The 288,358-nt window shown below is 41.5% G+C and overlaps 2 protein-coding genes across 2 annotated transcripts; one reads left to right on the top strand and one right to left on the bottom strand.

The window, feature by feature from the left end:
- The first annotated feature begins 14,972 nt into the window (after window positions 1-14,972).
- Window positions 14,973-23,933, top strand: DYNLRB2 (dynein light chain roadblock-type 2). The gene is made up of 4 exons (XM_063112792.1): window positions 14,973-15,031; window positions 17,175-17,250; window positions 22,729-22,896; window positions 23,750-23,933. Exons 1-4 carry the CDS (start codon window positions 15,029-15,031, stop codon window positions 23,791-23,793), a joined length of 291 nt encoding a protein of 96 aa, XP_062968862.1. The 5' UTR covers window positions 14,973-15,028; the 3' UTR covers window positions 23,794-23,933.
- A 49,586-nt stretch (window positions 23,934-73,519) lies between these two features.
- Window positions 73,520-267,348, bottom strand: CDYL2 (chromodomain Y like 2). The gene is made up of 7 exons (XM_063112080.1): window positions 267,163-267,348; window positions 135,721-136,312; window positions 102,206-102,423; window positions 91,156-91,328; window positions 82,586-82,796; window positions 76,836-76,979; window positions 73,520-74,166 (listed from the first exon to the last, which is right to left on the bottom strand). The coding sequence occupies exons 1-7, from the start codon at window positions 267,184-267,186 to the stop codon at window positions 74,008-74,010; spliced, it is 1,521 nt and encodes a 506-aa protein (XP_062968150.1). The 5' UTR covers window positions 267,187-267,348; the 3' UTR covers window positions 73,520-74,007.
- Between the last annotated feature and the right edge of the window lie 21,010 nt (window positions 267,349-288,358).

The following is a 288,358-nucleotide window of genomic DNA, read 5'->3' as shown; positions in this document are numbered from 1 at the left end:
ACCCTTTTTCCCATCCTGTGTGCTAAGGCCACATAGTTAAAGTCACACCAAACTGCAGTACCTTCAGTTCTTCGAAACATCATCGTTTTCTTGCACATGCTTTTTCCTCTGTCCTACCCCCATACCTACTCACCTAACTAGCGTCTGATTTTCCTTGGGGGCTCAGCTTAGATATCACGAGCTCCAGGAATCCTTCTAGAACTTCCTCACACTGCACACTGTAAAGATGACCTCCTGTGTGCCCCATGTGCAACCTATAGTTCTCCCAGGGGAAAATATGATAGGCTGTTTGGTGTTTATTTATCAACCATATCCCCCAATCTTGTAGGCACCAGGAAAGTAGGGCATATTTCTATTTTATTCAGTTGTATTCTCTGCAACCACACAGTTCTGCCTCAAATATTTCATTAACATGGTTGAAGGAATGATTGCCCTATATAAGCATGATTTATCTTGGGAGGGACTGATGTTCCAGGCATAGTCTCCATTCCCTTACCTTCTAAATGTATGCCTCAATACCACCATTTTGCTACTCTTACCTTGTTCTCCTAATCCCCAAAGTGGTCAGAAGTAATCAAGATTCAGCAAGGTAAGCAGTTTCTTGATAGTCAAGGTTATGGTGAGTCTTCTTGGCAACCTCTTTACCATCTCCAGACCTTTTATAGGATCCACAGAAAACTCATCCCAATCCCTAGGCCAGCTGCAAGAGAAGCCCCCAAATAATAAATTTACAAAAGGGCTCTTCCTGGAATGTTTGGTGAGCTATTATGAGGCAACATCCTCCCTGAAAGGGAGATGAGACCCCTTCCTTTTGCTGAGCAGGTAACCAAGTCCTCCTCTCGCCTGAATGCAGTCAGCATCAGAGCACAAAAGGAAGACAAGGGAGCTCAACATTGTTTCTGGCTTGACTACTTATGGTGTCTCTGGAAGGATGATGATATTTTGGAACTAGAATAGTATAGGACCATCTAGATTTTTTGAAGGGTATACAATATGTACTCAAAAACAGAGAGGCAGAGCCATCCTGGGGAAAGTTCTAGAATGGTATAAAATGAGATTTACCATCTGGATCCTTACTCTATCGTTTGACTTCTTTGCCTCAGAGCTAAGCTGGATCAGCTCAAGGGGTCATTGTACAGACAACTGAGACAGAGTGCATGGAAGTGCATGGAAAACTATGCACAGGTAACAAAATATAAGAGACTATTAAGTGTTAATAGAAGAGCTGCAGACTGCCCCACCATCTAGTAGCCAATATGCTTAGTTTTTAAAGGTCTGAGGAGAATATTTCACTGCCTTCAACCTAAAAAATGTTTATTTTAATTAGCAAATCAAATTTATAACAAAATTAGCCTAGCATATATTAAATGATAATTAGTAGATCATGACTGCAGCAACCAGGTAGAGATCATTCAGGGTGCAATACAGGGGAAATGGCATACAAAGTTGTTTTGTTTTGTTCTCATACTTATAATTGTGTAGATGGGAATATACATGCAGGGTATTATAACAGGCAAATATGTCTCAGCCAATTCCATTAGAAATGGTTCATAGTCTTTATTCACACATGAAAATTTTTTTTTAATTACTGGAAACTGACAAAACACACGATGAAAATTTTCCAAAACTGACAAAACATGTCAAGCCATAGTTTCAAGATGCACAACAAACCCCAAGCAGGATAAATGCAAAGAAAGCCACATGCAATGAAATTGCAGTGTATAAGTGAACCAATTTCTCTACATTCTTGCCAGCATTTGGTGTTGTCACTATTTTTTATTTTAGCCATTCTGATAGGCATGTAGTCATATCTCATTGTGGTTTTAGTTTTCATTTCCCTAATGGCTATCTAGGTAGAATATATTTCTATGCCTTATTACCATCTGTATATTCTCTTCAGTTGAATGTCACTTTCTGTCATGTATCCATTTCATAATGGATTATTTGGTTTTTACTGTTGAGTTTGAGAGTTCTTTAATTATTCTACATAGCAGTCCTTTGTCAGTACATGATGTTTAAATATTTGCTCCCTGTTTGCAGTTTGTCTTTCATTCTCTTAACAGGGTTTCTTGAAGGCCAAGGTTTTTAACTTTTGATGAAGTCTAACTTATGAATTTTTCCTTTTACGGATTGTGTTTTCAGTGCCAGTTCTAAGAACTTTTTGCCTAACCCTAGAGTATAAAATTTTTCTCTTATTTTTTTTAATTTTATAGTTTTGTATTTTACATTTAAGTCTGTGATAGATTTTGAGTTCATCTGTATATAAGAAGTGCATCTTGGGTTGGGAGTTTTATTTGATTTTTGTTTGTTTGTTTTGACTATGGATGTTGAATTTCTCCAGCACCATTTGTTGAAAAAGTTATTCTTCTCCCATTGAATGTGTTTGCACTTTATCAGAAAACAGTCGAGTATATTTGTGTGGGTCTATTTCAAGGTTCTCTATTTTGTTGCATTCATCTATGTGTTTAAACCTACACCAGAATCACACAGTCTTAATCATAGTAGCTATATAATGGGTCTTACAATTGAGTAGACTGATTCCCCCCACTTTATTCTTTTTTTTTTTCAGAACTGTTTTAGCTATTCTATTTCCTTCGCTTTTTCATATAAATATTAGAATAATCTCTATAGCTACAAAAAAATCTCGCTGTGATTTTTTAAAAAACGAATCATGTTAAACCTGTACATCAATTTAGAGAGAATTGACATCTCTCCATTTATTTAGATAATCATTTTCTTTCATCAGCAGTTTTGAGTTTCAGCACAAAAGTCCTGCACATTTTTTTACAAGTCTAAGAATTTTATTTTTGAGTAATTATAAAACTGTATTATATTTCTTAATTTTGGTATCCATGGATTCACAGCTAATACATAAAATGCAATTGATCTTTGTATGCTTATCATGTATCCTGTGAGCTTGCTGAACTTGTTTATTAGTTCTAGGAATATTTTTGTAGATTCTTTGGTGTTTTCTACATAGCCAATCATGTCATCTCCAAATAGGGACAGTTTTATTACTTCATTTCCAATATGTATGTTTTTTATTTACTTTTCTTGCCTTATTGCACTGGCTAAAAGTTCCAGCACTATGTTGAATAAGAGTAGTGAAATAGAACATTTTTTCCTTGTTCTCAATTTTAGGGAGAAAGCATTTAGTCTTTCAACGTTAAATACATTAACTGTATCTTTTTTGTAGATCTTTTTATAAATTTATAGAAGTTCTCTTCAATAAGAGATTTTAAATCATGAATGAGTGCTGAGTTTTGTCAAGTGATTTTTCTGCATTGACTAATACGATTATGTGATTTTATTTTCTTCTTTAGCCTATTAATATAGTGTATTACATTGATAGTTTTTAGACGGTGAAACAGCCTTGCATCCCTGGAATAAATCCCAGTTGGTAATGGTGTATAATCATTTTTATACACTACTGAATTTTATTACCTAATATTTTGTTAAGGATTTTGCATGCACATTCATGAAAGATATTGTCCACAGTTTTCTTTCTTTCTTTCTTTCTTTCTTTCTCTATTTATTTATTTATTTATTGTGTGTGTGTGTGTGTGTGTGTGTGTGTGTGTGTGTGTGTGTGTGTGTGTACTGTCGTTGCCTGGTTTTGGTACCAGGGTAATGTTAACTTCATAAAATCATGAAATAAATTGGGAGGTGTTCAACCTTCTATTTTGTGAAAGAGATTGTGGGGAAATGATGGTAATTCTTCTTTAAACATTTGGTAAAATTCTATAGTGAATCTCCAGTGAAGAGTTCTTTGAGGGATTTTTAAATTATGAATTTATCTTATTCTGCTCTTCTTTTTCTAGGTTCTTGAAGTGAAAGTTGGATTTTTAAGACTTTTGGAATTTAAGACTTTTTATCTTTCTAATGTAAGCATTTAGTGTATAATTTTCCCTCTCATAACTGCTTTAGCGGTGCTCCACAAATTTGATATATTTTATTTTCATTTTCTTTCAGTTTATTGTATTTTTTTATTTCCCTTAAGACCTCTTCTTTGACTCATGAACTATTAAAGCATGTTTTCATTAGGTTTCAAGTATTTTCAGATTGTCCTATTATCTTTCTGTTATTGATTTCTCGCTTGAATTCACTGTAGTCAGATAACACACTCTGTATTATTTCCATTCTTTTAAATTTGTTGAGGTTTGTTTTATAGCCTGGGATGTGGTCTATCTTGGTATGTATTCTGTGGGCACTTGAAAAGGATATGTATTCTGCTGATGTTGGTTGGAGTATTCTATAAGTGTCAATTAGATCCAGGTGGTTGATAATGTTAAGTTCTCTCTTTGGTGATTTTCTGTCTAGCCTTTCTACTAATTGTTGAGAGGGAATTGTTGAAGTCTTCAGCTATCAGTAAGGATTTGTCTATTTCTCCTTTCAGTTCTATCACTTTTTGCTTCACATATTTTGCAGCTCCGTAGTTTTGTCATACATATTTATTTTTAGGTTTGCTAGTTCTTCTTGGTGGATTGACCATTTTATCATTATATAATGTTCCTTTCTGGCTCTGGTCATTTTCTTTGCTCTAAAGTCTATTTATCTGACGTTCATGTAGTACTCTTGCTTTCTTTGGATTGATGTTTACATGATATATTTTCTACATCCTTTTTGTTGTTGTTGTTGTTACCTGACTATATTATTATATTTGAAATGAGTTTCCTGTAGACAACATACAGCTGGGTCATATTTTACTTAATGTACTGTCATGACCTCTTTTTATTGTTGTATTTAGACTACTTATATTTAATGTAATATTGATAGGCTATGGTAGGGGTGGCAGTTTGGGATTCCCAAACAGTCTTCACTGGAACTGGTGGGGACAGGGGGCAGCTAGTTAACACCCAGCAGAGATGAAAGTCCCAACCCTCTACTCAGACTTCTCTGACAATACTCTGTTGTAGAAGGAAGGGAATTTCAGTAATGTGAGAGTGGAAATCTATACTCTTTACTTGGACTTTGCTGGTCATTTTCTGTGGTGTTCACTGGAGTAGAGTGGTTGTTTTCTAAGAGTTTCTCTCTTGCTAGGATGGCCCTTTCCTGATCCTTTGGCTAGAGAGAGTAAGATTTTGTTGGGGCTTTTTCAAAATTTTTGTGACTGGCAATATTTCTGGGTTGTCAGTTTCTTTAGCTCCAAGTCTGGGATATATGAGGGAAAAAAAAACATAACTTACAACTATGTCATTCACTGGGTCCCAGGGTACCTAGCCCATCTGCCTGATTCTCTCCATCTTTCAGAGTCCTCTTGTGTTTGTATATATAATGTTCAGGTGTTTTAGTTATGTATAGGGGGAGGAATATATCATCAACTCCAGCTTCCCAGAAACAGAAATCACTCATCACTTTTGGTTTTTTAATTCATTCTAACAATCTCTATCTTTTAATTGGTGTGCTTAGACAAATTATTTGTAATGTAATTGCTGATATATCAGGATTTAATTCTGTACTGTAATACAATTATAGTACAGTCATTCCTCAGTGTCTTGGGGAACTGATTCAGGACCCCCTGCAGATACCAAAACCCATGGATGCTGAAGTCCTTTATATAAAATGGTATAGTATTTGCATATAACTTATGTGCACTCTTTGGTATACTTTAAATCATCTCCAGATTACTTATAATACCTAATACAATGTAAATTCTATGTAAATAGTTGTTATACTGTATTGTTTAGGAAATAATGGCAAGAAAAACGTCTGTACATGTTCAGTACAGATGGAACCATTCATTTTTTTTTTTCCAAATGTTTTCGATCTGCAGTTAGTTGAATCCATGGATGCAAGACCCATGAATATGGAGGGCTGACTGAATTTGTTTCTGATTGTTCCATTTGTTTTCTATTCCATTGTTTGCCCTTTCCCCTGTGGGTTGTTTGAACAATTTTTAGTATTACATTTTAATTTATTTATTGTGCTTTCTTACTATACCTGTTTGTATTTTTTATTGGTTGCTCTAGGGATTACATATCTCATTCTTCACGGTCTACTTCGAATCAATATTTGACCACTTCAATTGAAATGTAGGAAATTTATGCTCAGAAAGATTCCTTTACCTTCCTTCCTTTATGTTGTAGTTACCTTACATATTACATTCACATACTTTGAAAACTCTAAACAATGTTATAAATTTTGCTGTCAATCACTAAATATATTTTAAAGAACTCAAGAAAAGAGGAACAGCCTATTACAGTAGTCAGCAAACTTTTTCTGTAAAGGGCCAAATAACAAATATTTTAGCCTTTGCAGGCTATACAGTGTCTGTCACAATTACTCAACTGTATACATTGTAGAGTGAAAACAGCCAAAGACAACAGATGAGCAAATGAACATAGCTGCATTTTGATAAAATTCTATTGATTAAAGCAGGTGGTGAACTGAATTTGGCACGTGGGCTGTAGTTTGCTGACCCCTGCTCTATTGCATTTACCCAGATCTTTTTTATTTCTTTTCTTCTTCATTCCTAATGTTCCATGTTTCCCTTTTTTTATCATTTCACTTCTGTCTGAAGAACTTCCCTTAATAATTCCTTTAGTGCATGTCTGCTGGCAACAAATTTTCATAATTTTTCTTCATCTGAGAATTTCTTTATTTCCCCCTTGATTACTGAAGGATATTTTCACTGAATACAGATGACTGCATTGACAGTATTTTCTCTCAGCTCTTTAAACACATATTTCCCCTCCAAGGGTTATGATGAGGAACCACAGTAATAAGAATCATTCCTCTATAAATATTGCTTCTTTTTCTTTGACCGCTTCCAAAATTTTTCTTTATTTTCAGATTTTAGCATTTTTATTACAATGTGTTTGGAAATGAATTTATTTTTATTTATCATCTTTGGAATTCACTGAGCTTCTTGAATCTGTAGGTTTGTGTCTTTTAAAATATAAAAGATTTTCCACTTTTATTTATTTAAATATTTTTTTCTACACTGCACTGTTTCTCCACTTCTGAGAAACTGCTGAGAAATTGTCATTCTTGGATTTTTGGAATTTTCCCATAGTTCCTTGAGACTCCATTCATTTTTTTAAAAATCTTTTTTCTCTCTATTGCCCAGATTGGATAATTTCTTTTGATCTATCTTCAAGTTCACTGACGTTTTTCTCTGCCATTTCCAGTCTTCTATTCAGCCCATCCAGTGAGGTTTTTGTTTGTTATTTTATTTGTCAGTTCTAAAATTTCCATGGGCACCTTCTTTACATTTTATATTTTCTAGCCGAGATTTCAATCTTTCCATTTGTTTCAAAAATGTTTGTCCTCAGTTCCTGGACCACTTTGATAATAGTTGCTTTAGAGTCTTTGTCAGATAATTCTAATATCTGTGTCATCTCATTGTTAGTGTCTGTTCATTCTCTTTTCTCAAACAAGTTGAGATTTTTCCTGGAATTCTGTATGCCAAATGATTGTGGATTGTATCCTGAATATTTTTAGTATTAAGTAACAAGATGCTGTGTGTTATTTAAATTCCATTAAGAATGTTGGTGTTTTTGTTTTATCAGGCAATCAAGCCACTTTGGTTCTGGCACCAAGCTCTGACCAGCCTTCTGTAGCTTATGGTTTCAACATAAGTTCCACTTTCAAAGAAGACTTTGAAGGATTGTTTGGATCTGTTCCATGTTTATTCCACCTGGTCACCAGCACAGGACCTGGGCAGTAGTTAAGTTCTCAAAGTCTTTGACATATTGTTCAGGATTAAAAACACATATGCTCCAAGGGTAAGTCCAGGAGTCCACAAACAATTTTAAGCCTGCCTTCCTGAGAAATTCCTTCTCTTTCATATCCCTGACACCTTCAAATTCACTGGGGCTCCCCTTTTTAGTCCTCTGGCCAGAATGCTGAGACTTTACTTACCCAACTCTGTCATGCTCTTTCTGTGATTGTTATTTGTACAAGGTCAGTAGTGAGAGAACACAGAGGGAAAAAAGCAATGGACTTCACCCCACTCTCTAGGAACCAGACAGGAATGTTCCCTATGTCTGGCCCCTATGACCAGACAGGAATGTTCTTCTCTCCCTGTTTTGCTGCCTGTGAGCCCCCATGGCCATCACTGTTGCTTCCACCACCATGAGATTGACTGGATCTAAGGCACCAGAGAATAGAGAAAGAGAAAAAGAAAAGAAATGGAGAATTTCCCCTCACTGTTTCTTAGCACTAGGAGTTCCTTTTCCCATTAAGATAAAGGGCATTTTCTGGAGCTCCCTTTGTATGTGCAGTGCCCACTTCTGTGTTTTTGTGCTGTTTTGAGGCATGGCCAGGAAGGACAGGAAGAGGAAAAAAGAGGAAATTCATCATTAGTTCAATGGTCCTTTGAATTCTGGTCTTTTTACACCTTCTGCATGACACTACCTACTTTTCAGAGTACTCAAGTAACTTCCATACACATTGTGCACAGGTTTTACACCTGAATTTAGTGGGAAAAACAGGGTGCATGTGCTTACCCTATTTCACTTAGAACCAGAAGCTGTGATCCATTTTTTACCAATAGAGTGCAGCAGAAGTGATTGGCTTCCAGATGATAAATCAAAGTTGAATTTCTGAAATAAACCCAGTTTTGTTATGATGTATGACATGGACTGAATTGTGTCCCCAAAGTTCTATGTATTAGAAGCTTGATCTCCATTGTAACTGTTGAAGGTGGCAAATCCTATTAAGGTAATTGACAGGCAGGGCCTTGAAAAGGTGATTAAGTTGATGGTTTAATGGTGGTTGTGGGAGTGGTCCTAGGGTCCTTCAAAAGGACAGCACACAAGGAACTCTCTCTCTCTCTCTCTCTCTCTCTCTCTCTCTCTCTCTCTCTCTCTCTCTCTCTCTCTCGTCTCACATTCTGCCATGTGAGACCACTGCATCACTGTCACCACCAATAAGACCATCACCAGATAATTCCCTGGAATTTCCTGCCTCTGAAACTATAAGCAATAAATTTTGTTTTCTTACAAATTACCCAGTTCCAAGTATTTTGTTATAAGCAATAGAAATGTACTAATACAAAATATTATTATTTTTGTATATTATACATTTACATATAAAGTACTATAATGCAGTCAACCCTCCATTTCTGTGGGTTCCACATCCATGGATTCAACCAACCACAGATCAGAAATATTCAAAAAAGAAAATTGTGTCTGTACTGAACATGTACAGATTTTTTTCTCTTGTTTTTATTCCCTAAGCAAAACAGTATAGCAACTATTTACCTAGCATTCACATTGTATTAGGTAATATACTGGAGGATGTGTGTAACTGATATGCAAATGCTATGCCATTTTATATCAGGGAGGTGAACATCCTCAAATTTTGGTATCTGTGGGAAGTCCCAGGACCAATCCACACAGATACCAAGAGACTACTGTATTTACCAATTTTTATTCAGGATTTTTGCATTTATGTTCATAAGTAAAATGTGCTTGTATTTTCCCTCATTGTAATGTTCTTGTCAGGTTGTTTTAATCAAAGTTATCCTGGTCCCATTAAACAAGATAAGTGTTCCTTCTCATCTGTTACATGTATAATTTATATAAAACTGTCATTATTTGAAGATGATTCTTATGCATGTAGAAAACCTAAAGATATCATAGATTATCATATACAATAACTGAGCTGAGCAATTTTGCCATATATAAGATAAATATGTAACTATAAATACAATATAGAATTAATAAAGGAATTTAGCACATTTGCTAGATATAAAACCTGTATGTAATAACTAATTGATCTATAAACCAACAGCAAATGGTGAGCAAATAAAATTTTAAAACACCAAATATCAAATACATGTGAACAAACATAATGAAAGATGTGTGATTCATCATCTATACAAAAAACTATACATTATTGAAAGAAATGAAAGAAAAACTTTAAAGATAGAGAGGCATACAGCGTTCATGAATTAGAAAACTCATTATTGCGAAGATTTCAGTTCCCTCTAATTGACATACAAATTTAAATTCCAGTCAAAATACCAGCTGTATTTTTGTGGAAATTGACAATCTTATTCCAAAAGTAATATGAAAATGTAGAGAAAAGAAAAGTCAGACATTCATATAGAAAAAAAAAATGAGAAACTTATTCTACTAGATATCAAGATTTTATAATACCACATCAAATTAGGGCAAGTGGTATTGGCCCACAATCTAGTAGAATACAATAGAAAGTCCAGGAAGAGAAACACACAAATACGGACACTTGGTGTATTACAAAGGTTGCACTGCAGTACATTTGGGGGAAGGTGGTCTTTTCACTACCTGGTACTGTGTCAGTTGGATATCCATGAGAAATTAAATGAAACACCTTTATAACTTTGGGGTATAGAAAGTTTTCCTAAACAAGACACCAAAATACTAACCTCATAAAAGAAAATATTGATTACATAACAATTAAGAAATTCTATTTTTCAAAAGACGGAAGAGAATAAAATGCAAGCCACAGATTAGAAGAACAGATTTGTAATTCAGATATAGATATAAATGTAGGTATATATGTAAATGTAAATATATAGATACAACCATTAAGGAGCCTGTATCCAGGGTGTGCATGCACATGCACATACACACACACACAAGCCAAAAAAATGAGTCCGTAAGTATATGGAAAAAAGTGCACAATCTCATCAATAATCTGGGAGATGCAAATTAAAACCACAATGAGGTACCAGTATACACATACCAAAGTGGCTAAAATCAAAAAGCCTGGCAATATTAGCTATTGGTAAGACTGTAGAACAAAAGGAATTCTCTTTCACTACTGTCGGGTACATTGGAAAACAGTTTGGCATCACCTGATAATGAGTCACACTCTACAACTCAGCAATTCCACCCCTATGTACGAGTATATAACCAATAGAAATGCATGTCCATGTGCACCAAATGACATCTAAAAGAATGCCTTTGGCAGTGTTACTCACAACAGTAAAAACCTAGAAACAACCAAAACATCTATCAACAGTAAAAATGTAAATCATGGTGTTTTCCTACAATGAAGTAAAAATAAAAATGCAATAAAAATGAAGAAACTACAACTGCACAAAACTTGGGTGATTGTCATACACATAATGTTGGTTTGCTCAAAATGTGGTCTAAACAAAAGATTACATTCTAGGTCATTTCACTGATATAACTATAAATGAGGCAAACTAAGTTATACTGTGCAAGTCAGATAACTAACTTTGGGAGGAGGGGGAAAGAAAGGACTGGAAAGACCATGTGGAAGCTAGTGGGGTGTGGGCAGTGTTCTATTTCTTTTGACCTGGTTGGAGGCTACAAACGAGCTTACTGAGCGGTACTCACCCACAGTATGAGCACATTTGTTTTGTGCATCTTACTTTTTGTGTGTTATACTTACCAATCCAAGTAAGTTCAAAACTAAATAAACAAAGATCTTGAAAAAATAGATCGGAGACCTCAGGACTGGATAAATCAGAGAAAAGAAGGTGTACATAAAGTGCATGAGATTTATTGTTCCCTTCAGCCCTTTCTTTCTTCTTCTTTGAACAAAATTAATGGACCAAGAAATATTTAGTTTGCCCTCAACCCTGAGATACTGAGAATATCTTTGAATGCAGTGCACTCAGGTGGGAAGTGCTTGCTGGGACTAGGAGTATAAAAGTGGAAATTGTGAAAAAAAATGGGATTAGAGGTAGATGAATGAGCTAAGTGAATAACAGGCTGTACAAGAGGAAGAAGGGAAAGTTGTTCTCTAGTGAGAAAGTCAACAATATGAATTCTGGAAATACTTCCTAGGGAGGGCATGAAGGAAGAAGAGGTTGAACAGAAGGTGGTTAAGGGAGAAAGAAAAGAAACAGAGGAGGGAAGTAGGGAAGAAAAGGTAGAGAAATGGAAAGATGAGAAAGAGAGAGAAAGGGGAAGAAAGGAATGGAGGGAAGAAGGAGAGATGGACTAAAGAAAGAAAAAGACAGAAGGAAGAAATGTGCATAAATGGTCCATACCGGGTACCTGGTATGCGCCAGGCATTTCATCCACATATTACTTAAACTGCACATCAACCCTCTAAATCAAGTATTATCCTTCTTATTTTACAAATGAGGAAATTGAAGCTCTGAGAGTTTATTTTATTCAAGGAAACACACCTAGAAATGTCAACCCTAGCTGCTTGCAACTCCAAATCCTGTGCTCTAGGAAACCACTTAATTCCAACAAACAAGATTCTCTTATGGGAAGTAAATATTTATGTTACACTCGGGTCCTGAAAAGAATTACCCCAGAAAGAGTCATTGTCCTAATAAGAAATAAAAAATGGCTGATCTTCTGAAACCCTAAATCTATAATTCTGTAATTCTATGGCATTGGGTCAGTTATGTGGAAAACTTATTGATATCACTGACATCCTCTGATTCTGCTTTAGTATTAAGCGCATTTTAGAAGAATCTAGTGTCTATTTTCTGGAGGGAAACTAGTGGGGTACTAGGAGAATTTCTGTTGAAGTTGACAAGCAGTGCCTTATCTTATGAGAAAACAGGCATAAAATATATTCCATGGTGTAGTTTGTAGTATTTGCCAACTGGCAGGAAAGCCAAAATGACTATATGGGGTGGTATAAAAAATTCCAAGAGAAAACTCAAGATCATGAAGTTACCTGGATTTTTTCAGGCTAATCAGAGAGCAGTAGCAAATTATCAAAGAACAAGAGACTCCTCAGAACATTGTTTCATTTTTACAAAGCTACATGTGAGAAATAGCTGACTTATGTCTTTGCATGTACCACAACTTTTGAGTTTACTTCAAGAGGACTTGCAGAAAGTATTTTTCATTAGTACTTTCACTAAAGCACAAAGTTATTTAGCACTTATTGTGAGTCAAAAGAAAAGGTGAGGAGATGGGAGAATTCACATGTATTGAGGATGGGGCAAGGAACAAGTCAGACACTGTCAAGCCACTTTATAGAGCACAGCTCTGTATGTTCATTATAGTCCCCCAAAAGGCAAAAATTAAACTAAACCAAGCTACCTCCAAAGAATAATTAGAAGTGAAAGTTGATAAGGAGAAAATGGCTTATATTCTCCTCATTGATTTCCTGTGCACAATGAGTCAAATTTGACTGTTGGTTGGAAGTCAGTCTGGCTACTTCTTATTTATTTTTCAGCAGTCGGGTTCTCCTGTCAGTGCTTTTCATGCTGGAGTCTTTCTTTGTTCTAATCACAGCTGTCAGCTATTGAATGAGTTTGACACTCTGATTCCAGAAACAAGAGAATTCACACCCCTATGCATATGCAGTGGGTTCCTTCATTAAAGCTGACTGACATAACAGACATGGTGCACTGCCATTGATTTTTATAAGAAATACAAATGGCTACAGAATCAAGTAGAAATCTCCTGGATCAGAAACACACAGAGAGCCCAAGAACCAGTCTTCATACAATTCAGCCAATATTATTGTAAAGACCTATATTTTTATCGCTGCAAAATGGTAGATACAAGCAGTTAAGAGCCAGATCTGTGTACACACACACATCAGGCTCAGACTCCTCCCCCACAACCTACGGTCCTTTCCAAATCATTTCGGTTGGAATCCCATGTGTTGAGTACTAAGTGTGATTAGTTAGCCGTTGTGACTTGGCTTCTTGAGAACTGTATATTTCCTGGAGGAAAAAAAGGAGAGAATTACAGTGACCACAATCACCTACTCCCTAATAAAAATTAAAACAGAACTCCACCTTCTCAGAGTGTTTCCATATATAACTTAATATCATAAAATGATAGACTCAGAGTTGAAATGGATCAGCTAGTCCAAAACCACCGCTGAGTTCAAAACTATTCCAGAGCATCCAGACAAAGGTTCATTCAGATTCTAGTTGATATTCCTGGAGATAAGCATGCCTTGTTTAGTGTGAGACTACTTTCTCAAAGAGAAAGCACAAAGTATTATAGGAAGTCCTTACAGCATGGTCCCTATAGAGGTGCATTACCAATTTACAACTAGTATTTAGTTGTTTGTCCTCTTCAAAGCTGAGGAAGTCATAACATGACTCCAGCCATAAAATTTTCTTGCTGTGCTTTATACAATAACTGGACTCTTCCTCCTAGGCTACAAAGGATGTTCTGCACGCCCTTCAAAAAGTCAATTGACTTCTGACCATCCCTAATTGATCTTTAACTTCTGTTTTCTCCATCAGTTTCTTAAATACACAGTGGAATGCTCCTCTATGGCAATTTGTAGAACCTCCAGCAGTATCACTTGCAATTTTTCAGTAACTTCAGAACTGTTCACAAAAAGTGGCAAAAAGAAAGATCAATGGATTAAACAAAAATACTGGTAAACAGCAATTTAGTAAGAGGGCGCCACAACGAAATGCGAGCCTAAGAAGTGAGATAGGACTTTATCGATCTGGAGGTGGATAGACATAAATTAACCAAATACAGTCACACGTGGTTATACTACTCGATGCTATGATATATTTTTTCTTCTATATCATAAAAACTACAAGGGCGGGCAAGCAGACGTACCAGCGTTGCACAGGGCACTGCTGAGTATATTAACAAATACCTAAAGCATCGCAACCGCGAAGTTGGATGGGCCTGTCCCCCGTTTATTTGCTCCAGAGCCCCTCTCACACGTATTATGGCTTCGTGTGTCGCACTGTCTCCCCCGCTGGAATGTACCCAGGCCGAGAGAGCCTGGTACGTGGCAGGTGGTCAACAAATAGTCCTCGAAGGAGTGAACGGTTCTTGCACTAAGGCGTGCCTAAAGGGATGAATGAATGGACAGACTCATGCCGGGGTCCTGCCCCACTCTCCTCTTCCCTCCTCGGCCCCATAGCCCCACGGGAACTAGGCCAACCCCAGGCGAACGCCCGTCGCCCACTTTTGCGAACTTTTCCCTACGGCAGCCGAGAGGTGTCAGATCCCCTGTACGGGCGGAAGAGCGGCCTCGACTGCTGCCCGACCCGTGCGCACGCGCAGGCGCGGCCCCGGCGCTTCCGGGAGGTCACTTCCTCTCCTGTCTCCTAGCAACAGCTGGAAGCGTTGTTGACATCCCGGGAGGCAGTGGCGCCGGACTGAGCACGATGGTAAAGCTGGGGTCTCCATCCGCGCCCCGCCGCTCCAAGGGCGCCGACCGGCAGCGGCCCGCGCTGCCTGGCTCCCGGGGCCCACCCAGGCTTGGGAGGTCCCGACGCCGCGGCGAAGACTAGTGGCTCCAGAAGCTTCTTGGAGGGACGAGGAGACCCTGGAGAGGGGGAAGAAGATGTGTAGATGGGTGGAAGCTATCTCGGGGGTTGATTTCGGGGGTGGTACTTGGGGAAAGCTGATATCGAGAAAGGGAAGAGAGAGACTGAGGGGCAGAAAGATGCTGGGGGAAGGTAACTCCTGGGAGCCGAGAAAGTTTGAAAAGGGGAGGAGCGAGATGGAGAGGTGACAGACCCGCTCCTGAGAAGGCAGGAAGAGATGGGTCAGGGAGAACGAGGGAATGGAGAGGGGAGATGGAGAAAACAAAGAAAAAGGAGGAAAGGCGAGGAACGGAGAAGAGAGAGCCCTCCCCTCCCTAGCCAAAAAAAAAAAAAGGAAGAAAAAGGAAAGTAGACACTGGGGAAAGCAAAGAATTCTAAGAGAGCAATGAAAGGGGGGTTGGAGGTGGGGATTAAGAAATTGTATTAGGAGGACTCCGAAATCACGAGGAGCAAAACAACTGGGAGAAGAGAGGGAAAGGCCAGGAAAAGCAGAAAAGTAAAAGATAAAGGTAAACAAAGATAGTGGTTGTAAGGAGCTGTGGACATTGTCTTAAAGATTACCAAAAATTTAATAAGTTGTAGACACCCCGTACAACTGTTATGCCTTAGTGCAGTGTTTCCCAACGCGAGATGCAAACATTAGTTGCTACATAAGATGGCCCAGAAATGCCAAAAACAGAGTAAATCTCGTCATGAGAAAGTTATTCCTCTAGCATTTTGTTCAGCCTTTAGATTATCTGTGGAAGAAAGCTTCTGGCACTGTTAGGTCCTTAATACCACTATCATGGGGCAATTTCCATTTTTCACCTGAAAAGCAGACCTCACGCTCATATCTTTCATTGCAGTAGAATTTAATAATCTCTCTTCATTTTGTTGTTTTTACAGTTATTTCTATTTATGACAGATGATACCAGGTTTCCAATTGTGGCAGCGATGTATATTTTCCTCTTAAAATGCATTTATTTGAGCTTCTAGCAGTGATGTAATTTAAAGAACATGCTAGGTAGATAATATAGATAGTATTCATAATGGCAAAAATCGTGAAATCTAGGCCTGAAATTCATAAAAGACCCGCTATGGTGGTGGAAAAGAGGAAATAAGTGGTGGTGCCCACATTAAGTGCAAAAGGAATTGTCTATTGACTAAAGTAACATAATGTTCACCTGTATGATATCGGGGCGGGGGGAGGGAATATAACATACCCTTGTCAAGAGACTCTACAGAATACTGTTTGAGTTCAGAATATCCAGTGATTGCTCAGTCATGAACAATATGTAGGTTTGGCAGATATTATTCTTGATTTTGACATTTCTAGAACGGAAGAAAACTGTGCAATTCGGTCTATAAATAAGATTCATTGAGAAAGTTTAAAACACAGTAATGAGGTTTCAACATAATCACTCATGGTTGAACAGTCGGCTTGCACTGATACCCAGGCTATAGTTATCAAGAGAACTCTGGAACCCTGGAATACATTGTTTTTATAGAATATCCTTCTGTAAATTTAATAATTTGATCTCCCAGTTAGGTAACATTAATGAAAATAAGATTTCTCACTAAGGGCCTCTTTTAGACAGAAGGGGGCTATGATATAACTCTGAATGTCTAAAGGACTATAATGTAGAAAAGGAATTTTTCATATGAATATAGAAAGATCACTTAGTGAAAGATGATCCAGGCCAGATTTCTGTCCCATGTAAATAGTACTTTTCTAGCAAAAGGGGTAAAATGGAGTGAGCTGTTGTGCGGCTGTAAGTTTTTGTCCCTAGAAGAATTCAAGCCAAGAGATTTGTCAGAGTTGTATGCAGAGTCATACATAGGTTTGTGTGTGGGACTTGACAATTTCAAAGCTGTCTGTCAGAAATCTCGGATTTTAGGTTAAGAAGATAGGGGAGTAGGTGTCTTTCTAAACATCATTCTCCTTATAGCTGGGGTCACCAGAAAGACTTTTTTTTTTTTTAATTGCCTTCCTGATCTCTTCCAGGCAGAGGTGGAGGAAACCCTAAAAAGGATCCAGAGCCATAAAGGGGTTATTGGAACTATGGTGGTAAATGCAGAAGGTAAATATATCACAGGCTGCCTTCCTGACACACAGAAGCAAACCAGGAACCTGTTTGTTGTGTCAAACCCTAAGACAAGCATCTTAGAATTTGAAATCAAAAACATATTTTGTATATTTCTGCTATAGCATTTACTTTTCAAGCATCTATTGAGTATCTACTCCTATTGTATGTCAAGTACTCTGCTAAGAGCTAGAGATATAAATATGAGTAAGATGTCTAAAAATGTCCATATATTCCTAAAAAACACTATGAATTATCTACTTTTAAAGCTTTGGTAATTTTCTTCCAACATTTCAAGAGTTTCAGTAAAACTATCATATTGAAAATAGGGAGAATATCATTGCTGACAGTTTGTTTTTGCTTTAACATCATAAAGGGTACAGAGTTTGTCTTCATTTTAAATGAAATTGTTCCTTTACCATATTTAATAAACATTTTTGAGAATTCATTTTAACATTATAGTATAGTCTTTGTGAATATAGTAAAAGAAGGGCAAATACATTTCCAACTATGAAATTTGTAGGCTTGTCAGAAACTCGGCCTCTCTACACAATGCTTATTAAGAATTCATATAGCATTTTCTCTGGTATACCACTCCATGCTCAGCTGTGGTGGCAACCGGTTAAAGGCTTCTGCTGGTTTTATTGCTAATTCCGGCATTTGTAAGGGTAAGAAGTGCCACCAGAAATTACAGAGCATTAGTTGAAATAAGAGTAGCTACTCCACATAATTCATGGTGCAACTATGGAATTGGCATGTTACCAACTCAGTGCCAGGGCAAAATCCGGCAATAAATATTTAACTGAGTAACTGCCAACAGAAAGTCTGTTAAACTCTGAACTTTTTTTATTAAGAATGGAAAATAACTTACTTTGCTAGTGGTAATGATAATTAAAATTAAATGAGATAATAATTGTCAAGTGTTTGGCAAAATACCCAACACTTAATAAAATTGTAATTAAATAGTTCTGAGAATGTGGGAATTTTTAATTGATTTGTTCAGATAAAATATATTATTTGTTTTCTAGAATAAAAAATAACTCAGTGCCAAATGAGTGAGATGCACACATACACACGAGGGGTCTTCAAAAGTTCATATTAGCTTCTAATTCCATTCTCCACGAACTTTTTGAAGTTTCTCTCTCTCTCTCTCTCTCTCTCTCTCTCTCACACACACACACACACACACACACACACACACACACACACACACACACACACACACACACACGCACGCACGCACGCACAATTCACCCAGCTTGAATAATTGAGGGGGGTGCTTTAAGATCAGCCTTACAGTTAAGTCAAGAGCTATGCCAGATATTCCAGCAAGTGGTCCAGCCATAATGTGTGGGTCTGGTTGCACTAATTTCATTTCCAGGTATTTGTGTACGTTCTGCCACCTCCCCAAGTTGGACTATGGTTGTTATCAATCCTTGGTGTTTCTTGGCTTATACATGCATCATTCCAATCTGTCATCATTGTCACATGACATTCTACTCTCCATGTCTCTGTTTCCTTATAAAGACTCTAGTTATTGGATTAGGGCCCACCATGACAGAGTATGATTTCATCTTAACTAATTACATCTGCAAACAACCCTATTTCCCAATAGGGCCACCTTCTGAGATTTAGAATACACTTGAATTTTGGGGGGACACTGTTCAACCCAGTATAAGCACATTTACCTGTGATACCCAGGACAACTCATCCAGTATGTTTCTTTGGGAGATCTTAGTCTAAAGTACATAAGCCTGGTGATATGCATCAAGTGTCTGAAAAATATCAAGCCCTTTTCATATGTAAATGTAATTCCACTCCTAGGAATTTATCCTAAGGAGTGCTGAAAGATTTAGGTACAAGGATACTTACGAAGGCATCATATATAATAGCAATGAATAAATAAACAGACAAGTGAATAAATCTATTCCAACTGTAGGGGAATTTATAAATTAGCTATGTAATATTTACTTGATAAAATTACTCTATTTAAAATGTTGAAGTATATTTAATGTCATGATAAACTACTCATAATATTAGATGAAAAAAGCAGGGAAAGGAGCCATAACCAGCATTTTCTAATCACACTTATAGGCAAGGGCACATATGCACTTAAGATAAATGTGGAAAAAAGATAAGGCTATGTTAATAGTGATTATCTCTGAGTGGTGTGATTAAAAGTAATTTTTTTCCTGAGGTTCTTCATTTAATACTTCTGTTATCTGAAGGCAACAAAATATTATTTTAATGTCTATTAACTTTCAATTAGCCTTTACTAGGATAGGGTTGTGTTAGAATTCATGGCACTTTTCAAGATTTCTGGGTACTCAGAGTTTTTACCTAGAAGTCACATTAACCTTTTGTCCCAAAATATAAATGAGAGGATTATTTTTATTGTCAGATTATTAATCACCAGCATGTATGACAAGTATGTTTATTAATAGCATATGGTATAAGTTGTGTGACCAGAATGTTAATAAAATATTCAATTTCAACAGCCTACTCAATTTTAGATGAAAGTGCCATTTATTATAGTGCAGATTTGCAGCTTTCAGAAAGCTGCAAATATTTAACTAATTTGGTGTTTATGTTCTTGTTCTCTACTAGTGGTTTTGGTCTACTAGTTCTAGGCATACTATTTTAACATATTGTCAGATTGTATTTGTGGTTAGGTAGGTCTTCTACCATGTTTATTCATTTCGATATCATCATATGCCATGTTAAATATAGTTCTTCGGTTTCACTGTTATTGAAACACAGACTTCCTATTCATGACAATAAAGTAGACATCAATTTAGCCCAAAGCTGAATGGTATAGGTTTTGATTAGAGTAGATTCTTTGTTAACACTGGTTTTTCATTTATAAAACCGTTCATTGTTTACAATATTGCAACACTGATCATTGAAATAGATATTGGTGAAGATATATATTTGTATCCTAGGAAGTCATGTCTGTCATATATTATTATGTATATAAGCCTGATTTCTGTAGGCTCTTAATTTTAAATATTCTTGACATTTCTAACAATCCATCATTTGAATTTCATTAGTTTTTTTTTATCAGCCTTCCAGCCAGTTCCTTTATTTTAAAATACAATCTATCAAACAAAGTACCAATGTACAGTTGAAGATGACAAACTGAAATAATGAGTGCCAGCTTACTAGGATCATAAAGAATCACATTTTAAAATAGTGCCATAAATTCAGCAATATCGAATTTTAAAATCCACATACTATTTGTTCTAGAAACTCCATTTTAGGAATTTATCTTACACATATATAGAAATGTGAAATGGCATGCACAAGGACATATTCTATAGCCTTGTTTATAAAAGTTAAAGATTGGGAACAGCCTAAATGCCTGTCAGGAGGCTATATTAGTTAAGTGGATTACAAAACATCCATTCAACAGACTTACACAGTCATTAACATGAATTACTCAGCTTCATGGATACTGAATCAAACAATTTCCCAAGTGTATTAAATGAAAAAATTAAGGTACAGAATAAAGAATGGTACCATTAAAATAAACGCAAACACAAACACGTTCTTGATAGACCTGGAATATCTCTGGAAGGATAGTAAGAGACTGGGAGCAATGGTTACTTCTCGGAAGAGAAATGGGTGAATTTTAGACCATTTGCTAAAATTACTTCTTGAATTATTTTTTAATTATTTCGCATGGTACCAAGCAAGAGCTCAATAAATGTTTCTTGATTGATTTTTTTCAAATGCCTATGGAACATTTGAAAGCTCCAAGTGTTTCCACAGTGTGCACTTCTTATTCAGAAAGGCTGGCTATTTTATTTAGTGTCTTGGATCATGAATAGACTAACTAAATAGGCCTGAGCATCTGATTCGTAATCTTCTCATCTACATTTTAAATAACTTATTCTGGTTGTATTTTTTGGTTTGACACTGAGCAATGCAGACTTTGTAGGTAGTCACTATTTAAGATGCAAAATAAAACCATTCATCAGAAAGTTGTCGTCAAAGGCTGAGTACATTTCTGTTTCTGTTTGTTAAAGATCCATGCTTTGTGAACTTCCATCAGGTGTGAAAGACAACTTACTGCCTTCCTGGGGAAAAGTGGCCAACAAATAATAACACAAAAATTAACGAGTTTTATGTAATATCTTATCTATTGAATAGATTTCCCTGTAAATATTATCCTCATATTCTTTAGCAAGACCTGTTCTGGAGATAGCAGTTTCTTAAAAGAAAAATAATTAGTCTGTTTCAAACTTAAAATTGATGGTCTCCATGAGTCTTATGAAAACTTAGTAAAATCCTAAGCTTGTAGTACTCTTCCACTCTTGAAATTACTCATCTTGTTTAATAGTTTCTGGAGCTACATTCTCTGAGAAAAACAAGAGCCATGTTAACTCTTTTATTGATTGGCCTTTATTCAGGTACCTAAGGAATTTGACAGCAATCCCAAATTCACCTTCATATGCCCCCTTAAAGGCACATTTGCAAATCAAATCTCTGGAATTCTCTATCTGGTAGTTCTCAAAATAAAATAAAAGCTACCTCTGATTAGATACAGTATATGTAAAATACCTACCACAGTGCCTGTAACACATAGGCACTAAGCGCTGGGCAACCCAAATTGAGCTAGACTGATTTGGACTGAATTGAATTATATTTGCATATTTCTCTGGCTAGAATTTTCCAGTTAAATTAATAGAATCTGTTTTAAACTCATATAATAGACCAATAGAGCACACAAATAGTCAAATTTAATAATGTTTAAACCAAGAATGAGTGCAAACCAGGGATTCACAGCAAAAGTACAGTATCGTTATTACCATATTTTCCAACATAAAATGTGATGTTTTCTAAATACTGTGTGAGGAGTTATGAAGAAATTTTGGAAATCCTTTTTAACATACTCTCTAGCATGTGCAATGATGTCCCTTTATGTTTCTTGCCTCTGGGAAGACTAACAACCCCATGTCACAGACCAAGCATTTCAAAGCAGACTCATTGTAAACAGGACACTTGGGGGAATGCATTTTATATAAAAATATGTTAACTTAATACTGAAATAATCAATTAGCCTCCAAACTATGCACAAAGATGTTCATCACACCATTAGTCATAAAAAAGTACAGTGCCAAATAACCAAACAATAGAGATTGATTATATGATTATATATCCATAGAGTAGTAAAGTGTGCAGCTCTTAAAAAATAATGCCGATGACATTGTCAGCAAGAAAAACTTGTATGCTTTAATTTAAATGAAGAAAAAAGCAACAGCCAAATTTATGAATATAGTTTGACCCAACTAAAAAAATCTACGTAGAGGCAAAAAGATTGGAAGAAAACAAACTAAAATTGTTGCCAGTGAGTAATATCAACCATTATTTTTTCCGCTTTACAATTATTGGTGTTTTCCAATATTTCTACAATGTGCATATTACTTTTATAATCAGAAAAAAATGTTAACCCAAAATTAAATCTCATAACAGGCATTCCGATCCGAACAACCTTGGACAACTCGACAACAGTTCAGTATGCAGGTCTTCTCCATCAGCTGACAATGAAAGCCAAGAGCACAGTCCGCGATATTGATCCTCAGAACGACCTCACTTTTCTTAGGATCAGATCGAAGAAGCATGAAATCATGGTAGCTCCAGGTAATATGGCATTTCATTTCATATTTAAAGTATCTTTCTACCTTACTGACAAAAGCCTTGTTTCAAAGAGTGGGGAGTATAGCTTTTAATATACAGCATGAAACATAATATTCTTTGATTACAAAATGAAGATGTTTGAATCTGAAAATTCCAGCCTGAAAATTTTATTACATTAGCAATTAATTTGACCTTTGAACAAACTGAATTTTGCCCACTTGCATTTATTATTAGTAATCAAAAAATGTAGGAGATGTAGGTGTCATTTTCAGTGAATTTAGCACACAGACTCTGGAGAGCAGGGGAAATGTCCCCTGTCCTGGGGATAAAGGCGGGGGTGTCCAAGGCCTGTAGAGTATTAAGCACCCCCCATGGGTGAGCACATCCACCTAATCCACTGGGAGACAGCTGCCAGAAGCACTGCTTTCCTTGAAGGAATTACATACCCAGTGTTACTACGTGACTGTAAAACAGGCTAATGCTCCTAAGTCTAGTCTAGAACAAATTTCTCTGTTGCACATCTGTCAAATCAGAATTGCCCATAAACTAAAGCTTTTTCTGCACCTGTACTCTTAACCTGGCTGCATATTAAAATCACTTGGAGAGCTTTTAAGAAAAGAAATTATCCATGCCTGAGATCCTACCCCATAGAAGCAAAATCAAAATCTTTGGGGCTGGCTCTGGGAAATGGATATTTCTTTAAAAGCTCAATGGATGATTCTGATGTGCAGCCAAAGTGGGAAACCATTGGTCTGTACAAGGTCCATGTAATGAAGAGAAAAGTAGATTAGCTGAAATATTCATTTATTAAATTTAATTTCCAGAGTGAATTAATTCTGTCCATGTCTCTCCATAGATAAGGAATATCTTCTGATTGTCATCCAGAATCCATGTGAATAGATCTGCTATGGCCAAGTCTGTCCTAGTGACACTGGGTCAGAAACACTTTACTCCTTAATGATTACTAAAATTATATTGTAATCTAACTGATCTTTTGGACATTCTTTTCTCTTTCTACATTTAAACTATTGTACATGTCTCGTTTAGTCCCTTTTGATTGTATTGTGAAGTTGTACTTTAGCTGTATAATAAATGAGTTCTGGTATGTATGTCTCTATTTTTTATAATACACAAAATTGAAGGATTCTAGTGAGAAGGTAGCCTTCCTGGTGATACTTCTTTTAGTCTAGAAGTAGATGTCATCAAGTATAGAAGAATAATTTTTTCCATTTCCATAATATGCCAAGGAGATTCAGTAGAGCACTGTGGAAGGGAGGTAGAAAGTCCCAAAGCTCAAAGAGCATTAGATGTTTCACAGGCTAAATGAGGACAGAAAAAAGTCAGAAGCATGGTTCTCAACTGGGGTCAGCACCACAGCTAAGTACTTCTTCCATCCCTTACAAAATTCCTCAGACTTGTACTTCTATTACACCAGCCTGAGCAGACCATGAACAGGTGTTGGGCAAGCCTGCATATACACAAGGGGACTTCAAAAAGCTTGTGGAAAAAATGGAACTGAAAGATAAAATAAAAATATATAAACTCTATTATTTCTCAACACAGACTCCATCAAATTCAAGACACTTTTGTAAGCAATGATACCAGCCATTTAGTCCATCCCTGAATAACTGCAGATGCTGGGAATTTAACCATGTCAATGCAGTCTTTTTTACATTGTTAACTGAAGAGTAATAGGTACCCTTTAAAGATATTTTAGGATTAGGAAACAAAAAGAAGTCAGAAAGAAGTCAGAAAGGGTCAAATCACAGTAAGGTGGATGACTAATGATTTCCCATAGAAACTCGAAAAATTGCCCTTGTTTGATGAGAGGAATGAGCAGGAGCACTGTCATAATGGAGGAGGACTCTCTGGTGAAGCTTTCCTGGGTGTTTTTCTGCTAAAGCTTTGGCTGACTTTCTTAAAACACTCTCATAATAAGCAGCTGTTATTGTTCTTTGGTCCTCCAGAAAGTCAATAAGCAAAACACCTTGAGCATCACCAAAAAACTGTTGCCATGACATTTGCTCCTGACTAGTCTGTTTTTGCTTTGACTGGATGACTTCCACCTCTTGGTAGCCAAGGCTTTGGTTGTTCTTTGTCTTCAGAATCTTACTGGTAAAACCATGTGTCATCTTCTGTTACAATTCTTTGAAGAAGTGCTTCAAAATCTTGATCCCATTTGTTTAAAATTTCCATGAAATCTCTGCTCTTGTCTGCTGCTGATCTGGGTAAAACACTTTTGGCACCCACTGAATGGAAAGTTTGCTCAACTTTAATTTTTCATTCGGAATTGTGCATGCTGAACTACTTGAGATGTCTGTGGTTTTGGCTATTGTTTCTGCTGTTAGTCTTTGGTCCTTTTCAATTAGGGCACAAACAAAATTAATTTTTTCCTCACAAATTGATGCGGATGGTCTGCCACTGTAGGCTTCATCTTCAACATCACCTCTTTTCTTCTTAAAATGAGAAGGAACGTTTCAAGGACATCGTTTGTAAACTGCTGATTCCTCTGGGGCATCATCCCCGTAAACTTTTTGTAAAGTATCAATGATTTCACCATTCTTCCACACAAGCTTCACCATAAATTTGATATTTGTTCTTTCTTCAATCTTAGCAGAATTCATGTTGCTCTGATAGCGGCTCTTTTCAAACTGATGTCTCATCCTTCTTAATGCCTCAGACTAGGTCCTGTTCAGACATGTTATAACACGTTAGAGTGAGTTTATTTTGGTCCAAAAATATCTTGCACTCCATGCATGGTTTTTTCATAGCACCCATTTTGCATGAACTTTTTGAAGATACATCTTATAAGTATGAGTATGTAACTCCAGAGGGTTTTATTTTTACTAGATATTTTAAACATTGAAAAATAATGAAAATAATATAATAAATATAACAGATTTTCATGTACCCCAAACCCATATAGATGTTAATATGATGTCATCATATTTGCTTTATATACTCCTCTATTGTTAACTTTTTATTTTGAGGATTTATATGAAGTTGTAAGAAACAACATGGAGATCCTATGTACCGTTTACCCAGTCTTTACTCAGTTTCATCCCATGGCAAAATCTTCCAAAACTCCAGTACAGTATCACAACCAGGAAATTGACACTATTCCATCGAGATACAGAACATTTCCATTCCTGCCAGGATTCCTCGGTTGTCCTTATGTAGCACCCCGCCTCCAACCATTTACCCCTTACCTAACAACCACTTATACGTTCTCTGTTTCTATAATTTTTTCACGTCAAGAATGTTATAGAAATGGAATAATACAGTATGTCATCTTTTGTCCTTAAGTTTTTTTACTAAGTATAATTCTCTTGAAACTCAACCAAAAAATAAGTGAAATATTAGAGATAAAGCTGAAGCCTGCTCTTTCTCCTGTGCCTCCGTCTTCCCTTCCCAGTTGTTTCTTGTCAGGAGTCACAGGGCTCTACTCTATGTAGAGGTCCACAGGCGCCTTCACCTAAGTTCCTGCTACTCCTCCACAACAAGTCAAGTGTGAGGAATGGTGCATGGTATGTTCATTAGTTCAACTATACCCATCACACCTAATTTACTGAGGCTAACATGGCCAACCTAAATGGAGGGGGATATAGGCAGAAAAGAAGGGCTGAGGCAAATCCCTAAGGTTAAAGAGGTTCACTGTCGAAACAGTGATGGGAGAGCAGACAGGTCATGATGGAACTTACCCAAGGTTTAGAGAGACAACGGAGGCTAACGTCAAGCAGCCAAACCTATCCTTGCAACAGATGCCTGAGCCCCGCCACATAACTCAGTACTCCTGGGAGTTGGGTCTGCTCACGTGTGTTTTGAAAATGCTCTCCAGGTAACTGCAGTGCAGCTCCAAGGTGAGATCCACTCAACAGTAGTCAGGAACAAAGATTTTGGAGTCATTAGTCCTGGATTCTTCAAATTCTGGCTCTTCCATTTGCAAGCAGTATGAGTCTTGTAGCTTCATGTGTAAGATGAGGTGATAAGAGAAGCTAACTAAGGTTGGTATGTGAGAATCCATTGAGCTGGTGCAGATGAAGTGCCTGGCACAGAGTGAGCACTTAACAAGTGTCAGCTTCTGGTCCCTGCTGCTGCTTCTCAAAAGTGGCTCTTACATGGGTGGCAAGGAGGAGTGGTTCGAGATGTGTACATGAGTTCCAGGGACAGCCCTGAGGTTCGTCACATCCTCAGTCAGCCTAGTTGCAAGGAGGATGCTGACTCTGTCTCCAAAGAGAACAGAACAAGAGAGGAGTGAGCCCAAATTATGACAGGAGCAAGTACTCCTGAACCTGTGCAGTGAATAAACACAGAAGAAACAGGTTGTAGAGAGAAAACCCATCCACAGCACAGAGCTGACCTTTGAGCCATTCTCACACACTTTTTATTTGAAAGACTTCAAATTTACAGAGATTAGAATGAATAGCACAATAAACACCCATATAACCTCCACCCACATTGACCAACTGTTAATATTATACACCATTTCCCTCTTCTGATCAGGATGACAGAATAGATGGTCCCCAGCATCACCTTCTCCCACAATTAACCAATTTACAACTATTAAAAAGCAACAAACTGCCAAGCTGCAGCTGCTAGAGCTCAGGGGAAGAGGCAGAGAGACCTACAGAGTTCACGGCAGCAGGAGAAGCGACGATAAGAGAAAGAAAGGACTGCTCTCACCATTTTGAGCTCTGGCCATTTCAAGGCTGGCCCTGGTGAGCACATGGAGCAAGAGCTGGGAAAAGCCTCAACTGTGCCCTTCATACAAAATTGCTTGGAGGCTACAGGGGAGAAGAGGGCCTTGGTGGCCCCCAGGCCAGCAAGACCACTAACAGGGCTACTGTAGACCCTGTGTGAGGGGCCAGACAACTGAAAAAAGGAGCCATTTGAAGGCTGGTGAGTCATCACAAGGGATCCATGCACGGCCCGTCCCATGGGAAGGGTTTGGAGTGCAGGGGGTGAGGGAGACAGGCCCACCAGGGGATCATTGGGGTACAGCAAGGACAGCTGATCTGCCCTCCAATCAGCACAGGCCCACTCAGTGGAGACTGGTCAGGAATATAGAACTTCACAGGGTACAGTTTGCTGAAAAGACTCAGGCCCAGACCAGAGTTTCCACACAACCCGGGGTCATTGGATTTCACAAGACCCAGAAGTGCTTACAAGGTCAACAATTAAAACCTGAGCTACACAAAAAGTCTTCCCCAGAGAATCAGCAGCAAAGCCACGATTTAGCTCAACCAGAGGGCTCAAATGCTGGTTCCCACAGGAAGATCCCCCATTTTAGAAGTAAGCAAAGGACAATGAATTCATTCCAGTATAGAGTATAAGTAGTGGGAGTAACATAATCCAACACAGTACTGAAAGAAAAGACAAAAAACCCAACGATCAGAAACAAAGTTCTAATATTAATCAGTAAAGGTCTAATACCACCAAAGAACACCTATAAAACCTAGAAGGACCAGAAGTGCTCCAGGTCCCAAGCCAGGATGGTGGGGGGTTGAGCGCCTCAGCCACATACCCCCGACATCTGCATCCAGCCCAGCAATGACCACTAGGCTGCCACCGGAAGCACCCCGGGCGCCCAAGCTGGAGCATGGGGGGCCAAGGGCCTCAGCCACACCTCCCTGATGTCCACATCCAGCCCAGAGACGACCACCAGGCTGCCACCGGAAGCACCCCGGGCTTCCAGGTTGGGGAGAGCCAAGGGCCTCAGCCACACACCCCTGAAGTCCACATCCAGCTAAGCTGCTGCTGGAAGCCTCCTGGGCTCCTCTGCCAGAATGAGGCAGGTGCCACGAGCCTCAATCATGCCCCCCCTTCATCCCATCCTACTCCCCTCCCTCTTCCCCTCCTCCACTCCCCCAACTTCTCTGCAACATCTTAGAATGTAAAAATAATAATAATTAATTTTTAAAAGAAAAAGAAAAAATACATAATTTACAATATTTGCTTTCTCTATAAATACATGTTATATATATAATACATAATATATAAATATACACACACACACCATACAAAAATTGCAGATACCATAATACTTTAAACACTTCAGCAAGTATTTCCTCAAAATAAGGACAACCTCTTACATAACCACAATACCAATGTCATGTATAAAAAAATAATATTGATAAAATAATATCATCTAATATGCAGTCAAATTTAACTTTCCCCAGTGGTCCCAATAATGTCCTTTATAGCTGGGTGGGTTTTTTTTAAATCCAGGAGCTTATCAAGGGCCACACATTGCATTTGACTGTCTTGTCTCTTTAGTGTTTTAGCTGTTTTAGAAACTCTTAGTCTCCTCTTCTCTACCTGTAGGTAGCATCAGATTTGTATTCGCTCTCCCCAGAGTCCCCAGTGCCACCTGTCCCCCATTCTTCTGAGCCCCTCCTGACTGGACTCAGATGCATCCTGGAACTGCAGGCGATGGAGCTGAAGAGTAGGTCTTCATCACAGGTGAGCACGTCCCCTTCACTCCAACCTCTCCCTTCCATCTAGTGAAGTCTGGGTATCATGATACTCACTCATCCCTGGGCAGCTTCAGCTTCTGCTGGCGGTTTCCAACATAAACACAATCTTGTTAGAATCCAAATGGCAAGGAAATTCACTAATGAGGGGAAGTCCATTCTATTTAGAGTCCCAAATTTCCAGAGCTGGAGAGCATGATAGAAATCATCTATTCAACACCTTGGTTTTACAGGTAAGGAGTTCATCTGAGCCTGGGGTCCGGTGTCTTTAAGGCATCAGGTATGGGAGCTTGTATTGGACTGGTCGTGCCTATGGAACTGGTGCTTATGACCTTATTGGGGCTCATGATTTTGTGAGATCCCTCCACACCCAACAAAATCTTGTTTTTAGGAGGTACAGAACAGCTCATTGTTTTAAAGTGTACCAGAGTTAGCGTTTGATTCCGATACCTAAATCTGCTATCTCCCCGTAGTTCCACAGCCCACTCAGAGCTCATCAGCAGATGTGTGGCTAAGTGGTAAAGCCACTTCCTTCCTCTTGGCCTAGCCAAAAATTTCAAGCCCCATTTGAGATGTAGCAGTGTGAAATCTCTGGGAAATGCAGATGGCACTGCTGCAAGTGCCAGGGCTCTGTGTGGGCCCTTCTGGGGAGGAAGGCCCTTTTATCCCACTGGGCAGGGAAACTGCAGAAGTTCATCCCACACCTCTGCATCCAGAGGAATCTGTGACCCTTTGCTGGGGAAGAGACTGTGGCAACAAAAGGTAGAATGTGCCAGAGCTAGTCACAACAGAGGAGGACGTGATGTCAGGGAATTTGCAGCATGCCTCTCTGCCTTCCCCACACAGAACTTCATATTCCCTCTTGGATTCATAACAGTATAGTTAATGGCCCATATTTAAAATATGCTGGACCTATAGACTAAAGGTCCATACCCATCCAAAGCCACTGGTAAAGCTTTTCTTTCCCATGAGAAGTACAAGCCTGGGCTCATGTGGTGCCCTTCTTACTTCAACTTGCTATAAATTTTATCTGAACAATAGAAGAACTATTTGCAGAGTCTCTGGAGGAACATATCTCAACCATTAATATTAATGATAATGAACCTGAAAAGGCCAGCTTAATAAAATAGATGAAAATGCATTTATGCATCGTTAGCATTAGCAGCTCCCAAATCTTCATCTCTGAACAGCAGGACCATCCCAGCAGAGGATGATTGGGAACCTGCCCAGATCTAGAAAGAGGCGCCTGCTTCCTGCAGCCCCTTTTACTGGATACATTCTGGCTTTTGAACTAGAGCAACTATTCTCTTCCAAAGCCAAAATTACCATAGACTAAGGCTTGGATTTTTTTTTCTCATTTCTTGGCCTTTGAAAAATTGCAGTTATCCCCAATATGTGTTTGAAATGGGGCAAAATATCCTTATTCTTCTGATGTTAAAAAATAATGCATTGTCCTTAAAATGGAAACTACAGCATGTGTAGGTGAACTGGCCATAGATCTTCACTCATCCTATCAATATCTGGTCTCGTATTCCCTGTTTTTTAAAAAAAGGAAGAAAAAAGTGAGTCATGTTTGGGGCCATAAAGGAGCTTTCAGAGTGGTGCAACATCTCCAACCAGGGGCCTTACAAAAGACGAAATGGTCTCTCAAATCCTAGGAATCATGGGGCTAGAGTGCCCCTTAATCCAAATCATTTCTAATAATGGGAACTCGGGCATCCCCGGAGAAGTTTGGAATACTTAATACTAGTGACACTTTTCTGGTACATTTCTTGTGCAAGATTGACACAGAGCATTAGAAGTGCACCTAGGCATTCTCTGAACCCAGAAGAAAGAAGACTGAATCATTTTACTTCTTCCTGGCTTCTCACCCCAGGAAATCTCCATTCCTCATTTCCCTTCAGCAAATATGACTTTAGAACTCCCTCTATAAATGTCACTAACCTTGAACATTCTGGCTGCATGCAGAATTGATTTTAAAATTCTCTTTCTTTGATCAACTTTACAACACGAGACACAATACAGTGCAGGTGAGAGAGCATGAGATCTAGAGTCTAAATCAATTACTTATTAGCAGGGTCAGTAACTTCTTTGAACCTCAGTTTTCTTGCCTACAAATGTGAAGAATGTCCACCCACAGAGGCCTTGCATTCCAAATTACACAATACAGCATAAATGACAATTAGTATTATTCATAATAGCAATAACAGCAAAATAAACCAAGTTTACCACAATACAAGCCATTTAATATATCTCACTGTGGCCTGTACTCAGCTTTAACCAAATGCATAAACAGATTTATAGAGTTGTAATTCTGTTAGGTACACAATTTGTATAATTCCTTTACTTATCATTTAATAAGCATTTCCACATTCTCACCTAGAGTTTATATTGAGTTTTCTTAGCACCTGAATGTGATTCCATCAAGTTGGTCAGTAGTAAAGAACTGTCTCAGATGAGGCCAGTGTGACACGCTTTTATGGATTTTAGATTTGGAAGAGAGACAGAAAGTTCCCATGTGGCTGGACCCATGCACAAAAACACAGGTGTTGGGGGTGGCCATATTTTCCAGATGGGAGTAGCAGAGAGAGCCAGTTCTCAGAAGAGAAGAATGCAGAAGGCAGGCTTTGTAATCAGAGTAAGACAGAGCACTCATTCCATGGGTTCCCTGCAGTTTTCTAGGTACCCAGCTATATTTTGACACTTGGGTTCTAGGAGGCAGCCTGAAGTCCTTAGAGTAAGTCTTCCCCTTTTGTGTATACTACCAGAATGGATTTCTGTTGCCTGAAACCAAAAAGACCTTAGCTAAACACATTTGGGCTATATTTGGGTCACCCCCCACTGCTTTAGTTAGTTACAGCCAAGAAAGCAGAGCCAGCCCAGTGGCTCCCCAAGAAGTATGTATTAATCGGAGGCCCTGAACAGATGGGTCATGGTCACCCACTCTCTTGCTTCCAAACGTGCCCCATGGCTTTGACTAGACAGGAGGATGGGGCACTGAAAGGCTCTTCAGAAGGCAGAGCTCTAGGGGGCAGAGAGGCACTGAGATGTCACCCTCACTGGGGAGCAGAGTCTTTAGTTTATTTCTACATGATGAGTGGCTTCTATCATTGGCTAGAAAGAGAACTGGCCACCTGGACTCTGGGCAGATGCATTCCCAAAGCACCACTCCTGGTAGTCAAGGGCATCTGGAGTGGTGGAAAGCCATACGAGAGACGAAATGAATAGAAAAGGACAGTACAGACTCTCCTGACTTCCTCTACCCCTTGTCCCCAGGAGACAGTCTGGTGCAGAAGAAAGGACACTGCCTTGTAGCCAGACAGGTCTGCCGTCAATAATAATAATAACAAGAAGAATGACAATAGCAGCAGCAGCAGCTGATATTTGTTGATCGTTTACTAGTGACAGGAACACGGGATTCTCACAACAATCTCATTCTACAAATAAGAACACTCAAGCTTAGAAAAGCTCACAGCTTGCCCAAGGTCAGTCAGGCTTTTAAGTGTCAGAGGAGGCACCCAAACCCCAATAACTGACTCCAGCAAACACTCTTCACCGCTCCTTTATGTTGCCTATTCACCAGACACGTGGCAAGGAAGTGAACATCCCTGAGCCTCAGAATCCTTACTCATGTAATACAGACCATAACTCCTGCATTGCAGGTTGTTCGCAGACAAGAACAAATTATATAAAATATACCACACTTCGTATATGTTCAACAGTTGGTAGTTGCTATTATCGTCACCACCATCATCAATACAATCTGGGGGATGACCACAGTAACAGTTATGTTATCACCATAAATACAATCAGTGTCACAATCTGACATTTGACAGTATCCCATGGGGTTCATCCAGCAGAGGGGTTACTCCTCATCCTTCCATCAAAGCCCCTCATACTGCTCAGCAATCAACTTTCCATTGGGGTCAACAGGATATCAGACGGCCATTCCATTCCTGGAAAATCATCATATCAGGAGTTGCCCATAGGATTAGGTTCCCCATCAAGAACACATCTATTGTTTTGTGCACTCGCCAAGCCTATACTTTATCCTTCCCCCATTGTGTCTACACATAAAACTAGTCTGTACTATGCTTTATTCCCCTCCATTCTGTCTACACTTGTAACAGTTTGAACCACTCCTTCCTGCCCTGTCCCCACTCTGCCTACACATATAACCAGCTTTTCTATTTAGTCTGGGTTGACAGATCAATTGAGCTCATCAGACTGATTTTCTGGTCTGTATTGGCTGACTGTATTGATTCAACAATCCCATCGAAGCTGAATCTGTTGTGCATCTGACAGTCCCTTAGGCTTGAAGATGCAAACTCTATCTTGTTCTTTCCTCCAGCACCTAGCAGAGAATTCGGCACAGGGTGGGTGCTCAGTGTCTGAAGGGGAAAAAGTCTCTACCCACACCCAGGCCCTATTTTAGAAACACTGCTCCCTAGATCATGGAGTCCATTGCAAAGGGGTCCGCCAAGTTAATAAGCGCCTTTGTAGTTGCATAGTTAGCAAAATACCCCAAGAATACTCAAGACAGGATTCTGACCAATTAGCACCTTTAAAACTTGCAGTTCTCAATTCATATTGCAACCAAATTAAGGCAAGTCCTCAATTCTCATGGGCCTCCACCTGCCTCTGCTTCCGCACAACTTTCTGCTTCCTGAATAGCCCCGAGAAAATATCTGAGGCTTCGCGACCAATGCCAGGAGAACAGAAGTCCCAGCTCCACAGAATAGGCTCCAGCACTCATAGCTGCAACCTTTGTGGAGCATCAATGGGAGGCCTGTATTGGCAAGTCCCAGACCTCTGGGGAATGGGCTGGCACCAGCAGCATCAGATTGCAATGCCCCAAATGGTGCCGTCAGCCAGATCCCTTATCCAACATGAACTCAAAGTTGTTTGCCAACTCTCAACCTTCCAGTTGGGTATTTGATCATATCTCAGGGGAAGTGGAGGAAAGTAAATGTCTAGTGTCTCCAGAAGGGGGGAAGAAAACAAGCACAACACCATCAGTGAGGGCAGGAGGACAGGAAAGGGGATATTACCTGAACATGTTTACCTGCTCCTGACAAGCCTGGCAATTTCTGGGAGAGGCAAACAGAGATTATTAACCATTTATAAAACTTCAAATTAATAAAAATACTGGCTCCATCTGAGGATTTAAAGGAAAGAAAGTATGCTTCTTAATCAGGGAACCATCAACCAGGTAGCACCCCATTCTCAAGCATTTTACCAGGAATGACTTTATGCCAGGCATGCTCTGTGCCCAGGAGCAGAGGTGGCTGACATCACCCTGCCCCTGGTGGGATGATGGGGATAGGCGTTCAAAGACATACGTTTCCGATACAGTGAGGTCATGTGCCGTGTGCCAGGGAACGGAAACACAAGTGCAGACAAAGGGCTGATACGGTGCATGGTGTTAAGGGAAGGCTGCATTAGGGCAGAGGCACCTGAGCTGGATTTTAAAGGTGGAATAGGAGTTGACAGCAGAAAGAAGAAAGAGTGATCAATCTGGGCATAAGGAACTGCCAAGGGGACCCTGTTCTAAGCCAGGGATTTCAAACCTTGCTTTAGGAATAGTGGCCTTCACTCACACAGAGCCTTGATCAAAGGTGAGCAAAGCTGCTCTCCATGAAGGAGGACAGGCTCCTCTTCCACTCCATCCTCTTCTCCTGCACTTTGCCATCCCACACTTACACATGGTGGTCCTTAATGGGGAGCTCATGGAACCCCAGGGCTATACAAGCAGGCTCAGGAAATCACTGAGATAAGCAAGACCAATTCTGGGTTTGCAATGGTTCAAGCCAGAACTGGGAGGACTTAGGAAATTGTGATTCTTTCAGGTCACCCTGGGTCCTTCTGGCTTCACTCCCCTGGTCAAATCTGATGACTTCATTCTTCCTTTAGAGGAGTGTGAAGTTCTCATCATGGGCACTTCCTGCAAAGTCATTTAGGTGAGTAAGTTTCCATTTGCTTCACATCGGCAAGCACCCTACCAACAAGGATCTATCTTCTCCCTGCATTCACCCCCACTAAAAACAGCAAATTTTATTTAATGAATGCTTGCATAGCACTCAGTATATGCTAGACAGTGTTCCAAGCCTCTCGTAGATCTGACCTACATGGAGAGATATAAATCTCAAAGATCCACACTCCGAAGATTCTGATCATTATCTCTGTGTATTTCCATTCCAGGTGTGGTCCCTGGACCTAGAGCATCAGCATCACCTGGGAACTGGTCAGAAAGGCAGAACCTGGACCTCCTGAATCTGAAACTTCATATAACAAGATCCCCAGGAGGTCTTTGTCCCACTAAAGTTTTTGAGAAGTGCTACTCCAGGACAAAGAAGTCTATTTCCCCCCCAACAAGTGCCCTGGAGCGGAGGGGTTATGGTTAGGCAAGTTTGTGAATGCTGCAGATCTGTCCTTCCTCTCTTCTTGAATCTCCTGTCATTAGCAAGCTCAGGCTAACCAAAGCCACAGTCAATAACAGTGAGAGAAGAAGGGGAGTATCGAATGTAAGTCAAGTTATGCCCCAATCTTGATTGAAAGAAAGAGAAAGGAGACTCCCTGTAAAATCCACCCAGAGAAGGGGATCCTGATTCCCCAACCAAGTATCACACCCCAAGAATTTAGAGGTCCCTGTGGTGCCTCGGGATGCCAATGAGCCACCCCCGGTTTCCACATAGCATCTCAATGACCTTCACCTGCTCCAACCTTCTCCCCTTGGCACTGCCACATCCACCAGACAATGCCACTCCTACCAGAACTACTGGGTTCTGGACATCACAGACACTTCCCGTGGGAACCACCGAACCAGCAGGCACCACCCCCTCACCAACCACCATCTCCTTCCATGCCAAGCACAACTGCCACCATGAGGTCTATTTAGAAGCATCACACCAGGTTCCTGGGTCAGCTACACATGCCTGGATCCTGCTGTGGGACACAACTTGCGCCCACACCAGGTTCCTAGGTCAGCTACATGTGCCTGGATCCCATTGTGGGACACAACTTGCACTCACACCAGGTTCCCACAGCATTTGCTCAATGTCATATACAGTCATGGAGCCTATGCTGTGTTCTAGGTTTCTTACGAGTGTCACCCTACCTGCTCTCAAAATAATCTTGCCTGGTAGACTTTGTTTTTCTGATAAGGAAAATGAAGTTCCTACAAGGGGCAATATCTTTCCCAGAGTCACACTGCTTGATTTCAAGCCTCTTGAGATCAGAAACCAAGTCTTATTTATCATTATAACCCCCATGCATGGTTCAGTGTCTGCGCTTGGCATGTGCTCAGCAAATGCATGTCGAATTAAAAAATAAATGAATTGTGAATGTGAGCACCATCACATCACTAGTTTGGGGTTAAATAGGGACACACGCTTTAAACAAGGGCAAATTCATCACTGAAGCTTCCACATCCCAGATCCTCAGAGTTCTGGGGTCTCTCCAGTCTATTCCTTCCCAGCTCTTCCCAGACTACTGACCCTCATTTTATTCCTATTGCTGTCAATACTAAAAGCAGGCTGTGCTACTCTCAAGGTTAGGATAGCCCCCAACACAGCCAGAAACTGTCACATATGTTTGTGGGAGGGTTTGTGTGTGTGTGTTCATCCGTGGAAAGATTTTGAAAGATACACACCAAGACATTAACCACAGTGATTTCCAAGTGAGTAGGATTATGCCTGATTTTATTTTCTTTCGTTCGAACTTCTGTATTGTCTGTTTCGAAATTTCACTTTTCTTCTTAGATTTAAATTTTTATTGAACTATGACATGCATTTACAAAGTACACATCTCAAGTACATAACCCAAGGAAGTGTCACAAACTGAACACATCCATGTAACCAGCACCCAAATCAAGACACTACACATGATCAGCTCCCAGGAAGTAACTTGGGGGCTCCCTTTTGGCCCCTAATGCCCACCCAGAGGGTCACCAAGAGCCTGACTTTTATCACTCGAGATTAGTTTTACTGTCTTTGTGTACTGTGTGCAAGTGGAATCCAACTCTCCTTCATTCATCAGTATTCCAGTGAGGTTCGTCCACATCGAGCATGAGTGGGAGATCACCCATTCTCATCGCCACGTGTTATGATTTCAAGGACAGAAAATGTAACATAAATATTTTTAATAGAAAAAAGAAACAAGAGAAGTCAACACTTTCAGCCATTGGTCCCCAGACACCAACAGTTCTGGAATCATAGATTCAAATCCTTTCCAGGGAGTGTTGTTTCACCTTGAGCCTCAGTTTCTTGATCTGTAAAATGGTGATCTTAACCGTTCCCTGCAGCAGACACAGGAGGCTTCCACCCAGATCACCTTGGATCCTTCTTTACCATTTCTCTATGCTCTTCTGCTGGCCCTCTTGGGGGCTTTTGCTTCCACCGGCCCAGGGTTACTGGAGCCACTTCGTAGGCAAGAGGGGAAGCCACAAGTGCCTAGGAGTTTACACATAAGGCCCTCAAGGCCCTCAGCTGGTGACTTTTGAGTGCAGGGGAGGTGTAACGTACTCTCCAGAGTTCCCCTGTGGGAGACACAAGCTAAAGACACAGTCCTGGCCTGAAACCACACCCTTGCTGGGCTTCCCCTTCCCCACCCCCTCCCCCTCTCCTTTGCTGGTTTCCCCTGAGTGCTCTTCCATAATAAGTCACATGTACAGTAATCTTCATACAGGGTCCAACTCTAGGGAACCTGGCCTAATATGCCCTACAGGTTGTTGCAAAGTATACATGGATAGTTGTGTATAAATCACTAGTACCAGTAGGTGCCCACAATTGTTAAACCTCTTCCCCATGCCAGTGGCAGGCTGGATTTGCTGTGTGGCCACATGCCTTGAATCATAAAATCTCCAGGGTTAGAAGGAACCATAAACGTCCTGGACTCTTAGAGATTTGAATTACCCAAATCACTCCTTTCTCTCCCTGAAGAGTATTACAGAGGCTTCTAACTGAGATAACCAGAGACAGCAGAGCACCCCCCCTGCCCCCATAACTCCAGCTTTATTACACTACAATCAGCACAGACATCTCCAGCGGAGATGAAGCCGTGGAGACCGGATATTAAAGCCGCCAGCTTCTCTGAGCTTCCTCAGATCGACAGCAAGACTCCCCACCAACAGCATTGGTACCCCCTCAACCCCACCCTAGCTGGTGGAGAGGAGGTCTCTGTCCTGGGGTGGTGGTGGGCAACCGTATGTGAGTGAGTTAGCATGCACTCTTCCTGGGACAGAGGTCTTCCTGCACCATAAACTAAGAAGTGCAGAAAGATATTTAAAAGTGGGGGGGGGGATAGCAAACATGGAATTATCTTTTCTTTTGAAAGGAAAATTCATTGCTTTTGTTCAAAAGCATCCATGGTGTTGATCTGCATTCTAAGAGCAGGCTTTAGACTTGTTCCTCTCAGCAGGAAGAGATCTTGGGGGTCAGATACCAACAAGAAGCGCTTGTGATATTAATAGTTGCCATTTATGTGCCAAGCACTACACACAAACGTTTCACAGTCTTTGAAGAAGGTGTGCTCATCTTTGATTTGCAGATGAGGAAATGGAGAGCCCCAAAAAGCAAACAGCTTCCCACAACCCATGGATCTGGTCGTCGTGGGTCACACTCGAGCCCAGTACTGTCTGCTTCTAATGCTGTGTTCTTAAGCAGAGCTACTGCCATGAATTTTGGCACAAAGGATGTCTTCACTTCCTTTAGTTTTACCACAAACTGGGTGGCTTACAACAAAAGAAATTATCCTGTCACAGTTCTGGAGGCTAAAATCATTCCTTGCACCTTCCTCGCTTCTATTGGTGGCTGGCAATCCTTGGCGTCCCTAGGGTTGTGGCTGCATCATTCCAATCTCTGCCTTTGTCCTCACAGGGCATAGTCCCTGTGCATGTCTTTGCATATTTTCCCTATTCTTACAAAGTCACCAATCATCCTGGATTAAGGACCTATCCTACTCCAGTATGACCTCATCTTAAATTATATCTGCAACAACCCTATTTCCAAATAAGGTCACATTCTTAGGTATTGGGGGTTAGGATTTTAATACATCTTTGGGGGGGGGGGACACAATTCAACTACCACAGAAGAAAAACAGCCAGAAACTCAGTTTCTAAACAAGGCGATTCAGAGAGACGGGGGAGTGGCCTGACCTTCTTCCCCACAAAGGGACCCCCAGGATGCCACTCAGTGCCTTTTATCTTGAGTCTCCATCTGCATCTCTATTCACCTGCTTCCATGGGGATGGTCCCAGAAGAAGAGGCCAGCTCACCAGTGCACCGTAACAGGAAGAAGGAAGAGCATAGGTGGAGGGGGTTCACTCTTCAGAATGTGGTGCCCTCTGAATTGCAATGCTCTGGGACAAAACCCCTATGATCCCGTTCTGGCTAAGACTCCATTCTTATAAAACTCTTCTTTCAGGCAGGATTCTAGGTTGCAAGCATGGAAACCAACTCTGGATGATTTTAGCTGAAAGGGAATCTACTTTAAAGATAGGGTCTAGCTCACACAATAGCCAGGAATGCTGCAGGACCAGTTTAAACAATGGCCAGGAACAAGGGAGTCTAACAGATAGCCAGAACCACAGCCAGAATCAGAATCAGCCCAGTGCAGACATTGGTGACATTGATGGCCTCTGCTGCCACAGACTCACCACAATGGCTGTCCACGGACCTTGGTCATTGCTACTGCTGCCACTATGGCTACCAGCAAAGATTCTCCACTGCTCCTAATTTTTCAGGCCACTGGCTCCATATTCACAGTCATTGTTGAGCTTGAGCCTAGCTCACACATGGAAAGACTAGCTGCAAGGGAGTCTGCAAAAGCATGGATCTAGCTTTTCTAGCTTTAATAGAGATGGAGCCACTGCATCCTACAATGAGTCACACACTAAGAAATTCCACAAATGCAGGAAGGAGGTTCAAATATTGGGCAAACAATGCAAAATAGCTTGTAGGGAAGATTCAACCCACTTACCCTGGAGCAAAGGCAACATGGGGGATGTCAGAGCCAAAGCAGTTAAGAAGGGAGTCCACAGTTTATGTACTAAAAACAGTGGTGCCAGAAGTCTCTGAAGGGCCATAGAGACAGAGAGTAGATGAGGGATTGCCAGGGCTTCAGGTGGGGGAATGGAAAGTGGCTGCTAATGGGTACAGGGCTTCTTTTTAAGGGGATAAAAATTTCTGGAATTAGATAGTAGTGATGATTGCACAACTTTGTGAGTATACTAAAAACCACCGAGTTATATATATTAAAAGGGTAACTTTATGCTATATGAATATCTCAATTTTAAAAAAGGAGTCTCAGAGAAGGATCTAGGCTCCTCAAGTTTACAGGATAAAGAGGACTCCTGGACATTGAAAAGAAATGGAATGGACATTGGGGCATGTGTATATGAGATTAAAGTCCATTTCCTCAAATTCCCCATAATGGTGGCACAATTTGGTGGACATATGTTGGTCTACAGTGGGGGAATTGAGCTGAGCAGGCCAAATAACTCAATGGTTCCAAACATCCCATTTTCTTTGAAAATTCTTCATTTCTCTGCTGAGTGAGTCACAATGAAGACACACAGTCCCTGCTATTTCTGCTCAGAATCACAGAAAGACAAAAAGCCCCGTGGTGAATGGTTTTCTACTTGAGGTGGAAATTTTTTTTTTAATTAACTCATTTTGGGGTGGTGGGGAGCAGGGATATAGAACTAGAGAGCTAGAATATGGGTTATACCACAAATGCCCCAGACCCTGTGCCAGGGCCACCCCACTGAATCCTCTTCCTAATTCCATGAGGTGGGTTTGTTATCTCCTTTTTGTAGGTGACAAAAGTAAGCCACAGAGAAATTGTTTAATTTGCATCTCAGCTCTCTGACTTCACAGCCCTCAGCCTTCACTACCAGAGCTTCCTTGGGTATATCTATCTATTCAAGGATGGAACATTCCATGAGAGTAATGAAGGTGGCTGGGAGGAGGGGGGAGCAGGAGTAAGAGGAGAGGGTGCAGGTGTAGCTGTAGGAGAGACCAAATGACTTTTAAGGACAAGAGTGTTTAATTTTCAATTTTTGATTTTGGGAGTGTGCCTCCCCAAACCTTTAGCCAAGTCTGCTGTAAAAACAAAGGTCTTGGGTAAGCAGGGATTTTTTTTTTTTTTTTTGGCAGGAGTTGGGTGATTGGTTGATAAAAGAAGGTAAGTTTAACATTTGGATCTGCGCTGTCAGAAATAAAGGAACAGAGATCAGATTTAAAGATTGAAAATTCCTAACAGAGGCCAGAAGTCAGATCTAAATGTGAAGCTGAGGTGGTAAAACCTCAACATATCCTCATAACAATGAGCCTCTTCCTGTCCCTTAAGATATAGTTATGGGGATTCCACATTACTTACCATCCACATCAGACTTAGAACCCTTTCAGGGCAGGATCCAAATATGATTCACCTTCAAAGTTCCACTGTCTAGCACATAGTAGGAACTCAATAAATGTTTGTTGAATAAATAAATTCGGGGATAAGCCCTCAAGTGAATAGATCATTACACAAGTCACAAGTTGTACAAGTATTTGCCTACAAGTAAAAGGACTGATTTCAGTGATTAAATGGATGAGAAGTCTGAGGGTGGGCCATTCACACCTATGTGTCACAATGTCCCAAATATGCTTCTATCATTCTGCTCTTTCACCTTTATCGTGCATCCTCATGGTCTCAGAATGGCTGCTCTCTCTCTGGACATCATGCCCATGTCTAGAGGAAGAGGAAAGAGACCCCTGGGATGTTGTCTCTGAACCAGGCTTTGGTTGAGAAGGGAAGTCTTCCCCAGGAACCTCTGTCTACCTTTCACTGACTACAAGCGATGCTAGGAATGTGTGCAGAGGAAGGCAAGGGAGAAGGGAGTTGATAAGCAGACAATAAATAAGTGATCAGAGCCAGCTTAAGGAATCTGAGAGAGGGAGGGTCCCCTTGTCTTTCTTTTCAGCCCAGCTAGGATCCATCTGGAATCCAAGTAAAGTTCATATCCTTGCAAGAGTGTGAATTGCTCTGAAAGAGGAGGACAGGAGCCTGCAAATGAGGAAATTGAGGCTCAGAGAGATGAACCTGCCTTACATTTCACAGCTGGGACTCAACGCCAACTCTAAAAGACTTAGAAGCCCAGTAGTGTCTTTTCGTTTTCCCCTGTGCTGGACCTGTGCGACTCTTAGGTCCTGGGACAGGTGGCACACAAGGCGGACCTGAGCAGCCTCTCGCTCTGCAGTTCTGTCATTGTCCAGGCTCCTTCCAGTGCGATCCGTGTGTGTTCTTCCTCAGAGGCCAGGCCAGGCTGCGCTGGCAGCACACTCCGTCTGGTGGCAAAGTCTTACATCAAACAAATGGAAGGCCTCTCAGCGCTGCAGCTCGGCTCCTGCCTCGCAGCTAGGGATGGGGGTGCTTCTGGGGCCGCGGGGGCTCTGACTCAGCACTGGGAAGGATTCTGTAGTTTTGGGGGCTCATGCTGTCTTCCTCTTACCCCAGAAACGCCACCATGGCAGCTCAGGTCAGGGATCGGGCCCCTCTGCCAGCCTTCTCCCAACTTCACAATGCTGCATTATCAGGAACTGCAAGGTGCTGGGCACAATGGAGGAAATGACTCTCTATGACTCATTACAGAGGACCCAGAGTCAGCAGGAGAGGGCGCAGAGGGTGAACGAAGGAGCCTCTCAGAGCAGCCATGACCAGCCATAGAAATAGGTTTCATATCAGAGCCTAGTACAGCCATCTACAGATATGCACCCAAAACAGAAACATGTATTCACAAAGCAATCCTCACCTTTACTATATGCCATAAACTGTGATTTTATTCTATTCTATTTTCTTCCTTTCTTCCTTCTCTCTCTCTCTCTCTCTCTCTCTCTGTCATTGGTTGTGACCCACAAAAAATGATGTCATGATTCCATGAGGGGGAAGCCTGTACTTAGAATTGTCGAATTGTCGTGACTTAGTACATGGGCTCTGCCAGACAATTGAACTGGGTTTGAACTTGCTGGTGTGTAAACCCAGCCAAGTGACGGAGCCCCTGGCATCAGGCCACTTTTCTTAACCACTAACACCATGATCCCAGTTCCTGACCTCCTTTCTGGACCATGACATGGTCTCCTGACTGGCCTCTCTAAAATGCACCCTGGAACCCCCTGCATGCACGTTCCACCTATAGCCTGCGGTGTATTTGTAAGTGCGGGCATGCCAGCCCTTGCTTAATGCCCTTCATGCTTTCTCTTTGATCTTGGGATAAAATCAAAGCTCCTACTTTGGCTGCCAAAGCCCACAAAGCCTGAGTGGTCTGGCTCCTGCCCACCTCCCCCACCCCTCCCCACCTTCTCTACCCCTCCCCACCTCCCCACTCCAACAAGTTCTCATGGCTCCAGCCATACCAGTTCCTTCTGAGAGCCTTGTCCACATCCTCACCATGCTCCCTCCAGCCTCAGGGCCTTTGCACGTGCTTTTTTCCTGTGTGTTTTTATCTAGTTCACTCCTACTCATCTGTCCTTCGGATCTCAACTCAAAAGTCACTTCCTTAGGGAAGCCATCTCAGACATTCCTAGCCAAGTAATAGTCCTCAAAAATCCCCTCTGGATTCCATTGCCCACCCCTCATAGCACTCATTGTGACTGCAGTTTCTCATTTATTTGGAGAATTGTTGGGTTAATCCACTAGATCTCTCAACCAGGACTCAGTCCTGCTGGGCATCAGAATCAACCAGAACCATTTCAAAAAGTGCAGAAGCCTGACTCTGCCTGACTCCTCCTCCCAGAATTCAGATTCCATTGCTCTGGGGTACACGTTTTAGAAACTCCTCAGATTATTTTAATGTTCCATGAGGAACAAGAACCACTGTGCTAGACTCTGAGCCTCATGATGGTAGGGATGGGGTAGGCTTTCATGTGTCACTAAATGCCCCAGTGCCGAGCTCTGAGTCAGCCCTGCTTACGTATGTGGGCAGGTGGGGAGGGAGAAAGTGAAGAAGAAAGAAAGGGAAGGAGGAAAGAGGAAAGAGGAAAGAAGGAAGGAAGGAAGGAAGGGAGAGGGGAGGGAAGGAGGGAGGGTGAGAGGGAGGGAGGCCACCATGTGATAACGTGGAACTTGGCACTCTGCCCGGCGTGAGTGAGCACACAGTCAGGGTCAGGGATCATCTCTCTTCCCATGTGCAGAAGTTGAAACCAACCGCTCAGAGAAGGGAGGTGTGTGGGCATCGGGCGCCAGCCACGGTCACATCTGTGACTTAGGCGCGGTACGCTTCTGCTGGCTCTTCCTCCTCTTCTCCATCGTCAAAAGTCCATGACCCTCTCCTGCTCCTGACACTTTTTTCATCATGATCTCATCCCGTCCAGTGGCTAAATCCTACCTCTAGGCTGGTGACCCCGACATTGATATCACCAGCCCTGGCCTCTGCCCTCAACTCTAGGCTCATCCATTCAGCTGCCTGTGAACATTTCCCCTCGACCGTCTAGTAGGCGTCTCCAAATAAACACAGCCACCAAAAACCCCCGACCAGCCTCCCTGCTCTCAAGCCTGCCCTCTCCCCAGCTCAGGAAAGGGCCCTCCTTGGTTCCTGGTGTTCCCTCACAGCCCACAGCCTCCATCAGCAAGTCCTAGTGGCTTTGCCTCAAAATAAGTCCCCACCCCATGCACTCTCTGCTCTTCATTTCTATAGGTACCTCCAAGCCTCCATCCTGGCTCATGTCCTGTGGTTGACAGAATGATGGCCCCCAAAGGTGCCCACGCTCTAATCCCCAGGACCTGTGTACATGTGACTTCACACAGCAAAGGAGACTTTGCAGGTGTGATTAAGTTAAGGGCCTTGATAGGGGAGAGGATCCTGGGTTACCCAGGTGGGCTTAGTGGAATCAGGGGGGTCCTTATGAGATGGAGGCAGGAAGGTCAGAGTCAGAGAAAAGGTGGTGATGGAAGGAGAGAGTGGAGAGGGACAAAGAGGCATCCCTATTGGGAGACGCAGTGTTGAAGATGGGTGAGGGGCCACAAGCCAACAATGCAGGCGTCCGCTGAGGCCGGGAAAAGCAAGGACTGCAGTCTCCTCAAGCCTCCAGAAGGAGTGCAGCCTGGCCGCACCCTTGATTTCAGCCCAGTGGGACCCCTTTCAGACTTCGACCCTACAAAACCGCTGGGTAATAAATTCCTGGGGGTTTTCAGCCACACAGAGTGTATGGCACAGTTGTCACAGCAGCAATGGGAAACAGCCACCGTCCTGCCTTTGCCACCTCACCGGTCTTCTCGGACTCCCTCTCGGCCCCTTGATTCATTCTCTGCATGGCGGACAATGTGGGCTTTGTGAAGCTTCCATCACATCGTGCCACTTTGGTACATAAAACCTTCCAATGGCTTCCATTGTACTTTGAATAAAATTTGAACTCTTTATCATTATCTAAAAATCCTTCAATTCCCAGCTCCTGCTGATCTCTCTGAGCACTTTCCCCCACCCTTCTCTAGCCTCCAGCCACCCTGGATGCCTTTCTGTTCCCAAGTAACTCAAGCATGTTGCCACCTCCAGGAATTTCCTCTGGAGTTTCTCTTCCACGAATGTTCTCATCCTTTGTCATTAAGAGCTTGGGCTGAGGTCTCCTCTGGTGACACCCCTCACCCCTTTGGCAAATCTCAGTCATGTCCCCTGGCTTTATTTTCCACCTACTATTTGTCAGTAACTGAAATTATCTTGTGCATTTATTTAATTTGCCTACAATTGTATGGATGGGAAGGGGCATGTCTAATTGTTTCTCACAACTCCAGTATTATAATGACTTAGCTATAAAAATATTTATCTGAATGAATGGATGGATGAACGAATGAACAAACCATATGGGGGCTGACACAGAGTCAGTGCTCACTAAAGGTTGTTTATTTAATATTACCCTTATCATGATGATCGCCAATGAGAAAGTGGGTTGTTAACAGCTAAGTGCTACACACATGTGCAGAGTCTCATTAACTTCATTAGCTCCCCTCTAGAGGGATAGTCATCCGGGTTTGCTTTGTGTCTCAGCACTCCCCCAAGTGTCAAGTTGAAAGCCATGGGGACCTGGGGTGGGGTGCAGGAAGCCTGGGCTGCAGAGACCCAGTCTGGTGGACAAACATGAGAGCAGAAACTTCTTGCAGGAGGTGCTTATGTTATTACATGTGCAAACTCAGAGAGACAACAAAGGCCCACCTCTCAGCGCGTGGACACACACACAAACACACACACATGCACACCACCTTGGCCCAACCAGGGCCCTGCCAGGCAGATCCGGCGGATGAGGACCCTCTGGAGGGTAGATTTGCAGGCACCTCCCTGGATGCCATCTGGAGCGACCCTCCCATCATTAATACTCCATGAAGCTGAGCACATGCTTTTCATTGGGATGAGTATAAATAAACAGCAACAGGAGCCTTGAGAGAAATGACCCCCAGAGGAAACCCAATCCTCAGGCAATTAGAGCACTTCTGTTCAGATAATTGCCGGCTGAAATGGTGAGCTGGCTGCCAGTCCTCGAAAGGCGCCAGCATCGGCGACCCCAAGCAGATTGCCACCCCCACCGCCCATGCAGGCCTCCCTGCCTTTGTCTGCTGCTCCATGAAGGAACAATGAACGCATGAACAACGTGGGCACCACTTTCAGTGAATCTGGGGATGAGTGTGGCTAGGGTAGGTGTTGTCACCGCAGTGATTCTACCCACTAGGGAACATTCGGCAATGCCTGGAGACATTTTTGGTTGTTCCAGGTGGCACGTAGTGGGTAGAGACCAAGGATACTGCTAAACATCTTGCAATGCCCAAGGAAGCTCCCACAACAAAGAATTTTCCAAAGCGTCAACAGAGCTGCAGTTGAGAAACCCAGGTTTAGGACGAGGAGAAACCTGGAAGCACAGAAGTTGCTAATGGATTTGGCACACCCACCATGGACCAAATACTTTGCCAAATATAAACCTCAATCGCTGACACTCATAATGTCAGTATGAGGTTTAATTACCATCCTCATTTTACAGATAGGGAAACTGAAACCCAAAGTACATTTTAAAAGATTTTAAGCAACTTGCCCAAGATCTCACACTGCTGGTCAACACAGAGCCGGTTTTCAAAGCCCAACTGATGCCAAAACTTGCCTGGCTTTCACCCCCAGGCGGGACCATCGCTCACGTTACAAAGTCCCTACTGCGTGCCAGTCATTCTCACACATATCACCTCCAGAACCCAATGAGAGATATAAAGTGGTAGAAAAAACATGGCATTTGGCTTTCTACAAACCTGAATTCAATTACCTGCTCTGGCATTTTTACCTGCCACAAAGCCTTGGGCATGTTAGTGAAACTCTCTGAGGCTCGATTTTCTCATCTGTAAAATGGACCAATAATATGACCATTGGAGGGCTTATACAATACACATAGTCCCCAATTTACAATGGCTTGACTCATGACTTTTCAACTTACATTTTTGTAGCTGACCGGCACACAGAACCAAACCCTTAGACTTTGGTGTTACAAGCTGCACTCTAACCAACTGAGATAACCAGTCAGCCCCAATTTTTCGACTTCACAATGGTGTGAAAGTGATATACATTCAGTCGAAACCATACTCCAGTACAATATTCAATAAATTACATGAGATATTCAACACTTTATTATAAAGTACGTTTTGTGTTAGATGATTTTGCCCAACTCTAGTCTAATGTAAGTGTTCTGTGCAGGTTTAAGGTAGACTAGGCTAAGCCATGATGTTCGGTAGGTTAGGTGTATTAAATGCATTTTCAACTTGCAATATTTTCAACTTACGATGCGTTTATTGGGACATAACCCCATCGTAAGTCAAGGAGCATCTGTATTGTACATAAACCCTTTTGAATTGTATCTAGACCACTGGGGACCTCAGGGAACAGTAGCTATGATTGTGATTGTTACTACTGACTCAAATTCAGAGCCTCAGAGGTGCTGCTTTTCATTAGGGAAATGGGCAGTGCAGAGTGAACAAGGGAAACTGAGGCTGGAGGGTGAGAATGAAGGGGGTGGGAGGAGGTGGAGGAAGTCCACTCCTATGACTGCCAGGACCCTTGCATTCCATCCCCTTTGCCCTTCCTTTGGAGAAAGTGTTGTGTTTTGTTTACTGGTGAAGGCCTGTGATTCTCTGCCTCACTGCAATAACCAAACCTGTAAAAATAAAGTTCCGAACAGTACTAAGCCGGGTCTATCAGAAGAGGGTGAGGGGAGGACAGGGGAGCTTTACTGCAGTTCTCAGGGCCACTCTGGCTTTGAGTCTGTGGGAGGTGGGGGCAGGGGCTGGGATCACCCCACATACATGCCCAGAGCTCTCTCTGCAGGAAGGGAACAGAATTAATACGTCTTCACCACCTGTTGTATGCAGGTACTTTTGATACAGTTTATTCAATTTTCCCAGAAATCCTTGTGAAGTCATAGTACACATATCTCACAGCTGGGGAAACTAAGGCCCAGGAAGGTTTACTAATTTGCCCACAGTTGCACATCTGGTGAATGGCAGCTCTGAGCCCTGACTCCAATGCTGGTGTCTTTAACCACTTTCCTTCAGGCCCCATGTGCCTGAGCAAGATGACAGCAGGACTGCTGGACCCACAAGGAGCTCCTCTGGCTCCCCTCTCTATCCCGCAGTGTCTGTTGGCCACAGTGAGCATATTTCCCAAGCCCCAGACCATCCTCCCAGTCTAAAAAGATTGAGTGTACTCAGTGGGCACAATGGGACTGAAAATCATGACCCTCTAGAACACCACTGTACAGTAAACTTTTCTGATGATGCAAATACTTTTTATCTATGCTCTCCGAAATGGCAGCCACTAGCCACAGGTGGTGGTGCATTTAAAATGTGGCTAGTACAACTTCAGAACTGAATTTTCAACTTTATTTCATTTTAATTAATTAAATTTTAAAATTTAAATAGTCACATGTGGCCAGTGGCTTCCATATTAGACAGTGCAGAGAAAATGTAGAACTCTTAGCCACTGGGCTCCTTGCCAACCATGTACTTCTCAGCACTTCCTTCCACAGAAATTGCAGGTGTAAGTTCCATCAGCCCTTGATTTCTCTGGGCTGAGGGGTGAAAAAGCCTCTTGGATGAGCTGAGTTCATAGAGGATCCCCCCATTTATGGTTCCAGTCAGTGACAGGTCATTCAGCCAGTCCACAGGTATGTGCAGAGATCCTACTGTGTGCCAGGCCCAAGCTGGGTGCGGGCAGCATCCCTCACCTAGAGGAGGTCCTGGGCCAATAACGGAAGTTAAAGAATTGCAATAATCATGATATCATGATATTAATGAGGACAATGATAGTGACATGGTGATTATGGGGAGGATGGCGGTGGTGATGGCATGAATCGATGGTGAGGAACGACAATGGTGATGATGATGAAGGCAGCAGAGATGAGATAAGAACATAGGCTTGGAATCAGTCTCTCTGGATTCAAATCCACGTTCCACCACTTCCTAGTTATGAGATCAGGGGCAAGTGATTTAGCCTCTTTGACCCTCATATTTATCTTCTGAAAAATAAATTTAATAAAAGCATGCCTCCCCAAAGTGGCTGACAGTATTAATAAAAACATGTAATGCGCATGCCATAGCCTGACACATAAGAAGGAGCAAATAAACATTAGCTTTCATTACTATCACCCACTACTATTTATTCCTGGCGTTCTATTTACCAAGTTGTCTCACACACTCTCAATTACTCTTCATGCTAATTTTACTCTCATTCCCATTTGACAGGTAAGAAAACTGAGGCTCAGATAAGTGTAGAGGATTTTTCCAGATTCTCAGTGCAAGTGGCAGTGCTGCAATTTGAACCCCAGTCTACACACCTTTGAAACTTTTTAAGTTACTTAATTGCCCAGTTTGCTACTCATTAGAGGCAATAAGCGCTCTCATCGTGGCATGGTGAAAAGAGAAGATTTTGATGACTGCCATGCACCAGCTGTGCAACTGAGACAAGTTACTTTACTTCTCAGAGCTGCAAGTGCCTCATCCTTACAACAGGGCATTTCGGTCCCTGGATCATTGTATGGACTATACGGAATCCCATGGGTCAGCTGGTGAAACAGTCCATGTAAAGGCATCACATGGAGCTGCATACAGCGAACACTTTGTATCAGCTCAAATTATCAGCTAGCACTGAATCATTTGGCACAGGCCTGGCAACCAGTCAGTAGTCTATGAACTGCTCCATGACCTTTTCTCACCCTCTTTAATGACAGGCAGTGAAAATCTCCAAACCTCTTTACCTGAGCAGGACTAAGGAGCGTGTTATTTCCCCATATGGCTTTTGACTGCCTGGCCTGGCCACGGTGAGAAGGGAAGCAGCTCCCAGACCCTGTGCTCTGCAGGGTCAAGCCCCACCTCTGCCCAAGACCCTCCCTTGATTATCATCACAGCTCAGAGGCTTCACGAGAAATCCTGGAATTACTGAAGAGCCACTGGGATCAGAGCCGCCAGGGAAGGGAGAGGGTATTTATAAACCTGGCGCCGGTGACTGAGCTCTCAGGAACCTGAGAGGGGAGCAGCTTTCCTGCCCCGCAGGGAAACCAAAGAGGAAAAACACCAACACGCTCAACTTTGGGCTCGAGTCAAAAGCCACAGAGGGCACGTCCAAGTCCCCTTCTAAATTTAGAACATTCAACCAAACCAGTTCTCCAGCTCACCCGGCGTCTCTCCCCTTGGCTGGACCAGGACGTTCTTCTGAGAGCCAGGGACACAGATGGGAGCTCAGGTCCAAACCCACTTCGTCTCCGTTTTTGTTCCCATCACACTGAGTTCCAGGACCCTCCAGGTCTTTCTCACACCTCAGACAGCACCGTGGGGCAGGAAGGGATTTGAAGTCAGAGAGGAGAGTTCAAATTGGCACCAGCTGCTGGCTCTAACCAGCGTGAGATCTCAGACTTGCGTTCTGACTTCCTACATGTCATTTCATTCAGATAGTGAGCAGGACCTTGAACAAGTGACTTTACCTGGGTGAGCCTTCATCTCATCATCTCTTACAAGGAAAGAACAAGACTCACCAGGGATCTTCCAGTTCCTGAGCCTCAGTTTCCCTACCTTTCACAGGGGAAAACTGTGCCTTGGAAAAATTCCATGAGGATGAAGTACAGTGACAAGGTGAGAGTGCCCAACACAGGGGCATATGGTGGCACCCAATCCATGTGGGTTGAACCAAGATGGGAACTGGAATCTGAAAGGCCCTATTTTGAGACTCTCTCTCCTTCTCTTTTATAAGTTCAACACACTCATTTAAATATTACCCATGTGTTTCCAGGCTCTATTGAGAGTCTAGGGATAAAAACAGGTGGAGCCCTCATGAATAGGATTAGTACCCTTGTAAAGGAGGCCCGGGAGAGCTCCCCTGCCCCTTGTACTATGTGAGGGCACAGTAAGAACGTGCCATCTGTGAACCAGAAAGTAGGCCTCACCAGGCACAGAATCTGCTGGTGCCTTGATCTCGGACTTCCCGGCCTTCAGAACTGTGAGAAATGGGTTTTGCTTTTTCATAGGCTTCCCAATTTATGGTATTTTGTTATAGCAGCCTGAATGGACTAAGACACCCGTATACAATTGAGTGGCATCTAGCCCATTCTTAAATTCCTCTACTATTAGTAGTACTACCACCTTCATTAATAATTGTAATAATAATAGTAGTATTACCTAACAGCTACTGAGCACTTACTGTGTACAATAGCTGGGTTAATGGCTTTACATGAATTATCTTATGTAATTCTTATATAACTAAATCAATTATCAACTGTGTGTGTATATATACACATATGTCATATTTTATATATACATATGTCATAATATGTATGTCAGAACCAAGGTTTATTTGACACAACAATAAAAAAAAAACATAAAACTGCAATACCAATACCAATGCTTTTATGTTCTTTCTTAATCTTCACATCAGCCAGATGACACTTTGTGTCTCCAGCTGAGTCCACTGGGGGCATCGTGCACGAACTCAAGGACATGCCCCTCTTGGGCACTCCATGGAGCTCACCATATGGCTCTCTTCATCAGTTCTAGCACCATCTCTCCGTGGGAGGGTCCATCGTTGTACCCGAAGCCCACTATGCCCTCTAGCACGACACCGTTCTGAGCCCCAGCTGGGAAAGTACCTGTCCCCCACTCATGACTCGTGCTACATCCTGTGTCCCTGGTTACAGAACACCACAGCTTTATGCTCTCAAAGCCTCCACAAGTTTTGATATGAAGCAGCACTTTGATTCTGTGCTCGTTTTATCGTAGCTGCCTTGCCCTAGGGGCACATGCATTTCTCAGGCACGGACCCCTGTTCTTGGACCAAGCTTTTTGGCCTGGATTCAATCTTCCCTGGGAATGTTTCTTTCCCAGAAAATAACCCCCATTAGGCCACCCCACCATCCTCTAGACTTGCACAGACATTTCTGACTCCCAGTGTGAACACAACGGTTTGCACTGCCCAGATGGAATTTCCACTCAGAAGATCAAGCTGCTGACTGGCCCTGTGGAGGCTCGAATCTTTTGGTTGTCTTCTTAGTACTCAGTTCGTTTTGTAATGACTCATCCATAACCTCTGTCTGCTTTTTATGAGAAACATTGTTGTGTGTTGTTAAGACAACTGGTTAGCACTGAGCACTTCTCTGCTTATGATAGTTGTTCAATAAATGTCCAGTGATTTAGCCTAAATTTTATTCACGTATTTATCAAATATGTATTATCAAATATGTATTGAGCTTCTGCTCTGTACACCCTGGAAAGGCCCTGGGAGGGCTGCCGGGGACACTGTGATGAGCAGGACATAGCTCTGCTCTTGGAGAATGCACAGACTAGTTGAGGGTGTCAGATACTCATTCATTCCAAAAAGGGGCACAAGAATGGACAAAACACAAAGACCTCCTCCCTTGTAGAACTTATGCTGAGTGAGATATGTGAATAAGTACGTGTAATAAAGCATCAGAGAGGAGCTGCTATCAGTGAACTCCAAGGAGGATACAACAGAGAGAAGGGGAATGATCAGTCCTATGTGGGAAAGGAAGAAGGGAGACTCCATGGGGGAGGTGACCCCTGAGTGAAGTCCTGATGGAAGAATAAGTATTAATCAGCCAGAATCAGCTGGAAAAAGGTTTGGAGGACAAGGACACAGTGTGAGTGGAGTGAGACTGCTGACTGGTAGGGGAAACCAAGAGTGGATTGTAGAAGTTGGAACATCGGGTACAGGGGGGAGAGGAGTGGCATCTTGGGAAGAAAGGAGGCGGGTGAGATGGGCAAAGGTTAGGCCATGGAGGACCTGAGGAGCTGCAGAAGGGCTTCATCTTCATCCTGAGGTTTATGACGACCTCAGGAAGAGGACCTCTTTTGGCCCATGGTTCCCCAGCCTCAGGGTAAAGTTTATGTGCTAACACTTTATCAGGTAGTGCAATCCAGGGAAGCAGAAGTGAGGGATGGGGAGCAAACAGAAGGAAATCACCCAGCTGGCTATGACTTGGGGACTAGGTGATCTGCTTGGTTTCAGGCACCTTTGCAGAGGCTGTGTGAAGGACTGCATCTCTGAAACATCCATGGGATGGCAGGAAGACAGGGGACTTTGTACATGGTTTCTGTAATGCGTTGTTCAACACTCGTCCCACGGGTAGTTAACTCCTGCACTTCTGGTTTGTATGCACTTGGCACGCACAGACAACAGGTGGATTCTGCAGTGTCCACACCTGGAGACAACAGGAAAGCCACTGGGAGGGAGAGAGGTGGACCACACAGGCTCAAGGCAGGCGGGAGCTGTCAGGATGTGCCTATCAGCAACAGTGATTTGTGGCCACAGTGGAGGCAGCAACAACCTGGTCACAAAACTGGGGGAACATCACAAGACGTTGCTAGGGCTGCCCCAGCTAGAAAGCAAGACACGTGCTCAGATACAGGATGGTGCATAAACTGAATCTGTTGCAAAGCCTTTGAAGGATTTTAATCTAGGGAGTAAATTGTTCAAATTTGCAGTTAAAAAAATCACTCCCGCTGCAGAGTAAAAAATGGGTTTAGAGTTTCACAAAGAGTGGCACGTGCACCAATGGTGATAATTTGGGAGTATTTTATGTCATTCACAGGTTTATTTTAATAGCTAAGTTTTAAAAAATATTGATGTGTATATATTTTATACATGTTTATACAGAAAGTGCAATGTCACATTTTACATAATAAATGTACTCAATGTAAACAAACATATGTGTAGTGTTGAATAGCCCAGGTGGCAGAGATATATGGCAAAAATCAAGAAGGTGAAGTTTAGGAAATGCTGCACTAGACTGCAGTGTAGATGACCAGCTGGGAGAGAAGACCCAGGAGACAGGATAAAGAACATATTGTGGTAAGAATGAGAGGAGGGGATAAATAATAGCAATATTGAGAAGGCAGGTTTCAGAGGACTTGGTCACTAATTAGATGTGGGGGCCTGAGAGAAAGATAAAAAAATCTATGATGCTTCAACAACAGGGAGGTAAAGGATGCAAATGAGGTCAGACCCATGACTTCAGCCTACGGTTCTGTGTCCCAAACCCTTGGGTTCACTGGCAGGAGGATGAGGTTCTGAGCTGTAACCCCAGAACTCCAAAGCCAGCTGTGCATGAGCTCTGCACATGTTTAGAATGAAGAAGCATCTCTCCGTGTGGACCAATCATCATAAATTGTGACAGCCATCTGGCCCTAAGAAGGACCGACACAGCAGTGCCAGGACAGCAACCAGAGATGAGATGTTCTTGTGGGAAACAACCCAGCTGCTCGGCTCCCCACCTGATGAGTCAGCACCCCAGCTACCACTTGTTGCTTACCACAAGATTGCACACATTTGGAAACGTGGTGACATCTGGAGTTTCAGTCTTCATCAGGTTGGTTTTGACATTTGCTTTCCTGGCATGGAGCTGTTCTGGGTATTTTTCAAAATTGTCTATAGGGAATGCCATAGAAAAATCCCTAAACTGAATCCTGCTAAAGCCACAGCTTGAAATTCCATGACTTGCACATTCATCTCATGTTTTGATGAATATCCACAACGAGAAAGACTGGACCAGAGCTGGTACAGGTATGCAGCCAAGCCGTAACTAGGCGGAAAATCTTCCCTCTCACCCCTGCCTCCATGCCCAGCTCTGCCATGTACCAGCTGTGACGATGGCAGGTCACTTCTCTGAGGTTCTCCCACTTCATCTAAAAAAATGGGGGAAATATGATTAGTAAAGCAGTTAGCAACGGTACAATATGCTGTGATCGTGATCATTGTTTTGTCTTTTATCACCAACACTCCTCCAGCTATTGCGAGTGAATCTTGGGTCAGACCCCTCTGGGGCCTGACTTTGGGTCAAAGGCTCGGTTCTTACATCACTTCTGCCTCACCACCAACCTAGGACGGTGGCGCTAACCACCACAATCCCAAAAGAGGCGTGTTCAACCTCACCCTCTTTCTTCTCTTCGGTGACCTGTGGTGTGGAGAAGCAGTTCTCAAAGTGTGCTCCAGGTACCCGTTCAGGGGGCCTGTGAACTCCAGCTATTTTCATAATAATAATAATACTAAGATATTATTTGCTTTTTTTACTCTCACTCCCTCATGAGTGTCTGGCAGAATACTCCAGAAGCTTCATGATGTGTGATATCACGACAGATTGAATATAGTATCAAATAGAAAATCCAGCTGTCTTCTATTTAACCAGGCATTAAAAATATTTGAAAAAATGCAAAAGAATGCCATTCTTCTATTTTTTTTCAATTTTGAATAATAGTGCTGTTTTTCCTAAAAGTATTATTATTCATTTTCATATGTAAAGGGTTTATTATTGTCATAGTTAAGTGAGTTAATAAATATTTTTAATTTCTCCATTTAATTTCTAATGCATTAAATATCAGTAGATACCACCTATATTAACAAAAGCTCTTTGAGGTCCTCAATCATTTTTTCATAAATACTTAATTACATATTCCTAAAATATGAGGACATTTCTAAAAAGTATAACCACAGTACCATTATCCCACCTAAAAATTAACAATAATTTTTCATTATCATGAAACGTTAGGTGTTCCAATATTTTGGATTGTCACACGCGTGCGCGCGCACACACACACACACACACACACACACACACACACACACACACACACACACACAGCTATTTGTTCAAATTAGGACCTGAAGTAGTCTACATAGGGCAGTTAGTAGATATGTCTCCTAGGTTCCCTCAATCCATTGATATTTTTTCTTTGAAATTCATTTGGTAAAGGAACCAAATGCAGAAATACTTTTTAATGTGGTTTTCCACATTCTAGATTTGACTAATTGCATTGGTGAAGATTTTGTTTAACATATTTCTCTGTCCTCTGAATTTCCTGGACATTGGAAGTTCAATTTAAAGGCATAATTATATCCAGGCTGGATAATGTTTGCAAAGATACCTTCGAGGTGGTGTTGTATCCTACGATGAGGAGTCGCATGATGTCTGGTCATCTCCCTTTTGGTGAAGTTAACAAGAATGGTAATCATAACCAAAATCTCGTAACTCATTAGGGGTTGCCACTCAATCACTTTTAGGGGCATAAAAGGGCAGCCCTGTGACCAAAAAGTAAGAGGACCACCAGTACAAAGATCATGGTTTCTAAAGTGAGACGATCCCATACTCCACACCCAGCAGTTGCCATTAGTTATGGACTTGGAAAAATTACTTCACCTCTTTGAGACTCAGTTTCCTCATCTGTAAAAAGGGGATTATAATATTCCCCAATCACTGGTTTGTCATAAATATTAAACAAAACAATAAGTATAAAAGTCAGTGTGTGGCACTCAGGATGTGAAAAGTAATCAGTTAAGGATCTTCCTCCCTTGTAAACAACCTAATTTAGAAGCTGACAGAGAAAACCATTCTGAGTGAGGACCAAGAAGAGTATGTGACCTTCAGTGTATGACTGAAGACGGAGACAAAGATACTCCCCCTTACCTCTTCCAAGGTACAGTGGGGGCACCCCTCACCCCACTTTGTGCCGTGACCTCCAGAAGAACTAGAATGGACTTGTGACTCACACAGAGTAGGTGCCAAGTATGGTTCTGCCATTTTCCGGCTGTGTGACCTCTTGGAGCCAAGAGCCAAGTTCCTTGGGGGCAATAATAGATAACTCTCAGGTTCATTGTGAGGATTCACAACAATAGCACAATGGTGTGCTGACTATGGGGCCTAACATATTATAGATAGGCAACAATGGTAGTGGTTGTTTGTATACTGTTAATAGTAACTGAGGAACAACTACTATTGTTGCTATTGGTGGCAGTGACATGGATATTATTCAGGAGTTAAGGAAGCTGAGTCTCTCCAGTTTCTTCAACCTAGAAATGCAAAGGACAAAAAAGGGGATCTCAGGATTGATTAATGGGAGTGCAACCATCCAGGTTGAGCTCTGTGGTACAGCATGACTGGAAAACACCACAGGACTTATCTAGCTGCCACCCCCAAGTACACCTCTTCCTCCTCCTCTTATTCAGTCATAGAAGCTAAATAATGGCAGCCCTCTCCCCAAGAGGGTATGCCCAAGCCAAGGACAGGTACATGTTTTGTCTACGAGACCCACTCAACAAGGCCCAGAGGATGTTGGGCTCTCACTGATCAGGGGAACAGCCTTCTCTCCCATGGAGAAATGTGAACAAGGGGTAGGGAGATGTGGGGGTTGTGTCCCCAGAACTTCTGAGCCATTGGTCGGGGTTCCTATATCATAAGCAGGAGCATGAATATAAGAAGGGAGAGAGAGAGCTTCCCCCTGCAGTAATAATAATTTAAAGTGCCTCCCATGGCTAAAATGCAAAAACAAAAAAGTGAAAATACCAAATGCCGATGAAGATGTAGAGCAACAGGAACTCTCATTTATTGCTGGTGGGAATGTGAAATGGTACAGCCACTTTGGAAAAGGCAATTTAACAATTTCTAACAAAGATAAATAGTCCTGCCTACTATCTAGCAATTGTATTCCTAGGTATTTACTCAAGTGCGTAGAAAACTTAGCTCCACACAAAAAGCTGCACATGGGTGGTTATAGCAGCTTTATTCACAAAACTTGGAAGCAACCAAAATGTCCTCCAATGTGTGGATGGATAAAAGACTATGGTACATCCATACAATAGAATATTATTCAGCAATAAAGGGAAATTCGTCATCCACCCACAAAGAAGACATGGAGGAAACTTACATGCATATTGCTCAGTGAAACAGGCCAACCTGAAATGGTTATATACCGTTTGATTCCAACTACGTGATGTTCTGGAAAAGACAAAACTACGGAAATAATAAAAAGATCGGTGGTTGCCAGGGGTTTCAGAGGAGAGAGGGAGAGATGAATGGATAGAGCACGAGAGATTTTTAGGGCAGTGAAACTACTCCATATGATACTATAATGGCGGATACGTGACATTACATATTGTCAAAACCTGTAGAACTGTAGGACACAATGATTGAACCGTAATGTAAACTATAGACTTTAGTTCATAATATTGACTAATCAATATTGGTTCATCGATTGTAACAAAGGTACCACACTAATGTAAGATGTTAATGATAGGGAAAAGTGGGGGGGGGGTGTATGTAAGAACTTTGTACTGTCTGCTTATTTTTTCTGAAAACTTAAAACTGCTCTAAAAAAGTCAAGTCTGTCCATTAAAAACGAACATGCACACAAATAAGTGCTTTCTGAGCCAGCTGGACAGATCTTCAGACTCAAAAAATGATCTGACCACTGATGCCCAGCCCCAGAATCCTGGCTGAGAGAATACCGACGGTCTCTGATAAATTACAAAACTGGTATTTCAGTGGGACAAAAAGCCCCTCATTTCTACCTTCTTGCCCCATATGCCTAAGGAAGAGGCGGATCTCTGCCCCAGGCCCCAGCGAGACATTGCTGAAGAAAGCCCATCCATCCTAACAACCATTCCCCGCCCCTGTTCTCCTGGCTGGTAATGAGGACGTTCACTCTCCCAGGAGAGGAATCACTAGTGGCTGCCAAAGGGAACCAACCCCTGGAGGACTCAGAATCCTACAGAGCCTGCTGTGTCACTCACCTGTGGGTCTGTCACTGGATCCTCTTTCCTGTAATACCCAGGTTGATTGGGAACTTGACCTAGTAAAATGGCTTGAGCCCCCATCCCATGTATGTGAGCCCACCAGCATCCTCCCCAGGTTGAGGTGGGGGCAAGACAAATAAGAGGAAGATTGGGCTGACATTCCCCCTGGAGGGTCCATGCTGTGCCCATTCCCTTCTTCAGCTTGACTCATAACCATCAGCCCATCACTGCATCTATCTTTGTAAATCTCCACACTGGCAATTCAATCCTTTCTCCTCATCCCCCAACACACTGTTAACACAAAATAAACTTGTGTGGCAAATTTTGACCAATGACTTGGAGGTAGCAGATGGTAATTATAGCCCAGAACAACAACCACAATGAACAGTTTCAAATTAAATGCCAGGTGGTCACCCCTATCCCTAATGGTGTCCCCAGCCTACAAGTGGAATATCCTTTGTATTTGTTTTCTACGATTGCATAACAAATTACCACACACTTATTGGCTTAAAACAACACAAATTTATCATCTCCCAGTTTTCATGGGTTGAGAGTCTGGCATGGACTAGCAGGGTTCTTGATTCAGGGTCTCATGAGGCTGAAATCAAGGTGTCCAATAAGGCTCATTGTGGTTGTTGGAAGAATTCAGTTCTTCGTGTTGGTAAGACTAAGGTCTCTGTTTTCTTGCTGCAGGCTGTTGACCAGTGGCTGATCTCAGCTCCTAGAGGCCACCTGAGTTCCCTGCCACGTGGCTCTCTCCACGGCATGGTAGGTTAGTTCTTCTAGCCCAACGGGAGAGAATCTGCTACGGCTTCAAATCCCTCCAACTTTTTCCATCTCTGACCTCTAGTCCCCCAAAGGCTCACCTGATTAGGTCAGGCCCATCTACACTCAAGGCAAGCGGGTTACACAAGGTGTGACCATCAGGGACTGGGAATCTTGAGGCCGCCTCAGAATCCTAATTACCACAGCTGCAAATCATTAAGCAGACTTCTTAAACCAAAGAGTCTTGGTCTTCAACTGCAGAAACACCAAGAACAACCAAAGATGTGAGATTAATTAGTTATTTATACACATCCAGGATCACACAAGAAATACCTTTGTTTAAAAAAGAGAAATAGCTGTAGCCTCTGTCTTTTTTTTTTTTTTTTTTCAATAAAATGGCCATTTTCCCCTTCCTCCTACAAGTAGGGAAATATTCACCAGGAAGATTTAGTTCAATCACTCAAATTTAATGGAGTACCGACTGTTTCCCAGGCACTATAGAAAATAAAGGGATAAATAAGACACATTTTTCTGCCCGTAAGGAGCAAATTGAACTGAGAATCTTAATCATTCTTATTTTCTCTTTTTAAAAAATGTATTCATTCAAGGAACATTGCCTTAGCTCTTTCTATGTGCAAGGGAAAACGTGCTGGAGATTCAAAAATGGTTTTTGCCCTCAAACTCACAGTGTGAAAGCAACAACCTGAGTCGCAATATCATTTAATATTAATTTCAACGGCTTTTACCAAAGTATCAGTTCTGACAGCCTGAGTACAGTATAAGGAGATCAGTTTCTAGGTAGCATGGTGCAGTTGAAAGAGCAGAGCATTAGAATCTAATCCCAAATGATCAAGTTAACATCACCAGTAAGGGGCAAATGGATACCATGTGCCTCCAGACATGATGCACTGAGAAGGACATAACGTCATGTCTGGGATGCACAGCCTGAATTCCATAATGGGAAATGATCAGACAAACCCAAACTGAGGGACATGCTACAGAATATAACTGGCCTGTTATATTCTCCTCAAAATGTCAAGATCAAGGACATTTGAGAAAGGAGAAGGAACTTCCACATTAAAGGAGACGAACGAAATGTGACAACTAAATATGATACATGATCTTGGAGTGGATTCAAGACCAGTAAAAGGACATTCATGGGACAAATGGTGAAATTTGAGTAACTAAGTCATAATATTGTTATTAACATTAATTTCCTGATTTTTAAAATTTTTCTGTGCTTATACAAGATGTTAACATTTGGAGGGTAGGTGAAATTTGGGGGGTTACTATTTTTGCAATTTTTTTGTAAGTCTGAAAGTATTTCAGAATTAAAAGATTTAAAATGAACAAATAAATAATAAATTGGAATTCCTGCTCCACTGAAAACCACTGTGTGTCCTTAGGAAAATCACTTGACCCCTCTGTGCCCATTTTCTTTCCTATTAAATGGAGGTATTAAAAGAGAGTAGGCATAAAAATACGCTATAAAAAGGGAACTAATCTGAAATAAGTGAACACTGTTTAATAATATGTCTGCATATGTTATTTCTTAATCCTTAAAAAGAAAAAATAACAAACAAAAGAAAATCTAGACAAAGAATCTGAAGTCCAGAGGAGCTATGTCATCACAGCATGTCACACGGTGGTGGAGTTAGAAATTGAACTCAGGCCTATTTGATGCAAATGTCATGCTCTTCCAGCTACACCAGGGCTGTCACTATGATGATAAGATGAATGATGCAAGACACTGGGAGGGGGAGAAGAGGGACCGAAAGACTCTGCAATCAAACAGGAAATGTGGCCAAGAGTAGATACAATCTTAAAGACACAACACAAGACTTCTAAAAAAAAATTGCCAACCACAGATCTATTCCACCAGGAATTGGCCCACAACATCTGCATTTTCTCCTATTTGTCAGTAACTGCTTGTTACCACCCAAATGGCTGTGAAAGCAGCTCACATGTCTCTCTTTGGAAGTGAACGTGTAAACAAGTGTGCCTGCACAGGTGGCAGTCTGGGACACTGTGTGTGCCATGATGACAGAACGCGTCAGGACCTCTGCCACCTTGAGACAGCGCACTTGCCACGTGTCCTGGCAAAACCTAGGGCTCTGTATTTCACAAGAGCAGGAAAATGGCAAGGACCAGCCTTCCCTACCCTCGCCCACCAGGCATGTCCCTGGGTGCTCTATTTGTGTGTGTGTGAGTGTGTGTTTCTCTGTACACAATGGCTAAACCCACGGACCCCAACCATCCTACAGCCACAAATCATTTTTAAGGCCCTTAATCTAGGAGGTTATTAAGTTACACCCCACAAGTCACCATCTGGCTGGGGGATTTCCCCAGTGGGTGGGGAGTCCTGGCACTTCTTGAATTACACCAGCTTGGATGTCAGTCCCCGATGGCAGAATCGCAGAGACTCTCTTTGCCTCCCAGTTCGCTTTCCACCCTCCTTTCCTCATTCTTCAGCCAGGTTTCCATTGCTTTTAAGGGAAAAAAGACAGAAGGTGGATGTCAGAGAATTAACATTTATGGGACACCTACTATGAGCCAGCCCCTCTTCTGATCATGTTCTGCACTTATCTCAAATGAACTTCACAGTAAATTGTAGTAGGTGTTAATGTGCCCGTTGTACAGACTGGGAAGGACAAGTGACGTAATTAAGATTGCGTCATTCATCGAAACCAAATCAGAGATTTAATGTAAGGTTGTCTGACTTCAAATAATGCTTTTTCCATTAAAACCTAAAAACCTCTAGCATGCTTGCCTTTGCTCTCTCCAGCCACTTCCCTCAGCAAAATATCCCCACATTTGTTAGAAATGGACAGTCCTGGAGAAATTATTGTCCATTCATGCTCACACTGGTGCTTTCCACCCACCGGGTACCCTGGACAGTCCCCATCCTTGGGCAAGATGGCTTCTACAAGTGCCCAGGATCCCCTCCCCACCCCACATCCTGAACCTCCCCATGGTGGTTCATGTCCCCACTGTCCATCCCATCACTAGGTCCCTGGGTTCTGGCTCTTGGCCAGTCACTCCATATTGATGCCCTGGTCAGACTCTCTGATGCTGGATGCTGACTTCGGGACTTGGCTCCATGCCCTGCTTAGAAATGTTCCTGGTCCATCCCTGGTCCAATGCCACCATGTTTCCAAGAAGGGGGTCTGGATGATAAGGCAGTACAAACCTCACTGGAAACCTCAGAGTCCAAGAGCTTCAGATGGGGCTGCTTTATGGAATCCCTTGAGGAAAGTGCACCAGGTCACACACACACTCAATCTCCTAGACAACCCTGGGAGAAGTAGTGTGAGCCCCACACACAGCTGAGGACCGGAGGCCCAGAGAGGAGGAGGGATATGCCATGCTGCACAGCCAGGAAACTTCTCTGGGTGGACAGTGCTCCACTTGGCTACCAGGAGAGAGCCTGCTTGCAGTTCCTTATCTGAGAGACCAGAGGGGCTTTATCCTGCCACGCCCAGCTTTTTCCTGGGCCCTGCTTCAGCTGTGCCCAGGCCTGCACATGCTCACACCAAAACACCTGTGCTCAGTTCCCCAACTGGAGTGCCACAACTCTGCCTGTGGCATTTGACAGCAAAAGTACTAACATGGCTCCTACTGATTCAGTAGCAACACCATGCCAACAACTGTTCTGAAGATATTTGAGTGTTTGTATATGGAGGTATGTATCTATCCATCTAATCTCATGTTTTAAAATAAATCTCGTATATCTATAATCTCATGCATATATGTAAAACTCATTGAATTACTAAAGAGTGACTATATGCCAACAGCTGTTCTAAACATTTTATATATAGATAAAATCTCATGTATATATGTATGTACCTCATTTAAATATATATAGATTTCATATATTTCTATAAATCTCATATACATAAAACCTCACCTACGAATATCTATACATACATATATGTAAATCACATTAAATCATTAGTGACTATGTGTCAACAACTGGTCCAGAAATTATATACAAAAATGGCATATGTAATCTAACTTATGGGCCAGCCCCATGGCTCACTTGTGAGAGTGCAGCGCTGGTAGCGCCAAGGCCATGGGTTCGGATCCTATATAGAGACGGCCGGTGCACTCACTGGCTGAGCGTGGTGCAGACCACACCGTGCCGAGGGTTGCAATTCCCTTACCGGTCAAAAAAAAAAAAAATCTAACTTATATGAATCTTATATATATAAGATCTTGCATATATATACATGTATATTAAAATTTATTTTAACCATTAAACAGTGACTATTTGTCAGCAGCTATTCAAAATACAATATATACTCGTTCATATATATAAATCTCATAGGCAAATTTCATTCAATCACTAAAAATCAGTGCATGCCAAAAACGGTTTTATATATTATATATAATCTAATTTTATATATCAATGCCATTTATATATTTAAATACATTTCATATATACAAAATCTCACATATACATACAGACACATATATACCTGGGTGTACACATGCTAATCTCTTTTAATCATCCAAGAAAGCCCTAGAGGCAGGCACAGTTGTTATCCCCAAAGGCTGAGCCCAGCCAAACACCCAGTGCCTGTGATCCCAGGTCTCAGCTGGACTCCTGGCGCTCCCACCCAGACCCGCTCCTCTGAATCCCAGAGCCGTCCTTGCCTCAGTTAGAGGCGATTCCAGCTTTCCAGTTGCCCAGGCCCCCTGCCCCAGGCTCACCCTTGACCCCTCTCACTTTGACCCCTCAACCAATCCACCTGCAAATCTTGATCTGTCTTCCCAATAGACTCAGGATTTCGCTTCTTCTCACCACCTCGACCAGCACGTCCCTGACTTGGGCTTTCTGATGAGGTGCACATGGACAATTCTAAGTCTCCTGTTGGTGTCCTCGCTTCTGTCCCCACCCAGCTTTCACCTGTTGCCATGGAGCAAATCTGTGAAAGTGCCAGTCAGTTCAGGCCACCCCTCTCCGCACCCTCCAGGGGCTCCCACCTCACTTGGAGTGAAAGCTCGAGTCTTTGTCACAACCCACAAAGCCCTAAGGCATGTCTCTCATATGCAGAATCACCAACATGTTGAAATCACCAGTTGCAAGAGTCTGAATGATTTCTAGATGTAATTTGTGTATCTGACATTTATTAAGAAGGGTCTGTAAAGAGGATTTTTTTGCAGAGAAATGTGATACCCACCAAGACACACACATTCCCAGAGAGCAAGTCAGGACGCCTCCTCTTCCATCTCAAGTTGAAGGAGAATGGGGCTTTATATGTCCCCCCTAAAATTTGAGGGACACAGTGGCATCTGACTCACACCTGAGAAAATGAATGATCAGGAGACTGAAGCTGACTAGCTACTCCTCTCATGAGGCAGTTGCTGCCGTCCAGGAATCGGCCTGCACCCTTGCACCTGTTTCAGCAGAGGATGCATGAGGGTTTCCCATGAGCCACATGTGGTCCAGGCACGGCAAAGAGCTGGCTTGGCGATTGTTTTACCTAAAGGGGCTAACGGACGCCAACTGGAAAAGGTGGCAGTGGACAAGCAGACTCCTAGGGGATGAAGAGGGAATAAGGGGCTGATGATAGAGTTTGCCTGGCAATTATAGGGAACTGTCCACCATCAACTAACGAAGGTCACTAAGAGACTCATACAAGTTCCCTTAGAATCAGGTAGAAACACCTATGAGGCCCAAAGAATGGAAAGCCCCATCTGACAGCAGTACCAGTAGTGTAAGATCTTTCCTACTCTCCCCAATCCAACCAGAAAGGGCAGCAAGGATCAGTGAGGAGTGGGCTTAATCTTGAATGAAGTTGGAACAATGATTCTTAAATAGAACATGGTCATTTTTGATTACTGAGTTAAGACTGTGTTTGTGACTGCTGGAAACTATTACCTATGAATGACAGAAAGATCCTGAAGCCCATCCAGGGTTAGGGGAGGACTACTCCAATCAAGCAGACTAAAGGGGACAATGAGAGGCACAATAAGGTTGCTTTTGTGATTACATTCCATTACTTCTAATTCAATATACTGGTTAACCATTTAACTGTTGATCTATCTGGGAGGGGAGTCTCAGTCCACCTGACTCTCTTTGTTCCTTACTTTCCTTCTCCCTATTGGGGAAGGGGCTCTTTCAGCATAATATTACATCAAAGTTAGCCTATGAGACACAATCGTAATAAGGAGGGTTTGTCCTCTAAATATGACACTCTGAAACACCCAGAAGGCCTTGTCCAGTCTACTGGAAGGACCATAAGAAGCTAGGAGCAAAGGACACTCCAGGTTTGACCTTGACTACTTAGGATGGAGTCAGGACCTTAGAGAAAGGGCAAAGAGGCACACCAAACAACAATGACAATGATGATGATGATGACAATAATGACAACACCAAGAAAGAAAAAAGGAAAGGGAGGCCAGCAGAGGGAAAACCCTGGGCTCCACCCAAGGCGGGCTGACCCACACAGACTGAAGGATGACTTGACAGAATATGAGCCGTTAATGTTGCAGTATTTTCTAGACTCCGAGAAAGTTCATGGTTGTGTAAGGTGTTCTCTGCAGTACCACATTGTGGACATTTTGAGAATCATGATTTCAAGGCCACTATTACCCTCCTTTCTCACATCACTGGACTCCAAGCTCCTTTATGGCTGGGACTAACTGATCTCCACACATCCCCACACCTGTGCAGGTCCTGAGACAGAGCACAGAGCTCAATAACAGCTGTGGAACAGGTGGAAGATTGGATGGATGGATACATGCACGGATCGATGGATGGATGAATGATAGACAGATAGATAGAAAGACGAATGCATGGAAATGTGGGTGACCTTGTGCAAAGCCCTTTCCCAGAATGCCGTTACCACAAACCCCTGAAAGATTTCCTGTTCCTTTTTCCTGCAGCCCCCACAATGTCTCTGAGGCCAGACCCTGGAAGCCCAGGGTCCTCATCAGTGTACTTCTCCTGAGAGCCATGTTGTGGTGATTAAAACAATGAGATCATGTATGTGAAAGAACTTTGCATAAGTCCATAGTGACAAATACGACTGTTAGCCACGCGTGGCAACTGGAATTGTACAAGATCAAGCTCTGTGAAAGTTTAGTGTGGAGGGAGCCCCTGGTACAAGGAAACATTCTGGGTATGTCGCAGAAGGGGTAAATGTTGATGTTGATGTCAACCCTGGAGCCTCAAAACAGACCTGGGTGGGGGTTCCAGGTGCCTATGCTCCCCAGGAACCCAGACACAACCTAGAAACATCAGATGTCTCAACCCCCAGGAGGCCCCAGAAACTTCTCTGTTCAGAAACTACAGAACTTGTACGTGAACTTTATGTGTAGACTGCAAAAGGGAGAACACAAGCAAATGGAGATGAAATTTCAACCTTTTTATTCAAAGCAGCTTCTCACAATGTATAAATACTGCATATTAGCACACATGAAAAATACAACTTCTAAGGCACCCAGAAATGTGTTCATACACGTTACAGGACCATTCACAAAGAGAGTGTACAATTTGCTCTAGACAGTCAGCATTTGATAAATCAGAAGATTATTATCCCTCAGTACTGTACCCAGTCTCAGGAAATATTTACAATGTGTTGAGAAAGGGTCAGTTGTACCTGCTCTATAATCCTATGAAGTACTCATACTTACAAATATTCAGAACTAGGTAAAGACTCTCCCATGATAATCTGGCAAAATAAAACAAGTAGCCTAATTTTGCAAAGGTCTTGGTGGATTTTGGTGTGTGTGCTACATCCACGATCAAATCGAAACACTCCCAGGGTGGGCTGGATAAGTTTTTGGTAGCCTGCTTCATATCAGAAGTTTGGTAATAAGCCTTACCAATAGAATACAACTTCTTCACCATCAATCATTTCGCAGCTGGTTAATGGATCAATAACTCATCATGAATGAGAATGGAGCATTACCTGGTGTGAGAACCAAAGAAAATCCTTCTCACACCAAACAGGACTTGGAATGGGTGTGTGCAGAACAAAAGGAGGTGGAAATTTGGCAAGTGCAGGATCCCACTGCTCAGTGTAGACATCTGCAAAACTCAAATGGAGGTTCATATTCAGACGGAGGAGTCTACACTGGTCAGAAAACCTGAAAGAATGCCAGACCTCCACTTTTTATGATATGGATAAAGGCTTGGGACCACACAGCAGAAACACCCACCTGAGATAGTGAGTTTCAATCTTAGAAACTCATCTTTCAGAGCCTTTTCAATGTGACAGTTAATCCCTCTGTATGGCCAGCCAGGGGGAGCATGAGGTTTGTGGAAGTGAGCGGCTTCTCTTTGCCACCAAGAATGCACATCTCTTCTAGATGTGCCCAGAATCTATGAAACCCGTGCTTTGTTGGAATAATGGAATTCTTTGGTCCTTGGTTTTATGAAAGGCAATATTGTCACAATCCTGTTAACACAGACATTGGCAAATGACTTCAAGCTGGGACTAATGGCACAGGGACACATTAAATACTAGACGGAAAACTCTACACCCTCCAATCATCCTGGAGTCAAATTAATGAGCTCCAGCATCAGGCCAGATGTTGGGCCAATAAGGTAAGGTTAATCCAGAGATGTCAGAGCTGAAGCTTAAAAATAGATGTCGATTTTTCTGTCACGTGCATTGCAAAAATTTGAAGCAAAGCTCCATCCTAATTGCTGATAAGTTGTCTTTACGAACACTTACCAGAGATTAACCAAATAACTTGACTTTAGCCATACTATAGCCCTGGACTACTGAAGTGTGGTCAACCAAAAGCAATTTTTTTTAAAAGTCCAAATTCCAATTGATTTTGTTAGATCCTGGACACAGTGGGTCCACTGCCATTGTACTCCATGACTCAGGCTGCATCAAGACAGCCCTGGACAGACTGACTCAGCTGATGAGTATGTTCTACATCTAGCTTGCCTTTGCCCTGCTGAACTCCAGTTTAGTATGGCTTGACACACATAGTTCATTGATAAGACACTGAGGACACATGGGAATGCTGATTGTGTAACTAACATTGACTTCAGATTGTCTACACAGTAAGAAAGACTCATATGTAAACTTTGTTAACATCTCTTAGGAGGGCTGACCTCGGCCAGACTGGACGTTTCCAAGTCATCCCCAAGGACCCTGGGGCCAACTGCCAGGGTCAGGAGCAGGAAATGCCATTTGTTCAAAACAAATGAGAAACCAGCAGCCCTCCCTATGGCCGTGTCTAAAACATGTGAATAGTATGAAGGTGGCTCTGGAAAACCAGTCCTTGGTCCATTCTTATGGCCAAAGACAATCACCAAGGTGTCCATCTGGTCCCTGCCGCCATCAACCCAACAAAACTCTTCAGATTAGCCATGAATTACAGACTACATTGAGTCCACCAACATGGCTTACGTTGCATGGAGGAAACAACCCGTATTACCCTTTTATTTATTTTTTGCAACAAGCTTAAGGCTCTTTTCACAAACTCCATCAAATGCCACACAGTGAGAACTTATGGGGAGATCTTAAACTACAAATGTAGTTGCAAAGGTTGGAAAATTTACTGATCCTAATGGTAAGGCTTATTCACAAATTCAATACATTTTCAAATTATATTTTGAACTCAATTGCTTCGAGAAAAAGATAATTAGTCTGCTCTCTAATAATATAAGGGCATTAGATTCTAATGAAAAAAAAGAAACATTGGCACCAAACCAGTATGCTGTTTTTTGAAAGAACAAGTGATATTAATGGAAAAGATTGCCTAAAACGCATATCCTAACTTACCACAGAAATATAAAAGTTTATATTCTGAAAATATATACTGTATTAAAGTCTGTAAGCATTTCAACCAAAATTTGCAGAAATAACTAAGCAACACATATCTACAACAAAAATATACATGCAAGACAACGCCCAAATGGTTTCCCTTAAATATCTACAAAGGCAAAGTGTAGATTTTTAAAGATTATACAAAACCATTTACAGAGAATAAAATAAAATACTTAAGAAATCTCACTTAGAGTCTTAAATACTGTGTATATTAGTGAGAGTGTCTAGACTAATATATACAACAGATCTAAGTATCTGAATACAGAAACACCGAACAGAAGCAATTCTGCATTTTAAATATTCACTTAGGAAGATTTGAAGATGTTTCTATTTGTTTCTCTTTGATAAAAAAAATTTCCACAGAAACTAGATTGGAAAATTGTGTGAATATGACTAAATTCCAAATTAAAAAAAGTTTACAAAATTTTTTTTGAACCAACAATAATGGGAAATGCAATTCAGCATTCGGTCAAGGCTGTTTTTAAATGTGGATATTCAAAGATACAATTGCATTGTTCAAAGTCTATTGTGATTATTATTTTTCCATCATACTCAACTTCATATGGAAAAACATATTTTCATGCTTCAGAGAGAACATTTCCTAGTTTAACTATACCAAACAAGAATAATATTTTAAATTAATTCTCTACCACCTTCTCATAGTTATCCAACTTCATTCTTAGCAAGTAATTTTGATGTTTTATACCCACAGACATTATTTCAAAGCTGGAAAGGACACGTCCCTTAATATTAGGCTGTGGCTTCCAAATGTTGAAGAGGTCTAACCACCTTAACACAAGTTCTGCAAAGAGTCCTCTTGGAACAGGGCTGTTAACTCAAGTGATTCCACTACAAGATGCTGGGAGTTAACTTTCATCAGGGGTTGGGACAGAGAGGGAAGGAAAGTTCTAATGCGTGGCTAATAGAATGGCCGGGAGCAGGTCCTCGGCTGAAGAGGAACCCTCAACTTCCCACCAATAGCTGTTCTTCCAGACCCAAAGGAACTCTGCAACAGGGCTGCCAAACCCAACCACAATTCCTCAAAGACCTGCCCAGGTTCTAGGGACTGACAGATAAGGGGTGGGGTGGGAGCAGAGCAGGGTAAAGAGAAAAAGAGGAGGATCTCATTGGTGGAGAATAGAGCACTGGGGTCAAAGATAAAAAATGAAATCCAAGCCCTAGCTGGAGAAAGCTGTTAGGATCAACCCTGACACAACCACAGGTCTGGGATATTCCACCCTGGATCAATTTGCTGTAAGTTACCCGGACTTCACCTAGAAAGGGACAAATTCAGTGGTTCAGCCTACCCTGAAGCAAACAGATTTCACCACTTTTTGCCCAACTGGTGGAACACTCTCTTTGAACAGACTATATGCAAACCACCAAAACATAACGTGTCTTTCAAACACCCCCTGGTACACCCAGAACATACAAATTAATGGCATGAATTCCACCTGAGAAATGGTTTCACCTTCCTACTGCAGTCATTAGAGATCCTTGAAACGTTCAGAGGTTTGGATTTGGTGATATGTCCCAAGCTAAAACGTTTCTGGTTCTCTCAGCAGGGAACAAAGGTGGGCATTGATCTAAAGGAATTTCTAAACATCCCCTTCCTTTTCCAACAAGAATCCCAACTCTGCTTCTACAGATGTTCAACATAACTGCCCAGAACAAACAGAAAACAAGTGGCTCTTTCTATAGAGGATTTAGCGATGGTGAAGGGATAGTTTGAGCAATATATGTGAATGAGGGTTGTCTAAGGGCTTCAAGAGCGCATACAGTTCCTTTCGCAAAGGAGGAGAAAAAGACAAGCAGAAAAGTGGCAACAGGCATTTGGGCAAATGCAGGTGTTTCCCTGCAGTAATTCCCTGCAGTATAGGTCTGCAGTTCCTACAGCATCTTACATGGACAAAGAAGTGAGTGCCCAGAACGTCATTCCATGGTAGCCATGCCAAGATGGCACAGGCTGGAGGAGAAAGGAGGAGACGAGGAGAAACTTCCTCTCCTTCCTGACCCTCTCGAACTCTAAAGGAGAGAGGCTTTCTGTAGAGGGAACCAAGGCCATCTTAAAGAGCAATAGTCCATACAAAGTTGAGATTCACTATTCAAAGGACCATATCTCTAGCTCTAGCGTAGACACTCAACCTGTTCTTTGAAACCCAAAGTTCAGGACCATGAATCCCCTCCACCTGCCCTGCCCAGTGCACCTGCTCACCTGTAGGAGAAGATAAAGGACCAAAGAGAGACAGAGAACTGTAACCATGACTCTCCCTCTTCTCAGCCCGCCTCTCCTCCACCAGCTGTGCCCAACCTTTACTGCTTCAGTCCACCCTCTTCAGGGAAGGGCCAAGAGCTGGTGGCTAACGGGAAAGGAGAAGGGGAGAAGAAAGGACCTCTGGGAGTACTCAGGGGCTGTGAGAAAAATGGAAAACTCTTGCCACTGCAATCCTAACTTTCTCTGGGTGCTTGACCCATGACAGGTTTGAGCCTCATACAGAACACATTCCTTCATTTCTCTTCTGTAAACTTGATGTTTAGACTTTTTTCCCTCACCAACCAAAACCAGAATGCTTCCCTCCCCACAGCTGATCCAGGGACTTTAGTTGGATGGTCTAAATGCAGCTGCTGGAGTCCGCCCGGCAGCCTAGGGGCACTGGAGCAAGGAGACCTCATCCCTTGTTATTGCTCCCTGTATGTGAATAAACCATTAGAAAAAGGATTTGGGCTCCTGGAGGCAAAAAGGTTCAGACCCTCTGCAGATAGCTCAGCAGAAAGGGGCCCTATCCCCACCTCCCTGGGAGGCCAAAACCAGAAATCGCTGCCTACATGGAAGAAATGGATTCAAAAACTCAAGCTCAGTCATTTTACGCAAAGAACAGTCTTACTTTTTTTTGCAACCCCCAGGTAGGGCCTATTCCCCACTCCTTCCTGACGTCACACAATTAGGGATTGCTGGGAACGTTTCAGGACCACTCAGGCTGAGACGGATCTTTTTAAAGACAGCAGAAGGAAGAGAAAACTCTTCCCTGACTTCTTCTAAGAACAAGCCTAAAGAACTAATACTATATTATTACGGCTGAGACCATTTTACAAGTAGAAGATCTGGTACAGAAATAACCTTTTTACCCACAGAAATCCTTTCGTTTTCATCTCTCTGACTTTTATTTCTATGTGGTTCATTGCTAGAATGCACCACATGGCACAAACCTTGTATGGGATTTGGTCCAGGGCAGTATGAAAATAGTATCTGTGTGAACAACAGACATCATAATATATAAGCAAAAATAAATAAATAAAATAAGTCCGATTAAAGAAAAAACGTTTTCCTAGTAGTTCTTGTTTTTGCAAAACTAGCTTTACATATAATACACATAAATTATCAGAATTTCCACTTACATTGTTTTAAAAATATATATTTAACAAAACATTTCTAAATGTACAATATCTGGGTTTGTCAATCACTCAATTGGGTTTTAAGACCAAGCCCTGATAGTCACACAGATTTGTAGGAGAGGAGACTGAAGCCGGGTCTACACAAACATTTTGCTCATTGGTCTGGAAATTCCCTAGGATGGATCGTCCCTTGGCACATGATCTGAACCTAACCAGAGAGAGCCATGACAGCCACATCTCCAAATCAGAGGCACTGTGTAGACACAGCCTGAGTCAGAAGGATGGGGGAAAGAGGTCTTCCCCTTCCTGGACCACAATGGTGCATTTCAGCAAGTAGGGAAAGGCCAGCAGGACCCTGGGAAGATAAAGCCCTCAAGAGCCCTCTGGCCAGCCGGGGTGGGGACATGGGGGAGGCCAAGTATGCCACATTTCCCATCTGTTACACAAAATCAAACCAATGAAGAGCAACCAAAGGACACGAGGGAATGGACACAACCCTAGGTATAAAGAGACACCTAGATAAACTCCTTGGCCGGAACAGGCACTGTGCTCCAATTTCCGAAACACAGGGTGGAGCTGGAAGTCAGGCGCCCCTGAGCACGGGTGCATGTGAGCTGGGGCCTTCAGACTTCATAAATCTTGTCCTGCAGGTAGCTGAACAGGGAATCCAGGCCTTTGGAGGAGCTCCAGAGTTGTTTGAGCATGACGCATTCTTTCTCGTTCACGTCTTCAAGCACCGATTTCAGGAAGCTCCGGACGAGGCATTTGGACTCCTCTAACACCTGAAGGGAAAGGCACAAGCCTCATTAGCTGGGCACCGGGGGCTTTGTTCCAGAACTGTACTTGGTCTATGAGGCACCAGTCAACCTTCCAATGTTCAAAGGCAGAGGAAGCGGCCCCTTTAGCCTAGACTTCCTGGTTCCGTGTTTCCAGCGCAGCCCTGAATGCATTCCAGGTGTGTCAGATGTTGAGGTTCAGTCCCTACAATGACTCAGTGGAGCCCATGTTACCCCAGACCACAAGAGCCTTGTCTTTGACCGAAGGGTGACATAAACAAGGTGCCATTTTCTATAGGTATCAAAAAAAAGTTTGGGAAACACTGCTTTAACCTCCTCATGCGTCATTTCCATTGTCTGAAACAAATAGTAACACCTAACTCAAGGTTCACTGAAAACACAGAATGAGATAAGGAAATGAACTAATGGTTGTCACAGTATCCATCTGACCCACCCCAACAGCAATGCCCCTTACCCAGGCTTAGTAGTAAGAGCAGTAGTAACAGTGGTAGTAATCACTGTAGTAACAAGTAGTAATTGTAGCAATCCTCATCATAATAATCACAGTGATGAGTAATAATAATTGAAGCAATCATAGTAATTGTAATGAGTAATAATAGCAATAATCATTGTAATAGTAATTGTAATAACAAGAAATAATAATCATAGTAACAAATAATACTTGGCAGAATCATACCAATAATATTCATTGTAACAATAATCATAGTAATTACGGTAAGAATAATAATAGTAATAAGCAAAAATAATCATAGTAATAATGGTGGGAATCATCATAGTAGTCAGTAATAATAACTGCAGTAACCACAGCAATACTAATTGCAGCCATGAATAATAATAATCATAGCAATGAGAAATAATAATTGTAGCAATAGTAGTAATAATAATACCAAAGCCACTATGACCACCATTAACCAACAGTCTCTATGAGAAACACTTGTCCTGAATCCTTTTAGGTCCTCCTCATGACAACTCTGCAAGTGGGTGGTGTTCACCTCCCCATACTACGGGTGAAGAACCCAGAGCTCAAGGAGATAATGCAGCCCAGGGTGCCTGGCTGCTCGTGGTGGCTGCAGCTGGAGAACCAAGGTCCAGCTGATCCTCTGGCAGAGGCACGGCCGACATGAGGCCTTCTAGCATCCCTCCGCCGGCCTACCCCAGCCACTGCTGACAGCAAGTCTTAGGTTCCCACTCTCCCCCAAACACTTTCAAAGAGAAAAAAAGCAAGAAGAGTGCTTCCTGGCACTAGCAGGCCGGAAAGGGCTATGACTCTATTCCCCAGCTTGGGCGGGAGGCCATGGGGTGGTGGGAAAGGGCTGGAAGACCCAGATGGCTTCTTTCCTCCCAGGAATCTCTCCTAAGAACACCATCTCCCAGAGGCCGTGGGCTTCTGTTGGAGCAGATTCCTTTCTCAAGAAATCACCCCAAAGCTCCTGAATTCACACCTATGGATAGGAGTCCTTTCAACAGCTGGATTCACCTGAGCCCACTGCTCACAGAACAGAGAACACACTTCCCACTGTAGCTTCCAGGCCTGGCTTCCCGCTTCCTCCTCAGTCTTACTGTCTCTCACTGATCACGAACCGCTGCCTAAACGCCCTGTGGATTGCCCTGCTTAGAATTTCTACCTGCCTCTCTGTGAAGCTGACCCTTGGGAAATGAATCAACCCTGTTTGCCTGGAACTATGGGGTTTCCCGGGGTGCAGGATTTTCAATACCAAACCCAGGAGAATCTCAGGCAAAGTGAGACGAGTTCGTCACCCAAGTCCTTAGGACAATAAAAAATGAATCCATATAGAGAGCTTAGCAAAGCACATGGCCCAGATGAACGTTCACCAGCAACGGGGAGACCATCACACCCCATCATCATCGGTAGTTAAGCTTCCACAGAACAGGGCGTACATACAGTAGGTGCCCAGTCAACAGCTGAGGAGGCAAATCAGGAGAATCCGGACAGCTGGGTGTGGGTACAGGCAGAGAGGGAGAAGGAACAGAGGGTCAGGGGTCTGGCCCCTGAATCCATCCCAGCAGCTCCCTGTTTCTGAAGCACAGAGAGAATCCTGGGGGCCTTACTCTCCCAAAGTGCCTTTGTCAGCTCCAGAACTGGCCCCGTGGCTCCAGCAGTGGCATTTTCTCCACCTTTCCACAGGATGTTCCTCTACCGAGCTCAGAGTGACGGTGATGAGATAAAATTAACACTTAATGAAAAACTGGCGCCTCTGCGGAAGTGTGATTTATTTATCTATTTTTCAGTGTGTCTTCAGAGTCAAACGGTAATGTTTACCTGTGCAAACATGTAAACCAAGCACTGGGAGAAGAAACGAAATACAGGGCAGTGTGTGCTGCCCTCCCTGCTCATCTCTGGGCTCCTTTAATACGCTTTGTCCTTGCCTGCCTTTTAAAGCAGTGCACTCTACCCCAAGCGTAAGTGTCTCCGTGAGATTTATCTAACCAGAGATGACAGAGGCTATATAATAATGCTGACTGTCTCCCTCGGATTTAAGCTCTCAATACAGAGAGGAGGCATTTATCAAATTGCACAGGGCCTTTTGTTTACTCCCTGCATGATCTCTGGCAAGTCAATTAGTTCCTCACTGTCCTCATCTGTAAGATGGGTCTATTGCAAGGACAAGCACAGGGGAGATGCAGGAACTCACCACAGCGCTGCAGGATGCCATCTCCTTGACCCGCAACATGACCTCCTGGCTGAACGTGGTGGGCCAGAATACCTGGGACACCAGTCCTCTGCTGCATGCCTCCTGGGCAGTGAGCTTCCGCCCGCAGAACAGCATCTCATTAGCCTGAAAAAGCAAAGGCAGGGGAAGGCTGAGGGCCCAGAACTCCGCCATGTTTGTTAGTGAGTCCTGGGCTTGCCACAGGCAACCATCACTGCTCTCAAACGCATGACTCTTAGCCTGGGATCAGATAAGCTTTGGGAACTGCATGCAAACTTTTGCCTCTGTGTGCACTTTTCTGAGCAGAGGGTCCACAACTTTCATCACATTCTCAACAGGAGCCATGTATTTACTGTGGCTTTGTCTGCACAGTACCCCTCCCCACATCTGGTGGCAGACCCATGGGGTGGGCATGTGTTGCGGGCTGGGTACATTTCAGTGCTGATATCCTGGCCATGACAACAGGTCCAGGTATGAAGAGGTGATCCACCCTAGATAATAGAGATCTTCCATGAGGTTTCCAACTGCAGGGGAGAGGGAAGACTCTTTCTTCTTCTCTGGTTGTAGGCTAATGTCAGTGAGCCCAGGGGCCACTCAAGGCCACGTTCCTAGTCAGTGGACAGCTGGGTCCGCAAGGAAAGGAGAAATGGGGAGAGAGAGACAAAGAGAATCCTAACAGCGCTTGAATTCCTGGGCCCCATCTCCGTAGGGACGTTCCACTTTTTGGACTTTCCAATTAAGGGAACGACTAAGTTCGGGGGTTTTTTGTTTGTTTGTTTGTCTGTTTGTTTTTTAATTAAGCCAGTTAAAGTGTGTCCATCACTGGCAACCCAAAAGGTCCTGAATAATACCACAATACCAAGGCAGAGAGGCGCAGCTCTCCCAGTGGCCCAGGGCTGGGCATAGGCACTGTCTGGTCGTGAGGGGCAGAAAGCAGCTCTGCACTCTCGTGACCTGGGCTACCTCTGCACTCCACTCCATAAGGAATTTCCTTCTGTTTTAAAATCTGCAGCTGTCATACACAATCTGGAAGGAGCTACATAAACAAGGACCTAGGCATGGACAGAGTGCATTATAAGCAGCTGAAACTTACAGACAGGTGACTCTCACACTGATAATTAGGGTATAATGGTCACAGCATTGTGATAGGGTCCTTATCTCTTTGGATTACATGCGGTAGGCAACGCCTTCCCTGCCTGCTGTCCGCTTCCCACTGCTCTTCTCACCAGGCCGACATGCTAGCTACTCTTGGATCAGCGCTGAAGTGTCAAGCTCTCTCAGGCCTCCAGGTCTACGCATAAGTCCCACCTCCCCACCCTTTGTTCTGAGTGTCACTGATGGGTCATGATGATCTAGAACACAATCTTTCGTGCCGGAGTACAGAAATGCATTAGATCGGTAACAAGACTACAGCATGCATTTGATTAGTGATTTAAAGAAAAATGCATGTCTGTATACTTATTTAGAAATACCTTGGTCTCAGGAAGTAGGAATGAAACAAAGGAACTCAGTAGAAGGAGCCCAACAGGACTCAGGCAACAAGACGAACACATCTCTATCAGCAACATTCTTGGAGTTTCAGAAATGATTGAAATAAATGAGAGAGAAAGAGAGAGATAAGCCTGTACAATTTTAACATTTTTTGTAACCACAAAAGATGGGGAGGAACTGGAGCGGACTGGGAGGGGTCTGGGCAGAGCACAGTCGCCGAGATCAAAAGGGAAATCATTTGCTTCCTGAGCTCCATGCCCACCTGAGTGTACGGCCAAAAGTTCTGGGTCCAAATGGCCTTATCTGTCCCACCTGCTGCAGAGAGGAGGGGGTGCTGACAATGACCTCAGCAGCTCTTTGTTGCTCTTCTTGTTTCATGAGACCATCAAAGGGCAGTGAGCCCACAAAGAAGGGAGAGAATGGGGGTACCTGTCCCTCCAGATTCACAAAGGAGGACCCCTCTGGAAGCCTCCTTTAACTCTCCCCTCGCCCCAGTCCCACGCAGGGCTGGGTTTCATTCTTTGGTGCTCTTGACCCTCCATATGCCTGTGGCCATCAGAACCTTCTCGAAGCACAGCAGTGGGTCTGCTCTTGCAGCATTCCACAGGGGCAATGCAGGAAGAGCCCAGACTGCAGCAGACATCCTTGCTCTGCCCTTTGTTTTGTGCTATGGTCCTGCACAACCTCTTTGCCTTTTGGGTCTCAGCAGTAGGTGTTAAATATCACCTCCAGACCACAGCGAGGACCCTTTAAGATACCAAAAGTGGGTGCAAACACTGTGCCAGCCACACATTTGTGCCCAAAGAGGGGACTGTTGAGGATCGAGCCCGCATGTCATTCATCTTTGTTAGGTGACAACTGCTGCCCATGGAGAGCTCAGTGGGGTTCGCTGGCTGAAAGAAGGAGCAACACCTACTAGCATGTCACCTTAACTCTCTGGGCCTTGGTTTCTTCATCTGCAAGATGGAGGATAATAAGACCTGGCTTTGCAGATGTCTAGAAGAGCAAAGAATATCATCGTGTGTGAAAGCACCTTACACAGTGTCTGGCATATAGTAGGTGTTCAACGCAGGCTTGAAGACCTCGCTAAGATAACCCACTCAGTCCTTTGTAATCAGAGTGCCCATGAGGTTTTGGTGTAAAACACAAAACAGAAAACACATTTTTCAGAATGGAAAGTATTAAAGAGACAACAGATATTATCAAAAACTAGCAGCCATTCCTGTGCAAACACTCAGTAGCAGCAATTCTTTAGTGAGTGTCTAAGTCCGAGGTAAACCTCCTATATAAAGGGTTCTGCCCCAAGGACCTCAGTCTGGGGCAGGGGAGACAGAAAGAGTATCCCAGAAATCCAGAGTACAGAGAGGGCACTGAAATCAGTCTGCTGGGGATAGGAGAGAAGATGGAGCCCGAGCTGAGCGTACAAGGCCTCGGGAGTTACCAGGACAAAGGGAGGGCTAGAGAAGGAAGCGTTCCTGGCCTTGAGGACAGAACTGAGCAGGGTTCAGAGGTGAGAAGTGGCAGTGTGCCCAGGGAACCACAAACATTTTAGAGTTGCTGGCATATGAATGTTGAGGCAAGAAATCAAACAGAAAAAGTAGCAAAAAGATCTGGGTCATGAAAGACGTCGAGCTATGCTGAGGAGCTCAAACTCAGTCCAGGTGACCCAACAAAGGCTTTGTAAGGAGCTACGGGGGTGTCAAGGAAACTTCAGGCCATGTGGTGCTTGAGAATTCAAGAAACAAGAGGGTGAAGGAAGGAGTTTCCAGCAGCATCCATCCCACTAGAGCAGGATGACAACACAGGGCTGACAACAGGCCACTGGATTTAACACACAGGGGCTCATGGTGTCCCCTGCAACACACAATGGCAGGGTTTTTCTTTAAAACTAGGTGAGACCACCTACACTCACAAATGTGGGTGCTCAGACTTCAGAACCCAAAGCCCCTGGTTTGGAGGAGTGAAAGGTACAAGTCTGCCCACCCCAACGCCCCCTCTCACAGGCGCAGCTCAGTTGAGACTACACCCCTTTGTCCTCCACAATACTTTCCTGTTCAAACAAACACAGCCACTGTCCTGAGCCCTTGGGGCAGGTGCAGACAAGAACTTCAGGATGCCTCACTTTGCCCCGAAGGCAAACTCTTATGAAAACATGCAAGGACTTCGGAAAAGAACTTGGAACAAGGAGATGGAAATCAGCGACCAACCACCTCCAGCGAGAAGCAGGTTAACGGGCAGGAAAGTTGAGATTTCAACAACAGAAAAAACAAATCCAAGTAGCGCAAAATCCTTAGGAAAGCTAAAGTCATGACAGGTTCCAGACCTTTCCACACCAGGGGTCACTGAGAATAGAATGGCATCTTCCACACCCCGAAAGGAAACCGAGGCTCACTGGAGAAGCCGCAGGGGGCCATATCTCCTCCCATGAATTTGGATTCGGATCCACCTTGAGCTACTCCTTGGCAGGCGCAAGGCACAGAGCAAGGCCTCTTTTCATACCAGAAGTCTTCGTGGCCACTGCTGACACTGTCCCTCCAGTGCCCTCTCTGAAGACAGAACTTAAGGCTCCATCCCCGCCATCCTTGCCAGGCACAGGCCACACCAACCACCTTTCATCCAAGGCCTTCCAGCCTCACTCCCTACTCAGTCTCCTCTGCCTGGAACACTCAAGGCCATGTTAAAATGTCACCTCCCCAGAGGGGCCCTACCTGTACAAGGTGGGACCACTACTTAAGACGTGGAGTTGGGGAACAGGAGACCCAGGAGCAGGGCTCATCCCTCTTGTCCACCCCTGAGTCCCTGGTAGGAGGGGTAGAGCCTGGCACCTTGCAGATTCTCAGGAAGTATTTGACGGGAGGGTGTGGAGAAGCTGGCTGATAGGTGGGGAGGAGGGGACTCCCCGAGAACCTTCTGAGATCCCAGCTCAGACCTGTGCTTAGGAGATGAGGATTAACCCACTAGAGTGGAGTTGAGAGTTTGTGGCTAATATCAGCAGAGGCTGATCTGAGGGCCCATGAGCCATCAGAGGAAGCCAGACAAAGCATAACACCACCTCATACAACCACTTGGACACTTTCTGAACTGCGCCCTGGTCCTGGCGGTGCTAATCTCAGACTCACTCCTCAGATGCAGGTTCTACTTTATAACATGCTGGGTGAAGAGCACAGGCTGTGAAATCAGACAGCTGGTGTTCAAATCCCACAACCGCCACTACCACGGTGTGACTGCAGACAACTCACTTAACCTCCCTGAGCCTGAGTTTCCACATCTGCCAGACAGGGATGACAACTGTCCCACCTCACAGGGCTGTGGTGAGGATGGACTGAGTTAATGACATTCCAGCACTGGCACACAGGGAGTGCTTTCCAAGTACCAGCTGTTTTATGACTCCCCCGCCAGACCTGCTGTTGGTGCAGAGTCTAACCGCAGCCTACAGTGGACCCCCCACCTCCATGGAACCCGCTCTGCCTGATGACCACCTGGAGACATGGCAAGTTCCTTGTTGTGTCTGAGTTTAACTTTCCATCTGTAGGATGGGAATCAATGGTTTCCACATGGGTGGAGCCTGCTTTGTGATCACCAGGTCCTTTCCTTCTTATTCCTGGACATGCAGCTTGATAAAATTTCCCAGCCTCCACAACACAACTGAGTTGTGGCCAATGACACGTGAGTGGAGTGAAGACGCCCCGCCAGGGACCTCCCAGGTGATCCTCCAGGCTCTCTCTTCCCATTCATTGTCTGGAAGCAAGGGAGATCTCCTAGATAGAAGACACCTGGATCCCTCATCAGTGCAGACAGCTGCTCACCAAACACACCCACGCCGGACTACAGCCAGAGATAGAAATTTTGCTGTTTGGGCCACTGAGACCGTGGGTTGTTACAGCACATGGCTATCCTAATACACGGTCTTACCAGGCTGTTGTGAGGAGTGAGACAACGTGTGCAAAGCACCTGCATAAGTGCCTGGCACAGAGAACGTACTCAATAAACAGGCACCTCTGCCATCTTCTCAGGATCGGCCACTCCAGCTGGCACTGACTGCGTGGAGGAGCCGAGATCCGCCCAGCCTCAGTCCTGGCTCCTCTGGAGAGGCTGAGGAAGCTCAAACAGATGCCTCAGGCTGACAGTACCCCTGGATTTTGATCCACGCAAAGAGCTATATCCTAAACCCAGGACAGAGGAAATGTCTGCCGGGACCCAAATCCACACAGACAGGGAGGCCATGGGAGAAACAGGCTTACCAGTGCGACCCCCAGGATCTGAGGGAAGGTGTACGAGGAGCAGCCAGCAGGCGTGAGGCGGATGGTGGCGTAAGGCGTCTGAAACCAGGCCTTCTCACTGGCCCACACGATGTCGCAGAGGGGCAGGATGGAAGCACCCAGGCCCAGGGCAGGCCCGTTGATGGCCACCACAATGGGTTTCTTAAACTGGATGAAGGCCTTCACGAAGTCCCTAGGGGAGAGAGCAGAGCGTCTTTAACAGGCGGCCCCACTCGCTGAGCCCCACTGGCCACCCCTGACTCTCCCGGTGCTGTGACCCTCAGTTCATCAGAAGTGAGCAGATACCAGACAAGGCCCTCACACACCTGGACATGGAGCCACGGGGCTGCCAGACTGTAGAGGAATACTGACGGGGTGGCGACACGTACCGGTTTGCCCAGATCATCCAAGTTCATGCTCCTTCCCCCAGCACTGCACCCAGTTACCCTCTCCTTCCATTCTCAAAAGCCATGATGTGGACAGTGAATTATACGGATACCCTAGGTACTGACAGAATTGTATATATCCTAAGGAGGACAACCTGAATGTGAAGGCCCAGAACCAGAAACGGAAACAGAACAAAAGGAGGGCTACAGAGAGGTTTATTTCAACTCAACAAGACAATGAATGTTATGACTTCACTGGCCGAAGGTGGAAAGGGGTGGCTTTGGGAGGCATGGATTCCTTGTTCTTGGAGGTACTCCAGTTTTGGCTCAGTGATCACTTTGGGGATGTTGTAGGGGGGATTCAAGCTTCAAATGGTAGGCACAGGTTGAGATTGATGACACTGAAGATTTATTTCAATCCTAGGATGGTATGAATCTGAATTACCTACAGGGATGCCAGGGTATCTGTGTAGGCTGGCTTTGACTAAAACTGGGGAAGGATATCAGGCTGCCATGTAGGCAAGAGGCTTCTGGTACCATGGCTACAGGACTGGGCAGTATCTCTTCTCCCCGCCCTTCTGCACTGAGCAAGTTAAACTATTAAGCAGAACCACCAGTGATAATCTCAACTTGCTTTGCCTTAGAATGCTATTTTCCTTTCCCCTAGTTGCTATACAAGATATGTAAATTTTTAATATTCATCTGGACATGGGAGGAAAGATCCAAAGTGTCTAGTAAAGTCTGCATCTTTCATTATCCTCAGATGGAAGATGGGAAACTACCACAAACTCACAAGAATAAAATCCAAACGCCTATCGCCTTGGTCTGCCTGGGCTTACCTCTCCAGGCTGCCCTCATGCCACTCTCAGCCCTAACCACTATGCATGAGCCACACTGGCCTCTGAGAGTTCTTACAAAACACCATTATCATGATTTGGAATTGCTCCAACTAATTGTTTGTTTGCTTGATTGTTTTCGAATTCATCTTCCCCTTTAGCTCCTTCAGGACACCTACAGGTCTGCCGGGGGCACCACTTGGTGTCCATCAGTCCTGGAATTAGTGCTCAGTAAATACCTGTTGAATAAATACTCGAGTCTCCCAGAACAAGAGCAAAAACTGCAGAGGTGTGTCAATGACGGACAAACTCTTCACCAAACCTGTCTTCCCTTCCCTCTGCTTCCTGGGTCTACTAGAATTTCCAGCCTCCCTTGCACTTGGCTGTGGCCAAGTCACCATGTGCTGGCCAACGTGACGTGGGTAGGCACCACACGCAGCACTTCCAGTCCCACAGACCTCCCACTGTGCAGTCCTCCAAGCGCATTCATCATGATGGAGAAGACAGTCTTGAAAGACACCTGTAGAGCCACAAGATGGAAGGAGTCTGGGGTCCTGAGTTATCACCCGGAGGACAGCTGTGGGCTGATCGGTAACATCTGTTTTACATTTACAAATGCAAGAAGTAAATTTCTATCATGCTATGGGTCAAATGTGTCCCCCCAAAAGTTCACGTGTTAGAAACTTGATCCCCACCATAACAGTGTTAAGAAAGTAGTAAATCTGATTATATTTGAAAGGTGGGACCTTCGAGAGGCAACTGGATCTCGAGGACTGTGCCCCATGAGTGGATTGATCCACTCGTGGAGCAAGGGGTAGATGGTTTAATGTTGTCATGGGTGTGGTTCCAATGGCTTTATATGGAGAGCAAGTAAGGTTAGCTCTCTTGCTCATGGTATTGTCTCACCATGTGATACCCTGTGTCACCACAGAACCCTGAAGAGAGTTCCCACCCAGAAGCGGACCCTCACCAGAGGCACCCCCTGGACCATGGACTTCCCAGTCTCCAAAACTGTAAGAAATAAATTTCATTTCTTTACAAATTACCTAGTTTCAGATATTCTGTCATAAGCAACAGAAACAGACAAATACATATCACAATTGAGCCATTATACATATTGGGGGTTTATTTGTAACAGGAGCTAATACTTAACTAATACAAGTGTCAAGCTGATTTATCCCTTCCCAACTGATACTGTTTCTCCCCCTAACTACTATCAAAATATATGGGTATCTAGGTGATACGTTAGGATCAGATTCAACATATCATGATACTCTGCTGGGGTAGGGGGTATCTTGTGATCTATGTCAGTCGTCATAAAAGTGTGCACCTTTGACCCAGGCTAGGGGCATCAAATTGCCTGAGATGTCAAAGCTGTTTCAGTCACTGCTGCCCCCACCACAGCTGACCCCAAAATGACACTGCTTCAGAGAGGGAGTCCTGACACCACGACTCTGCAATGCCTGGTCTCCTCATAGCCCATTTCCTGGCTTCACTGCCCAACCTCATGGTTAGGTTTTAGGTTAGGTCACTGGCTTTTGACAGTGCTTTTTACCAAATGCAATTTGGAATCTGCAGGGGATATGGGGCTTCTTTGTAGGATCCATGGAATCCCTGGGTTTGGGTGATTTTCATCAGACATCCCATTCCTGAGGGCTCTCATACAATTTCAGAATCTTGGGTCTCAGAGTTGGAAGGACATTAAGACTCATCAAGCCAAATCTTCCACTAGGTGCGGAATTCCCTCCCTAACATCCTGAGGATGCATTATCCCACCTTGTTGAACATTTTCAGTAAGAGCGGGGCTATGCCTATCAAGACACTTCCCTGCTGTGGACCTCGTGTGGGTCTCTCTGATATTCCCATGACCTCGGCCATGTCATCCACATGACAGCCCTTCAGGAATCAACTGCAGCTCTCATGACCTTCCAGAACCTTTCACTCTGTGGTTTCCAACCTGAGCTCTGTGCAAAAGCATCAGGGACCTCTGGGGAGGGTGAAGGGGACCAAGCAGGCAGAGATACAGGATGCCCCCAACCCTCCTGTTTCATTCCAACCTGCCTCTCATTTCATTTCCTTAGTATAAAACTGTGATGCGGAGACCACCTCCCATCCTTTTTCTTCATCTCAGGCGGTAGATCTCTGTCACAAGGGCCTGGTGGATGCAGGAGCCAAACAACAAACAGGATATTGAATTACAGACCCACGGCTCAGATATCTGATCTTGACTGCAAGGCGGCAGGGCTGCGCAGAAGCTGGCCATCTTGCCTGGCCCCACAGCCTCCCCTGCTCAACCCGAGCCTGGGGGCTTCTGCCTGACCAGGCTGCTGGGCTGTTCTGGTGAGGCAGAAGGAGCAGGAGCTTCAGAGTCTGAAAGGCTCAAGGTCAAGTGTCAACTCTTTCCTGACTAGTACTGAAACCTTGGGCAAGCCACCCGGTCACTGGAGCCTCATTTTCTCCCTCTGTAAAATGGAAACATCAATGACATCTCCCCACAGGGTTGAATGAGAGTGAAATGAGGCACTAGCACAGTGCCCTGCACAAAGACAGCAAGAAACCCCTGCTGCTGTTATCATGGATAGTGCATCTGCTGGCGGGGGCAGTGGACCTGGCTTTCATTCGATTCTCAGAGTGGTCTGTGAGCCATTCTCCCAGCCTAAAGGAGACTCAGAAGCAAAATTCTGCTCACAGGGATGTCTGTATTTCACCTGGAACAATTGGTGTTTCTTTTGTGACTCAGTTACCCATTCCCTTTAATCAGAGCCATGGAGGGCAGCCCTCCTACTACCAAAGCTCAGAGCCAAGTCAGCCAGTGCCTCCCAGGTACTTGGCCCCCACAGGGGTCTCTAGGATCCCACTTCATAGACTCAGCTTAGCTGGAACTCATGGCCAGAAGTAGCAGCTGTGGCAACAACAGCAATAATAATTCTTTACAACCTATTCTAAGTGCTTGTCATGTTCCAGGAATAGCCCAGGTATTTCACATGGAGTATCTTATTACTCTTCATCCTAGCAACCTACCAGTGAGGCCAGACCATCACTGCAACTGTTCCCATTTTCCAGATGAGCTAATAGGCTTAGAGAGGTCAGTGATATGCCCAAAGCTGCACCACTAGTGAGCACAGAAGATGGTCTGAGCTCAGGCAGCTGCTGTCCCACGTTGCCTTACTCAGTACTGTGCTGCAACCAGCCATCACGTCACCTGTTCAGGTGAGGACAGCTTCTCTTGCAGGAAGCGTCCTGCCAATGGATAGAGGCTTCTGCTGAATGAATCATCTGAGCTCTTCCCACATCCACTAGTGCATTCATCAAACACTTGCAGAGTGAACATGATGCCCCAGTCATGTGTGTGCAGGATTTCTTTAGGCGAGGAAAAGGAGCATGGCTCAGGGAGTGCCGGGCCATGTGGCATGCCTGGTTCCTGGGGTCAGTCAGCCCTGCCAAGAGCATGTCCTAAGAGAACTGCAAGGGATGCCAGAGGTTACATGGAGATGGGGGCAGTTCTATGTGCAAAAGATGCTCCAGCCCTAAAAAACCCTGAGCAAAGTTCTTCCACAGGAGACTTCTCAGCCCATGAATAGGTTAAACTCTTGGAAAACCTGCAGGAGCGGGGACAGAACTTGCAGCATGAACCAAACTCCTTTCAGTGACAGTGCCCTTCTCTCAGGGTGCTTCTCTGGAAATCCTCAAACGTTCTCTGCAAAACACGTGATGCCCCCAACTGTAGAGCAGGTTCTCCAAGGGAGCAACCCAGAGTTGGTAAGCTGGAGACTCCCTACAGGAGTGCAGCTGATGGATGAGCCAAGGCTCTTTCTGACCCCATGGACATGCTTCTCTGCACGCTGTCCTGCCCGCACCTCCCTCCAGCCCCCCGGATGCTCTTGCCCCTCCTTGTGCCTCTATCAGCTCCTTCACACTCTTCTCCTGAAAACCACCTTTTCTACCTGGCGTGAAAACACTTTCACGGCTCTCAGTCAGCAGTGCGGAAGCCTCTAGGGAGCCCTGGGCAGGCTGCTCACCCTGGCTGCTCTTCAGAATCACTGGGGAACCTTAAAACAAAAGATGCCCTGGCCCTACCCCAGCCTGGTTAACTCAGAATCTCCTGGGGGTGCTTCCAGGCATCTGGATTTGGAAATGCTCCCTGTGCCTCTCTGTGCTGTTGGAGCTGAGAACCAGTGGTCCAGGGGACATACCCTCTCCCATTCCTGTGGCCCTGCAAGCTCGTAAGCTAGCAATTTCTGCTCCCTCTGAAGCATCGGGAAGAATTCCCTTGGCTGTCCTGTTTTGCCCTCTGATCTGCCACTGAGATGGCACATGTCTGAATTCCACTGGCCATGTTTCTCCAAGGTTGGGTTGAAGCATTCAGCATCTCCTCGCATTTGGAACTTCTAAGTCGGAAGCCAGTTTGGGACACAGGCCCTGGCCATGTTCTCCACACCAGCTTCCTATGGCTTTTCATCCCCATCTGCCTCTGCCAGCTCCTTCTCCATTGATTTGGTTCTCAAGAGTGTGGAGAGGCATGGCTATCACCCTCACGGCCCCCACAGGTAGAGGCTACGGGGGACAGGAGAAGAGGTTCTGCCCCTCAGCTTAGATAGATCTAAGATACCTCATACAGGTACAGGGAGAGGCCAGGGAGACGCTGCTCTCACTAGAGACACTGGCGGTGAAAAGCTGCAGGAACGAGGTAGATGGGGGCTCTGGGGAAGGCCACCACAAGTCAGGAGCCCTTGGGTACCCTCTTTCTGTCCAGGTTCCATCCCTGCAGTGACCTAGCTGCAAATCCTCATCTCTGCATGTGCTGGCAACCCGACCCCCACGCTGGGCAGGTCTTACTGCTGCCAACCCAACACTAACTGAGGAGTCATGCCTTCCCTGCAGCTGTTAGAGATCATCTGTTAACAGATCCCACCCAGCAGATACAGACAGCAGACCCTGGAAGGGACAGACCTGCAGGATGCTGGAATAGGCCATGATGGGCTTTCTGAGGTGCTAATAATTTCCTTCAGGACTGTATGAGTTTCCTAGGGCTGCTGGAATGATTACTGCAAACTTGGTGGCTTAAAACAACAGAAAGGTACTCTCCTTTAGTTCTGGAGACCAGAAGTCCAAAATCAAGGTGTCAGCAGGGCTGGTTCCTTCTGGAGGTTCTGAGGGAGAATCTGCTCCAGGCCTTTCTCCCAGCTTCTGGGAGCTGCTGGCAATACTTGGCTTGTAGCTGAGTCACTTTGATCTCTGCCTGTACTGTCACACCACCTTCTCCTCTGTCTGTGTCTCCTCTTCTCTCATAAAGGCAGGTCACCTTGGATTTGGGGCCCACTCTAATCCAGGATGATCTCAACTCAGGATTCTGAACTTCATTACATCTGCAAAGACCCTTTTTCCATATAAGGAGGTCACATTCACAAGTTCCAGGGATTAGGACATGGACAAATCTTTTGGGGGCAACAATTCAACCCAGTACAAGGGGTTTGCATCCTAATGAGCTGTGTGTGCATGGAGTGGAAACTGGGGGCTACGTCAAACAGGTTTCCCTGGGCTTCTGGAAATACAGCTAATGTCCCCACTGGAATTCATAAGCCAGATGAAGACTATGATCAAGGCTTTCCATGGGTCACAGAAATGGGCATTCAGTTCTCTGAGGGGGTTCTGGTGGCCCCACAAAGGATGAGGGAGGCCCACTGGGTGTGATCCTGCTGCTCCCCTCGACACGTGAAAGGGTAGTAGTAAGAAGACACAGTTGAAACCAAGCAAAGAACAAACTGCATGTACACAGCCAGGGCTGGGCTGCAAGCAGAAGCCTGGGTACAGCATGAAACCATGACGCCTTTTCAAACGACAGTGTTCAAGCTTTTTGGGCAAAAATTCAGCAACAGGAAGCACCCAGGTGCTGTGGAGCAGAGATTCCAATGGGGGCCTCCCCCTGAAGAGGGACTCAGAATTCCTCACACGACAGCATCATAGCATCACCCCTCAGAAACGCAGCATCCCCTCAAAGTCCCTCCGTGTGAGCCACATGGTAATCAGCCTCTGTGTCATGCTGCCACAGAGCAGTGACATTGGAGGCCCTGGCAAATCTCCCACATGTGCCCTGAGGCTCCATGACACCACACGGAATGTGTTCCTTCTCATGAGACCAGGGGCCATGACTGAACTGTGCCTGTTGTCTGTTTCCTAAGCAAGGAGCGAGAGCAAGCACGTGTGCCCCTCCCAGAGTGGACGTTGAGTGACAGCTGTAAACCAGCTAAACAACCCCGGCTAGAAATCACGCTCACTTGCTTTTGATATATCTATAAAGAATGGGGAAATAACTACTCTCCAGTGGTTGAAAAGGGGTACTGGTTGTTGGGACTGGATGTTACTCCCAGGTTCCCAACTTTTGCCCCAATGGCAATAGAAGAGGGGACAATACGCCCCACCCCATTGGGTCTGCAAGTGCACAGCTGCTCAGATAACCCCTTCCTCATCCTCCCCATTACTGAACCATGTCAGCTCCGGGGCACAGATACATCCAGACAACCAAAGAATCCCACCACCGGGCAGAGGGCAAGAGTAGTGTGGACAATACCTGGGCATTACCAGACACAGGCCTTAATAGGAAATAAAATCTCTTTTTGACCAGAAGAATGACAGTGAGCTCCAACCTGGAGAGCAAAGCATCCCAAATTTTGGCAGGCCTAGGGTTACAAATAACATACAGGATGCCCAATTAAAATTTGAATTTCAGATAAACAACCAATAAGTGTTTAATATAAGTATGCCCCAAATATTGCATAGGCTATACTTATACTAAAAATAAAATTCTTTGTCATTTGAAATTCAAATTTAACTGAGCAGCCTGTATTTTTACTTGCTAAATTTGGGAATCCTAGGCAAGACCTGTATTAATCCATTTTTCTTATTTATAACACAATACCTGAAACTGGGTAATTTATAAAGAAATAAAATTGATTTCCTACAGTTTTGAAGGCTGGAAAGTCCAAAGTCCAGGGGACATATCTGGTGAGGGCCTTCTTCTGGGTGGGAACTCTACAGGGCTCTGAGGCAACCAGAGTATCAAATGGCAAGAGAATGGCATGAGCAAGACAGCTAACTTTCTCATTTGCTCTCCTTATAAGGACAGCAGTTCCATGCCCATGACAACCCATTAAACTATCAACCCAGTGCTACATGAGTGGGTCAATCCATTCACGAGGGCACAGTCCTCATGACCCAATCACTTCCTAAAGGCCCCACCTTCCACCACCAAATTGGGGGTTAAGTTCCAAAAGGAGCCTGGAGGGACATTCAAGCCACAGCAGGACCCCATAGTGTCTGAACAGTGTCTCACCTGATGGCTTCTGCAATCCGAGTACTCTCCTTTCGCCGGTCACTGGACAACCGGCCAATTAGGTAGGAATAATCCAGGCCACTGCAGAACACACTCCCCACGGCACTGAGGAGCAGCAGTTTACTGTCATCTGTGGCTGCATTGCAGAGTGCTCGCCGGACTTCCTTCATGATCTGCAGGCAGAGATGAATTTGCAGTGATGTTATGTGTCTATCCTGTAAACCTGGGGCTTTCAGACTGCAAGCCAGCCAGAGACCTCACCCCCTGAGGGTAGAGGCCAGCAAATCTGCTTCTGCCTGTGCAGGGAGTCTCCCCTGAATACAAGCACAGACCAAAAAAAAAAAAAAAGAAAAGAAAAGAAACACTTATCTAAACCAAAGATTTCCAGGGTCTTCCCCAAAGCAAGCAAACAAGTGCTAGTAAGGAAATAGTGTGGACCCTGGCTTCAGATCTGGAAGCCTGGATTGGAGTCATGAAATCCCTGGTCAATCTCTGCAAATCTTCTGGCATTTGCTTGTTGATCCCTTTACAAGGTGTGGACAAACAGTCCTGTGCACAACCTAGGCATTTCTAGATGGCTCAGTTTAACTCTACTCTTGTTCATCCTTAATTCAGCTAGGACCCTTGCATGGCTCGCAGGAGGCACATGGTAAGTGGACTCTGGCATCAGACCCAGACCTGGGTGCAAAGTCCTACTGGAATTAGAAACCCTAATCCAAATTCTGGCTCTCCAACTCACTAGCCATGAGACTTGAGACATGCTGGTTATACTTAATTTCCTCATCTATAGGTAAGGGATAATAGTGCCCATTTGCAAGAGCTATAGTAAAGAATAAATAAAAGGAAAGAATATTCTACGGTTGCCTGCAGGATCACATTCCAGGCAGGTATGGTGAATTCTGGATCAAGAGCATTTTGTTCCTCCTCTTCTTGCCCCTACAGGTGACATCTGACAAGGAGGAACTGTGTTGGCCAGCCTGCCATCATGGGGAGAGATCCTCTTACTTCCTGTATGAATGCCCTGTATATTGTTAGGGCTCTGGGGTCTTGTCTTGAGAGGGGAGCAGTATTGGGGGACAGATACAGGTGTTCCAGTTGAGCAGTAGGAGTAACGAGTGCTGCCTTAGCAGTGAATATGTATTGCAGGCCAGGTGCCCTGCCAGGTGGGTCACAGGCTCCCAGCAACACACAGGTGGGCACTATTCTTACTCCCATCCACAGACCATGGAACAGAGGCCTAGAGTGGTTAAGACACCAGTCTAAGGCCATGCAGTTGGTAAGTGTTGCAGGTGGATTCAAACTCCAGTCACAACAATACCCAGTCTATACACTTGGCTACTGCAGATCCCCACTGTCCAGCTATGGCCTCCCATGCATGGAAAAGGACGTAAGTCAGCTCCAGAGCAAGGGACACACACAAGCAGGGACAGACAGTGCAGGGGCAGCTAGGAGGGCCCAGTGCCCCCAGTCACAACCCCTCAGTCTTCTGAACGTCTTCCATGTCTACCTAATTGTCTTTGTACATGCTCTTCTCCCACCTTCAAGGGGTTAGCCTGTCTCCTTGACTCATGAACCCCCCCATCCAAAAACAGACCCCCTCATGCTCCCTTCCTCACTACCCCATTGGTTTCCTTCATTTATACATTCACCTGTTATATCTGCTTGTCTGCTCCCTGCCTTTTACTTGTTTGCCTCTGCTTGACTGTGATTTAATAATGACGTTTAGGAATGACATCTTATTCCCCACCATGTTCTCGGAGTCTTGCACAGTGCCTGGTATACAATGAGCACTCAACAACTGCTTGTTTAATGACACAGTAATTCCCTCATAGCCCTTTCCCCCAACCTCAGAAGAAAATTGGCCAGGCTGCTTTCTCACGTACCTGGAAGATTTTACGGGGCCATCTCGAAAGGCGCCTGTGAAAACCATTTAGGAGACTTAAAAGTTTGCACACGATGAAGGCTAGTTGTTTTGATGCCCTTCAAAATCATGCAGTAAGTAGGGCCATCCGTCTCCTACATCACACAGGAGTCATTTTTGGACCAGCCTGACCGTGACAGAGCACTCGCCTATGAGTGTGTTGACCCCAACCCCTCTGGGAGGTGAGTATTATTATTACACCATTTTACAAAGGGGGAAACTGAGGCCTAGAGAGAAAGGTGACTTTCTCAAGGCAATGCAATCAGTAAATGGCAAAGCCAGGGCTAACAGATTGGCTGGCTCACAGTTTCCCCCTGAGATGGTTCAGTGTGTTGTTTATGGGAGTTACTTGGGGTCCACATGGGGTACACCTGGGCCTCTGGGGCTGCAGCTGAGCATGAGCCCCACTTCCATCCCTCACTGCTTGGGGTGATAATGGGGGAATCCTTAGCCTCTCCTGATCTCCCTGTCTATAAAATTCAGAGCAACCTCACAGATTAAGCTGACCCACAAACAAGATGTATGTAAAGTTCTAGGCCCAGTGCCTGGCACAAAGCCCCACGAGATGTCACCTTTTATAGACTGACCCTACAGAACATTTGCTATGTATCAGGCTCCGCCCTAAGAGCCTTCAAACCTCACTGCTCGAGGGGTGGCCATTAGACCAGCAACTCACTCTGCCTGGGAGCTGGCTAGAAATGCAGCGTCTTGGCCCATCCCAGACCTGCAGAAGGAGATTCTTCATTTTCCCAAGACCTCCAGGTGGTTGACTGGCATGTCATGGTTTGAGAAGTGCTGCTTTAAAATATGAACTTGTTTAGCCTCATGAGGGAGTCACTTTTGTTCAAGCCGCATTTTACTAATGTGGAAATTCAAGCACTGTGAGTTTGACAGGTTTGCAGGAAAATGGTGGAGCTGGACCTGGACTCAGGAAGTTGGGCTCTGGGGTCCTCGTCCTTATCCACAGGCTGGGCTGCCTCTAGAAGTGTCATGGGCCTTTCATCTAAAGCCTTCCATGTGACAGCCATCTGGCTATGCAGCAGCAAAGAATGAGCTCTGTGGTGCACAGGAAAAAGCAGACCCTTCTCCCCTCCCAAACTGTGAATTTTATGATGGAGCCAGGGCCCAAAGCTGAGCTCCTGCCACATATAGGCTGGGCACAGAGGCCAAAGCATCATCCAGAAGCTCAAAATGTGGGCACTGGCTGAACCTACCATGTGTAGTCACACTTTCTTACTCCTTCCAATCACACTCCTGCAGAGGACACCGTCCATACTGCCTACACAATTTCTCTTGGGAACCTGGGCATTCATGGTGATTCACAGCAGTGTGGCCAGGCTGAAAGAGCACAGCCCCTCTAGCCCAACTGCCACCTGTTCTCCATGTCACAGAACAAGCTGCTAAAACAAATAATTTATCTCTGCTGTAGGAAAAATCTCCCAAAAGAACTTAAAACTCAAAGCCTGCCCTGTATGTGGTTTTGAAGTTCCAAGTTACCATGCCCACAGAAGGGAGAAATCCCCAAGTTAAAAAATAATAATAATAATATAGAAATTAGACACGGGCTAGTGATATCCCTGAGATATCTTATAGAAATTAATGCAAAAGTACTCTGGAGAGAAACTGCAACTCAGACTGCATGAGAATTATACAAGAAAGTAATCCCTGCTGCAGGTGAGCTCACAATAAAAAATTACAAAACACTTGAAAAAACACAAGTCAACACACTAGCAGGAGGATTACATAATGTAACTTCAAGTAATTGAATGAGATAAGAGACTGTAATATAAGGATGTTTAAAATAATCAAAGAGAGAAAGGATACATATGACTAATAAGCTAAGAAAAAGAAATAACAATAAATGCATGCCTAGAATTACCATATTTAAACTCCAGCACATCAAAGACAAAACAAAACTTTAAGTATATCCAGAGGCAAGAGAAAGCTTACCTACAAAGGGCAAACATTTGACTGGAGGCATAACTCTAAATAGCAGAAATAAATGCCAGAAGGAAAGGAATAAGATTTTCCAGGTGCTAAGGAAAATAACTGTCAAGCAAATTCTTTACCCAGCAAAAGCAAGAGTAAAAAATAGGCATTTTCAGGACATGAATGGTTACCATCTTAGACCCTTACTAAAACAACTAAAAAAGGATGTACTTCAACATGACAACAATATTCAGAAAGAAAAACTGAGGTGCAAGGAACAATAGCCAGCAAAGAAACTGGTGACTGTGTTGAGAAATCAAAATAAGAACTGACCATAAAAATCATAACACTGATACTGACTAATTTGAGCGTAGGGGTTTGTGCAAGGTAGGACTGTAGTACTAAGCAATAATATTGTATAAGATAGAGGAGGAATACCTAGAGTTAGAGCACGTCAAGGTTATATGTTTAGGAGTGGTGTGGAGGTAATGATTACACTTTGCTATGTGTACATACTTCTTAAAAGGATAACTTCTTAAAAATACCTGAATTACAATGATCAGAAGGGGGATAAAATAAGAAAGCTCAATCACTCAATCCAACAGAAGTTAGGAAAAGAGAAAAAATAACTGCAAAAAGCACATGGTAATAGAAAATGAGGAATGGCACTTGCCCAGATAGGGCTTACAGTCTAATAGGGCAGACAGTGAATGAATAAGCTTTTAAAAGATCATTATTCGTGATTCAATGGACATAATCCTAGGGTATGAGGGGAGATGTTATCACAGCATTAATTTTAAATTATACTTCTGAAAGAAACCCCATTTATTAAGCACCTAAAAGTCCCAGGGATTACATCAAGTCATTGACACATAATGTTTCATTCCAAACAAAAATCTTGTAAAGTGAGGAATGGTATCCCAACTTGCAAATGAAGCCATGAAGGCTCGGAAAGGTGAAGAAATTTGCCCAAGGACACACCAGCAGTAAGAGGCAGGACCACGATTCAAATCTCCCACCAACACCCCTTTATGTTCTACTTCTCCAAGCTGTAGGATGACTTAAATAAATGGACAGATTTTAGTGGAAAAAATAGGATCAGATATCAATCTGAACTGCGAATCTCCAGGCCTGTGCTCTGTTGGAAGGACGGGAGAAGCACTTTCCACCCTAACAGGGTATAAGCCACAGATACTCATTTTGAACATCAAATCAAAAAGCTAACAGGCCACTATCTTGCGGGTCCTTTAATCTATCTGCCTCCAGGAATAGACACACTCTCACCTATACATGAACTCTATTTCTCCGAAAGGGAAATAAAGAAAGCCCTGCTGTAAAGAGATGAACTGCAATCCTACACATGACTCAGAGACAGCCTCTCCGGCTGGGGCCACACTTAACTTGTCAATTAGTAAAAACAAGAACCAACAAAGCAGCACCTCCGTTACGAATTAAATTGAAAGTAAATTTGTGTTTTCTCAATAGAAGAAAAGTACAATCTGTATTTTTTTCATTAAAACCTTATATCTAGTTAGTATACCTTACTTTTGCCTTTCTAGTGCTGAGAATTCAATTTGGACAGATGGCTGAGGTTCCACCTTCTTGAAGCACCCCAAATTTTGGAATGTAACTTGTTCATTTAAAGTAAAATGTTCTAAAATTACTGCTCACTCTTTTGCCTTCTTAAACAGGCTACACTGCATGCACATAACTACTCCTCAATGGTCACCTGTCAGCCTATAACAGATCAATCCCCCTTAGAGGCTCCCAGAGTGTGACTCTATAACAAATAGTCCCAGACCACTATGCATTTTGAAGTCCTAAATCTGTCCTTTAAATTTATTGCCCTTGTATGTGCTTTCTAGCTGTCACTTGCACCTGCTATAAGCGTCTGCTAGAGAGAGCACATTCCCTCCATATTTTGATCTGCCACGGTTTGGAACCAGATAACCAAATTCGTTAGAATTTGATGTAAAAGAGGAGTAAACCAGGGTTGTTCTCTGCACTTCATCTGTACTTGGTGAAATACAGTCACCCAGTTCCCATCTCAAATGCAATCACCTCCAAGAGGGATTTCTCAAAAATCCCCAACTAGATGCATATTGTCCCTTCTCCTGACACATGAAATGCTTTGAATCCTTGTTGTGAAGCTTCAGACAAACTCTCTCATAGAATGTGCGCATCTTCACCTGACTCTGCCTCCTATTTGATTTAAACCCCTGGGAAGCCTCCAAGATGGCCCTGTAGATCCCTTCTTCCTGCTATTCACGCCTTACTGTAATCCCTACCCTTGAGTGAGGCCTGGACCTAGTCACTCACTTCTAACCGAAAGAATATGCCAAAGTAATGAGATGTCACTTTCAAGAGGAGATTGGGTTACAGAAATATAGCTTCTGTCTTAGACATTCTCTCTTGCTATCTCTCTCTTCAGAGCTCTTGCTCTGGGGGAAGCAAGCCACCAAGTCATGAGTATCTCTCTGGAGAGGCCCACATGGCAGGAAACAGATGTCTCTAGCCAATGAGGACTGAGGCCCTCCAACAACCACATGGGTGGGCTTGGAAGTAGATCCTCCCTCCACCAGTCAAGCCTTCCCATGACTGCAGCCCCAGCCAATATCTTGACTGCAGCCTTGGGGGAGACCCTGAGCCAGAGGCATCACACTAAGCCACACCCATATTCCTGACCCATAGCAACTGTGAGACAATAATGTTGTTTTAATATGCTAAGTTTAGGGCAATTTGTTACATAGCAATAGATAACTAATAGAATCCCTTAGGAGCTAAAACAGTACTCTACTCATCTCTGTATCCCTTGTAGCACCTAGTCCAGAACGTTTCATGTGACAGAATTTAACAGATGTTTATTGAATAGAGAGAATGGCATAGCCTTTACCCCCTCAAGAAGTTTTTATATGTGCATATGTGTGTATAGATGTGTATGTGTGTGCATGTATGTGTATATGTGTATAGATGCATGTGTGTGCATGTGTGTATGTGTACAAATGCATGTGTGTAGATGTGTATGTGTGTATATGCATGTGCATGTATATATATAGATTGTGTATGTGTGTGCATGTGTATAGATGATGTGTATGTGTGTACATGTATGTGTATAGATGCATGGGTATGTGTGTGTGTATGTATGTGCAGGCATGTGTGTAGAACGGGTGAGTTGATCAAAGTTTCATTTCCAGTAGACCACTCTGCCTGCCCTATGGAGAATGGATTAAAGGGCAGGAAGTATGAGAGTGGGCAGACTTATTAGTAGGCTATTACAACAGTTCAGACAAAATAGCCTAGTAGTTTAGAATTGTATAGGTATGATGGAAATAGAGAAGTAAATGCATTAGAGAGCAATTCAAGAATGAAATTTAACAGGCCTTGGGGATGGTGTAGGTACAGGGAGGCATGACAAGAGGGCTGTGAAAGGGGACCTCTGCAGGTCTGGCGTGTACCATGGATGGTGCTGCTGCTGAGGCTGAGAGGAACCAGGAGCCAATGAAAGGCTTGGGGTCCTCTTCTAATGGAGAAAGGTATGCACTCTCAATCACAAAAACTGTGCAATCTGTTTTGCTGGCTCTTTCCTTAAGGGGCATTTTTGTTCATCTTCTGGTTCTCTGCTATATTCCAGACAGAAGAAATATTACAGTGCACCTGCTAGCCTCAGAATCGAGTTAGTGCATCCAGTAATGAATGAATTTCTGCCTGTGAAGCCAGTCTAAACAATGTCACATATACAACTAGAAAAAGAAATTTAATTATAACCGTGAAAGTGGGTCCCTTCCAGTTCTTCCATTAACGAGCAAGGCTGAGTCTGCTGATGGCCATTAAATGGCCTCTGTTTCATCTTAACAATGATAGGAATGTTTATTGAATACCACATATATGCCAGGTACTCTGTTGGCCTCTCTGCATACGTTACCTCTAATCTCACAAGGAAGATACTGCCCAGTTTGTATTCTTGAGGAAGCTCAGAGAGGCAAAGGAACTTTCCCAGGTAACACAAATGGTAAATTGGTAGAGGCAGGATTTGAACCCAGGTCTTCTAGACTCCACAATATATATTCCTTCTCTAATAGTGACTCTTCCTTTCGGTAGAATCTTTCCTTCAAGGGCTACTTTACCCAGTCAGCCAGCTCACCCACATAGTCCAGTGGGTGAGACAGCTGAAAACACCAGATCAATAACTTTTTCTATCTTCCTTCCATCTGTAACCGACTGACACTGTGATTAGGAATGGAAGCCCTAATTAACCAAGCCCATGGCTCGGGAGTGGTGCACCTTAGCTCAGTCAAGCACAACACGTTTTCTGGGATGAGCAGGCAACAGTTCACATAAGAAGCTGCTCCAAAGAGACAAGAAAGAACCAGGATACTTCATGTTTATTTGATTTATCAAAGGAAAATGCTGTGCCTTTTTAAAGCACACTTTTAAAAAGTAGTGAAGTAGAAAAAATCCAAGAATTGGTCTTGTGTGGATGTTCACAATGAGCTTAAAATAACAAGATTTCCAGGTGTATAAACATGTGAAGAGCTGCCCTCGGGGTAAATCACAGGCTGTGGACTTCTTTGAATACTACAGAGTCTACACAGCAGAGAACCCCGGGGACGCTTCCACTGAAGGTAAAGGAGGCAGAGTCGCCCAAAACACTGTGCTTAGAGGATGGGCAACAGCTACAGAAGCACCACAAACTCCAAAGACTTGAGCCATGGCTCTTGCCCCACAACTTGTCAATCATTGCAGACCACCATGCCCACAATCTCGAAAAAGAGCCAAAGTCTATATAAATCACAACGATAATACATGTGATCACAAGTTCAAAGACGCAGCACCTCCTACCCACCCTACTTCCTGGGCCTCCCTTAGTGTAGTGGATACACTATGCAATGCCAGGCTGTTCTATCAGTCCCAGTTTGGGGGAGCAGGCACCCCTTGACTGTGTCCCCCAAAACATAACCCTGTGGTTAACCCTCCATGTTTCCATTACGAGAAACAGTGCAGGATACTGCAAGGACAGGGAAAAGGCATCTGGAGCTAACTCTCTACAATCGGCAGGCACTGGGCTGAAGGGCAGGTAAGGGCAGCAAAAGTCCCACCCTCCTGATACATGCTTCATCTGTAATATGTGGATCATAATAATACTGCATCACAAGGGTGCTAGTAGTATGACATGAGACAAACAGCACATGGAAAGCACAAAGAGCTTCTGTTCACTGGCACTGCCATTGGTTTTGTCATCTACCACTCTACCTTCCTTCCCAGATCAGTCTAGTGGGAGGGCTTAGGTGGTTGGTTCCCACATGGGTACCGTCAAGATCTCGCCACTGCTCCCCCATGTACCCTGCATTTTGAATGATGTTGTCTACCCAATCGCATTAAATATTCACTGTCTCCCATTCTGTTCACCTGAGACGGAAGTATAACACTTAGAAAGTAATGTAAAAAATCAGATAAACTGGAGTCCATCAAAATTTAAAAATTTGTGTGTCAAAGGACACTATCAAGAAAACTTTTTTAAAAACCCCACAGAATGGGAGAAAATATTTTCAAACCATATACCTGATAAAGGCTTACTATCCAGAATATATAAAGAATGCTTAAAACTCAACAACAAAAAAAAGGTTTTTATGAACAGACATTCATCCAAAGAAGAGAAACAAATGACCAACACACTCATGAAGAGATGCTCAACAATGTTAGCACTAGGGAAATGCAGATAAAAACCACAGTGACATACCACCGCCTACCTACTAACACACCCATGATCAGAAAGACAGACAGTAATGAGTGCTGATGAGGGTGTGCAGAAGCTGGAACCCTCCTACACCGCTGGTGGGAATGTAAGACAGTGCAACCACTGTAGAAAACAGTTTGGTAGATCCTTGAAAAGTTAAATATAGAGTTACCATGTGACCCAGCAACTCCAAAAATTGGAACAGATCCAAGAAAACTATATTAGGAATTAGGAATATATCCAAGAAAACCGAAAACACATGTTCACATAAAAACTTGTACATGGATGTATGTAGCAATATTATTCATAACAATCAAAAGTAGAAACAACCCAAATGTCCATTAACTGGAAATACTGATAGACAAAATGTGGTCTATCCATACAATGGAATATTATTTGCCATAAAAAAGAATGAAGTACAGATACATGCTACAACAGGGATGAACTTTGAAAACATGCTAAGTGAAAGAAGCAAGACAAAAATGACTGCATGTTATATGATTCCATTTATATGAACTGTCCAGAATAGACAGGTCTACAGAGACAGAAAGTAGATTGGTGGTTGCCAGCGGCTGGGAGAATGGGAGAGTGGGAGAGAGTTCTTAATGGGTGTGGGGTTCCTTTCTGGGTGATGAAAATGTTCTGGAATTAGATAGTGGTAACAGCTACACAACCGTGAATATACTAAAACTACTGACTGTACATTTTATTTTATTTTTTAATGTGACCGGTAAGGGGGTCGTAACCCTTGGCCTGGTGTCTCCCGCACCGCGCTCAGCCAGTGAGTGCACCGGCCATCCCTATATAGGATCCGAACCCGCGGCGGGAGCACCACTGCGCTCCCAGCACCGCACTCTCCCGAGTGAGCCACAGGGTCGGCCCCTGAATTGTACATTTTAAAACAGTAAAATTTATGGTATGTGCATTCTTTCTGTCTTGATGTACATATATAAACTGACGGAAGATAATTCCATTTCTTAAAGCAAAGAAATTTGACATGTCGATCACAATGAAGTTTAGCTGGAAAAACAAAGTTTTTATGAACAGACATTCATCCAAAGAAGAGAAACAAATGACCAACACGTTCATGAAGAGATGCTCAACAATGTTAGCACTAGGGAAATGCAGATAAAAACCACAGTGACATACCACCTCAAGATAGGATGTTTGATTCTGCCCCCCCCCCCGAGTCTGTGACCATCACCAGTTTTAATGAATCTCTCCATCCCCTGTGGACTTCATCTGTAAGATGGGATAATAGCATTAGCTGGTCATAAAGATCACGTGGGATGACATACTAAAGTGGTTAGCAAATTGCGTCCTGCAGGCAAGTTTTTACACACGTTGGTCACTTTCATCAGCTCCCTGAGGAGCAAAGGATAAAGCAAATGTCCCCTTCTGACTGAGAAGGCCCATGGCCTGACAGTGCTCCCCTGCCCCCCCGCTGCTCTGGCCGCGTCCCTTACCTCGGGGGTCAGTGCATTGTTATCCGAGGTCTGACTGGACAGCAGGATGTGCGTGAACCCCTCTTCCTTCCGCACGACAATGTCTCGAAACCGACAGTTACTCTCATTCTGGCGGACGCTGTACCTGAGCCTCTTGTCAAAGACGTAGTCCTTCTCCGCCTCCAGCTTCCTCTTCACAGGGCTGTGCTGGTTCAATCCCCCGTTGGTGAGTGCAGAGCCTTCCAAAGCAGATAATAAATACAGTGAGCAACTGCACGGCCACAGTCCCACGACAGCATGATCAGAGAATGTTCGGATTTGCAATGGAAAGGTTCGGCGGTGGCTGGACCCCTGTGCCACCCTCTGTTTGGGGGGTGGGGGGTTTGTGAAGGGCCCCACACAGTCCCAGACTCCTGTCTCCCACACATCAGTCTGTGAGCATCCACATTTGCTCGGATTCCCTAGGGACAGGAAACCCACTGAGAACCACAGAAGGCAGCCCCTTTCATTGGTGGGCGCCTGTGACTGATGCAGAGTTACTGTCAAGAGCAGTACTGGCGGCTAACCTTTATCCAACGTGTACAGTGTGCTAAGCACTGACCTAAAACACTACATGGGCATTATCCCATTTAATGTGACAGCCAGAGACAGGGCTCTAGGACCCCCACTGCTTCCTTAGGAGCTGCCCTGAGATGAGGGAGGGGGGAGCCAAGCAAGCACGGTCCTCATGTCTCTCCTCTCTTCTCCCAAATCAATTACAACAGCTCTGTATTTTTCTGCTTGACCCATTAGCATTCACAGAAGGCCGGAGAGCCCTGGCTGAAAAGGTTTGAAAAGTAATGACAAAATGATCCAGATTCATGATGGTTCACAATCTCCAGCCTCCCAGTGAGACACATCAGGAGCTCCTGGGGTGTTCTAAAGAAAGCATGCCCAAGCCCATGACCCCCAAACCTCAATCAGAAGCAGTTGTGGGAAGAGGTCCAAATGTGTATTTTGAAAACACTTCTCAACCAAGGAAAAGAAAAGGAAAGACACAAATTAGCAATATTAGAAATAAAAGAGTGGGCATTGCTATTGCTCCAACAGACATTAAAAGGATAATAAAGAAACACTATGAACACTCTTTTCCCATTTATCTAATGACTTAGAGGAAATGAACCGAGTCCTTGAAAAACACAAACTTACAAAACATACACAAGGTGAAATATATCATCTGAATAGGCCTATATCTGTTAAAGAAATTGAATCAGTAATTAATAATCTTCTAAAAAAGAAAGCACCAGGCCCAAATGAACTATATCAAAGACTTATGGAGAAAAGAATACTGATTCTCCACAATCTGTTCCAGAAAATAGAATCAAACGAATGCTTCCTAACTCATTCCATGAGGCCAGCATTACTCTAATACCAAAACAAGATAAAGACAGTACAAGAAAGCAAAACTATAGACTAATATCTCTCATGAACACAGATGCAAAAATATTCAACAAATTATTAGCAAATCAAAGCCAACAATGTATAAAGAAAATTGTACACTACAAAGAGGTATGCAAAGATAGCTCGACATTCAAAAAATCAATGTAATCCAAATACCAATACCAATCCAAAAATCCAATAGGCTAAAGAAGAAAAATCACATGGTCATAGCAATTGATGCAGAAAAAACATCTGACAAAATCCAATAGAGGGGAGCTTCCTCAATATGATAAAGAAAATCTACAAAATACCTACAGCTAACATCACACTTAATGGTGAGACACTGGATGCTATTCCCTTAAGATTTGAAATAAGGAAAGGATGTTCTCTCTCCTATTCAACATCACATTGGAAGTCCCAGCTAATGCAGAGAGACAGGAAAAGGAAATGAAATAAAATGATGTTTGTTCACAGATAACAAAATTGTCTATGTAGAAAGTGCCAAAGAATCGAAAGAAAAAAATTAATAAATAAACCACTCCTCGAACTAATACACAAATACACCAAGATCACAGGATTCAAGGTTAATATACAAAAATCCATTACTTCCCACATACTAGCAATGGACAATTGGATTTTGACATTTAAAACATAGTACTATTTACAACAGCACCCAAAATATGAAATAGGTATAAATTTAACAAAATATATGCAGGATTTATATACGAGAAAACAAAACTCTGATGAAAGAAATCAAAGAAGATCTAAATAAAGGGAGAGATATTCTGTGTTCATGAATTAGAAGGTTCAATATTTTTAAGATGTCAGTTTTTCCCAACTTAATCTAGAGATTCAATGTAATCCCAATCAAAATTCCAGCAAGCTATGTTGTAGATATTGGCAAACTAATTCTAAACTTTATTTGGGAAAATAAAAGACCTAGAATAGCCAAAAATCACACGAAAAGTAAGAACGTAGTTGGAGGAATCACACTACCCAATTCCAAGACTTACCATAAAGCTACAATAATCAAGACATAGTGGAATTGGTGAAAGAATAGGCAAATAGATCAATGAAACAGAACAGAGAACCCAGAAACAGACCCACACAAATACAGTGAAGTAATCTTTGGCACAGGAGTAAAGACAGTTCAATGGAGAAAGGATAGTCTTTTCAACAAATAGTACTAGAACAAATAAATGTCTTGTTTGCAAAAAAAAAAAAAATGAACCTAGACACAGACCTTACCCCTTTCATAAAAATTAACTCAAATGGATCATAGACTTAATGCAAAATGCCAAACTGTAAAGCTTCTAGAAGATAACAAAGGAAAAAACCTAGGGACCTTAGGTTTGGGAATGAATTTTTACATACAACACCAAAATCATGATTTATGAAGGAAAAATGATGTTGGACATTGCTAAAATTAAAAACTTCTGTTCTTTGATGGACACTGTTAAGTGATTCAAAAGACAAGCCATATAAAGGGTGAAAACATTTTGCAAAGTATATATCTGACAAAAATTCTGTATCCAAAATATACAATGAACTTTTAAAAAGCTATAAGAAAACAACCAACCCAATTAAAAAATGGGCAAAAGATTTGAAGAGACACCAAACCAAGGAAATTATACACATGGAAAATAAGCATATCGAAAAGATGTTCACCACCATTTTTCATTAGAGAATTAAAGCCAAGAGATACCACTACACATACATTAGATTAGCTAACACCCAAAAAACTGCTAACAACGATTGCTAGTGAGGACGCAGAGCAGCAGAAACTCTCATTCGTTACTGGGTGGAATATAAAATGGTACAGCTAATTTAGGAAGACAGTTTTCTCTTTTCTTAAAAAGCAAAACATAATCTTAACATATGATCCAGCAATCACAGTTCTAAGTATTCACCCAAATAAACTAAAATCTTATAGCCACAGAACAGATGAAATGAACAAAAAACTTTAGCTGTATTCATAATTGCCAAAAATTGGAAGCAACCAAGATGCCCTTCAATAGGCGAACAGATAAACAAACTGTGGCATATCCAGACAATGGAATATTATAAAGAAATAAAAAGAAATTAGCCATCAAGCCACAAAATACATGAGTGAATCTCAAATGCACATTGCAAACTGAAAGAAGCCAGTTTGAAAACTCTATAATGATATGATTCCAATCACATGATATCCTAGAAAAGACAAAAATATAGAAATGACAAAAAGATCTGTGGTTGCCAGGGGTTTGGGTGGTATAAGAGGAGGGCTGAACAGATGAAGCATAGGGGATTTTTTAGGGCGGTGAAACCATGCTGTGATACTACAAGGAAAAACATGAGACATTAAGCATTTGTCAAAACCCAATTATAGCACAGAGAGTGAACCTGAAAGTATGCAAATTTTAAACTATCATATGGGAGGTCGGGGGCTCCCAGGATGGAATGCAGGAAAGTGACAAAAGAATCTAACTGTACACGTGTGAAACAACTTCACTGAAGGGAATGGAGGAAAAGCTGCTGACATAAGTAACTGTAGAAACAATTGGAGTCTGTAAAATTAAAGACAAAATAAACTCTACATGAGCACTGTACTCCAGCTGATAAAGCTGATTCCCACAGAGGAAAAGGCTAACAATTCTGACACTGCCGTACACGTACACTGGAAGTGAACTATCACATAAACAATGGCAGATGGTAGGAGCAAGGCTTTCACCACTGGAGAGGGAGTTTACAGAAAAGCAAAGGGAGAAAACTAGAATGATCTGTGTGACAAAGGGGGACAGTTAAAGACACCAGTAAGAACTCATGTTTAGCTTAATACCGATACAGGTGATTGCGCACAGAAGTATTTATAGATAAGTGTGTATACACAGGTTAGTACACACACCTGTATTTCCTTGCTCCATCAGCTGAGAGGGCCCCGAATCCCGCTGTCAAAGATCACACGCAGGGCCCAGACCTTGGTTTGTAATATCATTCTCAGTAAGTGTAACCAGGGCACCCTGGAGAAGTGGCTGACTCAAGGACTGGGGCAGAACACATACAAGATAAGCTTGTAGTGCCAGCACGGAAGGAAGTGCCCAAGCAAAACAAACCAAAAACCCTCCACAGTGACGGGGACATGTCAAAGGGACACGGGAGCCAACTGAAAGAGTCCCAATGGCCAAAGATGGAACAATTTAAGGGACAGAATAAAGTAGTATTCAGTTATAACTGAACATAAAAAATAACTATCCATGAGTCCATACTGATGTAAACAAATGAAAGAATAAATTAAGAAATGCAGGAGAAGAGACAATCTCCCATGCAGAAGAATTCCAAATAACTTATGTAAATACTCCAACCTCGAGGAAATGGAGCATAACTCCCCAATCCTTCCTTCCCAAGAGTACAGTGTGGAAAGGGGAGAGTAACCATACAGTGGAGAGACTTGGCAAATATACCTCAGCCAGGTGACAAAGGTCAACACCAACAGGGACAGGTCATGTCGATACTATGTGCCCTTGATATGATGTGATGAGAACAGCATTTTACCCCTACGGTCTTCCTCTCCATAACTCATAATCTCAGTGTAAACATGAGATAAACATCAAACAAATCCCAACTGAAGAACACTCTACAAAATACCTGAGCAGCCCTCTTCAAAACTCTCAACGTCATCAAAAAGAAAAAATATCTGAGAAACTGTCACAGCCAAGAGGAGCCTAAGGAGATTAGATGTCGTATGGGATCCTGGATGGGATTCAGGAACAGACATTAGGTAAAAAGCAGGGAAACCTGAAAAAAGTATGTACTTTAGTTCACAATAATGTATTCATATTGGTTCATCAATTTTAACAAAGGTACCATACTAATGTAAAATGTTAATAGGATAAACGGGGTGTGGAGTATATAAGATCTCTCTGTATTAGCTTTCCAATTTTTCTGTACATCTAAAACTGTTTAAAAAGTCAAATTTATTTTTTAAAACATATTTTAAAAATTATTTTACAAAATGAGGAGGCTTTGCAGAGGCTGCTGGTTGACACAGGCACCACTTCCATGGTGGTGTTTATAAATTTCATAATTTTTTAAAATATATTTTTAAAATTAAGTTTGTTTAAAAACAATGACAACACTTCCCAGGTGATTCTGACATGCAGGCAGATTTGTGAGCTTCAACCAGCGGTTCTTACACCTAGGTGTGCACCAGGATCACTGGAGGATTGTTAGAAACCAGCCTACCAGGGCCACCCCATGGTGCTGCTGCAGCTCCAGGGAACCAGCACTGAGAACCAGGGTCTAGACAACCCAGAGATCTCTCCCTCACCTGGAGCCCCTCTGGGGTCCAGGTGTGAGCAGTCTTCCTCAAGCCCTCTGTAGCAAAACAGGAGCTGCCCTACACTTGCACATGCATGACGGCCAGGCAGGGGTGAGTGACTACCGCATGTGGGACAGAGTCACATCTCAAAGATGACCTCTCTAAGCCAGGGTGATTCAAACAGGAAAGGCGCAAGGAGACACAAAGGAGCACTTACTATGTGCTAAGCACTCTGCCAGGCTGGGATGGGAAGGAAGTTACCAAGGAGACTGAAATGCCGGAATGCAACCAGAAGCCAGCCCCGAAGGCCACACCTGCCTCCTCCATAGGAAGATTACTGTTTGGACAGGACGTGACCAGCTCCACTTTCTGATCATCAGAAAGCAGGGTATGAGGATCAAGTAAGATAACATATGTAAAGAACCCAGCATATAGTAAACAATGAATTAATGGTGGCTCTTATTTGTTTTACTATCATCATGGTCCAGCTTAGCATACAATTATTCTGGTAATATTTGCAGCATGTGTCCCGTCTAATAATACCATGTCTTAAAGGCAGGACCACTGGCATGCTCACAGCTCATGGCCCCTAGAGTCCCACAGGAGTTGTTCCTCGGCACCCAGAGCCCCTGGCCCACCTCTGGGTGGGCTCAGACCCTTAGTGAGCACTGGGAGTCTTGGAATCTCAAGCGCCAGGCCAAAGGCAGGGACTAGTAAACACGCCACGGCCCCTCTCCTGCAGGCGGGGTCCCTGCAGGGCATGCTGTGGGCACCTGAGCTGCATGGCATGGAAGTGGTGCCTGTGTCAGCCCACGGCCTCTGCGAAGCCTCCTCATTTTGTACTTTTCCATTGCCCAAAGCTACTGGGCTTTGTCAAACATCAAGATGCGGCTCCTGACACCGGGTAAAATGAGTCAATGAACTGCGGAAGGTAAACACAAGCGTTTAATTAAAAGGCTTGCATAGAGGGAGCTGTTTCTGTTCAGTTAATATCAAACCCTCAGCAACTCAGAAGGGCTTCCTAACCAAAGCTGGCCACAGTTTCTGTCGCAGCCCAGGCAGATTAGCCACGGTCCTATTTGCAGAGGCTTCCCATCATGGGGCGCCGGCTCTCGCCTGGTGAGAAGTCAGATGCTCAGAGCTTGGGTTGCATCTGTACTTTCCAGGCCAGGGAAGCTTTGGATAAAATCCTCCTGCTTCCCAACCGAGTCGGGGAGTTTATTAACAATTATTATATTTAGTAGGAGGTCTCAAGGGTTATCTTTCTTGAGGAACTCTGAGGTTGCCTCTAAATTTCTCAAGAGTTCTGTGAAGCCTCCACTGTTAAATCCATTTTACAGATAAGAAAAAGTGAGTAACTTGCTGGACACCACAAAGATTTTAATTGGCCGGGCCAGGATGGGAGCTAGCTGTCTCTCATTTCATTCATTCAGAATCTAAGTATGTACCACTTCTATGGGCTACCTGTCATATTAGGCGATGGGGATCTAACACAAATTAGAGAAATAACTCCCCCGCCCTCATGGAGCCTACTTCGGGTGGGGGAGGTGAAAAGTTAACAAGTGAACTAATACCTAAAACAATTACATATCAGAAAACGATAGGGCGATGTGATAAAGAATAATGGGGAGGGTGTCTCTATAAATTCAAAGCCCATGGCCTTTCCACTAGCGTACAGGGTGAAGCAGCCCCCAAAGAGACAAGGGTCCTGGGGCCATCTCACCAAGCAAACCATAAAACTATGTCAGGAAAACAGACCTGTTTATTCTCTGTTGGGAGGCTGGGCTCACACTGCCCAGGCTGACTTGGGAAGATGCACCACCTCTGGGCCAAGAAGGGACAAGAGCCACCCCTGGCACCTGGATTCGCCTTGCATATAGCTGTGTCCCTCGCATTTCTGAGGAAGCTGCCTCCAGAGCCCTGAAGATTCTGCCGCCACCAAGCTGCCCGTAAGGCCCCTGCCCTCCCTGGGGAGCATCATGCAACAAGCTGGAGGGGAAGGTGCCCATGGAAGACGGAACATGGTGGAAGCCTGGACATTCAGGGCTTTGCAGTCAGACGGCGGAGAAATCCAGCCTGCATTGGCTGATTGGGAGGAGCTAGGAAGCCACGTGAGCTCTTGAGGTTTGTCTCCTTGTTCACAAGATGGGGTGAGTAGCACCTACTTTTCAGGGTTGTTTTGAACTCATTCAATTAAAGCACTGACATAAAATCAGCACATTCTAGCCATCTCACCAATGTCAGCTGAAGGACTCCAAGGCATGCAAAGGACAGGAACTCATTGGTGAGTTTTCATGATCATGCTTCTCCTGCTCCCTATCCCCCACCCAGACCCAGGCCAGAGACAGGGCATTCTAGGCCCAGAGGCAACTGACTGCCAGCTGAGCCCACAGGTCAGGGTGACACCCAACAATGAGGCACCACCTGCATTCAAACTCCCTCACTCCTTCTCTCAGGCTGTAGGGCTGGGCAGCTGGCTCACCCACCCTGTGCCCCTACTGTCCCGCATGTGAGATGGGAAAAAACCATTACCACCTGGAGGGACTGGAGAGAAGTGAAGGCAGCGAGGCACACTACATCTCTAAGACACAGGAGACCCCCATCCTGCTACTTTCCTTCCTTCTATTCCCTTCCAGACTTCCTGCATTCCTTCCTCTAAAGTTCAAAGAAGTAGTTCCCATCAAGAAGGCTCCATAAACTCATGCTCTGACACAGCACCTCTATTCCAAACACAGAACGAGAGATCCCATAAAAAAGGGGAAATTCAGTGAGGCTAAGCTGGGCTCACAGACAAGATAATCATCTCTGTGCATGAGGCGGGACATCCATCCACACAAAGCAGGAAGTGGGGTTGGGGGCAGGGAGTGGACTCTTCAAGGGCAAGAGGGACTAAAAGTCTTGCCTGCAAGATGAGAGAGGGGACCCAAGCTCAGGGATGAAAGCCACCACCCAATGAAGGCAGAATGACAATAGCAAAAAGATGCGCTGCCCACAGCTTAGGCTTTATTGGGAGCTCTGGGGCAGGTGGAGGCAACACAGAACTATTAGAGAGAGAGACAGACAGAGAAAAAGTAAAGAAAAACAAAACAAAACAAAAACTTCCCTCTTGAAATGAGCCTGCATACCAGAATTAGATGAAAACTAGTAACAAAATCAACACTTGAAACACGAATTATTCCAAATGAAATAAAATGACTATCATGAAACAATCTGAAAGGGACATTAAAATAGGAATATTCCTAATGCTGAAGTGATAGATACAAGAAAAACATTCATTTAATATAAACAAGAAATTTTCAAACAAAAGCAGACAGAAAGGAAACAAGGACAGAGGGCAGAGATGAAGAAGTAACTAAAAAGCAAATGGCAAATAGGGAAAAATATTTGTGTATCACAGATAAAAAACTAAAATCCCCAAATTATAAAGAACTTTTAGACATTAAAGATAAAAAGACCAAAAATTCCCCTGGAAAAAATGGACAAAAGACATGAACAAACAATCCACAGACATTACATAAAAATGCCCCTAAACAGAAGAAAAGATTTCAACTGCACTCGAAAGAATAATCTAAATTAAAACTCATAATAATAGAAATGAAAATTAAAACTACACTGAGATATTATTTCTTACCCATCAGCTTGGCAAAAGTTCAAAATCTTAATACTCTCCTAGAGAGAGGTGGCAACTCAGACATTCTCTTAATTGTGAGTTGGATGCCAAAAGCCACAACCACCATGGAAAGGATCTATCACCATGGCGATATCTGACATAACTGTTTACCCACTTACTCTCAACCCAGAAATCCTACTTCTAGAAACTGAACATAAAAATGTACCTCCAATGGTGCAAAAATATACATGCATAAGATCATTCTTTATAGAATTACTTATATATGCAAAATATTGGAAACTACTTAAATGTCCAAGCACAGATTAGTGGAACAGTACTGTGCATCTGCACAGTGGAAAACTATTCAGCTTTAAAGAAAGAATGATAACAATCTCTGTGGAGAGAAAATGGAGTGATTTCCAAAATATATTTTCAAATGAAGAGAGGCAAGGTATGAAAGCATTTCACCTTTAGCATAAGAAATGAAGGGAAATAAGATAAATCTGCTTATTTTACAAAAATAAACACAGGAATAATAAACCAGAAAACAATAAAGTTGTTTACCCACAAGTTGTTGACATGGAGAATGGATTAGAAAGGACAGAGAAGAAGCGAAACTCCTCTGAGTATTTCTTTTTGTTTTAATTCTTGGACATATGTTAAAGCATGTCAAGATATAAAATAAAATCAACAAGGATGGGGGGAAATTAACTAAATGCAAATAGAAAGAAATAAACATAATCATATTTCTTTTTTTTTCTTTTTTTTTGGCAGTTGGCCAGTATGGGGATGCAAACCCTTGACCTTGGTTTTATTAATACCATACTCTAACCAACTGAGCTAAACGGCCAGCCCCCAAATGTGATATATTTCAAACAAATAACATAACCACACCAAAACAAGGTGGAGAAAGAACCAGTGCAAATAGCTTTTAGACACAATAGTATGCCTATATATATTGCATAAATCTGAACTCTTCTTAGTGGATTTGCTTTTCATAGTGGTAAGGGTGGAGCAATTCCAAAATTATTTTATGAGTAGTACAGGATTGAGAAAAAGAGTAAGTATGTGATGTTACAGAGAAACAGTGTTCTCCCTATGGAAAAAGGGGCATACAAATATGGAATGGGGGAAGGCAAGGAAGAATCGGTGAGGTTACAACAGAATCAGAGGTATCAGTATGAATTCATGATTTTAGAAATTATATATATTTCCTGGCTATGTCATCTGAAAGGGCTTAGAAGAAATAAAACCCTGATAGCAATGAGCACACCTAGATCCCATGTGTTGGTTCCCAGATGATAATACCCACTAAAATAAACAAGGGCTCCTAAACCAGGGCTAGGACAGGCAAGGCACACGTTGGGCTAGAAAATCTTGTTGTACCTGTAAGTAAGGATGTGAGCAAAAGAATAATCAGGCAAGTCGAAAGGATGTACAAGTCAGCTTGAAGGGGCTCCCATGGGCCAAACCTGGAACAATTTGAATATCAAAATAAATAACAGAAGTAATGCATTATAAACCATTGAATTAAATATGAATCCTTGAGTCTGTACCAATAATAGAGATGACAGACTGATGGACAGATGGATGGATGGATGGGATGGGATGGATAAGGGAGAAGGAACAACATCATATCAACTACTTCAGTGAAGATGCAAAACCTGAATCTAAAAAACCCAAACTGAGGAACACTCACTAAAATAACTGGCTTGTATTCTTCAAAAATGTCAGTGTCATGTCAGTATCATTAAAGACAATGGAAGACTGAGGAACTATTCCAGATTAAAGGAGACTAAAGAGACATGATAAGTATAAAATCATCATGGGATTCTGGATTAGATTCTATAGTGAAAGAAATCTAAAAGACATTATTGGGATAATAGAGAAAATTAGAATATGGACTATAAACTAAAGTATTACATCAACACAACTCTACTGTGTTTACTTAAGAGAATATTGCTTTCCTTAGAAAATATCCATGATGAGAATGAAACTAGATCCATACCTCTCGCCGTATACTAAAATCAACTCAAAATGGATTAAGGATTTAAATATACACCCTGAAACAATAAAACTTCTTAAAGAAAACATAGGAGAAACACTTCAGGAAATAGGACTGGGCACAGACTTCATGAATACGACCCCAAAAGCACGGGCAACCAAAGGAAAAATAAACAAATGGGATTATATCAAACTAAAAAGCTTCTGCACAGCAAAAGAAACAATTAAAAGAGTTAAAAGACAACCAACAGAGTGGGAGAAAATATTTGCAAAATATACATCTGACAAAGGATTAATATCCAGAATATATAAGGAACTCAAACAACTTTACAAGAAGAAAACAAGCAACCCAATTAAAAAATGGGCAAAAGAGCTAAATAGGCATTTCTCTAAGAAAGATATCCAAATGGCCAACAGACACCTGAAAAAATGCTCAACATCACTCAGCATCCGGGAAATGCAAATCAAAACCACATTGAGATACCATCTAACCCCAGTTAGGATGGCTAAAATCCAAAAGACTATGAACGATAAATGCTGGCGAGGCTGCGGAGAAAAAGGAACTCTCATACATTGTTGGTGGGACTGCAAAATGATGCAGCCTCTATGAAAAATGGTATGGAGGTTCCTCAAACAATTGCAGATAGATCTACCATACGACCCAGCTATCCCACTGTTGGGAATATACCCAGAGGAATGGAAATCATCAAGTCGAAGGTATACCTGTTTCCCAATGTTTATCGCAGCACTCTTTACAATAGCCAAGAGTTGGAACCAGCCCAAATGTCCATCATCAGATGAGTGGATACGGAAAATGTGGTACATCTACACAATGGAATACTACTCAGCTATAAAAACGAATGAAATACTGCCATTTGCAGCAACATGGATGGACCTTGAGAGAATTATATTAAGTGAAACAAGTCAGGCACAGAAAGAGAAATACCACATGTTCTCACTTATTGGTGGGAGCTAAAAATTAATATATAAATTCACACACACACACACACACACACACACACACAAACCGGGGGGGGGGAGAAGATATAACAACCACAATTATTTGAAGTTGATACGAAAAGCAAACAGAAAGGACATTGTTTGGGGGGCGGGGGGGAGGCAGAAGGGAGGGAGGTTTTGGTGATGGGGAGCAATAATCAGCCACAATGTATATCGATGAAATTAAAAAAAATAAATAAAAAGAAAATATCCATGATAAATATTAAGGAGTAAAGAGACATGATGTATACAGTCTACACTCAGATGGTTCAGAAAAGAATAATTTCTGTAATCACTTGTACATGTTATGTGTATGTGCATGTGTCTATACATATGTATGTGTATATGTACATATACATACACACAGAAAGAGAATGAACATGGCAAAATGTTAAAAACTGGTGAATCTAATTTTTTTTTTTTGCAACTGGCCAAATGGGGAACCAAACCCTTGACCTTGGTGTCACAAGGCTATGCTCTAACCAACTGAGCTAACCAGCCAGCCTAAAACTGGTGAATCTAAAAAGGGGTCCTACACAATGTTTTCTGTAAGTTTAAAATTATTTCAAAATAAAAAGTTAAATACTTTTTTAAACACAAATATGCTGCAAATAAGAATCAAATTAATACAAGGGATAACTCTAATAAAGTTACTTGAAGAGATAATACCTAAATATTTTCTAGATCTTAAAAAGTTCTCAGTTTGAAAGAGCACTCTGAGTACCAAGCAGGATAAACAGACAAATAATGAAACTGAAGAATGTCATGGGTAAATAGAAGTTCTTAGAATTTAGCATAGAGAGAAAAGTCACATTATAAAAAAGGAATAACAGACATAACAGCAACAACAGAAGCTTGAAAAAAAATGAGCTGCTACTGTCAAAATGCTGAGAGAAAATAATTGACAACTAAGAATTTTATACCCAGCTAAAATAATATTTAAAGGACCAGGTAAATGAGCATTTTCAGATACCCTAACACTAAGAGAGTTTACCCACCACAAACTCTAAAAGAAATATTAACAGAAACTTCAGAAATCATAAAGTTAATTCAGAGGAAAACATAGGAAAAAAAGTAGATTATTTTTTCAGTAAACATAATTATTGGCTGTAAAAATAATAATTATTGGTGTTTGACAACATTGGGTACAAAAAACAATAACAAGATGTGGAAGGGACATGTCCAATGAAAATATAAAGCCAAGTAGAGGCACTTTGATATATTCAGTAGGAGGACATCATATTTGTTAGAAAAAAATCATAGTTAAGTATGTGTGCTAAAATTTGAAAATACAATCTATAGCTAGCACCCAAGTCAGCCCAGGGATGGGAATATATAAAATGTATCAATCTAATAAGAAGCATGAAAATTTAAGGGGTCAGGGGTGTGAGAGGGAATAGAGAAAAAGAATGATAAGAGGAAAATGAAAAATAAAATAGAAATAATCCAAATATATCAATAATCACATTACTCTGTGAACAGATTAAACTTATCTGCAGAAACCTGTTATCTGAGAGATAAGGGTGCAGCTGCCCTGGGAGTAGGGGTGAGGTGTCTGAGAGAGTAGGAGGTTAAGGGCTGGGGTTGAGGGGAGGCCACAGAGGATGGAACAGACAAGGGACAGAATGCAGCATTGGTTTTCAGGAAACACGGCCACTCTAGGCAGGGCTGAGGATCCATGCCCAAGTTCTCCACCAAGAACATTTAAAACCACAGGCATGGAAGAACACCAAGCTCCCTTTGGACAGGGAAGAAGAAAGGAAAAGTTTAGACAGATCACCAAAGGACGCTGCCCCCACATGAGGGATGCATTATCCCTGCTGGTTCCACACTTAACACAGTCATCCTTAAAGAACTAGGAGCAATCTACACCTGCCCAGAACAATCTGACATGGAGACTCCCAGTGTCACTACAGCATCTTCCTCGAAGTCCCGCCTCTCAATGTTCACTGGAATGCAATCATCATAAGCTGTCGGGTTCTTATGATGAGATTCGTGAAGGTTACCTCATTTAACCCTCACAACCGTGTACGATACTATTTTTATCCCCTTTTTACGGATGAGAAAACCTAAAACCTAAGGTCATGCCCCTGGGAAGTGCAGCCAGGGGTCAAACCCACGCACGTGGACTTCAGGCTTGAAGTCGGACTGAACACTAGACTCAGGACATCCCCATGGGGTTGGCTCTGATGGAGGTTCTGCTTTTCTTCCTTTGAGCCCCGTCTTCGCTGAACAAAGCAGGAAAGAAAATTGGGGCTCCACACCCGGCTCTGTGTCCTGTGATGCTGTTACCAAGCAGAGCTTATTTCTCTGCATGATCATCATCCATACACCTGCCTGACATCCCCTCCAGACTGTGGGCCCTTTGGGGATAAGCCTACGAGTTATTCACCTGTGTGTCTGCAGCACTGAGCACAGTGCTGGGAATGCAGCACATCCTAGCCGAGTGCTAATCCAGAGAATGACTGAGCCAGCAACCCAATGGGGGAAACCAACTCAAGCAACCACAACACACCCCATGCCAAATTTGTAAGTAATGCTCCCAGTGTTGGGGTGCACTCTGTATTGGCCTCACTTACAGATCATGAAGCCTATGTGTGTCAGCCACACCTACAAAGCTTTGTATTTGTCTCATGCTGAAAACATTTGTTTTCTGCTATCAGGTTGATCTCCTGAATAGATGATTAACTTATACTTCTATCACATCTGGTCCTCTGCCTCCAAACAGCCAGGTGAGATCTCACCTCTCAAAGGTGCCCGAAGATAGAATACAGTGTGAGTGCTATGCATTTTCCTTCCCTTGTGAAGAAAATAGTAACACCTAAGAGTCATTCTCCTTCCTAGGGCTAACACCCTTCCTCCCCTCCCCACCTGCTAAAGGCCTCCTCCTCCTTCTCAACATGGCTCCAGTGTTACCTGCTCTAGATGTTCTTCCAGAGCAGTATGTCCCCTTCTCTTTGCTGTTCGTACATCTTTTACAGCCCTATTCCACTGTCCTCTGTTCATTCAGCATGTTTAGTGAGAGTCTGTGATGTACTTGGCAGCTGGGCATGCTGATGCACAGAAACAGACATGCACCTGCCCTCAAGGAGCTTACAGTCAGATTCAGCTGTCCAAGAGAACATCCTGCAGTGATGGAAATGGTCAATATCTGCAATACAGTAGCCACTAGCCACATATGGCTATTGAAATTTAAAATTTTTAATTTTAATTAACTAAAATTTAACTTAACCACCTGTAGCTGATGGCTACCATACTGGACAGTGCTATGGGTCAAATGTGTCCCTGAAAAGTTCATGTTTTGGAAATTTGATCTTTATCATAACAGTGTTAAAAGGGTGGGAAATCTGATTATGGTATTTGAAAGATGTGGCCTGTAAGAAAAGATTTTGGATCTCAAGGAGTGTGGCCTTGTGAATGGACTGATCCATTCACGGAGTAATGGGTTGATGGTTTAGCTGGGTATCATGGGCGTGGTTCTGGTGGCTTTACAAGAAGAGTGAGTGAGAAGGTTAGCTCTCTCTTGTTCATGTGATCCTTGCCATGTGACACCCTGTGTTGCTGTGGAGAGTCACCACCAAGAAGAAGGCCCTCACCAGATGCACCCCCTGGACCATGGACTTCCCAGCCTCCAAAACTGTAAGAAATGAATTTCATTTCTTTGTAAATTACCAGTTTCAAGTATTCTGTAATAAGCAAAAGAAACAGACTAATACAGACAGTGAAAGCAATCACATAGCAGGATAATTAACCTGACATAGCTTTCCTCCAATGTCTGGCTCCCTCCTCATTCCCACATGGATTTTTTAAGGCAAGGGCTGCTTAGTTATTCACATGTCTTCAGAACCAGTGGAACCCAGCACAGAGAAGGACACAAATCATTGTTTGTTGAATAAATGAATGAGTGAATAAATGCTAGACATATCATGAAGGACCTATACAAGATCCCTCTTGACCAAAAAAAAGAGAGAACAAGAGGCCAGAAAGCAGGATGAGGAGGTTGTGATGAGTCTCCTACTGGCCCCATAAAAAGATGCAAGTGCCAATCATTCTCCTTCCTGTCGATCATCCCCAGCATTCCAATCACTATCATCATCTTGGGAAGCAGATATAATTCATAAAGAGAAGGGATCAACCCAAGGACAGTTCAGACTTGAACACCTCTGGTCATAAACTATGTTGGGGGTGGGGTGGAGGGAGAGAATAAAGTGTACAAATGAGACGACTCAGAGGTTCCACAGGGTTTTGTGGACTGTGGGGTGAGGGTTTTCCAGCTGCAGTTCTCAGAAGAGAAAGTGATAGTTCTTGTGCAGAAGCCCCATTTCCTGGTCTGTGGTTGATGTGTGGAAGATTCATCAAACGCTGTGGACTGTTCTGAGGGTGCCCTGACAGGAGAGGTACAATGGTTTTGTCTCAACACATCAGAAGGAAGCAATACACTGCCCTCAGAGTCAGCAGTTCAGGACAGCAGCTACTTTCAGCAAAAATGAGGCTGGGAGGTTAGAATCTGTACAGAGCAGGAAGGAAGGGACTGATGGTGGAAAGTCCCTCCGATCATGCCACCCACTCAGGTCATGAGAGCTCACAGTGTGAGGCCAAAGTCCCCACTGTGCACCCTGAACTCTCCAAATTCTATACATGTACTGTTATCTCATAGCCAGTCTTTCCTAACAGTCATGATGGACAGAATACCCAATCCCAGGTCCTGAATTCAAATGCAAAGCTCAAATTCACAGGTACATGCAGGAAAAAAATATCTTAGCCACAGTTAGCCATCATCTAGCATGTTATAATTATGCTTAATAAAATCCGTACGCTCTGAATTTCAAGATAGTTTAGGTTCCAAGGTTACTTAAAATTGCTGGGAGTGGTTAGTATATCCATCTTACAATGCTTATTGTCAGATGTCTAACTGTTTTAAACAGCCAAGCAAAACATGAATTCAAAATGCAAAACAACCTGATTAAAAGGAACTTTTTTTATAGGTCAATTCATGTCTCCTGCCTTAAAAGCAAGGCCGTGACAACTCCAAAAGGAATATTTTGCTAAAAGCACATGGCAAAATATTCTGTAGGGCATCAAAGTATCAAGTGACTTTGTTTAAAATTCATTTTATCACCTTTTCTTGCCACTCCTCTGTTCAAAAACTTACTGGCCTCCACCTTCTGGAATCACCCTGTTTTCCAGCCTTAACTCCCACTCCTGCCCCTTAAACACCCTAATTTCCAGGACTGTCTCTGGTTCTCTGAAACTCTGCATTTTCCTGCCAACGGGCCATTGCTTCAGCTGTCCCCTTGGCCAAGAGTACTTCTGTCTATGTTCACACATTGAATCCTCCAGAGCCACTTAAAATGCTTCTATTCCAGGCAGCTGTCTTCCTCCCCAAGTGCCGGGGAACAGCCCATGCACAGGGCTCCTATGGTGCTCTGTCCTGGTCCCTCCTGAGTTCTCAGCACACTCAGCTGTGCAGCCGGTCATCTGGGACCAGCTGATCCCTTAATCAGCCTAATTAGTTTCGAGTTCTTTGGAAGACGAGGCTGGTCATCTCTATATCCCCAGCTCCAGCACGTAACTGGTGCAAAGTAAATGCCTCTTTAACGGAATTATAGAATTTTTTTTTTTTTTAATGATCTTGACAGGCTAAAAAAAAAAGATTTTCATATATGATGTTGCTCACTCTGGCCTCCCAGATGACCCTATCCCTCCAGAAGCAGAACAGCAGCTTTTCAGAATGTGGGATTAGAATCCACCAACCAGATCTGAATCCTGAAATAGCCACCTACTGACTAATAGACCACAGGCAAGTTATTTCACCTGCATATACCTGACATGGTATGAGAACTGTCACTTTGACATTTCCTTGTTTATTTGTTTTCTTCCTTAAACTATGAGCGTCTTACCTTATTCATCATTATATTCCCGGAACAAGGCACACCGTGACCCATTTCCAGGTACATCGTGCCTGGCTCATAGCAGTCATTTAATAAATGTTGAATGAAGAATGCATAAACAGAGTTTCTTAATGATGCTTGAGGTAGATGTTTACATATTTTCTACAAATCTTCTTAATGAAATATAGTTCCCACTGTCCAGAACATTCTTCCCTCTTTTCTTTGCCCAACCAAACTCTATGCATCTCAGATGAGATGTCACTTCCACCTGGAAGTTGTTTCTCTAATCTCCTTCCACTGGGTGCCACATTCATGTAGGGTGCCCCATGTCCCCATCAGGGTGCACTGTATCATCTGGCTTCTTCGTCGGTTTTTCCCACAAGACTTAGCAGGGCTGCATCCCCAGTGCCCAGCAGCATGCTTGGGACACACAAGTGCTCAACAGACCTGTAGCCAGTTGCTGTTCTTTCACCACCACCAAGTGACAGGAGGAGGCACTGGTGGGAGACCAGACCAGAGGTGGGGACGCCTTGTATAAACTCCAGGAGCCCAGCACAGATCCACTCTCCACCAGTGTGGAGAAGTGGGAGAGAATCGAGAAAGCAGCTGAGGGTGGGAAAAACTACCAGAACTATATGTGACAGGAAAAGAAAGAACAAACTGGGAGACAGGAAACTCCAACTCAATGACATTGTCACCAAGAGGGAAGGTGGGAAACTCAAGACTGATTTGTGTAGGGAAGTCACAGCAGTGACAGTTGGTCATCCCAATTCCCAGAGGTGGGGCCTCTTGAATTTGCCTTGCTGGTTTACAAAAAGAATGAAAATTAATATCCTAGTATCAATGATGGAGAAGCAGGGCCTATGGTGGGGGGGATAGTAAGAAACCACACCTTTGGGTCAAGCAAGAAGCTCCATAAGTAGCACAATCTAACAAAGGGGAAGAGGGGAAATGGATATTCATTAGGAACTGTGTGCCACAACCCATCACCTAACCTTTTGAGGCAGGATTGTTATTCCCATATTACAGAAGTGAAAACTAAGGCTCATAATCTGAGACCTGCCCAGAGTCTCTTGCCGAAAGGCAGAGTTGGTATCTGAACTCACAGACCCTCTGTCTCTAAGGCCCGTGCTTACTCTTTCCACTTTCTTCCTCACCACGCTGCCTCCAAAGTTTACAGCAATTATAAAGGAGAAATCTTAAAATCCTCTCTGCACCTGGGACTTCTACTAAGAAGTCCAGAGATTTCATATAATATATTACCATCAAGCAGGTCATAAATGATGCGAGCTAGGCATGTTCTCTTCCACAGCAAAGGACTACACAAAATACAAAGAAAGCAACCCAAATGAAATGCACTCTGCTGAAAAGGACACCCAATACCCTCATGGGGGAGGGAGTCCGGTGCTTAATTAAGAGTTGGCCATGACCGCGTGAATATTAAGGGAACAGGAGCTGAGCAAGTAGGGCCATTGCGGCAGATGGTAAAAACGACTGTCAGACAAGACCTTAGCTCTCTCTCCATGACACGTCACCATGAGCAGGGAGCCAACCGCAAGCACACAAGACAACTCAAGGAGGGAAGGTGATATGGGAGCAAGGGATGGGAAGCTTTGGAAGATGTTAGGATGGTTCACAACAGCAGATGGCCCCAACCTTAGGACCCACATCTTAAAGCAGAAAGGGCTTCTTGCTTTCTTTCATCCACTCATTCATTCACACCCGTGTTTGGCAGGTGTTTCTTAAGCACCTGCTAAGTGCCTGGCATTATTGTGAGCAGAAACAGAGACCATTCCTGCCCTCATGGAGCCGATGACCAAGTGAGGGAGGCAGAGATTACCCAAATAATCAGGGCGTGACCATTTCAAAGTGAGGTCAATGCTGTCCATAAAGAAACACAGTTCTATGTGTGTGAATAAAAATGGAAACTGATCTGCAGCAGCAATCAGAGAAGGTTCCAGGGGAGTCGCTGCTCGAGCAGGATGAGCAGAGACCACCATTCAGGTGAGGGCTGGCAGGGAGTGGGCAGAGGGAACCACACCTGCAGAACACAGAGAGAAGGGGTGGGTTCCATCTAGCTGGTGCTTAAGCCAATCCTGACCACACAGGGAACTCCCTGGAGCTCACCTTCCCTGCAGGGTACTCTAGCATTGATCGGACTGCCATATTCTTTGTGATGTGGTGACAGACACATGCTCTTCCTTGTCTCTACACCCTTGTACATGCTGTCATTGCCTCTGGCATCCCTGCCTTGTCCCTTGCTCATTTTGGCTCATTCTATCAGATTCAGCTTATGCATCACCTCCTCCAAGAAGCCCTCAACTAACTCCTTCCCCCAAGCTGGCTGCTTCTAGCTCCCACAATATCTTCTGCATATCTCCATGGTGGCATAAGGTATCACAAATATTTGTCTAAACAGTTCCTAGTACACAGTAGTCACTCAATGAGTACTGGTTGAGTTAACATATATAACAAAGGATTAATATACACCATATGTAAAGTACTCTGAAAAACAAATTGGAAAATACAAAGACCTAGTTAGTAAAATGGGGAAAGAATTGAAATAACAGCTAATATTTATCAAATGTCTACTACAACACGCCAGGTAATGTTTAAAGGCTTTTGATAAATTAATTCACTTATTCTGTACCCATACCACATGAGTTGTGGCTATATCTCCATCTTTATAAAGGAAGAATCTGGGCCAAAGAGGCTAAGTGACTTGCCTGCGGTGTCATGGCTGGACGCTCCTGACCACCCACCACACAGCGTTTCAGAAGCAGGACTCACTCAGGCAGCTCCCAGGGAAAAAGACCCAGCAGCAAGAACAGGAGAAGATGTGCACCCTCGTTTGTGAACTAAAATTAAAACAACAGAGCTTGGAAAAGCATTACAAAGACAGGCAACAGCCAAGGCTGGCAAGAGCGTGGGCCTCTGCAGGCCGCCCAAACGTCCATCAAAGAGAGGAACAGTTAAATCCCCGCACACCATAAAATCCAAAGCAGCTCAAAAGAGGAAAGCAGATCCACATGTCCTAACTCAGAGAGAGTTCCAAGATGGGTTTTGAGTTTAAAAAGCAAGGTGCAGAAAAAGGTGTTCTCGCCACCTCCGGTCTTCACCTAGATGTTGCCTCCATAAGGTGCTGGTTATGCCTCCTCATACAGAGAGGAAGGTGGGATCAGTCCCACCCATCATTCAGTCAACACATATTTAAGTAAACATATATGTATATGTGCAATACGTTACATATACATAGACAAGGGAACTTCAAAAAGTTCATGGAAAAATAGAATCGAAAGATAATATGAATCTTTCCATGAACATTTCGAAGTATATATATTTATAAAATAAACACAGAATAGTCTGGAAAGATACATAAGAAAACACTGACAGCAGTCACCTCTAAATAGGATAGGATTTGGGAAGGAAGAAAAAACTTGAACTTTTAAAAAGCTTACACTTTCCATAACTAAATTTTTAAACCTCCTATGATTACTTTTGTAATTTTTAAAAATTAAAAAAAAAAAAGGAAGGGAAGAAGAGGGAAAAAGATGAAAAAAAAGAAAAGGAAAAGAAAAAGAAACACATTTTAGGGTCTTAGATATGCCATACTGACACATCTATGTTTTCACTTTCTTGAAACCATTCTAAAAGGGCAGTAAAGGATTTTTTTCTTTTAAGGTATAAATAAAAGCACTCAAAGAAAAAGAGAGGGGAAAAAACTCAACACATTTTGGCACATTTGCTGGTTATGAGCAGTGGACAGGGTCAAGGTCCTTGACTTGGCTGAGCAGAGGAAGCTTCCAGCAGAGTGCCAAGGAGGGGAAGGGGATGAGAAGGTGACCGATCTCCCACAGCCCCTACAGCTCAGGACTCAGAGGCATTGAGGACTGTGGAAAGTGGCCCTACCCTCACTGCTGGACTCGGAATGGAGGTCCCCAGAACCACGTAAGAAGTGGCCCTTTAGATGCACCCCCCTCACTGCTGCAACAGGGGGGTCTTGTGGGGACAAGAGCTGGGCCGAGCACAGCTGAGTACTGAGCTGGCTGAGCAGGAGGCAGACAGGTGCAAGGGGCCATAGAGGATATCAGAGCTCAGCACCAGAGGCACATGCCAGCCTGGGGCTGGGGGGGAGCCTAAGGCCATCAAGGGTAGCCAGAGTCAGGAGCTAGGAGGCTGAGCAGGAAGGACAAGGGTAGCAAGACTCCTCTCCTCTGGATGCTGGCCTCATAGTCTTGGGCAAGTCCGCCAGCTGAAAGCAGAGCCTGTGTTCTCCCTGCTGTGGTCACTGCAAAACTCACGATGCACATGTCGGAATTTGGACCAAGAAGCCACCCAAAAAGAGATGAATATTTCCATACATGGGGGCTTCAGTGCTGCCTCGGCCGTGACAAGGACTTGACTGCAGAGCTCCGGGACCCTGCCCTGCTCAGGCACATGCTCTGAGGAGCTGATTCAGTGCTGGGAGGTGGCCTGATCTCACCTGCCAAAAGCAGGGACCCTCTGCCTAAGCCCCATCTCCACCTGGACACCCCAGTGACAGGGGGTGTGCTGCCTCAGCAAGTCACTCCAGCTACTGGTGGGCAGGTTTATTAAATAGGCGGTATTCAGAAATATGTTTTTCATCTTCTCACTTCCTGCCTTCTTTTTCCAGAACAAAAACACAGGACAAACCCTTACATGCAAAACAAACAAAGCAGGAAATATGCTGGTCACAATGGAGGAGGGAGGGCTAGAGCCCACCCACTCGGCTCCTGATGAGGACACGGCGCTCTGCAGATGACAACATATTAGTAACACTGAGCTCAACCTATGTCCCTGTTTGTGTCACCCAGGGTTCTTAATCTTTCTGCTGGGACAGGAGGAAAGAATGAGGAGACGCTATGCTGCACTATGACAAAGTGCGGCAAGAGGCCCCAGGGTGGGCACCGTACAGTACCACCACAGCACGGTCAGGTTCCACGCCAGGTGCCCAGCACAGTGTCTGGGATAGAAAAGGGACTGGGGGCTGGCCTCTATCCCCAGGAATCAGATGAATATCGAAAGAAGGTTTGTCTCAGGACTTTGTCTTCCGGCTTCTCCCTCCTTGAATCAGCACAGCATGCTGACCTCTCTCTGCCGGATCCCTGATCCCCACTGGTGGCCTCTCTCCTAGCTCCCATCCCCTACCAACTCCTTCTTCTTTGGTGTTTCCCCGGAGCCATCCAGAGCATAAGCGCCTTGCCCACTGCTCCCCAGGGAGCAGACAGGTGGTACAAGAGAGTGGGGAATCTGGGGCAGTCTTCATTGCAGGGTGTCCATCTGCTGAGCTGCCCAGAGGAGAGGTTTAAAAAGGGTGGGAGCAGAGACAGGGACAAGCAAAGAGGCCACAGAGTGCTGTTCCCTCCCCTACGTTCCCTTTCATACAACCTTCTCCACTGAGGACAGATGGGCCAGGACCAGATTGTGATATTTCTGTCTTTTCTGCCAGTTCTCAATAATTTAGGATCAGAACATCGTTAGGAAACCCTAAATCAAAAACGTAGGCTCTGTCCTTCCGTGATGGCCCATGTTAGAGCAGCTTCCACGAGTACAACCAGGAGGCAGTTGTCCGTCATCAGCCCACCTGCACCTTTCTCTAAGCCACAACTTCATCTCCACCACGCTGCAAACGCGTTCTGCCTGTCCTCCTTTGCCATGCCGCACCTCTTCCCTGCGTTTCTAAGTCCTCTCCCACCTCAAAAGACAGGACGCCAACCACAAAGTGCAAGCACAAAGAGTACATGAGCATGTGGACAAGAGGATCTGCTTTGGTGGTGATTACAGAAATGCAAAACAAACGATGCCGGCAAGACAATGGCAAAACCAGAAACGACTCCTCACTGGATGTTGTCAAATATTTGTACAGGCTTCCTGTTTTGGTGGGATGAGGGAGATAGGGCAAAATTACCAGTATAATCCTGCTTCTGGGGATTTATCCTAAGAAAATAATTAAGAAAAATTAGGACAAAACCAAAGCACTTTAGACCCAACCGAAACATCCAACAATAAGAGACTGATTAAATAAGGAAAATACAATATATTAAATACTCTTGAAAAAATATATAATGGCACTACTAGAAGCCAAATATGAAGACTTGCCCAATATGGAAATAGATGGAAATAGGAATATGCTTTATTGAGTAAAAATATCAAAATGTAAATGTCTTCATATAAAATGTTTTACACAGACAGACATACGCACATACATACACACACAGAGAGATGAGTAGAACAGGCTTTTCCCTGTGTGATTAACATCTAGTAAGAAAATCAGATATCACAGGATAAGGCAGTATAAGAGAGTTATATTAAAAGGCCCCAGATTTCAAAAAACAAACAAACAAAACAGTTTAATTAGAACTCTGGCTCTACCACATTGCCATCCAGGGGTCCGCAGGCCAGTCGACTAACTTCTTAAAGCCTCAGTTTCCTTATCTGTAAATTGGGGATAAAAAGACAACCTAGTTCCTAGAATTGTCAGGATTATCTGAGCTTCTGAATGTAAAATCTTTACCCCAGCACCTGACCCATAGCAAGGGGCTTAATAAATATCCTTGTTGGTGCCTTTGCCATTATTGTCATTATTAATAGCAGCTCTGCTATTAGGAAGGCTTGTACCAGCTTGTGTAAAATAAACACTGTCATGAAATGATGTCACATAGAAAAGCACCATACAATTAGGAAAGTGCTTTGTGTTTTGTAGGAGCTGCTACTTGCCTCTCACCTGTGAAATCAACAAGGGCACGCAAGTCAACGTGAACGCTTGCCAGATGCCTCAAAGTCCATACCAAGTAGATTATTCCATTTAAGTGTATTTTCTAATCCAGATGACAAAATTAATGCTTCTTCACTACCAGTTGGTTTCTTACCCATTCAAGAACATAAACCCATCTGCCTATGCTTTCTTCCCCCAAATTCTCCTACATGCCTGTGGTTAGATGAAGAATGATCCCCCTAAATATGTCCATGTCCTAATCCCTAAGCCTGTGAACATGTTACCTGACACAGCAAAAGGAACTGTGCAGATGTGTTACATCAAGGATTCTGAGATGGGGAGGAGGTCCTCGATTGTCTCGGTGGACCTAATGTAATCACCAGAGCCCTTAGGAGATGGAGGCAGGAGGATCAGAGTCAAAGAGGAAGATGGATGCTGGGAGCAGAAATCAGAGAGACGGGCGGCCATGAGCCAGGGAGTGCGGGCAGCCTTCAGAAACTGAAAAGAGCAAGAAAACAGATCTTACCCCAGTGTAACACTGACCTGACAACCTATTTCAGACTTCTGACTTCCAGAACTGTCAGAGAGTAAGTCGGGGTTATATCAACCACTGCGTTTGTGGTAATTTGTTATAGCAACAATAGGAAAGTAATGCAGTGCCTTTGGTCCAGTAAGACCACCTTGATTGGGAGATGGGAACTTGGGTTCAGGTGTAGGCACTATGGTTGCATTCCAGCTCCACCTTCTGCTACACTCAGACAAACTCCAGCAATACACTGTCTTCTTTGGGCATGAGTTCCTAGTGTGGGAAATACAGCTCGTCAAGGAAATTAAATATGCAGCTTCACAGACAGCACCTAGAAGGCTTCCTGGCACATGGCAAGCACTAGACAAATGGTAGCTATTATTCTTCATTCTACTTGCTATGTTCTTGTTTCCTTTCCTTTAAAAAAAAAAAAGACGGCTATATTGAGATTTATTTTACATACTATAAAATTCACCCATTTAAAGTGCACAATTCAGTGATTTTTAGTATATTTACAGAATTCTATAACCATCACTGTAATCTGGATCCAGAATATTTTTGCTGCCCCAAACTGAAAGCTATACTCATTACCAGTCATTCCCCATTCTCTCCCTCCCCCCAGTCCCTGGCAACCACTAATCTACTTTTCTGTCTCTATACATTCACCTATTCTGGACATTTCACATGAATGGAGTTATGTAATAGGTGGCCTTTTATGTCTTGCATCTTCCACTTAGCAGAATGTTTCTGAGGTTTATCCGTGTTGCAGCATGTGTCAGTATTTCATTTCTTTTTATGACTGAATAACATTCCATTGTATGGAGAGACCACATTGCGCTCATCCATATATCAGTTGATGGATAACTTTACCCTTTCTTTTGCCACTTCTTCTAGTATAGAAATAAATTTTTATAATTTAGGAGTTCCCTTTAAGATTCATAGATGTGTGTGTGTGTGTGTGTGTGTGTGTGTGTGTGTGTGTGTGTGTGTGTGTGTGTGTGTCTATTAATCTAAGACCCTACAGACAATCACCAGGACCAGAGATCCCACCTCCCTAAAGTGCCAAGTCAGCATATTCGATACTCCTAAAGACATCTCAAAGGAAGGCCCAGGGGTATCGGCCAGGACATTGCCCTAGGTACCTGGGAAAGGTTTGCTGACTTGAACCTGAATCCCTGAGGTGCCTTTTTTTCCTTTATAAAACTGGTCACAGACCCCGATAGCTCCAGCATCACTAGAACCAGCATCATGGCCTAACTGCTCCCCTCAGGTCTCTATGTTTAAACCCCTCTAAGCCTCAGTTTCCCCATCCATAAACAAGGTGAGTTATAGGTAACCTTGTTATAGTGCTATGTCAGAGAACCACTGAGGGGATTACATGATAAAGTATGTCAAACACAAAGAGCACAGCTTCACCGGCAGTAGGATCTCAATAAATGTCAGCTGCTCTTGCTGTCACCACCACCAGCACCAGTGTGATCACGATCATTGGTGAAGACTGGCTGTTTGTATGAGCAGTGAGGGGACAAGGAAGGGGGTGGGCACTTGGGGGTCCACCTTGATGGGGAGGAATAGACTTCACATTAGTAAACCGATCTTTATTACTGTTTTGAAGTCCTCCACAGACACTGTACCCCCTTACTGCTTGCACCTGGATGGGTCACCTCTACTTCCCACCCCACCACCCTTGGCTCGCCACTGATGAATGGCCATATGGAAACAGTTCCTAAGACTTTTCTGAGGTAGTTGAGATAGAAAACAACATCTGCAGAGAAAGAAATTAGTTGATTTCTAAACCTTGACAGTGGTCAAGATTCCATCATCCTCTCTGGATGCCAAAATCAAATCCAGGATTCAGAAGCCATGTGAGGAGAGTCGACATCCCCCTTGGATCTACCACAGGTCAAGTTGCTCCTGGTTGGATCGTCAGATTTTCCGTCACGGTCTGGCACTTTCCATCTGACCTAGTGGCCAAGTTGGACAAGGTCTTAACATTGCCACACAAAAGGGTTTTTAATTCATTTGTTAGCACAAGTGACTTAATTGCCATACTTTGAAGACAAAATCCCTTAGGATTTTGTTGTTGTTATTGGTTTGGAAAATCACCTGCTGTTGAAAACCAAAAAGGCTGGTCAAAGTTTGTTGGCCTGGAGTGGGTGATTGAACTGTGTTAAAAGAACACCTGTGCTCAGGGAAATGGACACCTGTGTTAATAAGAGGCTGCCACGTGGACACCCTTTATGGCCTTTCTGTGATTCACTGGACAGTTTGGAACTGCCACCTAGGATGCTCTGTGCCACCCCAAGCCAGTTTCCCAGGCCTCTTCCAGAACAAGCTGGGCACCTTGAAAAGCAGTGGTGATTTTAAAGGTCAAGAACTGGGGTTAAGTTCAGGGCAAATAGTGAGAATTTTCTGTAACAGTCACAATTTTGAGGAAGGATCAAGGGAACTATAAGAATCCAACAAGGGTTATTCAGGACTTTTACTACTGTAATCTTAAGTGAGATTGACCGATAATTTTCCTTTCTCCTCTCTATGTTAGGTCTGGAAATCCAGGTTATAAGGGCCTCATCAAAGGAGCTGGGAGTATTTTCTCTTTTTCTGTTCTCTGCAACAATTTGGATAAGAAAAGGGTTATCTGCTCTAGAACGTTTGGTTAGATTATCTGTTCTAGAACGTTTAAAGTTGCCTATAAAACCATCTGAGTCTTGTGTTAATCCTTTCCTGCTTCTTCTAAGAGCTCTTTAACAATTAATTCAATTTCTTTAATATTTATTTTACTGTTCAGGTTTTCTAGTCCTCCTTTAGTCTGTTTTGTTAAGTTGCATTTTTCTAGGACATTGACTATTTTATCCAGGTTCTCAAGTTGAATGGCATAGTCAGTCATAGTCTCTCAGTCTTAGAAGAATTACATCCTTCCATTAATGAGCAAGGAGGGTATCACAAAGGGGGTCCTGTCCCACCAGCATATTTTTGTCAGTAATCGGGGCCTGGAATCCAGTTGAGGACTGTTTTAGAGGCCAGTTCTGGAGTCAAATTCCCATCCTGGGCACTTGTGAACTCAGTTTCCACCTCTGTAAAATGGGTAGAACAGCAGCAGCTACCTCTCAGGAACACAGAAAGGACTTTGCAAACTCCAAGGCCTCATCTCAGGGAAGTTCCCATACTCTAAAACTTTCAACTTACAACTTCTCATTTGACGAACTTTTAACTTACAAAGTTTTATAAAGGCAGACTCAAGGTCCAGAGCATAAGCATTTCAACTCCCCCTGATACCACCAACTGACTTTCACAACCACCACCTACATTTTCATCTCAGTCGTCTTAGTGCTTATTAGTCTAGGGCAGTGGTTCCCAAAGTGGGCTCCATGGACCAGCAGCAGCATCCGGGAACTTGCTAGAAATGCAGATTCTCAGACTCCACTCCACACCGACTGAATCAGGAAGCTGGGGGTGGGCACAGTGATCTGTTTTAACATGACCTCTGGGGGATTCTGATGCTGTCTCTATGTTTGAGGGGCCCTAGGCTCTCAAAAGCCATAGGGCAATTCCCATGCTTGTGCTTAGTTCTGAAGTGCTTTAAAACACAGTTCTCTATTACGATCAATAAAGGGCAAAATGATAATCATGCTGAAAGAGCGAGTAGGAAGAGATAAACAAACATTCTAGAAGTGAAAACTGAGATCATTTCAGAAATCAATGGAGAGAAAATGGCAAATGCTGCACGCTTGTGTGGGTGACTCGCTCAATGGTAGGAATAATGCTGGAAACACTGAATCGTGCGACATCTGAGACGCACACCTGTGTGACAGACAGCAGTCCTCAAGAAGCAAGGAAAGGATCCTCCAAAATCAAAGAAATGTGGACACGGAGCCACAGGATCAGCAGCTTTGCAGTAATTTGGAGAAAGCTGGGAGTCTGTGTTTTTCTAGAGCTCGGAAGGAAACGATGGCTCCTAGTTATGGATGTTTCCACAGGTTAAAGCTCCTGTGAATCTATAAAAGCATTGATGCTCTGGCCTATTTAGACAAGAAAGCGTTAGCAGTTCTCCTGGACAGAACCACGGGAGGGGTGAGCTAACCCAACAGCTTTTCCATACAGATGAAATTGGTTTTAGGAAAAAGAATAAAAGGTGGGGAGAAAGAGATGCCTAGTAGAAAGTGCATCAGCGAGAAGAAACTATGTCAGGTTTTAAAACTTTAAAGGATGGAATAACATTCCTACATACAAGCTTAAAATCCAAAGGGTAACTCTGGCTTTACCAACACAGGGATCTATGAGCCATCTCTTAAAACCAAACACATCTGCAGGCGCTGCTGTATATACCCGTGGCTGTTCAAATTCCATGTTTAACATGAATAACCCACACCCTGCCCCCAGAGATGTGGATTCATTCAATTGGGGAGGAGCCCATTTTAACAAGCTCCCCAAGGGATACTGAGGCAGATGGTCCCCTGACCACAAAGCCATTTGTCATTACTGGAGAAGAATCAGAATCAAGAGCAGTGCTGAGTCGCTGCATACGCCTCACAAACATTGCTCGGGGAAAATGCAGTCTGCAACCAAAACACCACCCGCTGGAGCCCCAATTTAGCATTTGTTCCCACAGCACAGATCAGGGAAGTCAGCAGTGTAAGTGAGTAATATGTTACATAAGTTGCTTTTCTGTATGCAGAACCTTAACTCACCAAAGAGAACTTAAAAACATATAAAAAGCAGCAGACCACCCCCAAAACAAATGTTGTGTGAGTGCAGCCAAGATACCCCCAGCCCCTTCTGCCAGGCAAAGATTAGCCCTCCTGTGAGCTGCAAACCCCGTTGGCTCACCGTTAGGCCCCTGGGAACTAGATCCTTTGGTCCAGGTCAGGGAAGGCTGGGTTGAGGAAGAGGGTAGGATAAGGACATTGAAGGCTCCACATGGGCATGGACTCTGGCTTCAACAAAGCTTCTCTTTGCCTCAAAATATAAGCAGATCCACATTTTGCATGAGTACACCTCTGATCCCTTACTGGAAAGTTCTGGAACCACAATACCCCCTCTGTCTTGGGTCTTGTCCAAGAACCTCAAACCACTCTCTTTGACATTATGCTTCTCTCTCTGGCAAGGATTCTCAGTCTTTTCCTCTCCCCAGTTACCCCTAGACCTGGATAATAAGCTAGTTCTAACTAGGGTGTTAAAGGCTGACAGTGGATGGGACCATTTATCATGTCAGTGACCACAGAAGATGTCAATGTTGTATGGCAGAGGCATACCATGTATGTAACATACAAGTTACTCCTTCCAAGGAGCCAGCCTCAGATGCCTTCTCAACACAGAGCCAGAGGCAGCCACTCCAACTTACTTGAGAGTAGACTGTAAGTGTCAGAGGGAGAAGTCCTTATCTATCTTTTTATTACTCTATTCCAAGCACCTGGCAAGGTGACTAACTCTTAAGAAGTGCTCAAAAATCCATATTGAACTGCATTAAGTTGACACCTAATGTGGAATTTCATTGCCAACCCGTTTTGCCACAGAGCATGTCTCAAAACACAGTCATCACCTGGGGAAACTGTTATAAGCCCATCTTCTGGGATCCACCCTAGACTTAGTAAATCAGACTATAAGGAAGCTGCATTTTTCACAAGTTGCCAGATAACCTTATGCACATAAAATTTGAGAACCACCGCCCTAACCTTATGGGAGGATCTCATGGGTCACCAAAACTATGGGATGTGATTAAGCAAAAGCACCCTTTTGGAACAACCAGACAGAACAAATTAGAGGCAGGCAGCTTCCCCCTCTTCACCCAGACATGGGCCCAAGCAGAGTGGAGAATATACAACATGAGACAAAAATGAGGAAGACAAGAAATCAGAGACAAGAAAGGTCCAGAATAGCATTTTGCAGTTAACAAGACTACCAAGGACCTCACCAGGCTGGTCCTCCCTTACATCCCCTGGTCATGGGGTACCATTCCCATCACCAGGTCATGAACTGGGGGACATCGATGAGGCACAGGATAGAGAGAAATGACTCGTAGCTCCACCACTTTAAAAGTTGCAAAGGAGGAGAGGCATCCCCTCTTCTAGACATCTGTACAAGTCTGGCTTCTCTCCTTCATGCTACAGTCTGGCAGCTACAGTCAGCAAACCATCCTCCCTCATGCTTCTCCCCTTACTCTGGGGGCAGCCACATTTTGAGCAGGGCAGGGGGCTGCTAACAGCCAGAGTGCAGGTGATGCTGCCCAGGCTCCCTGCGCCTGCACCCAAGGCACCTCCAAACCTCCCCTCGCTATCCTTCCTGAGGCAGGGAACTCTGCTACGGCTAGCAGCTGTCACAGAAACATCAAACACGGATGTTTATGCCAAGCTTCATTTACGCAAGCCCACTTCTCCCTGAGAGATGAATTTTTAAAACAAACAACTTCTACACGTGTTAGCAGGCACAGTCACGTCAGCATCAGGGATCCCCAGACAGAAACGTGACTCACTTTGGAGCAAAGACTGCTACATAAATCCTGTTTGAGTGAAATTCCTCACTCTGGAGAAAGAGGAACCTCAAGGTGGATTGATCAGATTCCCTGGCAAGCTGTCCCCAGTAGAGCATGCTCCCAACACTCCAAACTCCAAAATCGCCATCACCATTCTAAGGTGTGTCTGCTGTGTTGCCCCATCCGGCTCACCAGCCGTCCCACCTGCATCCCACATCCTTATTCCCACACACTCTGGTTCCATCCAGGACGTCTGGTGGCCCTGCTCTGCTGGGCATGGGTTGTCCGCACACATGCAGGATTTCCTGACTTCCCAAGATTTCAGGCTGTGGTGGCTAAAGAGAAAGATGCCACCAGGTAAACACACAGGTATCTGAGAAATGAGAAGTGCCTACAACTGGCACAGACAGCTAGCCTGAAAGACTTGGGCCACAAAGGACTCAGAGGCCATCTGACTACTGAGGAAATGTCAGGTGTGGGAGCTTGAATTCCCTGGTCATTGCCTCCTCTTTCCTTAATTTTGCCTGTAGAGACTTGGTAAGAGGGTGGAATTCCATAGTCTAACACAACACACACAAGTTGTGTTGCTTCCAGGATGGAGTAAGAAGGTGCAAACCAAAAGAATTAGCATAGGATGGGGTCAGGGCAGCAGCATTTAAGGCCCACTATGGTCTGAACATCGGTGCTCCCAGAAAATTCATGTGCTGAAACCTAAACCCCCAATGCAGAAGTACAAATAGGCCTTTATGGGGTGACTAAGTCATGAGGGTTCTACCCTCATAAATGGGATTAGTGCCATAATAAAAGAGGCTGAAGGGAGCTGCCTTGCCCTTCCACCACATGAGGACAGAGAAGGCGCCATCTATGAGGAGCAGGCCCTCACTGGACACCGAATCTGCTGGCACCCTGATCTTGGACTTTCCGGCCTCCAGAACTGTGAGCAATACATTTCTATTGTTTATAAATTCCCCAGGCTAAGGCATTTTGTTTTAACAACCTGAATAGACTATGACAGGAACTGATATAGAAATAAGGCCAGTCATTCATCCTCCCAATAGCTGAGGGGTGAGAGCTCTAGCTTACAGACTGATTTGGTGAATTTCAAGTCCAAACTGGGCCTGAGAAATTGAAACAGACCCCAGAGCAGACCCACCTCTCTAGGCAATACTGCTGGGGACACGATGAGACTGAAATCAAGGGCTGTGCACGGAGCTCTGGAGAGGCATGGCCCTCTGAGGACATGAGTCTCGGGCCCCAGGGGGTGAGGACACTGAGCTGCCCTCAGAAGGGTCTCTAGAATGGTTACCATGGCCTTGGGTGTCTTGCAGTGCAGGCAGGAATTTCCAACCCATTCCAGGCCTCGGCTGGAACATCAGCAGTTTGGCCTCCTCACCTGCACAGGTGTCTGTAACCATGTGGGCATATGACCAGGTCCACATGGCCCTGGGTGAGAGGGATGAAGGGAGAATTACTGTCTAGCTATAAGTCAGGAGGTTGGGGGTCTTACGCATCTCCCTGGGCTGTAGGCAGAGCCCCCTGTCTGCCATGGCCAGAGCCAAACCCAAGAGAAAGAAAAGCCACCAACCGAGCCCGTTTTCCACCAGTGCTGCATGGTTCACATCACATTCACCCACGTCTTGCTCTCCAATGTGGTCGTTCAAATCCAGGCCAGGCTGATGTGATCCATTTCCAAAGTGCCCCTCGTCTTTCTCGGAGCCAGCATCCCCATTTTCCATCCCATTCTGAGCCTTTTTCAGGGGCATTATTTGCAAACCACTGGGGGTAGTCCTGTAAGACACCGTCTTGGCGGCTCTGTCACCTCCCGCAGGGGGCTTGCCTGAATACCCTTTTTTTGGCTTGGACAGGGGAGGGTTGATTCGCTTCCGTTTATGGGAAGTCCCTTTGCTTTTCCCAGGCTCAGAAGGTCTGTGGGAGAGCTTCTCCACTGATGGGCCACGACCGTCACGCAGGAGCTTGGAGGCACCGGACTGCTTCCCTGTTTTCAGCCTCTTGTCCTTGGACACGTGCAGCCCATTGAATTCATCTATGAACTCCTCACAGTGCAAGAGGTGGTGCTCGGGCTCCCACGTGTCCTCCGTGCTCCCATAGCCTTTCCATCGGATGAGATACTCCCATTTTCCTTTCTTATTCTTCCTCTTGTCTACAATCCTTTCGACCTGGGATACAAGACGAGAGGGTCAAAAAGAGAGAAAGAGAGAGAGAGAGAGAGAAGAACAAAGTCAGTCCCAGGCAATGAGAACAGCACAAAGCCTCTGGGATAGAGACATCCACCCCGGCCATGGGGTGAGCCGGTCAATGCCAGAAGCCAACACTTCCAGGCGTGCTCTAGAGGGCCAGTTTATTTTAGAACATCACTGGATGGAAAAGACGCACACAGTCATTTCCCATGATGACACATGACTCCATGCCTGGCCAGTGGCCTCCACATGTCCATCCAGGCTGACTCTTGTTTGAAATTGTGCTGCAAGCCTTCACAAGAGAGCTGTATCCTTTTTGTGGCACCAAAGTAAACTCAGACTTTTTAAGACCAACTTGCTGTGGTTTTTCATCCTTACTTACAATAATAATACTAAGCAACATTGATTGAGCAGTTATGTGGAATGCACTATGCTAATTTATCCCTAATTTAGTATTTATAAAAATACTAATAATTAGTAACATTTACCAGGCACTCATGAGGTAGACACTATACTAAAGACCAGGTCTAGACTCACACATCTCATTTTCTCCTCATGACAACCCGATGAGGTTAAGTAGTTTTTCCATCCCCATTTTACGGGGAGGGTACTAGGGCTTAGAGAGATTATGTAACTTAACCAAGTTCCAAAGCTGATAAGGGCAGAGCTCTCCCCAGACCTATCCTCTAATCACTGGGCCACACTAACCCTTTCAACTGCAAAAAATCTTCCATAATGACCACAAAGGACGTGAATCCAAAAAGCCAATTAATTCTCCCCATGCATCTCCCCCAAGTGCAACAGAAGGACGAAACTAGGAGGCAAGGTGATAGGTAACATTTGCTGAGAACCTACTACGTGCCTTGAATAACCCATGGGTGAATACCATTATTATTCTCGTGTGATAGAGGAAGAGACCGGGTGTGATGTAACTCATCTATGATGCATGGCTAGGATGTGGTGGAGGTGGGATTTGAACCTAGTTGTGTCTGGTTCTAAAGCCATGTGCTGCTGTCTGTTAGGAAACCTCCCCTGTCTTCATGTAATCCCACGGGAAAACATACTTAAGAAAATGCCAGTCCTGATGCTAAGAACTGGTGTGTCTGAGTGCAGGGTATCTGAGGGCTCATCTATTATTCTTGCAACATTGCTGTAAATTTGAAATTTTTAAATTGAAAAAAAAAGTGGTGGAAAATTCCCAATGTTCTACCAAAAAACTGTTAAATTTCAATGAGAAAGTAAACAATTATATTCAAAAGTTTATGATATTTCAATGTCAACAAAATATACATTTCTAGAATGGAATTTTGACCCGATGAAATTAAGTAACAAGTGTGGAAAATGTTATGTCCTTGAAACTTACGATAAGAAAAATATAACATAGGAGGAGGAAAGTGGGTACAGTTTCAGCTGATAATCAGTGAAGATGGGTGCTGGATCCAGGGGGTTCATGACTTGACTATTTATGTTTTCATGTTTGGATTTTTATGTTTAAAATTTGCATAATAAAAAGTAAAATATTTTAAGAAGCAGGATTGTCTCACCAATAGTTTATTTACCACGGAGGCTATGCAAAATAATTAAATGGCTTTCATTGCTTCACACTTAATAATGTAAATAGCTAGGCCACACTGCTTCTTCATAATACTGCCTCTTTGTAAACAATTTTAATTGTTTCCTTAATTGATTTATCTCAACTCAAATTGGCCTATGTCTATTAAATTTTTTTACCTTATAAAATGCTCTGTAAACATCTGTTTTAGATTTATTACATGATTTTTAGATGTATCACACGAACTCTATAACAGTTTTTAAAAAGTAAAATCAGGCCTAACTCATCCAACTTCCAACTTTTGGGTCAAAGAATGAGGCTCACTGAATATTCATTTGTAGTAATGTTTCAGAAAGCCAAGAGTGTTTCTGGAAGAGCCTGCAGCTTTGCCCATTCTGAGGATGTGGAAGAGGTGATATGGATTGAATTGGGTCCCAAAGTTCCATGTATTAGGAACTTAACCCCCACTGTGACAGTGTTAAGAGGGCGGGAAATCCTATTACGGTAATTGAAAGGAGGGGCCTTGAAGAGGTGATTAGATTGTGAGGACCATACCCTAGTGAATGGATTAATCCATTGATAGTTTAGTGATGGTCATGGGTGTGGTTCTGAGGGCTTTAAAAGGAGAGCAAGTGAGGAGGTCAGCCTCCCTCTTGGTCAGCCATTGTGCCATGTGGTACACTGTATCACTGTAGCGTCACCACCCACCAAAGAAGACCCTCACCAGATGTATTCCCTGAACTTTGGACTCCCCAGCTCTGAAACTATAAGCAATAAATATGGTTTCTTTTTTTTTTTTTTTTTTTCCTTTTTGTCTGTTTCGTGACCGGACTCAGCCAGTGAGTGCACCGGCCATTCCTATATAGGATCCGAACTCACGGTGGGAGCATCGCCGCGCTCCCAGCGCCGCACTCTCCCGAGTGCGCCATGGGCTCGGCCCTAAATATGGTTTCTTTACAAATTACTCAGTTTCAGGTATTTCTGTTATAAGCAACAGAAACGAACTGATACAAGGGGAAAACCCTCCACAGGTTTAGAGAGAGGAAAGTGAACAACCCAGCACTGCCTGAAATTGCAGCACTCCTGAGGACATGATCCTAGCAGTGCCAGCAGCAAGCCCAAATATTTCTTGAGTGTTAAGTGATGTATATTGGCATGGAGGCCTCCAGCTCTAGAAAGCATGTGTTCAGCTCCCAGGATGGAGAAATTTCTTCCCCAGGACAAAGCAGAGGACCATATTAGACAAACAGCCAACACAGTGGGTAAGTGGGTGGGTGGATGGATGGATGAGTAGATGGCTAGATGGACAGATGAGTGGATACACAGGTGATGGGTGAAAGGCTGGGTAGAGAGGTGGATTCATGAATGGATGGGTGGATAGATGGATGGAAGTCACTTACCAAAGTGAGCTTAGGGTAATATTTAAGAACACAGGCTTTGGAGCAAGACTTTCTGGTTTAAATCCCCTGCTAAGCCTCTTACCATGTGTTTTTCAGCAAGTTACTAAACCTCTTCAGGCCTCAGATGACTCATCTAGCAAGGAGGAAGTAACAGAGCTCACAGGGTGCTTGTGGAAAATATACAAAGATATATATGTGCATTCTACAGTAAAGGTCACTTAATTTTGCATAGCCTCCTGTGACCACAAAACTTGGTGGTGCCTACAGACAGAATGCTTCCCCACCCTGCAGATCATGAGCCCTCAGGACAATCAACTCCTCCCTGGGAAGAGATAGTCCATCTACTTAGATAAGTCCTTCCAAGTATGGAAGATTCTACACTTAGTAAGGCTGTTTGAGAAGCCTGGGGAGTCAACAAGCGTGCAGGGTCTAGATGGCCATTGAGGGACACACTGGAGGGAGGGTTTGGTTTTGTTCCCTCTAAGTTACTGGACTTTTCAATCACAAAATTATAAGTTGCTTTATGGGAGACAGAAAGGGCCACTGCTTGCACCCCTGCTTGTCCTACTCCCAGAGCCACTGGGTGGCTTGAAAACCATCTCTAGTTCAATTAACCCAACACTGACGATGAGCAGTATTAACAGGACCATCCCTAGTAGCCTGATGTGTAAGGCAAAACTGTTGGCTCCACCATTTTCTATCCATAAGACCCTGTGCAAGTTGCCCAAACTCTCTGGGCCTTGATGTCCCTATCCGTAAAATAGATTTAATAAAGATGATGATGATAATAATGCCATTAAGCAGCAGCTGCAACTAGTTGCAGAATTGCTGGGGAAACTGAAAGGAACACCACAAAGCACTACAAGAAAATGAGGGGGATGGCTCTGAGGTCTATGAAACTTCAGTTGATAAAATGCTTTTATATACATTATTTATCCACAGTTTTAAAAAAGCAAACAAAAGTTTTTTCAGGTTGAGAAAAACAATTGCTTTTCCTGAAAGACCAAAATACCCACAAGGAGATCAGAGGAAAGCTGGCCCCCAAATACCCATCATACTTTGAACTCCGTCATCTCCTGGGACTGAATCTCCTTTACATCCCTGTGTACGTTTTCTGACCCTCTTTCCCTCATCTCAGGAGCATCTCAAACAGAACCTGAATTCTAATTCATTCTGCTGGCAACAAAAACCCAAGTCATTCAGGACTTGATCTTGCATTATGATTGCAACATTCTCTGTCTGGAAAATGCTTTCTTCTCCTGAAGCTCCCCCAAACCTCCTCCACTGTCTCCTAATTCCTCACACCTGCTGAATACAGAGAACTGGCTCCCCTGGTCCCAGCAGCTCTGTCTCCTGATGCACACCTCCACCCTACCTGCAGACTACCTGCATTTCCTGAAGCTCAGTCCTTCCAAATGGAAATGATCACTAATTCCCTTCCCTTGTACTTGTACATATTAACTAATCGATGAAGGATATGTCTAAATTATGTGCACACAAACTCACCAGCTTCTTTTTTCGAAGATAAGCAATCTGGAATGCTGAACTATTCCTTAGAGTTCAACCAAATCACTAATTAACATTTACTCTCTATGATCCCAGCTAATGTGAGACTATTCTACTGAAGGTGGGGGCTGGGAAATTCTGATGCAATTATTCCTGGCACCACGATGACACACGGATGGCTGTCTCATTAGGATTAACAATGATGACAATCACCTTAATTGGTACGCTAAGTTCCAGCAACTGTGTTAATCACTTACAAGGTGTTAAATCTCATCTTTATACCCTGTCTTTCAGCTGGACATTATTCTTGCCATTCGACAAGTGAGGAAATTGAGGCTCAGAGAAGGTAGGTAACTTTCTCTCAATGGTACAGCCAGTACTTTGAACCCAAATCTGTCTGACTCCACAGCCCCAGTTCCAGGCCACCTGGCCACACTTCACCAGTGGGAAGCCATCAGACAAGGTAGCGCCCACAAAGAGCCAACTGTGTGGACCAGCATCACGAGGGAATGGGCAGTAAACCCTAACCCCTTCAAGAGCTCTTTGATGAGTGTCAACACACAAGGCAGCAGTAAGCTGCGGGAAACCATGTAGACCACCAACATGGCACTCACAGGTGGGGTGGTGGGGAGCAGCCCTTAAAAGAGTGAGCACAAAAAAAGTAGGAGAAAAAAAAAAGAGTGAGCAGAAAGTAATACGTAATAACAAATACGGAAAGTATCCTGGTGGCAAAGGGGAAGGTGTCATGAGAAGCGAAGGCATAGGAGACGGGACTACTTCAAATCAGATGGTCAGGAAACCTCCTCTGAGAAAGGACAGTGTAAACTGAGAGCAAACTGGGCCTTCAGAGAAGGAGAAAACAGGACCATGAGAGGCCTTTCCCAGCAGGGGAAGGTCACCCTGCTTTTTTCTCAGCCTCCCACTAGCAGGCTAATAAAACACCACCACCGCCTAACATTTATTCAGCATTTACTAAGTGTCGCCACTGTTGTACATGATCTCCATATATTAACTCATTTAATCTTCAAATAACCCAACAAGGCAGGTAATTTTATTTGCTTTTTTTATAGAGGATAAAACTAAGGCACCCAGAAGTTAAGGACATTGGCCAGGTCCCCACCTCTGATAAGCGTCGAGAGCGAAGACTTGGTCCCATGCATCTTGGCACCAAATCCCATGCTGTCAACAACTACGTTACCTAGACCTCCCACTCTGCACTGTGGGCCCAACCTGACTGAGGCTGGCAGCATATCTGCGCTCCAGGGTCTCCCCTTTAACTGCTGCCAGGTTCACTGAAAACCTGTGGCACCGCCACATAGTTTAAAATTAATCTCCTGAGCGTGATTCTCCTGTGGTCCCCAAGCATGCCATGGGAACATTCCTCCCCCTCTGCTTCAATTCTTCATTGGCTCAAATGAAAACAGATTAATCATCAGTCATATTCCCTCTCCCAGCTTCCCACCAAACCAAGACAGTAGATAAAACTGCAATAGTTCTGGAACCCAGGATTACCAACCAAAGACTTTCCAGAGTCTTGAAGGAATACTCCCCCACTCCTCACCCACCCCTACAACAGATGGGGTTGGACTGAGAAACTGTGAGTTACTAGTACATATCAAAAATAATAATAATAATAATAAAGGAAGATGTCCATGCCTGCTATCTGCCCACACATACAGCAGAGCAGACAAAACATAGCTTGTACCCCTGATTCTGGACCTCAAATCCCACTCCATAAGGACCTCTCTTCGCACATCCTTTTAATATCCTGGGACAACTCCCTTGGGGATGGAAGGGCACAGGCACTCCATCATTACAACTTGGGGTATGAAGTCCTCAGGAAGGATAAAGACAAGGCAAGTTCATGAGGCAGCCTGGCATGAGCTATTTAAAGTCTGGAAGACTGTGATTGCTTCAGATTATCTAGGGAGAGAGGAAGGCAGTAAGAATAAGAGTCTTTGCAGGCTCAGTCCAGCAAAACTACTGCAAGGGAAATGGTTGCCACGCCAAAAAAAAAATTTGCTCAGAGCCATGTAAATCAAGCTAGCTGTTGAGTGAGGGCCTGACTGGGTGACTCCATAGCACCCAAGTGCTGAGGGGGACCAAGAGGAATTTCCACACCTACTCTGTTGGAAAACACTACACCTGGCAGGACCTCTCTTTGATCAAGCACACACACACACACAAACTAGTAATAGCAACATCATCTCAGGAGATAGTTAGAAAAATTTCTAAAACATACAAGAACATGATCATAACTAAAAATTCTCAGTGAAATCATACAATGAAAAGTACTACTTTTTACATTTTTAGATAGCATTTGTGGAATGTTTTCTAAGACTACAGAAAATCTGACCTTTGTTATTAAAAGTGAGAAAGAGATACATGATGAAATGAAACCAATAGGTTGAAAAGGAAACTGAAATGAGGATTCATTTATGTAAGAAAGGAGGTAAAGGAACCAAAGAAAAAAATGCAAGCAAGGGAATAAAATTCCCACTGGAACCAGGAAAGGACAGAATCAACATGCAGAAAATCACATCAGTGATGTGGACTACATACTTGAAAAGCTTTCCAAGACTGCAGGAGAAAAGGACACAGAGATTTTAAAGAAAACATTAAAGAAGATGACAACAGACATCTAGGAGAGTTAACTGGCATCCAACAAGTATAAGTCCAGCAGAGAGTAAAAATAAAAATGGGACAGAAATGCTAATCAACACATGATAGAAGAATCTCTATTTCCTGAGCCTGCAGGTCAAAAGAAGATCTCAGTAATGGGGGAAGGGGACGCTGAGAATGTATCAACTTTATTTCCATCCTTGCAAAACTACTTCATTTCAAAAAATTCAAGTCCCTGCCCTCACACCCCAACTCTCCCCTATCCAAAATGATAGGAATAAAAATCAGACTGATATCAGAGAACACTAAATACTGGAACACACACTGAAGAAATAAATATTACAAACTCAAAAATTCTATAACCAGTTAAATGGTCCTTCAGATGAGAAGGAAGGAGGAAGACATCACATGACTTAGGGGACAAAAAATAAACTACCCATTAAAAAAACTACTCAAACAAGTACTTCAAAAAATGATTTTAAACCTAAACTGTTTAACTTAAAACTCAAGTAAGTGCAGTAAGGATACATCCAAGGATTAATGCTAAACAATGATACTAAATGAATATTTAGAGTTAAGTCTAAATAATTGCTATAATTATGACACTATTGAAAGCAAATATAAAATAATTCTCAAAGAATTATTTGCATATAAAATGTAAAAATGGAAAGCAAAAATATGATACTGTGATTTTTAAACACCAAGTTAATATAACAAGTACAGGAAGTGATCCTACATGAAGGAAAGTAAAAACTTAACTGTATGATTTTTGCATTTTAGTTCCAGAGAAACATGTTTGTGTATAATGTGAAAACAGTTATTTACCTCTGAGAGAGAAAAATATGTCCATACACTGACATGAATGATCATAGCATTTTTATTCATAATACATAAAAATTGGAAAAATGCAAATATTGTAATAAGTGAATAAATAAACTGTAGTATATTTATGCAATGGAATACTACTCAGTAATAAAAAGGAATGGACTACTGATATAGACAACAGCTGGGAATAAACTCACAGGCTGAATGAAAGAGGCCAGACACAGAAGAGCACATACGGGGCAAAACTCAGCTACAGTGATCGAGATCAGACCAGTGGCTGCCTGGAGTAGGGATGGAGAGGGACTGAAAAGGCCACAAGGACACTTCCTGGGAAGATGAATGTATTCTATAATTTGATTAGAGTGGTGGTATTTTCATCTGTCAAAAGTCACCTTTACACTGAAAATGGGTGAGTTTTATTGCATGTAAATTATGCCTCTTGTTGCTTAGAAAACATAAATGAAACACAAAGAAATAAAAAGAGGAAATACACATTTCAAATGAAATCAGAAAATGGAAACAAGGTCCATATTGCAAAAGACATTTTAAAAATGAAATAGCATTAAAGGACAAAAGCCAAAAAGCATTAAATAAGAAAGAAGAAATAAGACCAACTCTTTTATTTTTAAAAAAACAAAATTCCTTATGTGAATGTTTGCAGGGGCTTTATGCATCATTTCCAAAAACTGGAAACAACCAAGATATCCTTCAACAGGTGAACAGATAAACAAACTGCAGCACATCCATATACTAGAATACCACTCAGACTTCCTGGGCTAGGCGGTGCAGAGCAGGGTCTTGAAGGCCCAGCTGATAGACGAGGGTTGCAGAAGACACGTCCCAGCCCAGCCCAGTGCGCACAGAGTGGGGAGACATCCGGCTAGGGAGAGGGAGACTTGACAGAAACCACACACCCTGTGGGGTCGCCACTGCGTGATCCAACAGCCTGGGCCAAAGCACACGGAACAGGGAGAAGTCCTGCACAGGAAGTGGAAGGTCAGCAGAGACCACACACCCTGCGGTACCACCCCGTGATCCAGCAGCCCAGCAGAGTCTAAGCTGACCAGAGAGGTGGCTCCCCAGAGAGGCCCAAGACCCAAGGCAACCACACACACAAGGCACTAGAGGCCAACTGAGCAGTCACGGAGGTAGCCATACCAAATTGGCAACCACAGCAACATCTTAGTTAGTCAATAGTCTCAAAAGGGTGGACTGTGAAACCCCCTGCCACAATAAATAAACATCAAAAAAAAAAGATACCAGAAATACAAAAATCAAGAAAGTACACCACCAAAAGTTACTAAATCTCAAACTCTAGATCCTATAGAACAAGAAGCCCTTGAAATGACTGACAAGGAATTTCGAGTGATAATTCTAAGGAAACTGAATGAGATACAAGAAAACTCAGCTAGATATCAAGATGAAACGAGGAAAAGTATACAGGACCTGAAAGAGGAAATGTTCAAGGAAATCAATGTCCTGAAAAAAAATGTAGCAGAACTTGCTGAACTGAAGAAGTTATTCAGCGAAATAAAAAACACAATGGAGAGTTTAACCAGCAGGCTTGTCAAAGTTGAAGAGAGAACCCCTGAACTTGAAGATGGGCTGTTTGAAATAACACAAGCAGACAAAAAGAAAGAAAAAAGAATCAAGGACATTGAAGAAAATCTGAGAGAGATATCAGACAACCTTAAGCGTTTAAATATCTGAGTCATGGGTATTCCAGAAGGGGAGGAAAATGGAGATTGCATTGAAAACATATTCAACAAAATAGTGGCAGAAAACTTCCCAGGTATAGGAAAAATTACAGATCTTCAGATCCAGGAAGCTCAACAATTTCCAAACATATTCAACCCAAAAAGGCCTTCTCCAAGACATGTTATAGTCAAATTGGCAAAACTCAGAGACAAAGAGAGAATCTTAAAAGCTGCAAGAGAGAAGCGTCAAATCACCTATAAGGGAGCCCCAATCAGGCTAACATCAGACTTTTCATCCCAAACCCTAAAAGCTAGAAAGGAATGCGATGATATATTCAAAATACTGAAAGACAAAGATTGCCAGCCAAGAATACTCTACCCTACAAGGCTATGCTTCCGAAATGAAGGGCAAATAGTATATTTCTCAGACAAACAAAAACTGTGGGAGTTCACTACCACACGACCACCCTTACAAGAAATACTCAAGGGAATACTGGGTTTGGTTCCTAAAAAATAATTACCACTGCCATAAAAACCCAAGAAAAATCAAAACCCACTACTATAATAAAAATGGCATCCATGAAGAGAAAACAAACAAAAACACTATCTACAACCTAAGGAACCAACAAACACAGAAACCAAACAGTAAATCAGAAAGCAAGGAACAAAAGACACCTAAGACAACCAAACAACCAATAAAATGCTAGGAATAAATCAACACCTTTCAATAACAACTCTTAATGTAAAAGGCTTAAATTCCCCAATCAAAAGACACAGACTGGCTGACTGGATTAAAAAGGAGGACCCAGGGCTGAGCCCGTGGCGCACTCGGTAGCGTGCGGCGCTAGCAGCGCGGCGTCGCTCCCGCCGCCGCGGGTTCGGATCCTATATAAGGATGACTGGTGCACTCACTGGCTGAGCGCCGGTCACGGAAAAAAAAAAAAAACAAACAAAAAAAAAAAAAACAAATAAAAAGGAGGACCCAAATATATGCTGCCTACAAGAGACCCTTCTCACCCATAAAGATTCACATAGACTAAGAGTGAAAGGATGGAAAAAGATTTACCATGCAAACAGAAAAGAAAAACAAGCTGGAGTAGCTATTCTTATATCTGACAAAATAGACTTTAAACTAAAAACCATAAAAAGAGACAATGAGGGACACTATTTAATGATAAAAGGACTGATGCATCAAGAAGACATAACAATCATAAATATGTACGCACCCAATGTTGGAGCAGCCAGATTTATAAAACAACCTCTATTAGACCTAAAGAAGGAAATAAACACTAATACCATAATAGCAGGGGACCTGAACACCCCACTGTCAATATTAGACAGATCATCTAGGCAAAGAATCAGTAGAGAAACACAAGATCTAAACAATACTCTAAACCAATTGGAATTGGCAGATATCTACAGAACATTCCATCCAACAACCTCAGAATATTCATTCTTCTCATCAGCACATGGATCATTCTCCAGGATAGATCACATATTAGGTCACAAATCAAGCCTCAATAAATTCAAAAAAGTTGAAATTGTCCCATGTATTTTCTCAGACCACAATGGATTAAAACTAGAAATTAATAACAAACGAAACTCTGGAAACTATACAAACACATGGAAATTAAACAGCAATCTACTTAATGACATATTTGTCCAAGAAGAAATCAAGCAGGAAATCCAAAAATTTATTGAAACTAATGAAAATAATGATACATCATACCAAAACCTGTGGGATACTGCAAAAGCAGTATTAAGGGGGAAATTTATTGCATTAAATGCTCACCTCAGAAGAATGGAAAGATGGCAAGTGAAAAACCTAACACTTCACCTTAAAGAACTAGAAAAACAAGAACAATCCAAACCTAAAGTTAGCAGACGGAAAGAAATCATTAAGATCAGAGCAGAACTGAATGAAATTGAAACCAAAAAAACAATACAAAAGATCAATGAATCAAAAAGTTGGTTTTCTGAAAAGATAAATAAAATTGACAAACCATTAGCATGACTAACAAAAAAAAGAAGAGAGAAGATTCAAATAACAAAATTAAGAAATGAAAAAGGCGATATAACAACTGATTCATCTGAAATACAAGGAATCATTCGAGACTAATATAAACAACTATACTCCAACAAATTTGAAAATCTGGAGGAAATGGATAAATTTCTGGACACACACAAGCTCCCAAAACTGAACCATGAAGACGTAGAAAATTTGAACAGACCAATAACAATAAAGGAGATTGAAGCTGTTATCAGAAGGCTCCCAACAAAGAAAAGCCCAGGACCAGATGGATTCACAGCAGAATTTTACCAAACATTCAAACAGGAATTGACACCGATTCTTTACAAACTATTCCAAAAGATTGAAATGGATGCAAATCTCCCAAACTCATTCTATGAAGCAAATATCATCCTGATACCAAAACCAGGTAAAGATATAACCGAAAAAGAAAACTACAGGCCCATATCCTTGATGAATATAGATGCTAAAATCCTCACTAAAATACTAGCAAACAGAATACAGCAACACATACGTAAAATTATTCACCACGATCAAGTGGGATTCATCCCAGGGATGCAAGGTTGGTTCAACATACGCAAATCAATAAATGTGATACAACATATTAATAAAGTCAAACACAAGGACCATATGATCATCTCTATAGATGCTGAAAAAGCATTTGATAAAATTCAGCACTCATTCATGACAAAGACCCTCTATAAGTTAGGTATAGAGGGAAAGTATCTCAACATAATTAAAGCCATAGATGACAAACCCACTGCCAATATCATCCTGAATGGGGAAAAGCTGAAAGCTTTTCCTTTAAGAACAGGAACTAGACAAGGATGCCCACTCTCACCACTCCTATTCAGCAGTGTTGGAAGCACTAGCCAGAGAAATCAGAGAAGAGAAGGAAATAAAGGGCATCCAGATTGGAAAAGATGAAGTCAAACTGTCCCTGTTTGCAGATGACATGATCCTATATATTGAACAGCCTAAAACCCCTACAAAAAAACTCTTGGAATTGATAAATGACTTCAGCACAGTAGCAGGATACAAAATCAACACACAAAAATCAGTAGCTTTTCTTTTCTCCAATAGTGAACATGCAGAATGAGAAATCAAGAAAGCCTGCCCATTTACAATAGCCACAAAAAAATAAAATACTTAGGAGTTGAGTTAACCAAGGAGGTGAAAAATCTCTATAATGAGGACTACAAACCACTGCTGAGAGAAATTAGAGAGGATACAAGAAGATGGAAAGATATCCCATGCTCTTGGATTGGAAGAATCAACATAGTGAAAATGTCCATACTACCCAAAGTGATATACAAATTCAATGCAATCCCCATCAAAATTACAAAGACATTTTTCTCAGAAATGGAAAGAACTATCCAGTCATTTATATAGAATAATAAAAGACCACGCATAGCCAAAGCAATGCTGAGCAAAAAAAATAAAGCTGGAGGCATAATACTACCTGACTTTAAGCTAGACTACAAAGCTATAATAACCAAAACAGCATGGTACTGGCATAAAAACAGACACACTGATCAATGGAATAGAATAGAGAATCCAGAAATCAACCCACACACTTACTGCCATCTGATCTTTGACAAAGGCACCAAGCCTATTCACTGGGGAAGGGACTGCCTCTTCAGCAAATGGTGCTTGGAGAACTGGATATCCATATGCAGGAGAGTGAAACTAGACCCATACCTCTCACCATATACTAAAATCAACTCAAAATGGATTAAGGATTTAAATATACACCCTGAAACAATAAAACTTCTTAAAGAAAACATAGGAGAAACACTTCAGGAAATAGGACTGGACACAGACTTCATGAACACGACCCCAAAAGCACGGGCAACCAAAGGAAAAATAAACAAATGGGATTATATCAAACTAAAAAGCTTCTGCACAGCAAAAGAAACAATTAACAGAGTTAAAAGACAACCAACAGAGTGGGAGAAAATATTTGCAAAATATATATCTGACAAAGGATTAATATCCAGAATATATAAGGAACTCAAACAACTTTACAAGAAAAAAACAAGCAACCCAATTAAAAAATGGGCAAAAGAGCTAAGTAGGCATTTCTCTAAGGAAGATATACAAATGGCCAACAGACACATGAAAAAATGCTCAACATCACTCAGCACCCGGGAAATGCAAATCAAAACCACACCGACATACCATCTAACCCTAGTTAGGATGGCTAAAATCCTAAAGACTCTGAACGATAAATGCTGGCAAGGTTGCGGAGAAAAAGGAACTCTCATACATTGTTGGTGGGACTGCAAAATGGTGCAGGCTCTATGGAAAATGGTATGGAGGTTCCTCAAACAATTCCAGATAGATCTACCATACGACCCAGCTATCCCACTGCTGGGAATATACCCAGAGGAATGGAAATCATCAAGTCGAAGGTATACCTGTTCTCCAATGTTCACCGCAGCACTCTTTACAATAGCCAAGAGTTGGAACCAGCCCAAATGTCCATCATCGGATGAGTGGATACAGAAAATGTGGTACATCTACACAATGGAATACTACTCAGCTATAAAAACGAATGAAATACTGCCATTTGCAACAACATGGATGGACCTTGAGAGAATTATATTAAGTGAAACAAGTCAGGCACAGAAAGAGAAATACCACATGTTCTCACTTATTGGTGGGAGCTAAAAATTAATATATAAATTCACACACACACACACACCCCAAAAAAAAGGGGGGGGGAAGAAGATATAACAACCACAATTACTTGAAGTTGATACGACAAGCAAACAGAAAGGACATTGTTGGGGGGGAGGGTGGAGGGAGAAGGGAGGGAGGTTTTGGTGATGGGGAGCAATAATCAGCCACAATGTATATCGACAAAATAAAATTTAAAAAATAAATAAAATAAAATAAAATAGAATACCACTCTGAAATAAAAGGGAGCAAGCTATTGACTGGCACAGCAACATGAATGAATCTTAAATTCATTTTGCTAAGTGAACGAAGCCACACCCAAAAAGCAGTATATTTTATGATTCTGTTTGTATGATATTCTAGGAAAGAAAAAAGTATAGATATGGAGAAAAGAGTCATAGCTGCAGGGTTCAAGGGAGAAGAGGGTGATTACAAATTGGCTGCACAAGTAAATTTTTAGGTGATGAAACTGTCCTGTGTAGTACTGTGGTGGTGGATGACTCTGTGCATTTGTCAAAAACCACAGAGCTAGAGAGCACAAAACAGTGACCTTCTCTGTACACATTTTTTTTTTAATCAACCAGGATGTTGGGGCTCCCCAGGATGGATGCAGCCTGCGACAACTGAATCTCACTGTATTACAAATGTATGATACAAACTAAATGCAAGCGATAGGAAAAAGGAGCTGACCCCAGTAACTTTGGAAAACAGTGTTTTAACTGGGAAACACAAAGACAAAGAACAAAAAGAACTGCACACAACACTGCACTCTAGTTGGTAAATTTGTTTCTCACACAGTTACACAAAATAAAGAAATAACCCCACATACACTCTAGGTATGTACAAATAAGTAATTAAATTGTAGGTAATGGAAGCCAAGTAGACACAAAAGGCATAAATAAGCTAAAGGGGAAGACTAGAATGAAGTCTGGAATACTAGATTACAGTCAGAGACATCAGTGTAATATATATATATATATACACACACACATACATATATATATATATACACACACACACATACATATATATATACACACACACATATAGATAAACACAGAAATACCGATACATATGTACATGGCTTTAGCATACACACAGAATATTTCCTACATCTTTCCTCTGAAAGGGCCAAGAAGCAGTGACATCCCAGTAGCAATAAACACATCCAGCACAAAGATGTTGATTTCCAAATATCTTTCTCCAGTAAAAGGAACCAGGTAGAGCTCCCTAAAGAAATGTCTAATTCCAGGGCTGGGACCAAATATATTCAAAATGAGCCTGAAGGATCTTGTAGTGCCAGAAAGAAAGAAAGTGCTCCCCCCAAAATGAATAAATAAACCCACGATGATAGGGGTATATCAAAGGAGCCAACTGAAACAGATCCCGATGGCCAACACTGGAAAAATTTGAATAGCAAAATAATGATAGTACTACATTATAACCCAAAGAATAAAATAAATATCCATGAGTCCATCTGATATAAATAAATGAATTTATCAGTAGTTGGCAAGCTATAGTCTATAGGCCAAATCTGGCCTGATGCCTATTTTTGGAAATAAAGTTTTATTGGGACACACCCATGCCCATGTATGTATGTAATATCTGTGGCTGCTTTTATACTATAATGCTAGAGTTGAGTTGTGACAGAAACTGTAGGACCTACAAATATTTACTACCTGGCCCATTACAGAAAAAGTTTGCTGACCCTGGAATAAATAAACAAATAGGGGACACGGGAAGAATATTCCTTTCAGAAGAATTCCAAATAATAAATGTAAAAAGAATAAGGGAGATAGAAAAATCACCATTAGAATATCACATTAATAATTGCTACAGGCAAAATTCACAGATGGGTACTAAATTAGTGGGTAAAACTTTAAAAAGAAATAGGATATTTGCAAAGCCTCAAACAACTCGCCTGACATATTTAAGTAGAATGATGCTTTTAACAGATATACATGAATTGGTACACCTCCCTTTAGGAGGGATAACTTAATTCCTCTCCACTTGAGTGACTGGACTTAATGATTCCCTTCTAGTAAATATAGCATGCAAAGGAAAAAATACTGCCCACACAGTAGAGAAATCTGGCAAACACCAATGATCAAGATTAACATCATCAATGAGAAGTCATATTGAAATCATGTATATTCTGATGGGATTCACTGAGAAGGGCAATTAACATCTGTGATATTCCTCCCTAAAATCCACAACCTCAGTCTACTCATGAGAAAACATCAGACCCAGATCAAGGGACATTCTATAAAATACCTGACAAGTACTCTTTCTAAGTGTCATGAAACTCTTACAAAATATAGATGGAACACTAAAATCAGGAAAAAACACACTTAGTGAATGTGAAAAATAAGATATATAGACTGTTCTCTAAGCACACACAATGACATATTACTAGATGATAACACAATAATTTTAAAAATTCTAATCCCTTGCAAATGAAAAGTAACCATGAGATAAAAAACTAAGAAAAATTTACAATAACATTTTTTAAATCAAAAAAGTAATAAACACATATATGAAAGCATGGACTACAGATAAAAATTAAGTTCAAGAGTTAATTCACTGCCTTAAATAGTCCAATTACATTAAAAGATAGACAGAAAATGGGAGAAAATACAGATGGGGGAGAGAAGGAAGGAAGGAAGGAAGGAAGGAAGGAAGGAAGGAAGGAAGGAAGGAAGGAAGGAAGGAAGGAAGGAAGGAAGGAAGGAAGGAAGGAAGGAAGGAAGGAAGGAAGGAAGGAAGGAAGGAAGGAAGGAAGGAAGGAAGGAAGGAAGGAAGGAAGGAAGGAAGGAAGGAAGGAAGGAAGGAAGGAAGGAAGGAAGGAAGGAAGGAAGGAAGGAAGGAAGGAAGGAAGGAAGGAAGGAAGGAAGGAAGGAAAGGAATCTTTAAAAAATCCTTGAAAGATACAAGAAATAATAAATATCAAACTAGAAATTAATAAATTATAAAAGAGGAAAAAAATTGAACTCATTAATATTCTAGAACTGTTTCTTGAAATAAAGAGCAAAAATGTTAGAGTAAGGAATTCCAAGGGTTCATTCTTCCACAGAAACACTGAAAAATAAAGGAAACACTGTAAAATCTGGTATCCAGAGCTACCACATTAAGATATTCAAATTGTCTAGTTTTCAACAAAAAAGTATACAACATGTAAAGAAACAATAAAGTATCACTAGAAAATTACAGAAACTGTCTCTGAAAAAGCACAGACATTGGCTTGCTAGACAAAGACTTTAAATAAAGTGACTTAAATAAGCTCAAAAAGCTAAAAGAAACTATGGATAAAAAGTTAAAGAAAACCAGGAGAAAATGTCTCAACAACAAGAGAAAATCAATAAAGAAATAGAAATGATTAAAAGCAGTCAAATAGAAATTCTTGAGCAGGAAAGCACAAAAACTTAAATGAAAAATTCAATAGAGGGTGTAAATAGAATATTTAAGTAGGCAGAAGAAAGAATCAGAAAACTTAAAGATTGTTAAATTGAAATTTTTGCTCCAGTCTGAGGAGCAAAAAGAAAAAGCTGAAGAAAACATACACAAAGTATAGGAGATCTGTAGGACATCAACCATGGCAACATACACATAGTGGAAGTCCCAGAAGAATATGAGAAATAGAAAGGGACAAAAAGAGTATTTAAAGAAATAGTGGCCAAACACTTCAAATTTGATAAAAGACATAATCTATACATCTAAGAAGCTCAACAAATTCCAAGTAGAATAAACTCAAGTACAGCCACACCAATACATAATATAATCAAACTATCAAAAGATAAAGATGAAGAGAAAATCTTGAAATCAGCAAGAGACGAATGATTCATGGTGTACAAGGGATCCTCAATAAGATTAACAGCCATTTTCTCATCAGAAACCATGGAGGCCAGATGTCAGTGGGATGACATTTAAACTGCTGGGAGAAAAAACTGTCACTCAATAATGCCATATCTGAAAGAACTGTCCTTTAAAAATTAAGGGGAAATTATAATATCCTCAAATAAACCGAAGGAATTTGCCAGTGGTAGACCTGCTCTACAAGAAATGCTAAAAGTAGTAATTTAGCTGAAATGAAAGGACACTTCATTAGACAGTAACTAAAGCCATATAAAGAAATCTGTAACTATATGGGTAAATATAAAATCCAGTATTATTGCATTTAGGGCTTATAACTCCCCTTTTTTTCCCCTGTATTATTTAAAAGACAAATGCACAAAGCAATAATTATAAATATATGTTAATGGGCACAGAATGTATAAAATATGTAATTTGTGATAACAAAATATACATGAAGAGGTGGAGTTGCATAGGAGCAGAATTGTTGTACACTTACCAAAGCTAAATTGGTTATCAATTCAAACTAGATAGCTGTAAACTCAGGATGTTAATGGTGAACCCCATGGTAGCCACTAGGAAAATATATTAAAATATACAGAAAAAGAAATGAGAAGGGAATCACAATAGTACACAACAATAGCTGATTCTTGTGGCAAAGCAATAAAATAGGTCAATTAAAGGAAAAATAGACAAAATATAAATAAAATGAATCATAAATGAGATGAGAATATAATACACTAAATTAATTTTTTGCAAGATTGTATATTCTAACAGCAGAATACACAACACCTTCAAGGGCACAAGGATCATTTGCCATATTCTGGGACATAAAACAAATCTTGATAAATTCAAAAGAATAGAAATCATACAAAGTACGTTCTCTGACCATAATAGAATTAAATAACATATCAATAGCAAAAAGATATCTGGCAAACTTCTGCAAATATTTGGAAATTAAAGTACACACTTCTCAATAACCCATGGATCAAAGAAATCCTGAGAGAAATTTTAAAATATTTTGAACTAAATTAAGATGAAAATGCAAAACATCAAAATGTGTGGGAATGTACTGTCAGAGGTAAATTTATAACACTGTACGATTGTGTTAGAAAAGAAGAAAGTTCTAAAATAAATAATCTAAGCTTCCACCTTAAGAAACAAAATAAAAAGGAGAGTAAGTTAATCCCAAAGCCAACAGAACATAGAAAACAATAAAGATAAGAACAGACATAAATGAAATTGAAAACTGTAAAACAATAGAGAAAATCAATAAAACCAAAAGCCGATTCTTTGAAAAGAACTAGTAAACTTCTAGCCAGGCACACCAAAAACAAAAAAGTAGTAAAAACATAAACTACTTATAAGAGGAAAGAAAGAGTGGACATCCACACACACCTCACGAGATACTGAAAGACAATAAGAGAATACCATTAACAATGCCCATAAATTTGACAACAGACCAATGATCTGAAAGACACAAATTACCAAAACTCACATAAGAAACTGATAGAGTTTGGATGTGTTGTCCTCACCAAAACTCATGTGAAAATTTGATCCCCAATGTGGCAGTGCTGGAAGCTGTTTGAGTCAGGGGGACAGATCCCTCATGAATGGATTAATGCTCTCCCTGGGGGAGGAGAGGTAGTGAATGAGTTCTCACTCTATTAGTTCCCGCAAGAGCAGGTTGTTTAAAAGACCCTGGCACCTCCTCTCTCTCTCTCTCTCTTGCTTCCTCTCACCATGTGATCTGCTTGTACACGCCAGCTGCCTGCCGCTTTCCACCATGAGTAAAAGCAGCCTGAGACCCATGCCAGATGCATATGTCCCAGAATCATAAGCCAAATAAACCTCTGTTCTTTATAAATTACCCAGTCTTGGGTATTTCTGTTATAGCAACACAAACAGACTAATATAGAAATAAATAACCTGAATAACCTTATATCTATTTTTTTTAATTGAATTCATAGTTAAAACCTTTCAACAAAGTAAACTCTAGTCCCAGATGATTTCACTGCTGGATTCTATCAAATATTAAAAGAATAAATAGTACCAATTATACACAACGTCTTCCAGAAAACAGAAAAGAAAATAATGCTTCCTACTGTATTTTATTAGACCAGTATTACCCTGATATGAAAATTAGAAAAAGATATTACAAGAAAAACTACAGAGCAGTATCACTTATGAAGATTAGTGCAAGAATCCTCAACAAAATACTATCAAGTCAATTCCAGCAGGATATAAGAAGGATAATAAAACAGGACTAAATGGGGTTCATTCTGAGAGCAAGCCTGATTCAACATTCTAGAATCAATGTAATTCACCATATTAACAGATTGAAGAAGAAATCCAAATGACCATTTAGAAAGGTTCAGAAGGAAAAAAGAGATTTAACATAATTTGACATCCATTCATAATAAAAACTCTCAGTAAACTAGGAATAAAAGGAAATTCTCTTAATCTGATAAAGGGCATCTACAGAAAAACCTATAGCTAACAACACACTTCATGTTGAAAGACTGAATGCTTTACCCCTAAGGTTGGGTAAAAGGTAAGGATGTCCTTTCTCACCTCTCCTATTTAACATCATACTGCAAATCCTAGACAGTGCAATAGAGCAAGAAAAAAAAATAGGTGTAGAAATTTAAAAGTAAGGAATAAAACTGTCTCTATTATAGACAACATGATTGCCTATGTAATAAATGCAATAGGCTCTACAAAAAAGCTCCTAGAATTTAAGTGACTTTAATAAAGCCACAGGACATAAAGTCAATATATAAAGGAATTGTATTTCTATATGCTAGAGGTGACCAACTAGAATTCAAAAGTTTTTTTTAAGTATTTACAATATCACCCAAAAAAATAAAACAGGTATAAATCTAACAAAAACAAAAATGTGCAGGATTTATATGCTAAAAACCACAAAATACCAATAAAATAAATCAAAGAAAGCCTAAATAAATTGAAATATACAATATTCATGGATCAGAAAACTCAGTATCATTAAGGTGCCAATTGATCTATAAATTCCATGCAAAACAAATCAAAATCACAAAAGGATTTTATGTAGATATCAAAAGCTGAAATTGATATGGAAAAGCAAAAGAACTAGAATAACCAAAGCAATTCTGAAAAAGAAGAAAAAAGTTGGAGAAGTTACAGTACCTCTACTAAATTCCATATGAATTTAAAAGGTAAACAAAAAACTAAAAGCATATCAAATACAAAAATGCTTTTTAAGCCTTAGACTAAAGAAGGTCTCTGAAGCAAAAACCCAACAAGCCATAAGGAAAAGGACAAATTTCACAACGTAAAAATTTAAAGTATCAATTTAATAAAAGACATCAAAAAAAGGTTAAATGACAAATGGAAAACTAAGAAAATATTCACATTTGTAACAAAGGAGTAATACCCAGAATATGTAAAGATCTTTAAAATCAATAAGAAAAAGAATAAAAACAGTAAAAATGGGCAAAGAACCAAAGTAAGAAATAGAAATTCAAAGAAATAAAAACAACATAAACATATTAAAAAGAGGGTCAAGCTCATTGCTAATCAGGGAAATGACAATTAAAATAATGAGAAAGACCAGCAAAAATGTTAAAGGTGAATATTACTTGTTGGCAAGGATGTGGGGAAATGAATAGCTACATATGCTCTTAGAGTGTAAACTGCTATACCCTTTATGGAAGGTAATTTAACAGATATCTATGCAAATTAAAATGCGCAACTTTCTTCTCCTCCCCCAGCCCCCCAGCCCCAACAGTACACAGGAAAACATCATACTAGCCAATACTGGTCAAACGGCGGGAAGCAGAAGAAATGTGTCACCTCTAAATAGAACATTTAATTTGCTGTCCTCTCTCTTCCTTGCTATCCTAACAGAGGAGGCTGCAAGATGCACATGGCTCAGCTATGAGATAGTTAAACCTCCATCAGCAGCCCAGGCTTCTGAGGGACTATGTTGGCAGAACACCCAGCAACCAGCGCTGGACATGTAGCATGAGCGAGAAATAAAACCTTGCTGTGTTATGCCACTGGGAAAAAATCTGCACAAACCCTTAACCCCGCAGTTTGACATCTGAGTATCTATCCTGACCTTACAACTAATTCTAATAAAAAATACAGACGGACTCCAGGTAATCTTCCATCAAAGGAGAATAATTAAATAAATCAAGAGAGAGCTATATGTCTTGATGAATAGTATGATCCCACTTATGATTAGATATGCGTAGGCAAATCAGTAGATAAAGATCTAGAATAATTTAATGTTAATTGTCTATAGCTATTGCCTAATTATTAACAATAGTCGGCTCTAAGGCAGGAAGTGGGACCAGGGAAATAGGCACAAAGGGTCTTTCATTTTTATTCAATATTTTTCTGAATTGTTTAATTTTCAATGAACATTGTTTACATAGTATCTGTGCCATTTTTAAAACAGTAAAAAAATTTTTTTAATTAAAAACTGATCAGAGAAAATAAAATGAGAAAAATTAACACATTCCAAAAAGCAACCAAAAAGATTAAATTGCAAACACTAACTTTCACAAGAAATATTGGAAAATTATAAGAAGATAAACTACAAAATTCTACTGAGATATTTTAAAGGGCTTAAATGAGTGGAGTTCTTTACATATTTCTGGGTGAGAAGTCTTAATATATTAAAGATGTCAGTTTGCAACAAACTGATTGATAAATATAATGCAGTTACAATCAAAATCTGAATAGGTCCATTTTTGGAACTTTACAAAATGATTCCCAAGTACCTCTGGGAAAATTAAACAAAAATAGCCGAGAGATTTTTGAAAAAGAATAATGAGGAGGCACTTCCACAATTGTAAAATAAAACACAATATAAAGCCACCATCATTGTTAGTATATTCCTCAGTATATTAGGAAATATAATCTGTAAAAATGTGGCATCAAAAATCAGTGCCAAATGGAAGAATTACTGGATAAGTAGCATCAGGAAAATTAAATAGTAATGTAGTGAGAAACAAACCATTTCACAATAAACAAATCAGAGTTTGTGGGTTTTTTGGAAAATTAATTCCAGGTAGTTGCAAGAGTCAGAGAGTGTAAACACACACAATGTACATGCATGCACATCTGCACAGACACACACAAAACTGAAAACATAGAAGAAAATAAGAAAATTTAAGTAGACAGTCATATCCTTTTTAATTGAAAGATACACTATGTTTTAAAAGAATGCCTTTTTACTCAGAAAAAAGTATATAAAAATAGAAAGAAAATTAAATGGGACAAAGTAAAATGGAAAAAAATCAAGAAATATATGAAGATCTCTGGAATAGCATTAATAAAAGTACATAAATGGACAAAGGACATGAAGAAACTATTTACAAATAGAATGCACAAATAGCTATTCAGTATGGAAAACACTATTTCTCTAAGGAACAAAGAAATGCAAACAAAAACAAGAATAAAGTTTTTATTTTTATCCATCCAATTAATAAAGATCTTTTGAAAATGAGTAATACTTAATGCTGACAAGCGGATGGTGAGATGGACTCTCTTGATGTACGATCATTCAGTGGCACAACTTTCCAGGAAAGAATTTCACAAGATGTATTAAAAGCTTAAAAATATCTGCACTCTTTGACCTAGTAACATCTCTTTTCAAAAAACTGGCAAAGCATCATGCATGTTTATTGTAGCATTATGTGGAAATAGATTAAAACCTTAATCTCCAACAAACGGGTTAAGATGAAATACGCACTATCTAAATAGATCTACAAATAGGCTTTAATGACGTGGGACAGTATTTAAACATTAAGTGGAAAACTATGTTTTTCATAGTTTCAGGGCATCTTAGACTGTTCCAGTGATGGCCCTCAATGAAGCACACTTTCTATGTCCATGCCTCTCTGCAATTCCACTTTGTTTCTCCTCCCATCGAGGGTTATATTGTATTTTCCAATCTTTGAATCTGGACTGGCCTGTGACTTGCTTTAACCAACAGAATGTGGCAGAAGCAACTTCCTGTAACTTCAAAAGCTGGGCCTCAAGAGACGCTGTAGCTTCTGCTTTCACCTCCTTGGTTCATGGTCCTGAGACCACCATATAAGGAAGCTGGGCTGGCCTCCTGGAGAAAGAGAAGACCCTAAACACCCCAGCCAAATGCCAGCCCTGCATGCCAGAAATGCGGGTGGGGCCATCTTGGACCTTCCATCCAGCCCATCACCCTGGGCTTCAAGTGAGCCCAGACGAAACCAACAGAGGCACCATCCAGCCCCCTCACAGAATCCTAAGAAATAATCAACTGTTATGTGTTAAGCCACTAATTTTATAACTGATATACCTTGATATAAAATCAATTTTATTACAGAATCAGCTCAGTCATGTGGAATATATACACACACAGCCCTAGACAAAAAGATAAGAGGGAAATGTTAACAGGAATGTAAAACCTTATTGGTAGAATTATGTCAACCATGTAGAATACACACACATACATAACTGGGGAAAAAGAGAGGCAGGGATGTTAACAGAAATGTTACCCCCCAGGGAGTAGGATTAGAGTTAATTATCTTCTTTATACTTTTTGTGTTAACAAAGTTTACTTTTATCAATAGATAAGTATATGTATATAGCACTACACTGTAAAGATTATTATCTCCCCAACTAGATTGTGGCATCCTTGATGGTAGAGGCTCTGTCTTTCAACTGTGAGCCCCAAGCCTGGTCATGTAGTAGGGATACAATAAATGTTTGATAAATAAATGAACATGGAGAGCCTAAATCCCAGATTCAGGATAGAACTACAGCTGCCAGTCTCCTCATTGCTCCCTGGATTTCCCCCAACGCCTACTGGACTGGACCTGGTGCCCATGAGTTGATGACCACCTACCCAAGTTGCCCTTATGGCAGGTCTCCCCATCACCCTGTGCTGGCTCAGGCCATAGGGCCTTCCTGTAGGGTCCTCTAGGGACTGTTCTGGTTAATCTGCATCACACTCTGGCTCAAAGAGAGGGACGAGCTACCCAGACCTTCTCCTAGAACTAGAACCTGGTGGCCAAGGTCTCCTCCACAGCTGGCTCCTGGGTACAGGCTCCCCTGGGTCCTGCCTCCCTGATGCTTCCCACCCCCACCCCTGGACTTCTCTTTCCAGAACCACACCTGGCCTTGTCTGCTCTTAGATAACAAGCCTCACCTGTGCAGCCCTGTTGGCCTCAAACCTTGCATCAAGGTAAACAGAAGAGCCCTCAGCCCTCTCTCCCAGCCGCACTATGCTGGGTGTGCCCGTCACCACACCTCGTACTCAGTTCCAAAGTCCACAAGGGGCAATGTTTCGTGGCTGTGAGAACTGGGTAGTGAAGGTGACCAGAAAATACTGAGACACCTGAGTTGAGCAAAATGTTTGTTTGTCCTAGGGGCCACTGAGAGACATCAGGTGGCCCTTTCTGAATGATCACCAACCAACTCCCTTCTTTCCTTTCTCACCTTTCCCTCACCCAAGCCAGACATTACCAATCAATACAGCACCACCCCTAATCAGCCCAGCTCAACCCAACATGCTCAGCAAAGAATTACACAGAAGCACTCGGTAAATTGCCATTATTATTATTATTATTTTCAATATAACACTCCAGACAGCCACAGCTACTCTTGCCAAACTGATACAGAAGGTGGAACTCATACACTCATTCAACAAATACCTATTAGGTGCTTATCATGTGCCAGCACTGTGGTGGATACCAGAGGTGCAATGGTGAATAAAAATGAACAGGGTCCTTACTCTCGTGGAGCACACAGACTAGTGGGGGAGGCAGACATTAATCAATAATATCACCAATCAACATACAATAATAACAAATGGAGGTAAGTGCTCTAAACAAAAGGAACGAGGCTCACTGGCAGCATGTATAAAGTAGATGACTCAGTCCTGGTGGTCAGGGAAGTCTCCTCTGAGGATGAAGAAAGAGCTGCCATGAACTGAACAGGGAGTGGAGGAGGGGCACAGGGAGAAGGGAGTTCCAGCCAGAGGGAACAGAATATGCAAGGCTCTGAGCCAAGAAGTACACAGTCAGTGTTTGGAACAGAGAGAAGCCATGTGGCTGAAATGAGAAGCAGGATAGGACGTTGAGAGATGAGAATAAGAGGGAGAAAAAAGACTCCGCTAGGTATTTGTGGCACATTAAGAACCCTGATCTCATCCTAAGAGCAAAAGAAGCCACTTAGGGGTGTGTTGGATGAAGGAGCTGGCAACGGTAGGAGCTGCAGCTCCCCTGGCCCAGACATAACATGCTTGTACTCCAGTTAGGAGATTTCTTGTGGGCTTTCCCCTCACCAGGTGAGATCCTTCTGGGCAGAGCCTCTGTCTTTTTCATTCCCCTATCCCAACAGCTCACCAGTGCCTCATCTATGCTAAGACTTCAGTAAACACTTGATTGGCTCCACTGTCCCTCTGAGATGGAGAGTCCTGACCAGAATGCCCACCAGAGCAGGAGCGAGCAGAAAACATCCAGGACAGCGGGGTGGCCATCAGCTTCCTCTAGCAGGGCAGCTGCTAACACATCCTTTCTGCCTGTTTCTGCCTCTGCAGTCTTTCTCAAGCAAAATCATCCCTGAGGGTTGAGAAGGAAGGTTGCGGAAGGGCCAGCAGTGAGCCTTCCTGTCTTGACTCTGGCCAAAGTCCACTTCTGGAGAACTGTGGGCAGATAGTAGAGTCCTAATGTCACCAGAACACAAACTCACTGACCCTCAGAACTTCTCCACTTGCCAAGTCCTCTGCAAGAGCATACTGCACCCTTCTGGGGAGCCCATCTGCTTTCTGGAGTGTTCTAGAAGTCTTGGCCGGGATGTAGAAGGCATAATGAGGGAGTATAGGCAGATCTCCCAGGCAGAAACTGTTCTCCCTATCGCAACAGAGCTGTTTTCAGGGCTTTGTGCATACTGTGAATATTTTCCATTTTCCTTCTGGTAGAGCTGTCACTTTTATAATCCGGGTGCTGGCAATCTTGTTCTGTAAAGACCCAGATGGGAAATATTTTAGGCCTTGCAGCCCATACAGTCTCTGTTGCAACTATTCAACTCTGCCCTTGCAGTACAAACACAGCCACAGACAATACGTAAACAAATGGGCATGGTTATGCTCCAATAAAACTTTATTTATAAAAACAGGTAGTGGGCTAGATTTGGCCTGTGGCACTAGTTTCCTGATCCCCATTATAAGCTCTCCACTCCAAGGTTTATCTGTTTCTCCTCTTTTCACCCATCACAAAATCTTCAAGTTCTCCCTTTGTTCATTTACCAGGGGTGAGGGGAACAACGGATATTATCTACCATACGCTGGACACTGTGCTAGGCATTAGAGAGTATAATCAGAACAGCACAGACGTGGTCCATGCTCACATGAAACTTAGCATCTAGTGTGGAAGACTCATGGGAAAGTGCTCACTCTTCTGTACTCTGTATCTTTACCTCAGGATAACACATAACCCCCAGCCACCAAGTAATTAAATGCCTACATCAAAAGCTATTAAAAATTCTGGGCCGGCCCTGTGGCTCACTCGGGAGAGTGCGGCACTGGTAGCGCCGAGGCCGCGAGTTCGGATCCTATACAGGGATGGCCGGTGCGCTCGCTGGCTGAGCGTGGTGCAGACCACACTGAGCCGAGGGTTGTGATCCCCTTACCGGTCACAAAAAAAAAAAAAAAAAAATTCTGCAGAACATTTTAAGAAGCATAAGTCAATTATACCCACTGGCCGCCTCTTTGCTGCAGGCCTATTAACTTCCCATGAACTTCAAAAGGTTTGTGAAAAATGAGTTCCCCTCCACCCTCTCACAAGAGTGTGAGCTCAAAAGCCAGAGGGCAAAGCTGAACCCCTCTTCTCAAAGCTGGTGGTTAAGGGCTTAAGCTGAGGAATAAGATAAAACTGAGCCTGAATCTGGGCTCCAGCACTTGTGAGGCACACAAGACTGTGGTCAAGCCATCTGAGCTCCTCAGAGCCCCAGCTGTCCCATCTAGAGATTGGGAAGAATGATCACATTATTGCACATCGCAGGGATCAAATGAAAAGATGTTTGGAAAGAATTCACTACTGATCCTGGCTTCTGGTAAACAATTAATTATCACTGAATTACCAACCTAGATGCTAGGAACAGCCCCAGAGAAAACCATCCTGCACAGTAGTCATTAGCAAGCATAGCAGAAATGTTCCATGGTTTACAGAAAGTGTCAAGAAGAATGAGGTTGAGGCAAGGGACCACATGGAACAAGGAAGAGAATGAGACAAAAAGAAGAGAGGAAGGAGAAGCAGGTTTGGGGCTGCAGCCTTTCTGTCCCCCAAGCCGAGACTGGGTAGTGGGAAACCTTCAACAGAGTGAGGCACAAAAGAGGCCACTCTCTTACTCATGGAGAACAGTGGGAGGTATTGGAAGACCTGGCTCTTCAACTACCTGGCCAAGGGACTCAGATGAATCACACCTGCAAATCTGTCTCCCTGCCTACTAAACGAAGGTCTGAACTGAAGCAGAGGTTTTCCATCTGTGTCCTGGGAAGTACTATGAACTAGAGGAAGCATCCCAGGAAGTCACCTCGGAGCAGTAGGGACCAGTAAATTAATTCCTCATGTGCAACTCCATTCACCCAGAGCCAGCGCCTCGGATTGGGTGTAGCCATCAGGGTTCTGCCTGGTGTTGTATTTGGTGCAAAGAAGAACGTTTTTAAACAATAAAAATAATGGTAAGAAATCTTGAGCAAAATGATCCTTGTTCAAGGACCCTTCCAGAAGGCGCCTTCCAGTTCTCTGATTTTAGAAGACCCCATTAGGGAAGCAGCATGAAGCAGGCCAGAACAAGAAGCTTCTTCAGGCTGGCTTCACCAAACACCAGATGCTTTAGAGGCCACATTGGGAGTGTTCGGACCCAAAGCTGAAGTCATAATCCTTTCCTAGTTTTTAACAATTTGTGTACAAAAAAATTCCTGCTTGTAACAGAATGACCAAGTCCGGCATCCAGAGAGGCAGCCCCATAAAGTAAGGAGAGCACAGCTAATCAGAACCCTAGCACTTCAAGAGGTTGGTACTTCAAGGGGCTATAAGGGCACAGGTGTGTCATCACTACGTACTGGGAAAATTCCAGTAAGAGACCACTGATGCTTCTTATACCACAAGTTTTTTTTTTTCTCTCCAGTAGGGTGTCAGATTACTGAGGCAAGGTCACCTCCGGATTATCTAGAAAGCAAGGCAGGATCATTCCTATACTAGCAGAAGGGCTCAAAGGATCAAACTCTTCAGGGCTGGAACAAAGATTATGTCCCTTGCTCCCTCACATCCCATGAGAAGGTTGCTGAGGATGTTAAGAGAATGGAAAAATCCAGGACTGGGAAGGAAGGATAGGCTGAAACTCACATTTACCCAACAGGAATTGGAGATGTCACACCCGTTATCTTGCTACAGCCTCACCACTCCCTTATGAGGATGCCAGGTCCATCCCATTTTGAGGATGAGGCTCAGAAAGGATTTCTATGAAGGATTTCCACCAAGGATTTCCACTTGTCCCTCCCAACTACAAAGGGCATCACTATATCCAACAGGCAAATACATATTAAATGGTAGTCAGATTTCCTTTTAAGAATGAATAAATAAATAAAAGGCATAGGATTTTTTTAACTTATACATGGAAAGTTCTGGGAGCTCATTCTGTAGTTCAAATTGTTCTCAGTTCCAAAGTATGAAAACAGAGCAGACAGGAAGCTGGTAATGATAGAATATTGTAAAGTTGATGCAATCCTTATAAAAATATTTTAAAATATAAAATTATAAAGCAAAATTAAGCAATTACCTATCTATATTCCTATGTTTAAATACAAAGACAAAAATGCTCTTTTGGCAACCCAGATCCTGTTTGCAAATTGAGCAGAAAAGTAAGGTGCCAGTCAAACAAGAGAAAATACAACTAGAAAAGCATAGCCAGTACTGCTTCAACTTGTTCTGAAAACACGTTTGTTCCAATGCGACTAATATATTAGGAATAACTTGAGCATAACAGGAATTTTGTAATTGCTTATGCACCATTTCATTCACGACAAACAGGTGAATGCAGAAAGCCACACCCAACTGAACTGAGCCATGCAGGATATACACAACGCACGCACACACACACACACGCATGCCTCAAACACCCACCAGCTGCCTCAGTTCACTGAGTGTGTTGTGGGCCACCTCCTTCCATGACGCTCAGACAACCCTCCTGCCACCACTTCACAGAACCCTTAAGCTGCAGCCCTCTCCACTTCCATGGGCCAACTTTCAGTCTTTTTCAAAGTCAAGTGCCACATTTATTGAGGTATTCGTGAATTTCTTAACCATTTAGCATGTGCACAGCTGTGCTACCTTCTTTTCTTTACTGTGCCACTGACAAAATTTTTGAGTGTTGTACCCCAATGCCTGCTTTTCTATAGGCCCTGTGGGTTTTTTTTTTTTAATTATTGCATGATTCTGTGATTTTTTAGGAACATCCAAGTCACATTATAGCAGAACTTACTGCTAAATGTTCTTTCATGGTTTATTTCATTCTTAAAGGAAATACACAGCACCGTAAATTGGTATAACCCTTCCAGCAGCCATATGGCAACATTTACCAAGTTATGTCCATATCTTTGAAACAAGTAATCCCATTCTACGAAACTTACCCTAAGGACATAATTCAAAACGAAAAAAGAAACAAGACATGAGCATTAAGATGTTCATGGTATACCAATGTGTATGTGTGTATGTTTGTGTGCATATATGTAAAGTCACCAAACATTGTAATTATAATGACTATGTAACCAAATAGTAAATGGCTATAATATACCACTAAGTGAAAGGAAATAGAAGTATAAAAACAAAGACTGGGAGCACAACAATAATATTAATTGTATTAGCAGAATAGGATTAGAGGTGATTTATTTACATTTTAGAACAATTCCTTAATGTTATAAAACTGCTTATACACACAAACGTACACACACAGAGCTGTTTTAAATTTTTTAAAAAGCTAAGTCACTAAGAAAGGTTTTGAATATGCAAATTCTCAGTTTTGCTAAAAATCAGAAATAGTTCTTCATGGCACATCATATATCCAGCACACTATTTATTTCAAGATATGAAGGAAGCAATTTGAAATTTTGGTTTCATGAATACATATTTTTATAACAGTACAAATCTGAATCCTGATCTAACGCTGGTTATCTTCAGTTATCACTAAAACTAATTTGCAGCCCTGCTGTTTGCTGTAAATATGGAAACAATAGTTTCTTTGCAACACACAAACATGAGGAGCAAAACATACCAATAGAAAGCAAAGGCTTTGCTGAATGACAGGCAAATTGGACAATGCTTGCACGCTGTGTGAAGGGGTGAAAACCAGGTGGGAAGGTTTGTTTCAAGCAGGGCTGTTACCAGGAAGACAACTCTCTAGACAAACAGATGGCCAACAGGAAGTGGGGCATTTTCATGTTAGCACAATAGGAACCACTCAATAGATTCTGTGAAAAACATAAAGCCCGTATCTTGAACCATTTGTGTCAGAATCTCTGAATCTGCCCAGATTCCCATGCAGGGATCCAGACGTTGACAGTTCATGTAGGGGCTGGAGGTGGGCGGCTAGGCCTGTGGGCACACCTGGGAAGGGGCAAAGAGGGATTACTTCGAGTGTTTAATAGAAAGTCCTGTATTTATTAACATTTCAAAATAATAAAAGATTTAGCTTTTCCTATATGAAAAAGCTTTCTCCTCTTCTGAACACCCAGCACGCAGAGTGGGAGAGAGAGTTCAAGCTTTGGATCTTGACAGCCTTGGTATTTAATTCCAGCTACTTCCTGTGTAACCTTCTGCAAATTACTTTACCTCTCTGGGCCTCCCTTTCCTCTTCAGAAATGTAGGGATAACAATATCTCTCAAATGGTTGTTCTGAGGATTAAATGTTTTAAAAAGCAATGCACCTGGCCTTCAAAGGGACTTAACAAATACTCATTTAATCTGAAGCTTAGTATTTAAGAGACACTCCTACCACATGTGCTACCAAACTTGGCCCCTGGCCTTATATCCCCAGAGAGAACATATGTCCCAGCTGATCTCAACCAATGTGGCACTGAGGAATACAGACTCCAACATGATCCTGAATTATCCATTATCCAACCAACAGTGAATACGGCCAACTTGCTTCACCCACCCCCACTACCCAAGCCGTAAGTATAGGGGATGATGAGGTTGGGAGGTGAGGGGGGCAGCTAATTCTAAGAATTGTTCCTTCACACTTAAAAACAGAAAACATCCGGCCGAGCCCGTGGCGCACTCGGGAGAGTGCGGCGCTGGGAGCGCCGCGACGCTCCCGCCGCGGGCTCAGATCCTATATAGGAATGGCCAGTGCACTCACTGGCTGAGTGCCTGTCACGAAAAACGACAAAAAAAAAAAAAAAAAAAAAAAAACAGAAAACATCCAAACCACTGCTCACTGTGATCCAACTAAATACAATTACATTTGTGTATGTTTTTAAATAACGTCCAAAAAGTCCCTCAAAAATAACCACTTGATCACCTGGAGACTGTGCATGAAACCATCATTATAAATTATTGCTGCCTGGTGTCCTTTGTGTGCCCTTATAAGTCTCCCTTTGGCTCATTTATCAGTGTCACGACAATGCTGGTTTCTGGGTCCTCGACATGTCAGCTGGCCTCTCAAGCCTCCCTGTTGCCTCGCCACCGCAGCAAGAAACTGAATGCTCACGGATGTGAATGCAGCAAAAGTGATCCCATCCCCAGCAGCAGCGCAGGGCAGTCGTTTCCCTCCACCGCGTGGGAGAAGGTGGGAGACTGGAAGCAGGCAGGAAGGACTCCATAAGTCTGAGCAGGGTGCTCAGGAAGGAAAACCGCAATGCCCCCAAAAGGTACCTGCTCGTATGGTAATGCAGCCCCCAACTACAGTGCACTGCTCTGGGATGAAAGGGAAATGGATGGCTAAAAGAAAGTGCAATCAACAAAAAGGACTGTGTCCCAATTGCCACCAGACATAGCTGTTTCCCATCATCTGATTTATGTAGGATGTACAGCTGGCTCTCAATTTTATATCCATTGGGTGTTGCAAGCTCAGTAACACCCACCTCAAAGGGGCAACAGCCTCCTTGGTAGCAAATGGGGACTTTTTTCTTCCAGTTACTAACAGAAGGGACAAGAGGAGCAGAGAGCCACATGGGTACAGGAAGCCCAGTGCACATAGGTCCAGGGTGTGCTTCATTAACAGAGGGTTTAGCTGCAGACAAGAGCTGCTGCATGGCCCCCAGCAGCCCTCCATACTCGTACAAGAACATCTCTTCAGAGACAGTGCATTCCTTGAGGTTATGAGCCACAAGCTACTGAGCTCTGTGTCTTCTCCTACATCTCCTCCTACTCACAATGCCCCGTGCAAAGCCTGGCACACTGGAGGCACTTAATATACAGAAGGTGGATGGATAGATAAATACATGGATTAATGGGCAGCTGGGTTATTTGAAACAACCTAGGAGGGCCGAGAGTACAGTACACTGGGGGAGAAGTCTGAAATCATTCAGGTGACGCAATCAGATTGTCAGGTGCTATTTGTAGACAAACACCCAGAAGACTGGTAGCATTTTTTTTTAGTTAAATAAAATGGCCATTCAAATGCACTGTAGCCACAGACATGGGTGACTGTTCAGGATGCTCCTTTTAGATACTGAAGCTTAACCCAGAGCTCAAAAGGACTCACTGAACCTTTGATGAGCTTTGATCAGAGATCCATTAGTCATTTGGGGATGATCGTGATCTTCACACAATCTTCTCTACCATCCTATGGCTGGGTGTGGGCATTTTGCAAAGATGGCCACATTATCTCACATCTTCTTACAATGCAAACTTGTGCCTCCTCTCATCAAGTGGCAGGGTCTATATTCCCTTCCCTTGGACCTAGATGGACCTTTGAGACTGTCTTAACCAGCAGAGCTTGTGGAAGTAGCCCTAAGTGACTTCTGTGGTTATTCATTTCCACTGTGTTCTTTTGGGATGCTCATTCTTGGAACCTAACAGCCATGCTGCAAAGAAGTTCAAACGAGCCTACTTAGAGAGACTAATTGTAGGGGTGTTCCAACCAACAACACAGCTCAGGTCCAGCCGAGAACCAGCATCAACTACAAGACATGCGAGTAAATCTGCTCCAGATGATTCCAGTCCCAGACTTCAAGTCACCCCAACCTTCAGGTCCTCCCAGGAGAGGCCCCAAACACTGTGGAGCAGAAACAAGCCACTCCCACATTTCCTGTCTGAATTCCTAATTCACAGAATCCATGAGCATTAAAATAAAAAAAATTTTACTGCACTGATTTATGGGGTAGTTTGTTTTGCAGCACTATTAATTGGAACACTGGAACTGAAACACTGTCCCAAAATCCAGCATACTTAGCTTGAGCCTTGACCCTGAGCCTCCACCCTGTCATCACCTAAACTGTAGAGGGGCCCTTTCCTCTGTACACTGAGATACTTTTTAGGGTCTTACTACCTAACACCCATAAAGTAAATCAAGAGGCTGCTGCCCACCTGGCTTGTTACCCACCATTTGTACATCTGTTCTTGTGTCTCATGCATTAGGTCAGACTTCCCTGGATTTGCCACAAGTTCTGGCCGCTTCAATAAAGTCAGTTACTCTATCTCTGACCCCAGCTCTCTCTGCTTCCCCAACACTCCTGGTCCATAAAATCCCAGCATACTTCACACAGATGCCAACCTGGGAACCCTGACAAGAAATATCATCTCCACATTCTACACTCAATCCAACTAACTCCATGGCTCACCCAAGGCTGCTCAGTAAAAGGACAAACCAGCCCCAAAATAAGCTACCATTGCATTTGATTGATCAAAAGCTCCATTTCTAGAAATCAAATGAAAGGTGAGCATTTACAAAACTCCTCTAGTGGACAGAAAGATTTCACAGAACAGGATCAATATCGTGTTTCAATCCATCCCAGTAAGTGGGAGATAGCTACAGTCTCAGACAGTGCCCAGAACCTGTGAAGTCACTCAGGATCACAGACAGAATCTCCAAGCAGAAACACTGATGGACACTGAAGGGGTGGTTAAGTTCATGCAAATGAGTAGACAAGTCTTACCTGGAGGAGCAACTGAAGTGAGGTCACAGTAAGTATAACCACAGTAGGGTACACACACATAACTAGGACCTCGGCCCAAGCCATGCACCTGACTATGGCAGCAAGGATCAGAGCAACAAAGAGGAAGAAATGTCATGTCTGCCTCAGGCCCTGAAGAAAAAGGGCCTCCAGAGCACATACTACTGTCTGGTATCCTTGGCACTGGCCCAAGAATACAGGAATCCTTGTGAGACCCCAAGTCACAATCCCACCATAGTCAACAATAACAGAGGGCTTTGAAAGACCAGAACCATCACCAACATCCCCAACTAAGCCAGCCATCCAAGGGGAGTAATTATTTTGACAACCAGAGGATCTTCATCCTAACCTCCCATATCCAAGACCTTCAATTTTATCTCCTGATCGTCCTTCCAAGCCACTTATAGACATTACAGTTCTCCATTGGCACTGCCCTAGTTCAGGCCACCAGCCTCTCACAGCAGCCTCCAGAGACAAATCCCTATTCCACCTGGCCTCCCTCTCTCCATCTTCACATTGCCTCCAGAGGGATTTTTTTTTTCATAAGGAAAATCTGATTGTGCCACCCATTCCCTCTCCCTGCTTAAAACTCTCCAATGGCTCCCCATTGCTCAAAGGTGAAAGCGCCAAATCCTCACTGTGGTCTATAAGGCACTACACAGTGTGGCATCTACTACACCTCCTGCCCCTCCACCCTCATATCTCCTCCTCACTCTCTACCCTCCAGCCACTTTCTGGAATCATCCATGCCCTGACCCTCACCTCAGTGCCTGGCCCTGGTGCTCTGGAAGGTCCTTTCATTACCTATCCCTCTTCCTCTAATTAACTCCTACCCACCCCTTAGATGTAAGAAGAAGTGGATTCTGAGTCAGACTTCCTGAGCTCAAATTCCAGCTCTGTCGCTGATTTGCGGTTATGCCCTTGAGCAGAGGTCTGAACCTCTCCATGGAGATGATAACCATTCCTGCTTCATGGTGTCATTATGAGGATGAAAAGTTAACACATGCAAATTAGGTAAAAATGATTGTAACAGGTCCTAGCACATAAAAAGCACCCAGTAACTGTTAGCTCTTTATTCTTATCTCACTTCAGCAGAGAGAAGCCTCCTCTGCGGCTGTCCACACTAAGATTCCCTCTTTAAATGCTTTTTCTTTCTAAGCACTTACTGCATCATAACTATGCATCTTTTAGTGGGACTATCTGATTAGCATATGTCCCACCCACTAGTCACAAGAGCAGGCAGGGTATGTGTCTGGTTTTGCTTACACTATATGCCAGTACTTACCATAACTCCTGACATACTGAATGACTGGATATATGAATGGATGGATGGATAGATAGATAGATGAATATATATATGGATATATGAATGAGTGGATAGATAAAGGATGGATAGATGGACGGATGGATGATTGGATGGATGAATAGATGGATAGATGTTTGGATAGACAGATGAATGAATGGGTGGGTGATTGGATGGATGGATGGATGGATGGATGGATGGATGGATGGATGGATGGATGGATGGATGGATGGATGACTAGATGGATGACTAGATGGATACATGGATGGATGGATGGATGGATGGATGGATGACTAGATGGATACATGGATGGATGACTAGATGGATACATGGATGGATGGTTGGAAAGATGGATGATTGGATAGGAGAGTGGGTGGACAGATGGATGGATGGATGATTGGATAGATAGATGAATGAATGGAGACAGCCCAGCTAACACAGAATGCAGTGGCTAGCCACTCTCACTACCCAACCTGAGGCCCAACAGCATTGCCTGCAAGAGCTACCCTGAGTTCTGAACTCAGGGCCTAATGTGACATCTATGATGATCTTGATCATCACCAGTTCTCTTTCCCACCTCACTACTTTTGGTGGGCTCCATCCTATGAAAGACAACTGGGCTAGAGGCAGCTGGACTTCCTGATGGTGGTGGAGTAAGACACTCCAAAGACAACACACTGCACACAGCCCCTGCCACAAGAGAAGTTCAGTGGAGACAGAGGTGACCTAAGCTGGGGCAGTGGAGAGCCCTGAGCTCTCTTTCCAGGATTCCACCAGAGTGGCATCTAAGGAGGCCACTTCACTTCTTTAGAAGACATGAAGAGAAAATCCCCGTGGCAAATTGGAGATTGAGCCAAATGCCTTCTCAGATCTCCTCCACTGTCTGGGAGGTAACAAGTATTCCTGAAACTGGCTAGGGATGTGGAGCACTGAAGTGGACAGAAAAGGCACTGCCCATGGGGAATTAGCCAGGAGATGGAGAAGACAGACAGGAAATAATTAAAATACATGATTAACTGATAACAAGTGTGCAAAGTACAGTACATGCAAGTAAATATTTGGGGGGGTTACCAAATAACCCTGACAAACCCAGGAGGGGTTATTGTCCCCATTTTACAGATGCAGCAACTGAGGCTCACAGGGCTAGAAAAAATTCCTCAGGCCACATGGCCAAACCAGGAACAAAACCCAAGACTGTCTCCCAAGCCCACACTCTTCTTGCTACACCAGGCTGTACAGGGAGTGAGACGCAAGTTTTGTTTTGTCTTGGCACAAAACTGAAGGACTGATTTAAAATAAAATGTTAATGTACAATATTTATTGACAAGATAATCTGCAAATGAATCTTATGACCTGTTTAAAGATGGATGGCAAACTGTCATACTACAGTTAAAACTGAGTTATAGTAGTGCTGTGGCCACCATGACAGTAAGCATCTTATACACACAATCCCATTTAATCCTCACATCGACCCACTGAAGGAGAGGTTAGGACAATTATACCTGATTTAAAGATATGGAAAAAGGCTTTGAGAGCTAACATGATTGCCTAAGAGCTAGGAGTTGGACCCAAACCTACCCACTCCAGTGCCTCAGATCTGTATCTCCTGACCAAATTAGGACAGAGCTGACTTAATGCTCTAAGACAAGGCAGGCTGGGCTGGGGCTAGGCTCAGGAGCTAGGATTGGCCACTATGGGAAAAAAATGCAGCAGAAGGAGCTGGAAGTTCAGTCTGGCAAGTGTAACCCAACACCCAAGGCTACAGCAGCAGATGGTAGATGATATCCCAATGGACATGTAAGTCATGGGATGGAGAACCCAGAACAACAGCCAGCACCGAGAAATCCCACTGGGTAAGAGGGTGTTGGAGACAGAACCCCAGTCCCTAAGAAAGGTACTTACAAGAGTAAGGGAGAGCCTGGGGTCTAGAGAAACAGGGAGGCTACTAAGGAGGCAAGGACTTAGGGCCAGGGAACAAGGCAGGATTCAGGGAGAAGAACCAGGAAACCAGACAGAATTACTCTTGGCAGCAAGACCAAAGTCGTCGAAGTAGGACATGAGTTCTGGGCTTGATGACTTAATGCTCTCAGGGAACTGGGCAGGAGCTCCCACAATTCCCAAGGGACTCCTTTGAAGAGAACAGTACTCATTCATTCCTTCAGCAAGTACTGACTGAAAACCTGTTATGTACCTGGGTCAGGATAGGCCCTAGAGTTAGAGGATTGAGCAAGACAGACACAGTCCCTGCCCATTGTGAGCTCCAAGTCCAGGGCAATGTTTCTCCAACAGGAATCTGGGGGCCCCCTGGGGTGCCTGTAAAACTGCAGATTCCTGTGTCCTGCCCCACACCTGCTGAAAGAGGTTAGAAGCAGGAGTCGGTGAGGGACTTGAGCAAGTCCTCTAACTTCTCAGAGCCTCAGTTTCCCCCATCTGTAAATGGAGTGGCTCACAGGCTGTTGTATTAAATAATTGTACTCAGCACAGAGTAGGAACTCAACACAGCCGGGATCATCACGATCCTCATCATTTTAATTTTCTGCATCATCCTATTAAAATGAGTCTTCATTTTAGCAACGCTTAGTCATTGGTATGCACTCAATTGTGAGAATCACTGGATTTTTTTTTAGCTCTGAAGGCAGTTCCTGCTTTTCCAACATGGGGACTAGCCAACAACTCAAAATTGAGACAAACAAATACCTGTAAAAGTTTGTACTTGGGCTGCCTGGGGAAAAACAAGGTCACATGGGACCCCAATTCTAAACCCCTGCATGTTGCTGTCTCTCCTGCAAACCTAGACACAGGGACAGGAAACAAGGAGGCCATCCCCGATGAGCTTCACGCTGTGTAGTCATGAAGACAGGAAACACCTTGCTCACAGCATGTGTCTGTGCAGAGACGATGACAACAGAGTCAGCCCAAGGGAAAACAAAGACATTGCCCGGGTCTGCCTTTGTCACCTTTGGCCACATCCCAGCCCTCTCCTGGCATCTCTGCACCTAAGCCCCGTTCATTCAGAAAGGGTTTCAAAAGCATTGGTGATATTCCCTGTGGCTGAGTCATCTCCCAACAGTGTCCCCTCTCCCATGCCTTGACAGGGTAAAGCCACCAGCCTTTAATGACAGAGCAAACAAAATTTAAGCAGAAACAGGCAGGTAAAGAATGAGGGTGGGAAAAGGAGTCTGAGCCTTCTCTGGGCCATGAAACTGTACGACATCCACACAGACCGAGAAGATAACGGACTCCAGATCATACGGTAGTCCTCTCCCAAGTACACACCTGGGTTCCATGCTAGATCCCAGAACACCCCTGTCTCCTGAACTCTAAATGCCAGAATGCCAATAAAGCAAGGACACAAAAACTAGTCGCTGACTCTGCCCATGCAAATTTGATGCTAATCCCTGCCATGATTACAAACGTCACCACTTAGTGCCTGATGACCAGACAGTGCAAAAACAACCCATGCACATAAATGCCTCCCACGAACACTGTCATCAGTTTCATCGGATCCCAACAGGAAATGCTCTGGCAATGGATGTGCGCTTTTCTACAAGAGCAAGGAACACTGTTCTCTGCTGATAACTCTTTAAAGTTCAGTGTTTTGCCCAGGGGATATCTACCCAATCCATCCCTTTAACGTGGCATCTGAAAGTGGTTGCTTGCATTTCTTCCTGGGATTCAAGATGCATTTCCCTCTGGGGTCAGAGTATAAATGAAGGTAAGCTGTAGCTGATACACAACTCTGATTATTACTATCATTCAGTGGCATTACTGGCCCGGGAATCCAGCGACCACTTGTAATGTTGCTTCTAGTTTAAAAGAGTTTAAAAATAAACTCTTGAGAGCCCAGCCACTTCAGAAATGGAGTGTGAGTGGTTGCTGAAAGGCTTTCTTTAGAGTCACAGTGAAATAACTTATCTAAAGTAAGAGAACAGACTAAAATAACCAAAGAGAACCCACATCGTATCAATATAAGGAAGTGGCTACAGAGAGAACATAATGTGCTCACCCTGAAGAGCCCCCAGACACAGAGAACACATTTCTGCTAAGACCCCAGGAAGATGTTACCTCCTCCAAGGCAGTTAGGGGCTTCCTTCTCAGTGTCCCCAGTGTCTGGCCAAAACAAGGAGTATAATAAATCACAATGCTACTAGGAGCAAGCGCTGACAGAACGAGAGCATTCAGAAAGCAACTGCTGCTATTTGCTGGCTGATTGCTGTACGCCAAGCACAGGCTTAACTTCACTTGCAGAAGTGTATTTAATCCTCACAACCATCCTCAGAGGTGGCTACTGTGATCATTCCCATTTGACACATGAGGAAACTGAGGCTAAGCAAAAGTAAGAGGTTTGCCTATAGTCATGTAGTTAAGACAAGCTGGGACCTGGATTCAAAATCATAACTGATTCACAAGCCCGGGCTCTGTTGAGCTCTCTCCTAAGGCACAACCAAATCCAAGCAGCGAAACACTTCAATTCACCACTATTTGGGGAAGTGGCGATGGTGACTGTCCAAACTGCTCCTTGAGCTGTGAGTTCGTCCTTGCCCACTAGAGTTAAACACAAGCCCAGCATCCTTTGCAAAGCTGAGCCACTGGTGACCACCTCCTTCTAATCAGATTTATCATCCAGCAGATAATCCGCCATGTTCCACTGATTCTGAAATGCACACAATTTTCCATTCTATCATTCTGCAATCAGGAATGAAACCAAGGGTGCCTTACAATGACCTAGCTTGATACCCTTCTGCTTCTCCGCGACTGAAGCTGAGCAGTGGCCGCAGGAAAGACTCAGCTGCTATACCCCCTCCCTCATGCCACAACTTGTCCAGGTGCCATCTAGTCCCCATGGTCCCTTTGCCCAGTCTACCTCTCCCTCTACCCACTAAACCTGAGTCCAGGAGCCCCCGAGTTGCTGTACCCCAGGCAGGGTAAGGGAGAAATCCTGGCCACTACCCAGTTCTGGTATCTATCAGCTGTGACAGCATTCCCACAAGAGACCCTTCTTTGAAGAAGTGGTTAGGGAACTCCTCAGGAGCTGTGGGAATGCTAAAAGTGCTCTATAAACAAATTAAAATAAAAATTCCCAGTGATAAGGAAGGCTTGAGGCATCACCCTTAGGACAGTGGTATTTCTTTTACTGCAATGGTTCTTAATCTCAGCTGCACATTAACATTGCCTGGGGAGTTTATAAAAATACTGATAAAAAATAAACAAGGAAGGAAATGAATGTATGAATAAATGAATGAATAAAACCAAGGCCCAAACCCCAAATCACTGATGTTATTGGTCTGGGGTATGGCTGGGCATCAAGATGTGAAAGCTCCCTGCATGATTCTACCATTTAGAGGCACACAAAAGAACATCATCAATAGTGTCTTTGAGTCAATGAAAGCAAACGCAGCACTGAGCCCTGAGGACTGACCCGGGACACTTTGCCTGACCTCCCAAACACTCCCCAGCTCCTTTTGATGGCAAAGTCATCAACAACAGAATAGGAACATGACTTTCATGTATATTTTATCTGTAATCTTCAGAACTTTCATAAAGTGGGTTTTACTAAGCCCATTTTACAGATGAAGAAACTGAGGCTCAAAGAAATCATACAACTTGCTCAAGGTCACAAAGGAAATAATTGGCATATATCCAAAGCCTATGCCCTTTCCCAACCACTATGCTGACTCTCCACTACATCGTGTTCCCTCTGTATGGGGCTCAGAGCTGGAATTCAAGGATGGATAAATCACAGACCACGCACTGTAAGATTTTATAATCCACCCCCAAGTGGCAGACTGGTACCCTACTCATTATCATTCTATTCGCTCTGAGCTTCCAACTTAGGAAGGACTGAGGGAGTCTCCAAGAGGGGAAATTACTCTTGACTGGAGCATTCAGTCTTCCTCCATAGAAAAGACAACTTGGGACTTGGCCCTTGGAGGGTAAAGAGGATATCCATACACAAAGCAGAAGGAGAAGACAAAGGCGGAATAGGAGAGAGGACACAGAGGAGCCGAGGGGTCATGTCCCCATCCTGCTGCAGGGCCAAGGTCTGCTGACTGCCTCACTTTGCATCCATCCCCATGGCCCCGTGTGTCACAGAACCCATTCCAGGCACCTGCTTAGGCTAACCATTTGCTTCCAAGTGCATTTAGGTGTGTGGTTTAGGTCCAGGAATTCCTGGAGAGAGGAAAAGCAGCCCCCAGAAGCCATCTCAAGCCATCTCCTCTCAGGAGCTGTTTCTCCCAGCACAAAGGCTGCATTCACTGATGTGCAGCCCCTACAGCAGGGAGCTTTGCCCAGAAGGGTTGCATTAATTAATCCCTGGCCTAGCATCAAGTCCAGCTTTGGCCTCAGAAACTGAGGAATTGAGCCGAACATTCAATTTACAGTTTGCATTCTGCCTGTGGCTAAATCTGAGGCTGTGAGATCGGATGTTTCTAAGTAAGGGCCTTAATACTAATTGCCTCTGAACCCCAAACTCCCCAGATGCAAACACTCCAAGCACCAGTCTTACCCAAGGGCCGCCACAGCCCCAGTGCTATGATCCCACTGGGAAGACCAGGTGGCACAGAGACCATCCCCCAGCTCAATGAGATACTGATCCCACTGGTGATTCCCCTCTGTACTTTAGGATGGGGTCAGTAAACCAAAGCCTGAAAGCTGAATCCAGCCCACCAGCTGTTTCAGTAAATAAAGTTTTATTGAAAACACAGCCATGCCCATTCACTAACTTACTGTCTATGGCTACTTTTGCAATACAACTGCAGACCTGAGTAGTGGCAACAGGGACCAAATGGCCTCAAAAGCTGAAAATATTTACTCTCTGGCCCTTACAGATAAATTTTGCCAACTACTGCTGCAGAAGAAGAAATGGAGGGGAGGAGGAGAGGAGGCGGAGGAGGAGGAAAAAGAAGAGGAGAAGGAAGAGGAGGAGGAAGAGGAGGAGGAAGAGGAGGAAGAAGAGGAGGAAGAAGAGGAGGAGGAAGAGGAGGAGGAGAAAAAGGAGGAGGAAAAGGAGGAGGAGGAGGAAGAGAAGGAGGAGAAAAAGGAGGAGGAAAAGGAGGAGGAAGAGGAGGAGGAGGAGGAAGAGAAGGAGGAGAAAAAGGAGGAGGAAAAGGAGGAGGAAGAGGAGGAGGAAAAGGAGGAGGAAGAGGAAGATGAAGAAGAGGAGGAGGAGGAAAAGGAGGAAGAGGAGGAGGAAGAGGAGGAGGAAGAGGAGGAGGAGGAGGAGGAGGAAAAGGAGGAAGAAGAGGAAGAGGAGGAAGATAAAGAAGAGGAGGAGGAGAAAAAGGAGGAGGAGGAAAAGGAGGAGGAAAAGGAGGAGGAAGAGGAGGAGGAGGAAGAGGAGGAGGAGAAAAAGGAGGAGGAAGAGGAAGATGAAGAAGAGGAGGAGGAGGAAAAGGAGGAAGAGGAGGAGGAAGAGGAAGAGGAGGAAGAGGAGGAGGAGGAGGAAGAGGAAGAGAAGGAAGAGAAGGATGAAGAGGAGGAGGAGGAAGAGGAGGAGGAAGAAGAGGAGGAAGAGGAGGAAGAAAAGGAGAAGGATGAAGAGGAGGAGGAGGAAGAAGAGGAGGAAGAGGAGGAAGAAAAGGAGAAGGATGAAGAGGAGGAGGAGAGGAAGACCTAGGGAAATTATTTATTCAGTGTTCCTGTTGCATGGCTCCTTTTTCTGTGCCATTAGGGTTCTCTCTCTCAAAGAGCAAATCTCTAAAACTTTGGAGCTGCTCCACTTCTAACAGGAAGAAGATGGAGATTCCTTACTGTGGCTCATAAAGTCCCATAATACTCCGTCCACCTGTGGTACATAACACACACACATGACATACACATGGCATGCATGAAAAGGCATGAAATATACATTGCTATGCCTTGCCTATAATAAAGTATTTTTTATGAAGCTTTTGTTTCACACACATATACATACACACCCATCTATGTACCAGGCCCATGACACAAAATATACTTCTTTCAGTAGGTCGCAGTCAAAAAAGTTTAAAAGCCATGACACTAAAACTCTAAAAATTAGATCTCAGATCTAACCTTTTCTCTACATCACTGAGTCACAAAACCTCTCCCCAGAGCTTTGCTGCAGCCTCCCACATGGTCTTCCTGCTTCCAGGCTTGACCCTCGATCAAGGCACTCTTCACAGGCGGCCAGAGGGATCTTTTAAACTGTAGGGCCAACTCTGTAAGGCCCTGTCCTCAAATCCTGGAGTGTTTTCCTACCACACTAAGAATAAAATCCAGGCTTCTTATCACAGCCTATAGAGCTAAGCATGGTCTGGACCCTGCCCACCTGCCCACTCCTGTACCACACTGCAGTCCAGTGGTCTTCTGTCAGTTCCTAGGTCCTATTCAGCTCTTCCCATGGTATATAGCTTTTGTGGATATTGTTCTCTTTGGCTGGAATACTCGCAACTCCCATACGCTTGCCCCAACCACACACACATGCATGCACGCACACACACACACACACACACGCACGCACGCACTTTGCCTCACCAACTCCTAATCCTCCTTTAGATTATACTTTAATGTCTCTTCCTCAGAGTATCTAGTATCACCCTAGACAAAATTAAGGACCCCTATATTTTAGCACTCTTTGCTATCCCTTCACAACACTTGCCACAATTGCAATTAGTGATTTGTGTGACTGTCCACTTTTACCCCTAGATCGCAAGCCTCACATAGCAGGGTCTATGTCTGTACACTCCGGTGTCCCCCACAGCACCTGGCCCACAAGAAAAATTCGTTGAATGACTGAGTCTACAAAATCTCAATCCACAGTCTACAAAGCTCAGTCTACGAATTTCAAACTCTCATTTTCATGTCTAAGAACTATACTCAGTTGCTGTGGCCTAAACTAGATGAAGAAGTTCCAGCAATCCAGAAGAAATTCTGGCAAGGGGTGTGTTTGACTGACCTGAGAAACCTTAACCCAGACTGAATTGAGAAATACTTGGCATATTTTGCCCCTGAAAATCAGCCAACCCCAGTGTGAGCGACATGCTTTAGTGAGTGACTAGCACACTCCCTTCTATTCGAGAAGTGTGGAATCTGAATTCTATGACCCGGATGAGTGAATCCACATTTTTTTCAAATTCTCACTTGTTACAAACATTACTGGTGTCATTCAACATACAAGCTTCTAATATACTGCGGCCTGAATCTTTCCTTTTCTGAAGCGGGATGACAATTAGTCACTCACTTGCTCTTAAAAAGGCCAACTGTTAAATGTTCCTTATAATTTATTTAAGCTTCTCCCATTATGTATGTCTGAGTCACAAAAGAGCAGTGACATCTATTTCAAGTTCAAAAATGATTTGCTAATCCAGAAAAAAAATGTCCGGTTTAGACAAAATGACATTGGCTACAAGTTCAAACCGTTGAAACTGGGGGATGGTTAATGGAACTCTGGTATAAGGTTCTCCCTATTTCTGTGTATGCTTGGAATTTTCCACATAAACAAAAAGTTATCAGATAAGCATTTAGTGACTCAAATCAATATTCATCCATATGTTTTCTCCCAACAAATAGTATTTGTTTTCAAAACCAGCAATGAAATGGAGTTTGTAAAATAAAGAGATTGATTGTAGCACCACAAACAATACCTGTAGGATCCTACTCCAATTTAACTATAACTCTTTATCAATATAACATTACATTATGAGTGAACTTCTAATTACTATGCATAAAAATGTAAAACTCTATTTAGAGCAAGTTTTAAACAACTAAAAATATGACCCCAAGTACAGAACTTGGCATTCAATCTATATTTATTGAAAGACCAGCTGAGGCATCTTTTCCAATTAAACTGCAACTACTTTTTAGCTTAAGCAAAAAGGAAAAAAAAAAAAAGATTAATAAAGCCTAGGTTCAGATCTTGGTTCTAATATCATTCTCCAATAAAAGAAACAAGGGCTTCTTAGAATGTCTGACTCTCGGGTTGAGGCATAGAATATACAAAATGAGCCTGGGGCATCTTGTAGCACCAGAAAGTAAGAAAGTGACCCAAAAAAAGGATGGAGGCATGTCAAAGGGCAGAGGAACCAACCTGAAAGACTTTCCAATGATCACACTGGAACAATTTAAGCAGCAAAATAAATAATGTAGTACTGATGTATAATGCAAATTATAAAATAAATATATCGAAACTCTTTGTACCATCTTTGCAACTTTTCTGTAAATCTAAAACTATTCTAAAATGAAAGATGACACAAAAAGATGGAAAGATAGTCCATGCTCTTGGACTGGAAGAATTAACATTGTGAAAACATCCATACTACCCAAAGCAAGCTACAGATTCAACACTATCCCCATCAAAATACCAATGACATTCTTCACAGAAATAGAAAAAACAATGCTAACCTTCATATGGAATAAAAAAAGACCTCAAATAGCCAAAGCAATCCTGAGCAAAAAAACATAGAGCCAGAGGTATAACACTACCTGACTTCAAATTATACTACAAAGCCATAATAACCAAAGCAGTATGGTACTGGCATAAAACAGACACACAGACCAATGGGACAGAGTAGAGAATCCATAAAACAACCCACAAACCTACAGCTAACTGATCTTCAACAAAGGCACCAAGAACATACACTGGGGAAAAGACTGCCTCTTCAATAAATGGTTCTGGGAAAACTGGACATCCATATGTAGAAGAATGAAACTAGACCCATACCTCTCACCATATACCAAAATCAACTCAAAATGGATTAAAGAATTAAACACATGCTCTGAAACTATAAAACTCCTAAGAGAAAACAAAGGGGAAACACTTCAAGAAGTAGGACTGGGCAAAGACTTTATAAATATGACCCCAAATGCACAGGCAACAAAAAGAAAATAAACAAATGGGATTATGTGAAAGTCTACTTAAGTTTAAGATTAATAAGAAGGAGAGGCTGGACTTCTGGAATAGCTGTGTGTGTAGCTCGCAAGACTCTCTCCCCAACAAAATAACTATTTAACTGAAAATTATAAAAGAAAAATCAACATTAAATTCTATGAAAATTGTCCTAAGTGCATACAGCAAATGGAGAAACATTTATAAAACAATGTCTACTAAATCTCAATAATAATAGCAAAAGTTTGTGGCATTTGATCCATGATCTGCCCCTTCTCCTTGCCCAGTTCTATGATACAGAAGCTCTACTCCAGGGGCTGTGGCCAAGAAAAATGGGGTTCCCTCTCCCCACAGCTCCTAGTCTAGGGCTGCAATTCCACTTTAGGAGGGGGGCAGGCCACTGGAGTCTCTCATCCCCTCCCCCCACAGCTCCATGTTGCAGAAACTTGGGCACAGGTGAGAGACTAGGGATTCCTTCCCCAATCCTGTTGCCATTCCTTTCTCAACCCAGCCCTTGCAGGACAAAGGCTTTACAGCAGGCTTGTCAGGGACACAAAATATAGGGGTTTCAATCCTTCCCCCAAGCCCAGATTGCTTGTAGACTGAAGGTTGCATGCATGGAGGGACAAGTTAAAAAGACCAAAGGCTACCATCCTTTCCCCATGTGTAAAGCAGAGGTGTCCTTCCAGGAGCTGTGAGCTTCTATCCCCATGCCCAGCCTCAGTGCAGTGATGCAGAAGTTCTGCCCATAGGGTAAGAGGCCATAAGGACTGACAAGCCAAAAGCTATGCCTCAGGGAACTGACTTTATTTGGAACAGAGCATAGAGCAGATTGTGCTTAAGGACATTGTTGAAAAAAAAGGAGACATTGGTGGCTAAGCAGTTAAGAGACTAGTAGTTCCACAAAACTAGAAACAACACATGAAATGGTAGACTAGTCATCAGTTCAACAGAGGGAACCAAGGAAAGAGACAATCAAGAGGGGCTCTTCTAGGATCACTGTTATCCCTGAGAATCCAGAAGCCTGGGCATGTGTGTTAGGTTGCACCCACTCAAAAGCAATCAGAGCTAAATGTGGAGCAGACCTGAAAGTTTCCCCCCACATCAATCCATCAGCAAAGGGTGGAGGCCTTATTGACTCAAGGGATTTAAGCACAACCTCTGGCCAAACACTGAACAATAAACTACAATGACCCTAGTCTCCAAGACACAAAAATATCCAATGGTAAAAACTAAAAATCTAACTGGTTAAGGTGGCATAAGCACAACACTTGACCAATAATTGGCTTATGTTGACCCAGGGGGAATCCCCATGAAGCCAGACTAAAAGATAAAAACAAGAAAAAAGCTGAGAAGGGACATTAGAAGCTGCGCACACTGCATGGCAAATAAGACTTATTTTTCAGAATTATTTTAGTCTAGACATTAAATAAGTAAATTATTTACCACACAAAAACAACAATAAGCCCTGGTTGGGGTTAGAGGGAGAGAATCAGTGTGCTGATTTGCTATAATATATTATCTAAAACGCCCAGTTTTCAACCAAAAATTACAAAACAGGAGAAAAAACATAAAGGTGTGATGAATAAACAGGAGTAAAAAGCAAGCAACAAAAACTGTCTTTGAGGAGGCCTAGATGCTGAACTTAGCAAAGACTTCAAAACAGCTGTTATAAATATATTTTTTTTAAAAAACTAAAGGAAACCATGTTTAAAGAATTAAAGGAAAGTATGATAACTATGATACATCAAATAGAAAATACCAATAAAGAAATAGATTCAAAAAACAAAAAAATAACCAAATGGATACCTTAGAGTTGAAAAGTACAATAACCAAAATAAAAAAATCATTAGCAGGGCTTAACAATAGATTTGAAAGATCTGAGTTGGTAGAGGGAAGAATCAGTGAATTTGAAGGTAATTCAATAGACATTATGCAATCTGAAGAACTGAGAGAAAAAAGAATGAAAAAAAATGAACTGAGCCTTAGAGAAATGTGGGACACCATTAAGCACATCAACACAGGCATAATGGAAGTACCAGAAGGAGAATATGTAGAAAAGGAGCAAAAGAAAATATTAAAAGAACTAATGGCTGAATACATCTCAAATTTGATGAGAAACATTAATTTACACATCCAAAATGCCCAATGAACTCCAAGTAGATTAAATGCAAAGATATCCCCAACCAGACACATCATAGTCAAATGCTGAAAGCCAAAGATAAAGAAAAAATCTTTAAAGCAGCAAGAGAAAAATGACTCATCATGCACAAGTAAACGAGAATAATACAAGAATATTAACAGCTGACATATCATGAGAAACAATGGAGCCCATAAAGCAGCAAGACAACATATTCAAAGTGCTAAAAGAAAAAACTGTCACCAATAATCTGATATCTAGCAGAAATAACTTCCAAAAATGAAGACAAAATAGAGACATCCCCAGATAAATGAAAACTGAAAGTATTTGTTGTAAAGCAGCCACTAAAGTAACAAAACAAAAAGTATTGCTAATATCCCAACTAAGAAGATTTAGAAGTTTTGAAAAATATCCAATTAAAAGAAAACAAGGAGGGGGAGGGGCGGTTAACAGACCTAAATGTAAAACCTAAATGATCATAGACCTAAATGTAAAGCCTAAAATTATAAAACCTCTAGAAGAAAATATAGGAGAAAACCTTTGTGACCTTGGGTTAGGCAAAGATTTCTTAAATAGGATACCAAAATCACAATTCATAAAAGAAAAAAAAAATTGGTAAATTGACCTTTATCAAAGCTAAATCTTTTCTGCTCTTTGAAAGAAACTGTTGGCTTCAGACAAGCCACCAAGTGAGAAAAAATATTTTCAAACATGTATCTGATAAATGACATGTATCTAGAATAAAGAGCTCATAAAACTCAATAAAAAAATGTTTTTAATGGGCAAAAGATTTGAGCAGATACTTCACCAAAAAAAGATACACAGTTGTCAAATAAGCACATAAAAAGACCCTCAATATCATTGGTCATTAAGGAAATGCAAACTAACGCCACAGTGAGATACCATTATACACGTATAAAAATGGCTAAGATTAATAACACTGACCATACCAAATGTTAGATGTGGAGAAACTGGAACTCTCATACATTGCCGGTGGGAAAGTAAATGGTACAAGAGTTTTGGAAAATAGTTTGGCAGAAATTTAAACATATATCTACTGTATGTTTCCCCCATTCCACATTTATGCATTTACCCAAAGGAAATATAACTGTACCTCTTTATACAGACTTGTACATAAATATTCATAGCAGATTTATTTGTAATTACCAAAAACTGGAAAAAACCCACATGAACAGCAATAAGTGAATGAATAAATAAATTGTAGTATGTGTATGCAATGAGATACTACTAAGAAATAAAAAGGAAAAAACTATTGATATACACAAGAACATGAGTGAATCTCAGAATAATTATACCATCTGAAGGAAGCCAGACAAAAGGGAGTACATATTGTATGACTGTATTTATACAAAATTGTGGAAATGCAAACTAATCTGTAGTGGCAGAAAATAGAGCAGTGGTTGACAGGGACAGGGAGGCTTTGGAAGGGGTAAGACAGATTTCAAAGAGGTAAGAGAAAACAACTGGAAGTAATGGATATGTTCATTAGACTGACTGAGGTGGAAGTTTCAGAGGTATATGTACATCAATTTTAAGTATGTATAATTTTTTGTATATCAATTATACTTCAATAAAGTTGTTAAATAAGTATCCTGCAAGAGATAAGAGAAAATAAAGGTAATTGACATGCAAAATAAGTTAGGATGCAATAAAAAAGGAATATTCACAGAGCTAAAAAATAAAGTTCTTGAAAATTAAAACAGCAAAAATAGAAGGGTTAGAAGACAAAGTTGAAGAAATCTTAAATATAAGACAACACAATTGAAAGGAATATAGGAGAGGAAATATAAGCAATTTAGAGGACCAGCAAATCTAACATCTGAGTAACAGAAGCTCAAGAAAGTGAGAACAGAGAAACTAAAAGGGAGGAAATCAATAAAATAATTCTGGAAAATTGCCACAACAAAGAATATAAGTTTCCAGATTAAAAGAGCCCACCAGGTATCCCACACAATGACCAAAAACAGACATAACCCAAGGAACACTCCTATAAAAATTCAGAACTGTATTTCAAAAATAAGACTCTGAAATCTTCTGAAGACAAAAATAAAGTTTTACATGCTATGATGGTTAATTTTAGGTGTCAACTGGACTAGATTAAGAAATACCTAGAAACCTTGTAAAGCATTATTTTGGGGTATGTTCCATGAGGATATTTCCAGAACAGATTAGCATGTGAGCCTGAGCAGACTGGATGGGAGACATCCACCCTCAATATGGGCAGGCACCTTCCAATCCACTGAAGGCCTGGAGAGAACAAAAACAAGAAAAAGCAAATCTCTTAACTATCCACTAGAGGTGGGATACACACTTCTCTCCTGTTCATGGATATCAGACCTCAAGACTCTTAGCCTCTGGGTTCCAGGACTTAAACCAGCAACACCTCTAACTCTCAGGCCTTTGGCCTTGGACTGAGAATCACACAATCGGCTTCTCTAGTTCTGAGGCTCCCAGACTTGGAGAGAGCGATGCTACTGGCATCCAGTCTGCAGACGACCTATCATAGGACTTCTCAGGCTTCATAATCATGTGAGCCAATCCCCCCCATAAATCCCTTTTCATATAACTATAAGCATATCCTATTGGTTCTATTTCTCTAGAGAACCCTAACTAGGATACATCCAGAGTACCAGGAATCAGAATGGCTTCAGATTTCTCAATAGGAACACCAAACACTAGAAGCAATAGAGCAATACTTTCAAAATCTTAACAAAAATGATTTCCAACCTAGAAATCTATACTTAGTTAAATCACTGATCAAATGAGAGAGTAGAATAAAGACATTTTTAGAAATGCAAATCTCTAAAAATTAATTTTTCATCTACCTTTCCCAGGAATCTACTTGAGGATGTGCTCTATCATAACAAGGGTGTAAACCAAGAAAGAGAATACATGGAACCCAAGTCATAAGAGATGCAGCACAGTTGACGAAGGCAGAGCATACCCAAGTTGATGGTGAAGAGGATCCACGGTGACAGATATGCACTAGACCCTGAGGAATATCAGTCCAGATTAGAACACGTTTGACGCTTTTTCTTCTTTTTTATTGCCAAGGATAATGCAAGGTTCCATATCATAGCCACTCTTTTCTCCAGAATAAACAGATAAACAGACGGGCATAATGCAAATCACTAGGGTAATCACTTTTATTGATGAGATCCATAATGATAACAGTGTGGATGGGACTGCATGATGAGAACATAAAGTACCATATTTTATTGATGATAAAACAACTTTTTTCACATTTTAACATCTCTGAAAACAGGATATATTTTACAATTGAGAAACTATCATAATTTAATTGGCTGCATATTATTTTCTGACTTAAGGGAGCTTCTTATGACTGAAAGTACCTTAGATTCAGTGAAATATGGTATGTTCCTTACATGAGAAATTACACTGAAGTTTGGAGCTCCTTCTAATGAACATCTTGGCAAGAGCCTTCTGATTACCATAGGCTGCAATACAGAGAAATCACAAGCCTTCCCAAACGAGGAAAAGGCTCCTCCATAAACATACAAGCTTGAATATGCACAGAATATCTTTGGAAGGATGCTCACAAAGCTGGCAATGAACTGTACAGGGAAACTACTTGCTCTATTCACCCTTTAGCTCCTTTTGAGTTTAGTACCATGAGTATGTTTTACCTAGCAAAAAATGAATAAAAATTTTAAATACCTAAAATAACTAAATACGTCAATGTACAAAATATGTAAAGGACATCTAAGAATCTGGGCATCAGCTGAGATTCAAAGATGACCTTGAATTTCCAGACAGTGGTGTAAGGACTTCCTTTTGTCCCATTTGTTCTCAAAAAAACAAAAAAACAAACAAACAACCAAAAAAAAAAAAAACTAAACTAACCTCTTCTAAGGTCCACACACTTTCTTTGGATTGAATATAACCCTCCCTAAATAAAAGTCAAGTTGGGAATGCCAAGGAATGGAAAACACAGACGCACACACTTTTTTTTTTAGTTGTGTTGCCTGCTTTAAGGCGTCATGACTTTTTCAGTCATGAAAAGATGTGATAAGGCCATTGACCAAAACAGACTCAGAGACATACATAGAAGGCTGTAGCAACAAGCCAATGCATCCTGTGTCTCCTAATAATGTTCCTCCCACAACCATTTCTATCCTCCAACCCTGTACAATGATATATCCTGGTCTCTTGGCGGGGTTGGGTGGGAGGGTTATTAAGGTAGTTTACTAGGAGAAGTATGAAGTTAGGAAAAGACTGAGGAAGTTGGGTTCATAAAATCAGATGTCAAAAAAGCTCTTAAATTGGTAAAGGGCCACAAAAAATAATTACATTGTTGAATATACTAATTATCCTGATTTAAGCATCACATACTGAACACAGGTATTGATATTCAACACTGTACCCCACAGATATGTACAACTGTGTTTCAATTTTTTTTTAAAAAAAAAGCTCTTCGTATTATTCTAGAATCTTTGCTGCATATATTTTAAGTTACCCCAAGAACCTCAAAGGGGCCACAGTTGCAGCTGGCTGGGGAGTGGGCAGGGATGGGATGAGTTGGAAACCATTTTCTGTATCTGCTAGAAGCACTGAATAGTTTCATAATGCCACTTGGGCTATGCAATGACTTTGCCCTATTAAAACATTCCAAAAATGTTGAAAATCCTGGACATTCTCCAAGGCTCCCTGGACAGGTTTATGGCAGCTTCCTTGAAGGCATTTGTGTCCTCTCTTCATAAACAGTAGAAAGTGGCATTTTCTAAACTCCCATCTCTCTGGGGACATCCCCACCGGGCCAAGATGGAGAAATGCCTATTTCAGCAGAGGAAATGGAGTATCTTGGATATGACTTTTCCCCAGTGATCTGTCAGTAAACTCAGGTAAAGCAGTTGTCACCACAAAGGAAACTGCCCTTTATCCTCTGAGGATAAAATAATGCAGTAATGCAATTGTCAAGATTTAGAAGCTCTCCTAACAGACTACATGCACAATGACTACCTTTAACCAGAACTACTGCAATGGCTCCTAACCAGTTTTCTGCCTTCAGTCCTTCCAATCTCATCTCCACTCAGAAGCCAAGCTGAGCTTTCTGAAATATAAATCTTCTTATCCCCCTCTGCAATGACACTCTGCAGTGACTCCCCACTAGGATTAAGTCCATTCCTGACAGCAAGACACACAAGGTCTCCCAGAATGATTCTGAATAGAAGACTGGCTTTCCTAAATAATTATTGCCAGGAATAAAGGTAACATATAAACTAGCCTATAAAAAGAAGTTATAGTCGATGAACTTGGTAATACCCACCCCCCACACTTCATTTACATACCTAGGTGGACAGTTCATAACAGTTAACTTCTGATAGACTATATCAGGAAATCCTATCACTCAGTATTTCAATAGTGTTACCTTGAGACTTTATTTGGCCAATGTGTAAGTCAACCAGATTGTGGGCGGGGGTGGGGGGTGGGAGGGTTTTCAAGTTAGAATCATGGTAGCCAGGCTACATGAGGCTGAATGTTGTGGTCATGACCACCTATGTGTCTGTACCACAGAGTTTTTAAGGAGCATTTTACATGGGTACAGGGTTGAGATGTTAAGATGTGGGCCATAAAGACAAGAGAATGCTAGAGATAGATGCATTGAAGGGGAAGGCAGAATTGCAACCAGATACACTGTGGATCTAGAGTAGCGGTAATTAGAGGACATCTACATAGAAAAGAACTGGACAGAAACTCAGAAAAGGGACATAGGTTTGGGAAGAGAGATAAATGAGAGCCCTTCTCCTAGGGAGTCAGGCTATTTGGCAATTAAAGGGCTTGGACTCATTCATCCAATGAAGTTTATTGCATAAGAACCTACCATGTGAAAGACACTGTGTTGGGCCCTGTGAGTACAGACATACCTGCTCAAGATTAGGGTTGTATTCCCGGAAATGGAGGCATTGACTGAATCATTGTCACATGCAACAGCATATTCCTTTGAGAGCTGGTTCTCTATTTCATAACCTGGTGTTACCATTTCTTCTGTTTAAAGTTGGGAAGTCATGATGGACCTGCCACCACAATTTGGTCCAACTACTGACAATCATTTGTCTTCTGTCCACAATCAAGGGCAAGAACTCCTCAAAAGAACACAAAATAACAGCAGAAAAAGAGAACCCGATGAAGTAAACAAACAGACAGTGATGGACCACAAAAGCAAGAAACTTGGCAGCTTAAGTTATTGTACTTGCCAATAAGCCACAAAGAACATTTTTATATTGTCTGTACTCTTTATATTATAATGAGTCTGTACATATATTATAAAAAACATTTCTGAAAAAAATAAACATGGTACCATCTGAGCTACATCCTCACAGGGTTTAGCAAGTTTTCTCCCATCTATGCATCAGTTACCTCATCTGTAAAATGGGGTTAATAATGACCACCTCATTGTCAGAACTAAATGAACTAATTCATGTAAAGCACTTAGCTCCAAGTCTGGCACAGAATAGGCACTCATTGAATGGGAGTGATTATGACTGTCCCCATGTTTGATATTATAAGGCTCTAGGACCTAGCTGGAGGGAGGGAAGGGAATTCTCATAGGCAGCAAAGATCCCCACAGGATTTCCAACTAGAGCACTGGAAGTCTGAACTAGAAGAGCACCCCAGAATTCTTGTGCATAAGCATTTTTTCTCAGGGACCTCATAGACATAATCACTGGACTCCCTACAGAATGCTCTGAAGCCACGACCTGGCTTTCAGACCACCCCCTCCATTTGCACAGTGTCTCCAAAAGAAACCTAAGCCAGCTGGGAGCTGTAATCAGGTCCTAGTTTCAGACAAGATATCTGTCCCTCACCAGCTTCCAACAGAGGCTGTCCACACCAAAGCTAGAGAGCGCAGAGAAAAGCAGGGTCTCTGGAACCACCAAGACTTGGGTTTGCACTTACTAGCTCGGGGGCCTACGGCAGATCAATAACCACTCCTCACCCCAGTTTGCTCCCACCACAGGACTTAAGGGCGCCTGTCCAGCTTGCCTTCAGTAACCAGCCTTTCATGATGGAGGCCAGCGAACTTGAGACTATGGAACCCCCAGTGGTCGCAGCTGACCACAGGCCAAGGGGTAGCATGTGCAAACCTCTGTCTTGTGGGCCGTTCTTCAGCTCCTAAATCTAATTTCAAATGATGACACACCCCCGCCACCCATACATTCATAATTCACACTGTTTCAGACCCATTTAATGAACATTTTCTCATTTGTCTGTTCTCATTTCTAATAGCAAAACATGACCCCTACCCATCACACACAGAATCCTACTAGGAATAACCCCTTGCATGGGTCTAGTTTGCAACACTGTCCAACACATAGCATTCAATAAACTAAGCACTAATTTTTAAGTTTCTAATTTTTAGTTTACTAAGTCCTTATTATGTGCCACATGACAGTGGGCAACAGAGGAACAAACGTGAACCCCAATCTCACGATGCAAGGAGAAGCTGGGAAAATACAGCAAGTAAACAGGAACTTGACTCCGACATGTTGAGAGGGAGCAATGTGGTTGAACACTGGGATGCTGGATTTAGACTCGTCAGGATCAAAAAGTAACTGAGCCATAAGAAGAAATGAGTACATATTACAACTTGAATGAACTTGAAAACATTATGCTCAATGAAAGAAGTCAGACCCAAAAGACTACACATTGTAATATTCCATTCATATGAAAGTCTGGAACAGGCAAATCGATAGAGACAGGAAGTGTATCAGTGGTTGCCTAGAGCTGGAGTAGGAATACAGGAAAGGGTGATTTTTAGCTGATAAAAATGTTCTAAAATTGACTGTAGTGATGTTGCACAACTCTGTGAATGTACTAAAAACCACCAATTTGTATTCTCCAAATGGGTGAAATGTATGGTACACAAACTATCTCTCAATAAAACTGGGTTTTGTTTTGTTTTGTTTTTTTAAAAAAAAGTGTAACTCTGAGCAAATTACTTAACTTCTCCAAGCCTCAGTTTCCTCATTTATAAAATAGAGGTGATGATAGTGGCAAATTTTAAATTATTGTGAAAAATCAGAGGCATAACTCATAAAAAATACTAGCTGATTTGACTAGCAGTATCAGCTGTTAAAAGGTCAGAGAAATTTCACAATGGCCAAAAGGTGGACGCAACCCAATTTCCCATCAAGGGATGAATGGATAAACAAAATGTGGTGTGTACGTACATCAGAATATTATTCAGCCTTAAAAAAGGAAGGAAATTCTGACATATGCTATAGCATGGATGAACATGGAGGACATCAGGCTGAATGAAACAAGCAGGCAGAAGCATACTGTGTGATTTCACTTCTGGGAGGAACCTACAGCAGTCAAATTCACAGAGACAGAAAAGAGGATGCGGGCTGCCAGGAGTTCAGGGAGAAGGAGAATAGGGAGTAGGTACTTAACGAAGACAGAGATTCAGTTTTGCAAGATGAAAGAGTTCGGTGGATGGGTGGTGGTGATGGTTTTTACATCCATGTGAATGTACTTAATGCCACCGAGCTATTCACTTACATATGGTCAATTTTATGTTATGTGTATTTTACCATAATTAAAAAAGAAAAGATTGGAGAGATGCAAGAACTGGAGAAAGGAACGTCGTGGGAAGGAGGGAGAAATTTAGAGAAGACTTCGTAGGAAAAAAGATCAGGAACTAAAGCCTCAGCAGATTCACAGAGCAGCTTGGTACCTGCAGTCCCAGGACAGCACTTAGCACACCAAAGAGACCCCGGCACTGCCTTCCAGAGTGTACTGGCTTCATCCTGCTCTGCCACCCACACTGGTCCACAGAACAAGAAGCGCCAGCTCAGAACTCGGGGGTAGAAGGTGGGAGCAAGAGTGAGTCACAGGAGCTCTGCTTCTGGACAGACAGGGAGGTTCTGCCTCACTCCCTGCCAGTCAGGGAAACTCCCCAGAAACAGACACCCCACATCTGAGACCTCCCATCTACATGTAGGCCCTACAGTCCAATTATCCATAAATGCTGATCTGGATTATCCAAATAGAGCAGCTCAAGTTTACTGAAAGCCAAGATGGCTCACGTTGATTCTCACGGTCAAAAGACTTTACAGCAGTTTCATGGTTTTCCTCTGTTTATCAGGTTTGAGAATAGGTTGAGATAATTTTGGCCCCAACATTCCACTAGGGAGCAGAGCTTCTTATCCTTTTAAAGTTTCCTTTGTTTATTACGGTTTTCCCCACGTGGCTGTGCAGAGTGGTGGGTGCAGGAGATAGAGAGGGGTGCTGAGCAGAAATTACAGAAGACAAGAGAGCTGTTTATAGGTTTCTAACTCAGAAAAGGAGAGACTGATGAAATTAGGCAGGATTGACAACCACAAGGCCAATTTCGTCAGTTTAATGTCCCTTCTTAACCTTGGTGCAACCCATGGAATGAGCACGTCCAGGAAGATGCAGCAGAAACCACAGTGGCTGAAATTTGCCACCTGTGTGCCCCCTGCAACCTCTATCACATAGCCCACAGTCCTACAGAAATATATTCTCATTCTTCACCTTTTGCTTCTACAGTGGTGGAGGTTGGGGTTGGGTACAGAAACAACCAGACGTAAATAGACATATGGCGTCTGGAAGGCCTAATCCAAAAGTACAAGAATGACCACCCACCCATCCAAGTTCTGTAGTGCATAAAATTTCACCATTAAAAATTCAGCCCTAACATCCAAAAACATTAATTTTAATACAATTGTAGCATTTCTAGCCAATGCAATAAGGCAGGAAACAAAAATAAGAGGTAATCTATATATAAGAATATAAAAAATATTGTTTGCATAAATAATCATATCTTAATAGCCCAAGAGAATGAATTGAAAGAGTTTAAAGTGAATAAGAAAATCCAAAAAGATGTCTTATTACCAAATAAAGATCTAATCAACAGTCATCTATAACCAGTTAGAAAATACAGCAGGAAAAAAAAATCCTATTTATGGAGGCAACAAAAATATAAAATGCCTAGAAACAAATTTAACCAAAAAAAATGCAGAGTTAAATGAAGAAATTCAAAAAACTTAACTGTGATGCATTAAAAAAAAGTGATTTTGCCAAATGGAGACATTTCTATATTTGCAGATGGGAAGTTTTATTATGATACGCATGTTAATTTTCTCAAAATTAAATTTAAATTTACAGCAATTTCAATCAAAATCCCATCTGGATTTTTTAAACTTGACAAATTTATTTTAAGTAAATAAAAAGTAGGAATAGTCCAGAAATTTTTCAAGCAAAAATAAATAAATTAATTCATGACTTTACTACCATTTACAAGGGGTATTCAAAAAGTTCGTGGAAGGATTTGTATTAACTTTTAATTCCACTTTTTCATGACCCTTTTGAAGTACCCTTGTATTAAAACATAAAGCTACAATAAAGTAGTAACTGGTATGAGCACAGACAAAAAATGGAATTATATAAGAAGCCCAGAAATATAATACACATATTATAGAGTATATATGTATTTGTGCATTTCTGTATATATACATTAGAATTTTATATTTAATAAAAATGGCTTTTTAGATTATAGATTCAGTAAAGTGGTTTTGAATAACTGGTTAACTAAAAATTGTGAAATGTCAACCTCATATAATCAACATGAATCCAGTTTAACTCAAGAATTAAATGTTAAATAAATGCACACATATATATGTGATTTAGGGATAGAGAAGGTCTTTCTAAACTTACAGAAAATTTTTAAGTGTACATAAATATTTTAATTTGTATATATCAAAAAGTGTTATAATCTATATTTGAAAAAACATTATGGGGAAAATACTTGCAACATAAGTGGTAAAGTTATTTTTACTATTGAAATGAATCTCATGCTTCAGTAAGAAACAGGTAAACACGTTAATGAAAAAGGTCAGGTAAAGGAAATGAGGGGTGGGGAGAGGGAACGTAGAATGACTAGTAAACAAATAAAAGATATTTAAATTTATCAGTGATAAATGTGTGAAAAATAAACAATTAATTGGAACTTTTCACAAAATTGGCAAAAAATTAAAGTAACTGACCAGCATTGGCAGCTGTTCAGGTAAAATGGGATGGATATACTGATGGGGAGAAGTAAATGCTGGACTAATTTACAACATTCCTGAAGGGCAGTTTGGCAATGCCCGTGAAAAAACTTTGAAACAGTCACATCTCTCAGTCAGTAATTTCACTTTCAGAAAATAGCCTAAGGAAATAACCAGAATTATGTGCAAGGTTTCAACCTCATCATCACATTATGGGCACCATGCACCCTTACATCTTATTAGGCATAGTTCTGTGCTTCAAATGCATTGTGTAATTGTTTGGGGTTTTTTTGTTTTTTTGTTTTTTGTTTTTTCGCAGCTGGCCAGTACAGGGATCTGAACCCTTGACCTTGGTGCTGTAACACTGAGTTCTAACCAACTGAGCTAACCAGCCAGCCCTAACTGTATAATTTAACCCTTAAAAAAATAAGATATAGGCCCTCATATAATCCCCATTTTTACAGATGAGAAAACTGAAGCATAGAGAGAGAAAGAAAATCACCCAAGGTCACACAACTAATATGTGATGGAGAATTCAAACCCAGGCAGTGTGACTACCTAACCCAGACTCTTAAATCATTAAGATGTCACTAATAAGATGCCACTTATCACTACTTTATCTGACTTTATCACTTTAAAGTTTTTTATCAAAAACTTTATCACTACTTATATCCAACATAAGGACTGATGAAACACATCCTGGTACATGCACATGATAGAATTAGCAGATAGATGGGTGGAAGAATGGATGGATAGATGGATGGATGAGTGGATGGCTGAATGGATGAATGGGCAGATGGATGGATGAGTGGATGGATGAATGTGTCAGTCAATGAATGAATGAATAGATGGATGAGTGAATGGTTGGATGGATGGATGGAGGGATGGATGAGTGAATGGATGGACAAATAGATGAGTGAGTGGGTGAGTGGATGAATAGATAGATGGATGGATGGGTGGGTGGGTGGGAGGATGGATGGATGGGTAGCCCACATCACAAAGCATTCATTTGGGAATATGTCCTCATTTTTGTTTCCACTCACATGTATTGAACATTAACTTACTGTTAGGTAAACTTCCAGGTACCACTTTAAGCCCTCAATAAAACAAGCAGGAAACAGTTAAACAGCAAAACCCAATTCTTTCCCAGAAGTAGAACCTTAAACAGTAAGAAAAGACATTGTGAGGTAGCCCTCAAACCAGAAGGTGTTATATTCCCAAGTTCTTAAAATCTGTTTCATAAAATAGAGAGAATCCGAAAGAAGTCACAAAGTACAAAAGTCTTCATTTAAAGTCTGGGTCTCAAGGAACCACAGACAAAAAGCTCAACAACTGTCTGTACTGAAACACTAGCTGCAATGGAAGAAAGCAGTGCCCCGACATGGACTGGAGTGTGTGATATACACATCAGTGTCAGGGACAGTTTAAAAGCGAGGACGAGTTAACAGGATTCACAACTAGTCAGGAGGGATGTTCCCGAAACCTCGCTTAGCCACAGGTCTCACCGACATCCTGATGAGGAGGGATTGGCATTAACCCCCCACAATCATACGACATTGTAAGCGCTACATTAATTATTTGTTGCCATCTTAATCCAAGTAAGATTATTTTCTATAACACACATTTGTTGAATTCTTTTTTTAATTTAACCCCTTCAAAATCAATTAAGGATGAAGCCAACTGATGACTAAAGGCAACATCCTGGTGACCAGAAGAAACAGTGCTGACAAAGAGCCTAAACACAGATTCTGTACCTAGTAAGCAGTCAAAAAATCAGTTAGTGGTTGTGGTGTTAGCGAGATTATACTACTGCCTCTGCTGATATCCCTGAGGGAAAAGGGAACATCCCTATTTGAGTGTGTCATGCAGATACTTCATCCTCACTGACTCATTTATTCACTCATTTAACATTTGCAAAGCCCTAGTAGATAGGTGTCATTATTCCTGTTTGGAAAATAAAGAAACTGAGGTACAGAGAAGTTAAAACAATGCATAAAAGCCACACAGAAGGAGAAAGAGGTGCAGACTGAATCAGTGTGATTTTAAGTCCAGATATGCAGACACGGTGGGAGTCCTGGGCAATTCACTCTGGGTAGGGGCTAGCACATGCGTGCTGATGGAACCCTGCTCTTTATACCTTCCCCCACCTACCTCTATTTCCCCACCTGCCCATTCCCTGAGCAACCCTACAAACCACAGCAGAGCTCCAAAAACTTGTCAGGAAGTCTTTTTTCCTTTCATGTGTTGAGTCCTTTAACAGTAACTTCATATTGGACACCACGAAGGCATTCTTTCGGCGAGAAGCCCTATTCTGAAATCCTGACCTGAGAAAGCAATAAGCTGATGACCAAAAAGGGAAAAAGAAATTAACATGTAGGAATGCCTTATACTAGGTAATTGACATCTGTATTAGTTTATTTCTGTTGCTCATAACCTGAAACGGAGTAATTTATGAAGACATGAAATTTATTTCCTACAGTTTTGAAGGCTGGGAAGTCCATGGTCCAGGGGATGCAGCTAGTGAGGGACTTCTGGGTAGGAACTCTCTATAGTGTTCTGTGGTAACCGGGGTATCACATGGCGAGAGAAAGCCCTGAGCAAGAGAGGGCTAACCTCACTTGCTCTCCTTATAAAGCCATCAGAACCATGCCCATAACAACCTATTAACACATCAACCCATTGCTCCACAAGTGGATCAATCCATTCACAAGGGCACAGTCCTCACAATACAATCACCTCTTAAAGGATCCACCTTCTGCCACCATATTGGGGGTTACGTTCCAACATGAGCTTGGGGGGTTGGAGGGGACATTGAAACCATAACAATATCCACCATTTTATTTAATCCTCCCAACCACCTTCCAAGAAAATGTCATTTTCCCCAAATTACAGGTAAAGATAGTGAGGCTCTAGAAGGTTAAACAACTTGCCCAAGGGATAGATATTGTTCCAGCTCTGCAGGACCTAGAATGAAAGGCCACATGGGGGCCTGCCCTAAACTAAGGTTTCGACAGGTCAACACAACAAAAGAACATTCTGGTCAGGCAAGCTCTGGCAGGCTCTCTTCCCCGTTGACAGAGTAACACAGTGATAACTATCTCTGTAACAGCCAGCAGCATGCTCCTTCATATCAAGAAGGGGGCAGTCTTGGACCACCCCCCACAGCTCTCCCACAGTGAGTTCCACAAGCCCAGCAGCAGAACCAATGGCATTGAGCCACCTGTCACTTCTCCACCCAAGACACCTCTATGGTCCCACTGGTGCCACAAATGTGCAAAACCCTTGACCTACAGGGTGAATGACAGACACAGGATAATAAAGCCACCCTGACAGAGGCCCTGGAGCTAATGAGGTGCTTTCACAACACTTTCTTTCCATCTGCGCAGCCACCCCCTGGAGGCAGGTGTTGCTAGCACCCAGACCGTTAAACAAAGCAATCAAGACAAGAGGTTCAAGCAGCCTGCCTGAGGGTCCCACAGCTCCAGTGTAGGAGCCTGGGGGTTTTTAACCAAGACCCTCTGAAACCAAATCCCTCAGCCTGTCCACAACACCAAGCAACCTCTTTTGTGTCAACTGAGCATCTGGAAAGCCAGATGTCCACTCCCTATGAGAGTTAGTGACCCTGCAACCAGGAGTCAAATGAAACCGTCACGAATGCTCAAATATCCCATGGCAAAAGGCAATCCAGCAGAGAGAAATCAAGAATGCCTGGAGTTCATAATCCCAGCCCAACCACTTGCTAGCTGCGTGGCCTGGGAAACCACCTAGTCTCTCTACACCTCGAGCTCCACATTTGTAAAAAGAGGACAATAACAGCACCCCCTCATAGAGTTGGTATGAGGCTTAAATGAGCTAACACCTAAAAAACATGTCAAATGATGTCTGCATCCTGTAAGCACTGTCAACAAATGTCAGCTGTTGTTATTGTTGTTGTTGTTGTTGTTAATACTATTGTTACAAAGAAATGACAGGGCACAAGTTATCAACCTGTCACAGGAAGTGATTTCCACCCTGGATTTGGCTTTCAGGAACAAAAGAACACATTGCTCTGTGACACCTATGGGGAAATTTGATATCAGTCCTACCCAGGACCAGGGTTTTCACAGCAGACACTAAAGACGGCTTGGAAAGATTTCTACAGCTACCTTCCACTCACATCACCCCTCTTGCCTTGAAAGACACAGAAAGGCAAGGAGTATCAACGACACATACCCAGAACAGGTAACACATGACCACCACTGATTAAACAGCCCTGTGGTTGCTAGGATACCTCCTCCTCCTGTCAATCAGCACACCTGTTGTGGGCAGGAGGTAGAGCTCTCACCTGTACTGGGATTATCCCCACACAGTTCCCTGGAATTCTAATAGGGAGTGGGAAGAGAATGACCTCATAAGACTAGATCAGTTCCCAAAAACTTCCTTCTACCCCTGGCTCTGGGGATGAAGCAATTCTCTACCAGGTACCATGCCCAGCGTGCTGGGCTGTACCTGCGTGAAAATAAGGGCAATTATTCTCCATCTCCGTGACGATCCGCAAATGATCAGAGACTGAAATCTGACTCTCTTTGTCTGAGTAGAAGCACTGGCTAAGAGTGTAATAAATTGACACAAAATTATCTCACCCCGCTGACCCAGGAAGATTTGACTTTATAATCCCAAGCGCTATGAATTCAGTAGTCAATTGTGCAGCAGGAAGAAAAAGGTTTCTTTACATGTGCTCAAAATGTTCCATTTGGCACCGACTCCAGTAGTGACCTCTTGTTCTCTTTTTACAGCCAGATTTTTTAAGTGCAGATTCTAAGCAATTTTCCTTGCATCCACTCAAGTGTTCTGGAATCTTCTGAATGTTCTGAATTGGTGGTGAAGACAGGAAAAGTAACCCCAAGAACGTAGGACACAGGGAGCCAAGTGCCCAAGACAGATTGGAAACAATTCCTGGCTCAAACAGCCCCGGTAGGATCTTGCCCTGACAACTGGACACGCCAGGGAAGAGTACCATGGAGGTCAGAAGGCCTCTCCCCAGGGTGTGAGGAGACTACAGGAGGTTCCCTGGCAGTAGGGTGTAGAGGCCACTAACTAGGACACTGCTTTTTTATCACAACTGCATTCTGATTGACTTGGGATTGTTTAAAAAACTGAATGGATTTTAAAAACTTGTAGACTTCACTTAGAAATTCAGGTTTCCAGCTTCTTTAAAAAAAAAAAAATTAATAGGAAGATTGGGAGCCCTGGATCTACATTCCAATATGGCAATCACTGCCCCTCCTGGGTCTGCCACCATCCTCACTACTCCCTGTTGTGTCCCAAAGCTGAGGGTCGATTACCATTTATTATCTTATGGCATAGAAATATCTCTCTGTACTCAAAAGAAAAGCAGCAAAACAAAAGACAAAAAAAAACCACATTTCAAGAAAATTAGGAAAAGGCCCACCACACACCTGTTTTCCTCATCTGCATTACCAGCCTGGACCCCATCATGAACAGCTCAGAATCTAGCATCAGCAGTGTCTGGGTTCAAATCCTGGCTTAGCAACTTCTAAGCTGTGGGACCTTGGGTATGCATTTAACCACTCCAAGCCTCAGATTACTCATTAGTAAAAGGAGAATAACAATACCCATAATTCGTGGGGTTAGGGAACGGATTTATAAAGCTATCACACACAAAGGACTAAGCTCAGGGCCCGAAACCTATTAAGTGCTCAATAAATGCTGGAGACCATTGTTACTGATGATGTCAGAAGTAGGAGTAGTCATGGTGGGTGGTAACTGGTGGGAACAGGGTGGCAGTTTGCCCTCTGGACTGTCCCTTCTAGTATGAGGATTGGGCTTTGTTCCCCTCCCAACTTCTGAGGCCAGAGAAGCATGCACCACTCAACAGAATCACAGCCACAACCAAAAGCTACCCAAACAGATGCTTCTAGAACACTGAGTAGACACCCAGTTTCTTTGCCTTGCAGCCTTGTACACCCCTGCCAAGTCTCATCTCTGTTTCCTGCATGCAGCTATATATCTGGCTTCCTCTGTTCCCTCTCATTGGAACCCTTCCTGCCTCTGCCCACCTGGAAGCTCTTCCTCTATCTGAAGGCTCTAATCAGACATCAGCACTGCAAAGCCTTTCCTGAATTCTCGGGCAAGATTCCTGAAGCCAAACATTCTATATTTGTTCATCTCCACTAGACCACGAACCCTTCCACAGCTGGGCACAATGAACTCTGTGACCCCAGTCCCCAGCCCAGGGCCCAGCAGGTAGCACACAGAGAACACAAGTGAACCACGGGGCCAGTTCACACTAGTGGGTGACTCTGGGAAGATAAAGTATGAAGGGAAGAGCATAGGTTTGGGCCCCAGAGGCACAGGTGTGCATCCTGGCTCTGCTGTTTAAAACTCAGGTGGGTAATCTCGAACTAGTTCACTTAACCCTGAAAGCCTTGGTTTGCACAAACAGAAGACAGAGTTGATAAATATTTTTCAAGGATTCTTGTAAAGAATAAATGAGACAATATTAGAAGAACAACCCAATGCATTATTATGAGCACCCCTCAACCACCATCTGGCCCCACACCATAAATATAACCACCACCAACAACCGCATCCCCATCCCCAGCTTAACTTTGATCTTTGACCTTGAACTATCCCAGTCTCTCATTCTTCCAGCTTCCAATTCTGTGCTGAGAGCTCTAAGGAACCCATGATGGGCATGAGTTCCAAATGAGGTACCTTAATATAAATAAATCCATCAACAGGGGAAAGTCATATAAAGAACTAATTGTAAATTCTCTGTACATGATTGAATATTATCATAAAGAACATTTAAGATATAACAATACAAGCCTTAAGATATAAAGTGGATATAAAGTTATCTGTACAATGTGGTTCCAGTGGTGCCTAAGTAAAATACATATAGGAAAATAGATCTAAAGAAATTTGACAGAAATGTTAACAGTGGAGAATCATTATGGGTGATTCTTATGTTTTTTATTATTTATATTTTTATTTTCCAAGTTTTCTCTAGTAACTACATTTTCCTGTATGATAAAAAAAATTAACAGAAGAACTCTATTGAATGCCTACCAGTGTCTTTTTTAGGACAGGTAATCAATATTTAAATTTCTGAAAAAGTATATAAATTATTGAAAATGCATAAAGCAATTGGTGATTTACCTATAGTAGTTTTAAGTTTTCACGATAATAAATTCAAAAGTCTTTTTAAATGTCCCCAAATGTCCATCATCAGATGAGTGGATACGGAAAATGTGTTATATCTACACAATGGAATACTACTCAGCTATAAAAAAGAATGAAATACTGCCATTTGCAACAACATGGATGGACCTAGAGAGAATTATATTAAGTGAAACAAGTCAGGCACAGAGAGAAAAATATCACATGTTCTCACTTATTTGTGGGAGCTAAAAATAAATAAATAAACAAAAAACTGGGGGAGGAAAAAGACATAACAATTACAGTTCCTTGAAATTGATATGACAAGTATAAAGGACATTGTTGAGAGGGAGGGGGGAGTGGGAGGGGGGAGAGGGAGGGGGAGAGGGAGGGGGAGGGAGCTTTCGGTAATTGGCCACAATAATCAACCACATTGTATATTGACAAAATAAAATAAAATAAAATATTTTTTAAAATAAATAAATTAATTAAACAAAATAAATGTCCCTGAAACATTTACAAAAAATTGAACAAATCCTAGTTCACCATAAATAAGAAATACCAAAACCCAGAAATTTACCAGCTATTCTCTCTGTCCACAAAACAATAAAAAGCAAAATCAATAGCTAAAAGATAAAACATCAATACACCCCAATAACTAACTCTTGGCTAAGAAATACAATCCAAATTATAGGGTACACATACAAAGATGATAACAGCTCCAACTCAAAGGAAAATTCATAGAATTCAGCCAAAGCTGAGCTCAGAGGGTAAAAAATAGCCTTATATGAACATTTTTAAATACAATTAAAAAAAAATACTGAAAATATGTAAAGCACAAAGTACAAAAGGCTGGGGAAAAAATCCTAATCAAAGCAGGATAAAGGGATTAATTTTTTAAGCATAAAATAAGAGAAATAAAGAGTAAAAACAGTAGACTGTGTCAAATAAATCTAACAATCAGTTCTTTAAAAGGATTGATAAAAAAAAACAAACCTCAAGCAAACCAACTGAAAGAGAGAAACACAAATCCTAAAACATCACCTATGAAAAGAGGCTATAAACACAGAGATGTTAAAATATTATATTTTCTCTACAATGAGTAAACTGAACAATACAGAAGAAATTAATGATTGCATTAAAACAAACCAAAAACAATCTATTATCAAAATTGATTAAAGAGGAGGGAGAAACTCTGACTAAGCTAACAAGAAAAAAATTAGAAAAAGTTGTCAAAGAACAACTGGGAGAATGCCATGTCCAAGTGATTTTATTAATAAGTTATTTCAAACTTTCAAAGGATAATGTAAAAGCTAGTCAATTAATTTTACATTATAAAAAAATATGGGAATGTATCAGTCTGTTTTGTAGCTTGCCAAACACCAGTTCCAAAATCAACATATATAATGCAGGAAAATAAAAACAATAACAAATACTTTAGATTTCTACTTTCAGCCAAAACAGAACAACTTTTAGGAAACCAACGTCCCTGCCAAGAACAAGTAGAAAAGGTGGTAAGATACTTCATCTATTCTAAGACAGTTAGGAGCTGCCTAGGTAGCCAGGACATGAAGCACCAAAATATCAGAGAAAAAAATACATGGAGGTGCACTTGACATTCTGCATCCGGTCTTCCCCTCAGGATATTTGCCTGCTCTTAAGTGGGGTGGGGTTCCATGGTAAAAAGTCTGGCAGAAACACAAACAGAAAGCCAACCAGCATGTGGCAGTTGACTAGAGCTTTTGATAGTCTAACAAAGCTGGAAAGACAAAACTTGCAGTTAGTGCTATCACAGGCAACAAAGACTTGAGGGTCCAAAAGCTGGGATAGAAGGAAGGCAGAGAGAAGACACTCTATACCTGTTTCCCTTCAAAGTATGTGATGATTCTTAAAGAGAGTGAGAGGTTAAAGTGAGGAACAGAAAGAGACAGGATACCTGAGCTTAACTTTCAGGAAGCTCACGGTACTGGAGAGATAAATTTTGGAGTTCAGGACCCGCCCAGGCAAAAGTAAACACTTCCTAAGGTTCTTACTTAGGAAGACAGGGATAACTAGAGATTGCTGAGCCTTACAAAGATTAAAAACCAGGAGCCTTGGGGGGATCCTAAGATGGCGGTGGCTGCGGCGGTTGGCGCGGAGTAGCTGAGGTGGAAAAGGCGACCACTGGGCCTTAGGCAGCCAGGAAACTTGTGGACCTTCCTCTTGCCATCTCTTAAGGGAGGACCGCTGCTGGTGGCCGGTCGTGGGGGCTGACCGCCACTTTCCCCTTGGCAGGAGAGGCTGCCTCATTTACAGGCAACAGCTTTGAAGTATGGAGCAGGAAAAGAACTGTTTCTTAGCTGCAAAAGCGAGTCTCTAAACAGGGAACACGGCGCCGGGACTGCTGTTGATGCTGCCAGGATCCCAGAGGCCGGGGCCGCACTGAAGGCGGCCAGCTGCTCTATTCAGGATTCGAAGTTTCAGGCCGGCATAAAAGAAGATTCCTGGGAGCACCCAAGCCGCGCCGCAGGACGGAGTGAGCGGCCAAGGTGGCAGCAGCTGAGAACGGGGACGGCGACAACACAGAGGCAGAGAGGGAGCCGCCTGACCTGGCACAGCCCCGTGAGTGACCCCCGGCCCGGCCCTGCTCGGGGGGCGGACGCCCGCCTGACTTCCGCCTGCCCCACCGGGCCACTCACAGGCCCTGGGGCTGCCTCCATTTTCTCAGATGGTGGCGGCTCCGGCCCGGCTTGGCCGGGCCTGTCCTCCTCGCCCAGCTCGGCTCCTCACTGAGCCTTCCCACTTCCTTGCCCAGAAGCAGGGCTTCCCGGAGTCTGCGGGCCGGCCTCCACTCCCTCTCCCTCTGCGGTTCTCTGCAGGGCTGGTGGCATGGGGCATCCCCGGCCACTGTCGGGAGGGCAAGGAAGTACGGGCTGGGCCGACTGTCACTCCACCACGCCCTGGGCTCTGGCCCCCGGTAAACTTCCTGTTACCGGGAGGCAGATACCATCTCTGCAGCCACCAGTTCAGAAAAACGCCTAACCAATTTCTGGTTAGGAATAATGTGGTCAGAGAGTTCCCGAGTTCACTTGAACCTGCCGGAGAGCTGACTGCGGGCGGGCACTGGACTCGGTCCACGCCGGGGGAATTCAAAGGTGAACCACGTGCTGCGGGCTCCTCCCCCGAGGAGCTCACGCTCTGGTGTGGAAGATAAGATAAGTACACAAATAACCGCGATACCAGGAGGAAGGTGATAAGTCCCGAGAAAGATCTACACATTGCTACAAAGGCACCCAGAGCGACCAGTCATCTGCGCATAGCAGAAACCTGGTAGATTTTCTGGGCGAGGCAGTGCCTAGCAGGGTCTTGAAGGCCCAGCTGATAGACGAGGGTTGCAGAAGACACGTTCCAGCCCATCCCAGTGCGCACAGAGTGGGGAGACGTCCGGCTAGGGAGGCGAAGACTCAACAGAAACCACACACCTGTGGGGTCGCCACTGAGTGATCCAACAGCCAGGGCCAGAGTGCACGGAACAGGGAGAAGTCCTGCACGGGAAGTGGAAGATCAGAAGAGATGACACACCCTGTGGTACCGCCCTGTGATCCAGCAGCCCAGCAGAGTCATAGCTGACCAGAGAGGTGGCTCCCCGGAGAGGCCCAAGACCCAAGGCAACCACACACACAAGGCACTAGAGGCCAACTGAGCAGTCACGGAGGTAGCCATACCAAATTGGCAACCACAGCAACATCTTAGTTAGTCAACAGTCTCAAACCAGTGGACTGTGAAACCCCCTGCCACAATGAATAAACATCAAAAAACAGATACCAGAAATACAAAAAATCAAGAAAGTACACCACCAAATTTAATAAATCTCAAACTCTAGATCCTATAGAACAAGAAGCCCTTGAAATGACTGACAAGGAATTTCAAGTGATAATTCTAATGAAACTGAATAAGATACAAGAAAACTCAGCTAGACATCATGATGAAATGAGGAAAAGTATACAGGACCTGAAAGAGGAAATGTACAAGGAAATCAATGTCCTGAAAAAAAATGTAGCAGAACTTGCTGAACTGAAGAAGTTATTCAGCAAAATAAAAACACAACGGAGGGTTTAACCAGCAGGCTTGTCAAAGCTGAAGAGAGAACCTCTGAACTTGAAGATGGGCTGTTTGAAATAACATAAGCAGACAAAAAAAAAAGAAAAAAGAATCAAAGACATTGAAGAAAATCTGAGAGAGCTATCAGACAATCTTAAGTGCTCAAATATCTGAGTCATGAGTATTCCAGAAGGGGAGGAAAACGGAGATTGCACTGAAAACATATTCAACAAAATAGCGGCAGAAAACTTCCTAGGTATAGGAAAAATCACAGATCTTCAGATCCAGGAAGCTCAACGATCTCCAAACGTATTCAACCCAAAAAGGCCTTCTCCAAGACATGTCATAGTCAAATTGGCAAAACTCAGAGACAAAGAGAGAATCTTAAAAGCTGCAAGAGAGAAGCATCAAATCACCTATAAGGGAGCCCCAATCAGGCTAACATCAGACTTTTCATCCCAAACCCTAAAAGCTAGAAAGGAATGCGATGATATATTCAAAATACTGAAAGACAAAGATTGCCAGCCAAGAATACTCTACCCTACAAGGATATGCTTCCGAAATGAAGGGCAAATAGTATATTTCTCAGACAAACAAAAACTGCGGGAGTTCACTACCACACGACCACCCTTACAAGAAATCCTCAAGGGAGTACTGGGTTTGGTTCCTGAAAAATAACTACCACTGCCATAAAAACCCAAGAAAAATCAAAACGCACTAGTATAATAAAAATGGCATTCATGAAGAGAAAACAAACAAACAAAAATGCTGTCTACAACCTAAGGAACCAACAAACACAGAAACCAAACAGTAAATCAGAAAGCAAGGAACAAAAGACACCTAAGAAAACCAAACAACCAATAAAATGCTAGGAATAAATCAACACCTTTCAATAACAACTCTTAATGTAAAAGGCTTAAATTCCCCAATCAAAAGACACAGACTAGCTGACTGGAATAAAAAGGAGGATCCAAATATATGCTGCCAACAAGAGAAGAGACCCATCTCACCCATAAAGATTCACATAGACTAAGAGTGAAAGGATGGAAAAAGATTTACCATGCAAACAGAAATGAAAAACGAGCTGGAGTAGCTATTCTTATATCTGACAAAACAGACTTTAAACTAAAAACCATAAAAAGAGACAATGAGGGACAGTACTTAATGATAAAAGGACTGATCCATCAAGAAGACATAACAATCATAAATATGTACGCACCCAATGTTGGAGCAGTCAGATTTATGAAACAAACTCTATTAGAACTAAAGAAGGAAATAGACACTAATACCATAATAGCAGGGGACCTGAACACCCCACTGTCAATATTAGACAGATCATCTAGGCAAAGAATCAGTAGAGAAACACAAGATCTAAACAATACTCTAGACCAATTGGAATTGGCAGATATCTACAGAACATTCCATCCAACAACCTCAGAATATTCATTCTTCTCATCAGCACATGGATCATTCTCCAGGATAGATCACATATTAGGTCACAAATCAAGTCTCAATAAATTCAAAAAAGTTGGAATTATCCCATGTATTTTCCCAGACCACAATGGATTAAAACTAGAAATTAATAACAAATGAAACTCTGGAAACTATACAAACACATGGAAATTAAACAGCATTCTACTTAATGACATATGGGTCCAAGAAGAAATCAAGCAGGAAATCAAAAAATTTATTGAAACTAATGAAAATAATGATACATCATACCAAAACCTGTGGGGATACTGCAAAAGCAGTATTAAGGAGGAAATTTATTACATTAAATGCTCACCTCAGAAGAATGGAAAGATGGCAAGTGAACAACCTAACATTTCACCTTAAAGAACTAGAAAAACAAGAACAATCCAAACCTAAAGTTAGCAGACGGAAAGAAATCATTAAGATCAGAGCAGAACTGAATGAAATTGAAACCCGAAAAACAATACCAAAGATCAATGAATCAAAAAGTTGGTTTTTTGACAAGATAAATAAAATTGACAAACCATTAGCATGGCTAACAAAAAAAAGAAGAGAGAAGATTCAAATAACAAAAATTAGAAATGAAAAAGGCGATATAACAACTGATTCATCTGAAATACAAGGAATCATTCGAGACTACTATAAACAACTATACGCCAACAAATTTGAAAATCTGGAGGAAATGGATAAATTTCTGGACACACACAAGCTCCCAAAACTGAACCGTGAAGACGTAGAAAATTTGAACAGACCAATAACAATAAAGGAGACTGAAGCTGTTATCAGAAGGCTCCCAACAAAGAAAAGCCCAGGACCAGATGGATTCACAGCAGAATTTTATCAAACATTCAAAGAGGAATTGACACTGATTCTTTACAAACTATTCCAAAAGGTTGAAACAGACGCAAATCTCCCAAACTCATTCTATGAAGCAAATATCATCCTGATACCAAAACCAGGTAAAGATATAACCAAAAAAGAAAACTACAGGCTGATATCCTTGATGAATATAGATGCAACAATGCTCACTAAATTACTAGCAAACAGAATACAGCAACACATACGTAAAATTATTCACCACGATCAAGTGGGATTCATCCCAGGGATGCAAAGTTGGTTCAACATACGCAAATCAATAAATGTGATACACCATATTAATAAACTCAAACACAAGGACCATATGATCATCTCTGTAGATGCTGAAAAAGCATTTGACAAAATTCAGCACTCATTCATGACAAAGACCCTCTATAAGTTAGGTATAGAGGGAAAGTATCTCAACATAATTAAAGCCATAGATGACAAACCCACTGCCAATATCATCCTGAAAGGGGAAAAGCTGAAAGCTTTTCCTTTAAGAACAGGAACTAGACAAGGATGCCCACTCTCACCACTCCTATTCAACATAGTGTTGGAAGTACTAGCCAGAGCAATCAGAGAAGAGAAGGAAATAAAGGGCATCCAGATTGGAAAAGATGAAGTCAAACTGTCCCTGTTTGCAGATGACATGATCCTATATATCAAACAGCCTAAAACCCCTACAAAAAAACTCTTGGAATTGATAAATGATTTCAGCACAGTAGCAGGATACAAAATCAACACAAAAAAACCAGTAGCATTTCTTTTCTCCAATAGTGAACATGCAGAAAGAGAAATCAAGAAAGCCTGCCCATTTACAATAGCCACCAAAAAAATAAAATACTTAGGAATTGAGTTAACCAAGGAGGTGAAAAATCTCTATAATGAGAACTACAAACCACTGCTGAGAGAAATTAGAGAGGATACAAGAAGATGGAAAGATATCCCATGCTCTTGGATTGGAAGAATCAACATAGTGAAAATGTCCATACTACCCAAAGTGATATACAAATTCAATGCAATCCCCATCAAAACTCCAAAGATATTTTTCTCAGAAATAGAAAGAACTATCCAGAAATTTGTATGGAATAATAAAAGACCACGCATAGCCAAAGCAATGCTGAGCAAAAAAAATAAAGCTGAAGGCATAACACTACCCAACTTTAAGTTAGACTACAAAGCTATAATAACCAAAACAGTATGGTACTGGCATAAAAACAGACACACTGATCAATGGAATAGAATACAGAATCCAGAAATCAACCCACACACTTACTGCCATCTGATCTTTGACAAAGGCACCAAGCCTATTCACTGGAGAAGGGACTGCCTTTTCAGCAAATGGTGCTGGGATAATTGGATATCCATATGCAGGAGAATGAAACTAGACCCATACCTCTCACCATATACTAAAATCAACTCAAAATGGATTAAGGATTTAAATATACACCCTGAAACAATAAAACTTCTTAAAGGAAACATAGGAGAAACACTTCAGGAAATAGGACTGGACACAGACATCATGAATATGACCCCAAAAGCACGGGCAACCAAAGGAAAAATAAACAAAAGGGATTATATCAAACTAAAAAGCTTCTGCACAGCAAAAGAAACAATTAACAGAGTTAAAAGACAACCAACAGAGTGGGAGAAAATATCTGCAAAATATACATCTGACAAAGGATTAATATACAGAATATATAAGGAACTCAAACAACTTTACAAGAAAAAAACAAGCAACCCAATTAAAAGATGGGCAAAAGAACTAAGTAGGCATTTCTCTAAGGAAGATATCCAAATGGCCAACAGACATATGAAAAAATGCTCAACATCACTCAGCATCTGGGAAATGCAAATCAAAACCACACTGAGATACCATCTAACCCCAGTTAGGATGGCTAAAATCCTAAAGACTCTGAACGATAAATGCTGGCGAGGTTGCAGAGAAAAAGGAACTCTCGTACATTGTTGGTGGGACAGCAAAATGGTGCAGGCTCTATGGAAAATGGTATGGAGGTTCCTCAAACAATTCCAGATAGACCTACCATATGACCCAGCTATCCCACTGCTGGGAATATACCCAGAGGAATGGAAATCATCAAGTCAAAGGTATACCTGTTCCCCAATGTTCATCGCAGCACTCTTTACAATAGCCAAGAGTTGGAACCAGCCCAAATGTCCGTCACCGGATGAGTGGATACAGAAAATGTGGTACATCTACACAATGGAATACTACTCAGCTATAAAAACGAATGAAATACTGCCATTTGCAACAACATGGATGGACCTAGAGAGAATTATATTAAGTGAAACGAGTCAGGCACAGAAAGAGAAATACCACATGTTCTCACTTATTGGTGGGAGCTAAAAATTAATATATAAATTCACTCACACACACAAAATCCGGGGGGGGGGAGAAGATATAACAACCACAATTACTTGAAGTTGATACAAGCAAACAGAAAGGACATTGTTGGGGGGGAAGGAGGAAAGGGAGGAGGGAGGGAGGTTTTGGTAAGGGGCAACAATAATCAACCACAATGTATATCGGCAAAATAATATTATTAAAAAAAAAAAGTGTCAGTCTCTGATTGAACTGAAGTGATCTGCCTTTTCTCTTCTTTGGAGGATAAAATAAATCCTCTCAGGACACAGGCATGGTGAATCTTCTTTGTAAGAGGTGAACTTTCACCTATGACCTGAATAAATGTCCAACATTAAATCACAAATTACCAGGCACACCAAGAAGCAAGACCAAGAGTCAAAATAAACATTAGAACACATGTAATATAAATATTAGACTTTCAAAATAACTGTGAAATAGATAACCACATGGCGAATTTTATAAAAGCAAAACTAATCTAAAACCAAAAAACACAGTAACTAAAATTAAGAATTCAGTAACTGGTTTTACAGAATATAAAATACATATAGAATTAGTAAAGTGAAAGATAGATTAGAGGAAAACATCCATACAAAAATAGGGAGCAAAATAAGTAGAAATATGAAAAAGATCATATTAGACATGGGGAATATAGTGGGTCTTCAAAGAGTTTATGAAAAATACATATTATTTAAAAACTGTGCATCAATTGCAAAAACATTTTGCACCAAAATAAACTCATACTAACTTTTGATAACATGTCTAAACAGGATCTATTGAGGCACTAAGAAGGATAAAACATCAATTTGAAAAGAGCCCCTATCAGAGCAACATGAATTTTGCTTAAATTGAAGCAAGAACAAACATCAAATTTATGGTAAATCTTGGGAGGAAGAATGGTGAAATCATTGATGGGAAAAGCTTATGGAGACAATGACCCAAAGAAATCAGCAGTTTACAAATGGATAACTCATTTGAAGTGACAAGACAATGCTGAAGATGAAGCCTGCAGTGGCAGACCATCCACATCAATTGAGAGGAAAAAATTAATCTTGTTCTTGCCCTAATTGAAGAGGATCAATAATTAACAGCAGAAACAATAGCCAACACCATAGACATCTCAATCAGTTCAGCTTACAAAATTCCAACTGAAAAATTACAGTTGAACAAACTTTCCATTTGATGGGTGCCAAAACTGTTGCACCCAGATCATCTTCAGACAGAAGCAGAACTTTCAAGGGAAATTTTAAACAAATGGGATCAAGATCCTGAAGCATTTCTTCAAAGAACTGTAATAGGAGATGACACATGGATTTATCAGTACAATCCTGAAGACAAAGCACAATCAAAGCCATGGCTACCAAGAGGTGGAAATGATGCAGTCAAAGCAAAAGGAAACCAGTCAAAAGTAAATGTCATGACAACACCTTTTTGGGATGTTCAAGGCATTTTGCTTGTTGACTTTCTGGAGAGCCAAAGAAATGATAACATTTGCTTATTGTGAAAGTGTTTTGAGAAAGTTAGCTAAAGCTTTAGCAGAAAAATGCCCAGGAAAGCTTCACCAGAGAGTCATTCTCGGCCATGACAATGATCCCACTCATTCCTCTCATCAAACAAGGGCAATTTTGTGAGAGTTTCAATGGGAAATCATTAGGCATCAATCTCATAGTCCTGATTTGGCTCCTTCTGACTTCTTTTTGTTTCCTAATCTTAAAAAAATCTTTAAGCACCCATTTTTCTTCAGATAATATGTGAAAAAGACTACATTGACATGGTTAACTTTCCAGGATCCTCAACTTTAGGGATGAACAAAATGGGTGGTATTATTGCTTTAAAAAGTGTCTTGGACTTGATGAAGCTTATGTTGAGAAATAGTTTATATTTTTTATTTTTATCTTTTAATTCCATTTTTCCATGAACTTATTGAAGTCCCCTCATATGTGTTATAGGAATCCCAGAAGAGGAATAGAAAAGAATAAGAGTAGAATATTTAATCCTCACAGTAATCCTTTAAAGCAAGTGCAATTTTTATCCCTATTTTACAGGCTCAGCACAATCCTGTTCTCCAACATATGCCCAAGAGCTACCACAATGCACAGGGAAAGGGACTGAAATGCTTGGTTAGAGAGACAAACTGTAATCCATCCTTGCCAACCAGTAATGCACCAACAAGGAGGTGAAATATCACAGTCCACCTGGTAAGACAGACTGCAACCAATAGGTGGGCAGAGCCCAGTATAAAATATTCAGATTAGATGGCTTTCTGGGGGCTTAGCAGACAAGAGTCTCAGATTTGAAACAAACAGAGATTAAGCCAAGAGCAAAGTCCACCTCAACATCAGAAGTTAGGAGGTATTGCTGCTATAAAGCAGAAATTTTTACAGAGGAACGTTACATAGTTTGGGAAATTACCAGAATCTGAGAACTGTCACACCCATTATAAAGTGTGGCTTCATGTGGCTGGAATTAATAATGTAGAAGAGGACAGTCCAGAGTCAACCCTCCTGGCTCCACAGCTTGTTGGCGGTATGAGTCTGGATAAGTCACTTAGCTGTTCTAAGTCTTACTTCCCTTGTCTGTAAAATAAAGATGATAATAGCCCTGCATCAAGAAGGATTTGGCAAGCGAATCCACATGACACACCTGACATAGAGTACAAGCTCAATAAATTATACTGGGGTTTTAGAGTTGAGGAGGGAGGATGACAAGGTTTGGTCCCCTTTCCTCTCCCCACCATCCCCCCCCAAAAAAACTGGGGAATCAATGGGCTCCCAGGGGACCCTCCTGCAGCAGGGAAGAGCAGGGTGCCAGATGGAAAGGTGGACACTTACTGCTTGGGTGAGAAGCCCTTTTGACTCCTCATGGGAAATATGCTCAGAATTTCACACCCAGAGTTTGGGCAATGACCCCCCAACACAACCTAAGTTGTGTTGAGTGGAAAGAGCAGGGGCATTGGGGTCAAACAGACCTGTGCTTAAACCCTTAACTGGCCATTGACTGCAGGCTTCAGCCCCCACTTGCCTTCCCAGAGCCCTGGTTTCCTCACCTGCATTCTATTTAACACATAGAGGTATTTCAAGATGGAAAAATGTGTGATACGTCTGGAATATCCTAGTTGCTCAGCAAATGTCAGTGCACTTCCATGTGTCAACAGGGAAAGCTTGGAGACTGCCTGCATTTGGAGAGTGAAGACAACTGAATTCTTAGCCATTGTAGTGGATTGAATTATGTCCCCCCAAAACTCACTGAAACTTGAATTGTGTCTCCCAAGTTTTATGTATTAGAGACTTAGCCCCCACTGGGACTGTTAAGAGGGTGGGAAATCCTAGTATGGTAATCGAAAGGTGGAGCCTTGAAGAAGTGATTGTAGGACCGTGCAGTAGTGAATGGATTAAAAATGGTGGTCAGGGGCGTGGTTCTGAGGGCTTTAAAAGAAGAGTCTGTCTTTCTCTCTCTCTGCTCTGTCTGCTTCCACCATCTTGCAGTGTGAGACCCCTGGGTCCCTGTCACCTCCATCAGATTGTCTTTGGACCTCCCATCCTTAGAAACTGTAAGCAAGAAGTTTCATTTTCTTTATAAATTACCCAGTTCCAGGTATTCTGTTAGAGCAACACAAAACAGACTAATACAGTCATTAATTTGCCCAGGAGTGTAGACATCTTGATTCCAATGTAAAAAATAAATAGGAAGGACTTCCCAACTCCCTCACCTAAGAGTACTCTCTCAGGAAGAAAAGAACTCAGTTGGGAACCACAGCCCTATACTAGGCACTTCACAGTTTGTCTACAAAAAGACCAGCATGTTGTAGGGAGTGACTTTTAATACCAACCACCAAGAAAAGGCACAGCTGCCCTCGATGGCTAAAAGGGCTAGTAAAGAATCTGGCCATATGTACCAAAAGCCTAGAAAATATTCTTACCCTTTGACCTGCCAATCTTGCTTCCAGTAACCTAAGAGAATAATCTGAGGTAAAAGAAATGCAAAATGTGTTATAAAGAAATCACAAACATATAAACAAAACCCTTAGCTATCCAGGAAAGACTCTCAAGTAATTACTGGGTCAATGGGTAAAGAAATAAAACTACAAATTAGTTAGAAAACAGCAATAATAATAATACATATAATAATCTATAATAGAGAAATGACCAAAACTATAATCATAAGAAAAGTAGTAAATGATGCTACTACTAAATAAGAATAAAATTAAATGTACCAATGACCCAACTCAAGAAGTTAGAAAGAGAACAAAATAAAACCTAAGAAAAACAGAAGTAAGGCATCAATAAGGTTAAAAGAAGAAATTAATTCATTAAAAACCAGATAGCACTAGAATTCAAGAGCTGGTTCTCTGAAAAATACTACTATAAACAAAAGCTACCATCAACAAACCTCTATCCAGTCCAATTACAGAAAATGAGAAAATACAAATATACACAATAAAGAATGAAAATGGGTATTTAACAAAAAATACAGCAGCAATTCAGAAATAAGGAAAACTTATTGAAAACGTAAATTTGTAAATTCTCAATGAAATAGAGTTTTCTGGATAAACACAAATGAACACAACTGACTTAATTAGAATTAAGAACATCAAATTAACCAAAGGCTATAAATTTGAGAAGGTTGCCAAAAATGATCTCCAAAGCTTTATAAAATGTTCTAGACAACAGTAAAACAGGAACATTTTTCCACTCATTTTATGACTTTAATTGACCTTGACAGAAAAATCTGACTATACACACACACTCATACACACAAACCACAGTCCAGTATCACTTAGAAATATACATGAGAAAATCCTAAATAAAATATTTTTGAAATCCACTATTATAAAAAAGAAAATACAATCTGTCAGCAAGGATTTGTCCTGGAAAAAAAATTAATAAACTAATATAATCATCACATCAATTAGCGAAGAAAACACATGATCTCAACAATTTTTCAAAGGCATCTAAATCATTTTCTATTTTTAAAAAGTAGTAAACTCGGACCAGAAGAACATTCCTAGTCTCAAACTACCAGCCAACACCATTCCTATGGTGATATAATCCAGGCATTCACATTAAAATCATGGGTAAATCTCCTATGACTACTAGTATTTAATACCAGTAAAGACATGCTAGCCCATCAAAAAAGGAAGTAAAATAAATAAGAACTTCAATTAGCAGGAAGGACAGAGAATGACCATTATTTGCTTAAGATATAATTGGAAAAAAAAGGAAAAAAAGATATAACTGAAGTTAGAAAACTAAGAGAATCATAAGAGTCATTATATCAAAAATATGGCAGATTATAAAATAAGAATTCAATAACCAATAATTTACCCTGTAAAATAAACAAAAAATTAATAGGGAAAGGTGTATTCACAATAACAAAAATAAAACTGAACAGAACAAAATACCTAAGAAAAAATGTAACAAGAAATATGTAAAATCCATGCAAAGAAAAAAAAAAGAAAATTTTTGAAGGACATAAATTAGGCCTCGGTAAATTAGAGAGATAAACTAATTGGACTATTATAAATAAGTCAGTTTTCCCAAGTTTAATAATTAACTAAATACCCTTCCAATCCCAGCTACTAAGATTTTATTTTACTGGAAGGCTGATTCCATAAATTTATGTGGAAGATAATTGAGTCAGTGTAGTCAATAAAATTTTGAAACAAAAAAATAAAAGGAAGATTTTGCTATGAAAAAATAAATTATATCAAAGAGTTACAATCATTAAAGTGGAATAGAACCTAAGTAAAAATAAAACATTAGGTAACTGGAAAAAATCAAAAGTCCAGAAATGAAAAAATTATTTTAATTGTTGGTAAAGTTGAGATTTCACATAAATGGGGATAAGATGGATTAGTCAATAATTGGTGTTAGACAACTGGTTACACAGTCAGAAAAGAATTTAGCTAAATCATTTTACCTCTATCTTTATACCAAAATATATTACAGATAATGACTTACTTGTAAAAATAACAACAATAGTAAACAAAAATATAAAGAACCTAGGTGTAAATCTTGAGGTTGGTGAAGAGGGCATTTTGGAAGTAAGAATCAAAACCCCAAATGTATATAACACTGGAGGCAGCAATTCCTTTTCCATAATGTTAATATAAGTAAATAATCAGACAAGGATGTAAAGATAGGAGTATAAACACAAAGGGGTTTGTTGCAATACTTTTAATAATATCAAAAAAAATGAGAAATATTCTAAGGTTCAAAGACTGGTTAAGTAAATTATCCTACCTCTATATAACAAAATACTAACCAGCTATTAAGAATTTTGGTGTAGAAAAATATTTGACCCAGGAAAATATTTGAATAATATTGCTAAGTGGAAAAAGCACATAACAGAATACTACGACATATGACCGCAAATGTACGTACATGGGTATCAATATAGTATCTACAAATCACATATACATAATTTGTTATGTTAGTCAATATATATACACAATATAATTTAGTGTCTATCTCTGAGTAATGGATTGATGGACAATTTCTGTTTTGGGTGTATTTGTGCCTTTCTGAATATTTCATGTTTTCCACATTGAATGCAGATGCCATTTTGAATTTGGAAAAATATTAATGTTTTAAAAAGTAAATATGCACAGACAGTTTAGTTCTAAGTAATGTGATATTTTGGCAAGCCCTTCAATATGAACTAGACTCAAATGTGTACTCTCAGGTAACTAAATGATTTTAACTGTTGGTTACAGTTGTAACCTATAAACCAATTAAACATCTAATTTTAAAATAACATGCTAAATGAGTGGTCAAGAAAAAAACAGCAAATCATAATCATAAATATTGAAGTAGTTAGTTTTGTGATGAGTGTTATAAGCACAGCAATAAAATTATTCTTTTTGGTTTGGGATAGTATTTGCTGCTTTTAGGGATAAAAAGAGGGAGTTACAACCTACTCTCCTCAGAATAGCAAAACAGACCACACTCAGGAGTGTGAGATGACATCTGGAAACAAGTGTATAACCCTGGAGATGCAAGTGCAGGAAGAGGCACTGCATGAAGAAAAAATAAACACAGAGAAACTTATAATAATAACAATTTCAAGAATTACACAAACCACTTCTAGCTACCCACACTTGCAAAAGACTCCCTAAGAGCAGGAAACTACTGGGGGAATTCACAGATTCCCTAAAATGTGGAAGGATCTTGAACTATATTTTTTTTTCTTTGAGGTCCTGTCCTAAATTCTGAGAATTGACTCAGACTATTTTGAAATGACAAGAGTTACTAGAAATTACTAGGAATTACTGTCTTGGGGTAAATTAACTGTAGAGGCACAAAAACACTCTCTGTTCAGGCATTAATGCTCCATCCTGAAGGCATATTTCATTTTAAGGAAAAGGTTAAAATCTAGATTTATAAATTGGGCTGTCACTGTTCACCTTACAAAGATGGTTTGCTACAAGTCTACTTTAAAAATAACAGGCTGCTCTCATGCAATTACAACATTATCCAACTTGTGAATTCATTAATCAATTGTACAAGGCAGGGTACACCTAAGATAGGCAAGAACTTAATGGCACCAACAATTGCCCCTAAGAAAGCATCCTGTTATATACCTGAGAAAGTTCATTGCCTCTGGCACATTAAAAAGTGTCAAAATAGTGTATTCCTTGCAAGCATCTTCTCACCTAAGCTTCTATTATTGGTAGGAGGATAAAAAGCGTATAACCTTGATCACTAACTACGGTACTGGGTAGTTCATCTGGAACAGAGGAGGAATGGAATCAGAGCAAGAAGGTTCAGAGGGAACAGTTACACAGGGCCATAATCTCAAAATCATGGAAACAGGATTGGACTCACCCTGATGACAAGTTCTCCCTCAAAATGTAAAAAGAATCATTAAGGTCAGGTGCTTCTGTGGATTTAAGCACAAGGATTACAAAACAAAATTAACTGGGCAGGCGAAAGCGATGGGTGCAAAATGGCCTGTATCATGTAGATTTCAGAATCCAGATGGTTGTTAATCATTAAGGAAAAACCACGGGCTCAGTCCAACGAAGGAGAGAGGGTACAAGGACATCAGCATCCCATGAGAGCTTGTTAGAAATGCAGATTCTCAGGACCTACTGCAGACCTACTGAATCAGAAACTCGGGGGGTGGGGCCAGCAACCTGTTTTAACAGGATCTCCAGGGGATTCCAGGAGTGGCTCTAGGTTGAGCCACTTATGGTTAGAAAGCAGGCATCTGGATTCCAGTCATGTGACTTTGGAAAAGTTACTTAACTACAGTGAGCTTCCCTGTTCTCATCTGTGAATTTGGGTTCATTAAAGTATGTCTCTTTCATCAAAGGGTTGTTCTAAGATTAAAACACACAAAGCGTTTTCAAAAGAGCTTGATAACTAGTAAAAGCACCCTATATGATGGTGGTGGTTGTTCTGAAGGTTACCATTTTTAACTACTGTCACTCTTGCCCTAGCTCTCAACACGCATGGCTCTAAACTCCCATCACCCTGCAGATCTGAACCACCTGTGGAACTTTTTTTAACACATTTACACCTTGCGACTGTTGAATCAGCAGGTCTGGGGAGAGGCCAGGGTGATGGCAGTTTATGAAAGCTCCCAAGTGACTTAGATATGTGCCTATGAGAGCCCTAACTTTAGAAAAGAAGGCTCAAAACATTTTGAGATTCAAAGGCTCCATTTGTTTATCCATGGGTGCTAAGAAGAAAGATAGGTTCAATGAGCTTCAGAAGAGTCTCCAGGCTGAAATTCTGACTATGCAAGGGCAGATGATCCCAGGAAAGAGAAAAAAGAAAGTACCTAAAGAGGAATGTGACGGTGCAACAGCAGGTGAGACTGGACTTCTGCGCCAAGACAAGAACCAGAGCGGCACAGCTCTACAAAGCCTAAAAATGGTGGGCAATGCTGAGACTCCAAAGGAGCTCACAATTGCTGAGATGTTAACATCAGGTCCCTCCAGAGCAAAGTTTCATACAGGGGAGGCCACTCCACTGCCTGGAAAAGATGGTGCCGCGACATCGGGTGAAACTACACTTGACCCGTCTTACCGCACATTCACTTACTCTCTCAAATTTATTTCTAACCCCAAAATCAACACTCTGAGAGCTTCCCAGTCATTTGCAGACATGCACAGAGCAACAGAAAATTTCAGTCACCAACAGCAAGTGCCCAGCTGAGGTCAAACAAGGTGACTCTCTGCCTTCTTTGTTTCAGCTCTCATTCCAAAAACTAGTGCCCTCTTCATGGTCTATTTATGCCACATTTTTGACATTTTTTATGCTTTTTGTTGATGATCTCACTGTTTAAAATATCCCCCATGTGTAGTGCTAAAGTGCTGTCTAGTGTCCCTAAGTGCAAGAAGGCTGTGATGTGCCTTAGGACAAAATACATGTGTTAGATAAGTTCATTCAAGCATGAGTTAGTGTTGTTGTCCATGAGTTCAATGTTAATGGTCACCGAAACATTAAATAAGGTGTCTTTAGAGAGAAAAACACATAAAACGAGGTTAGGTATTGAATGATTGACAGAAATGTTGTGACCAGAGGCTCGAAGGAACGTTAATCCTGTATTTCCCCCAGAAACAATAGTTTAGTATTCGATAATTCAGTGTTTGCAGGCAACTTTAAACATGACTACCATGGATAATGAGAACCACAAGTAATGAGAATCAACTGTGGCTACTCCAAACCTAATTTGTCCCCATCATCTCCAATGGAGAATAGGATCTTCCCATCAGAAAAGGTAAAACAAAGAGAGTAAGGGAACACTAAGACACTTAAAAAGTTTTAATTAATTACAAATTAATTTGTAAAGTTTCAATTAATTACAATCTGGAGTCCCAAGATAATCTGTAGATTCATTCACTCAGCAAATATTCATTGAGGCATAAGGCTAGGTGCTGTATCCAGAGATATTGTGGTGAAGAAAGACAAAAATCTTTACCCTCAGGGAACTTACATGCTAATGGGAGACCATAAATAAGTTTTAAAAGTTAATAAATAGTATGTCAAAGGGTGTTATGAACTGAGGAGAAAGACAAAATAGGGAAAGGAGTATAAAGTGAAAGAAGGGTGTTGAAAATAAAATAGGGTACCCAGGAAAAAAGCATTGGAGAAATAAGAGAAATGAGAGATATAAATATTGAAAAGAACAAGACAAAAAAAGTCTTTAAAGAGGATATGATTTAATATCTTAAAAAACAAAAGAATCATGGGAAAGATACCCAGTTAACAAAAATAAGAATATAATGAAGAGGCTAGATATAAGATGAATATCTAAAAATTACTTTCCTATATTTCAACAGTAGCTTCTTACAAAACATGATTTTAAAACATTCTTTACACAGTAGGTTCAAAAACTGTCTACTACCTAAGAACAATCTTAACAAGAAATGTACATGACGTATGTAAAGACAACTGCAAAACTGTCTGAGAGAGATAAAAAGAGATCTGGAAAAATGGAGCTATATATATTATTCCAGAGAGGTAGATCCAAGAATACAGTATCTCAATCTCCACAAACTAAATTTTAGGACTGATGCAATTCCAATACCTGTCCCAATGGGAGAACAAGATATAAAATCTTTCAGTAAAGAGTAATTAAAAGAGACAAGCATTATCAATACTAAAATATTTACAGTAAATAAAAAGATATATTGCTGGAACAAGAATGGACAGGGCCATGGAAAAGAATATGGAGATTAAAAATGTATTTGTGTATACTGATGTACTGTAATGAGATACCAGCATAAATGGTATTTAATACATACTATCGGAGTCATCTTTATCAGTGCAAAAAGTTTAGTCAATAAATGGAGCTGGGTCAACTAGTTAGTAACATGGAATAGGAGGAATTTAGCTCCTTACATAATGTGCCTAAATTAATTCCATACTCATTATACACACGAAGACAAACTACATGAATCTTACATAAATGATTTTTTAAAGTTCCCTAGGTTTTTATCTTACTCTGGAATATGAGCAAAAGGACAAAGTGTCAGTCTGGTAAACAGAATTTTCCACAAACTACTGTTAGGATTATTTCCCTTTGAAAATAAAAGAACTTTTTTTCAAAAAGCATGCTGATTACCTTTAGGGAGTTATAAAATATTTTTGTTTAAATGTGCAATGAAGCAGAGATGATTCTGTCATAGTCAGAAGACTATTTTGATCCTCCTGAGTAAAATACAGTCGTGTGTTGCTTAACAAGAGGGATACATTCTGAGAAATGCATCATTAGGCAATTTTGTCACTGTATGATCATAGAGCATACTTACACAAACATAAGTAGTACAGCCCACTACACACCTAGGCTATATGGTATAGCCATTAAAATCATATGGGACCACCATTGTATGTGGGGTCCATAGTGGACTGCAACATCGTTATGCAGCACATGACTGTACTGGGCCCAACATGATATTTCGGCCTCTTCGCCTGTCCATATCCCAGTTGGCAACATTCACCCCATCCAAGCTTGTCCGTATCCCACACTGAAACAATCCAATCTCTGGATGGCAGAAGACTTGTAAGTTTAAAAGTGATGGAACAAATGACAAAAGACAGAGGTAATCAATTTAACTACACAAAAATTATAAAGAACAAATACTAAAATGCAAAGGGATTAAATATTTTCAACAAATATGACACAAAGATCTAAAATCTCTGACATAAAAAGCATACAAATCTATAAGAAAAGCACTTAAACCCCAATTAAAAAATAATAGGCACACTGTGGAAAAGTGTGGCATTTCCTCAAAGAGTTAAACACATAGTTACCATATGATTCAGCAGTTCCTAGGTATATACCTAAGAGAAATGAAAACAAATATCCATACAAAAAGTTGTACACAAATGTTCACAGCAGTATTATCCATGATAGCCAAAAGATGGAAACAATCCAGATGTCCATCAGCTGATAAATGCAAAACGTGTTCTATCCATACATGTAATATTAATCAGCCATAAAAAGGAATGAAGTAAGGACCCATGCCACGACATGGATAAATCTTGAAAACATTGTGTTAAGCAGAAGCAGCCGGTCACAAAGGATCACATATTGTATGATTCTATTTACATGAAATGTCCTAAATAGGCAAATACATAGGGAAAGAAAGTAGATTATTGGTTACCAGGGGCTAGGAGGTGGTATGGAGAGGGGTGAGTAACATACAGAGTGACAGCTAATTAGTGCAGAGGTTTGGGTGGAAGAGGGGTGATGAAAAACGTTCTAGGCACCCAGGCAGGCAGGAGAACAGGCCAGCCACCTGCCCAGACCCCCACCCCACCCGCAGAGAAGGTAGAACCCTGCATTCCACCATTGCTGACAGGGGAGGCATCCAGGCAGGTAGAACAGGCCAGCCACCCACCCAGACCCATGTCCCACCCACATAGAAAACAGGACCCCACCCTGTGCCACCACCATGAAGCTTCACACAGCTTCCTTGGAGGTGGTCAACAATAGCCACCACCATAGTTACTACTGTTGCAAGGATGGCTCATTGCCTTAGTAACACCCGCAACCACTATGCAGGTGGCTCACCACATATTTGACTTCACTGACACAAGGAGAGTCACTGGAAGAGCCTGGAAAAAAAAAGAAGGCTTTCTCCTCAAAGTCCACTTCAGAGTAATAATGAAGCAACTGATCAACCAGATAACCAGAAATCAATGTACAGATATTAGAAATATGAAAAAATCAGAAAATATGACACTGCCAATGATGGAGTTTGGATGTGTTGTCCCCTCCAAAACTCATGTGCAAATATGATGCCCAATGTGGCAGTGTTGGAAACTGATTGAGTCATGGGGGTGGATCCCTCATGAATGGATTAATGCTCTCCCTGGGGGAGGAGGGGTAGTGAGTGAGTTCTCACTCTGTTAGTTCCCGTGAGAGCTTGTTGTTTATAGGACCCTGGCACCTCCCCTCCCTTTCTCTCGCTTCCTCTCACCATGTGATCTGCTCGTACCCACCAGCAGCCTGCTACTTTCTGCCATGAGTAGAAGCAGCCTGGGGCCCATGCCAGATGCAATGTAAGCCAAATAAACTTCTTTTCTTTATAAATTACCCAGTTTCAGGTATTCTGTTATAGCAACACAAAACAGACTAAAACAGCCAAAGAAATTCAGTAACTCTCAAATACCAGACCCTATAGAACAGGAAACCCTTGAAATGACTGAAAAGGAAGTCTGAGTTACTATCTAAAGGAAACTCAATGAGATAAAGGAGGACTCTGTAAGATAACACAATGGAAAAAAATATTCAGGATATGAAGGATGAAATTTACAAAGAGATTAATACCTTTAAAAAGAATATAGTAGAACTCATGGAACTGGAAGATGCATCCAATAAAATAGAAAACACAACCAAGAACTTAAGTAACAGATTAGAACAAGCAGAAGAAAGAATTTCCAAACTCAAATATGGTCTTCATGAAATAACCTAGGCAAACCAATAAAAAGGAAAAAAGAATTTTGAAAAATGAAGAATGTCTAAGAGAGCTAGCAGGCAACGTTAAGAGCACAAACATCAAATCATGGGTTTTCCAGAAGGGAAGGAGAAAGGTTAAGGCAGTGAAAATTTATTCAATGAAATAGTAATGGAAAACATCCTGGGTATAGGGAGAGACACAGACCTTCAGATCCAGGAAGTTCAAAGATCCCAAACAGACTCAATCCAAAAATATCCTTTCTGAGACACATTGCAGTCAAACTGGCAAAGCTCAAAGACAAAGAGAAAATCCTAAAAGCAGCAAAAGAAAAGCATCAAGTCACTTATGAGGGAGCTCCCATCAGACTCCCAGCAGACTTCCGAATGGAAACTCTACAGATGAGAAGAAACTGGGATGACATGTCCAAAATAGTAAGTGAAAAAAACCTCCATACAAGAATACTATACCCAACGAGGCTATACTTCAGAAAAGAGGGAGAAACAGTGTATTTCCCAAACAAACAAAAACTGTAGGAATTTATCACCACATGCCCAGTCCTGCAAGAAATTCTCAAGGGAGTCCTGCATCTGTACTCTGAAAAATTATAATCACTACCACAAATACACAAGTAAGAACAAAACCCACTAGTAAAACACAAATGCAAATGAGAAAGACAAAAGAAACTAAATCTTAACACCTCAGAAAAACCACACAAACACTGAAGACCAAAAATCAAAGAAGAAAGGAACAAATTATACTTAAAGCACCTAAACAAAAAGCCATAAAAAGCCAAGAATAAGAAAATACCTCTCCATAACAACCCTAAATGTAAATGGAATAAACTCCCCACCCAAAAGACACAAACTGATGGTGATGGAGTTTGGATGTACTGTCCTCCCAAAACTCATGTGAAAATTTGATCCCCAATGTGGCAGTGTTGGAAACTGATTGAGTCATGGTGATGGATCCCTCATGAATGGATTAATGCTCTCCCTGGGGGAGGGGGTATTAATGAGTGAGATCTCACTCTATTAGTTCCCATGAGAGCTGGTTGTTTAAAAGACCCTGGCACCTCCTCTCTCTCTTGCTTCCTCTCACCATGTGATCTGCTTGTACCTGTTGCTGCCTGCCACTTTCCACCATGAGTAGAAGCAGCCTGAGGCCTGCACCAGATACAGCTATCCCAGAATTATAAGCCAAATAAACTTTGGTCCTTAATAAATTACCCAGTCTCAGGTATTTCTGTTATAGCAACATAAATGGACTGATACAGATGGATTAGATAAAAAAGGCAAGACCCAACTATATGCTATCTTCAAGACACTCTTCTTACCAGTAAAGATGCACACAGACTAATAGTGAAGGAATGGAAAAAGATATACCATGCAAATGAAAACCAAAGGTGAGCAGGAGTAGCTATTCTTATATTGGATAAAAAAGACTTTAAACCAAAAACCATAAAAAGAGACAAAGAAGGCCACTATACAATGATAAAGGGATCAATCCAACAATAAGACATAAAAATCATATATATGCACCCAACACTGGAGCACCCAGATATATAAAGCAAATGATATTAGACCTAAAGAAAGAGATAGAGCCCAATATGATAACAGTTGGGGACCTGAACACCTGCCTCTCATCATTGGACAGATCATCTCAGCAACAAATCAACAGAGAAACACAGGATTTAAACTACACTTTATTTATTTTTTTTTTTGACCGGTAAGGGGATCGCAACCCTTGGCCATGGTGTCGTCTGCACCACGCCAAGCCAGTGAGCTCACTGGCCATCCCTATATAGGATCCGAACCCACGGCTTCGGGTACCAGCGCTGCACTCTCCCGAGTGAGCCATGGGGCCGGCCCTTAAACTACACTTTAGACCAGTTGAACCTGGCAGATAATTACAGAACATTTCATCCAACAACTAGAGAATATATATTCTTCTCATTAGCACATGGAATGTTCTCCAAGATAGACCACATGTTAGGTCACGTGTCAAGTCACATTAACTTTAAAAAAATCAAAATCATTTCAACTATCCTTTCAGACCACAATGGATTAAAACTAGAAATTAATAACAAGCAAAACTCAGGACTCCATACAAATACATGGAAACTAAACAACAGGCTCCTGAACAACCTATGGGTCCAAGAAAAAAATTAAACAGGAAATCAAAAAATTCCTAGAAAACAATGAAAATAAAGACACATCACATCAAAACCTGTGGGATTCTGCAAAAGTAGCAGTGAGAGAAGTTTATAGCAATAAATGCTTACATCAAAAAATTAGAAAGATTTCAAATAAACAACCTAACTCTACACCTAAAGGAACTAGAAAAACAAGAGCAATCCAATCCCAAAGTTAGTAGACAGTAAGAAATAATTAAGATTAGAACAGAACTAAATGATATAGAGACCCAAAAAATAATACAAAAGATCAATGAGACAAAATGTTGTTTTTTGAGAAAATAAACAAAACAGACAAACCATTAACAAGGTTAATGAAAAAAAAGAACAGAGAAGATCCAAATTACAAAAATCAGAAATGAAAAAGATATTATAACTGATTCTACAGAAATACAAAAAAATCATTGGAGACTATTACAAATACTACACACCAACAAATCTGAAAACCTATAGGAAGTGAATAAATTTCTGGACACATACAAACTACCAAGACAGAACCAAGAGAAATAGAAAATCTGAACAGACCAAAAACAAGCAACAAGACTGAAGCAATAATCAGCAATTTCTCAAAAAAGAAAGGCCCAGGACTGGATGGCTTTATTGCTGAATTATACCAAACATTTAAAGAGGAATTAATATCAACTAACTTCAAACTATTCCAAAAAATTGAAATACAGGCCACTCTCCCAAACTCATGCTATGAGGCCAGCATCTATGAACTCATTCTATGATACCAAAACCAGACAAAGACACAACAGAAAAAAGAAAACTACAGACCAATATCTCTGATGAAAACAGACACAAAAGTCCTCAATAACATACCAGCAGTCAGAATACAGCAACACATCAAAAAAATTATACACCACTATTAAGTGGGATTCATCCCAATGATGCAAGGATGGTTCAACATATGCAAGTCAATAAATGTGATACATCACATCAACAAAATCAATGACAAAAAACATGATTATCTCAATAGATGCAGAAAAAGCTTTAGACAAAATTCAACATCACTTCATAATAAAGACTCTCAGAAAATTAGGTATAGAAGGAAAGTATCTCAACACAATGAAAGCCATCTATGATAAGCCCACCACTAATATCATCCTGAATGGAGAAAAACTAAAGGCTTTTCCCTTAAGAACAGGAACAAGACAAAGACGTCCACTCTCACCTCTCCTATTTAACATAGTTCTGGAGGTACTAGCCAAAGCAATCAGGCAAGAGAAATAAATAAAGGGCATCAAGATTGGAAAAGATGAAGTCAAACTGTCTCTGTTTACAGATGACATGATCCTATATATAGAAAAAAACACTATCAAAAAACTCTTAGAGCTGGTTAATAATTTCAGTAATGTTGCAGGATACAAAATCAACACCCAAAAATCAGTTGTGTTTATATTCTCCAATAATGAACTGACAGAAAAATCAAGAAAGTAAACCCATTTACAATAGTCACCAAAAAAAAAAATAAAATACCTAGGAATCAATTTAACCAAAGAGGTGAAAGATTTCTACAAGGAGAACTACAAAACACTACTGAAAAAAATTAAAGAAGACAAAAAAAGATGGAAAGATATTCCATGCTCTTGAATTGGAAGAATTAATATCATGGAAAGGTCCATACAACCCAAAGCCATCTACAGATTCAATGCAATCCCCATAAAAATACCAATGACATTCTTCATAGAAATAGAAAAAACAATCCTAGCATTCATGTGGAACAACAAAAAACCCCAAATAGCAAAAGCAATCCTGAGCAAAAAAAATAAAGCCAGAGGTATAACACTACCTGACTTCAATTTATACTACAAAGCTACAGTAACCAAAACAGCATAGTACTGGCATGAAAACAGACAATCGTACCAGGAGAACAGAATAGAGAACTCAGAAATCAACCCCAGACTTATAGTCAATTGGTATTTGACAAAGGCAACAAAAACATACACTGGGGAAAAGACTGCCTCTTCAATAAGTTGTGCTGGGAAAATTGAATATCCATATGCAGAAGAATGAAACTAGACCCACAACTCTCACCATAATCAATACCAAAATCAACTCAAAATGATTAAACACTTATGTATAAGACCTGAAACTGTAAACCTACTAAGGGAAAATATAGGGGAAACACTTCAGAAACTAGGACTGAGCACAGATTTTATGAACAAGAGCCCAAAAGCACAAGCAACAAAAGAAAAAAATAAATAAATGGGATTATATCAAACTAAAAAGCCTCTGCACAGCAAAAGAAACAATCAACAGAGTGTAATGACAGCCTACAGGATGGGAGAAAATACTCTCAAACTATACATCAGACAAGTGATTAATATCCAGAATATACAAGGAACTCAAACAAATACACAGTAAAAATAAATAAATAACCCAATTAAAAAATGGGCAAAGGAGTTGAATAGACACTTTTCTAAGGAAGACATACAAATGGCCAGCAGGCACTTTAAAAAATGCTCAACATCACTAATCATGAAGGAAATGCAAATTAAAACTACATTGAGATATTACCTCACCCCACTTAGACTGGCTATAATCAAAAAGACAGAATATAACAAATGCTGGTGAGGATGGGGAGAGAAGGAAACACTCCTACACTGTTGGTGGGACTCTAAATTAGTACAAGCACTATGGAAAACAGTATGGAGGTTTCTCAAACAACTACAGATAAATCCACTTTATGATCCAGCAATCCCACTTCTAGATATATGCCCAAAGGAATGCAAATCATCATGTTGAAGGTATACCTGCACTCCCATGTTCATCGCAGTTCTATTTACAGTAGCCAACATATGGAACCAACCTAGATGTCCATCAGTGGACAGCTGGATAAGAAAAATGTGGTACATATACACAATGGAATACTACTCTGCCATAAAAAAAAGAATGAAATTCTGCCATTCACAGCAACATGGATGAGCTTGGAGAAAACTAAGCTGAGTGAAATAAGCCAGGCACTGAGGGAAAAAAATATCGCTTGTCCTCATTCATAAGTAGGAGATAAGAGAGAAAGAAGGAAAGAAAGACCACAGCATTGTGTTGTACTTGCAGAGAGAGAAAGCATACCTAGGGTTCCAGGGTGGGTGAAGGAGGGGGAAGAGGGAGTGAGGTAGGGGATTAACTCGGTGCAGGACACAGGGAATAATTGCAGTTTGTGGTAATGGACATACTGATAGTATTGATCTGGCTATCACATCTTGGGCACATGTGGACAGTCAGCTCCATACCCCATGAATATGCATAATCAATATAAAAACATAAAATTAAGAACTAAAATAATAATAATAATGATAATAATAATTAGGAGAGTAATAATAATTAATGGCAGAGTGAATGCTAGTAAATGCTTGCTTAGCAAATTATAAAAGAAAAATGTTCTAAAATTGATTGTGGTGATGCTTGCACAACCCTGTAAATATCCTAAAAAGTACTGAATTGCATACTTTAAAGGAGTGAATTGTACAGTATATGAGTCATGTCTCAATGTAACTGTTATTGTCAAAAGACACACAGAAAGTTTACAAAGGAGGATATTTAAATGACCAATAAAACATAGAGTTGAAAGTTTAACCTCTATTACCTAAGACAAATTAAAGTAAAAATATATTTTTCACCTAAAATTTACTGAAGTCTTTTTAATAGTAATACTCAGAGTTGACCAATGTTCAAATGGCATTCTCCAAAGTTGGCAGTAAGAATTAAACTTAGTATAACATTTCTACAATAAAAAAAAAAGAATAGTAATAAATATCAAAAATTTGTAAAAATAACCCAATCCCAATACAACCCATTGAGGCAGGTACTACTCTTATATAACTGCTTTTACAAATGGGAAAACTAAGGTTCTAAGAGGTGCAGAAATTGTCGAAAATGACATAACTAGTAAATGATAGTGGTGAGTCCAGATATATCATATACATATTGTATATATTTGACTGATGATTCTGAGCTCTAGAACTCAAGGCCAAACTGCCTCTCCAAAAATAAGTACATAAAGCCACGGAGCAAGATGGAGAGTAACATTTAAAACCTGAATAATGAAGGAAGAGGTATCAGGCACACAATCTTTGCAGATGTAAATCACAACAAAACATTTAGTAAGTACTAAACTAGATATCAGGCACTGGTTTTTACATATCCTAACTCATTTAATCCTCATCACATCCTTGAGAAGCAGAGTACTATCATTACCCCAATTTTGAATAACTGGGTCATAGAGAGACCTAGAAAAGTTCAAGGTCAAGGGATTGGATCCCCATATCAGCATGCCAGTTATTACACAGCTACTTCATGGCAGAGCTGGCCTATGAATCTATCAGTGTTGCCCCAGAACCAGCACATTCTCCCCAAAACACACCATCCTGCCTCTCATACTCTCCTTAAAAGCAGAAAGAAGACAATCAGCCTTCAACCTAGTAGAACTTTTACCCATCTATATAGCAAATCTATAGATGGATTTTTTCCTTTGATTCCCTAATTACGAAACCATATCAAGGAATACCCTAAAAGCATTTTTGCATTAGCACTTTTCAAAGAACTCTGAGCATATTTTACTTTGGAGACATTAAATAACTAAGCTGCATTTCTCAGGGAAGAAGAGCTTCATTTCGTTTATTAGTTTTAATAGGTAATTTAATGCAATAGTGAGAATACCTAAAGGCATTAATTCTGGAATGGGGCTTTCGTCACATAAATTCCTCCACTCAACTTCATTTATAGAAAATAGGATCATCTAAATGAAGGGCCATCAGGCTGTCATAAAATATGAACACCTAATGGAAAACAATTTGGTTTCTAAATGTTTCTTTCATGGCCAAGGCATCCCCAAAGACTTTTCAGACAATGAACAAACATGGGAAGGGCAAGTGGCTAAAGACTCCATCAAGCACTCTGTATAAGCTCGTTTCTATGCAGTCACAGCATGCTAGAGAATGCAACTGAAATGCTAGCCTGTGCCAGAGAATTCATTCCACCAATAATTACCAAGCGTCTACTATGTGCCAGGCACTGGATAATCTCAATCTTTCATTAAAAGGTAGGAAAAGGAGCTATGATTGAAGTTGTCACCAAATGGCACCATATTCACCATGGAGTGTCACTGGTCTGGTCTCTGTCTCATACCATGAATATCAGTGAGAATGGCTCCCTTCTCTGGAGCACCTTCTATATACTCAGGGCTTTGTGAGTACCAGGCATCTAACATGAATTAACCCCTTTAGTTTTTCCATCATTGGTCATCAGACCCAGCTTCTAAATATCTCTTGAACTTGGCCCACCCATCACTCCCTCTAATGTTAATGCCTCAAGCATTTCTCACCTACCCTAAACAGTATCCACATGTCTTAGTCTGTTCAGGTTGCTGTAACAAAATATCATAAACTGGATAACTTATAAACAACAGAAATTTATTTCTCATGGTTCTGTAGGCTAGAAAGTCCAAGATCAAGGCACTGGCCAATTCAGTGTCTGGTGAGGGTCTTCCTTCTGGTACATAGATGGAAGGTGCCTTCCTGCTGTGTTCTCACATGGTAAAAGGGGCAATCGAGCTCCCTCTGGCCTCTCTATAAAAGCACTAATCCCATTCATGAAGGCTCCAACCTTATAACCTAATCACCTCCCAACAGCCCCACTTCCTACTACTACCACCTTGGGGGTTAGGATTTCAACATATAAATTTGGGGGGACACAAATATTCAGATCATAGCACCATGCTTCAAGGCTTCCTGCTTGAGAGGGAGCATAACAGCATGAACAGACTGTCTGGGTTCAAATCCTGCCTCCTCCATCCACTACCTTTGTAACCTAGTTTTTCCATCTCTCAATGCCTCAGTTTTCAAGCCCATAAAAGATGTTTTAGGATTAAAAAAGAGATGATGCAGATAAAGCATTTACAAGAGCAAATGGTATATAAGAAGTATGTACAAATTTTAGCTGTTGTTATTAATATTATTCTACTACTTAGAAAGCCTATCAAAAGAATAGTTCTGGCCTCCAGCCCTCTACTTTAACACCTTCAAAGGCTCCTTACTACCTATGCATAAAGTCAAAACTTCTTAGCATGGAATATGATGGTGTTCATCAAGCAGGCACCAAATACCCAATACACATCATCAACCACAACTCCCCAGCCCACGTGCTTCAGCCATGCCCAGAGCCAGTAGCTCCACATGTCATGAATAAATGGAAGAAATGGAGGTGTTTCAGTGCTTAAGAGCATGTGTACTCAGGGATATGGTCACATTCTAACCAGTTCTAATCTATTAGGTCATCGCGTGATTGAGAGGATGGGTCAAAAGGCTGTAAGACTAGGAAAATATTAGCCCAAGCATGAATTGATGGAGATCACAGTAGAGGCCAGCAACTATTGAACACTTACTATGTGCAAGTAACTATACTACAGCTTAATAAGCACCGTCTCAACTAATTCTCAACCTCAAAAAGGTGGGTACCATTATTATTCCTTAGTGTTGGTATGCTAAGTAAAAGAAGAGTCACTCCATGACTGACTTTTAAGGAGGACAGTCAAATCGATTAGAGAAAGGACTCTGCATCTGCTGATATTAAGTTACACCAAGAACATTAGGAGAAATCCTTCAGCAGAGACTGAAAGCTTCTGATCATGTCAACAGGAAGTATAAACTCTTCCTAGCTCCCTTCATCCCAGCCTGAAAGATCGGAATAGGAACCAATACTGTTAAGGGCAGATTCTCAGCTCAACTCACAACACCAGACAAGTAAACTTTCCTTTATACAGGTGATGAAACAAAAAAGTCAGATATATTTCCATAGATGAAATTAAGGAGAATAAACTGAAGAATCAGATTACTCATTTCCAAGTACTGGACAAATTTCAGCAGACTTTATAAACTATACAATATGTATTCTCAATAATATTGAGCATATCACACTCATAGAAAGAAAATAAGGGTTTAAGAATAAGATAACTGCAAAACTATAAAATAAAATAGATTTTCCTCTATGGTTTATATGAGAAAGTGCCGGGTTTTGCAAAAACAATGAAACTATTTTTGCAAATAAATGGAGTTAGTTAGCAGTGGTCATTGTGGAAAACTGAATGAATGGAGAAAACTGAATGAAGACTACCTTAAAAAAAATTCTCTGAAAATTAAGGATGAAGAAAAATGAAAAACAAAATGACAAATATGGAAGGTATATGCAGAAAAACTACAATATATTAACCAATGCAACATGAATTAAGGAAGAAAGTAAAAATGAATTACATAATTTTGAAAGACTTCACTACAAATCAAACAACTAGGTACCAACTATGTTAATGAAACTGTTTACCTAGATACTTACTTCAAAAGATAAGAACCAGAAAAATAGGTTATTGATTTTTTAATCATGTTAGCATCAGACTTCTCCTCTACAGCATGGTTTTCAAAGAAACAAATGTGCAACAAAATCTTCACAACCAGCCAAGCTAAATATTAGTGATGTAGAAGGACCCAAAAAAAACAAATTTTCTATTTTCAGATTGGCAAGAGTTCAGAAAGTACATCACCCATATATTCTCCCTGACTGGGGAAAAAAAAAAAAAAGAATTATACCACTGACTACAAAGCAAACCAAAATAACAAATCAAAAATGGGGCAGGTATGCCATAAAATAATTCATGCTAAGCAAAGATAAAAGTAAAATTTATTCTTTCTTTAAATAATAAATGTAATATTTTAAAATATGAAATTCTGTTATGCCAACAAAAACTGGGAAAATGGTTACACACACTAAAGACAACCACTAAAAATTCTGTTTCATTCTTGACAATGTAAAATATGCAAACAGGAGAATTAAAAAGGAATTGAGCAATTATCCAGCCAAGATCCAGGAGAAAATGAAAAGCCAGAATTGGGGGCATGTGAGGACATTTCCCAAAACAGAAGAGTCAGATGAAAGAAGAACAAAAGTTGGGCCTGTATTGGTAACCTGATGGGCTGCAATCCAGGAGTGAGTGTAAATGGTAAGTACACTAGCCTCATAAAGACCACTGCCTACTTGTGATTAATCTAGATGCCCAGGAAATCCCCATCCCTGTAAGTGGTTTAAGATGATTCTATATTTATCCATAAAAGCAGATGAAAATCCAATCTAGATAATTAAAATCATTCTAGACCACTGTATAGTTCTAAAAACATTTTTTTCCAAATACAATGCCAAGAACAGAATCAAAGATAAACAGACACATGAGAGAAGGGAACAGTAAGGAGAACTGGCAGAGATATCAGATAGTACAAACGGACCTACGGGGGCCCTAGATGTTAGAATGTTGGACATAGACTTTAAAATAACAATGCTTACTATGTTTAAGGAACTAAAAGGCAACACTGGAAATTTCAACAAAGAAATGGAAAATTAAAAAATTGCACAGCAGATTTCTAGAACTAAAAAATACAATACCCAAAATTAAGCCCTCAGAGGAAGTTTTATGACAAACTAGACACAGATGATTATAAGAATTAGTGAATTGGAAGGTGAATTGGAATATAACAAGAATGAAAGAGAAAAAATAATTGATTGGGACAAATAAGACACAGTGATAGAGTTTAACATGCATTTAAAGATAATACCAGAAAAAGGGAGAGAGTAAGAAGAAAAAGAGATGGCTAAGCATTCCCCTAAACTGATGAAAAATATCAACTCCATAAATTCGAGTAGCCCAACAAACACCATCATGGCAGCCAGCAGACAATGGAATGACATTTTCAATCCACTGAAAGAAATAATTGTAACCTGATAATTCTTTACTCAATGAAAAATAAATGTGAAAAAAAGATATTTTTAGACAAACAAAAATGAAATTATCCATTTATTCAAAAGAAATAAAAGAATTTAGGCAAATAAAAGAAATTTTGCTAAGTAATAAGCAGTTTTCTTCAGATAATAATTTCAGATGGAAGGCTGGAGATGGAGGAAGGAATAAAGAGCCACAAAAATGGTAAATAGAAGTGTATTAGTCCGTTTTGTGTTGCTATAACAGAATTACCTAAGACTGGGTAATTTATAAAAAATGGAGATTTATTTGGCTTAAGATTCTGGGACAGCTGCATCTGGCACAGGCCTCAGGCTGCTTCTACTCATGGCAGAAAGCGGCAGGTACAAGCAGATCACATGGCAAGAGGAAACAAGAGAGAGAGAGGAGGTGCCAGAATCCTTTAAACAACCAGCTCTCACTGGAACTAACAGAGCAAAATCTCACTCAGGACCCCCAACCCCCAGAGAGAGCATTAATCCATTCTTGAGGGATCTGCCCCCATGACTCAATCAGTTTCCAACACTGCAACATTGGGGATCAAACTTCCACATGAGTTTTGGAGGGGACAACACATCCAAACTCCATCAAGAAGAAAATAAAAAGAATAATAATAATGTCCTGCAGGGTTTAAAATATACAGTAATAAAACACTTAAAAAATAGGATTTAAGACAAAAGAGAATAAGTTGAATTAAAGATTTCTAAGGTCTCTGCATTGTCTGGGAAGAGTGTAAGATGCCAAATAAAATTGGAATTTAAGTCAAGTAGTAATTTCTAGAAAACAACTAAAATAAAATAAATAAATAATAGAAATGAGAGAATAAAATATTCTTAGTTAATATAAAGTAAGGGACAAAAGGAGATAAAAAGGAACATAAAATGGGTGGGTCAAAGAGCAAGTACACAGTGCAATCATAGTTTTACACCCAAATAGATACATAATTGTATTTAATATAATTGGCCTAAATAGCCCAATGAAAACAAAGGTTATCAAAAAGGATTGTTTTTAAAAACCTAACTATATGCCATTTACAAAGATGCATCTAAAACATATGAATATAGAAAAGGTAAAAAAATGATCAAAGAAGAAGTGCTATGCAAGCTTTATTGAAAAAATATGATGTGGCTCTACTAGTATCAGACAAGATATTCTTTAAAGCAAAAAGATTTACTAGAGTTAAGAAGGGAAATTTTTTTTACAATGGTCAAAGGATCAATTTCCCAGAGATACACAAAAGTTACAATTTATATGCACCTAATATCATAAACTGAAAATACGTAATATAAAAACTGACAAAATTACAAGCAGAAATAGAAACACTGACAATCAGAACAGATTTTCACACACTATTCTCAATAACTGACAGAACAGACAGACCAAAAACTCAAGAGTAAATATTTGAATATATAATGAATATAATATTAATAATCTTGACCTAAAGGACATACATAGAATGCTGTGCCCAACTGCATGCACAAAGCATTTACAAAGAGTAGTCCACATACTAAGTGACAGGACTCAACACATTTTAAAGTGTTAATATCAGAGCATGTTCTTTAACAATACAATTAATCTAAAGTGCAATAAAATAAAAGTAATGGAAAACATTCATGTTTGGAAATTAAGAAGTGTAGTTCTAAATCAAAATAGAAATTAGAAAATGTTTTGAACTCAATAAAAAGATCAAATAGCAAAACCTATAATATATAATTAAAGCATTATTTAAATTAAAATGTACAGTTTAAATTGATATATTTAGGGGAAAAGGCAGGCTGAAAATTAATGAGCTAAACAATCTTGTCAAGAATTTTTTAACAGAGAGATGAAAACAAACACAAAAAGTATAAGAAATAAAATAATTAAAAGCAGAAATAAATGAAATAGAAAACATACATTAGAGATATCCACAAAGCCAAAAGTTAACCAAAACGCTGAGAGAAAAAAAAATTAAACCACTGACAAGAATGATCAGGGAAAAAAAAGAAAGGATAAATATAAGCAGTCTCATAAATGGGAAAGAGAAAATCCCTACAATAGAGCATTAAAAGGTAGGAGAATATTCAGAACAAACTGCATGTACATGGGGGCTTTTGGGTGCTGGCAATGTCCTATAAAGTGAAGATCTGATGATAATGAGACAAGTATCCACTTTATAATTCACAAAAGTGTGTATTTATAATTTTGGCAATAAATGCATAAAAATAAAGAAATGGATAAAATATACAAGGAAAATTGAAATAGAAAAAAAAAAAGAGGCCAAAACAAAGAAGAATTAATTCAATAGATACTTACTGCATGTTCGCTGTATATTACACTGTACTAGGGGCCAGGCTGATACAATAGTGAGAAAAATGAATGTGACCTTTTCCCTTATTAACTCTAAAGAAAGCAGACATTAAATGAATAGTTATGCTAATAAATCCCAAATCATAAGTCCTAGAAAAATAAATAAATAAAGACAATGTATTACTAGAGCATAAAGCAAGGAAATCTAATCTGGCTTTAGATGTCAAGGAAGACTTCTATAGGAAGAGACATTTAAAATAAGAGTCAAAAATGAATATAAATTAATAGATATAGAGGAGGAGAGCATTCCAGGTAAAAATTGAAGTGTACTTTGAACAGAACAGTTCATAATACACATTTGATGCCAGTAGGAAGGTCAGAATGGGGCAAAGAATAAAAAAGAAAATAAATGCATCATCATCAAGTAGGACTCATTCCAAAATGTGGGACATTAGCATTAAGAAATTTGCTAATAGATTGTATCAAGTGATCAAAAGAGAAAGATTTATTTCAGTAGAAAGAAATATTCTAATTTAGGGAATTATAACATGTTCAAGGAATCAAAACATTGCCCTTACATAGTCCCTTTTTGAAAGAGCTATTTGAGGAAATATTCCAGCATCATGAAACACAAGTCCAAAAAAAAGAAAGTTATGGAATATATGAAAGAGTAATAAGTGAAGACATAAGTAAATTTATACTGAAATCTACATAATTGTCAATTATTTAACTATTATACGTCAGAAAATGTTAAAGATGCAATACTTAAGAAAGTAGGTACAATACAAAAACACAATAGCAACAAAAATCTGTATATAAGTTTCAAATAATTAAATTAAAAGACAGGGAGGCCAGACAGTTAGCTCTCTCAGTAGAACACAGTGCTTTTTTTTTCTTTTTTTAATGTTTTTCAATTTATTTTGCAAAGCCAGCATTACATTGAAACCACAATTTGACCAGGACCTTAGAAAAACAGAAAATTAAATATCCTCTTTCATAAGCAAGCAAATATTCTAAGAAAAATATTAACCCATATATAAAAGCATAATACACTATACCCAGTGAAATACACTAAAAAGTGCAAGAGTGGTTAACTTTCTTTTTTTTCTTATGAAAAGACTTTTCTTTTATTATTAAGAATATTCATGAGATAAAAAGCTAATTGTCACCCCCCATGCCCATGATGTGAGGGCCAGGTTCATACTGGGGGCATACCCATTACCAGAAAATACTTTTGTACCCCATGTCCACACCCAATTACCCCCCAACCTCCCTCTCCCTCCCCTTCGCTTTTTAGCCCTAGGAATGTTCCCTCCCTCTGTAAGACCACTGCACTACGTACTACTTTTCCTTCCTTCCTTTCTCTCTTAACTCCCACATGAGTGAGCACTGTGGTATTTATCCCTCTGTGCTTTGCTTATTTCACTCAATGTAAGTTTCTCCAGGTTCATCCATGTTGTTGCAAATGGGAGTACTTCATTCTTTTTTATGGCAGAGTAGTATTCCATGGTGTATATATACCACAGTTTCCTTATCCTTAACACCAAGATCAAGGGTTCTGATCCCCACAGCAGCCAGCCACTGAAAAAATGACAGGGGGAGAGGGCCAGTAGAGAAAAAATAAAAGGGTATCTACGGAGCTTGCCTTGCTCAAGAGGGAGGGTATAATAATTATTTAACTCCAGACACTGGTAGAAAAAATATCTTCAAATATGTTTGTCAAGGATTTAAGAACAATCATTACAAAATAAGAAGCATATAGTAACTACCAGAACACTAAAATAAAAAAGAATTAAAACAAATAATCAATCCCAAGGGAAGCAAGAAAAAGAAAATAAGAAAGCATGATCAACAGAAAATACAAAATATGATATCATAATTTCAAATATATCAGTATTCACAATAAATATTATCTATATGCACTGAAACCTATCCAATATATCTACAAGGTGAACCTGAGACTTCAAACTCTTATCTTATGGCAATGAAACAAATAAAGATCTAAAGAATTTACTTAACATAATTAATAAGCTTTATTTAATAGGTATATATCTTAAATACCACTATATATTTATTTACATAAAACAGATATCAAATTTTGTGATCTCCAGAGACTGTATTTATCTCAAATATTGATAAAATATTATTAACACATCAGTAAAAATATTCAATAGCATTGCAAAAAATTTAGATATATGTTTTAACCTCTGGTTCTAAAGCATCAAAACTTACAAAAAAGTTATAAACAACAAAAAGAAAAACAAAAAATAATATTAATTTGATTACTAAATTAAGTAGCAACTAAAAATACATTCTATTTATGAAAAAATTAGAAGACTACACAATAAAAATTCCATAGTCAAAACCATACTATGGAAAGAGTTAACACGTTTTCCCTTTTCATTTTCAAACGTCATATGTGAAAATAAAGTAAGCATTCAAATTAAGTAACTAAAAAAATAACAAATTAAGCCTAAAGAAACATATTTTGGTAATAATTTGGTGAATTTGATATAATCTAGTAAAATTAAATATTCACTAGGACCCAGGTATTCCACATTTAAGTATTTATCCTGAATAATCTTTGGCATGAATATACCAGAAAAAGTAATCACAGAAGCACTGTTTGTAATAGCAAAGCATGAAAACAAAATAAAAAACTGAAATAATTCCATATGTCCATTGACAATGAAATGGATAAATTCTATACATTTCCATATCTTATATTTGTGTATTCTACACTGCAATTTTTGTATTTGTATATTATATATGATATATTTTTAATATTTTGCTATATTTGTAAGTTTGAATATACATTTGTTGTTTTTATAAATAAACGTACTCAAGGAAAAACTACCTATATTAACATGGATAACTCTTAAAAGCATAACGTTGAGCAAAAGGTAAGACACAGAAGAATTCATACAATTTGATTTCAATGCTATAAAGTTGAAAACCAGGAAAAATCAAGCAAAATATATTTTAGGGATGCATAAACATATTGTCAAACTATAAAGATAGTCAAGGAAATAATTACCAGAAAATCAGAAGAAGAGAGGGAGAGCATACACACTGAGAAAGGGGCACATAGGGGCTAAAAGAGATTCTGTTTTTTTTAATTATGAGGTTAGTACACTCATAATAATAATATTATTATTAAGTTATACATATATATTATGCACATTTTACTTGCATACTGTATTTCATAATTACAAGAAAAAAGTAAATAGATAATGAAATGAATAATGAAAAGTCAGGAGCTGATTAAAACAAAGAAGGAAAAGAGGGAAATGGGAAAATAAACTTAAAATTGATTTTATTTTTAAAAATCAATATAAAAGACAAACTTCTGGCAACACAAAAAATACAAAAAAAAGAGGAAAAGCACAAATCTACAGCCTGGGAAAGGGAAGAAGAGTATAACCAAATACATGAAAGAGATATTTTTGAAAATGTAAAAGAAAACTATTTGTATGTCTTCAAATAAATATTAAAATAAGGATAATATGAATGTTCATATAAAGTACCCAAAATTATGAAAAAAGAATAAGAAAAAAATAAACAGCTATTTAAAATGTTGTTAAAATTGTTTCCATAAAGTATTCCAGACACAGAGAATATCATAACCAACTTATTTCTTTCAAAAGACATTCAAGAGAAAGCTTAATTGACATGCTGCATAAACTATTCCTGAAAACGAGGAAAAAATAAAATGTTAACCAATTAATTTCATGAAATCAAAATGACCCCGGCATTAAAACCTTGACTAAATTAGCACACACAAAAAAAACACCAAAGACCAATCATATTTATGAATATCAATACTAAAATTCCGAACATCCATAGAAGCTGGTTGAACTTAGCATAATATTGAAATTTAAAAATGCACTGTCACCAAGTATGCTTACTTCAAAATATGGAAAGTTATCTTTAGGAAATCTGTTAACAAATTACATCAAGTGATATAGGGGAAGGTTATGTGATCACCTCACTAAGTATAAAATATGCACTTACTAAAATGTAACATGCATTCCTTGTTAAAAAGAAAAAAAACAGTAAACTAGCTATAGGAACTTTAACGGGAAAACTATTATCTATATCACCAATAGTCACAGGTTTAATTAATGGTGAGACAAAGGCAGTTTTATTAAATCAGAAACAAGAAACAAGACAAGAATACTGGCTATCACACTATAATACAGCATTTTCTGAAAATTCTAGCTAATGAAATAAGAGTAGGAAAATATACAGGGTGTAGCAAATAGAAAGGACAGGTAAGATGATAAAATTTAAGAATGATGTAACTACCTAAAATTCCAAAAGGAACTGAATGATAAAACCTATTCACAAAAACCAATAAAAATTTAAAATATCTAATAAACTTAGGATCTGTATCAAGAAAACTAGAAAACTTTACCAACACATGTTTTTTAAAAGGTTTTAATGAATGGGAGAAGTATTGCATTCTTGAATAAGAAGACTCAATATCACAAAGATGTCAACTTTCTCCAAAGTGATCTATAAATTTAGTGCAATTAAAAGTGATCAACAGAAATAATCAAAAACAGTTTGAAAAAAATATGAAAGTAGACTTGAATTAGCAAACAATAAAATGTATCCTAAAAGCACAATAATTAAAACTGTAGAAAAGAATAGAATGCCCATATGAATATATACATGTAATTCATATTAATTAATATATAATAAATTCATCAATGATAAATCTGACATTTCAAATCAGAAGGAAAATAATGAATTATCCAATAAACAGTGTTAAAACAACAGATTAACAATGGCAGGGACCATATCCCCTACTTCACACAGTACAGCAAAACAAATTCCAGCTATATTAGATGTGCACTTAAATGTGCAAAAATTATGCCATAAAAGAAATAGAAGACTAAAGATCAATGGTTATATACTTCAGCATGAGGAATGTTTCCCCCAACTCCAAGTAAGGAAAGCAGGAAGAAAAGAAGAAAGGAAGGAGGGAGAGACAGAGAAGAAACCATAAAAATATATATTTAATATGTCATAAAAGTTCAAATTGTTAAATATTTTTCTTAAAAAAAATCCACAACAGGCAAAATTAACTAACTAGAAAGAAAAATAAATATTTTTACTAATGTATGTGATAGACAAGGATTAAACTCATCAATAGTTTTTAAAATCTTGTATATTAAACCCATTAATGTTTTTCAAAAATCTTGAAAAGCACCTCTGAAATTGCATTTTTTAAAACAATAGTGCCAGTAGTGCTAAAAGCCTAGTGAAATAAACATGTCTGTCATTGCCAGCAGTATTCTTTCTGGATGGAAAGAACATCATTTCTGGAGACTAATTCGGTGCTTTATCAAAAGTCTTTACAAAGGCATATTGACTTACTTTGCACATCTAGAAACTTATCATAAGGAAAAATAAGCAATATATACAAAGATTTATATAGAAAGCTTAGTTATACCACTATTTAAAATACTGAAAACAATCTTGTAAGGAAAGTTATAGAAGTATGACTGGCAGGTTTTCTTAAGTACTGAAAAATCAGAATTGCATGCAGAACAGAAACACCCTGATTTTCCAATTCTACAAGCTACTAATTAAGAAGCTTTCTGTGCATTCTTGGTAAAAATCCTAAAGTGTATTTTTTAAAGGTCACTTTTTAGGTCTTTATAAAAGTGTGAAGTGATTATCAAAAAAAAAATGGAACTACTTAAAGCAAGTCCTTCACATCAATCTCATTTCTTCATGTAATAGGATGTGCAGAGTTTTACATAAGGAAAGTGATACAGATGCACAATATCTTGAAAGCAACAAACTCTTCCAAGTCATTTAGAGTAAGATATAAAATGTCAATAATATGAGGATAATGTCAGTAAAAATAGCAAACTGAGGACCTCCAAAAATCCTCTCCTCCATAAAATTAATTTTAAAAACTGGCAAAAAGTGTTAGAATCAACTTTTTCAAAAACCTAGAAATTACCCCAAGGCTTGCAGCAATCCAGAGAATATTTATTCAAGATAAATGGCTGAATTTCAGTAAGAAAAGCAAGCTTATAGCATTTTAACTCATCCTATTTCATTCTCAGTACTCACTTGTCCAATATCCTTCTCTATGTTACCTACATTAAAGCACAGAAATTTTAGAAACAAATAAAAAACTGGAAAGGATATCCAAACATCTGGATTCTCAAAATAATCTCAATAAGCTAAAAAGTGGAAGCATGGAATTTAACATAAATCATTATAAAATACACATTTAGGTCAGAAATCCAAAAGAATGTGCTAGAACAGGCTCAAGATCCATCACTAGGGAAGGTATGTGAGAATAAATCTGGGCTCCACCTGAAAACAAACAAGACAGCCACACTGGAGGTCCTAAGCAGGAGTCAAGGACAGTCCCTACCCATCCAGAAGCAGGCAAAAGAGCACACTGAAAACACAACTTTCACACGGGTGGCCCACCAGAGCCACCACCTCAGTGATGGCTACAGCAAAAGTGGCTCAACACCACAGCAGTAGCCATGGCTACCACGTAGGCAGTCTGCCAGACATTCGACTGCACTTACACAAAGAGAGTCACCAGCAGAGACCAGAAAAAGAAGAGGAGGTCTCTCTCCTCAAAGCCCACCCCGGGGTAACAGAAGAAGCAACTGCTCTACCAGATGACCAGACATCAAAGTAGAGATACTAGAAAATACATAAACCCAGACCGACCCCGTGGCGCACTCGGGAGAATGCGGCGCTGGGAGTGCAGCGACGCTCCTGCCGCGGGTTCGGATCCTATATAGGAATGGGTGGTGCACTCACTGGCTAAGTGCTGGTCACGAAAAAGACAAAAAAAAAGAAAGAAAGAAAAGAAAATACATAAACCCAAGAAAATATGACACCATCAAAAGAAAACAGTAATTCTCAAATACCAGACCCTATGGAGTAGGAAATCCTTGAAATGATTGAAAAGGAATTCTGAGCAATAGTCTTAAGGAAACTCACTGAGATACAAAAAGTCTCAGACAACATAATGAAACAAGGAAAAAAATCCAGAATATGAAGTAGAAAATTTACAGAGATGAATAACTTTAAAAAGAATATAGCAGAACTCATGGAACTGAAAGATTCATTCAACAAAATAGAAAACACAACCAAGAGATTAAGCAGCAGCCTAGAACAATCAGAAGAAAGAATTTCTGATCTTGAAGATAGTCTTTTTGAAACAACCCAGACAGACAAAAAAAAGAATTTTTTTAAAAATGAAGAAAATCTCAGAGAGCTAGCAGACAACCTTAACCACACAAACATTCAAATCATGGGTGTTCCAGAAGGGCAGAGAAAGAAAAAGGCACAGAAAACCTATTCAACAAAATAAAAACATCAGAATTCCCAGACATAGGGAGAGACATGGATGACCTTCAGATCCAAGAGGCTCAAAGATCCCCAAACAGATTCAACTCAAAAAAGATCCTCTCCAAGACACATTATAATCAAATTGGCAAAGCTCAAAGACAAATTGAGAATCATAAAAGAAGCAAGAGAAAAGTGTCAAGTCACCTATAAGGAAGCCCCTATCAGACTAACAGGAGACTTCTCAACAGAAACCCTACAGGCCAGAAGAATATGGGATGATATATTCAAAATACTAAAAGAGAAAAACTGCCAGCCGAGAATACTATACCCAGCAAGGCTATCATTCAGAAATGAGAGGGAAATAGTGTATTTTCCAGACAGACAAAAACTGTGGGAGTTTACCACCACATGACCAGCCCTACAAGAAATCCTCAAGGAAGTCCTGCTTCTGGAATCCAAAAAACAATAATCATTACCATAAATACACCAGAAAGAACAGAACTCACTGTAGAACAAAAATGCAAATGAGCAGAGAACGAAACTAAATCTTACCACCAAAAAAAAAGCCATAATGACAATGCAATAATACCCCTGCTTTATTTCTGATTTTAGTAATTTCAGTCTTCTCCCTTTTTTCTTGGTCAGTCTAGATAAAGGTTTGCAAATTTTTGTTGATCTTTTCAAAGAATCAACTTCTGGTTTTGTTGATTTTCTCTGTTCTTTTTTAATTCCCTATCTCAGATATTTCCATTGTAATCTTTGTTACTTCCTACTTATATTTGCTTTTGGTTTAGTTTGCTCTTCTTTTTCTATTTTCTTAAGGTAGAAGTTCATATTACTGATTTGAGATTTTTCTTATTTTTAATATAGGTGTTTACAAGCATAAGTTTTCCTCTAAGCACCTTATGGGCCCTGCATCCTATAAATTTTGATGTGCTGTGCTTTGATTTTTATCTCATAGTACTTTCTAATTTCCCTGTGATTTTTCTTTATACCCATTGTTTATTTAGGAGAGTACTGTTTAATTTCCACACATTTGTGAATTTTCTAAATTTCTTTCTGTTATTGTGGTCAGAGAACATATTTTCTATGATTTTAGTCTTTTTAAATGTACTAAGGGGCCGACCCCGTGGCTCACTCAGGAGAGTGCGGCACTGGGAGCACAGCAGTGCTCCCGCCGTGGGTTCGGATCCTATATAGGGATGGCCAGTTCTCTCACTGGCTGAGCACGGTCACAAAAAAGGACAAAAAATAATAATAATAAATGTACTAAGACTATTTTTGTAGCAAGAAAAAAAAAACTGAATGTTAAAGCTGCAAATGTCACAGAGCTATTGTATGTACTGTATATTTTTCTTTTACACTCAATAAATTTTATTTTGAATCTGGGAGAAAAAAGCAAATAAATCTGGGAAGTTTTAACTGACTTCAAGATTTACATGAACCAACCAAACTACAAAAAATGATTTTTTTTAAATGCTAACACTGTTCCATCCATCAAGAAGATAGCAAATATAAATATATGTGCACCTAACAGCAGAGCCCTCAAAATATGTGAAGCAAGAACTGAAAGGATAGAAGGACGAAATACACAGTTCTACAATAGTTGAAGACTTCAATATCCCACATTCAATAATGGATAAAAAAGCCAGACAGGCTAATAAGGAAACAGATAACTTAAAGAACACTGTAAACCAATTATACTTAACAGACATATACAGAACATCCCACCCAACAACAGCAGAATACAAATTCTTCTCAAGTGCATATGGTATGTTTTCCAGGACAGACCACATTTTCTGGCTACAAAACAAGATTTAATAATTTTTAAAAACATTTTTTAATTGAAAAAAATTTGAAATAATGAAAAGTATCTTTTCTGACCACAATAGACTAAAGTTAGAAATTAATGACAGAAGAAAAACTGTAAAACTCACAAATATGTGGAAATTAAACAGCACTCTCTTAAACAACCAAGGGTGAAAGAAGAAATCACAAGGGAAATTAGAAAATATCTTGAGACAAATGAAACAAAAACAAAACATGCCAATACTTCAATACTTATGGGATACAGTGAAAGCAGTGCTCAGAAAGAAATTCATAGCTATAAATGCCTACATTAAGAAAGAAGAAAGATCAAAACTCAGTAAACTAACTGTATACCTTAAGTAACTAGAAAAAGAGGAACAAACTAAACCCAAAGCTAGTAGAAGGAAGGAAATAATAAAGATTAGAGTTAAGGATAGAATAGAAAAACAATAGAGAAAATCAAATAAACCAAAGTTGGTTCTTTGAAAAGATAAAGAAAATTGACAAACTTTTAGCTTAGACCAACTAACAAAGAAAGAAAACTCAAATTGCTAAAATCAAAAATAAAAGGGTAAATTACTATAGACTTTGCAGAAATAAAAAGAATTATAGGAAAATGTTATGAATAATTGTATGTCAACAATTTGGATAATCTACATAAAATGGAAAAATTCCTAGGAAGACAAAAACTACCAAAACTGCCTCAAGAATGAATAGAAAATCTGAATAAACCTACAACATACAAGGAGACTGAATCAGAAATCAAAATCCCCCAACAAAGAAAAGGCCAGGAACTGAAAAAAAAAAAAAAAATGATATCCTGTTTTCTACAGTGGCTATACCAATTTATACTCCCACCAACAATGCTTTTTTCCCACATCCTCACCAGCATTTGTTTTTTGTTTTTTGTTTGTTTGTTTTTGTATTGTTGATAATAGCCATTCTAACTAGAGTGAGATGATATGACTGTGGTTTTAATTTGCATTTCCTTGATGATTAATGATGTTGAGCATTTTTTTCATGTGCCTTCTGGCCATTTATATGTCTTCTTTTGAGAAATGTCTGTTCAGGTCCTTCGCTCACTTTTTAACTGGGTTATTTGCTTTGTTTGTTTGTTGTTGTTTGCTTCTTTGCAGTTAAGTTCCTTATATATTCTGGATATTAGCCCTTTGTCTGATGTGTAGTTTGCAAACACTTTCTCCCATTCTGTAGGTTGTCTCTTCACTTTGTTGACAGTGTCCCTTGCTGTGCAGAAGCTGTTTAGTTTGATGTAGTCCTATTTGTGTATTTTTGTTTTAGTTGCCTGTGCCTTTGTAGTCTTGCTCAAAAAAGTGCTGACCTCTCCCATTTTGAGTAGCATTTCTCCTATGTTTTCTTCTAGTTGTTTCATAGTTTTGGGTCTTAAATTTAGGTCTCTGACCCATTTTGAGTTGATTTTTATGTATGGTGACAGATAGGGGTCTAGTTTTAATCTTCTGTGTGTGGTTATCCAGTTTTCTCAGCACCAGTTGTTGAAGAGACTGTACTTTTCCCACTGTATATTTTTGGCACCTTTGTTGAAAATCAGTTGGCTGTAAATGTGTAGGTTTATTTGGGGGCCCTCTATTCCATTACATTGGTCAATTTCTTTTTTGTTTTTAATACATATGTTTAAGGTTATAAATGTTCCTCTGAGCACCACTTTACCAACTGCCCAGAAGTTTTAAGAATGCTATTTTCATTCATATTTGGTTTTGTTTTTTTTTTTTAATATTCATTCTGCAATTCAAGTTCTAGTTTTTCCTGAGACTAAATTCAATGCCCAGTATCCAAATTATAACTGACCTTTGTTGATAAAACTGAAAATTATTTAAAGTGGGATGTTAAATACACTAGAGAATATCCATGAAAGAACCATCAGAGGATGAAGGGTTGAGAGACATACCAGAATAACAGCAGGAAAAAAAGAGAATGATGCATAATTTGGAGGAAAACAGTACAAATTTTTAATAGTCCAGAGCTGGAATACTTGAAAGACTTCCACAAGCACCTCTTAGTCTCTAGATGCTAGGGACACTGCAGTAACCAAGACAGATATGACTCAGCCCTCAAGAAGATAGTCCTTAAGTACAGAAATAATTTACTGATTACAGTGATCAACACTGTGGAGAAGTACAGGATGCTCAGAAAATATATAACAAGATCTATCCTGGTCTGGGGGTCAGGAAAGGAAACCTTGATGAATCAAATTTAGAGCTCAAAAGTGAGGGTAAGAAGAGACCTGGCAGGACCAGAAGAAACAGCATGAGTAAAGGTCTTAAAGCTAAGAACTTCTGGATGAACTGAAAAGAGGCAGTGAGTGTGGCACACAGAGGAAAAGTGGGGCAGGTGGGAGGAGAACGGGGATCCAAGCCAGGAAAGGCAGGCAGGGATTAGATCATATTAAGTACTGGGGACTTTTGCTCAAGAGCAATGGAAAGCCATTGAAGATTTTGGGAAGAAAATGACATGTTCAGAATTATCTTTTCAAACAATCATTTTGGATACACTATGAGAACAGAAGGTGCCAAAGAGAAAATGCTGAAAGTCCAGTTAAAAGATTATTGTTTCTTCCAGAAGGGAGAAGAAAATGCCTTGGACTAAAGTGGTAACAGGGGGAAATGGAGCTAGCTAGGAAATGAAACTGATAGGTCTTGGTGACCGAATTCATTGTTCCACAGGTGGAAATGACACAAGAAGGCCAACTTTGGCTCACTATACCAAAGGATTTTCCAATAGCTAGCTCTATGCCAAAATGAAAGAGGCTGCCCTTTAAAGTGAAGCATCCCCTTTCCCTGGAAAGTTTCCTAGAAATACTGGGTGATCATAGGCGAAGGATGTGTGTGCTGGGTGAGGAATTAGACTAGACAGCATCTAAGATATTCCGACCTGTAAGACTCTTAGTTAAAATCAATAGAAATATCAAGTCACCCTGACAGCTCAATGTGAAACATCTAAGAAAGAAATTATGTGTTTGCATATGTATATGTATTCTCTCATATCTCGGTTTCCCTATCTATTATAGTTTAGTTTCTTACAAAAAAGTACAGTGATAAATCACTGTCAGTACTTTACAGTTTGTCATTCAGGTAGTGAAAAAATAGTATTACATTCTCTAAGTATTGGTATAAATAGTTCTACTTATTACAACATATTATCTTAATTTTAGTAAAAATTAGTAATGTGCATGCCCTGTTAACATTTTTTTAATGCCAACTAACACAGGCCCATTTGCTAGAATTTGGCATTACTTACCTCACCCATGGGAAGCCTGGCTGCCCCAGGCACCAAACTTAAGTACAGTGCGTGGTAGCAAAGAAGGAGTTCCAAAAACACTGTCTAGCCAATTCCAGTGGTGAAGGGACGCAAACACCATGCCAATCAAAAGAAAAAGAAAAAAAGAGGAAAAGGGCACATTGAAAAACACACAGAGGCTCATAAATATGCTGAAAGGACAAGATGAGACTGACCAAGAATTGTTACCCACTGTCCTTAAACCAGAGTCTCCTCCTCACTGCTAAAGCCTGAGGAAAGGCCGACCTACAACACCAAGACCACTAAAATTGGTTCCATCATAATTACTAACACAGGTAGAGCCATCACTCTTTCTGAGACAGCATGGCTTATGGCAGTATCGACAAAAATCCACTCAGACAGACTCAAACAGACGCTCTCTCATGCCGATTAACTCATTTCACAGGACATCTTTCACATGCCAACATACAGGCTAGCCTACGTAATCCCTCTCATGAACAATAAGACATACATAATTGTGTTTTCATGCTATAAGTATAGAAAAGCGTGAAGATTTTCTTTTTCTTTCCTTGTTCTTAGTGCAACACTGATTGACCTACACCTGGAATTCTGTGTAAAGCACAGGTGCAAGACAGTGCTATGGCAGAAGTACCACCTAACAATAAAAGGAAGGAAATTAGAAGGGAAATCATGGGTTTTACAATTCATCAAGAGAAGGTAGTGGCACCTAAGATGACCTAGTTTAAACCTTGGTTCTACCGTCTGGTAACTGCAAGCCTCAATTTCTGAATCATAAAACAGGGATGATACTAGTACCCATCCCACAGGAATGACTGAATGAGATCACGCATTTGAAGAATCTACCAGTGTCTAGCACATAGTAAATGCTCATTAAATGCTACTGCTGCTTTTACAGTTACTACCAAGATTACTTTATACAAGGAGCATAGAAAGTATCACTTCAGCAACCTCTTTATGCATCATCCAGGATCAGAGATGAGATTTCTTCAAAGGATGCACAGTGATTCATTAAGTCAATAAGCAATGGGGCTTGCATCAGCTTCTCCAACAGTCAATACCACAGACATGACAACACAAGGGTGGGGGTGGGGTCATAAAAAAAGCCTCAATATATCAAAGACTTTGCCATCTGCTGTATTTGATAAGTAAGGTAAGAAAACAGTCTATGATTATACAGCACCAAAATATGAATCAATTCAGAGAGAAAATTAGGCCTACAGTTTGAAAAAGACCCATGTTTTTGCATCCTGAAGGCAGCCACTGTATGGTTCCTTTCCTCTTTCTATTAACAAGATCCTTACCAAAGTTTGTTTCACAGGTCTCCATGTATACCATATTCTTCAAGTGAGCATGGTTTTAGGTGGCAACACAGACAAGCAAATATAAAAATGTAAATATCAAGACATTCAAATTTTACCCTTCCCTCTTTAAAGTAACAGGTGCTTTGGATTCCATTACTTGATCTGACTTCCAATAGTTCGCAAATGAGTTTGGATTTCCAGGAAAAGTTTAGATATCAGGTGCTTCCTGTAAGGTCAAGACCTTTGATGTCAGTCAGTGGGGTAGGTCCTGATCCCATTTCTCATCACCAAGAGAATTATACAAGAGTCAAAGCCGTGCTGGGCCTCACTAGCTTCCTTGCTAATTCCTGCGTATGAAAGCAATAATGACGTCAAGATTTTCAAGGCAACTCTCCAGAATAGTCCAGGAAGAGAGTGTCTGTCTCACATATGACACATTCAGATTTCAGTGAAGGCAAATAGGCACTTTTAGCAGCTCAACAATTTGTCTTTTTCAACAGAATAAAAGAGGCCCTTGCTGTTGATCACCTGTAGGGATGTTAGTGAAAGAATAAACAGATGACTTCAAACTCTCATCCAACTCCAAGATTCAGAATCCTGTGCATACAAGACTGCCTTATCTTTACTGATAATGCAAAGCTGAATGCTTTCAGTGGGCTTAGCTTACCGGAAAACAATGTCCACTAACAGATCGATAAAGACATAGAAAACACACAGGGAAAACCGAAAGACTGAAAATGCCTTTAAGCATCATACCAAACAGATTACAGAGATATCTGAGACAATTTCAACTTTCATGTAAATGAAAGACCTGAATATATTAATTATATAATGATACAAAAACAGATTTTTATAGGTGCTATATGTTAAGTGCTAAGTATGGAACAAGACAGACAGAATCACTGCCCTCACAAAGCTTACAATCTATTGAGAGATTTAGAAAATAAGATAATAAATTACTACATATTCAAGTGAGTGCTATAAAGAGAGAGGAATGGATTCTACAGGAGCCCAAAGAAACGGCAGAAAACACTTGATGAGTCAAGGAAATTTTGCCAAAGCAACATCTAAGCCAAGTCCTATAGGATGAGTAAGAATTGAGCAAGGAAAAAGGTGGCAGTAGCTAGCAATGGAAAGTGTCCCAGTCATTTGGAAGAGTATGGTTAAAGGAGAGAGCATGGGATGTTCAAGGAACTGAAAGCAGGTCTCTCTGGATAAAATATATGCATTAAGTAGAGAAATAGTAGGAGGTGAGGAGAAGTCAAATCACAAAAGGCTGATACATCCTTTAAAGGTATTTCATCAGGAGAGAGACATGATTCAATGGAGATTTTAGAGAGACATTTGTGAGTACAGAATGGAGAGAAATTGGAGCAGGCAGGACTAGATGCAGCGATATCAGCTGAGAGGTGCTGAAGCGCCCCAAGCAATGGGATTGTAGTGGATTAAATTATGTCCCCCCAAAACTCACTGAAGATTGAACTGTGTCCCCCAAGTTTTACATATTAGAAACTTGGGCTGTGCTGTGACTGTTAAGAGGGTAGGAAATCCTATTATGGTAATTGAAAGGTGGAGCCTTGAAGAGGTGATTGGATTGTAGGACCGTGCAGTTGTGAATGGATTAAAAATGGTGGCCATGGGCGTGGTTCTGAGGTCTTTAAAAGAAGTGGAGAGTCTGTGTCTCTCTTTCTGCCCTCTCCCTGCTCTCTCCGCTTCCACCATCTTGCAATATGAGAACCCTGGGCCACTGTTGCCACCACCAGATGGACTTTGGACTTCCCATCCTCAGAAACTGTAAGCAATAAATTTCATTTTCTTTACAGGGACTGTGTGCTGAATTAAAGTGGTGAGAATGAATATGAAGAGAATGGGATGGACTCCAGAAATGTGCAGGATGCTCATTTAATGAAACAGTCACAGTGTCTGGGCAAAATAAAGAAGGCCATACTCCTAGCTCGGGAACAGGTGGATGAGGCTAGGAACCCAGAAGGAAGATCATAAGTTCAACATATTTTGAGTTTAAAGGGCCCATGTAGAGTTAGATGGATAGTTCTGGAGCTCAGGAGAGAAACCCAGGCAGGTGTGACTTGGAAATCATCCACATAGTCACTGCAGCACAGTGAGAGAACAGAAGAACCCTGGGACAAAACCATGAGAAACTGCAAAGTTTAAGGAACGGGCAGCAGAAGATAAGGACACACAGGCCACTGAGGAGTGGAAGAACCCATTGAGGAAAATGTTCCATAAATAAGGAGACCCAAGAGAAGTGATGGCCTCTGAAATATTTCCCTGCATGGGATCCTGTGCTACATGTTGAGTGAAGAGTCAGGGGAATCATAGGCAAGATCCTAATGTGGCCAGCCTATCAATACTTAAGACCCAGCCTGCCCAAAAAGCTGGCAAACGACAAATGATGACTTCAAGAGAGTAACCAATAACCTAAAATACAACCAAAGTGACAGATGTGTATCCTGGGGCATCCAGAGCAGACAGACTCACCCATCAGTGAATGGCAAAAAGAGATGGTGTAATGGATGGCATGATGCCCACCCAGTTCCCCTTTTCAGGGTCGATGTACCCATTCCCACAGCTGCAAAGATTATCTCTGCTGCTGAAGGCTCGCAGATGTGTCCCTCAAAGGGAACTGCCATCTGCCACAGGAAACTGCCCTACCCAAGGATACATCCCTCCTATGGGCCAGCCTACCAGCAATAACCGTCTGATGCAGGGATATGAGGGCCCAGTTCCTTTGCCTCAATTTGGGATAATTCTGAAGGGCCATCCCAGCTCCAGAGCTGCCCATAGGGTCAGCTGATACCTAAGATGCAACCTCATTGCAGATCCAATTCTGCCTTCCTTGCTTCCTTATGGGTGTATCTGCCAAGAGCACTCTTCAATAAATCCTGTGGATACAACTCTCCATTTCAGACTCCCATCTCTAGGCAACCCAACCTAAACACATTATCAAACTGAGCCGAGCCATTGAGGCTAGAGAAGGGAAGCAGAGCTGCAAACGGCAGAGGCACCTGCAACCATAGGGCAGTTTTCGCGTGTGCTCAGTGTGGAAGGGGCTCAGTCACGTGCACAACAGAGAATGGCTACTCTCAATCTAGTAGTCACCGTAATGAGGGACAGTGGCTTGAATGTTTCAATCAGTTAAAGGGACTTTTGTTACCTAATAAATCTATACAAGTTCCTGTGGAAGGCAAAATGGAAACTTGAATTTCCAGGGCAATCTGGAGGAAGCTTCTTGGGTAAGGGAGAGACTATCGCTATACAGGAAGCAATAAAGGAACTTTACTGAAGAGATGGCCAAGGTGGTCTGGAAGCATAAATTTCAAACATTTTCAATCATTCATTCAATGAGTACTTATTGAAAGGCTACAGCAAAGTGCCATGAGCTGGAAATACAATCATGCATAATACAGACATAGTCCCTGCCCTCACAAATCTTAGAGGCTAGCAGAAAATGGTGGAGCTCAGCTAATAGAACCATTTTTCTCATCAAAATGTTTCCAGGAACCCTAACACATAAAAATGGATACATGTGATAATTTCTTAGTGTAGATGTCATTTGTAAGTTTAACTTATGACACTTTCTTATCACTGAGTTAACTTATGAGAGCAACAAAGCCTGTTTTGATTATAGCAAAATGTTTTAAAGTTATAGCAAGGTTAGCTGCCATCCTATAAAAGCCTCGGCAGCCAATTTCCTTCGGCATTTGGTTTGCTTGTTAACAAGAAAACAATTTTTGGTTTGCTATGAAAAGTAGTTATAAATGCTATCAGGTTTGGTTTGGTTTTATCATCTCCCTTTGCAATCTCAGGATATTCCTCATTCTAACTGATCCTGATGTCTGAAAGAAGAGAAGAAGGAAATGTCTGTTCCGTGGTTGAATCTCTAACACATTACACTGCTCTCATTCCTTCTCTCAAATTTAAGTCAGGGAAGAAGGACCTAGAACTCTCAATAAACCCCAACACTACCTTTTATGTGATACAAGGATACAAAGTGTTAGACATTCCATTATTATCTCATGCTGATATTACACCATGTCGTGAACATTCACCACCACCACCACTTGAACCTTGAGTGGTATTTAATTGAGTGTGGTGAGTGTGCTGTAGAAGTGTATTTGCTTATATAATTTTACATGAGGAGACATGGATAGGCCTGAATTTTTTTAAGAACATTGTGGATGTTGCTAAAATAGGGCATTTTCCACAAGTTTCAATAAATGTCCAGAGATGGCAGAAAAAGCTACATTCTGAGGCCTGCTTACAAATAAAGAGTTAACCTGGCTACACCTGTTAACATATGGAAAATGCCATTGTGTTAAAAATACGGGATATAGCCATATATGGGTGTTATGTGACACCTAATTTTAAGAACACTGGACTAGAAAATAAGAAAATAAGAATAAAGAAGGAATTCCCTGACCAAGAATCTGAGAACAGGACCCCTCGGTAGAGAAATTCCTGGTGTGGCAGTGTGTGGCCCACAGCCCCAGTACCACAGATGTGTCCCAAAAGTCTCCATGCTGATATTTCTCCAAGTTACTTATAAAGCAACATGATGATGGATCAACATGGAAATTTTGGGAAAGATGAGGTGACTGGAGTGAAAAGAGAATAGTTTGGGAGCAGCGCCCTTTGTAACAGAAACTGGGACATAAAGTGACAAACGGCCCTCCGAGGCTTCTCAGGAACCTTTCACTGTATAAAGTCCTGACCAAAGGATGGACCTTTCACTGGAGCATGTGAAAGTGGCTACGGCTAGCTAGGAAATGTAGGAACACAATGATGAACTGAAAGAAGGGAGAAGAAGGGATGGATCGAGGCCACGAAGAGCTACTCCACAACCCCACCGAGCCCTCACCTCACAGAACCAGAGGCTGGCTCAAAGCAGAAATGAATTTCAGACCCAGGACAGGCCCTGCCCTTGAGGTCCAGCACTACCTATGCCTGCCACCCAAACATGGCTCCATGAACAATTCTAGTGTGATAGAACACCAAGCGCCGGCAGCGTTCATGGAGTTACCAGTTCTGGTCTAGACCCCACACACATACAAACAAGATGATGACAGCTACTAAAAAGCAAGACATTTATTTGAAGAGGTAATAGACTCAATTAGAAGGAGATTTTTCAAAAATAGAAGAGATCTCATTTGACAGCAGAGGCCACTAAGGTTCGAAAGATTAAAAGACTCATCTAGCCGCACACTGTTATCAAATAGTGTAGTGTGGCTGATACCCAGACTGTGTCAGTCAGGGCTCAATCAGAGGAGCAGAACCACTAGGATATGTACCTTAAGAGATCTATGCTAGGAATAGGCTTACACAGTTGAGGGGCTGGCTAGACAAGGCTAAAACCCATAGGACGGGTCATCAGGAAAGGCAGGCTGGAACCCTTGTGCCTGAGCTAAAGCTGCTGTCTGCAGGTAGAATTTCTAGTTCTTCAGGGAAGCCTCAGTTCTAGTCTTAAGGCCTTTCAACTGATTGAATCGGGCCCACTAAGATTATCTAAGATAATCTCCCTTACTTAAAGTCAACTGATTGTGGACTTTAATCACATCTGCAAAAGACCTTCAAAACAACACCTGGACTAGTGTTTGACTGAATAACTGGGCACTGGAGGCAGCCAAGTTAACACATGAAACAAATCATCAAGTTGATTTATCAATAGCACCACTGTGTTCTGTCCACCCTACCTCTCCTCACAGGTGAAAGCTGCTGCAACAAACCCTTAATGAAGAAAGGTTCTTATAGCTATAAAAACGAATGAAATACTGCCATTTGCAACAACATGGATGGACCTTGAGAGAATTATATTAAGTGAAACAAGTCAGGCACAGAAAGAGAAATACCACATGTTCTCACTTATTGGTGGGAGCTAAAAATTAATATATAAATTCACACACACACACACACACACACACACACACACACACGCACACAAAAACCGGGGGGGGGGGAGAAGATATAACAACCACAACTACTTGATACGACAAGCAAACAGAAAGGACATTGTTGGGGGGGTGGGGGGGAGGGAGAAGGGAGGGAGGTTTTGGTGATGGGGAGCAATAATCAGCCACAATGTATATCGACAAACTAAAACTTAAAAAAAAAAAAAAAAAAAGAAAGGTTCTGTATGACTACATGATACTTGCTCTACTTTTTTTTCTCCAGTTAAAATTACTGACACATCAGACACAACTGTCATAGGTCAGCAGAAAAAGGGTTGGTGGGGTTTATAGAAAGTCACTTCTACTACTGTAAGTCCAATAATTCAGTCTACACCACAGTCTTTTGTTATCTAAGTCATCCAAAGTAGCAGAGCACGTGTAGCACTAGAGGAATGGACGTGACTCATCTGTTCTCCCACGTCACCCCTGGACATCACATGCACTCACTCCTCACCATCACACCCAAGACTCTTAAGAGCTGCTCATACAAGATGTCTCTACATGTACATTCCCCACACACCCTCCAACTCTCCATCATGCTGCAATCAAGCCCTCCCCAATCCACCAACACACTTGATGGAATAGATGCATCCCAAGGTTATCAATGACTTACTGGTTATTAAATCCAAAGGGCACTATTGGCCATCCCCTCTTTCTTAAAATGCAGTCTTCCATTCCCCTCCACAATGGCAAAGCCTCTGGTTTTTCTTCTACCTCTCCTGCTACTCCTTATAAATCTGATCTTCTTTCTCTTCTTCCATCCCTAAAGTGTCCATTGTCTCCATCACTGGACCTCTCTTGATGTTTATACACTGTTCTCTGGCTTTAATTATAATCTACATACTAATGATTCCCAATCTCTATCTCTAGGTAAGATATTGCTCCTGAGCTTCAGACTCACGTGACTTACTGCTACGAACATCTGTACCTGGATGTTCTAGAAAAACTCCAAACTCATTGTCCTTTCCACTGCCTCCACTTACTTCAACCAATGCTTCTTCCCAGGTTCCGCCATGGATCTAATGGACTAAAACTGAAACCTAGAAATTATCCAACTCCTTCCTTTCCCTTAATCCCTACATACTGTCAATTAAGTTTTATTTGAGGAAGGGAGGGGAAAGTAGAGCTGAAAATTACATTTTTCATCCAGCCTCCTTTGTAGCTAGGTATGACCACATAATTACTTTCAGTCCAATTAGAAGAACACAGGGTTGTATAGATAGAACTTCCAAACAATTTACGAAGAGACTTTTGCTCTTCCATCCTTCATTCGTCCTCTTACAAACAAGATGGCTATAGCTCCATGGCCATCCTGGACCATCAAGTGACCTTGAGGATAGAAGCCACAGCTGAAGATGACAGAGCAGAGAAAAAAGGACCTTGGAACCCTGAGAGCTTCAAAGAGCATCATATCAACCCTGGACGGCCTAACTACAAGCCTTATTTCATGTAAAAGAATAAATCTTGTTTAAGCCACCGTTGTATATTTTCTATTATATGCCGCCAAACATAATCCTGATTGATATATCAAACTGGGTTGATTCTTTTTAAATCTTTCAATTCCATGCATTTCTCTCCATCCTCCCTGCCACTCACTTTGTTCAAGCCACTGTCATCTGTTTCAATTACTAAAACAGCACATTAACTGGTTACTCTGCTTCTAGTCTTCCTCCAATCTAATCTACTGTCCATTTCTAAAGGGCAATCAGGGATTATGCATAAATAGCATTAAAAATATTCACATTCTTCAAACTAGTAATTTCACTTCTCAAAATTTATCCTGAGGAAAATAAGTTATTCATACAAATAATTATGTTTATGAATGTTCATAACAGCAATACTTATAATGGTTTACAAATGAAAACAATATAGATGTCCAACAACAGGGGATTAGTTATTCAAAAAATGATGCATTCAAGGGAAAATTAACCTGTCATTAAAAGTCATGACATAGAATAATATTTTAGGATATGTGAAAATGATGTATATATTTGTATATACATAAATATGTGTAGAAAACGGTTCCAGTATTACTTTTGTATCTCCACCAAAAAAGCTAGCATTTAATTCAAATACCGTGTTAGTATTTATGGAATATTACATGCTAAATGCATAACAACAGTTATCTTAGGTACCATAATTTTTACTTTTTTTCTTTTTGCTTGTATTTTTTAAGACTTAACAATAAACAATTTTTTTCCAAAATCAGAAAAGATAAGAAATATTCTCAGTAAGTCCTGCAAATCTGGTCATGCTCATTTCCTAGTTTAAACTCCCCAAGAGACATCACTTCCTCTAGGAAGCCTTCCCTCATTCCCCCAAGGCTGGATCATGCATCCCCTCCACATGCTCCTAGAGAACCCCCTCTTCACCTGTATTAACACGTTGCCTGCTGCACCATAAACTGCCTGTTTTCTTAACTGGATCTCCCCCTAGACATGGATGCAGGGAGGGCATGATCATCGTTTCCCTAGTGCCTGGCATATATTCGGTGGTCTATAAGTATGAAATGGGTGATGGTGCTATGAGCTCAGCCACTCCTGTACCTCTCTTCACTATCCAAGAGATCCAGAAGGACCCGTATCTTTGGAATCCAAATGCATGTCTCCAATACTTGAGATCTTCAATAATCACCAGGCCTGAACCATTCCTTAGCAATTGCTCAGGTTGCAAGGAGTCATGTTAACCCCTTTCAAGGCCAGTTTAAGCCTCTGAAGAAATGATCTTATATAATAAGGAGTAACTTGACATAAAAGTCTATTTGAAAATAAGCTGAGGCCTATGCACACTGATAACTTAAAATCACTTTCAAAAGGTGGGAGAATCATACATCCATTCCATATTCACTGGGTGCCTACTAAATGCCAAGGAATCAATCCAACTCAAGTGATGCATTTTCTCTGAAGATATGTGCCTCTTCAATTACTGGCACAAAGATTCAGGAAGTTGTACCACTGACTATCCCTCCTGCTAGTACACATGTTTCTCTACAGGAACTACTTCAGAGGTGATTGGTAAACAGAAGAATGATGTCAGTATAACAAGTAAATTGTGTTGGTTCATATGCTATTTTTCCTAGCTTGTTAATATTCTGAAGCAATCGCAAGCAAGCACTTTCACAAGGAAAGAGAAAGACTTAAGTATGAAGACCTTAAAACAAAGCTGAAGCTGTGCTTAAGTGCGTTCCTTTAGCGTGAGCAGTAGCTGACTTTGTGGCTCTAAGAACCACAGCGCTTTCCACTATGTTCACCTGCGCGGCGAAACTGCAAGAACAGATGAAGAAGCTATGAAAACACTTCTCCCTAAACGGAGGAACACGGAAGGCTATGCCCTAGACCAGATTTAACTTTGATGAAAATGGACTCTATCAGACGCAAACGCCTTGTGCAATCTACAGAGAGAAGGACGCACAGCTCAATTTGAAGACTGTAAAGGACAGATTGCGAAGGACAAGTACCAGCCAGTGGAGATTTAACCAAGCTGTATCTCACTAGATTTGTATTCGTTTTGGTTAGTGTTCTGGTCACAAAGTGCAATAGGTTTTCAGCGCTCTGCCTCAGTCCTGTTTTTCCCATAAACTCCGTTATTTTTAGTGCGTGATTTTGCAGAACACGAGGTGCTTATACAGCGCTATAGCGAAAGTGCCTCGGAGCATTTTAACCAAAGAAAATGTCTTTCAACAAAACCAAAATTATTCTACTATTTATTTTATTTGGTATAAAACAAAAGAAATGTTTTTTGTTTTTGTTTTTGTTTTTGTTTTTGACTGGTAAGTGGATTGCAACCCTCGGCACGGTGCTGTCTGCACCACGCTCAGCCAGTGAGTGCACAGGCCATCCCTATATAGGATCCAAACCCAGCAGCCTCGGCACTACCAGCGCCGCACTCTCCCGAGTGAGCCATGGGGCCGGCCCAAGAAATGTTTTCTTATATATATGTATATATTATACAAATGTAGACATAATCATACACATGCACATATAGATTTGTATGTATATAAGGATGAATGCACATCAGTCCCAAAAGACACTGTGTACCTTAAAAGCATTTCATCCTTTTAAGAGAGAATTTTGGGAAGTGTACATAAACTGAATGTTAACGCACAAGGAATTGTCAAGTCCATCTCAAAAAGTTTCAATGTGGCCATACTGATTTCTTCTATAGACATAAAGCATTCTCTTCGAATATTTTTGCCAACAAGGTGGAGACCTCCTCCCCACTGTCAGCTAATCACAGGGGAGGGGTGTAAAACACCACCCAATAGCAAGGAAAGCCACATGGTTGAAGCTTAAATGCATTGTCTTTCTAGTGAAGAACGGTCTGGTTCTCTGTTAAAGGACTCAGTCATACTTCCTTGCAGAGGGAGAACTGAGCTACCCCTCCACATAGTTTTACCACCACCGAGGGACCATGAGCTGGGGAAGAAAAGAGAATACAGTGCAACACCCAACATAAAGATAAAAAGGGTCATCCAAGGTGTATATGTCCTCTGTCCGCTGATTCAGTCAACAAGTAATTGATTGTGCAAGGAGCTAAGGACTCAGAGACAGTTCTGAGTTCCCTATTCCAATGATTATGTCTTCCTTATGCCCAAACATCTTAGCAAATGATTGACTAGAATCCTGGGGCTGCAAAATCTAATGCCTATTAGAGCCAAACTAAGAATGTAAAAATGCAGGAGAATGGGTACATGGTAACAGAAAGCACTGGGACAGCAACAAACTAGAGATCACATGCTCCACCTAAAGGTATTCAAATCCATTTTTCTTAGCCACCATTGAGGCAAGGCAAAATACATACACAGCCTAGATCTGGTTCACAGGCCTCTGCTTTATGACCCTATGTTTAGCAGAATGTAGACCACAGCATCTGGATAAGGAACTTTATTTTGTATCCAGATACCTGACTCTAAGACATCAACCAATATCTAAAATCACCTTCCTAGAGGTGATAGCTATAATGCAAACACATGATGAGAATTCTACTATAGAAGTAACAAAGCAAAACTATCTATCAAGATCCAAAGTTTCAGAACCTGAGCTTGATTCCATATTTCTTCATTTTAATTGAAGAGTGCCAATTACATAAAGTTTTCATTTCTGGTGTCTTTATAATCAGCCCCTATTCCTTAAAAGTGCTACTTGGGGAAGGTTTACTCTTTATAATTGTCTGAAACACCAAAGACAAAATGAAGAATCTCTCCAATCCAAATCACACCTTCATCATAAAGGGTCAAAGAGAATGTCAGCAGACACACAGTTGAAATATATCAATTACGAATGTAATCATTCTTAGCCCACTCAAAATGTGGTTTCTTGGTTAGAGGTTACATGAAACCATTTTATGTACAACTGAGTATAACATTTAATTAAGGTAATATTGTAATTTAGAATTTGATTTTTTTCCCCAAGGTCAATGTACTAGATATTCCAAGATTTTTTTTCTTAAATCGACACCTTGTTTTTTACACACACAATTTTACAGTTAGAAATATATATACTAAGGTACACTTAGCACTTCTTGTTTTACAAACAAAATTTGAATAAATTAAATTCTTCAGTATATGTTATGTTATGCAGACACAGGCTATAAAAACGTTGACATTGGTTATGTTCTCGTAATGCAATTCAGCCCTTTTAGTAATGATGATATGCAAATAATTAGCCATGGGAAAACCATTTTACATCTCGCACAATTACCTACTATTACAGAAGTAATTATTATTATTGTCCTGCTTATTGAACTTCAGTAAGAACTCTTGAGGTGCTAAGATATTTCCAAGGCGGTTGTGAAAACTCCTCTCTTAACATACTCATCTGGCAACTATAATTACCAATAGGAAGGCAGTTTCAGATGAACATTAAACAAGAAATTATCCCCAGAAGGTTCATAAGTTCCAAACTTTAAGTGGGGGTAATACTGACAGTTCCTAATATGTCCTCTTAATGTCTTCATGATGTAACTTTTCACCCAGGCAAGGTCAGCACCTCTAAGACGATTCGATACCAATGGGTAGAAAAATCCATGATCCCAATGAGATCAGTTTTGCCCCAGAGCAATATCTACTTTTGGCCAATGTCCGATAGTGCTGGTTATACTTCAGGAAGCTCAATCAAACATTCCACATCACTGAACATCAACTCTTGGTTTCAGAAATTGTCTGCCATCTTGAAACAGACCAAGGAGCTTGGGTGATCCACTGACACATCTGCCAAAGTTCTTCACAAGGTCTCTATGCAACTTTGTCTTCTCTATTAGCGCAGGGACGAGGAAGGCCATATCCTAGAGACAAGGGCAACTTGCATCACTCTTTCAAAGATGGCTAAGATCGCCCATTCACCCCACCTGAGCTCACTACCTAGTGGTCCATGACTGGGCCTCACCAAGTCCAGAATCATGCAAAAGACCCTAGTCACACAGGAGGCTAAGATGGTGACCTGCCTGTTCCCTATTCTTCTCTCACACCAGCCAGCAAATCCACCATCTGAAAAAGCTTCAGCTGCCCAGGAGGGCCCAGAGGAAAAAGCTCATAGTGGGTGAATCGCCACTGCCATCTTTTACCCAAAGGGCTAATCCCAGCCTTTCTGGGTGCTCATCTCAATTTAGCCAAAAGCCTTGAGAACAAGAGCTGGTGTTAACAGATTTATGTTCAGGGGTGTCTAGGTCCAGGCTGACCCCTGAGGCTGGTTTCTTAAAGGATCAACCCGCCTTCTGGTTGAAGATGGCTGGTCTCTTAGCTTCTTTATCTTTTCTTGAGGGCCAACACTTCTCTGAGGGCATTCTCCCAAAGGAGCGGTAGTAGTTTCTTGCATTGTCCACTTGTCAGGAATCCAAAGCAGGAAAAGTTGTGTCCAGAGCTAGCTAAGCCCTAGCTCCCCCAGAGATCATGGGTATTTCTCCATTGTTTCAAAGCTGCCAGACTAATGTCTTCCTTCACCACTTTTGAGACGATTTCAAAGTATCCAGTGCTGGCCTCTACCTGTGTGGCCCTCGAGACAGGTAGGTACCCGCTGAGAGTGACAGAGAATGTTGGGAGAAGGGCTCACATCCCACATCCTCTGGCAACGTGTAACCACCCACCTCCGACTTCCATGTTCCCTTCCCTTCCTCCGAGGGCCCTCTGCAGCGCCCCCTTTCGTCCCCAGTGAGCATGACACCCGCAAAGACCGCCCCCACGCCCCAGCCCGGAGGGCTTCCGAGCCCGTGGCGGGGGCAGCAGGTGAGGGGAGGGGCGAGGTGACCCGGTGGCCCTGGGGAACGGTTTGGCGGGTGTCTCCTGAACGCCCACCAACCGCCCCCTCCGCAGCCCCCCAAGACCCCACCTCGTCCCCGCCGGGGCTCCGCTCGGATCGCCCGCCCCCCTCCTCTCCCGCGTCCCCCGGCCCAGCCCGGGCCGCGCACCCCCGCCCCGCACCCCCGTGGGCAGCGGCGCGGCCACCCGCATTCCCGGCACGTCCGGCGCCGACTTTTACCTGTACTTTCTGCACTCGAGGCGGCTCGTCGGGCGAGAAACACCTCCCCGGGACCGCTACCTCCCCCGCCCCGGCTCCGCCCGGCTTCCTCCTTCCCCTCCAAGGCCGCAAAGTAGATGGAGTAAGAGAGTGTGTGCGCGAGAGAAAGAGAAAGAGGGAGCGGGCGCGGGCGCCGCGGGAGGCGGCGGGCGGCGAGCGGGAGGCGCGCCCGGCCCCCGCCACCCTCGGGCCGCCGCCGCCGCCGCCGCCGCCGCCGCGGGCTCGGCAACTCCGGCTCGCGCCCGGCCCCGGCCCGGTCCCCGCCGCCCGCCGCCGCCGCCCGCCGCTGCCCGCGGCTGGGGCCGGCCCGCGCCCCGCGTCCCCGTACCTCGTAAAGGTCCCCAGAAGCCATGCCAGGCTGCGGAACTTGGCTCGCCGGGTGTGCGCGTCTGCTCGCTCGCGCCCTCCGTTTCGGGTGCGCGCGGGGGCCAGGGTGCGCGTGTGTGTGCGCGCGTGTGTGTGCGAGTGTGTGTGTGGTGTGTTGAGTAAACTGTGTTTTTGCAGAATGACAGGCTTGGGGGCTGCCTATGCGCAGAATCAGAGCGGGCGGCGGCGGGGCTGGCGTAACCGGCAGCGGCGGCGGCGGCGGCACGAGCGCGGGCAGCAGCGACGGCCGCGCAGCGCGCCCGGGAGGCACCGACGCGGCCCGAGCGCCGCGGCCCCCGCGACCCGGCGACCCGGCGGCGGTGGCTGCAGCCGGCAACGGCTCGCCCCGGCGCCGCCTGCAGGAAGCCGCCCCGCGCCCGCCGCCGGCCCGGACGCTGCTGCCACTGGGCGAGTCCCCGCCCCCCGGGAGCCCGGCCCGGCCCCCGGGGCGGGGGGGGGACGGGGGCGGTGGCCCGGCCGCGCCCCGGGGGACCGGTCCGGGAGCCGAGGAGCGCTCGGGCCCGCCCCGCCGCCCCGAGCCGGCTCCGGAGGCGGCCGGCGGGGCCCCTGGAGGGTGGCGGGCCAGGTGCCCGGCGGGCGTGCCCGGCCCGGGCCGCGAAGGGGCGGCCGGAGATCCAGGCAGCGGAGGTCGCAGGGAAAGGGCCCCCGCGGAGCTCAGCTGGCCCGGGGTCCCCCACCTCTCTCCTCCGCCGCGAGAGGACTGGGCGCCGCCCCAAGAGACCTGGCCCCTCGGGGCTGCGCGGCCCCTCCCTCCAGGCTGGTTTGTAAGATGTGGAGGCCGCGGGGAGGAGGGACGAAATGGCCCATCCAAAGACGCCTTGGAGAGCCAGGACAGCGTGGCCACCCCATAAACCCTGGAAAGTCTTTAGAACCAGGCATGACCTTCCTTGAGCAAGCTCCTCCACCTCCACTACTCATTCACTCATCCGTTATTAAACAAACATTTCCCAAGGTCTACCCAACGGCACCGTGTTCCCGGACGGACACAACTGGGACCCTGCCCACAGGGGACTCTGAATCCAGGAAGGGAGACTAAACACACGCATGTGAGGAGTGTAATGGTGCATTTAATTCTTCAACAAAAAGGAGTTCCCTCTATGTACTAGGCTCCACAGCTGGAGGGACTAGAGAGGTTCTCTAAAATCTAGACTCGTTCTTAAGTCATCTCTTCCCATCAATATCATGAACAACTGGTCACCCTTCAGCTTAAAGTCTTCTCCTTCTTTTAAAAACTATAGTTTTCTCAGAACCTGGGAAAGTAAAATTGGAGGAAAAGTCTTCCTCATCCCAGCCTAAAATATGCCCAGTGGGGCAGTCTCTCCAAATGGGAGGTGTACTTACCTCATGTCCGCCCTGGGTCATTTCCTATTTGTGAGACCATGGGCAAATCCCTTTACCCATCTAAGCCTTGCTGCCCTCATCTGTAAATGGGAGACAGTGTAAGCATGTGGGTGATGTGAGAATTAAATAGAGGATCTGTTTATACTTGAAGTGGCCCATCCATCCCAGCAGAACTCAGTAAAGATCATTGGGTCTGAATCTGGACCCTGAACTGCCCTTGTGGAGAATGAAGTGGCAAAGGAGCCAGAGACTGTCAAACCTTTAAGTCACCAAGTTTTTCAATTAAAAAAAATTTCCATGGAATCTAGACCACAAAGTTTTTATGTCTGACTCATTCCAGGACACATGAGTTTGCATATGCTGTTCCTTCTGCCTAGAACACCCTTCCATATTGAATCCATCTGGAAAACTGTTGCTCTCCCTGCAGGGATTTATTTATCTTTGTATCATAAGCATTTATCATATTCCTGACAGATAGTAGGAACACAATGAATGTTTGTCAGACTATACTAACACAACAAATTTTATACCAATTTCTAGTTAAAATCCCCTATTAAAATGGTGTGAGAAAAAAATGGTGAGGGTGTGAAAATAAGTAAGAAAGCATATTTGGTTTAGAAACTGTGGAAATCGTTATAGCAGATCTATTTTCATATTGATATTTTCCCAACGTTCATGGTTTTAAACAATAACATTAATAATAAGCAATTCTCTGCCTATAGGTAGCAAAACAAATTTTAATGATCCTTTATTTGTACTTAGAAATAAATGCACCACCAAAGCATGAGGATGTAATTTGGAAGTAGAAGACAAGAAAGAAATTGGGTCTGGACGTAATAATCTTAGCCAAATTTGAATATATAATCGGTAGTATTACAGAACACCAGAAACCTGACTTGTGCTAGCCAAATACTCCCTGGAAATGTGAATACAGTTTGGAAAACCCTAGTCTAAACAATTGTTTACAGAGTTCACAGAAGGGGGGACTCACTGTGGATTGGCATGCTCAGGAAATATTTTATGGAGGAAGTAGGACTGAAATGGATCTTGAAGTCTCATAGAAAAGGAGGAACAGTGTTTCAATTCAGGGAAAGAAGGAAGGGTAGATGGTAAGAAATTCTGCAATGAGAAGGGTATGGGAAGACTAGCAGATTGATTGGTAGAGGTTACAGGACCTTGGATGGTGACCATGAGTCAGACTATGGAGAGTCCTGAAGGCCAAGTTAAGAAGTTTGACATTTAGCAGGTCAGCAATGGAAAATTGGTGAAGACTTTTGAATCCATCCAAAGCATGTGGGCAATCAAAAATGTACTTTAGAAAACAAATTCTAGAAGAAATCTGAGAAATCAACTGCAGGGGTTGAGGTTAAAGGCAGGGAAACCAGCTGCAGGGGTCCCCAGTGGTAAGTGTTGAAGAAGAAAAACTGGGTTTGCAAGATGTTCAGAAGGAAGAAGCAGGTTAACATTATGGCTACTCCACCTACTTCCATGAAGCATTTGATCCAGATCAACAGGACTTCATGACTAACAGGATGTGCGTGTGTTGAGGACTGGGGGAGGGGCAGGCAACTGAGGAAAGAAAGGATACAGAGATGACTAAGATTTTAAACTGAGTGACTGAGCTGCCCATCTGTTGAAACACTATTTTATTTTGAGCTCACCTCCAGACCATCGCTGGCTTCCGAAAAAGGCAGATGCTTCCTGAGGGATGAAGGGGGACTTCACCCTCTTTGGAAAAGTCAGCCCAAGCAATGGATGGTGCTGCTGCAGGTTCTTCAGATGATGAAAAACTATTTCTCCTGGAGAATGGAAGGTACCTGCCGTCTTCCACAAACTGGGGTAGACTTTTCATACTAGTCATAACTCAAGGGCAAGTGATAGAAAACTCAACTCAAACTAACTTAAAACATAAAGCGGAATTATGGGCTCATATAGATGGGAAAAGGATGGAATCCCTCTCAGGTTTGGCTGGATTCAAGGTCTCAAGGGATATAAAATGGCCTCTCTCACTCTCTGCTTCCTTCTGCATGCTGGCATTTTTCCTGTTGAAGGTAGGTTTCTTCCATGCAGCTGGGAATATGGCACCTGGAAGCTTGCATCCCCCAGGCTTATTCCTCATACAGAATTTTTGAATCCAAGGGCAGGCTCTGCTTGGTCAGTGTAGCTCACACACATTTGGCTCACTGACCATAACCAGTCACTGGTAGTACACCCTGATTAGCAAGGCTTAAGTCACACACCCCACCTACAGGGAAGGAAGAATAGGACAATTGGCAGTTTTACCAGTATCACATTATTGGAATTGAGGACAAGCAAAAGCCCGAAGGAATGGTGGAAGGGATACTGGAAAGATAGGTGTCCACTATAAATTTATTGGAACAAATCTAAGACATAAAGGGAACTTATAAGCAAGGACAACAGCTGCTTAGAACATGGCCATATAATACAGCAAGACCAGCCAGTTTCATATCCAAGGAAAGACTATCCACTGCCCTGATGGTGGCATTAGAATGTGGCAATATTCTCCTCCTGGTATTACTTAAAACACGATCTTGACCTCCTATATTATCTGGGTGAACTCGTGAGCTTCAAAATCAGATTGTCTGGTTTCCAATTCTTGCATCTTCCCTATTAGTTATATGGTATCATACTCTTTACTTAACCTCTCTGTCCTTCCATTTCCAAATGTATTTGTTATTTTTTGCTGCATAATAAAGTATCCCCCAAACTTAGTGGCTTAAAATGAAAGGCATTCCTAATGTCACCATCTTTGAAGGTTATGGATTTGAAAGTAGCTTAGCTGGGTGGTTCTGGCTCAGTGTCTCTTATGAGACTGCAGTCAAATGTTCTCTTGGGCTGCAGTTATCTGAAGGCTCAACTGGGGCTGGAGGATCCTTCTCCAAGATGGTGCCCTCACATAGCTGTTGGCGGGAGGCCTCAGCTCCTAACCACATGGGTCTCTCTGTAGGTTTGCTTGACTGTCCTCATGTACATTCTTATCGTGTACCCTCTCCCCAATCCACCAAAATAAAGCAAAACTGTCAAAGTTTCAGCTCTTTCTAGGACAGAGCAGCTTACTAATCTGATGTCATCATAGTCCATGCTAAGAAGCTTATTTGATGCAGAGGTGATTTACAGCACGTCATGTTGAATATCTGGGGATGTCATCTGATCCACACCTCTCACTTTAGAGATGATAAAACTAAGACCCAAGTTGGTGACCCAATAGAGAGAGCACAAAGAGGAAGACACAATGCTCTGAAGAGCTAATCTTGGACACCAAACAATCACTTCAACCATTTTCTATCGTTTAGAACTCAGCCACTAAACCAAATTCACACTCAAGAAGAGGCCAATTAGACTCTACCTTTTAAATGGAGGACTATCAGAGAATTTGTGGACATATTTTAAAACCACCACACCACATCTGTAAATTGCAATAATAGAACCCTGTAAAGTTGTTTTGAAAATTACATGAAGTACTAGCCAGAGCAATCAGGTGAGAGAAAGAAATAAAGAGCATCCATATTGGAAAAGAAGTCAAATTGTCCCTGTTTCCAGATGACATTATATATAGAAAAACCTAAAGAATCTACAAAAAAACTCTTAGAGCTGATGAATGATTTCAGTAAAATCAACAAGCAAAAATCAGTAGCATTTTAATACTCCAACAATAAACTAGTAGAAAAAGAAATCAAGAAAGCAAGCCTATTTACAATAGTCACCAAAAAAACAAAATACCTAGGAAGAAATTTAACCAAGGAGGTGAAAAATCTCTACAACAAGAACTACAAATCACTGTTGAAAGATATTAAAGTGGACACAAAAAGATGGAAAGACATTCCACAATCTTGGATTAAAAGAATTAACATTGTGACAATGTCCTTACTACCCAAAGCAATCTACAAATTCAATGCAATACCCACCCAAATATCAATGACATTCTTCACAGAAATAGAAAAACAATTTTAACATTCATATGGAACAACAAAAGATCCCAAATAGCAAAAGCAATCCTGAACAAAAAAAAGAAAGCCAGAAGCATAACACTGCCTGATTTCAAATTATACTTCAAAGATATACTAACCAAACAGCATGGTACTAGGGGGGCGGTGAACACACTCAGTCCAATGGAACAGAGTAGAGAACCCAGAAATCAGCCCACAAACTTACAGCCAACTGATCTTCGACAAAGGCACCAAGACCATACTTTGGGGAAAAGACTGACTCTTCAATAAATGCTTCTGGGAAAACTAGACATCCATATGTAGAAGAATGAAACTAGACCTGTACCTCTTGCCATATACCAAAATCAACTCAAAATGGATTAAAAACTTTTTAAAAGACCTGAAACTGTAAAACTACTAAAAGAAAACATAGGGGAAACACTTCAGGAAGTAGGACCAGGCAAAGACTTTATGAATATGACCCCAAAAGCACAGGCAACAAAAGGAAAAATAAACAAATGAGATTATATCAAGCCAAAAAGCTTCTGCACAGCGTAACTAACAATTAGCAGATCAAAAAGACAACCTACAGAGTGTGATAAAATATTTGCAAACTATGCATCTGACAAAGGATTAATATCCAGAATATACAAGGAACTCAAACAACTTAACAGCAAAAAACACGTCACCTGATTAAAAAATGGGCAAAGGAGCTGAATAGACATCTCTTATATGAAGATATACAAATGGCTAACAGACACATGAAAAAATGCTCAACATCACTCAGCATCAGAGAAATGCAAATCAAAGCCACATTGAGATATCATCTCACCCCAGTTAGACTTGCCATTATCAAAAAGAAAGAGAAAAACAAATGCTAGTGAGGATGTGGAAAAAAGGGAAACTTACTTCACTGTTGGTGGGACTGTAAATTAGTACAACCATTATGGAGGTTCCTCAAATAACTACAGATAGAACTGCCATATGATCCTGCAATTCCACTGCTGAGTATATACCCAAAGGAATGGAAATCATCATGTTGAAGGGATACCTGCACCCGCATGTTTATCGCTGCTCTATTTATAGCCAGGAGTTGGAACCTACCTAAATGTCCATTGTTGGATGACTGGATAAGGAAAATGTGGCATATATACACAATGGAATGCTACTTTGCTATAAAAATGAATGAAATACTGCCATTCACAGCAACATGGATGAACTCAGAGAAAATCATGTTGAGTGGAATAAGCTAGGCAAAAGAAAGAGAGAGAGAGAAATACCACACGTCCTAACTTACAAATGGGAGCTAAAAAATAAACAAACAAACAAAAACGAAATAAAGAAACAACAATCATAATAATACGTTGAATTTTCAGATGGAGAGAACAGAACTGAGATTACCAGAGGTGGGAAATGGGGAAGAGGGTAAGGGAGGAATTGGTAAAGGGCCACGAAAAACGATTACATTATGTAATGTTGAATACACTAATTATGCTGATTTCAGCATCACATATTGTACACAGGTATTGACATTCAACTCTGTACCCCAAAGATATGTACAATCAACTATGTTACAATTAAAAAAAAATAGGACCAAATAAAAGAATTACACTAAATAATCCATGCAAAGCCTCTGCCACTAATACAGGCTGAATAAGGGTAACTGTTATAATTTCTATTACAACTACTATTACCAGTTTCAGACTTGATATGTCACTAATATCCTTGAATGTTCAAGATTCCTATAGAAAGGCATTAAATCAGATAAAGCCTTCAAATCAAATATTGTCTTCAGTGCAGAAATTCTTGTTACTAATTAAGCTCTATTTTCAGCATATTTAAAAGTCTTTTTACTTCCATAATAATAATAATAAAAGTCATACTAATTTAATATCTACCATGGGATAAGAGTTATTCTGGTTGAGCAAAACAAATAATGCTCTGCCCTCTTGGAGCTTACAGTACAGTGGAGGAGACAGAGAACAAACTAAGAAAGTAAAACACATATATTTAATCTTATTTCAGGTAGTGATAAGAACTAGGAAGAAAAATGAAGCTAGGTAAAGAGACAGAAGACACCGAGATGGGTATGTGCCGGAGGCAGGGGGGTACTGGTTTAGATAAGGGGCTTAGACAAGATCTAACTAAGGTAATCACGTTTGAGCAGATTTGAGCAGGAACCTGAACAAAGTGGGAGAGGACACAAATCAAGTCAAAGGGCAGAGAATGTCAGAGAGAGAAAATCACAAGGGCAAAGCATGGAGGTTGAAGGAGCTTGGCGTGTTGAGGGTCTGGCAGTCAAGCCAGTATGGCTGAAGCTGAGTGAACAAGAAGAAACATGGGAAAAAGTAAGTCAGAGAAATAACCAGAGCCCTTGTAAGCCAAGGTAAAGAATTTGGAGTTCTCTAGGTGATGTGAGAGGTCATGTGGGGGGCTTGGAGCAAGGGAATGATACGATCGGGTCACTTGGTTCCTGGGTAGAGGATGGAAAGTAGGACAACAGCCATGCTGGACTCCATTTCAGAAGTCCACGTGTGAGGTCCTATTGCTGTGGACTAAGGAGGAACCCATCGAGACAAAGAGACGTGGTTGAATTGAGACTATAGAGGACGATACTTGGGATATGAGGAGAGGGAAGGAATCCTAAATTTTGGGCCTGAGCATCCAGGTGAATGGAGGTACTCTTTACTAAGATGAGGGATACTGGGGAGCAGTGAATTTGGTAGGTAATATTAGAGCTGGGCAAGAGAAAATCAAAAGTTCGACTTTCGGTTGTTTTAACTTTGAGATGGGTATTAGACATCCAAGCGGAGGTGAGGGCGTATTCGATATCTGAGTCAGGAACTCGGGCTGTACATTTACGGGAGAGTGGTCAGCAGACCCATGGCAAGGAAAGGGGACTCGCTGTGATCACCAGCAGAGTGAGCACAGATCTGGAAGAAGAGAGGACCTCGGATGGCATCCTAGAGTCGTTTAGCATGCAGAGGTCAGAAAGAGGGTGAGGAAGCAGTGAAGGAGACTGAGAAGGGAGACCGAAGTGGGAGGGAACCAACAGAGTGTGCTGTCCCAGAGCCGAGTGAAAGAGAGCAGGACTGATAGTTACATATGGGTGGGAGGTTGGATAAGAAGAGGACTGTGGCATCTGGCAATGTGGAGACCAATTTTGGTGGTGCAGGAAAATAGAAAGCTTGACTGAAGCAAGTTAAAGAGAGCGTTGGCAGAGAGGAAGTGCAGATGGTGAGCACAGGTGACTCATTCAAGACCTTTTGCTATAAAGAGCAGAGAGGTGATCTGTAGGTGGAGGGGGGTGTCAGACGCAGGAAGGGGTTTTAATATGGAAGTTATTACAGCATATTTGTACCATGATAGGAATGATGCAATAAATGTGGAGAACTAGTCATGCAATAGACAGAAGAGAGAATTATGGGAAGAGAGTCTTTGAAAATCCCAATAGAGAGGAGATGCAGAAGGCCGAGGTGGAGGACTGGACTTAAGAGCACAGAGCCCATCTGTATTGGGTTGAATTATGTCTCCCAAAAATTCATGTCCACCCAGAACCTCAGAAGATGACCTTATTTCAGATGTAACTAGTTAAGATGAGGTCGTACAGGTTTAGGGTGGGCACTAATGCCATGTGAACATGGAGGCAGAAATTGAAGTGTTATGATTGCAAACCAAGGAATGCCAAGAATTGCCAGCAGCCACCAGAAACTAGGAAGGGGCAAAGAAGAATTTGGGGGAAGAATGGCCCTGCCAACACCTTGATTTCAGACTTCTAGCTTCTGGAACTATGAGACAATAGTTTTTTATTGTTTTGAGCCACCAAATTTGTTATGGCAGCCACAAGAAACTAGTCCATTGGAAAAACAAGGAAGGCCAAGTTCATGGCTGCAGGTGAAGTCAATTGGAAGGTTGACACTTTTTTATTACTTCTATATTCTCAACAAAATAAGCCATGAAATCATCAGATGAAAGTAAGAAAAAAAGAAAAACTATCAGATGAGAGAATATGACTTGCCTGGAACAATACTGGTTTGCTCTGTTGTCCCCCTCCAAAAAAAAAAAAGAAATACTGTTAATAGTGCCTCCTTTCACTCCCAAAAGTATCCAATTTAGGCAATGTATGAATAGTTTTTCTAGTGTTAGATGTTTGAGGACAGATTAAAAAATATGAAAAGTTGACTCAGAGAGGAATGAATTCACTAGGAAAATATAATGGCATTGCTGGAAGGTGCTGAAAGCCCATGGGATATTTATGGTCATAAGTTAAAGTCAGACCAGTCAGCATGGTTTTGATTTACCCAATCACATTCAGTTGTCCAGGGGCAGGCTGGACTCGGTGGGGCATTGGGTTTAACCAAGGTTGAGGTTTGTTATGTGAGTTCAGTAGAAGAAGGAGAGGACAGAGTTAAGAGTGTATGTAAGGAAGTGATTATAAATGATAGAATGGTTATAAAACCTAAGCTAGACAAGGAGGGACGTGATGACATGGGGGTTGGGATGGAGGTCATACAAACAAAATTGTCAGTCATTGCATTGGAACAAAGATTGTTAGAGTGGGGCCACAAGAGCAATGAGAAGGACTTTTGAAACGGTGCAGTCTGGAATGGCGGCCACCGATCATGAGCAACTACCTTCGGCTACATGTCTTCTGTGTGTGGCCATCTTTTGTTTCCTTCACCTCATTCTTGCTTCCTCCACTCACACTGTAAGGACCTGCTGCTGTCCCACCAGGACAGCAGCAGGATTAATGTTCAGAATCTTGAGGACCTTAAGGATAAACGGTGAATTTGGGGTGAGGACTGAGAAATGGAAAAGACTGCATATACTGGGACTAGGATAGGGACTGAGAAACAAGGGAAGGAGAGAAAAAAGGAAGGCTATTCCAGAAACCCAACCAAGATAGTCTTTGACCTTAATGGAAGGGTAAAATAATGAAATGTGTTGCACTCTTTAAGGACTCCAGTGGTTTCTGGTAATGAAGTGAACTTGCCATTTCTTCTACGCATTGTAGGCAGAACTCAACAGTTTTGTGCATGTTGTATCATTTTATCATTTCAACAAGATAAGAAACATCGGCCCCATTTTATAGATGTGAGAAGAGAAGCTTATGACCCCTGCAACATGCTCTGGAAGAGACAGGTGGACATTGTTACCTTAAGTAGGTCCAGACTCCCTGTAGACTATATACTTGGCAAAAAGTTATTTTTTGCACAGACCCCCTAGGGAGAAAGAAAACCTGTTATTGGCCTTGAGCCTTGACCAAGAACTGGCCTGTCATATACCAAAATCAAGTGAAAATGGATTAAAAATTTGAATATCAGACCTGAAACTATAAAACTTCTAGAAGAAAACATAGGGGAAACACTTCAGAATGCAGGGTTGGGCAAAGACTTTATGAATAAGTCCCCAAAAGCACAGGTAACAAAAGAAAAAATAAACAAATGGGATTACATCAAACTAAAAGGTTTCTGCACAGCAAAGGAAGCAATCAACAGAATGAAAAGACAACCTACAGAATGGGAGAAAACATTTGTGAACTATACATCTGACAAGGGATTAATATTCAGAATATACAAGGAACTTAAACAACTAAACAGTCAAAAAATAAATCCAATTTAAAATGGGCAGAGGAGCTGAACAGACATTTCTCAACTGAAGACATAGAAATGGCCAATGGGTACATCAAGAAATGTCAACATCACCAATACTCAGGGAAATGCAAATCAAAACCACATTGAGATATCATCTCACCCCAGTTAGACTAGCAATTATCAAAAATACAAAGAATAACAAATGCTAGCAAGGATGCAGAGAAAGGGGAACCTGTCTACACTGTTGGTAAGACTGTAAATTAGTACAATCACTATGGAAAACAGTACAAAGGTTTCTCAAACAACTACAGACAGAACTACCATATGATCCAGCAATCCCACTACTGTGTTTATACTTGAAGGAATGGAAATCATCATGTTGAAGGGATACTTGCACTCCCATGTTCATCGCAACTCTATTCACAATAGCCAAGATATGGAACCAACCTAAATGTCCATTGATGGATGAATGAATAAGAAAAATGTGGCATATATACACAATGGAATACTACTTAGCCATAAAAAAAAAAGAATGAAATTCTGCCATTCACAGCAACATGGATGAGCTTGCAGAAAATTATGTTAAGTGAAATAAGCCAGGCACAGAAAGAGAAATACCATGTCCTCACTCGTGAGTGGGAACTTAAAAAGAAAAGAGAGAAAGAAAGAAAAGAAGAAGAAAGAAGGAAGGAAGGAAAGAGAGAGGGAGGGAGGGAGGAAGGAAGAATGGAAGGTCAATTGCAATAATACGTTGAACTTTCAGAAGGAGAGAAAAGAACTGTGGTGGGCCAACCCCGTGGCGCACTTGGGAGAGTGCGGCGCTGGGAGCGCAGCGACGCTCCTGCTGTGGGTTCGGATCCTATATAGGGATGGCCGGTGCGCTCACTGGCTGAGCGCGGTGCGGCCGGTCACAAGAAAGACGAAAAAAAAAAAGAAAGAAAAGTGTGGTTACTAGAGGTAGGAAAAGGGGAGGTGAAGAGGGGTTAAGAAGCAATTGGTTAATGGACACAAAGAATGATTACCTTTGGCAATAATGAATATGCTATTATCCTGATTTGTTCATCACATATTGCATACAAATGCTGATAGTCAACTCTGTGCCCCACAAATATGTATAATCAAGTATGTTTCAATTTAAAAAATTAATAAAGAACTGGCCTGTAAATGTGAAACCTTGGGGTGCGAGGTGTGTGGATGCTGGGCAGCAAACAATATCTTTTGGTTTGTGTGCATGTGTGTGTATGGGTATGTACGTGTGTGTGTGTAAGAAAGAGGAACTTGGATTTAAGCTTGTGAGCCCAACAGTCCTTTGTCTAGAAAGATCAAAATACAATTTTTGTTTGTACTGTACATAGTACATCAATGGCATTATTGTGAAACAGAGATGTGTCCATAAGGTGGCTAAACTGCCATATCAGAGCAGTTTAGAAAGTTTCTCAAAAAAAAAAGTTTCTCCAAAGTTTCTCAACTTTTTTGTCTCAGGATCCACTGACACTCATAAACATGATTACAAACTACATGATTGTAGATTACAAACTTCTGTTTATGTGGATTATATCTATTGATATTCATTGTTAGAAATTAAATTGATAAACATTAAATATGGAATACACACACATTAAAAAGAACACACAGCACACACTCCATTAGCTGTTAGAGCAATAATGTTAGCTAGAGTTGTGTAGCTTCTAGAAACTCCTCTTTACTCTGTACAATGAGAGTAAAAAAGGCAAAAACATCTTAGAATGAAAATAGTTTTGACCATATGAATTCCTGAAACGATTTCAGGGGTCCCAAGTTTGCCTGGGCTACTTTTTGAGAGCTGCAGTTCTACAGGATCATGAAAAAGATTGTCTTCATCGTGGGTCAAAGTTGCATCTTTGTAGATTATATGAAAATATTTCTTTTCTAAATAGACTTAGACTGCACTGTTCCTACACCTTGGGAGGTTAGCATGAATGTTGTCATTCAGGAAGTTTCCCCACCAAAAGGTGCCCAGGAACACACAAGACATGAGAGCATAGCTCTTCACCACACATATCTGGAGGAATCCTAAGGGAACACAGCTAAAGAGTACTAATGCCCTTTATGCTAAGGAAGCCCCTCGGGGGCAGGGGGTTCCTTCTTTATCTTTCTCCTATTTCTCCTCTCTTTTTCTTCTTCTTCTTATTTTACCTTTTTTTTTTACAATGAAAAATCGCAAAGCTATGCAATAGTACAGAGAATAATACGAGTCTGCCTGTTACCCAGCCACAAGAACCACCAGCTCAAGGCCATTCTTTCTTATTTGCCCCATTCCCTACCATGCACACTAGATTATTTTCAAGAAAGTCACAGACATCACATCATCTCATCTGAAAACATGTCTATATGTACCTCTAAATGATAATAGTTATCTTAAAGTAAGCACCATCACACCTAAATTAACACTAATTCTTCGCATCATCAAATATTCAATTGATATCCAAACTTCCCCCTTTTGACAGTTGGCTTATATAAATCAGGATTTAGACATCCCTACATTATATTAGTTTTCTATGTTTCTTAAATCTTTGTTAACTTTTAGGTACTGATACAGGAGGTGCTCAGTTTCCCTGGGCTTGGGTTTCAGGACATGCCTCTGGGTTTCCAGCCACTCCTTGAGGTCTTCGCCCCCTCCTCTGAGCTCTCCTCTGGAGAAAAGCTACTGTTGCTAGTTAGACCTATTTTTAGCACCAACACGGGGAAAATGAGACCTCAGGGGGCTGGATTATGCAATCCAGTGGCTGGGCTTGCTCAATAGAGAGTACAGAACATTCTGGTGCATATAACTGGGAACCACCCCCTTGATTGATATTGATTAGATAGAGAAACTGTAAAAGCCAAGTCCCAGCTGAAGGCAGGGTTTGCTCATTTTCCTGGAAGCAATGTGCACTTTACTGGCTGAGGTGTATATATTTTACTTTGTATCTTACTTTCTTTCGGGGAGCAGGTGCTGGTTCTCATGAGCCAGTCTGCACTTGGTACTGAACTTTAAGTGTATTTTTCTTGCTTTTGTGTTAGGCTTGATGTCTGTACTTTTGTGTTAAACTTGGTGTGGGCTCTGCTCAGTCTCTGGAGCATGCTGCACTCTCTCTGTGGGACCTGTATTTCTTACCTGTTACATTAAACTTGTTCTCAAGATCTACTGTGACTCTGCCCTTAAATTCTTTCCAGTGGGGGAGTCAAGAACCTGGTAAGAGGACTGGGTGCGTTGACCCACAGACCCTACCTTTGACATCAGTACCTCCCTCTCTCCTGCACCTGTTTTTTTTTTCCTTGTAATTTATTTGTTAACGAAACTAAATCATTTGTCAGTGATGTTGTGTTTTTTTTTAATTTTTATTGAATCAAAATTGATTATACATATTTTGGGGTTTCAACATTGAGATATGTTGATCAAATCAATATTACTAGCATATATATTCTTAGAAATTTTAATTATTCTTTATGCCCCTCGTCCAATCTCTTTCCATCCCCCTTTTTGTCCCCCTTCCCCCCTCTAATCACCCTAGATTTCTTCTCTCTCTGAAAGAATAATGGTTACTCTGTTGATTTGCTGCCCAAATGATCTGTCCAATGCTGAGAGGCATGATCAGGTCCCCCAATACTATCATAGAGCAGATGTCTCTTCCGTTACTATGAAATGGGCTCTGTGGAGACAGACATCCTCCTCCTTCCTTTATCTCTGCTGGTGACTCTCCTTGTGTCAACTCACTCCAGTGGCTGGCAGACCATCTGCATGGTGGTTGTGGCGTCTAGCCACCTTTGCACAGCCATGGTCATCGTGGTAGCTATGGGGGGCCACCCACATGGAGGAGATGTTTTTCGCCTGCTCTGTGGTGCTGGCAGTGTGCCTGGTTGTGGCGAGTGTTTGATCCCCAGTTCCATGCCCTGGGTTGCCGGGTAGGTCCCGAGGCACTGGCATGGGGTGCCTAGTTGTGGGAGGGGGGCTCCGGTCCCAGGCTTATACCCCGGGTCCCCGGGTGGGTCCTGAGGCACTGGCACGGGGTGCCTGGCTGTGGGAAAAGAGTCCAGTCCCCTTCTCTATGCCTCAGGTCCACAGGCAGACCCGAGGCACTGATGCAGTATGCTTGATGGTAGGAGGGGGATCTGGTCCCCTTCTCCATGTCCCGGGTCCCAGGCTAGGCCCTGAGGTGCTAGCACGGGGTGCCTGGTTGTGGGAGGGGGGTCCAGTCCCCAGCCTATACACTGGGTTCCCTTGTGGGCCTCGGGGCACTGGCATGGGGTGCCTGGCTGTGGGATGGGATCCAGTCCCCTTCTCCATGCCCCAGGTCCCAGGGCAGGCCCCAAGGTGCTGGCATGGGGTGCCTGGCTGTGGGAGAGGGGTCCAGTCCCCAGCTCCATACCCTGGGTCCCCTTGTGGGCCCCAGGGCACTGGCACAGGGTGCCTGGCTGTGGGAGGGGGCGTTGGTCCCCAGCTCCATACCCCAGGTCCCCTTGTAGGCCCCGGGGCACTGGCACAGGATGCCTGGCTCTGGGAGGGGTTCCAGTTCCCGGCTCCACACCCCGGGTCCCAGGGAAGGCCCCAAGGCACTGGCGTGGGGTGTCTGATTGTCGGGGGAGGGTCCGGTCCTTGGCTCCATACCGTAGGTCCTTGGGTGGGCCATGGGGCACTGGTGCAGGGTGCCTGGTTGTGGGATGGGGGTCTGGTCCCCATATCCATGCCCCAGGCCCCTGGGCAGGCCCCAAGGCACTAGCATGGGGTGCCTGGTTGAGGGAGGGGGGTCCAGTCCCCTTCACCATGCCCTTGATCCCAGTGTGGGCCCCAAGGCACTGGCGTGGTGTGCCTGATTGTGGGAGGGGGGATCCGGTCCCCTTCTCCTTCCCCCAGGTCCCTGAGCAGGCCTTGAAGCACTGGCACAGGGTGCCTGGTTGTGTGTGGGGGGGTCCGTTCCCCTTCTCCATGTCCTGGGTCCCCAGCTGGGCCCAAAGGCACTGGCATGGTGTCCTAGTTGTGGGAGAGAAGGAGGTCTCCTTCTCCATGCCTCAGGCCCCTGGGTGGGCCCTGATGCACTGACCTGGCATGCCCAATTGTGGGAGGGTGGGTCCGGTCCCAGCTCTTTACCCCACGTCCCTAGGCAGGCCCCGAGGTGCTGGCATAGTGAGCCTGGTTGTGGAGGGGGGTCCAGTCCCATTCTCCATGCCCCGGTTCCCCTAGCAGGCTCCAAAGTGTTGGCATGGTGAGCCTGGTTGTGGGAGGTGGGTCCAGTACACTTCTCCACTCCCCAGGTCCCTTGGCAGATCCCAAGGTGCTGGCACGGTGTGCCTGGTTGTGGGTGGGGGTCCTGCCCCTGGCTCCATACCTCATGTCCCCTGGTGGACCCCAAGGCATTCATGGTGTACCTGGGCCGGAATTAAGTTTTTGTCCTTTGCTTGCTTCTAAAACAGGGGAACTTCCTGTGGGAACCAATACTTGAGCTCTGTGGTTGAGCTAAATCGCTGCTTTGCTGCTGTTTCCCTAGGGAAGACTTTTTGTGCAGCTCAGGGTTTAATGGCTGACCTTATAGGTACTTCTTGCTCTCTAGATACTCGGTGCACCTGGGTTGTATAGAAACTCTGAGTTTTTTCATCAAACTGCACCCCATGCAATTCTGCATTTCTAATCAATCTCCTCTCAGTGGTCCTGTGCTGATTGCAGGGTGGATCGGCTGTCCTTGCTCTGTCTCAATGTTCCCCCAGTGGGCCTGTCTCCCCTACCACCCATGCTCCAAACACTTCCCATGGGAAAGGCCCTGCAGGTCCCTTGTGATGACTCACCGGCCTCTTAGCGGCTCCCCTTTTTCAGCTGTTCTGGCCCCTCACACCTGCATGGGTCCACGGGAACCCTATTAGTGGTCTTGCTGTCCTGGGGGCCACGAAAGTCCTCTTCTCCCCTTCCGCCTCCAGTAATTTCATCTGAAGGGCACAGGTGCGGCTTCTGCCGGCTCCTGCTCCATGTGCTCCAGCATTAAAGTGGCCATGGCCCGAAACGCTGAGAGCAGTTTTTTCTTTCTCTCTTCATGGCTTCTCCTGCCTTCATGAGTTCCATAGGTCTCTCCTCCTCTTCACCTGGGCTCCTGCGGCCCCAGCTTGGCGGATGTTACATTTTTACAGTTGTAAATTCATTGATTTGTGGGAGAGAGTGATGCTGAGGACCGTCTACTCTATCATCTTGACTGGCCACCTGTCAGCAGTGTTATTTAGCATGTTATTCTGTACCCAGTAGTGCCTCTACACTGGCGGCTAGCTTTAGAGGATTCATCGGGCTTGGGTTTATTCTGGGGGCAAGAGTATTTACAGCTGGTGTTGTGTCTTTCCATCAGAAGGCACATATGTCTGCTTGTCTTTCTTCTGGAGGTTTTAGCAGCCCCTGATGATCCTCACATAGATTTATTTCATTAGGGGTTGCAAAATGGTGATTTTCTGTTATTCCTTCCTTATTTAGCAGCTGGATACATCTATGAAATCTTCTCCAATCAACTCCTCATGTTTCCCTGAGGTACATTTGTACAGTAAAGGCTGGCCAAATGCATTATTCTTTCCCTTTATTTATCAGTTAGTTTTCCAAATAATGAGCTGGTTCTCTAACATCCTCCAAAGGATCATGAGGTATTTGTTTTCATATCATTACAAACCCATGACTTCTTAGCATATTTAATATGTTTTACCCCATCGCCATGTTCCTCTTGTTATTGCTCAAATTGCTCCTGCTCTGGAGCCTCTTCCAGTTGGCTTCTGAGTCCTTTCTTTGATAACATCTTTGCTTTCTGGTATGATAAGATACTCAAGTTCATCTTGACCATTTCCTGCACCAGACCTAGGATCTTCAATCTCATGAATGATTTCTGGTTCTTTTTGCAGAGAAATGGTACTAAGATACTCGTATGTGAACACCAGATTGTGGCTATGGGTTGGTCATTGTCTCCAGGCCTTTTCAATGGACAAAGCTAGAAATTTTTGTAGTTCTTTTAGAATTTAGGATTAAACCACAAGGGATGTCCATCCAAATTACTTTGTTTTAAAGTCACTTGAAATAACTTCATGCTTGGTTAAGTCACGTTTAGATTCATTTGTTTTCATTTTGATTTTGATTTTGATTTTTAGGAATCACATTTTAATTTTGATTTAATTTTAAATTGTGTAAAACATTTACATGGTTCCAAGGTTAAATCTACAAACAGATATATTTACAGAAGTCTAGCATTTACCATGTTTCATCCACCCTGTCCCTTCCCTCCCCTTGTAGGTAATGATTTCACTTTGTGATTTATGATTGATTTTTTAATATGAACAAATACGCACATATATTTATATACCCCCCTTTCTTAGATAAATACTGGTATGTGCCACACTTTTCTCTACTTTGCTTTTTACACTAAACATTATATCTTAGAAATCATTCCTCAACATTATTTAGAATTGCCATTCCTTCTGATAGCTGCATAATACTCCATAATGTGCCTGGATCATAGTTTATTCAACCAGTTCCTGTTGATGGACAGTCTTTTGTCATGACAAATAATACTGTGATGATTAGCTTTATGCCTGTGTCTCTTTGAATTTCTGCTAGCCTATAGGGGGATTTCAATTTTATGCTGAATAACTTGACTTCAGAACATGTACAGATGCCTGATCATTTCAATCTGTTGAGAGGGAGGGTGTCCAAAAGAAGATTAGGTTTATTTTTATTTCTGAGAGGAGTGGCCACTGCAACTGTCCATCATCTGGAGGGTACCAATCTGGGGATGACAAATGAGTACTTGCAGAGGGGAGGGAACCTGAAGCTCCATCAAGGAGAAAGGCATCCAAGGAAGCTGTTGTAGAATAAAGGCAAGCCAGGTGAACCTCTCCCAGAATCTAGTAAGTGGTCCTGGCAGTGCGAGCTGGGGACTCAGGAGGAAGCACTAGGATCTGTGACTCAGGGAATAACCTAGTCAAAGGTTTTAATTTTCTCTGTGTTCAATTTCTCTTGTTTTATCTCAAGCTCTTAGACAAGTATTGTGAAATCCTGCAGTCATATCTCAGTTGTGCTGTGGAAAACTTAGAAACAAGCTCTGTGTATCAATGCATGTGGCAATAAAGCAGACATTAGCCATGCTTCTGAACCCCTCCCCCAAGGCTAAGAAGGTGGCAGCTGCAGCAGCTCAGAGGAACACAGTGGAACACAATTCCAGAAGGTGGCGAATGCTGATCCTGCAGAAATCCTTGTGGATAGAGAATGATGCCGTGGAACTAAGAGATGGTCCAGATTTGGATCCTGTTGAGTGGAGTCAGACTTCTTGATGAAGGAAGGCCATAGAAAAGAGGCATAGGATCGCATTCTTAACAGGTCTTTCCTTTAAAGTATGGAGGAACTGTTCCGTATTAGATAATGATGAAGTAACACTAAGTGAGTAATTAATAAGCAGGCTACAAAACAAGGAGTATGGTGTGCCATTTTTTCTAATTAGCCGTACATAAAGATAAATAATGATTTCTGGTGTGTAGATAGACACATTGTCTTAGTCCATTCGGGTTGCTATAACAGAATAGCATAGACTAGGTGGATTATAAACAACAGAAATTTATTTCTCACAATTCTGGAGGCTGGGAAGTCCGAGATCAAGGCAGATTCAGTGTCAGACAAGGTCCTATTTCTTGGTTCATAGATGGCACCTTCTTGCTGTGTCCTCACATGGTGGGAGGGGCAAGACAGCTCTCTGTAGCCTACTTTATAAGGACACTAATCCCATTTATAAGGACTCTAACCTTAGGACCTAATCATTTCCCAAAGACCCCACCTCCTAAAACCATCACATTAGTGATTAGGTTACAGTTTATTAATTTGGGGGTAAAACAAATATTCAGACCATAGCACACATCAAAATGAAAATGATAGCAATGAAACAGGAATGGGTGATGAGACCATGGGTAATTATTTTTTCTTTATATTTTTCTGTGTTTTTGAGAGTTTTCAACAGTGACTATGCATTTATTTTTGAAATTAAAATGTTATTTTGAAATAATAAAAAAACTATCTCAGGAAAAAAATGGGAAAAGGCATTAATAGGCAATATAGAAATGAATAAATATAAACGGGCAATGAACTTAGGAAAAAGGTTATTCAAACACATTTGTAATAAAAGGAATTTAATGTGAAACAGCAGTGAGATGACATTTTAACTAACCAGTTGATTATTTTTTAAAAATTGTTTCAATATCTAGTATTGTTAAATATATAGAGAAAATGGCCCATATACAGTTTTAGTAGGAAGCTAAATTACTGCTATCTTTCCTGGAAGGAAATTTGGCATTATTTATCATACTCCTTAAAATCTTCTACTCCAGGGCCAAGTAATTTAACATCCACAAAATAGTATAAATTAAAAAATCAGATATGTACATAATGACTTATGTATAGGAGTACTTATTATAGTTATTTATAATACCAAAAATTATTAATTAAATATCCAAAATTAGAGGTAAATATCCTGCAGACAATTAAAATCATGACCTTTAAGAAGAAGAGTTAATAATGTGAGGGGAAAGCTTATTAGACTGTTGAGTAGAAAAAGCATATTATGAAACAATACATCTAGTATGAATAGTTTGTTCATAAAACTGTGTATGTGCGTGTTTGTGTGTTAAAATGTTAACAATGATTGAATCTATAAGATTTGTGTTTTCTTCCACAGACATTGTTGAATTTTCCAGATGTTCTACAATTAACAGGTGATACACACACACAAACATAGACAACATTTATATAATTAGAACATATTGTTCTTTAAGAAAATGTCTTTTAATAGCAAGATTCTGCAGTGGGAGTCCATACAGAATAAATAGGAGGAGGCTAGAATGATCCATGTGGTAATAGATTGGAGTTGGAGATACCAGTATGAACACATTTAGCTTAATATGGATACAGATGGTTATGTACAGAAATATTTATAGATATGTGTGTATACACATAGGTTGGTATACACACATATGCTTCCTTGCTCGGTCAGCTGAGGGGGCGCAGAAGTAACAACACCCCAGTAACTCTGAGCACATCTAGTGCCTAGGTCTTGATTTCTAATACCATTTTCAAATAAAAGGAAACAGGATTCTTTAGAGAAATGGCTGATTCTAGGACTAGAGCAGGAAACATGCAAGATGAGCTTGGAACATATTATAGTGCCACAAAATAAGGAAACACTTAAAAATAAGTAAATAAACCCACAGTGATGGGGGCATGTCTCGGGAACCAACT

Source organism: Cynocephalus volans, chromosome 10 (genome assembly GCF_027409185.1).
Source record: "Cynocephalus volans isolate mCynVol1 chromosome 10, mCynVol1.pri, whole genome shotgun sequence".
Lineage (NCBI taxonomy): Eukaryota > Metazoa > Chordata > Mammalia > Dermoptera > Cynocephalidae > Cynocephalus > Cynocephalus volans.
Note: the sequence above shows the minus strand (reverse complement) of the source record. Positions and strands in the feature narration are given on the sequence as shown.

What these genes read in the sequence shown, in the direction of transcription:
- CDYL2 (XM_063112080.1), bottom strand. Translation starts at nt 267,186, where the DNA reads ATGGCTTCTGGGGACCTTTACGAG. An exon ending in CGGATTGCAGAAGCCATCAG is followed by an intron (nt 82,797 to 91,155) that starts GTGAGACACTGT and finishes TCTCTCCCCTAG; the next exon opens with GGACTTCGTGAAGGCCTTCA. An exon ending in TGGCATCCTGCAGCGCTGTG is followed by an intron (nt 74,167 to 76,835) that starts GTGAGTTCCTGC and finishes CTTTCCCTTCAG; the next exon opens with GTGTTAGAGGAGTCCAAATG.
- DYNLRB2 (XM_063112792.1), top strand. An exon ending in TATGGTGGTAAATGCAGAAG is followed by an intron (nt 17,251 to 22,728) that starts GTAAATATATCA and finishes ATCTCATAACAG; the next exon opens with GCATTCCGATCCGAACAACC. An exon ending in TGAAATCATGGTAGCTCCAG is followed by an intron (nt 22,897 to 23,749) that starts GTAATATGGCAT and finishes GTCTCTCCATAG; the next exon opens with ATAAGGAATATCTTCTGATT.